This window comes from Marmota flaviventris, chromosome 9 (genome assembly GCF_047511675.1).
Source record: "Marmota flaviventris isolate mMarFla1 chromosome 9, mMarFla1.hap1, whole genome shotgun sequence".
Lineage (NCBI taxonomy): Eukaryota > Metazoa > Chordata > Mammalia > Rodentia > Sciuridae > Marmota > Marmota flaviventris.
Window position 1 is genome coordinate 95,420,740 of NC_092506.1, and position 288,358 is coordinate 95,709,097.

Here is a 288,358-nt window from a genome sequence, read left to right on the forward strand (position 1 = left end):
TTCCATTTCTCCCACACTCCCCCCACCCCCAAATGGATAGGCATCCACATATCAAAGAAAACATTCAGCATCTGTTTTTTGGGGATTGGCTTACTTCACTTAGCATGATTTCTCCAACTCTGTCCATTTATCTGCAAATGCCACGATTTTATTCCCTTTTAATGCTGAGTAACATTCCATTATGTATATATACCACAGTTTCTTTATCCATTCATCTATTGAAGGGCATCAAGTTTGGTTCCATAATTTAGCTATTGTGAATTGTGCTGCTATAAACATTGATGTGGCTGTGTCCTTGTAGTGTGCTGTTTTAAAGTCCTTTGGGTATAAACCAAAGAGTGGGATAGCTGGGTCAAATGGTGGTTTCATTCCAAGTTTTTCAAGGAATTTCCATACTGCTTTCCATATTGGCTGCACCAATTTGTAGTCCCACCAGCACTGTATGAGTGTGCCTTTTCCCCCACATCCATTGCCAACACTTATTGTTTATATTCTTAATAGTTGCCATTCTGACTGGAGTGAGATGAAATCTTAGAGCAATTTTGATTTGCATTTCTCTAGTTGCTAGAGATGTTGAACACTTTTTTAATATATTTGTTGATTCACTGTATATTATCTTATAAGAAGGGTCTGTTCAGTTCCTTGGTTCATTTATTGGTTGGGTTATTTGTTTTCCTGGTGTTAAGTTTTTTGAGTTCCTTATATATCCTAGAGATTAGTGCTTGTGGTAAAATTTGCTCCCATTCTGTAGGCTTTCTGTTTATCTCACTGATTATGTCTTTTGCTGAGAAGAAGCTTTTTAGTTTGAATCCATCCCATTTATTGATTCTTGATTTTATTTCTTACACTAGAGGAATCTTGTTAAGGAAGTCAAGGCCTAATCCAACATGATGGAGATTTGGGTCTATTTTTTCTTCTATTATGTGCAGGGTCTCTGGTCTAATACCTACGCCTTTGATCCACTTTGAGTTGAGTTTTGTGCATGGTGAGAGATAGGGGTTTAGTTTCATTTTGCTGCATATGGATTTCCAGCAAAATCCATTTGTTGAAGGGCTATCTTTTCTCCAATGTATGTTTTTGGCACCTTTGTCTAGTATGAGATAACTTTATTTATATGGGTTAGTCTCTGTGTCCTCTATTCTGTACCATTGGTCTGTAAGTTTAATTTGGTGCCAGTACTATGTTATTTTTGTTACGATTGCTCAGTAGTATATTTAAGTTCTGGTACAGTGATACCTTCTGCTTCACTCTTCTTGCTAAGGATTGTTTTGGCTATTCTGGGTCTCTTATTTTTCCAAATGAATTTCATGATTGCTTTTTCTATTTCTATGAGGAATGTAATTGGGATTTTGCATTTCTGTACATCAGTGACAAGTCCTCTGAAAGAGAAACTAGGAAAACTAACCCATTTACAGTAGCCTCAAAAAACAAACAACCAACCCTGGGAATCAATTTAAAGAAAGACCTCTACAATGAATACTACTAAAGAAAGAAATTAAAAAAGACCTTGGAATGATCTCCCTTGTTCTTGGATAGGCAGAATTAATATTGTCAAAATGACCATACTACCAAAAGCACTGCATTGATTTAATGCAATTCCAATAAAAATCCCAGTGACATTCCTCATAGAAATAGAAAAGGCAATCATGGATGGTATATTTTTAAAGACCTCCCTTCACAATTCAGCCCAGATCCAGAATATTGTCCTGCCTAGGAAGAATATCCCCACCCTCTGCAGCTACATCACCTCCTGCCTGCCTCCTTACTGTCACCCCTCCCCAAGTCCTGCCTCAGAGCTTAGGCTCTTGACACTCAGATATTGCTGCCAAATCTTTCTCCTTCCAGAGAGAGACTTTGTCTAAAATACAGGGCTAAGTACAATGGGATCCCCTAGGGATATCCTTGATGGGGGAGGGGGAGACTCTATCTCCTGCTGCCAGTTGTATGTGCCCCCTCCCCTCAAGCTACAGCCTAGAGTAAAAATGACCAGGGTCAGGAGAAGGATTGCTAGGAGTCTACAGTATGATTATTGATGTCCTTTTCTAATGTGTTTTCTGTTACTATATAAAGCACTTGAAATTTGGTAATTTATAAAGAAAAGAGATTTATTTTCTTAGGGTTCTGAATACTTGGAAGTCTAAGGTCAAGAGGCTTCCCCTGATTAGACTCCTTTACTGGTGGGGACTCTCCGCAGAGTCCCCAGGTGGCACAGGGCAGCACATGGCAAGACAGAGCAAGCATGGCAGAGACACTAGATTTTACCGCAAAGCCACTTCCTTAACAACCCATTAATCCAAGAACAGATTAATCCACTTATGAGGACAAAGCCCTCATAATCCAATCACTGCCAAAAGGTCAAAAACCTTCAAATACCATTAACATATGATTTTAGGGATTCAGTTTCCAACACATGAATTATAGGGAACCAACATTCAAACCATAGGACCCAGAAGGAGCCTCTGGGACAGCCTGGGGGATAGAGAAGCAGAGGATGATTGACAGGTGAGAGCAGAGAGGGAGGAGCCACAGCCTGTGATAGGGCCAGCCTGGGGAAGGAAGACTATAGTGAAGATAGAGGACTCAGGAAAGACCTGGAATGGAGATGCTTTGTAGAGAAGAGGAGAGGAAGGACAGTGCCTCACATGATGGATGCCTTTGGTCCTACAGGCCAGTAGCTTCCAAATGTGTTTGAACTTCACAACCCAGAAAATACACATCCACATCCTATCTGAAAACAGGTTTCACAGGGTAGTACTTAGTCTTATTGCATGTGAAGCACTGATATTCTATTCTATTCTATTCTATTCTATTCTCTCTGTGTGTTTTCTAACATTTTTTTCAGTTGTAGGTGGAAAGAATACCTTTATTTTATTTATTTATATGTAGTGCTGAGGATCGAACCCAGTGCCTCACACATGCTAGGAAAGCATTCTACCACTGAGCCACAACCCCAGCTTCTTCAATATTTCCTTTTGAAAAAATTAAATCCACAAAATATAAAAGAGGGAAAAATCAAAATCCATATACTCTTCATTTAGATTCACCAACTTTCAACATTTACCACATTTGTGCATACTGTGTGAATATAGTGTACACATACTTGTATATAAGTGTATACATGTACAACACATACACAAACAATTCCTGCTAGTCACAGTAATTGTATTTCATAAAGCCATAGCAAACATGAATTAGGAGAATGTGGAACCTTGCTCCTAAGGGAGAAGCAAGGTTGGATTCCCATGAACCTCTTGCTCATGTTTTTCTTAATCTTGTTTTATATGTTTTGTATTTAAGGACATCTTACTTGATATGTATTGTTGGTTCATTAACACTGGGTCCATGGTCAACAGCACTCTAATTTATGCCTGAACTAAACAAATCTAGCACATATATTTTCTCCATGAGCACATCAGCCTTTTTGCACGTGGAGACCCTAGACAGTACTTCAGCACTGTGCTTGAGATTATTCTAAACAACAAAATCATCAACTAAAACACAAAAATGCCAGCAAACAAACAATACAGCATGGCAGTACACAGACCATGAAAAGAACACTTACTTATAGTGTGAAACAAGACAGCAGAGAGTTGGTCACCTTGTGATCTCACCTGGGAACACACACACTAGTAACTTCAATTTCTCACTGCTCCATGCTATGCATGTCTGTGAATGACCACCGAAGCACCATGAATCTTGATTTGAGAAGTAAAATTTGAAAATACAATTTAGCAAGTAAGCAAATCTGCATATACAGAATCTGTATATATATATATATGAAAGTTGTAGACACTGTATGTCTTGTGTCTTCACCCCAAATGTGTCTTTCTCTCTTTTTTTGGGGGGGGTATGGGCGGTTGCGGTAGTGATAATTGAACTCAGGGGCACTTGACCACTGAGTCACATCCCCAGCCCTATTTTTTTAATATATTTTTTTAATTGTTGAGAGGCCTTTATTGTTATTTATTTATATGTGGTGCTGAGAATCAAACCCAGTGCCTCACACATGCCAGGTAAGTGTGCTGCTATTGCTGAGCCCCAGCCCCAGTCTCCCCAGCCCTATTTTGTATTTTATTTAGAGAAAGGGTCTCACTGAGTTCCCTAGCACTTTGCTTTTGCTGAGGCTGGCTTTGAACTGGCAATCCTCCTGCCTCAGTCTCCTGAGCCACTGGGATTGCAGGCATGCACCACTGAGCCCAGCCTGAATGTGTGTCTCTTAAGAATAAGGAACATTCTCCAAAACAACTACAGTACCCTTATGCCACCCAGGAAAAGCAACCTTCATCGAATAATATCATCTAATTTTCCTCAAAAATTTTAAAGAGCTATGTTTTAGGGGGCTGGAATTGAACTGAGATTCACTCACACGTTGCAATTAGTTATGTCTCTTTGATATTTTTTTAAAATATTTTTTTGAACTTTCTTTTATTTATTTATATGCCCAGTGTCTCACACATGCTAGGCGAGCGCTCTACCACTGAGCCACAACCCCAGCCCCATCTTTGGTCTTCTTTAACTTGTGATGTCTCCTCCCTTTTTGTAATAACGATGTTGACACATGTGTAGAGTTCAAGCCAGTTGTGTTTCAGAATGTCTCAGATCCTAGATTCACCTGGTTGCTTCTTTGTGATCCTATTATGTTGAAGTATTTTTGTGGGATTAGAGCACAGGTGAGTTGCCTGAAAGGAGAAGGCTTATGTCCCTCTGCTGGTAATGCCACACTTGATTCCCTGCTCTAGGTGATGTGGAGGCAGTGCTGTCTGGAGGCAGTGCGTCTGCCGCCAGAGACAGGAGATATGAGGAAGGAATGTCTTCCTCCCAAGGGGGCCTGCATTTGCCCTGGAGTCTTTCTCTTGCCAAGAGCATGAAGAAACCAAGTGTCAGTGTCCTGGGGCCTAATTTTAATTTTCAGTGAAATTAGGATAAAGTTCCTTTAAGCTTGGTATAATTTATCTTAAGCCCTGGGCTTGACATTGAAGCATTCTAAATGCTTAGGAAATTGTTGTGAATAATAACTAAAGGCAGAATAGCTAACGCCTGACATAGCTTTTTTCTTTGCCATCGCCACTGGATGATTTAATATTTAATATGATTGTGGTCAAACCAAGTCTGAACGTAGCAAGCCCCGAGCATTTCTAGCACTACAGCCAGGTGGCCAGGAGCCCAAAGTGATATAAGTGCGGTTACTCACCAGCCGCCAGAGTAACCTTTAGGGCTAGCTGGACTCACAGGCACAGCTTAGCTTTTCCTAACAATGATCTGTAATACATTTGGGAAGGCTGCCTGAATCGCCCGATTAGATCATCTTTTCTAAGGGGCCTCGATATAGAAATGCTGCCAACGGCTTTGGCAGAGCCCCGCAGAGCACCCTTCACTTAACAAGTCATCTCCCACTCTCAGGCTCTCTTCTGATCCTCAAGGCAGCACCATACTGAATCCTGAGCAAAATCCCTCGTCCCATCTGCAGATAGGTAAATGGAGGCTCATTGAAGTTAAGCGGCTTGGGCAAAGTCACAAAACCATTAAATTGTTGCCATGCACCCCAGACCTTGACTTTCCACTCAGGTACCTTTTCTATTGTGGCTTTTGGAGTTAAGCAGGAGCTGGGGTGGGAAATGCCCCTACAGCCATTGCCAACTGTGTTTTTGTGTTGGATTCCAGAAGCACTTGTCTGGTGAGAGAGGGTCTGGGGGTGCAGAACGAAGCAGAAGCACCCACTAAATACATTCCGTGAAGTCAAAGGAGCCTTCTCCACTTGTCCCCTGCAAGTGGCCCCATAGCTTGGGGGTTAAGACTACAAGCTTAGAATTCAACTGACACTGGAAACCCAGCTCTGCCTTTTACTAATGTGAGGCCTTGAGCAGGTTTAACTTTCGAGCTGTAAACCTTCCCATCTGTAAAATATAGAACACCATAGAAACTACCTCTAGGTTTTTTTCTTCTTCTTTATTCAGATCAATTTATTATACGTAAAGTACCTAAATCAGTAATTAGCCCTTTATAACTACTAATATGCAATGTACTTAGCACTTAGTGGGCGGGTATTTACCCTGTGATGGTGCTGAGACATTGTCACACACAGTGGCTATTTGCAGATGATGTCATTGAGGACTACAAACATTTTATGACAGAATCTCTAAGAGCCTAAAAACTTCCCAAGCACAGAAGCCCGTGATCTGCACTTACTTCTATGATGTGCTCCATGGGCTGTTATTGCATTGTGCCTTCAGGAGTGGATTGAGACAAGTGCTGGGTAAATAGAGGTAAGAGATGTGTTTCCAGCCCTTGTGATACTTACAGTCTGCCTAGGGCTGGCAGGTGGGGATGAGGTATAAAAATCCATGCATAAAAGATAAAAGCCTGGTGTGGTAACACTGAGAACATGGAGAGAATAGGGGATGGAGGGAAATAAGAACCAGGACAGCAGAGCAAGACCTGACTGAGAAGGTGGACTTACACAGCAGTCCTGGGTTTATATGAAAAACCTTCTTCTTGCTGACCAGGTACAAGAGAGTCAACTCCTAGTGACAGTGTTCAAATTGGTATGACTTCAGAGGAACCCCCTGCCCCAGGCCCTCCTGGGTGGGTGTTACCCTGTGCTCACTATAGTTTCCACAGAGGTTCCAGGCAAGTGTTAGAGTCAGGCTTTACATAGGTCAGGGCAGCTCTGTCCTTCTATTTCTCTGTCTGCCCATCTAATTGTCTGCTCAATTACCCATCTGTTTGTCCATCTATGCACACATCTGTTCATTTGTCTATCCACCTCTTCATTTATCTGTGTGTATTCATCCATCCATTCATCCATAGTGCAATCGTCCATCTGTCTGCCATCTCTCTGTGCATTCACTTGTCTTTTTTTTTTTTCCATGTTTCTGTTTCTACTTCATTCCATCAAATATTTAGAGGATCACAGGAAACACATACTCTCTGTCTCCCTCTTCTCTCTCTCTCTCTCTCTTTCTCTCTCTCTCTCTTTCTCATAATCACACACAAAGATGTGTGAGGTCAACAAGTTGAGAATTGGAAGAGGGAAATAAAACTCAGACTATGTTGGAAAGATATAACTGAGCCACAAAATTTGTGTCCTTTGTGTGTTTTTACAGTTATCTTCTTTGAAGTAGAGACAATCTACCTCTTGTCCAAGGCAATAAAAACTTTTCTTGTTCTCAGTTCAAAAAAGACTTTATCTCATGAGACTTCCTTCAGGTTCAGGGGAGAGGCAGCAGTCTGGTAGTTTCATATGATGATTTCTCAGTCATACTGCATAGAGTTCGAACCCTGCATCCACCACTCAACAATTGCATAGCCTTGTATAAATCACTAAGTCAGTCTGGGCCTCATTTGCCTTTTCTGTACAAATGGGATAAGTGAAGTACCTGGCCTCAAATAGCTCAAGCAAAGATTAACTGAAATTGTGTGTACCCAGAATCTTGCAAGGTGTGGGATATATAATTAGCTGTCAATGTATGTAGCATTTGTTATTAAATTTAAATAGGTTTTGAAAAAAAATCTCTTTAATGTGATTACACATTTGCATTTGCTTAGCTTCTGCATGTAGAACCATGGGGAGAGTCAAGACCAGGGCAGCCGTGATCAGGACAGTGCTAGCCAGCCCTGACAGGCAGAGAAGATGCTCTCATTCCCCACTTTCCTGTTGATTACCAATCTGCTTTTCTATGCCCCCAAGGTCCAGTCATCATGGGGGTGGGAGGAGTTGGTCAAACTGCTCTGACCCCTTGGCCCCAGCTGGAAAGTAGAGATTAAATAAGCTGCTGAGATTCACCTATCTTCCCTGCAGTCATCCCTTTGCACTTAAGGATGATTAATTGCATTGAAGGGCAAGTATGCATCCTTCCCCTTGGCTGAGATTCCCTCTATCCCAGAAGCCCCTTATAGCTGACAATATTTCACTCTTAACCTTGCAGTCTGTCTGGGCCTGATTTGCATCCACAAAGTCTATATGTCACAAATATAAGTTGAACCATCTCTCCTTAGAGATAGAGGGGTATAAGGCTGAGGACAAGCAGGAGGTGTTGTGGCTTATTCAATCTGAAAGCAAGAGTCTGTGACTTGGTTGTGATTGCACATATTTCTGTGTGAGGGAGAATAGGGAGAGAATCAAACCATTCTGCTTTGTTTTTACTTTTAAGTATCGTACAAATGGTCTCTGGAATCCCCTGGCAGCTGGTGGACTTTGATTCTGCAAGCAATGAATTATATCCTCCAGTTGTGAGTAGAATTACAAATATCTTCAAGATGTTCTTTGCTTTGAGAAAGAGCAGCCAAGTCATGCTGGCTCTGTGGGATGCCTTCATCTAAAGAGCACAGCATCTCTCTCTCCAGAAGGGAAATGGGAAATGGGGAGAAGACTGTGGGGAGCAGGCACCCACAATCCAGAGACCAGAGAGAAGTATGATTTAGTGACACAGCCTGGGCCAAGCATGGGGTAGGCAGGGATGGGAAGTCTCTGCAGATAAAATCCACTCAAATTAGTGTCTGAGGAGCAGCTGCTTGGTCAGGAGCACTAGGTAGAATTGAAACTGCTTTTTGAAGCTCCCTCATCTCAGAAGCAAATATTTACCAAGTACCTACAATGTAGGAATAGATAGCCAAGAATTTGTAGTTATCAGTGCAAGACCCAAGCTTATGCAGGCTTCCAACAGATCAAATATTCATTTATTTATTCATGTGTCAAAAATTTACTAAGGATAAGATCCCTAAACAGATGCTAATATTGAATAACACTGTTAATTTCTATGGTTTGAAGAACTCGCACAATTGAGGCTGGTGTTCACCTGGGTTTCCAGAGTACTGTTTCCTACTTCTGTTGAGTATCCACCATGTTATTTTGAGGCTGGTTATGATATGACCATTTGGGATTCATCTTTCCATTAATCTATGAAAAACCCAGGGCAAAGATTGAGTTTTGTTTATCTGGCATCACAATGCCTTTTCTCTCTTTAGCAATTTTCCTGGCTTGGTTAAATAGTAGCACTTAATACAGTTTGCTCAGTGAGTAAAAGGAAGTTGACTTTTCTTTGTCTCTGTCTATGAGGTCAAGTAGAGGCAAGATAAAGCAGTGTAGGTGAATCACTGAACATTTGCGTTTGACTTTTTTTTTTTTTTTTGTACCAGTGATTGAACTCAGAGGCACTTGGCCACTGAGCCATATCTCCAGCCCTATTTTTGTGTTTTATTTTTTTTAAGAGACAGGGTCTCACTGAGTTGCTTAGCACCTCGCTTTTGCTGAGGCTGGCTTTGAACTCACTATCCTCCTACCTCAGCCTTCTGATCTGCTGGTATTACAGGTGTATGCAAAAGCCCTGGCATTTGCATTTGACTTTGACACCCAGAGTTTTAATAGGTTGCATCTCCTTCCTGTAGCTGTATTGGACCCTACTTCTCACCCCCTAGCTAGATTTTACCTCTTATCTCTTAGCACCTGTTTGGGAAGAAAGGGGAAGGGGCCATGAATTCTGCAGTTGATGATGAGGTTGTCTCAGCAAGTGTTTATTGACTCAAACCTTGGGTCCACATTGTGCTGGTTACTATTAGGCTAAGAGAAGTGGCTTTTTTTTTTTTTTGACACTAGTTCTTGGTTCTTGTGTGTTGAATTCTTAAGCTGGGCCTGGCATCTTCATCTGAGCCTCAGTGCAATATTTTGAAGCATGTTCAACCAGTGTTGTTGAGGAAATTCCATCTTCCTGGTACAGTTGAGTGTAGTGTGAAAAAGGGTTAAAGAAAGATATTTGGTTGGGGAAGAAAACCAAAGGAAAAGGTGGCTGGTAAGATAGTCAGGTCTTATATGTTTCAATATTCTCTCCTTGATGAGGAAGGAATCTGACTTTTATTGGCAAAACAAAAACTAAACAAAAAGATGCAGTTTTCTGTGTAAACTAACATTCTTCCCTGCCAGGGAATGGTGTGAAGACTGGTCATTTTTATTGTTAGCTATGCTAATTATTTTTATATCGCTCCAGTGTTGGGCAGCCTTTCTCACATGATAGCAGTGTTTCTTTTTTTAAAAAAAAAATTTAACATAATAATTGCACATAGTACAGTGTATTATTTCAATACATATATACATTATGCACACAGCAGTGTTTCTTAAGCAGGTATCTATAAGCTGGATTTCAAAATATTTTTATTTTTGGTGATAAATAGATGGTTCCAAGTCTTTATTGTTCTCTATAGAATTACATGTGCACTCTCATGGTCAGGTAACCTCTCACAAGAGGGGACTCCCCTCCCTCCTATGTTGAGGTTGGCCGTGTGCTTTCTTACTTGTAAATTAGCTTCTAGGTTTGCCCTGAAGAATAAAGATGATGTCTAGAAACATCTAGTAAGAAGAACACCTCACAGTCAAATCAGTGGGGCATGCTAAGGAACACTAGGTACCTGTAAGAAATAATGAGTACGAAGAGATTTGTCTGAGTATTTAAAAAAGGTATCTACTTACTAACTAAACAATTTCTAAAAACAATAAAATTTCACCAAACACATTTAATATGTGAAATTTCATAATTTGCTATATGAAAATAAAAATAGGGAAATATGTGTAAACACACACATGCATATACTTAAGTGGTCTGGGTCATTCTCTCTGAAAATTCACCCAATGGTTATAGACTAAGTGAGCACAAATGGTAGATTAAAATATGGGCTTTCTTCATTTGGTCTCAGTTTTTAGGAACCTTATACAGAGTAAGTATTTTCTCATTTTGGTGTTGAAATTTGTTTTCATGAGACCCATCTACTCCATTTCATGCTCAACTGAAGCAATAGATCTGTTATAAACATGGAGGAAATCTTGACTCTGTTGGATGGACCAAGAGACTTTGACTTTTCAACGTGTTGAGGTCCTAAGGAATTTTTAAAAGGTTACCTCATGACCCAGGATGACTACTGAAAAATGTGATCTTATAGTTCACGTTCTAGGCAAGAAAGAGGAAGGAAATAAGGAGAAATGGGACTCACTTCAAATGCTTTCCCAGCAGCTTTATCCAATGACTAGCTTTTATGTCACTGGTCACACCTAACTTCAAGGAGATTGGGGAATATGATCCTTTAGCAGGTATATTGTGATCCAGAATAGAATTGAAGTTCTATGAATTTGGAAGAAAGGTGGAATGAATGTTGGGGAAGCAAATACCAGTCTCTGCCATGATTTTTTGCCTTATGAGCTGACTTTAAAACCCAATCTTGCCAATGTAACTTAGAGGTCTTCATGTCTTCCTGGGCTGCATCTGATTTCTTGGTTTCTGGAAGGCACAGGTAGGTGTTGACCTTAGTTAACCCAGAATACACTAGAAGTCTGAGCTTGCTCTGCAATTTGGATGAAGAAAATCTGGGCCTAAGGCCCCTTGCTTTATAGTGGAAGAAAGCAATTTTGGCAGTGATAGTTTCTCAGGGTAAGAAGAGTAGAAACAGGATGGGGGCGGGAAGGAAGAGGTTCATTGGAGGCAGGGGTAGGTAGGGTTTTTGGCATTGTGGATAACCAGTGGTGAGTTCTGGGAGCCTTCTGTCAATGGTGTGCCAGAAAATGTTGACCCAGCTGTCCCTGTCCTCAGTCTATACCCAAAGGACTTAAAAACAGCATACTACAGGGACACAGCCACATCGATGTTTATAGCAGCACAATTCACAATTGTTCTAATTTGATCGATGTATGGAACCAACCTAGATGTACTTTAATAGATAAATGGATAAAAAAATTGGCATATATACACAATGGAATATTACTCAGAAATAAAAGAGAATAAAATCATGGCATTTGCAGGTAAATGGATGGAGTTAGAGAATATAATGCTAAATGAAGTTAGCCAATCCCAAAAAACCAAATGCCGAATGTTTTCTGTGATATAAGGAGGCTGATTCATGGTGGGATAGGGTGGGGAGCATGGGAAGAATAGACAAACTCTAGATAGGGCAGAGGGGTTGGAGGGGAAGGAATAGGGCATGGGGTTATTAATGATGGTGGAATGTGATGGTCATTATTATCCAAAGTACGTGTATGAAGACATGAATTGATATGAATATACTTTGTATACAACCAGAGATGTGAAAAATTGTGCTCTATATGAGTAATAAGAATTGTAGGGGGCTGGGGTTGTGGCTCAGTGGTAGAGCACTCGCCTAGCACATGCGAGGCCCTGGGTTTGATCCTCAGCACCACATATAAATAAATAAATAAAATAAAAGATATTGTGTACAACTACAACTAAAAATAAATATTTAAGAAAACAAACAAACAAAAAAGAATTGTAATGCATTCTGCTGTCATATATAAGTAAAAAGATTCTAAAAAAATGTTTTAAGAGTACACGGCCCTCTTATGAAGTAGGTGTTTTTCCTATTCTGAAGAGCTTTTCTGCCCATATGTAAAATGTGTCCTTGTTACATCAACTACTGGAATTAGCCCACTTCCTTTTATCCAATTTACCACTCTAGTCTGCTTTTGGTCTGATCTTTTCTTAGAGTTATCCTGAGAAAATATATGCTGAGAAAATAAGCAGACAAGTATGCAAAGACCCATGACTATGAACATTTTTTGGTGGTGCTGAGGATTGAGCCCAGTGCAGAAGTATAAAGTCGTTCAATGGAGTATTGTTCAGAAAGTAAAAAATTGGACCCAACCTAAATGTTCTAAATGTTCCTCAATAGCATATCAGGTAAATTTGAAATAGCCATCTAAAGAATACTATGGGGCCCAGAGCAGTGGTGCACACCTGTAATCCCAGCAGCTCAGGAGGCTGAGGCAGGAGGATTGGGAGCTAAAAGCAAGGCCCTAATCAACTCAAGAAGACCCTAAATAAAATACAATAAAGGGCTGTGGATGTGGCTCAGTGTTTAAGCAAATCCCTGGGTTCAATCCCCGGTACCAAAAATGAAAAGAATACTATGGGGTCATTAAAGAAAAAGACAATAATAATATGCTCACTGGCATAAAATGAGTTCTATAATAAGTGAAGAGGGTCACAAGTCACCCATTTATAGTAGCCCTCATTTATATAAAATGTTAAAAATATTTATACATATTTATGTATAGAGCAATGTCACAAAGGATGTGTTCTAAAATGTTTGAAACAGTGACTTTCTTTTACAATATTTTATTCTTTCTTATGTTTTCCTATATTGCTTGATCATGATAATAGCATATTATCTTTGCAATTGGAAGAAATTAGTGATTTTCATTTAGGAAAAGATACTCATAAGGAAACAACTGGAAGGAAACCCTCAATGACCACATTTTTAGGTTGGGATTATAGATTTTTTTCCCCCAGATTTTCTATAGAGTGATTATGATATTTATAATTGGAAAAATGAATAAAACTAATTCTAAGAGGATAACAGCGATTGCTTTCTAAAAGAAGATTATAGATGCATTTGTGTCCATAATCTTATATCTACAAACTGTGTATCTGATCAAGTCAACAGTGGGGTAGGCAGGGATGGGAAATGATTATAAAAGAATGTTCATTTACAAATCAAGGAGTGAAGAGAAGCCTTATAGGTCATTTCCTATCAATGCAGGGACCCTCCTTTGCATATCCATCAGAGGGATGGTCTTTCATTGACCAGTTAGAGCAGCCAGCAAGCTCCAAACCATGGAAGTCTGCTAAGATTTTTGTCAAATAGCTCTACTTATTAGAAAGTCCCCGGTTGTGCTGATCTCTATTCTGTCTCCTTGAAACTTGTACTCATTGTCCCTCATTTTATTCTGTGAGGTAACAAGAGGCAGGTCTCTTCTGCCACTGCTGAGGGCCCAGTCAGAGGCTCTCAGACTGCCCTATGAAAGTCAGGTTTACTGGAGGTGCCTCTCGACACTTGTTTAGAACTGTGCCTTTAAAAAGCAAGGCGGGCACTTCAGCTCAGGATTGGCTCAGCCAGAACCTAATAGGAATTTTGCTTCTCTGGACCTGGTCCTGCCTCATTGTCTACAGCGGTTACTCAGTCCCTGCCAGATCTGCTACCTAGGTTCTCCAGGAGCTGTGGCTTTCCAGTTTGACACTGTAGCATCCTGCCAAATCTGAGCAGAGATAGTTTTCCAATAAATTCTTCTTTCTGCTTCAGTTAGTAGAAGTTGGCTTCTGTTGTTTGCAATCACAGAGCCCTGGCTGGTTCACATAGCATGACCTCCTCTTTATTACCAAAAGTATCACACTGATGGCTCGCATTAAGATTTTCATCATTCAAACCTGTCCTTACCCGCTCTACCTCAGTTTCTTTATACTGAAGCTGTTACTAAGCCAGATCTCACTAACTTGTACAAGTGAAGGTGATCTTTTGCTTTTTGGGGGGTGGGTGGGTGGGTACTGGGGATTGAACTCAGGGGCACTCAACCACTGAGCCACATCCCTAACCCTATTTTTGTATTTAGAAACAGGGTCCCACTGAGTTGCTTAGGGCCTTGCATTTACTGAAGCTGGCTTTGAACTTGCAATCCTCCTGCCTCCCCCTCCTGAGTGCTGGGATTATAGGCATGTGCCAGTGTGCCCGATTTGGTGATCTTTTACTTTTAACCTTTATCTGATCCATTAAATTTAATTTTGTAGGTCTGATTAATTGTTGCTGAGGTTAACTTTTTTTTTTTTTGTACCAGAGATTGAATCCAGGGGTGCTTAACCACTGAGTTATATCCCTAGCCCTTTTTTATTTTGAGACAGTGTCTCACTAAATTGCTAAATTGCTTAGCACTTTACTAATTTTCTGAGGCTGGCTTTGAACTGTGATCCTCCTACCTTAGCCTCCAAAGCCATGGAATTACAGGTGTTTGCTCTCGAGCCCTTATACAGACATATTTTTAAATACTTTAATAAACAACTCTTCATTAGTTATTAAAGCACTTGGTATTGTAGATGACCTTTGGGGTCATACTAACATAGATGACTTTGGGGTCAAATCCTGACTTTAAGCTGGAAAACCACATGTATATTGCATAAACTCCCTGAAAGCCAGTTTTCTCATCCATTAAATGGGGATGATAATTATACCTATTTTATAGACTTGCTGTGAGGATTGTTTTAGGTATGTAAATTGTTCAGGGCAGTACCTGATCTGTAGTAAGCACTAAACAAGCATTAAATGTTAGTTCCTTTCCTCTTTCTGAGGCTAATGGAAAAGGGCAGGTGTCGATAATGGCAGACAGAGGTGGGGAGGAAGCCAAATCAGAGTTGTATTCCCAACTGGTGCTCTGAATTCTATCACCACAGAGAAGAGCCCGCAACTGAGAAAGTGCACATGAGCAGAGGGCAGGGAGTAAAACAGCTGGAAGCATTCATGGCAAAACAACCCAACATAGCAGGTAACCCAATACAGTCCAAGGAGCTGCGAGTCTTGCAAACTGGAGACCAAGAGAAGAAAACACATTTTATGGTCCTGGAAGGAAATGCAAATGGGACAACAAATCACCAGTCAGAGTAAAGCCGGCTTTTCCTGCATCCCTGCCTCTTCCCAGCCCCTGGGTTTGTCTGTTGCAGGTTGTATCTTTCTTATTCCTTTTCATCTTTACTCAGGTTTTGTCTGGAAACCAGAGAAATGGGATAATGCATATTTCTCTTAGAAAAATCTTCATTCTCAGCACGTCACTCTGTGCTTTTGGAAATGCTATGGTTTGAATGACTGCCTCCTTCAAAGCAGGTGTTAAAATTTAATGGCCAATGTGATGTTATTCACTGGTGGGTCCTTTAAGAGGTGATTGTGTCCCAAAGACTCCTCCCTCAGGAATGGGATTGAACCCTAATAAGAAGGCTTTAGGGCGTGGGATTGCTGGTGTTCTCTTGCCCTTCTGCTGTGGTGTGAGGACATAGCAAGAAGCCTCCCCGGTTGCTGGTGCCTTGATTTTGGACTTCCTAGACTCCAGAACTGTGAGGAAATGCCCTTCTACTCTTTCAGTTACCCAGTCTCGAGTACTTTGTCATAATAGGACAAAAAATAGACGAGGATGCAGGGAATGTATAAATTGTGGCAATCTTACAGAGTTGAGGGCAGAAACAGAGGCTTTGGAGGTAACTCATTGCTTTAGGTGGAGAAGTCTAAAAGCTGTTCCGGGTGAGTCTAGTTATATTTTACTTCAAATACCACACTTCATTCTTCACTTTCCTCGTTTCCACTCTCTCCCCACTCCAGTGACTTCCAGTCTTATTTTTCTGAGATAGAATTAAAATTGTATCATTTCCTCTGCTCCAAAACATCCAATAGCTCCCCCTGTGAACTCAAAATTAAAGACCAGTTTCTCAACTCAGCCTTTAAGAAACTGCCATAATTTTACCCCGACCCATCTTTCTAATCTTTCAACTGATTTTTCTGCTGCTTCCAGTCCTGCAGGCTGATTGCTGCATCCCTATACCCACCTCCATGTTTATTGATCTCACATTGGTTCCTTTCAATACACTGTTCCCTCCACCCTTCCACTCCCACGGGTCCCAATTTTCCCATCCTCCATGGGCTACTTCAAATTGCTTTCTAGAACCTTCCTGGATCTACATACCTTTCTTCCCTAGCTGGATATGACTATTCAATTTTATTTAAGAAATTATTGAGCTTGGTAGATGTGAAGAAGACAAAAAAGAAAAATGCAGGGTCTCTGTCAGCACCCACTCAGGCAGGAAGACGGGCACAAACAACAAACCTCAAACCATGGTGACAAATGAGATGCCAGTAATGAGAACAAGGCCCTGTGGGGCCACCAGGGAGGCACCAGCATCTCTGGCTTCTAACTTGTCTCTGGTTCTACTCTTGCCACCCCATCCCCCAACTTCAAAATTCCTTCTCCACACAGCAGCCAGAATGCTAAAACAGGGAATGTTTCTTCCCTAGTTGATCCCCAGAGCCTGGCCACCGGGGAAAATCTACACTTACCATCCTGACTTCTAAGGCCTTTGGAACCAGCTATTCCCATATTTTTTGGAACATTTTAGACCTTCTCAGCTTCATTATCTGCCTGTTTTTATTCTGCTCCTTAATTAGGTTAAATGCTTCCCTTTTTAAAAAATTTCTTTTTAGTTATATACAACACCAGGATACACCCTGACATAATCATAAAATCATGGAATACAACCCGTGCCAGTTCAAATGTTTCTCTTCTTGAGACTTTGAACCCTTTCCCTCTTTCACATCCAATGCTTTCGCTTGTCATTTAGGCATCAGTCTACCACCTGCTTGGCAAGCACTTCTCTGACCCATCCAGCCTCGGTCAGCTATCCAACCACTCTCAGGAATGTTATCATTGGCATTTTTCCTACTTGGCTGTTGCTCATCTGTTTCGGATCCATCAAGGCAGAGGCCACGCTGTATTGTTCACAGCTGCAGCCTCAGTACTCAAGGGAACAGGGCAGAGCTCAGAGGAGACCCTTAGCAAATGTTTGATGAATGAATGAATGCCCGGAAGATTTTATGGAAGTGTGGAGAGTGGGAGTTCATCAGTGCTGGGAAGGGTATCTTGAGCACAGGGAGCAGACAAATGAGAAGGAATAAAAAGGAGAATGAGTAGACAGCATCTGCACTTCTAGCTGTGGTATTTGGCTCACTTGGCTGGAATGGGCTATTCCCCAAAGAATAAGTTTCTGAGGGCAGGGGACTTGTCTATTTTGCTCACCACTGAATCTTCAATGTCCTGGCCCAGCATGGGTTTTCAGTATGTACTTAATGAATAAATAAGAGTTTAGAAGGAAAAGCAAGAGGAAGCAAGTTTGGAAAGACAGTGTGAAGCTTTATTGTTAAGGGCCTTGCTATGTTGAGCAAAGGAATTTGTATTTTCTATAAAAAGATGGGGAGTCATTGAAGGTTTTTCTTCTGTTTAGTTTTTAAAATCATAATTATGTATTTACTTTTTAACTTTAAGATTGAAATAGATTCCTAAGAGGTTGTGAAGAAAGGTATAGTGAAGTCCCCTGTGCCCTTTAATCATCCTTTCTCAATGTTTGTATCTTATACAACCATCACACAATATCAAAACCAAGAAATTGACATTAGTAAATCATGAAACTTAGATCTCACCAGTTTATATACATTAATATCTCTCTCTCTCTCTCTCTCTCTCTCTCTCTCTCTCTCTCTCTCTCTCCATGTGATTTTTATCACATGTAGCCTTGAGTCACCACCAACACAATCAAGACACTCAACTATCACAAGATTCCCTTGTTTTTACCCCCTTGTAGGCACATCCATCTCTCCAATCCTAATGCTTGGCAACTAATAATCTGTCCTTCATCTAACTAGGTTATTTCATGATAGCTTCATAAAAGAAATCATGCAATATGTATCCTTTTGAGATTGACTTTTTTCCCTAGTCAGCACAACTTCCTTGGGCTTCATCCAAGTTGTGGTGTCTACCAGGAATCTGTTCCTTTCTGTGACAGAGTAGCATTCCATGGTTTGGATACCTACAGTTTGTTCAACAACTCACTATTTATTTTTAATTTTATTAATTTTATTTTTTTAATTCTTTTTAGTTATACATGACAGTAGAATGTGTTTTAATGCATAAATACCTGGAGTATAACCTCCCATTCTTGATAACCACTCACTATTTAAAGGTTATTTGGGTAGTTTCCAGAAGATTTTAAATCAAAATGGAATAGCATACTGAATTTTATTCTCTAAGAGGAAAATTTTAGTGACTGGGAGAAGAGGAATTGGATTAAAGTTGGAGTTAGCTTAAAGAAGAGAGAGGCAATGGTCATTTCAATAATACAATAGAGAGGAAGACTAGAACTAAGGAAATAACAATGAAATGGAGAAGAGGTAATTAATTTAAAAAGATCCTGAAGTAAAATTGACAGAAATATGTTGGTGATGGATTTGATATAGAAACTAAGGGAGAATTCAGAAGTCTGTTCAACTATTCTGGTTTGGGTAACTGTAAAATTTGTGATGCTACAAACTATTATATGGCGAGGGAAGAATGAGTCCAATTTTGGGTACTTAGAGTTTGATTGATATGCCTTGCTAGAGATCCAAGTTAAAGTGTCCAGTGGCTCAAGAGGGCATTCTGGGAAGAAATGGAATAATGGAGCGTCCAGAATACAAGGACTATTTGAATGCATATGAGATGGTTGAGATAGTCCAAGGAGTGACAGAAAGCTTAGCAGAGGGTTGAGAATACCAACATTTAAAGCTATCAAGACATCAAATGGGGAAAGTCGTTATGGGATATTTGTGTGATCAATCTCAGTAGACTGAAGCATGGAGGAAAGATGAGGTAATAAAGGAGAGATGAAATAGAGGCATAATGTGCATTTTAATAAGCTTGGCAACAAAGGTAGAGAGTGTTGGGTGGGACAAAATCTGCCGGTACTCCTCAGGAGCCCCATAGCACTTGGTGCTCCTGTGACCATGGGCATACACACTAATCCATCAAGTTTCTCCCTTCTGTGATTCCATACATGATACTGAGATTGGTCCAAATTACTCACCATCCTGGGAATAGTCAAGGACTTGCTTTAGAACGGTGAGAAGTGAGAGTGTATGAACCAAGGACATGCTACTGAATGAAGAGAGGGAAGGTGAGGAGCAGAGGGGCTGGAGTAAGTGATGGAGCAAGGCCCTGAGGAAGGAGAGTAAATAGAGAGGTCAGTCTGAGAGGAAGTATGTTTCTTTCCTCTGAATCAGAATTGGGTCAGGATGGGGAGAGATGATGGCAGTTGGGATGTAGGATTGGATTGAAGCTGAGGTCACACTTATCTCAGTGATGTAGAAGGTCATTGCAGCTAAAAGCAAAAAAGGTAGGGGCTGTTGATTGTTCAATGGCAGAAAGATTCAGAGCAATCCTGTTTCTCTCCAGTACTGGTTACCACCTGCCATATTATAATATCAGCTTGCCTTTTGGCTATCTTTTTTCTCATTAGGATATAAACTCTATGTAGGCAAATTGTTTTGTTCATTCTGTATTCCCAGCACTTGTAATAATACCTGGGACATAGTAGGACTCAATGAGTTTTTTTTTTATATATTTTAAAATGCTTTATTTTTGTAATTTAGGGTTTTTTTCATTTGTTTTACTTTTATCTATATTTATTGTTTTTTTGTGATGCTGAGGATTGAATCCAGGGCTTCCTATGTGTTAGACAAGTGCTCTGCCCCTGAGCTACATCTCAGCCCCCTCTGTGAATATGTATTGAGTGGAGAGGAAGAATGAATGAGGAGCAAAATGACTAGCGAGGGTTCTGTCTGGGCCAGCTGTGGTTGTGAATAATCCTTTCTCCCCTGATCTTGCCCTCTCACCTGTACTTGTCTCTTGCTGCCTTGTACCTAAGTTATTTGAAGTCAGACTTTGTCTCCTGTCCTGCACCGCACACTCTTTGGGGTCAAGTCTGCAACTGACCCGTCCTGGTGGATAAACAACATAGTAGGTGCTCAAGAATTATTGGCTGAATAAATGGCTATGTGAATGGAAAGCTAAGTGGCTATGGAGTTACAAAATCCATTTTGTGTTACATTAAAATCCCGCTTCTTATGACTTCTACACATTAGTTGAAATTTTGCAGTTTAGAATAAACAAGGCCATTTCTCCCACCCTTAGGCAAACTTTCAAGTATTTGAATGGTGGTGGGGGTGTGTCTTCTCATACTTTGTCTTAGGTAAAGACCTGTGAGTCTTGTAACCATCCTCAAAAGATCAGTTTCCAAATTCTCTGATGTCTCTCTGGGATAGGAAACCCTGGCCCCAGGGTTGTTTGGATACCAGCAAACTATAGTTCAGTGGGGAACCCCAGCATCTTGGTCTATAAACATATGTGGGTACAGCCCGAAGCCCTGTTTTTATTATCCCTTCCTAAAGTTTTTAAAGTCATCTTCTCTGTGAGGCCTACTGAACCTTAAAATTGGGAGCCAATCTGTCATTGGAGCTGACTTCTATTCTAACAATGAGTACATCTTCCTTGCCCAAAATGACCAGTGACCCTGAGTGTGTTAAACCAGCTGCACTCTGGAGATGTGCTCTATTCTTTTTTTGGAAGATGAACTAGCAAGTTCCTCTGGTATTCTTCCTCTGTGTTTTAACAGATGAAGATAATAAATAAGGGGTCACTCTATCCCTGAGGTAAAGGGAAGAAAAAAGTAGTCTTTTCAGCACCACTATGTGGAAAGGGTTTTTGGTTGATTTTTCTTTTCTTTTTCTTTCTTTCTTTCTTTTTTTTTTGCTGAAATTCTTTACTGCCTTCACCCCTTAGGTGCAGGCTATTTGGGGGAGTTCATTAGCTCAAGTTTCAGGTTTCACTAAAAGGAGAAGAAACTGGCCTACTAGGACCAAGCTTATGACCCTGTAGCTAGCTCAGCAGGGTCGATTTTCTAATTTAGTGAGATAAAATTAACATGCAATAAAATATATAGATCTCAAGTGTTAAGTTCAAAGGGTTCCGGCTGTTGTGAACACTTATATAACCATTTTCCCAAACAAAATGAAGAGAATATTTACTGAAGTTACCTTGAAGTAAGTTACCTTGTGCCCTTTCCAATTTATTTCTTCTACCTACTTTGACTTTTATTAAGTAGATTAGTATTTCCTATTTTTTGCACTTCATATAAATGGAATCCTACAGTGTGTACTTTTGGGGGCCTATCTTTTGCTCAACATAATGTGTTTTAGATTCTACCATATTGTTGTATGTATTAGTGATTTATCCATTTTATTTATTTTTATTAGTTCTAATCAGTTATATATGATAGTAGAAAGCTCTTCAATTCACTGTACACATTGTACACAATGGAGCAGAATTTTTCACTTCTCTGGTTGTACATGAAGTAGAGTCACACCATTCATGCAATCATACATATACCTAGGGTAATGTCCTCTCATTCCACCATCTTTCCTACCCCTTTGCCCCCTCCTCCTCTCCCTTTTGCCCCATTCAAAGTTTCTCCACTCATCCCATGCCCCCCCCCCCCCCCCGCCCATATTATGGATTAGCATTCACTTATCAGAGAAAAACATTCAGTGCCTGTGTTTTTGAGATTGAGTTATTTCACTTAGCATGATATTCTCCAACTCCATCCATTTACCTGCAAATGCCATAATTTTATTCTCTTTTAATGCTGAGTAATATTCCATTGTATATATGTACCACAGATTCTTTATCCATTAATCTATTGAAGGACATCTAGGTTGATTCCACAGTTTAGCTATTGTGAATTGTGCTGCTATAAATATTGATGTGGCTGTGTCACTGCAGTGTGCTGTTTTTAGGTCTTTATGGTATAAACCAAGGAGTGGGATAGCTGGGTCAAATGGTGGTTCCATTCCAAGTTTTCTAAGGAATCTCCATATTACTTTCCATAATGGTCGAACCAATTTGCAGTCCCACCAGCAATGTATGAGTGTACCTTTTTCCCCACATCCTCACCAACATTTATTGTTACTTGTATTCTGGTAATTGCCATTCTGACTGAAGTGAGATGGAATCCTAGTATAGTTTTAATTTGCATTTCTCTAATTCCTAGAGATGTTGAACATTTTTTAATATATTTGTCAACAATTCATATTTCTTCTTTTGGAAATGTCTGTTCAGTTCCTTAGTCCATTTGATTGAGTTACCTTTTTTTTTTTTTTTTTTGTGTGTGTGTGTGTGTGTGTGTGTATGTTGTGTTCTTTGTATATCCTGGAGATTGGTGCCCTATCTGAGGTGTAGGTGGCAAAGATTTTCTCCCATTCTGTAGGTGTGAAGCAACTTTTTAGTTTGATGCCAACCCATTTATTGACTCTTGATTTTACTTCTTGTGCTTTAGGAATCTTGTTAAGGAAGTCAGTTCCTGAGCTGATATGTTGGAGTGTTGGGCCTACATTTTTTTCTAGTATGTGCTGCAGTGAATCTTTATGTACAAAAATTCATTTCTGCTAAGTAGGTATGTAGAGAAAATATATGTTTATAAGAAATTGTCAAAACCTTTTCCAAAGTTAATGTAGTATTTTGTATCTTGACCTGGCAATGTATGAGCACTCCAGTTGTTCCATATCCTTTAGAGATTTTTAGAGGTGTCAGTCTTTCAACTTTTAGCCATTCTAGTAGGTATATAATGTGATCTCACTGTGGTTTTCATTTGCATTTTCTTATTTAATCATGTTAAGCATTTCTCAAGTGTTTACTAGCCATGTGCCTCTCCCCTTTGTGAAGTGTATTTTCAGGTCTTTTACCTATTTTGTAAACTGGATTGCTTGTCTTTGTGCTTGATTTGTAGGATTTCTTTATTTTGGATTGGTTGAGTATGTGCTATATATACTTTCCTCCCAGTCTGTGGCCTATCTACTCATCATCTTAATGGTATTATTTGATGAGACATGTTTAATTTTGATGATAATTTATCATTTTCTTTCATGGGTAGTACTGGTTGATCTGTTTTCAGACACAAGACAGCAGGTCTGAGATCCCCAAAGAACTTTGGAATAACTGGGAAATGAATAGGTGTTAGAACTTTACATTATAAGTGCACAAGAACCCTGCAGCTTGGTGCCTTGACACAAGGATAGTGAATAATCAAGATTTAAATCTAGTCCTGCCTCGGTTATTTACTAGCTGAGTGACCAGTTTATTTACCTGTAAGGTGTGGGCAATCATCCATGTCATAATGGGTTTTGAAAAATAATATGAATAAACTAACAACTATAAGGTGCTAACAGATGATCATGGTTTTTGTAATATTAGTGAAGACCACTTTTATTATCATCAACCCTACATTATCCTCTTCATGTTATTTAATCCCTCCTCCTCCCCAACCCTCAATCCTGAGTGTTACATTTTTCTTGGGGGACAGGCAGGTAGGAAAGATTACAAAACTCAAACCCTCTCTTCTCACTTTTTTTTTTTTTTTGCATTTCTAGAAATATATCCTTGAGTTGTATTAGTCCCATGGAACAGTATTCCAGGCATTGATCTCTTCGTAGTGGGAAGTCTACATGAGAGTCTGAGGGATTGGCAGCTGAATGGGACACAGAACAAAGTCCTGAGCAAATACCAAAGGCATGCCTCCTTTTTACCTCTAATGGCTATTTTTGTTATCCCTCCATATCCCAATTTGAACATACTTTTCCAACAAAAACCTTATGTAAATGATTATACGTAGTTTATTTTTTCAGGAGCCAGACCTTATTTTCCCACAAGTCAGCATACTAAGTTCATGAATTACACACAATAGAAATGCTATGATACTGCCAGTAGACTGTGCAGTTTTATTTGGCTTTTTCTTTTAGTGTTGAAAAATTTGTGGGCATCTGTGTTCCTATCTCTGAGAAACCCAAGCACTTTGGAACCACTGAAGGGCAGTCCCTGATCTCTCCATTAATATCTTTGTGAAAAGCTACCTGGGGGCAAACTTTTTATTTATTTATTTATTTATTTTGCCTCAAATCAGACTGCCTTCTTGGAAAGAACAAAGGAAGCAAGCAAGAAATCTTTTTATAAAGTAAATTATCAGTTTATGGTGAGTCTGGTCTGTTTTCCAAGGTTGGGATACTTAGAAAACACCTCCATGGGGTCTTGGGGTTCTTTAGACACAGAATGTTAGGCTAGTGTACATGCCACAGCTCACCATGCTGCTGCCCCTAGTCAAACCTGGAGAACCAGTGAAGGTGTTAACCCCAGAAGTTTCCCCACAGGGGAAAACTGCCATCTTTCCTGGGCTGGGCCTGTTAACTCAGGGCTCTTCATTATTCCCTTTGGGAGGATGCTTATGAAGATAAAAGCTAAGGAGGTCAACACTCTTGTCTTTGGCATCTCCTGCATTGACAGAAGAGTGAAAAAACTCTGGACCAAGTATGCAAACGCAAGCCCTGTCTCCACCCCCAGGATGGGCCCTCCGGAGCCTATGAGGGCATGTGGCCTGCCTGCCAGAGACCCTTCTTACTGGGAGAGAGGAAATGACGTTGGCTGTGGGAGGTGGGCAGGCGAAGCTCCTCACATGGCTACAGCATCACTAAACAATGAGTCCAGCAAACAAAGGGTGTTAAAGGAAATGACAAGATTCTTAAGGCTTCAAAGCAGGAATGGTTTTCTGTGTGTATCTGAGAGGAGAGGTAGGAGGTGGGGGGTGGGGGTGGGCAGACAGCAAAGATAAGAAGCTAGTGGCTGAGTGTTGTATTACAAAGCTGAAAGGGAGAAGTGGAGAAACTAGGAACTCTTACCAGAAAGATCAGAGGAAGCCAGTATTATGCAATATGCCTGTTGCAGACAGACAGGCGGCTCTGGCCCTTCATCTTTCTTAACCTCAGATTCTGAGAAAGCCTTTGTTGTAGGCTGGTCAGTCACATGCTGGCACAGGCTTGGGCGAATGTCAAAGCCTTGGCAGGTCCACTGCGGACAGGGGAGCCCGGGAGTCTTTTCCAGGTTAGGGAACTAACAGTCCCCATCCTATTTATCAGCTACCTGAAATTACCCCCATTCTGTTGCCCCCACTCTCCAAACTACCTCATGCAGAGGAAGGACAGTGGGAACGTAGGGCTGCTCCGGCTCTGTAAAGGGAACATGCAGGGCCCCAACTGGCTCCATCCAGACTCATGCCACCCAGAGCCAAGTGAAAAGTGAAAACTGCCCACCAGACAGTTCTGTCTACATGACAGTAAGTTGACCAGTTGTTGAGGTTGGTGCCAAGAGATCTTTTAACTGAGACCAGCTACTTGGACAATGTGCGTAGCCCACACTGGACACCACATGGAGGGAAAGTAAAGCATCGTGGATGGAAGAAAATTCCTCAGACCTCGATGGAGTCAAACTTCACTGTCCTTGGGAGACTGAGCACTGTTTCTGTGTGTCCTGGTAATAAAGGACCAATGTTTTTGTCCACTGCCACAGCTCTGGGTATGAGTGACCTCAGTGTATATTCATGGATGGAACATGCTGCAGAAGACAGACAAATAACACAGTGCTGTCCTTACAACTAAGAGGATGAGAAGCCAAAGCAGAATAGGCACAGATCCTAGGGAAGGGAGCATTTGGCATTTGAGAAATGCGTTGAGAAAGCCAGTCTTTGGCTCACTACCTGGACATGGCTTAACCTGGTGTTGGGTTCTAAGTAAGCATCCAATGACCAGCTTCTCAGGTCGGCCAATGCCAGGGATGGACGGGGGGCTGTGGAGAAAACACGACAAACTCCCTGCTGCCTAACTGTGGAGCTTTTGCCAGATGTGGCCTCTTGGGGTCATTTGAGCTTGGCCTGTGACTCTCTCAGGTCACATCAAACAGATCTGATTTTAGATATTTTTAAATCTTTTGACAAAACCTGGAGGCAACAAAAAGAAAAAAGACCACAAGTGCATAAAATATCAGATGAACCCTCCCTGACCCGTGTACATGGAGGGCTTTATACTCTGTGGCAGGCCCCTGTTCTTCACATAGCCACATGCTCTTGCTCTAGGTGCCCTCAGTGCTGGCTGCCTGGACTTCTGACCTGACATTTCACCACCATGCTTGGCTCCTGTCATTCCCCTCTCTCTTCTGTGCTTTAGTTTTCTCCGTAGCACTTCTTATCATCTACTCTAAATATCCCCAATTGTCTCCTTGATTGTCTGCTGTGCCCACTACAATGTAGCCTCCAGGAGGGCAAGGAGGACAGGGTTGTCCCTGGGCCTGTGGGCCCAGTAAGGACAGCACCTGACAGTGAGAGATCTCACATATTCGTGGAAAAAAAAAATGCTTTCTGTCCTGTGAGTAGGTCTTTCCATTTTACAGATGAGGCAACTGAGGCAGAGTGTATTTATGCTCCTGGCCCCCAATGTTTTAAGAAAACCCCCTTCCAATGACTAGGTTTGGGGTGGGCAGGAAGCTGTGCTTTCTAATGAAAAACTGTCCTCAAGTTTGCTAAGCAACCTTATCTCTGAGAGGTGGTCAAATGTGTATTTATGCCAATTGATACTCAGGATGCTCTTCTTTATGCTGCTGGTAGGGTAGATCCTGACTGGTTTTCGGATGTTGCACCACCCCGCATACCTGGAAAAAGAAAAAAAAAAAACACCTGCCTGATCATAGCAGAGCACATAATTCTTTTTATTCATTGTCAGATTCAGTTTTCGGTTAATTTATTTGTTTAAAATCTTGCATTAGATATATTGATCCAAAATTTTGTTATTTGGTACTGTCTTTGTTTAGAATTTATATCAGGGTAGTACTAGTTTCATAAAATGACTTAAGAAAGTTCTTTACCTGTTATCTGGAAGAGATCATATAAAATTGGTCTTAGTTTCTCTTTAAACATTAGAATCCTCTGATGAAACTATCTGGAAATAGAATATTTTTTTCTTCATGAGCTTTAAATTTTGATTTTAGTTAGTTCAAAAGTCCTATAATTGTTAAACAATCTGTTTCATCTTGGTGGAGTGTCGGTAATTTGTAGTTTTTGAGGAATTGTTCCATCTCTCAGCTTGTCAAACGTGTAAATATGAAATTTCTCGATATTCTCTTATTACCCTCTTAATGGCTGCAGGATCTGTACTGGTGTCCTGTGTTTTATTTCTGATGTTAGTGACTTGTGCTTGCACGTGTGTGCTGTCATCAGCCTTGCTAAAGGTTTACCAATCTTTTTTTTCTTGAGTGAATTAAACTTTTTCCCCCTTTATTTTCTTGTGTTTAGTTTCATTGATTTCTGCTCTGATCTTCATTATTCCCTGTTGCTTGCTTTGAATTTATTTTTTTCTAATTCCTTTAAGTAGAAACGTAGGCTTTTGTTTTGAGGTTCTTCCTCTTTTTAAATGCAAGCACTTAGTGTTATAAAATTTTCTCTCAGTTGCCTTAGAAGCATCCCACATATTTTAATCTGTTTCATTTTTATTTAGTTCTTTGAGTTAAAAAAAAAAAGTCTTTTGTAACTGCCTCTTGATGGTATTGAGTTCTATTTTCTTACTGGTTTTTGTCTAGTTCTATCAGTTATTGGGAGGAATGTTGAGGTCTCTAATTATGGCTGGAGTTGTCTAGTTCTCATTTCAGTTGTATAATTATTTTGCTTTGCTTATGTTGAGGCTCAGTTTGCGTATAGACATTTACACATTTATGGTGATTGCGTCTTCCTGGTGGATTGATCATTTTATTGTTATATACTGTCTCTTTCTGTCTTCAGCAATTTTCTTTGCTTTGAGGCCTGCCTTAACCAATTTTAACACAGCCACTCCTGCTTTCTTTTGGTTAATGTTTGCATAGTATGTATTTTTCAACGTCCATCCTTTTCCTATTACCTGTGTCGTTGAGTTTGAAGTGAGTTTCCTGTAGACAGGGCATAGTGAACTAGGTGTTTTTGCTTTTCTTCTTCTTTCCACTCCCTGCCAATTTGTCTTTGTCAATCTGTCTTTTGGTCAGTGCACGCAGGTCATTTACATTTAGAGCAGTCTTGATATGTTAAAGCTTATATATGCCATCATATCATTTCCTGTTTTTTTTTCCCTCTAGTTTTGTTCCTGTTTCCCATTTTTGCCTTTCTGTGACTTATTTAAACTTTTTTTAAATATTTATTTTTTAGCTTTAGGTGGACACAATATCTTTATTTTATTTTTATGTGGTGCTGAGGATCGAATCCAGTGCCCCACGCATGCAAGGTGAGTGCACTATTACTTGAGCCATATCCCCAGCCCCTAAACTTTTTTTTTTTTTTTATAGGTTTCATCTTGATTTATTTCTGGAGTCTTAGAGAAAGAAACTAACAATATAGTTTATAGTAGTTGCTATGGACATTATAATATATACATGTATCATATCCTACTGGTCTCAGCATTTGCCACTTTGAAGTTTAGATTACTTTGTGTGTGTATGTGTGCAGGGGTACCAGGATTGAACACAGGGGCACTTAACCACTGAGCCACATCCTCAGCCCTTTTTAAATTTTAGTTAGAGACAGGGTGTTGCTAACTTGCTTAGGACCTCACTTTGAACTTGCAACCCTCCTGCCTCAGCCTCCTGAGCTGCTGGATTATAGGTAAGTACCACCATGCCGGGCTTAGATCACTTTCATTTAGGATTCTTTGTTTCTCACTTTTATTATAATTTTATTATTATTATTTTATTTTTTCAACTGATGCATAAAAACATAAAAATTACACATAATAATGGGTGCCATGTAATTTCTCAATATGTTTACACATTGTGTAATATTTAAATTGAGTTAAACATCTTCTAAACCTGTGTTGTGGTGCACACTTGGAATCACAGTGATTCAGGAGGCTGAGAAGGAAGAACTGCAAGTTCAAGCCCAGCCTTGGAAACTTAGTGGGACTCTGTCTTAAAAAATGAAAAGAACAAGGGACTGGTAATGTAGCTCAATGGCAAGGTGCCCCTAGTTTCAATCCTCAGTGGAAAAAAAAATCTTATTGTTATCTATGGTCACCCTACTGTGAAATACCACACCAAAGCTTCTTAGTCTGTCACTTAGTACCTATCAATCAACTTCTCTCCATCTTTCCCTTTTTCTTATTCTTCCCCAGCATCTGGCAACCACCATTCTATTCTCAATTTCTAGGAGGAAATCTCTTTTATATTCCACATATGAGTGAGATTATGCAGTACCTGTTGTTCTGTTCCTAGTGTATTTCATTTAACATGATGGTCCACTTCCATTTAGTTGTCACAAATGACAATTTCATTCTTTTATATGACTGAATATTATTCCATTGTGAATGTGGAACACATTTTCTTTAACCAGTCATCAACTGATGGACACTTAAGTTGATTAAATATCTTGGCTCTTGTGAATAGTCCACAGTAAACATGGGAGTGCAGATGTCTTTTCAATATACTGACCTCATTTCTTCAGGATATATAGCCAATAGTGGGATTGCTATACTAATTTACATTTCTACCAACAGTGTGAAAGGGCTTCCTTTTTCTATATCTTCACTAGCATTTATATTTTATCTTTTTTGTAATAGCCATTCTTACTGGAAGTGGGTGATACCTCATTGTGGTTTTGATTTGCATTTCCCTGGTGATTAGTGATGTTGAACATTTTTTCATGTATCTGTTGGCCATTGTGTGTTTTCCTAGAAGTGTCTACTTAGATATATTGCCCATTTTTTAAACTGAATTATTGTTTTTTAAAAAATATTATTTTTTATAATTTTATTTTATTTTTATGTGGTGTTGAGGATCAAACCCAGCACCTTGCACATGCTAGGCAAGCACTCTACCACTGAGCCACAACCTCAAACCATTAACTGAATTATTGTTTTGCAATTTAGTTTGAGTTCATTATGTCTTCAAGATATTAACCTCCTGTCAAACATATGTTTGCAAACATTTTCTCCCATTCTGTAGGTTTGTTTCTTATATGCTCTGATTCTTTGTGATGTAGAAGCTTTTTAGTTTCAATGAAATCTCATTTGTCTCTTTTTGTTTCCTGTGCATTTAGGGTCTTGTTCAAAATATCCTCTCTCATTCCAAAGTCTGGACGCATATTCCCTATATTTTCTTCCAGTGTTTCATTGCTTCATGTCTTAAATTTAAATTTTCAATACGTTTTCAGTTGATTTTTGTAACTGCTGAGATTGGAACTTAGAAGCACATTTCCCAAGTACTATCTATTGAAAGGAATGTCCTTTCTCAAATGCATGTTCTTGGCACTTTTGCCAAAGGTACTTTTCTGTTCTATTGCATTATATGTCTGTTTTTATGTCAAGAACATGCTATTTTGTTTACAATGGTTTTGTAGTATGTATTTTTTAAGTCAGGTAATATGATATCTCCGGTTTTCGTTTTCTTTGTTGTGCTAGGGATAAATCCAGGGCCTAGCACATGCTAAAACTGAGTTAGATCTCTAACCCCAGCTTTCTTCTTTTTGCACAAGGTTGCTTTGGCTAATTTTGGATCTTTTGCGTTTCCAGAGGTGTAGGATTTTCTTTTCCAGTTCTATGAAGAATATCCTTGGTATTTTGATGGGGATTGTATTCAATTGATAATTTGCTTTGGGATGTATGGACTTTTTTTTTTTTTTTTTTGTACTGGGTATTGAACCCAAGGATACTTAACCACTGAATGACATCCCCAGCAATTTTAATTTTTATTTTAAGACAGGGTCTTGCCAAGTTGCTTCAGGCCTTGCTAAATTTCTGAGGCTGGCTTTTAACTTGTGATCCTCCTGCTTCAGCCTCCAGACCCACTGCCACCATGCCCAGCTAGATATTTTTAACAATATTATTTCTTCCAATTCATGAATACTGATGTCTTTCCATTGTCTTGTGACTTCTTAAATTTGTTTATTTTTTAATTAAAAAATTTTGTTATATATGACAATAGAATTCATTACAATTTATATTACACATATAGAGCACAATTTTTCATCTCTCTGGTTGTACACAAAGTAGAATCACATCCTTCGAGTAATGATGGCCATCGCATTCCACTGTCTTTCCTACCCCTGTGGCAGCTATTCAGAATACAAACAACAATAAATGTTGGTGAGGATGTGGGGGAAAAGGCACACTCATACATTGCTAGTGGGACTGCAAATTGGTACAGTATGGAAATCAGTATGGAGAATCCTTGGAAAACTAGGAACGGAACCACATTTGACCCAGCTATCCTACTCCTCAGTCTATACCCAAAGGACTTTTTTTTTTTTTTTTTAAATCAGTTTTGTCACTTCCATCGCATAGAACTTCATTTCTGTGGTGGTAGGTTTATTTGCTGGTAAGTGGATGGAACTGGAGACTTTCATGCTAAGTAAGTCAGACCCAGAAAGCCAAAGGTCAGATGTTTTCCCTGATATTTGAAGCTACACCAAAATAAGGCAGAAAAAAATCTGTGTGTTTGTGTATGTGTGTGTCAATTCCTTGAGAATAGAAATCAGTTGAGTAGAAGAAGGAAGTTGAGGTAGAAGGAGGAGGGATGGGACAGGGAAGAACAGTGGAATGAATCTGACCTCATTTTCCTATGTACATACATGAATATACCACAGTGAATATCACCTTCATGTACACCTACAATATACTAATTTAAAAAAAACTACAAATAGAAGATTAGTATAAGGAAGGGAACAGTGGTAGGGAGGAAGGGAGACTGTTATGGTTTGGATGTAAGGTATTCCCTAAAAGCTCACATGTGAGACAGTGAAAGAAGGTTTGGAGGAGAAATGATTGGGTTTTGAGTCTTAACCCAATCATTGAATTAATCCCAATAAGATTATCTGAGTGATAACTGAAGTAGTAGGGTGTGGCTAGAGAAGGTAGGAATTGGGGGAATGGCTTTGGGGTATATATTTGTGTCTGGCAAGTGGAGATCTCTCTCTGCATTCTGATCACCAGGTGAGTTGCTTCCCTCTGCCACACTCTTCTGCCATGATGTTCTGCTTCACTACAAACCCTGTGGAATGGAGCTGGCCTTCTATGGACTAAGACCTCTGAAACCATGAGCCCTCAAACTTTTCCTTCCTGATATGTTCTGGTTGGGTTCTTTTGGTCACAGCAGTGAAAAAGCTTACTAACACAGAGACAAAGAGTGTTTGGGATTGAATTAGAACAAATTATAGACCATGCTTGTATAATTATGTCAAAATGAGCCCTAATATTATGTATAACTAAAATAGACTAATAAAGAATTATTGTGAATGGGCTTCCTTTCACAATTTCTTCCTCAATAATCTCATTATCAGCATTATCAGTAGCACTGTGAAAAATAAAAATTATTATATTAATTTTTGTATCTTATAAATATCAATTCTAATTTTCTTTTAGTGGAGACTTTAGTTTTTTTTTTTTAATATAGAATAATGTCCTCTGCAAACAGGAATGATTTAACTTCCTCCCTTCCTACTTGTGTGCCTTTCATTTCTTTCTCCTGCCTGCATGCACTGGTGAAGACTTCCAGAACTATTTTAAGTAAGTGTTGTGAGAGGGCACATCTTGCAAAAAAGCTTTTTCTTTTCATTCATGATATTGGCTGTGGGTTTGTTATCTATAGTCTCTTGTCACATTGAAACATATTCCTCTAATTAGGTTTTCTTTGTGTGTGTGTGTGTGTGTGTGTTTAGTTTTTGGTTTCCTTTCCAGTTTTTTATTGGTACATTATAGTTGTATATTATGATGGGATTTGCTGTTGAATTACTGAGGGTTTTTAAAATGAGTAATGGATTGTGAATTTTATCAAATGCCTTTTTGAATCTATTGAGATAATTGTGATTTTTCATTTTCTTGATGTGATGCGTTGTGTTTATTGATTAACATATATTGAACCATCCTTGCATCCCTGGGATAAATCCCACTTGATCACAGTGAATGATCTTTTTGATATGCTGGTTATTTTGATCTGCTAGTAATTTTATTGAGAATTTTTGCATCTATATTTATTAGAGAAACAGTCTATAGTTTTCTTTTGTGTCCTTGTTTGGTTTTGATATCAGGGTAATGTTTGCCTCCTAAAATGAGTTTGGAAGAATTCCCTCCCTTTCACTTTTTGCAACAGTTTGAGAAGAATGGTTACGAGTTTTTCCTTAATAGTTTGATGGAATTCTGGGAAGCTATCTGGTCCTGTACTTTTGTTTGGAGTCTTTTATTACTGATTCAGTCTTACTATTTGTCATTGGTCTGTTTAGTTTTTTGGTTTCATGGTTTGATTTTGGTAGATTACGCATGTCCAAAAGTTTATCTGTTTCTTCTGGGTTTTACAATTTGTTGGCATGTATTTGTTTTTAATAGTCTCTAATGATCCTTTATCTTTCTGTGTTGTTAGTTGTAATGTCTCCTTTTTTATTTCTAATTTTATTTGGGTCTTTTTTTCTTAGCCTACCTAAAGATTTGTTGATTTATTTATCTTTTAAAACAAGTAACACTGTTTCATTGGTATTTTTCATTTTTGATTTTGGTATCAAATTCTGCTGTGATGTCATTTCTTATAATTTTGAATTTGATTTGCTCTTGATTTTTATATATCCTTAAGATTTATCATTAGGTTGGTTGTTTGAAAAAAATTTAATATATTTAATTGGTATAAAATTTCCTTAGTATTGCTTTTGTTGCATCCTGTAAGCTTTGGTATGTATCTTTTTTCATTTCTTTCAACAAATTTTAAAACATCCTTTTTGATTTCTTTAATCACCCACTGTTTGTTTAGTAACATGTTAAATCTACATGGATTTATACCATTTCTGAAATTTCTTTTTTTTTCCTAGTTTTATTCCATTGTGGTCAGAGTTGATGCATAATATTTTTATTTTTTTTGAAACTTATTTTATGCAATAATATATGGTCTATTCTGGAGAACATCCCATGTATGATGAAACAAATATATAAGCTATTGGGTTCTGAAACGTTCTATAAATGTCTAAGTCCATTTGATTTATTATGTGATTCCTTTCTTTTTTTGGTGGAGAAAATCTAGATGATCTATTGATGAAACTTAATTATATATCAATGAAATACAGTGTGATATTTCCAAACATGCATACAGCATGCATCGATCAAATCCACAACTCCTAGTCTCTAGTAGTCACTATTCTACTTACCTATTGTTTTTTTTTTTTTGATTCCACAAGAGAATGTCTTTTTGTGTCTGGATTATTTCACTGAACATAATGTCTTTTACTTCCATCCATTTTGCTGCAAATGACAGGGTTTCATTCTGTTTTATAGCAGAATAATACTCCATTGCATATATATATATATATACTTTTAATATATATATTATATATGTTATATATAATATATATACTTTTAATCATTTATTTGATAGGCACCTAGGTTAATTCCATATCTTTGCTATTGTGAATAGTACTGCAACAAATACAGACATATAGGTATCTCTTTGGTGTGTTATGGTTTAAATGTGAGGTGTCCCTCCAAAGCTCATGTATGACACAATGCAAGAATGTTTAGAGGAGAAATGATTGGGCTGTGAGAGTCTTAACCCAATCAATGAAATAATCCCCTGATAGGGATTAACTGATTGATAACTGAAGTAGTAGGGTATGGCTGGAGGAGGTGGAAATTGGGGGCATGGCTTTGGGTTATATATTTTTATCTGGAAAGTGGAATCTCTTGAGAGATCTTTCTGATTACAATGTGAGCTGCTATCCTTTGCAACACTCTTCCACCATAATGTTCAGTCTCACCTAAAGCCCAGAAGAATGGATTCTGCTGTCTATAGATTGAGACCTCTTAAACTGTGAGCCCTAAAATAATCCTTTTCTCCTTTACAGTTGTTTTGGTTGGCTCTTTCAGTCAGAGCAGCAAAAGAGCTGACTAAAACAGTATGCTTTTTCATTTCCTTTGGATATATACCCAGATATGAGACATATGGATCATATGATAGCTCCAGTTTTACTTAAGAACCATAATGGCTTTACTAAATTACCAGCAACAACATATAAAAGTTCCCTTTTCTCCAAACCTTTCCCAGTATGTTATTTAATTTTTGTTTGTGATACTAGTCATCTGGAGTGAGAGGGTATGTCATTGTAGTTTTGATTTGTACTTATCTGATGGCTAATTATATTGACACATTCTTTTGTGTATTTGTCAGCATTATTCTTTTTTTTGAGATGTGTTTATTCAGATCATATGTACACTTTTGAATTGGATTACGGATTTCTTTTAAGAATTTGGCATCCTTATATATACTGGATATTAGCCCTCTGTCAGATGTATAGTTGGCAAATATTTTCTCCCATTATGTAGCTTGTCTATTTGTTGTTTGTTGTCTTTGCTGTGCAGATTTGTAGGCTGTCAATTTTTGCTTTTGTTTCTTGTGTATTTGAGGTTGTGTCCAGAAAATCACTGACTTTAGCAATGTCTTGAAATGTTTCCCCACATGTTCTTCTGGTAATTTCAGTTCTGACATTTAGGTATTTGAACCATTTTTGAATTGGTTTTTGTATAAGATGAATGATAGGGGTTTGTTTTAATTAAGTCTGAATGTGGACATTTATAATTTTCCCAAAACAATTTATTAAAGAGGCTGTACTTTCTCCAGTGCATAATTTGGGTAACTTATTCGAGAACTAGTTGGCTGTAGACGTTTGGGTTTATTTTTTGGATCTCCACCCTTTTTTTATTGGTCTGTTTTTATGCCAATACTATGCTATTTTGATTACTATGGCTCTTAGTATGTTTTGAAATCAAGTTTTTTTTTTTTTTATGCACCCAGTGTTGTCCTTTTTGCTCAAGGGTCTTTTGTACTTTCACATAAATTTAGAGTTGTCTTCTAGTTCTGTGAAGAATGTCATTGGTATTGCTTTGAGTAGTGTAGGCATATTAACATTAATCTTTCCAATCCAAGAACATGGGAGGTACTTCTTTTTCTTGGCTAAGTTTATTCCTAGGTGTTTTTTTTTTTGTTTGCTTTTTTGAAGTAGAACTGCTGTCATAATTTCTCAGGAAATTTATTATATAATTCATTATATAAAAGCTACTGATTTTTAAATTTTTGTACCTAGCTATTTTACTGAATTTGTCAGTCCTAATAGTCTTTGGTTTTTTCTGAATATACAATCATGTCATTTGCAAACAGAGCTAAATTGACTTCCTCCCTTCCTATTTGTATGCCTCCCCCCTGCCCATTTCTCTGAAAATTTGAGTCTCAAACTTTCAGTTCTAAATCCGATCTTGTCAGGTCTTTTGGTCACAGCAATGACAAAGCTGATTAAAATACATTATTATGGGAGAAGTATTATCTCTATTTTAAGGTAGAATGGAAGGGAAACAACCTGGTATCAGATTAGGGTTTCAGCTGAAGGTGTCTACTAAACAAGAGATATTATAAGCATTAAATAAAATATTACATATACTTATTATCAATACATGCAAGCAACAGTGCCATTTTTTTTTTATGTAGCCTTATTTTCCCCTTAGTTGTTTAAAGACAGAAAACATTTCTTTTTAAATCTCTATCACCAAGGTCTATGTTATGGTTTGGATGTGAGGTATCTCCCAAAGGGTATTGTGATACAATGCAAAAAGTTTCAGAGAAGAAATAGTTGGGTCACAGAAGTCTTAACCCAATAAGTGAATTAATCTTCTGATGGGATTGAGTGGTAACTGAAGCAGCATGTGGGGTATGGCTGGAGGTGAGGGCGTATCTGGCAAGCAAAGATCTTTCACTTTGCTTCCTGATCATCATGTGAGCTGCTCTCCTCCACTGAACTCTTCCACCATGGTGTTCCACCTCACCTTAAGCCCTGAGGAATGAAGTCTGCTGTGGATTAAGATCTCTGAAACTGTGAGCCCCCAAATAAACTTTTCCTACCCTATAGTTGTTCTGGGCAGATCCTTTTGTCACAGTGGTGAAAAAGCTGACCAAGACAGTCTAGAATAGCATGTAGCAATAAAAACTTAATTGCCTGAATAGCATTTTTACATTTTAACACTTGTTTTCCCTTACCATTATCTTTCAATTTTTTTTTTTTTGGAGCCCCCTGTGATTCAGTTTCTTGTTTGTATTAGCTCATCTAAAATTTTCCTTCTACTCATTTACAGTGCCACCAACCATTAAGCTTCTCTGTATTCATGCATTTTAATGACTTTCTGCTAACCATTCATCCCATTTTGGGCAAAGGTATTAAATATTTTTATTCCTGAAAATTTTAGGCATTAACAATAGTAGTTACTGTGAGCTGCAGAGAAAGGGGTATTTCTTGATAGCATCCATTTTATTTGCTCATGCTATTTCATACTTTCAGCCAGTTCATTCACTTCTTATCAAGAGGTCACAAGTTCTAAATTTGATTCCAAGTTATTACAATGTAAAATCAAGCCTAAATGAAAACAATTACCATTTAAATCCTTATGTCTATAAACCTGCATCTTATAAAATGTAAGATTAAACTACAGAAGATATATTTTCTTTGCCTTGATGACAATGTTAGGAAACACTTTGAACTGTGTGAAAATATATTTTTTTCTTTGCTGTACAATGAGAACAAATTAAAGGATAGTCATTTAATACCATTGAGACACATATATATGTATGTGTGTGTACACACACACACACACTCAACCCCCTTCAGGGGGATTTTAAAGATAAACTTTCCAAATTACACCTCCAAGCCTTCTACCAATTCTGCCATAACCTCTGACATTATGCAAAACTGAAGCTCAAGGAGTTCATTGTATTAAAAAAAAAAAAGTTGGGCTGGAGTTGTGGCTCAGTGGTAGAGTAGTTGCCTAGAATGTGTGAGGCACTGGGTTCAATCCTCAGTGCCACATAAAAATAAATAAAGGTATTGTGTCCATCTAAAAACACTAAAAACATTTAAAAACAATTAAAAATATATATTGAAAAAATTAGAAAGCAACTGAATGCAATGTTTAACGGTAACTCAGAAGCCGAACAGGATTAACTAAGGGCAGGCAACATGGAACTCATGAGCACTCTTCATTTCAGCAGGAAATCTTCATAACTAGAATAGATATTAAAGGAAGTGAACATTTTACCCAACTTTATTATTCAGGGAATAGAACTTGTTTACTAACAGTATCTTGGTAATGAATTTTTCTTTGCATTAAAATAGGCCATTTTCAAAATACAACCTGGTAGGAAAATAGAAGTTAAACACTTCCCAGCAGAATTGATGAAGATATGTTTAAAAGTTTTTCGACAGAAAAAGTAAGTCATTGGGTAAAGGATATATTACATCCTTTTGATTCAATGTTATGTCACACAAAGTATAAAAACATAAAAAGGTAACTTCTAAATCTACTGAAAACAATGAGTTTAAGTCTTTTTAAAGGCAAAATTCTTATTTCTTTAAAATTTAGGTATAAATTAGTATCAGTATATGTACATATTGCCCAAACATAAATATTTACACTTCTGAAAGTGGAATTGTGGTCCTTGCTACCAAGTTAGAGCACATAATTTTCTGAACTAAGGTAATATACTTTTTTTGAATTCCCTTGAAATGAATTAAATTTGTACAAATGAGACTTCAATGAGTTTGAAGAAGGCAAACATACAGCACTCATGAAAAACCGGTCATATTTAACACATTAACCTGAAGAGCACTAATGTCATGGTGTGTCTAAGGTCAACTGGGTACTCTGGTTGAAATGATTCACACTTAGACCATTAGAAGGTCTCACACAGTCAATTAAATTGAACTGATGATTCTTTGATAGATAACTTCTAAAACTACTAAAAACTAGGAGTTGAGTCTTTTTAAAGGCAAAATTATCTTATTTCTATAAAATTTAGGTATAAATTAGTATCAGTGTATGTACATATTGCTCAAACATAACTATTCACACTTCTGAAAGTGGAATTGTGGTCCTCACTACCAAGTTAGAGCACCTGATAGGATATGTCATTCCTGGGGTGCAATAAAAATAACTCCTGATAAAAATGCAGATTCTGCATCTAAAACATGACTCATTTGGTAAATAAGATTTTAAAAATATAAAAGAGAAAAAACCCTACTCTAAACGCTCAAAGATCAAATCAGCATTAACTATATCCCAAGAAATTTCACTGTGAGGCAGAGATAAAGTTCATAGACTAAAACAACTCCCCAATGTCAATATTTCTCTGATGGGACTGTGAACTCTGTAGAATGGCATTTTATTTAACAGACAGCATGGAATTCATACATATCCATTATCAGTGCCTTGAAAATCAAACAACTTTAAAAGTTAGCAGCAGTTTCTGCAAGTACAAAAATACACATTTATTACATAACATGTGGTAATAAAATTTGTCAAGATATATTATACAAACTCAAAGCATTTTAAAGCATCAGTCTAATATATTACAGATTGATGAAGTATAATAAAATGACATGTAACCTGCTTCAAATCATATAATACTTTACAGCAATATTAACAGACTATTCACATTAAGTATCTAAGGGAGCAGAGTGGGAATAGTCATTAAAGAACCTTAGCAACTATTTTCTTCTATGCTTCAAATTAGGTGGGTAATTTTTCTATTTGTCAATATGAAAGAAAAAAAGGCTATAACTATTATTTTTGGTAAGTACAGAAGTAAGTTATTCCAGAAAGACACTCTAAAAGCTTCATTCACATCTTGCAATTCTGCCAGTAGTATGCCTAAGGGTAAGGGGAGTCCCTGCTGACTTAATATATTAATTATACCATAAAAGATGCATATGGACATATAGTATTAATATGGGAGTGGTTGGTTATAAGGTGAAATCTACTTCACACATCTGTGACTGAGATGGCCAGTGTCATAAGCTCTTTGGACCTACAGGTGCTACCTCTAAGGGACATGACCCTGTTTGCCCTAATCATTTTAATCATACCCTTTCCCCCACACCATGTTCTTGTCTCTTGACTCATGGTTTATAGATCTATATTTCATATTATATCCATAGACCTTTCTTCTCTTTCTTTAAAGGTTATAATGGTTACATCCCCTCACCTGGAAATAAATTATCAGGCCTCCCTAACCAATTTGGAGCATATCACTAAAAAGAGATGTGCATCTTCCTTCATTCTAACTATTCACCTATAAGAAGTTGCTTAGAACCAACAGGTTTGGATTTAGGGAAAGGTTTTACATGATTTCCTCCATTACCATACATGCTTTTCTTCTTAATGCTTTGATTAGTGGTCTTTTTTTCTTGCCTACTTATTTAAAAACATTCCACAGAAAGTGGATGGTTTCTTTATACCATTCCCTTTTCTCTCTGTCTCTGATTCTTCAATTTATGATATTTTGGTCTTCTCAGAACACTGATCTCAGACTTGTTGACACAGGTAGGCTTCTACAGAGGGCACTTTCTCTAGCCCTGTGCATGCATCTCTTAAAATCTCATGACAGGATCAATCCCACGTTTTAAAAAGGAAAAACCTCCAAAATATTAGATGCTGAAAATTTTAGTATACAGTTTTTGACAAGTTGTCTCAATAGAAAGAAGTGTTTTGTTGTCCTAAGTATTAGCAATGATTATCCTTATATTACCTATCCCAGATATTTTATAAAAAGAGGTCATAATAATTACTGTCTTTATGTTATTATTAGCTAAGTTTCTGTTCTTGCAGACATCAGACTCTTACTGTGGTTAAATGTCTTTGGTTAAATGTCTGTCCCCATCATCACACACCACTACAGGCCCTGCATCTGGGCTGTCCACATCTTCCACAGTTATAGAGTTGGTTGAGGCCCTTCCCCAAGCCATGGGACCAGCAGAAGAGTGCCCTCCCCTCTCTCCTCTCTCGTGGGACTTTGTACAAAGCTTGAGTTTGCTTTCCACTAGGCTGAATGGAGAGCCACAGAGTTTCTCTGAATCCTGACAGGGATAAGAACTATACCATTGGGCTGTCTGCATAGCTCCAAATCCTTCAGCTACCTGGAAGGGTATGTCTTTCTGTCTTTCTTGCAGTGAGTTGGCATGAGAAGCATGAGGAGGTAACTCCAAGGGTCCTTTTAGGGAACAGATTTTCTTTTCCTCTGGTCTGGCTGCCTTTACTTTCTTTTTGAGAGACCAGTTTTTCAAACTGGCCACACCATTTCTCAACCATGTGCTGGGATGAAGAGTTACAGAATGCATTTGTGAATGCCACTCTACAGTATTGTCCTTTTTTGTATAAGCTGGTTGATTGCTGGCCTGCCCTGTTGAGGGACCAGGCATTCCAGAAATGAAGCTAGAACTACTAAAGTCAGAAGAAAGCTCTTCTTGCTTTCTTTGAGCCTGAAAAGTGCAATCTATTGGAGAGGAAGTTTCAGTGGGCGTGAACACAGACTGTTCAGAAATTTGAGAAAAAGCACTGTCCTGGGAGCTTACTGAAGAGCCAGATGGGGAAGTGCCTGGCGAAGATAAGCTGGAATAGCTGGCTCGGGGGCCAAGGTTTAGTCTAGGGGGTAAAACCTTCTCAGTGCTTTGGTTTGTGGAACTGCTCTTGCCCACCTCAATCCCCATGACTAAACTCTGATTGATAAGCTTTTGCCCCTCCATTTGCAAAGACTTATGCCGTTTGAGATAATCCTCCTCTCCATGCAAGAGACCAGCTTCACAGCTGGTTTTATGTTGTTTCTTTGAATAAATCCCTCGGAGATAGGTCAGTTTGCAGTTCTGGTCATCTATGTTAGGCTCTGAGCAGCGCCGATGTGTCCTTGAACTCTTGGGGGCATCTGCTGTGTGTGGTGGGGAGTATCCAGATGAATCTGGATCAAAGGTTTGGTTCCTGGAATGATCCCGGGAGGGTATATGACTATAAGATGCCACAGAAATGGCCATGGGCTTAGACTTGGTGAAAAGTTTCACATGATTTCCTTCATTACCAGAGAAGCTTTTCTTCTTAATGTTCTGATTTGTGGCATTCTTCTCATTGACATCAGTGCCTGTTACTGAACATGTCCTACCCTCTTCCTGGAGAGACTGATTCTGCTTCAGACAGTCCTCATCTTTTTGAGAAAGGATTACATCACAGCTGGACTTACGTAGCTTTTTCTGGTAAAACTCCCTGAGATAGGAAAGCTTTGAGTCTAGGTAGTCAATGCTTGGTTCTGAACAGCGGCGGTGTCGCCGCAGGATTTTTGGAGCATCTGTTGTAGTTGTGGACAGGTAGCTGGGTAAACAAGTGCCAGATGGGGCCCTGGCATGTTCCCCCAGTGCAGCCTTTCTATACATTCCTGAAATGTTCACCGGCTTTGTCTCAAGAGGCTGCTTCATTTGAATGTCTTCATCTTTAGAATGGTCTAAGTCAAAATCACTCAAGGTTAAAAGACCTTCCACCTCAGGCTGATCAAGGTCATAGTCACTTAGGGTTAAGACAGAGTCCATACTTCTGCTACCCTGACCAAGTTTCTTTACCAAATCACTACATGGAGCATCAACATCCTCATTTAATTCATTTTCCAAGCTGTCATAGGAGGAGTCATTCAGTTGGAAGCAAGAGATATCTGTCAAAAAAAGCAAACTATAATCAACAAATTTACTTACCACAAATATAGCCCATGCTGCCATCAAACTATGCTTAGATTAATGTTCTTTACATGTAGTGTTCAAATTCCTACTCTCAAGAAGGAAAAAGGATGTTTTGCAGTCTTCCCAACTGCTAGTGCAGAAGAAATAAAAACCTGTTTGGTATACTAGATTTATCTCAGTTACTAATGAAATGGAATTTCAACAAACTAAGACCAAAAATGTTGAAAAATAGGAAGGAATTAATGGCAGGTATACTTATATTTGAATAAGACTATCTTCTAACATAGATTGCTGGTGATTACACATAATTAACTCTAGTCTTGAGGACATCATTAATTAACCCTACCAATTTCTCTTTTTCAAAGTTCTTTAAAGTTAAGTTCATTACCTTACTTAATCTTTACAACAACCATAGACATTATTATCCACATTTAGATATTGTTATCTACATTTTATAAATGAAGGTATTGATGTGTGGAGGCACAGAATAACTGGCCAAAGATATATAAGAATTCATATTTTAGAGATTATATACCTTTGAATTAAGATTCCCCCAATGATCTAGTTGTTTTCAAATAGTTTCATAGAACAAAGAATAGCATCTCAGGGTCTACTAGAAGGAAGAAAAAACTCAGGCCTGGCTCTGGGCCTTCTATTCCAGTTTCAATCACTGCAGTCTATACATATATATAAAATACACACACACACACATATAAATTATACACACATATATAAAGTCTGTATATATGTGTGTGTATACACAAACACACACACACACACACAGGTATATGTGTATGCATAAGAATGTGTTGGGTTTCCTCAAAGTTTTATTTAAAATAAAGCCTTCAACCATCATGGCACAGCACGCAACTCACTTCCTGAACTTCTTAACCCCAACATGCTGTTAACATACCCTGACCTACTAGCAGGCCTTCTAAAGAAGGAAAGAGAGCCCAGGGCCTTACTGATCTAGGTCAGAGGCTCCCTTCATTCTCAGAGCATCAGGACAACCACTGTCCTAGCATCTTCACAGACATCTGTCTAGTTCTTACATAAACCAATCCACTTCCTCACAATACCTGGGACATTCTCTCTAGTGTCACATCTCACTGAAACTTCTCCCAGGAGGGAAGTGATTTCTTCTCCAAATATCCTACAGCAATTTTCAATCAGAAATTGTATAAGCAGGGAAACCTAAACAAAAAAGGACAAAATTAAAGTGCCACTTTTCATGTCATATGTTTATAAATGTTCATATATGAATCCTGATTTTTTTAAAATAAGAAAATGCAAAAATTCTGAGAAATTCCTTTTTTAAAAAGTATATAAAAGCATACTACTTGTATATTTTAAAAGTTTATCCTAAAAATCTATAATACTTTCAAGAGTAGTATGGACACAGAAACTAATTTTAGTGCACTAGTTAAAATTATTATTTTTGGTTTTGGTTTAATGATAACCCTTAATACCAGTAGCTCCTTCTTCAAAATGAGGGTAATTTCAAGTATTCTCTATAGGGCATTTGGGAGTAGAGAAATATATATTGCTATTAAACTTCATAAAATACCAAGAGATAAAGATTTATAAAAGTATTTCTTGTATAAAGAGCAGGTTTGTTATAAGTTTGGGAGGAGAGTTCATGAAGGAGAGAACTTGAGAGAAAACTTATGGTTTTACTATCTAGTCTATATCCATGTACTGTCTTGTATTATACTCCCTAACTGGAGGCACTTTGGGGAAGAGGAAAGAGTTACTACTGAACTTTGTGCCTCCCCTGAGACGTATTAGAACCTTTCTGTATTTCCTTATCCTAAGAGCTAAGGCCAAGGGGCAGGAGAAATGTTGGGAGCAAAGGGAACTGATATTTCCAAACCCCTTATTAATAACTAGGCATTTACAGGGGTATGATTTCTAGCAACTATTATGTCATCACCACCTCCTTATTTTAGATGAGGATGTTGTATATTTGGTAAGAGGTGGGTCTGAAAATTGAACTCTGGCTTGTCTTATTCCAAAGTCCTTATTTATTTTTTAAACAACTGCTTTCTTATCATCCTGTGGTTTCAGTTAGTTCTACTGGTTAGCTTCCTTAAAGGGAAAAGAGAAATAACCGCTATAACTTTTCTGCTTACATCACCTTCCTATAGTCTATCAGAATAGGAAAGAACACTCCATAGTCAGTAACTGAAACTTATAACTCAAATTTCAGTGTAACTATATACATAAGCTATTTTAAAAATTGTCTTTCAGAGTACATTTTCAAAATGGGGACACAGTCCCCAGTCCCTTAAGGCATAAAAATGAAAAATTTAATTACCTTTTTTGTAAATTCACTTTCTAGTTCTGCGCTGGAGGAAGTAGGAGGCCAAAGAATGCTTGGAGCTACACATACTGCTAAATTAAATGCAGTCATCTGATTGGATGAGGAATGTTGCTCAATGTTACGTAATACCCCAAACAGATACTTTAGGAGAACAACATTGGCTCTTGGAAGCTGGTCTAGTAGCCTAAAGACAGAAAAGAAATACACTTTTTAAGCAAGATGTTTTATTAAAAATCCTATAATAAAGACAAGGCAACCTTTATTTTTTATGGGGAACCATGAAAATCAAAAGGGATTTTCCAGAGTTTCAGTCATGTGGTACTATGCAAAGAAAGTACAGAAAAAGGGAGAAAATAAGCACTGGAAATTTTTTTGTTTATATATTATCTTTATAATTTAATGAAAAACTGTAGAAAAATGTCTCAGAAAAATGCTGCCTGAAATATTTCCCCTGAAACTAGTACAATGTGTTTTAACTTAGGTAAATATTGCAACATTTCAAAATATTCTCACAAAAAGCTTTTTGATAATGTGCTTCATTATTTTCAAGTAGCAACACAGGAATGCTTTCTGTTGGTGAGAACCCCAAATTAATCCAGTAGGACTTCTAGGTCTGAGAGCCCGGGCCCTGTTCTAGTTGCTTCCAAGGTCAGTTTTCTTCTACATCTGTTATTGGTATTACTCTCACATATAAGCCAAGCTTATATTGGTGTATTTTCTATTGTTCCCATTTTAAGGACTTTTAAGTGATCATTCACTGAAAATTATTTTTACTACCAGTGTGAGTGTGCATATGTATGATATACATGCTGATATTCACGACTCTTTTTTTCTATAAGAACCTGAAAACTTGAAGAAGGTAGTCTAATTACTACTGTACAAATAACAAAGGCCTTTCTTCAGCACAGAGGACTGACAAAGAGCAAGGTGATAGGGATGTTATGAAAGACTCTGAGATAGATCAGAAGATAGGGTGTAAATCAAACATCTAGCATATGATTTTGGGTTACCTGATTTTATAAGGGCCTTTGAGCTATTTTACAAAACTCTTTAAATTGAAGATAAATTGAACTGACAACAGTTACCTAGTACTTGTTTATAGAATAAAATCCTGTCTGGTGGAGAAAAAGATTGACTTATCTTCATCACTGCCCTGGTAGAAAAAGCCAGATTTGTATGTCTCTGTAAATTCATTTCAGTATTTCTGATCCAACTGTTATTAAGTTTTGGTACTTTGAAATCTTCTTTGAACTGGATGTAACATCTTAATGATTCCTTCATTAATAATTTAAATAAAATCTTTCACAGGTTTATTTTATATTTGCACTAGTGTTATGATTTTATCTTTTTTAAAAAATAAACATCATTTATCAATTTGTAGAACATAATGTTTTGGACAAAGTATAAAATTTGAAGCTTACTATATATTATTGGTTCACACCAAACTATAATGAAAATGGATGCAGCATTTTGTTATGGCTTTTGTTTCTGGTGTCTTCAATAACTATACAACATTATACTGTTAAAAGATCTTAATAGTAGCATGTAATTGAAAGTTGTTCTAGATAAAACTAAATATACAAATAAATGATTAGGATTCAAGAATTTTCACAGTACTGGCATATTGCTTTTGTTAGTGGACACTTCTTTCCTGTTTTCGTATAATGTAGGACATGTGGGTAGAAATGCAGTAGAGAATTCTACTGGAAATCTCTGTGTATGAGAATAGAAGTGCGTTCTTTGTGATCAGACTGTGACTTGGCTACTCCCTTTTTTCCACGGTACTTCTTAAGGAGTCAACTGCCCTCCAAATACATTTTTATAGCACTGATTAAACTGTATTGTTATTGTTATTCTCAGTTTACCTCTATACTCTACCAGTCTGTGATTACCTACAGAGGAAACAAATCATTTTATCTGCATGACTCCAGTTACTGAATTTAATGTATGTGGAGTTTTCTGATTAGTTAAATAAGTTCCCAGATTCAGATCATAAATTACATACTGGACATACAATACTAACTAGTAGAATAATGAATTTTAGCTCCTATCAGATTCAGATATATAGAAGGTATATAATGTTCAAGTATTCCATGTTAATAAGATCAGGGAGAAAGAAACAGCCACAACAGATTGAACCCAGGGGCATTTTACCACTGAATTACATCCCAAGTTGTTTGTGTGTGTGTGTGTGTGTGTGTGTGTGTGTGTATGTGTGTGTGTGTGACACAGGGCATTGCTAAATTGCTAAGGCAGGACTTGAATTTGCTATCCTCTTGTTTCAGTCTCCCAAATCACTGTTAACAGGGTGTGTACCACTGTGCCCGGCAGGAAAAAAAAAAAAAAAAACTATTTTAAAACTGGTCCCCATGGATAAGACTTTAAAAATTGTCATTTTAATAAACAAGCTTAAAAATAAGTATTTCTATTTTTGAGAATGACCAAATTATAAAAACTACCTTTGAATTGTATTTATTTTCTCTTCATCATTTCCTTGATCCATTACACAGACCCAGTGATCATAGAGATCTGATGAAAAAATACTTCCTGGAATATTTCGTAGAAAATCCTTAAACAAACAAACAAAAAAACAAATATTTTAAATCATTCTCATTGAAAATAGGTGTTGGATAAATTAGAAAAGTTAAGTCTTCTTGTTCTTTTAAGTACACAGAACTCTGTGCCAACTCTCTATTAACTTGTACACACAGATCACATGCTTTGATTTTTTTTTTCCTAACAAGAAACCACTGGGATAATTAAAGTTGGGATTATGGTAGGAAAAATAAAAGGCAATCTATTTGTGATGAAACCTCCTATTTTGTATACATTTTAGCAAATTAGTACAATGTGACAGGATCTGGCAGTAAACTATCCTAAATCCTTTTTTCTATTTTTCCTTTTTTTAAATAGCTAGTTCAAGGAAAGGCACCAAGATATCTGTGAGGTTCATAAGTTGGTAACATTCAGTCACTCTATATGTAATTATTTATATATGTGATACAATGTTTGATGTGCTTGGAATAGAGAAATAAATAAAAGTCTGTTATTTTAAAACAATACCAGTGGTGGTAATAATGTTCTACAACTTTTCTTCCTGTATTACCCCACTGAAGGTATCTCAAGTATTTCAGGCGAGACAGAATTCTAGGTGATGTCTGGGTTCTAGGAACTTGGGAACAGTACTCCTAGTATATTATTTTCCTGGAAACTCTATTCTGCTGTCATCTTGGCAGGGCTAGGTGTAGTAAGACAGACTGTAACACAAGCAGGATATAACCATGGGCATTGCTGTTTGACCTTTATTTACAAAAAGTTTAAAGTAAACTAAATGTGGTCCTGGTCCTAAAGAGTTGGTTGTGGCTAATTCTGTGTTGATTTTTGGAATGGCATTAATAAGACCAAGGTTTCAGTCTGATCTCCACCTTGGTAAACTGTAGGCAGAGAGAACTCCATTTAGTATCTGAGTACTATACCCATGGTTGATGATCCTCTTGAAAATTCCTGTTTTAAATATTGAGATATATGAAAATCTGAAATTGGGCAATTTTAACTTGCTAGGAAAATAAATCAATAATTTTAACCATGTGCCTTACAGAAGGCAGCAATGTACAACCTGTTACTTACAGCTCAAATATTATTACTAATACAGGAATTGTGGCAGCTTATTGCTACAGTCAGCTAATTATGTGGGCGTCTCCTCCTTTGCTAGAAGCTCTTCCAGGACTGGGACAGATCCTCACCTACTTTCTGCACATCATCATCAAGTTCGGTCCCAGCCAGAGAAGAGGCCATTAGTGAACTCTTTACTGTGTCATATGGTTAAATATTAATGAGGGACAAGGAAGTCAATCAACTATAATTGAGATGCTCAGATAACTTTAAGAACTTCTTTGTGGTCATGTTACTCTACTACCATAATTTTAAAAAATAGAGTGGCTAATAAGAAAAGGGAGTAATTCAAAGTCTTCCTCTGTCTAGCTGTTTTATTATATCTTCCAGTAAAAAATGTGATTCAGCTATGTCGTCACAAAAGTTACCTCTTTTTGGGTAAATCTACTGAGTTTTCATAATTCCAAACTAATTTTAGTTGCTGTACTCACTTTAAAATTCAGATTGGGAGAGGAAAAATCTGTTTCTTAAAAATGGGGTAGTGACAATAGCTCTTTTTAAATCTCGGTGGAAAACACTCTTATGATCTGTCTTGAAGAAAAACATCATTAAATCTTAAACCTACACTTGAAAGATAATAACTCGTAACATCTCAATGAACTCTCCCACAGCTGGAATAACAAGTTACGAAATAAAACCACCATTACAGCTGACAGGAATGTGAGAGCTGGTTCTGAATTACAACTAGTAACTTAAAGCATTGAACTGAAATTCTCCCTTTCAAAACCAGGACCTAGGTAATGAAAACTTTCTAATTCATCTGAGATTCTATAGATTAAATATGAACTTTTCATCAAAGATCTGAGAGATCAAAGTTATAGTGCCTCAAGAAATTTTTGTCCAATTTTAGTTTGAAGATTTAAGCTTATATTTGAACAAAACCAATTGAATTGAAAAAATTAAAGGAAAACCTAAGTACTGCTTCAAAATAGTCTTAAAAACAAGAAAACTTTTGCAAAACAAATTTTAAATTGATAGTTATCTTCTTTCCTAGAAACTATTTTGAATTAGATGGGAGTAAAACAATTACATAACAAAACGAGTTACTCAGAACCCATTTAACACAACTCTTTAACCATTAGTGTCATTGTTTTTGTGTTTTGCATGTTTTTGGACAATTAATATTCCTGTAATTTGAAACACAAATTAGCTCTTCTAGAACATGCTTTGCAATAGACTTAATAATTCAGCAAGGAACTATTAAGAATTGTGGTGATGCAAAGAACATGGCAAGAAAAATTTTCTAACTTAGGCTTTACCTTTCTAAATTAAGAGATGGGTGAAAATCCAATTAAATGAAAAAAATTCATGACACACACACACACACACACACGCACGCACAGCATGCCATGTATATCTTTATTGTATTCCAGGTTTGGACAGTAATTAAAACTCTGTGCAAAACAGATTAGATTACTCTAGTTCAAATACCTCTCAAATGATATTTTATTGCATAAATTGACAGCAGGGTTTGTTTAAGGGTAGACTTGGCCCATTTATCAAGAAATGCCTGATTTTTAATATGAAGTTGGTTATATAAGCAGCTGGCCTCTCAGCTGGAGTATGAGTTTTCCTTTGTTTTCATTCTGTAGGTCCTAGGCTTGCAAGGTGGGACCATTACTACCCCTGGCCTAAATATATCCCAACCTCTTGAGAGATGGGAGTCTGAGACATGTGTTTGGCAACCATTGCTGGGGTCAAAAGCTCTGCTTAAAGTTGATTTTTTGACCTGAGGTTTCCCAAAAATATAGGGCATTTCCAGGAGTGTAGGGAAGAAAATATTAGAACTCTCTATAGGAGTGACTTAAGTAAACATGGGTGAAGAGTAAGAATCAATGTGGTAAAGAGAAAAGAAGGTCCAGATGTTGCAGTCATTCCTACTCCACTTATAAAGTAGAAAGAATTAGAGAATGAAGGGAAGGAATATTTGTGGGCATGATTATGGAAATAGAATTTTCAGTGGCCTTACTAACTTTGTTTTAGTTGTAAGGCAAATATTTGTTTATTATGGTAAACTTCCGTGACTATCTTCAACAGCTTAATTAAAGTTTACTTTTTAAAACATTGTCTTCATTAGGAAAGCAGTGAGATAAGAAAACATGGTAAACATACTGTGTGTATTTTGACTATTTTAAATTTTAATTAAATTTTCATTTTGTGGCAGAAGTGAAGATAAGATTATTGCAGGAGGGAAATAATTAAAGCATATCTGATATGTCATATTGGTGATAGCTTTAAATGTTGTAATGTTTTTTTAACACTTACATCCCACAGGTATTATGTCTCTTTGCAAACAGAAATAATGTTAATAATGAAACAAACTATGTATCTTGTGCCTATGTGATGGGGTGCATAAAGGGTGAACTTTTCTTACCTTTAAGACAGACGCTATCACAAAAATAGATTCACAGTCTAGGTGCACTTCAATTCCAGAATTCAGTTTCTCTTTTAGCTCTCTGCAGGACTTCATATTGGCTGATTGTCTGAAGATGCCTTTTGTGAGGGGGCCTTTTTGATTAAGAAAGAAAAGCATGTCCTATGGGAAAACAAAGGGAAAAAACCCTAAATGGTACTTCATACATACAGAGGTCAGTTTGAAAGCCCTGAAGGATTAGAGCCAGATGGATAGCTAGAAGGATTCAGAATCACCAACTTTTTAGAGCATAAAGCAGTGATTACTAGGTGCTGGGAACATGGTGGGGCTGGGAACATGGTTGGGGAGATATTGACCCAAGCATACAAAATTTTAGTTAGACAGGAAGAATGAGTTCAATTGATTTATTGTATAACATGGCAACTACAGTTAATAACGATGTATTCTTGAAAAATTGCTGAGTAGTTTTTAGTGTTCTCTAATTTTGCTTCTATCTGTGTACCCTGTACTTTTAGTGTAGGAAGTAAAGGGAGTTTTGGGCACAAGCAATCTATGAGATTTGAAAGCTATGCCACTGATTTACTGTGTAATCTTGGGTAAGATTCTAAAGTTTCTTTCCTTTTTAATTTGTAAAGTAAGAATGATGATGATAATAATTATTCCTCCCTTAATTTGTTGTGAAGGATAAACAATAAAGTGACTTGTCCTAGTGTCTGGTACTTAGAGTGCACAATATAGCATAAAATGCCACACATTTACTACAATGTTAGAATACTGGATATTCAATAAATGTTATTTATCAGTGATTACTTAATACACCAACTGGAGAAGATGCAAACTTAGTGCTTTTCGTTAGACTCTTTCTATAAGAAAAGATAACTAAATGCCAGGGGATACATCTTGATGTCCAAACACTTGAAATATAAGTAAACCAGTTTTTAAAACTTCAAGAAAGGAAAGATTGTGAAGTTTCTTCTATTAAAATGTTAAAAATAAGGCTTTTCAGAACACTCTGGAGTTCAAGAAAGGATTTGTGGGGATAATGTAGATTCTTTGTCTACAGAGCAAATTCTAATTTATTTGAACAGGTTTAATATTGCTATTTCTTGGGCCAGTTTACTAGATCATCTCTTCCTTATGATTCTATAATCGCTCAATCATATTTTAAATTTTTTCAGTAAAAATGAAGATTCTTAGCAAAAGGCAGGGTTATCTATAATTTTCCAATTTGAGGAGAGATTTACCTCCTAGGGTTCTCCCTTCCCAAACTTTCCCATTAGCTTACCTTCCCAAACAACACTCACCAAGACAGGTTTTGGCAGGTTGTCATTCTCACAAACATCTGGGAGAGACACTCCAAAGAGCTGTCCCGACATAGGAGATGTTGGTGACGTAGGCAAGTTGTCCAGATGAGTGCTAGAACCCCGCCAAAAGGCCCAGTGTATGATAGATCTTCTCCTTTTAAATGTCTTCTGACCAGAATCTAAGAAGTGAAATTATTAAGAAAACTTGTTTAATTCACTTAACCTTATTTCTAGAATTTCTATTTTATACTATTACAATGGCTCAAAGAGAGAAAATGCTTATAGATGTTCTTTATTACTGACAATACAGTCTATAAAATTTCACTATAGTATTTTACAAATTAAGGAAGAATTAAGTGTTTGGGTTCTTTTTCTACCTGTTTTTGGGACGTTACCAGACTGTTGGCTTGAGTTTTGGCACTAAATTTTCAAAGGTGAAAATTTCAACTGTAAAACTTAAAGCAAAAAGTAATTCATACCAATACATTTTCCCACTTTATTTATTTTTGTGGTACTAGGAATTGAATTAAGGACCTCACACATGGTAGGCAAGTGCAGTATTACTATGCTATACCCCAGCTCACATTTTTTCCAGTTTAAAGATTAGGGGCTGGGATTGTGGCTCAGTGGTAGAGCACATTTGTGAGGCGCACTGGGTTCAATTCTCAGCACTGCATATAAATAAATAAATAAATAAATAAATGTCCATCGACAACTAATAAAAAATATTAAAAACAACGAGTAGGGGCTGGCTCAACAGTAGGGCGCTCATGTAGCACGTGCGAGGAGGCCCTGGGTTCGATCCTCAGCACCACATAAAAATAAACAAAATAAAGGCACTGTGTCCAACTACAACTAAAAATATAAATATTTTTAAAAAAATGAGTAGTCATACAAAAAAAAGCTGAGGATTGCATTAGAATTAAATAGTGAGAAAAAGCAAGGAGGAAGAGCGAAGGAAAAGGGGGAAAGGAGCTGGGAGAAGGAATTATTTCTATTAAGTTGTTTTCCAGAAAAAAACAAAGCTTTATCATGGATGTCTCACCACTCTACATTTGAAAACAGAGATAGAAAGCTGATGTCCTAAAATTTTTCCTTTCTTTGCAAATGTAAAAACTCTCACCTATTTTTTCAGTTCCTAACTTTATGCACAGCTACAAACATGAGTGAATCTTGTCCTGGCCGCAGTGAATTTATAATCTAATAAGAAACAAGGCTGGTGGTGGTGAGGAGAAAAACAGTATATTAATAAATAAAATGTTAAAAAGGGGGAAACAAAATATCAAAGGCATTCAGATGAAAGCAAATCACATCTACCCAGTAGGAGGGAGAGGAGTAATTCTGGAGGCATTTGCATTCCATTTGGATTTTGAAAGATCAAGATTTCAACAGATGGAACATCTGGCACCATGCTCTGCATTAAAATTGAGAAGAACTTTATGTGGAAAAAGATATCATTAGCAAAATAAGCAGAAGAAAGAAAGATGGACAATGAATTATGACTTCACAACACCATAGTGCCAAAACATTTTTGGTGTCATTTGTGTTTAACTTTAATATGAAAGCTAATGGGTTTTCATATAATATGAAAATAAAAAAAACCTTTAAAGTTCCTTTATAAAAGTGCATACAGCACTGAGTTTCTTCTTATGGCTTTTAGCATGAGGATAGGCGGTAAGAGAGAGTGCCAGAAAGAAGAAAACCTGATAGTGGAAGCCCAAGTACTGTAAATAAATTCTGTCCACATTCTGGCTGCTACCTGAAGTAGGCATTTGTGGGGCAGATTCTAAACATCTTGCAATTAAGGTTAACAGAGCCACAATGCCACTCATGGTACGATGCAAGATGCAAGTGAGAGTGAATGGGATTGGTCATCAAACTCTGGCTGTGTGGCATTGTTTATGTGACAGACATACCTAGCACTGATGCTTAACTCTCCAAAATTCCCTGATAATGCAACTGAAGAAGATGATCCAAGAACAGAGTCAGCAGTGTCAAATACTAATTTCAATAAGTCTTTTATACTACTTGCTATAAAGTGATGCAGTACTTCATTTGTTTCAAAATAGCCAAAAATGAAAAAGGCCAAGTTTTGTGAGGATAAGCTAACAAGCAACACCTTATCAAATGGCCTTATGATGACCATGATTCACCTTACTCTTATTTAGATTACAGTAAGTATGTCATCTCTGTACACTCAGGTGTGCAAAAGTTCGAAAGTCAGTAGCCTGGTCTGACTCCTGGTTCAGACACTCATTTGGGCAAGTCATTTAACCTCTTTCTTCAACTTTAAAAGGAAAAGGATCTGACTTATCTCTCAAAAGTCTTATTGAGAGGGTTATGTAAGATAATGTGTGAAAAACACTATTTTGCATAGGGCATGGGTCAAAGTGATCTTGAGTAAAGCTGTCATAATACCAATCTCCTCTCAGCACCCACTCTCCATTCATTTAGAAGCCTTTAAGAGGTATGCAGACATGAAACAATATCATTCTTCTCCTCAACTAAAGCATTTTCTTCCTATTCTGACATTCCCAATATCCACATAAACACACATACACACACGAAACCCTTTCTAAGATCAGGGAGTTTCTGTATGTCTAACAATCTGTGCAAATGTTTGTTTAATATATATGTTATATATACATTTAGTACCTGTACTCAAGTCTGGTATGTGCATATTTAACCTGGTTTTACTATTTCCAAAACTATCATATTAGGCTTTTAGCTTTCATGCACTTTAAAAAAAATTCATTTATTTATTTATAAATGGATCTTTTATTTCATTTATTTATTTATATGCAGTGCTGGGGATCAAACCCAGGGCCTCACACATGCTAGGCAAGTGCTGTACCACTGAGCCACAACTCTAGTCCCTAATGCACTTTTAAAGAATGTTCTATCAATAAATTACATACTCAGATATCTCATGAATGTAGACAGAGGATAAAGTAGAAATTGAGTCCTTTATTTTATTCTAAAGACTTTCAGCTGCAGCCTTGCCTTTTGTTATGTTGTGTACAACATTCAATATGAAAGTTCAGATTCCCTCTGGGAATGAGAAGAAAATTTCATTAAAGTTTACTTTCTTGCAGAGCTTATAGAGCATAGTGCTTACCTTCTAAATGTTGAAGGCTGATGAAAAAACATGCTATTGCCATAAAAAGGGTGATATAAATGTAAAGCAAGCTAAATTCATATAAATATGACTTTCCTAAATAACGCTGGCAAGATTTTGGCTTAGTGTTTTTTCATGCTTAAATTAGAAAACTGAATATTTGTATTACAATTCATAAAACCTTATAGGTCACAACACCAAAAGGTTTTAATTAGAATTCTAGTCTGGCCATATGACTCTCTAAATTAAGAATATCACCCCCCCGCCCCCAATGCTGCCCAGAGTAGGAAATTCACATGGGAGAAAAAACCGAAATAATGGATCAAAAAGGTAGAAGAAAAATATGTGTTCTATATTTTACTATCTACCATAAAAGTCCATTTCAATTCCAGTTTAGTCCTGAGTCTCAAGCAGATGTGGAAAGTCAGCCTTGGGGGTGAGGTGGGGATTAAAACTGGGAATCAGTTCAGGATGGAACCTCAAGAGCTACTTCAGACCCTACTCAGATCCTACTTAACCTCTGGAACTATTTCACTCCCCTATAGTTTTTCCATATTAGATGTACCTATGCCATTCAATCTTTGACTTTTGCTCTGTCCTATACACTAGACTAAGCCCTGAGATAAGTTCCCATGTTTAAGAGGCTAACAGTCTTAAAGATACATGTAGACACATAAACAATCATAATGTAATTTTTTTGTGTGGTGCTGGGGATTGAAACCAAGGGTCTTGTGCATGCGAAGCAAGCACTCTACCAACTGAGCTATATCCCCAACCCATAATGTAAATTTTTTATGTTGCAATATGAAGTGCTCTGGAGACATTACAGAAGGGGCAGCTACATGTCTGAAGAAACAAAGATACCCTAGAAATGATGTCTGAGTTGGGTTTTGAGATCAAATATTTGAATGTTTACATCCCCATTTACTCTAGAGCTGTCTCACTGAGGATCAACCACCCCAAAGATGAGTGACACTAATCTAAGTCTCAAGGGTAGCCTTCTGAGAGACCAACTGCTATTCAGTTTTCAGTGTAAGACTATCTAGTAGTAGATCTTCTCCATACGAAGTAGTCATTACCAACCTTTTTTTTCAAATTTCTATATTCACTTAACAGGGAAATTTTTCTTAAGCTAATTAGAGAAGGCATCTCTCAGAATGAATATATGGAGCTTTATCTGTCTAACGAGGGCTTATTTTATTCAGGAAACGTAAAAGTATAATTATTGTTCTCAGCTAACACTAACAGAAATTATCTTTTTTATGCCTTTACTAGCCATAGAAACAAGATACAATTTTCCACATTGGAGACCATGAAAACTATCCAATTCCTTGGACTAAGCAACTTAAGAATTTGAGTTGTATGGATTTCAAATATATAGGCCACAGGCAGAGTGTGATGGACAGAGACTATAACAAAGCTACACTTGGTAAATAAGGCCAAATTCTATAGTATGTGCTAAAAAAGAAGTAAATATCAGTTCATTTTCCCTAGTAGAAGTCAGATCACTAGGCTGCTATATATGTGAAAAGGGAAGGGAGAGGAAATGAAGAATTTATTGTTGTTAAACTCATTTCCTCCTAAACCTCTTATGTTAGGGATGATGAGTGGGTCACAGAGGATGGGGAAGGTAGTAACAGAGAAGGGAATTTAAAATACATTAAATTTTGATAATCACATAGTCATATTTTCTATATCACAATGAAGCTGTGGGAGTACTACAAATAATCTCAATTTCTACAGTAGCATGTTGGCTTTAAATAAAAACAAATATCAAGCGCAGTAATAGTAGCAGTGGGAATGCTGACAGCAAGATAAACAATAACTATGTAAATAAAGTAGCCTGTTTTACGAAGTGAGTTAGTGTTAACAGACTCTCATAATGGAGTCGTTAGGTTTCCTGTTCTTGAATCTCCGCTCTTGTGACTAGACCTATGTGAGGTTTCAGCTTTATAATGCTGGGCACAGTCTGTCTGATCAGAGTAAATGAGTAATAAGGTTACCTTAAATGGTTGTTTTGAAGCACAAAAAATGTTCTACAAACTATTCAGTTCTGTGTAGAAATAACTTGATAACATTATGAAGAGTATCATCCAGGGGCCAATTTCATTTGTAGAATTTCTTGATTCTTTAGTCTTTCTAGATACCTCATAGCTTTTCTACTTCTAATTAAAATATTCCCAAAGACAAACAGGAATGAAGACAAATTAAAAGAGATGATTATATTATTTATGGGAAGCTCTTGTTTCTGTTACAAAGTCTGGTAGAATATTTCAGCTGGAATGTTTTTGACTAAATGTTCATTTTAATCCTCTAAATCACAAGGAAACAAACAATGTTCCCTGGGCAAATCTTTTTTGTGTAGCCTGTGATTCAAGTATGGTTTTGCTTTTTCAAAAAGTTGAAAAACAATTCAAAAGGGGTAAAACTAGTTTTATATAAAATTAAATTGAAAATTGTCCCTAACAGTTTTACTGGAATACCACACCCCACTCAATTGTTCATGTACTGTCTATGGCTACTCTTACTTCACATTCTAGGTAGAGTTGAGTAACTGAGACAAGGGATGATATGTAGTGTTTTCATTGCTTTGCCCTGCTTCCTTATGGCACTACAAATTGCAATGAGTCCATTTTATCTCAATATTGTTTCAAGAGACAAATGAACCATCATACTATAATATCTTGTATTTTTCACTAATTATCACATTGAAACAGGAGAAAAGTGTACTTCTTATGTAGAGTGAAGTGTGGATGACTTTGTAATTGAGTTAAATGGCAAAGCATTGAGCTTACTATGTAATGGTATAATACCTATAGTAAAATAATATATTATGTCAACTTTACCAGATTAAACTCACATCAATATATCCTAATGTTATCAGACTAAGAACTAGTCATAATATTTCTAACTCATAAGAAAGCAAATGATCAGAAGAATTAGAATATTTAGAGAAAAGGCCCAGTGGCCCGCGGAGAGGCAGAGCTTCCAATCACTCCTGCAAGGTAGGCGGGCCTGCGTCCCACCGGCAGAAGAGGAGCAGCGGCCTGCTGAGAGGCAGAGCTGCCCCCTCCCCCGGCGCCGGCAAGGTAGACGGAACTGTGACCACCCACAGAAAAGGCCCAGTGGCCCGCGGAGGGGCAGAGCTTCCAATCACTCCTGCAAGGTAGGCGGGCCTGCGACCCACCGGCAGAAGAGGAGCAGCGGCCTGCTGAGAGGCAGAGCCGCCCCCTCCCCCCGCGCCTGCAAGGTAGACGGAACTGTGACCACCCACAGAACAGGCCCAGCGGCCTGCTGAGGGGCAGAGCCGTCCCCCACCCCCTGCGCCTGCCAGGTAGGCGGAACTGTGACCACCGACAGAAAAGGCCCAGTGGCCCGCGGAGGGGCAGAGCTGCCAACCACTCCTGCAAGGTAGGCGGGCCTGCGAACCACCGGCAGAACAGGCGCAGTGGCCTGCTGAGAGGCAGAGCCGTCCCCTCCCCCCGCGCCTGCAACATAGACGGAACTGTGACCACCAACAGAACAGGCCAGACCTGCAACCGACAGACAGAACAGGCCCAGTGGCCTGAGGAAGGGTAGAGCCGCCCCCACCCCCGCACCTGCAAGGTAGGCGGACCTGCGACCCACCGGCAGAACAGCCCCAGAGGCCTGCAGAGGGGCAGTGCCGCTGCCTGCGCCTGAAAAGTAGGCAGAACTGCGACCACCGACAGAACAAGCCTAGCAGCCCGCAGAGGGACAGAGCCGCTGCCCGTGCCTGCAAGGTAGGCGGACCTGCTACCGACCGGCAGAGCAGGCCCAGCGGCCTGCTGGCGTGGTAGGCACATTGCCCCAATTGGAGGAGGGGCAGAGCCGCCGCCCGCGCCTGCGAGGGAGACTTTCCAACTATACAAGACCAATATAAATATATAGGGGGAAAATTCAATAGCACAACAGTTTCACCAAGTAGAAAGGAACGCGAACAGTATGAAGAGACAAGGAAAGAAAGGACCACAAGCAATGCAGGTCAACTCAACGTTATAAGAGGTAATAGCTGCAGCAGATGGAATGTCAGATAAAGAATTCAGGATATACATGCTTCAGATGATCTGGAGTCTCAAGGAAGACATCAGACAGCAAAATCAGACAATGAAAGATCACTTCAACAATGAATTACATAAACAAATCCAAGAAGCAAAAGATCAACTATACAGGGAGATAGAGGTTATAAAAAACAAACAAACAGAAATCCTAGAAATGCAGGAAGCAATAAGCCAACTTAAAAACTCAATTGAGAATACTACCAGCAGAGAAGAACACTTAGAAGATAGAACATCAGACAATGAAGATAAAGTATTTCAACTTGAAAAGAACATAGACAGCTCAGCAAGACTGTTAAGAAACCATGAGCAGAACATCCAAGAAATATGGGATAACATCAAGAGACCAAATATAAGAGTCATTGGGATACAGGAAGGGACAGAGTTTCAAACCAAAGGAATGAGCAATCTATTCAATGAAATAATACGAGAAAACTTCCCAGACTTGAAGAATGAGACAGAATCCCAAATCCTAGAAGCCTACAGGACGCCGAATGTGCAAAATCATAAGAGACCCACACCTAGACACATTATAATGAAGATGCCCAACATACAGAATAAGGAGAGAATTTTAAAAGCTACAAGAGAAAGGAAGCAGATTACATTTAGGGGTAAGCCAATCAGGATAACAGCTGATCTTTCAACACAGACTCTGAAAGCTAGAAGATCCTGGAATAACATATTTCAAACACTGAAAGAAAATGGGTTCCAACCAAGAATTGTGTATCCAGTGAAATTGAGCTTCAGGATGGAAGATGAAATTAAAACCTTCCACGATAAACAAAAGTTAAAAGAATTTGCAGCTAGAAAACCATCTCTTCAAAACATCCTTGGCAAAACATTACAGGAAGAGGAAATGGAAAATAACAATGAAAACCAACAGTGGGAGGTAGGACAGTAAAGGGGGGAAAATAATCAAAGAGGAAAACAAACCATGTTTAGTAACATAAATAAACAAATATGGCTGGAAGAACAACCCATATCTCAATAATAACCCTAAATGTTAATGGCTTAAACTCACCAATTAAGAGACACAGGCTAGTAGAATGGATCACAAAACAAGACCCAACAATATGCTGCCTACAGGAGACACATTTGATAGGAAAAGACATACATAGGCTGAAGGTGAAAGGTTGGGAAAAATCATATCACTCATAAGGACTTCGGAAACAAGCAGGTGTGTCCATACTCATATCAAATAAAATAGATTTCAAGCCCAAGTTAATCAAAAGGGATAAAGAGGGACACTACATACTGCTCAAGGGAACCATACACCAACAAGACATAACAATCATAAATATATATGCCCCTAACAATGGTGCAGCTATGTTCATCAAACAAACTCTTCTCAAGTTCAAGAGTCTAATAGACCACCATACAATAATCATGGGAGGCTTCAACACACCTCTATCACCACTGGACAGATCTTCCAAACAAAAGTTGAATAAGGAAACTATAGAACTCAATAACACAATTAATAACCTAGACTTAATTGACATATATAGAATATACTACCCAACATCAAGCAGTTACACTTTTTTCTCAGCAGCACATGGATCCTTCTCAAAAATAGATCACATATTATGTCACAGGGCAACTCTTAGACAATATAAAGGAGTAGAGATAATACCATGCATCTTATCTGATCATAATGGAATGAAACTGAAAATGAACGATAAAAGAAGGAAGGAAAAAGCATACATCACTTGGAGAATGAACAATAGGTTACTGAATGATCAATGGGTTATAGAAGACATCAAGGAGGAAATTAAAAAATTCTTAGAGATAAATGAAAACACAGACACAACATATCGGAATCTATGGGACACATTGAAAGCAGTTCTAAGAGGAAAATTCATTGCGTGTAGTTCATTCCTTAAAAAAAGAAAAAACCAACAAATAAATGATCTCATACTTCATCTCAAAATCCTAGAAAAAGAAGAGCAAAACAACAGCAAAAGAAGTAGAAGGCAAGAAATAATGAAAATCAGAGCTGAAATTAATGAAATCGAAACAAAAGAAACAATTGAAAAAATTGACAAAACTAAAAGTTGGTTCTTTGAAAAAATAAACAAAATCGACAGACCCTTAGCCATGCTAGCAAAGAGAAGAAGAGAGAGAACTCAAATTACTAGCATACGGGATGAAAAAGGCAACATCACAACAGACACTTCAGAAATACAGAAGATAATCAAAAATTATTTTGAATCCTTATACTCCAATAAATTAGAAGATAGTGAAGGCATAGATAAATTTCTTAAGTCATATGATCTGCCCAGATTGAGTCAGGAAGATATAGACAACCTAAACAGACCAATATCAATTGAGGAAATAGAAGAAACCATCAAAAGACTACCAACTAAGAAAAGCCCAGGACTGGATGGGTATACAGCAGAGTTTTACAAAACCTTTAAAGAGGAACTAATACCAATACTTTTCAAGCTACTTCAGGAAATAGAAAAAGAGGGAGAACTTCCAAATTCATTCTACGAGGCCAACATCACCCTGATACCTAAACCAGACAAAGACACTTCAAAGAAAGAAAACTACAGACCAATATCTCTAATGAACCTAGATGCAAAAATCCTCAATAAAATTCTGGCGAATTGGATACAAAAACATATCAAAAAAATTGTGCACCATGATCAAGTAGGATTCATCCCTGGGATGCAAGGCTGGTTCAATATATGGAAATCAATAAATGTTATTCACCACATCAATAGACTTAAAAATAAGAACCATATGATCATCTCGATAGATGCGGAAAAAGCATTCGACAAAATACAGCATCCCTTTATGTTCAAAACTCTAGAAAAACTAGGGATAACAGGAACATACCTCAATATTGTAAAAGCAATCTATGCTAAGCCTCAGGCTAGCATCATTCTGAATGGAGAAAAATTGAAGGCATTCCCTCTAAAATCTGGAACAAGACAGGGATGCCCTCTCTCACCACTTCTGTTCAACATAGTTCTCGAAACACTGGCCAGAGCAATTACACAGATGAAAGAAATTAAAGGCATAAGAATAGGAAAAGAAGAACTTAAATTATCACTATTTGCTGATGACATGATTCTATACCTAGCAGACCCAAAAGGGTCTACAAAGAAACTATTAGAGCTAATAAATGAATTCAGCAAAGTGGCAGGATATAAAATCAACATGCATAAATCAAAGGCATTCCTGTATATCAGTGACAAATCCTCTGAAATGGAAATGAGGACAACCACTCCATTCACAATATCTTCAAAAAAAATAAAATACTTGGGAATCAACATAACAAAAGAGGTGAAAGACTTATACAATGAAAACTATAGAACCCTAAAGAGAGAAATAGAAGAAGATCTTAGAAGATGGAAAAATATACCCTGTTCATGGATAGGCAGAACTAACATCATCAAAATGGCGATATTACCAAAAGTTCTCTATAGGTTTAATGCAATGCCAATCAAAGTCCCAACGGCATTTCTTGTAGAAATAGAGAAAGCAATCATGAAATTCATACGGAAAAATAAAAGACCCAGAATAGCAAAAACAATGCTAAGCAGGAAGTGTGAATCAGGCGGTATAGCGATACCAGACTTCAAACTATACTACAGAGCAATAGTAACAAAAACAGCATGGTACTGGTACCAAAACAGGCGGGTGGACCAATGGTACAGAATAGAGGACACAGAAACCAATCCACAAAACTACAACTATCTTATATTTGATAAAGGGGCTAAAAGCATGCAATGGAGGAAGGATAGCATCTTCAACAAATGGTGCTGGGAAAACTGGAAATCCATATGCAACAAAATGAAACTGAATCCCTTCTCTCGCCATGCACAAAAGTTAATTCAAAATGGATCAAGGAGCTTGATATCAAATCAGAGACACGCCGTCTGATAGAAGAAAAAGTTGGCTACGATCTACATACTGTGTGGTTGGGCTCCAAATTCCTCAATAGGACACCCATAGCACAAAAGTTAATAACTAGAATCAACAAATGGGACTTACTCAAACTAAAAAGTTTTTTCTCAGCAAAAGAAACAATAAGAGAGGTAAATAGAGAGCCTACATCCTGGGAACAAATCTTTACTCCTCACACTTCAGATAGAGCCCTAATATCCAGAGTTTACAAAGAACTCAAAAAATTAGACAATAAAATAACAAACAACCCAATCAACAAATGGGCCAAGGACCTGAACAGACACTTCTCAGAGGAGGACATACAATCAATCAACAAGTACATGAAAAAATGCTCACCATCTCTAGCAGTCAGAGAAATGCAAATCAAAACCACCCTAAGATACCATCTCACTCCAGTTATATTGGCAGCCATTATGAAGTCAAACAACAACAAGTGCTGGCGAGGATGTGGGAAAAGGGTACACTTGTACATTGCTGGTGGGACTGCAAATTGGTGCAGCCAATTTGGAAAGCAGTATGGAGATTTCTTGGAAAGCTGGGAATGGAGCCACCATTTGACCCAGCTATTCCCCTTCTCGGTCTATTCCCTAAAGACCTAAAAAGAGCATGCTACAGGGACACTGCTACATCGATGTTCATAGCAGCACAATTCACAATAGTAAGACTGTGGAACCAACCTAGATGCCCTTCAATAGATGAATGGATAAAAAAAATGTGGCATTTATACACAATGGAGTATTACTCTGCATTAAAAAATGACAAAATCATAGAATTTACAGGGAAATGGATGGCATTAGAGCAGATTATGCTAAGTGAAGCTAGCCAATCCCTAAAAAACAAATGCCAAATGTCTTCTTTGATATAAGGAGAGTAACTAAGAACAGAGTAGGGTCGAAGAGCATGAGAAGAAGATTAACATTAAACAGGGATGAGAGGTGGGAGGGAAAGGGAGAGAGAAGGGAAATTGCATGGAAATGGAAGGAGACCCTCAGGGTTATACAAAAGTACATACAAGAGGAAGTGAGGGGAAAGAGAAAAATAATACAAGGGGGACAAATGAATGTCAGTAGAGGGGGCAGAGAGAGAAGAGGGGAGGGGAGGGGAGGGGGGATAGTAGAGGATAGGAAAGGCAGCAGAACACAACAGACACTAGTATGGCAATATGTAAATCAATGGATGTGTAACTGATGTGATTCTGCAATCTGTATATGGGGTAAAAATGGGAGCTCATAACCCACTTGAATCAAAGGGTGAAATATGATATATCAAGAACTATGTAATGTTTTTGAACAACCAACAATAAAAAATTAAAAAAAAAAGAATATTTAATATGGAAATCTCATAATTGCAGAATTTCTTCACAAAAATAAAAAATGAAAATGAGACTACACAAAAGAAGTTTCAAAGTGGCTCATTTGCTACCCAATTCAAGGAAAATCATTCACCAATAGTGAGCTGATTTTATAGCATGCTTGTAGTAGATAATGAAATGTATCCAGAGAAACTAAATTTAAGATTATTAGTGTTTTTATGAGAATTGATTAAACCACTGAAGACATGAGATTAATATCAACAATAAACTAAATAACAGGCCAGTGACTTTCCTTAGCTCTTGATAAGCTGACAATCAAAATTTTATTCAGAAAGTAAATGCTAAGTTTGAAGTAACTAAAAAATTAGATTCTAACACAGGATAACTATAGGAGAAAATTTTTTCAAAGAAATTGAGAAGACAATAATTCAGTACCACTTGAAGTAGAATCTAAGATATATCAGATGGTGGTGAAAATGTGTGAAAAAACGGTGTAATTTGAACATTACATAAGTTTGTGAAAATTTAAAGAAATAATAATGGTTATTCTTCGTTGTACTGATCAATGGAACTGCATGGAAAATATCTGAAACTATCATGTATTACTGCATCAGTAGTGTCAATAGTGAACTTCACTTACTCTTATGGACTTAATCATTGTTCCATGAATTTTTGTGAAAACACAAATCAAGCTAATTGTTAGCTTATCACACAACCATTGAATAGCTCAACAGTGGTAGTTTTATGGTGATATTCTGAATTCGGCTATGAATGAACTTTTTATGAATGAGAAAACTACCCTCAACTAGTATTAAACACTGAATAGCTCTGTGAATATTTTTTTTAATGAACGTAACTTAAAATTATAAAGGCAAATCTGTGCTTACACATAAAAACTTTCACTGTATAATGTCACTTTTAAAACAACACAAATAATATAAAGATTCTCCATATACAAAAGTTAAAACATGAAGCAAGCTCTCGATTCCCACGTGTTTACAGCAGATAAATTTTCTGAGCTCAAACTAATTTCAGTAGTGTTTTACTAATCTTGATGCCAGAGCAAAGGAAATTTCAATATCTCAAAATCCATTTAGCCATTCAATTGAGGAATTTCCACCTAATCTTCAGTTGGGAGCAATTAATCTGCAATGAAATGATATACTAAAAGGCAAATTAATAAGAAGAGAATCTAACAAAATTCTACAAATGTCATTCAAGAGAAATATACACAATTAAATTATGTGTATAGAATGATATCAGTACTTGGCAGTATTTACTATGTAAAAAGGAGTTTTTAAAGATGAAATATAAAAAGTTCATTACAGATTTACCATCAGTTTTATTATCACCCCCCCAATTCTTCTCATTAGTAGGCTTGTATTATATTTTACTGAATTATATTTTAAATTTAATCAATAAAAATGTTGTGGAATTTGGTTTTATGATTTGTTACATTAGCATCTATATAATATCCTCATCATGCTATATCAATTAAATCTCACAGATAAGAGTTTTAGAATTTCATCAGTATCCTTTATACTGAAGTTCAAATTTTACTGTCAGTGGGGAGGGTACAAGATAGTGGAATAGAGGTGTCACTTCCCTAGTGACTCTGTGGGTGAATGATCAAGAATTAGGGGAGACTTTACTATAATTTAATACTGGACACTTGAAACAGATGGGGACTCAGAAGAAATTGTATAATAAAATAAGGGAGAAAGATCCTCAGCTCCACAGCTGCAACAGTGACTGGAGGCATAAACTAGAACAGTCCCTACATTAACACAGTAAAGCAATAAAGGAATTAAAGGAACTCCCATTCTCAGGAAGTCTGAGGTATGTCAGGGAGCTTAGAGATCAGAGACACTGCTTGAAAAAATGAGTGTGCTGTATAGTATCCATGTAAGAAAGGGAAGCCACCATCTTTCTTGGAGGACAGCAGAAAGGACCATTTTACAGCTGTGGGCCAGCAGCTGGGGGAGCCAATTACTGGCAGACCCAAGTCTGGCTGGCAAACCCACACTGTGTGAAAGAGTGACCAGGAGAAAATCAAAGTGAAGAGAGGTTTTACAAAGGGGAATACTGGTCTTGAAAACCCACCTGGGCTTCCCCTTCCCCCTTCAATCCAGCTGCTTGCAGGATTGGCTTGAGAAGAAGTGCCTGACTGGGAATTCGAAAGTATAGTGGGCAGGAGACAAGGAGCTCAGAGACTAAATAAGAGACAAGGAGTTAAGGGGTGGGTCCACAGGTAGGGTAATGGGCGACGAATAGGCTCCTATACCGCATGAGTGAAACCCAAAGGAGATTCCTGGGGTGCACTCTTCCAGTGCTACGCCTTGGAATTGTGCTGCCTTAAAATCTCCAGACCAACTGGCAACCATAGAAGAGAGGAGACCAGAGCATACCTAAGCCTATACCCCGCCTCTGGGAGCACCACCTCCAGGACTAACCCTCTCACCCTAATAACCCCAATCATTCTGAGCATGGAGCTAGCATCAAACTCCAAACAACTCCACCTAACTGCTGAGAAGGGAAGCTGAGCAACTCCTTAACTCCAATGGAAACAATTGTTCATTTTTTCATTGAGATACTTTATTTCTTTTCTCTCACATTTCTACCACTTTTGAAACCAAGTATTTTTCATGCATCAGTTAGAGGGCTGGGATCTCTGAATAGCATATTACAGTTTTATTGTGCATTCCTTCATTTTTGCTTTTTTCCTCCTCCTCTTTAAAATTTTTATTGTACATATATGTTTTCCTCTCACTTATGTTTCCCTAAATTCTTTCTCTCTTTTCTCTTGCTAACAGTTAATCTCTGTTAATTCCTCTTTCACTCCTCCTATAATTTTTTACTTCTAACTTCTCTCCTCTTTCCTCACAAACATGATATCCTACAACACTTCTGTTCTCTCTTTGTCCACCATTTGAAATTGTAAACCCTTTTTGTAAATTTACTATTTATATTGTAGACAATAATTGAATATATAATTTCTGTTGATTGTCACAAAACTGTAGACATCTTAATAGAGGCTATCTGGTTTAAGTCTGCATATTGTTTGCATTGGGTGCTGTTATTATTTGTCTCCCCCTTAAAGGAAAGGTACTGGAAACCTTCAGGGACACAATAAGTTTATAGGGCAGAAACTGTACTTCCTCAGATCCACACTGCTAGATGGGAAGACACACAAACAACATGAAAAACCAAGGAAAAAAATAATTCCGAACAAACAAGATGGTCCAATAATAGAATCCACTGATACCACAGTAGAAGAAATGCAAGAGAAGGAATTTAGAATATACATAGTTAAGTTGATCTGAGACAAAAAGGATAATGTAAGGAGTGAAATCAGAGATAAAATTCAGGAGACGAAAGATCACTTAATTAAAGAGATAAAGATTCTGAAAAGAAATTAAGCAGAAATCCTAGAAATGAAGTAATCAATAAAAAATTAAAAATTCAATGGAAAGCATCACCAATAGACAAGAACACTTGGAAGAACGTCAGGCAACGAAGACAAAATATATAATCTTGAAAACAGAGTTGACCACAGAGAGAAGATGTTAAGAAACCATGAACAGAACTTCCAAGAATTATGGGATAACATGAAAAGACCAAATTTAAGGTTTATGGAGATAGATGAAGGTGCAGAGATACAAACCAAAGGAATGCATGATCTTCAAAATAAAATAATATCAGAAAATTTCCCCAATCTAAAGAATAAAATGAAAAATTAAGTACAAGATGTTTACAGAACCATAAATGTACAAAATTACAACAGGCCCACACCAAGGCACATTATAAAGAAAATGCCCAACATACAGAATAAGGACAGAATTTTAAAGGTGATGGGAGAAAAATATCAGATTATACACAGGGGAAACCAATTCAGATCTGAGCTGATTTCTCAACCCAGACCCTCAAAGCTAGATGGTCCTAGAATAATGTATACCAAACTCTGAAAGAAAACGAATGCCAACCAACAATTCTACAACCAACAAAATTAACTCCAGTTTTGAAGATGAAATAAAAATCTTCACTGATAAATAAAAGTTAAAAGAAAGCCTGACTAGAAAGTCTGAGCTATAGAACATTCTTAACAAAATATTCCATGAAGATGAAATGAAAAAAAAAAGTGAAAACCAGCAAAGAAAGGAACTACACTATAGGAATAGTCAACCAAAAGAGAAATTCAAATTAATAACCCGAAACAAACAAAAATGAATGGGAATACAAATCATTTCTAAATAATAACATTGAACATTAATGGCCTATATTCATCAATTAAAAGACATAGGACTGGCAGATTGAAATAAAAAACAAGACCCAACAATATACTGTCTCCAAGAGACTCACCTCATCGTTAAAGATATCCATAGACTAAAGGTGAAAGGATGGGAAAAAACATATCACTCCATGGATAGCATAAACAACAGGGGTTTCTATCTCATGTCAGATTAACTTTTCTGATAAAGTGGACTTCATGCCAAAGAAGGACATTTCACACTGCTTAAAGGAATGATACATCAATAAGATATAATAAACAATTGTAAATATTTATGCCCCAACAATTGAGCATCTACGTATATCAAACAAACCCTTCTCAATTTCAATAATCAAATATACCACAACACAATAATACTTGGTGACTTTAACATACCTTTCTTATCACTGGATAGATCCTCCAAACAAAAACTTATCAAAGAAACTACAGAACTAAATAATACAATCAATAATTTAGACTTAACAGACATATATAGAATATTTCATCCATCAATGATGGAATACACTTTCTTCTCAGCAGCTCATGGATCCTTCTCTAAAACAGACCACATCTTAAGCCACAAAGCAACTCTTAGCAAATACAAAAAAATAGAGATAATACCCTGCATTCTATCACATTATAATGGAATGAAATTAGAAATCAATGATAAAACAAAAAAATAGAAGCTCTAACACCTGGAGACTCAAAAAACTTAACACACACACACATACACACACACACACACAACCCATTTAATAAATGGGCTAAAGAACAGAACAGATACTTCATAGATGAAGAAATACAACTGATAACAAATATATGAAAAAATGTTCAACATCTCTAGAAATCAGAGAAATGCAAACAGAACTACATGAGATTTCATCTCACTAAAGTTAGAATGGCAATTATTAAGAATACAAGCAACAATAAATCTTGGTGAGTCTGTGGGGGAAAAAGCTGGTGGGACTGCAAATTGGTGCAACCACTCTGCAAAGCAGTATGGAGATTCCTTATAAAACCTGGAATGGAATCACCATTTGGTTTATACCCAAAGGAATTAAAATCAGCATACTATAATGACACAACCACATCAGTGTTTATAGCACAATTCACAATAGCTAAGCTATGGAACCAAACTAGGTACCCTTCAATGGATAAATGAATAAAGAAAATGTGGTGTCTAAAGACAATGGAATATTACTCAGCCCTAAAGAATAATTAAATGATGGTATTTTCCTGTAAATGGATGGAGCTGGAAAATATCATGCGCTAAGTGAAATAAGCCAATCATAAAGAACCAAAGGCCTTGGGCTGGGAATGTGGCTCAAGCGGTAGCGCGCTCGCCTGGCATGCGTGTGGCCCAGGTTCGATCCTCAGCACCACATACAAACAAAGATGTTGTGTCCGCCAATAACTGAAAAATAAATATTAAAAAAATTCTCTCTCTCTCTCTTTAAAAAAAAAAAAAAGAACCAAAGGCCAAATATTATCTTTGATATACAGATGCTAATTCACAATGTGGAGAGCCGGGGAAGATTAGAGGTATTCTGGATTGCACAGAGGGCAGTGAAGAGGGTATAAAGGTAGGAAGGATAATATAATCAACTGGACATAGTTACCCTATGTGCAAATATTATTACATGACTGGTGTCATTCTACATCATGTCCAACCAGAAGAATGATACTCCATTTATGATGTGCCAAAATACATTCTACTGTCATGTATAACTAATTTGAACCCATTCATCTCTCCCAAATTTTACCCCATACAGAAATTCTGCTGATTAAGATCTGATTAAACTAGTGATTTCAAAAGCTGTTGTTAATCAAAATCTTCTTTTTTTTTCTTTTTTTATTAGTTGTTCAAAACATTACATAGCTCTTGACATATCATATTTCATACATTTGATTCAAGTGGGTTATGAACTCTCATTTTTCCCCCGAATCAAAATCTTCTGTATTGAAAAAAATAAGTGGTTCATCTATAATCTTTAATTACACAGGTGATTTGGATGCTTAGCTTTGGCATTAGTGGCATGTATTCATTCCTTTACCCATTTGCTACAAATCCTCTAAAGTGGGAACTACTACTATCCTAACTTCTAATAGACAAGTACTAAGCAGAACAGACAGGAACTAAGCAGAGGATGCCTGAAATTAAACTGAGCAAGTCAATGGCAAATGGGCAAAACTCTTAGGATTTCTGACTTGTGATTATTAATTAAACTAAATTGACATGAGAAATAGTTTTAATAAAACATGGGTGTAAAAGTAGAATAGTCAGATATTATTCTCTTCAGCTAACAGATCTATTAATTTGTTTAACAACTATTTATTGAATACTGGTTTGTATGTGCCAATTGCTAATCCAGGCTGGGAAAAATGGGCCAGAATATCTGCCTTCTCATTTTAATGAAAGGAACACCATATCACTGTAGCATCCTCAAAATGGCCCATGAATGTGAACAAATAGCCTCAGAATCCAAAATTCAATTTACCATTATAGGAGAGAAAATGATAACTAATGCAAGACAACTGACCTATTGACAACTTCAGTAAAGTATATAAAGTTTGAGCTAAGGTCATCCTCAGAAAATGGCAAGGTTGACTGTGTGTGTGGAAGTTGTGTGTGTGTGTGTGTGTGTGTGTGTGTCTGTATAAAACAGGTCAAAGATTTGAACTGGAAAATATTTTAGGAAAGCAAAGTTAAGATTGCCCAGCTAATATGGAGTGGGCATTTGAGGTTGGTCAATAGTGGTACCAAACTACCCTTCTGCTATATGGTTTTATCTAGCAGTACTCAGAGTTCATTGAGAGATGGAATATTATTAGGTGCACAGGAAAGCAGGAAGAAGGATGAAGAAAGATGAGGTTGTCTGCAAGAAAGATTATCATGATCACCATAGAATTTAAGTTGGATATGGAGGGAAGAGTAAAAATAGGAGGTAACTAATATAATAGATGGAGAAAGTGGTAGAGCTCAATGGATTAGAAAAAGAAGTAATATGAGCTTCTATAAAGGAAGAATAAAGAACAGAGGCTGAATAAAAAGGAGAAAAGGTTGTTACAACTTGCCCCAATAAAAATCAAAGAGATTAACAGTTAAATTAAGTTTCACACTTATGCTGCAATTATTTAAAAAACTAGTTATTTTAGTATGAAAATAAAAATATGAATTAAATTTAAAATGCATTAGAGGAAGATGATGTTATCAATACTTAAAGCAAGAAAAACCTTTATAATAAGTAAAGATTTAATTTGTTGGATCGTTACAAATTTTTCTTAAAGTAAGCGCATTATGCAATGAGATTAAAAACAGTATCAGCTACTTTCTCATTAATGCTACACTAATTGGATCACACACAGATAAGAGTTTCAGAATTTCATCTGGCATTCAGATGATGCTAATAATCTGACATGTGGCAGGGCGGGTGGAAAGTGATCTCCCAAGGTCCATGCTTTCTCTTAGACTTATTACTTATCTGTAAAAACCAATGGCACTGTTCACTGGATTTCTCAGAAGGTTTAAATTGACAAAGGCAGTATCAATTTTCTATCACACATTTTTTGTTATCCATTTTTTTGTTTCTTATACATCTTACTTTCAGAATAAGCTTCAGCTCAAGCTTGGATGAAGACAAATTATGTTGCTTTTACATTGAACATCACTGTTACCATGCTAGGACCTTTTTATGAAGTAGTTAAAAGAAAAAGGAAACACATATCAGAATGAGTAGGCCAATGAGAGACTTCTGTAGAAATTCACGTTAGTATTCCCATACTTATCAGTACCAAGATCCATGTAAGGCATCACAGTCTTCTGACTCACATCACTGACAACCTCCTTTTTATGATGTGACCACTTAGGGGGAACACACAGTGGCGTGTGTTAGAATACAAAGAAAGCATTGAAACACCTGTAGCATTGCCTATGCCTTTGACTCTGCACTGGGCCTAAGGTTACAGGGGGAAAGAAAAAAGAAGGGACTGACTGTATTATTACTTGCTGCTGAATATAAGTAAATGATACCTATTGCTGATTTATAAAACTAACTTTTTTCCCCCTAAAATGCCACCTTTTCTTTTTAAAACACTTATTAGCAAATTCAAAAGAAAGTATTTCACCTGGGTGGAAATTTGGTTTGGGTCTTTGTATTAAATTCATGTTCAAGAGTGAAAACTTTTTAATCCTCAAAAATCAAAGGCTGAATGTTCTCCCTGATAAGTGGATTCTGATCCATAATGGGGATGGGGGGGTGGGCATGGAAAGAATGGAGGAACTTTGGGCAAAGGGGAGGAAGTGGAAGGGAGGGGACATGGGGGCAGGAAAGATGGTAGGATGAGATGAACATCATTATGCTAGGTACATGTATTACTGCACATTTGGTGCAACTCTACTACCAGAGAAATGAAAAGCTGTGCTTCATTTGTGTACAACGAACTGAAATGCATTCTGCTGTCATGTACAACTAATTAGAACAAATAAAAAATGATAAAAAAGAATGAAAACTTTTGCTGAGAGAAGACTCTATGAAGGAGGAGAAACAACTCACCACTCAGTTGATGGGCCACAGCCAGGCGGCTGGGCTTCAGGATGAACTGACACTGCATCTCTCGGGGCAGCTGTTCCATAAGGAAGGGCTCTTGCAGGTTGGCAGGGGAGGCAGAGTCCTTTGATCCCTGTGCCAGAAGAATAGTGTCTCGAAGATGGCTCATTTTAATTCCATAGGGATATTCATGCCCTACAAAGAGAAAAATCTAAATGTATTCTTCAGGTTGACTAATACAATACTGTGAACATGTTTGTTACAAACTTATATGTATTGCAATTTATACTCCCGGGACTTGTAGTATAAAGAATCCTTTTGTTGACTGAATGACCACCACGCACAGGTAGACCTACCAAAATACTTTTATGGTGAGAAGGGAAAGAAGGGAAAAAATCTTTAATGAATATCTTATTTCAAATGATTACATGGAAAGTGAATCTCATACAATAAAAATTTTAGATCAAAATTCAGTGCAGAAAATGATTGCAATGATCAGTCTGTCTTTCAATGTTTTTTTTAATTTTTTTTAGTTGTACATGAACACAATGCCTATATTTATTTATTTATGTCTATGTGGTGCTAAGGATTGAACCCAGTGCCTCACACATGCTAGGCAAGTGCTCTACTACTGAGCCACAACCCCAACCCTCTGTTTGTATCTATCATTTAGAGGCATTTGAGTTTCTCATTTGATACTAACTAGATCTGTCAATCTTCAGAAATCTATTGTCACTCTTCAGCCTCAAATTCACAATTTAAAATTTTTACATAACTATCACAAGTATTACGAGGATCAAATAAGTAAACATTAGTGGCTAATAGTTAAATAGGGACAAAAAACTACATATGTCAAGTATCACTACTACTATTATCTAGCATGTTCACCAAAGACATTTCATTCACTTTTAATAATTATAAAACTTGTTATTCAAGAGCCTTGGGACTAATTTGTTTTATTTATGTTTCCCTTCCAGTGCTAGGCTAGGTTGGTGTTCATAGGCTAAAGTCAGAAGACTGCAGATTAGAAACACAGACACAGGTGTAACAAGAAATTTATAAACTAGAAAAACTAAACCTTGGAGACATGACTGCAATGTGATTTTTGCTCTGCAGTACTCTAAGGAAATATCCCCTTGTAATCCTCAAGTTAACATCATGTTATTGACTTTTTAAATACACAGAGTAAGTTCTATTTTTAATACTGAATATAACTTAATGAATTCTTACTCTTCCTTTCCACTGGCATAGGCATACAATGTAAATGTTATCAATATTTCCACATTACAGTAACTTCCAGGGATTAAGACAAATATGGTTTCTATTACAGCAGTAATACAAAATTCATTTATCAAAATAGCCAACTACTAATGTACAGCTGTTTTGCAAGTCATATTTAAAATGTATAATTAAAAAAATCACATGTAAATCATGTCCCATGATTTTTCAGTAAGAGCTGGTAATGAAAATTTGAAACTGTTTAAGTTACTATCATCCACCTAGATTTAATGAATTTATTAAAATAACAATTTAAGTATATATTTGATTTTGTAATGACTTTCATTGTTGCTCATTCACTTTTACAAAAATTACAAGATAAAAAATAAACCCTGAAGTGTAAGCAGTTTTGTCTTTAGTTATATGCATGACAACTTTCTATATTCTAAGTATAAGCATTAGAATACATAGAAAGATTTCACAGAAAAGTCTGGCTTTAGATGACTCAGCTTACTTGAAACAGTCTGAATTATACAACAGTGATCATCATTGATGATGGAAGGATTACATAAGACATGATTTAAACAATGTTGAAAATTATCATCTCAAGAGCTGCTATAGATACTGTCCCTTACTTTAATACCTGTATTTCTAAGGCAGTAAATGAAATTACTTATCAAGAAATTTTTTAGCTAATTAGTTAAAATAAGGTGAAGTGTAACCTATTAATAATTCCCCAAAACAAAGGCTGAAAAATTTAGCTAGAGTAATAGTAGTAAGTGAAATATAGTTAGCAAATTAAGACTTTTAGTAGTCATAAAGATTTAATCTATTTTTCTTTGATACCTAGGAAAGGTAAAAAGTGGCACAGACAGGTATTATACATCTAATGTTGGATTAGATGCATGATTGCATTATGGTCTTCCACTGAGCCAATGTAGTAAAATGTGAGAAAGGGAATAGGAACTTTGAGAAATTAATATGGGATACTAATATTTATTGCTTTCTTATAGTGATAATTAGCTTGGCAAGATAGCTTTAATTGTAAAGTGAAAAAGCAAAGAGGAAAATTTACACTTGTCCTCCTGACTATACCATTAGTTGCTTGAGTAAAAAGATACTACTGTCAAGCACAAAGCAAATGTTTAATATACATTTAACGAATGCACAACACCTGAGATTTAATAGTATTTAAGCTTAGGATCATATGACCAGCTCTGAGACACTTAGAATTATAATTAAAATATATTATAATTAAAACATATTAGTGTCTTAGATTTTCACAGAACTTACCAATGAGTGGATATGGTGCTGCTTCTTTTCCAGAATTGACCCATAACTGGTAATCTCTCTCAGAGCCCTTGGAGATAAAAAAACTAAAAGTCACAATTAATCTTCTGTCTAGTACTTGAATGAAGACACAGTATTGGCATTTTTAAGCTTTGCAAAGAGGAAGATTTAGAAAAATTATAAATGCTATTCAGGTTCCTGGGACAGTGGATATTATTATTTTTTTTTTAAAGATGGCAGTGCTGATTCCTACAACCCATCTCCCATTCCCCAAAAGGACTTGGAAATTCTGCCCCCACCACTGATGTCTAGGGATCCACAAACATAATGGAATTGGACATTCACTATAAAGGTAAGCCCATGGAAGGTGAAATTGAAGCCAGGTCCTTTTACAAAGAACAAACTTCCTTTTTCTACAAAGCTAATCTTTAGTTCTTTATAGAGTCCTCACTTCAGTAATATCTCTGGACTTCTCAAAGAATGTAACATGCTTCTGCAAAGTTAACCTGTTACCCAGCAAGCCACAAACACTTCTGTATCTATGATTAAAAAGTAAAATATCAGAGGTGATTATTAATTAGAATGACCAAAAGGCTTTGAGGAGATAGGTAGTTGGCAGTTGTATTGGCTTTGGTTTGGGCAAGTCCAGTCCTGGAACAGAAAGGATAAGAATTCTACCTAGAGACTAGGCCCAGTCATGGAAAATAATAAAATTGTTCACTAGGAGAATTTAAACCCAGCAAGACTATAAATCCCACTTCAAAGAAATAAAACTAAATTTTATAGACTTTGCTGAGTCCTGTGGAATAAATCAAAATGTTTTAAATGGAAGTTGGAACAAAAATAATCAACTCTGTTATCAATATTTCATATGCTTGTCTTTAACCTCTAATAAAAAATCATGTTAAGATAGGTGAACAAATAATTGTCAAATGACTATCGAAAGGCAAATATAATAAAAGGTCCTAGGTATATAGAATACCATACAAACTGCTATCTGCTCATCCCCTAATAAAAGAGTAAGAACAACCTAATCTTTTTACGTAGTCTGAAAACACTTAAAAATATGTTATAACTAACAGCCTCAATTCTTAAGTTAATGTGACTTCTTTTTTTCAATTTTTTTTTGGTCTGAGCAGATTGATCACTTTATTTAGAGGAAAATACAAAAAAGAAATTGAGTTATGTATTATTTATGTAAGTAGGAAATCAATGCCGATGTACCTGCTTTACCTGGTGTAAATAAAATTTAATTACATTTTAAATGTTACTAAATTTTACTAATGAAATATATTTCTTATCTCGAATTTTGGTTGCCTTGAATTCTTTTTGTTGACATTATGATTTATTGGTTTGTATTATTACAATATGGTTTCATAATATACATTAATGTCACATAATAATAACTATGAAATATGATATGTCAAGAGCTTTGTAATGTTTTGAACAACCAATAAAAAAAAAAGAAGGTTGGGAATATTTTACGTATTTTACTTCCCAGATAAATTTTAGAAAAAAAAATTGTATTTGGTTTGATTTATTGAAAAAAAAACATGATAAAATTTTTATGGGGAAATACTATACATCAAATGAGATAAAATGGTTGTCTTTGCAATGATGAGTTTTATTTACACACATAGTGTGCAGAATGAAATACATTATGTCCTCCATAATTTTTTATTTTGTTATAAGTTCTACATATTTCTCTTGTAAGTCTTTATACATGTGATATGTTACACTGATATTACTTCTATTTAATACTTATATGATATTTTGTTCTGTTAGTTAAACTGGATGTAATGAAACTAAAATTAAAATTGTGTTTGGTCCCTAGAAACCAATTTTTCTCAAACTTTATTATTTATTTCATTTTGAAAGTATGTCCTCTTTCCTCCTAGCACCCAGATTTCAACTGTATGGATCAACACAGCTGTAGTCTTATGCTATCATATAAGTATATGCTATCATGATTCAAAGGTACAGCAGTTTCTATAGGTCTATGCTACTTGTTGAGGAGTACCATATATATTAAATAAACAATTTTCACTAATGAATAACAGCAATTTACATTACCTTTCTAATTCATGAGAATTTGTTTCATGTCCGTATCAATACTGTGTAATTTTTTTTTTTAAAATTCTGATTTGTTATACATGATGGCAGAATGCATGCCCTGAATTCTTAGTGGCCTTTGTACAGTACTGTGTAAGAGAAAATATAAATTCAATAATGTCTTAAATGTGTCATGTCATAACTTAATAGAGTGTTTTAATAATTTAAAAATGTTCTAATGTTTTCATATGTTGTGGTTTAGATATAAAGTATCCCCTGAAATCTAATGTGTGAGATGGTGCAAGAATGAAATGATTAGATTTTGAGAGGTGTAACCTAATCAGTGGATTAATCCATTGAGATGGATTAACTGGGTGGTAACTGTAGGATGATGGGAGGAGGTTAGTGGAAATTTGGTCACTGGGGGCAAGTCTTTGGAGTATATAATTTGTCCTGGTAAAGGGAGCTCTCACTCTCCTTTCTGGCGTCATGTTCTGAGCTGCTTTCCTCCACCTCTCCCTTCCATGATGACATTCTGCCTCACCTTGAGCCAAGAGATAAGGAGTCAGACAATCATGGACTGAACCTCTGATACCATGAGCCAAAGTAAACTTTTTCTTCTCTATGTTGTTGTCATGCAGTCTTTTGGTCACAGTAATGAAAAGTTGAGTAAAACATCACCCTTCTAAAAATTACTCTTTTTACTAAAATTAACTAATTGTGTGGTGTTTATGTAACATGTAGGAAAGCAATAAGGAAAACTTTCCTAATCTTTTTCCCCTATACCTCATCCTTGAATATTCCAATCTTTTCCAACAATAAAATTTCAAAAACTTGCCTCTGCCCCAGAAAAGAAGGAAGAGTATGATATGTACACTAAGGCTTTCCAAACCCATGATCTAATTCAAAGCTATTATTTTATTAACTAGCAGAATCAGCCATCTTAACCTCAGGACCTGCAGCCAGTCAATATGGCTCACAGCAAATCCTTCAGTACGCTTCGTCATCAGTATGCTAATAATGAGCCATCTTATGATAGAAGGGATAATTTACATCTAAATTACTAAATGTTACTTTGAATTTACAGTATCAAAGTTTCTTTATAATTAGGAATATCTATCATAGTAACTTACAGTTATCCCTAGCATTGATAATGACATGTTGATAACTTCACTCGCTGTATCTGAATTCATTACTGTTATAGTTTTAGACTGTGGGAAAAAAAAGAAATACAGCTATAAATAAAGGATATTAAAATAGATGAACAAATAATTGTCAAATGACTATCAAAAGGCAAATCCTGATTTCAAGTGTGGCCATAGTAAAGCACAAGACTTAAACAGAACATAAACATTTGACTGTAATTTACTTTCACTCCTTGATATATTATGCCTTCTGATAAAACATTTATTTTTCTTAAAGGATATGTGGCCTCACAAAATATAAGAACTTAAGTAAGTAAAAAAATACTATTTCAGAGAGAGTACATAAACCCCGATCTCCCAATCACATACCCACAAAAATCAGCTATTCTTCTGTTTCACTGCCATAATTGTATTTCCATAATGCAAAGGAAATAAAAAAACGAAAAGCGATGTATTTCTATTTCTTCCTGAATACTGTTTTCACTATAGTTTATTTCTTTGCATGGTGTAAAATTGGAATAAGAACTGGTTACAAACTACATTTAAAACTTATTGAGTACTTTCTATGTCTGGCATTGTGGCTACTAAGATTTTCAATGTTGAAAATATTTAGAGTACTTAAAATTGAGTCTAAAAAAATTAAAATTTTAGAAAGCTCAATTCTTTTATCAACTCTGTCTTTGAGTAACTATAATAGTTCTGTGCTCAACTTCATTGAGAACTGCTAATTAAAAATAATCACAACAGCTGGGTATGGTGGCATACCCTGTAATCCCAGCAGCTGGGAGGCTGAGGCAGGAGGAAAGTGAGTTCAAACCTAGCCTCAGCAAAAGCAAGGCACTAAGTAACTCAGTAAGACCCTGCCACTAAATAAAATACAAAATAGGGATGGGGATTACCCCTGAGTTCAAATTCCAGTATCAGAAACAAACAAACAAACAAACAAACCCACCTCCCCAAATAATTACAACAAATAAAAGGATTTATTTACATACAGAGTTCAATAAATTCTCAAAAGAGATTATATACAATACTATCCTATCACGAATAAGTTTGCTATGCATTTAAGTTTTACATAATTATCAGATAAATTGGCAATTAACACTGTGTCTCTTGATAGAACACAAATAAGAAGCATAGATGGAAACAAAATGATATAAAACACAAAAAGGATATATTACAAATAAGCTAAGCGAAATCCACTAATAATTTGTCACATGTTCTTCTGTTATACTGTTTCTTCCCTCTGAGCCAATTAGTTGACAGGACAAACTTCTTCTAAAAGTTGTTATTAAATTTCAGTTTTTAAATAAAAGCATTTTAAATGCATTGATTTTAAAAAAGTGTTCCTTGCTAAACCCAACAGCTCAAAGATCAAGGTTAGCCTTAGCAACTCAGTGAGGCCCTAAGCAATTTAGTGAGATCCTGTTTCAAAATAAAATACTAGGATGTGGCTCAGTGGTTAAGCGCTCTTGGGTTCAATTCCTGAAACAAACAAAAAATTAACCAAATAAAAACTCCTAGTAGCTCCAAGGATTATGCAAAAATGTCTACGGTGTCTCACAATCCAACAGGGAGGTCCTGAAGTACCCAATCCAGAATCTGTTTTCCACCACAAGAGCATAGGAATGTTACATGCCAGGCTTAAACTTGAAGTACCATTTCAGAAAGGGCATCTGGCTTTTTTTTTTTTTTTAAACATCTGAAAGAGCTCCCCTTCAGTTTAAAGAAACTCATGTTGTCTTTTGTATAGTGAAGAATCTATCCTGTTTCTAAGATAATTTTTCTTAACATTAGGCATATATTTTCAAAACAGTAATTACAGGAAATGTATTTTTGTCTACATACCTTTATGGGAAAGAAAACAAATTAGTTTCAGAAGAAAGAGCTCATTGGGTATAAACAAATAACAAAAGAGAAAAAAACTGAAAATATGGGTATTCCATTCCATATTAGCTGACAGGTTGTGTATCACTAAAGATAAAGGATGGATTAAAAAACAAAGCCCTTGTTGGGGGAATCATTCTTCCCTGAAGTAGGGCTCTCTCAAAGAAACTCTTTCCATAAAATCTACTTCAGAGAACCAAAGAGTTGTCCTCACTTCATTCTTGATTTATCCATGGTCCTAGTGATAGAAGCAGAGCACCCCACCTTGATCACATCTTTTGTCAAAATGACTGGGAATTGGTTCTTTCTCAAGCATATACCTTCCATACATAAAATGTTAAAAAAAAAAATTTCCCATGATATCTACACCTCAGGAATTGGTCAGAATGTTTGCATTTTTTTTTTTTTGCGGGGTGGCGGGGATACTGGGGATTGAATTCAGAATTCAGGGCATTCAACCACTGAGCCACATCCCCAGCCCTATTTTGTATTATTCAGTGACAGGATCTTATTTATTTTGAATAAAATACAAAATAGGCTGGCTTTGAACTCACAATCCTCCTGCCTCAGCCTCCTAAACCACTGGGATTACAGGCATGTGCCACTGCCATGGCCCAGCTGGCATAACTTTTGCTTTTGGTCAGAAGTGTGAAATATGACAATCCATAGTATCATAAAAATATATGTTTTTATCTTGTTTATCATTGATAACATTTTGGCTCTTGTACTATAATTTCAGTCAACAAATTACACATAGGAACATGGGTTAAAAACTAAACATTTAACAATATGATAAACATTATGAGGTAGAAGCATGCCAATTCCTTAAAAATCTAATTTCTCCCAGACCATCCACTTTTTAACTTGAGGGATTCAATTTCTAGAAACTCAAAGAATAAGCTTTAAAAATTATTTTAAGTTGAAGAAGTGACAAGTTTAAAGAAAACCTGCTTAATACTAATAAGGAAATACTTCCTTATGGAAATAATTTTACTACAAATCTCTGCAGCTGCTACTGAAAAGATCTCAGAGAAATATGACAGAGGAAGAAGAGACATCTGACAAACAGTATTCTTTACAAGCTTAAATGTTAAGTACTGTAGTTAATACAAATTCCTTGTTTCCTTTTCTTGAGTCTTTACTTCTCATACATACAAAGACACAAACCCAGGAGAAAGCATCTTCCTTTATATGCTATTTCCAGACACCTACCTTCTATAGTATGTACATTACCTGCCTGCCTGTCTCTTTTTAACCATGGAGTTTTCTGCCTTATACATAGACTTGGAATTTAATTTTCTCACTTAGAACACTTACATAAGCACAGTTCCCAATGTCTTTGGCGAAGATTTTGAGGGGAATACTCTTCGGATAGTCCTTTTCTTTCTCTAGATTGATGTATCTAATCAAATGCAATGACAATCCAAAATGACAGAGTCAGATGGTATTCACTAATGGCTTGTTTTTTAATTTATTTTTACTAATATTTTCAATTTATTTACATGCTACTCTTAAAAAGACACTTGAAAGACTCAGCAAAGTCAGATTACATTATGGGTTGAAAGATAAATACAAAAGATTGCAAGACATTAGGCATGGGCATGGAAAAAAAATCCATGTCAAGTGAGGATTGAGAAGTATAATCAAGTTCAGGCACCTCTGGATGACATTTTTATCTTTAAAGCCTCCTTGTCTTCTCTGAAAAGGTCTGGTACAAGAATATACATAACATTTTACTAAGTCAAACCAAAGCAAATGGTTTTTTACTTCTCATTTCATTCTCCAGTGGAGTATAAATCTTGGTTATCTCACTGCTTAGGGAGAGGGAAAAAAGAAGTAACAAGGAAAGGACTATGGGTTCTAACCAATGAGCTTAAGTTGACCATGTTAGTCTGTATGCTCAATGGTAGGCATAACTGATTTTTGTGGAGCTCCACAGAAATCCTTGCATTTTTGGAAACAATACATATTTTGGAGAAAATTATCTCCAATTGGTAGCAGCTTGGAGACAACAGCAAGAGATGGAAAAGATTACTAATTTTTGTCTAAAATGATCTATTTGGACTTCAGTGTTCTCCTTCCTAGAAAGAAGAAACACTGTAATGAGAAGGAATTATTTTTAGCAAGGAGTAGTGGGTGGTCTAAATGAGAATTTATTTTGAGGGCAAATGAACAATTTATACTAAGGGGAAGAGTTTGGGGCACATTTCTGAAGAATATGTTTTAATTCAATTTCTATAGGCTAAAGATTAAAAATAAGTATACTTAAAAAATACCTCTGAAGAAGTGAGAGCCATTTGTCCTTCTGTTCTGGAGAACTGCAAAGAAAATGGGAGAGAAAAATTAAACCACATAAAATAATTATGCTAACATTTTTGAGGCTGCCAATCCAGATGAAAATATCAACAAGCCTGTTGTTACTGAAGAAGTTATACATGTAAGCTGCAAACCAGCATAATTTTGTCCTGGAAGACCCTGAAATGCCCTTGTAGGTTTGTTAAATTCTTTTGGATGGATCCAAGATAGACCCCTTTTTATACTTTACTGGTCTTTTACAAGAGATATTATACCCATGAAAAGTAGGTCTTGTAGTGAAAAGAGTACTTGATTTGTAATCCAAACAACTGGTTTCCAAATTATATGCAATCTAGATGATAATCATGGGCAAGGTACTTATCCTAATCCTCAGTTCCTACACATATAAAACTGGATTAATCATTCTCACTCAGTGTTTAATCAGTTATAAGTATCATAATAGATAGAAAGTATGCTAAATATTGAGATGAAAGAGAAATTTGGCATATGGATAAACATGTCTTGGCCCAGAAACCAGTTCTTTATCAGGAAAAGAAGCATTGTTTTCTTTTATATACATAGAGAAAAACTGTAATTTAAGAAATTAGTTTATAGAAAACTTACTACTTACTATAACCTTTTGATCAATGTGAATTTATTCACAACTAAATTACTATTAATAATTTTTTGATGCGAATGTTGCATTTAATTCACAAAGTTAAAAATAATTTCAAGTTTATTTTTCCAAAGTGTTATCTCTCACAGCCTTAAAAATCATATTTCCAATTTTTAGAGAAATTGGAAAAATTTTCTTATTTCAGGAAAATGTACTTCATAAATATTTGTAATTTATTTCAAACTTTGTTGCTTAATATTTTTCTTCATAAATGATCTTTCAGAATTGGTCAACGATTTTTTTTTACCACCAGCCACACAGTTTCTATCTTTAACAGTTTCTTATTACTTCCTGGTATATTTTCTTTTCTAAAACAGATTTTCTAGTTTCATTTATGTCAAATATTTATTTATTTATCTATCAAAAATCTGTGTTGAAAAATAGACTAGATGTTTTCTTTGGGCTCATTAACTTTTTCAAAGCAGTGAAAGAAAATAGCACATTTAAGATACTTTTTTAAAAAAAACTTTTAACTGACAAATATATAGAGAAAACAGCATAGCTTTTAAGTGTACAGCTTGAGAAATTTTATGAATTGAATACATCCATGTAACCAGCACTCAGATTATAAAACAGAAAATAACCTTGGAAAATCCTCTGCTCCTTTTTAGCCACTAACCTCCACTATCTTACTTTCCAGTTGCATAGAAGAGTTAACCATACCAATAAAAAAAGTAAACGTATTAACTGCATGTAGTTTTAGAACCATCATTATTATTGCAATATAGTGTTCATTGTTTGAATAGATAGCAAAATAAACTAATTATGAACGTGTCAGGTTAATTTATGGAGATTGATTTGTTTAATTTTGTGTTGTTTTGCCTTTCCCCCTTGCTCTATACAAGAATCCAGAACTCCCCTTTCTTCTGGAATTCTTTATCCTAGTCATTTCTACAGGACACAAGTCCTCAGTACTCCAAAATCAATGGTTATCTCAGAGTTTCATAAACACCTAAGAACATTAAAAAAGACAATAAGATCCAAAGGAGAAGAATATAGTAGTGGAGGTAAGAAAAAGGTCAAGACAGATTGCAAGATTCTCTCAAATTATGGAGGGGATGGAGATCTATCATCCCTCAGTGTGAGGTGGGAACCAGATGTCAGTTCAGATGCCCTAAGAAAACAGAAAGAACTCGAAGAAATTGTTTTAAGGAACAACTAGGGAGGCTGAGTCCTACACACGAAGGAATTTGCATCAGCAAAGATACCTTACTGTACTTGCTGGAACATCTCTGGATGTAAAGCAACAACTATGGGCATAGCAAAAAGATGATGTTAGCAATGATTACAATAAATTGAAAGTTAGAGGTGGCTTTCAACTGTTTTGGAGGCATCTCAAAAATCTCCTGTATTCTGGTTTCACCTTAAGAAAAAAGTTTTGTTTTCTACCAGCATGTCAACATGTGAACTTAAAGTGAGTTTTAATTTGATCTATAAATAAACCCGAACACGAGTTTGTAGTCTATGACTACATTATAGTCTAAGACTCATACTTCAGTTAAAATATTACTCTGATTCCTATTATAGATAAATCATTGTCAGATTTAAGTATTTCCTTTAAAATAAGCATCATTTTTTCTGGTAGGCATAGATCCTAGGGTGTTTTTCTGTTTGTTTGTTTTGTAAAGGGGGTTGAACCCAGGGGCACTTTACCACTGAGCTACATCCTATGTTCTTTTTATTTTTTCAACTTTGAGACAGGGTCTTGATAAATTGTTCAGGTCCTCACTAAATTTCTGAGGCTGCCTCAAACTTGCAATCATCCTGTCTCAGTCTCCCAAGTCCTGGGATTACAGGAGTGCTCTACTGAGCCTGGCTTAGGTACTAGGTTTGTTAATAGAATATGAAGGCTGATAGAGACTTGAAATTCCTTTTAGTCCTTTTTAACAGTTGTTTATCGTGTTCCCCAAAGTATGGGAAGTTCACATTGTTTCTCCCAGTTTGACCTAACTAAGAAATTCTCATAGATTTAGGCAGTTGTCAAGTATTAAATTTCAAAGCTGTAAGTTTTTAGTTTTTGTTTCATTATAGATAGTGTAGTAACTGAGCCCAAGTGATTGCTTCTTGAGCTACTAGTCTAATGGTATTTAAAACTGATCATAGCCTAGAGTCTCCTTAATATTTAGTAAGTATGTGTGCATGTAGAAATATGTAAATATATGGTATATATTTAAAGATCCAAACTTCCCTCTGATATAATATCACTTAAAGATCCAAGCTTCCCTCTGATATAATATCACTTCAGCCTGAAAAACTTCATTTTTTTTTTTGTAGAGAAGGTCTGCTGGCAATAAATTTTTATGGTTAAAGAATATTTTACTATCACTTTTGAGGAATATTTTTGCTGGATATTATATACTAGGTTAAAGTTTTCTCTTCCAATACATGAAAGACTGAAAAATTCAACACTTGAAGTTGTTTTTTAACTATCCTCTGACCTCCATAGTTTCTAATGAAAAGTCTACAATAATTCAAATTGTTATTCTCCATATGTAATATATTGTTTTTCTCTGACTACTTTCAAGATTTTCTGAGTACTTTCTCAGATATGATTTATAGTCGTTTGTCTATAATGACAAGATGTAGTTTTCTTCTGTGCTCTGTACTTATGTACTCTGGAGTTCACTGAACTTAAGAAATCTGTACATTTAGTCTTTTACCAAATTTGGGAGGTTTTTAACCATTATTTCTTCAAGTATTTCTTCTCCATTCCTTCTCTTTCCTCTTTCTGCAATTCCAATTACTTGTATATTATACCATTTTATGCCATCCCACAAGTCCCTGATACATTTTCCATTTTTTAAAAAAAGTTTTGGTTTCTCTGATCTTCATATTGTACAATTTGAATTGATGCATCTTCAAATTCACTGACTGTCATTTCCATTCTTAAGTAAGGCCATACAGAAGATTTTTATTTAAGATTTTATAGTTTTTAAATTTTTTTTCTTTTAACATTTTTTTAGTTTTCAACATTTTATTTATTTATATGTGGTGCTGAGAATTGAACCTAGGCCCTCACATGTGCGAGGCAAGTGCTCTATCACTGAGCCACAACCCCAGCCTAAGATGTTATAGTTTTTAATTTCAGATTTTTTCATTTGACCCTTTAAAAATATTTCCTATCTCTCTGCCAAGATTTCTTATCTTTTCATTACTGTCAACTGGATTCTTTATTTACCTACCATGCTAAGGTGCTAAGTTCTTTTCTGGTAATTTAATATATGGGTCCATCTAAAAGTTGGCTTTTTGATTATTTTTTTCTCATTCCTTGTTATTTATATGTCAAGGAATTTTAGATTGGATTCTGGATATTATGAATGCTTTGTTTCAGAGATTGCCTTCTATTCTATTTTCAAAACAGTGTTGATATTTCTGTTTTAGCAGATAATTAATTTGATCAGGTTAAGTTACAAGCTCTATCCCACCTGTGATGATCAGCAGCTCAGTTCAATTCTTTTAGTTTCAAGCTGCTCTCTATGTATCCCATGCATGTAGGGTCCAGCAATTGGCTAGATGCTTGGAGGGCATCTGTACACAGAATGTGGAGCTTTCTTTTTCTGACATGCTTCTTTTTGAGTCCCCTCACACCCCATTTTTCACTCACTTTTCATTAGTTGTACTGACTTAGACTCTGTACTCTGCTTCTTCAGGCAAAAGATCGTGGGGTTTTGTAAGTTTTAGCTACCCTGCATCACAGTGTGAGTGCAGCATGCCCTAGACTAAAGCCTTAAAAGTGGGAAACTCACCGAGTGTTGGTGGCTTCTTTGAAGTTTCAATTCCTCTCCAAAATCTCCCAAGTTTTGTCCACTCTCCAGAACCCTTAGGTAGTTGTTGTTGTTTGTACTTTGTTCAGATTTTACAGTTATCTGTAGGGTGGTCAGTCTGTTAAGATCTCACTCTGCCATACTGGAGGTAGAACTCCTCAACACTTCTTTTTAAATAAACTTAATTTTGAAATAATTTTAGATATACAGAAAAGTTACATATATATAAGAGTACTTGTATACTTCTCACCCAGATTCAGTTTCCTGGAATGTTATCTTCTTACATTATCATGGCCCATTTGTCAAAGCTAAGAAATATTGGTACCTACTATAAGCTAAACTCTTGACTTTGACTTTATTCAGATGTTACCAGTTTTTTTCTTTTAATTAGGGACCTTTTTCTGTTCTGGAGCCAATTTATTACATTTAGTTCTTATGTCTTGTTAGTGAATGGTCTAGGCAAACTTCTCTATCTTTCCTGTTTCTGACCTTGACTATTTTGAGAAGAACTGGTCAGGTATACTATTAAAACCTTCCTCAATTTGTGGTTGTTGGAGGTTTCCTCATAAGATTAGGGTTATGGGTTTTGGGTGGGAGGGGAGAATACCACAGAGGTAAATTATTCTTCTTTTACATTATTATATTAAGGGGTACATGACATCCACATAATACCACTGGTGATGCTAATCTTTGTCACTTGGTAAAAGAACCATAGTTTGAGAACACAGTACATATAAAACATGTTTTCACATTCTCCCTTCTTAAAATGAAGTTTAATGAAAATTATTTGATTAAAAACATCATGTAGATACTCCTTACTTGAAATTTCTCTTTTTAACTTTTAACTCCAAAGAGATTAAACAATAGAAAATGATAGTATCTACAGAAATCTGTCATGGGAAAGAAGATATGCAGAGAATGATACAAACACATGCTTCTTCCAAATAAGTTCTTAAAATCTGTGGTAGGCCAATAGTGCATAACAGAATTTAATGGCATGCCTATCCTTTATTAGAAGAACAACAGCTTGGAAATTTTTAGCAATCTGGATTCAGGATGATGCCCAAGTAGTTTGCTAGTAGTGGGAAGAGAAAAAGAATGAAAATCCTCATATACATTTGATGAACAATATCTCTCAGTGTAAAATAAACATTGGAGTTGAGGTGCAACCACTGAATATCATGGGTGTGAGAGTTTTGGTATATTCACCTTGAACTAAAAAGTACCCACTAAGCATGTTCAGGATAGGAGGACAAAAATTCTGTATGCTATATATTCTCCAACCACCCCATCCCTACCTAGGAATGAGTCTCGGGAAACTAATTTGTCACATCTTTACAGATAACAAATCAAAACCAGACACACGATTCAAGAAACTCAGTATTTCATTATATCATTTTTATTTGTATAATAAACATACCATTCCCTTACAAAATCTGGGAGTACAAACCCATATTCAAACTTAATTGTACTATTTTATAAAATTTGATTCTGTTCTGTGAAGATCTGTTTCAGTGGTTTGAAAGATTGTTTATACATATTGAGCTTTTGAAATGCATCAAACAACTAGACCCTAGGGAAAAGAGATATTGGACCTAGGAGCTTCCTAAAAATCTGACTCTCTTATTCCACTTCCCATTCCTGGAAGTTCCTTTCTTTCCATTTGTTTCAGTAAAACCCCTTTAAAAATCACTGGTGAAATCACTCTAAGAGTTTCTGGTATTTATAATTTTCATATGTTGTAATCAAAAGGTCGTTAGGTAAAACACAAGACACAGAAGAAGTATTTTTGTTGGATGTTTGTGTCACCAAAGACATTGACTAAACAATCAGAATAAAATATTTTCCTTTAAAAATCCAGGCAACAAAATGATTAAATTGTTTCTGTCATCCTAGACATCATTACAGTAGCTAAGCCAGGCAAAAATAGGACAGTGAGACGGTTCTTACCTGAAAGTGGCCACAAAGTTCACTGTGGGCCAGCCCAGGACAAAGGATTTCATGGCATTGGTGTTACCTTCTCCCACTTCATCCACACAGCTTGCTGTCCACATATCAGTTAATTTAATTTTATTTTTTATCTTAAAGTTATTATTATATCTAGAGAGAGAAAAAAATAAAACAGGACTTCTCATTATTTTCTTCAAATTTCACAGGAGCTTCTGTACTTGTTATAAGAGGACATTTCTACTTATCACAGGCAAAGAATGTCTTATTGTTTTTATCTTTAGCACTTAGCACAGTGAACTTGACATGCTTAGCTACCTAGGCCCATGAAACAGGCTTTGAAATATCTGGTGATACATTTAGTAGGTGTATTTTTAATATATTTTTTTCTTTTTAAACTAGCTACTTCATTTTTCTATATGTTAAGTGTTGTATTTGGATCAAAACCCTAATTTAAATGTACTGCTATTACCAAAATTAGTTCATTTATTATTTGTATCTTGCTTACTTTAAAAAAAGATTTGAGTGGCTGGTGATTTATAAAAATGTTTATACAATTATGGCACATAAGAACCTGGAATTAGAGTAATTTTTAACTAAATGGCTGGAAGACTTTCTAGTCTTTAAAAGTGTAGGTTGTTTTAAATTTCCTCACTTATGATTCTGCTTAACCATTTTCCTTTATAATCTGGCAAAACTGAATAAATATAGGCTAAAATCAGAACCTACACTAGAAAAGAAAAAAGAATGAAGTTGACACAGTTAACACTCATCTCTGGGAACCTAGAAGATGACCTATTTTAAGTCACCAGTAAAACTGCTTTTAGATAATTTCAATTGTATCTCCCTTAGACCTCGGATACCACCATATCTTTTGACTTAATTGATAGATTTAATACTCATGATAGATCTGAGACTTAAGTAGTTGGAAAGCACTGAGAAGGATAAAGAAAGCCCCAGGAAACTTAGAACTTTCTAGCATCCAGAACCATTTGTGTAAATACTAAAAGTTAAAATGAAATAAAAAATACTTTATATGGAATGGTTCTAAAACTTCTCTAATATATGGAATATTTAAAGCTATAACTCTTTGGTGGGATTTATAAAATGAAAATGGATTGCAGGAACTATACATAAAGACTAACCTAAATTCTAAGCCTCATTTATGCTTCCCTTTGGGTACAATACCTTTGTGATTTGAGATTAATGGCTTCTTTAAATATTTTCAACCCACTGCTATGAATCTTTAATTTTTATAAAAACAGATCTGATTACAGACACAATCTTATTTTAATGGCAATCATTTAATCATTCCCAAGCATATTTATATTTATGCTGTTAAACATAATGCATCTATGAAAAGCCTTAAAACTGAACATGGATGTGAGAATCTTTCCATTAAATTTCCTATAGCTTTTCTCTCTTTGGCCTACTTTTTTTTTTTTTTTTTTTTTGGTCTTTCCAAAGATACAAGGCTTTCTGATGAGACTGTGTGTGCTAATTATAGTGATAGGAGACGAATCTCACAAACATTTATGGATATAAAGCTGAAGGGATTAGCTTGTAAGTATTTAAAACAAGTCTTCCAATAAAGCTTTATATTGAAATGGTTGGTACTGGCATCATAGTGTTCTTCTTCCAATTTTTCATTCTCAATCTCTAACAGTATTAGACTACAAAAATTAATCTGAATCCAACTTGAACTGGCTCCTGAAGTATTATTTATTATCTCCCTTAGTACCATTTTGATAAAAGTCTAAATCTAATAGTAACTGGCTGAAAACACAAAACAACCCTCTCAAATCAATTCCTTATTTCTCTATTACTATAAAATTAAGATGGCAAGCATACCTTGTTTTCCTACCCTCTGACTTTTATACTGGAATGAATTCCAGTGAAGTTTTAAAATACACAGGTTTCTATGAAGATTCTCCCCTCATTATAAAATATAGATGTGTTATAGTCATATTTTGGGATAAAATCATGATATAGTCTATAACTATCTAATGGTAATTTTAGTGATAATGAATCAATAATCAAGACTTTTGTTAAATATCCTTTTATCTAAACAGAACTCATGGTTTATCATTTGATTAAGAAATGAAAGGGAGAGATAGCTTAAGTGTGTGTGAGGTCATTTCTTTTCTAAAAATTACGCATGGTTGTTTTATGGCTATTAACAGAACATCCTCCTCCTTGTAAATATTTTCATGTTTGTAAACACATCCTGTTTTTAAAAATGAAAAGCCACAATTTTATTAGAAAAATAACTTATTTATCTTTCTAGTGAATTTTTAAAAATGGATTTTAGGGTCCATTTGGCTTTAATACTTGTTCTAATTTTGTATAAAAATGACAATAACCTCAAAATAATTCTCTGCTAATATTATCACAACATCCAGCACAAAATGGAACACATATAATACTTCAGCAAATAAAAGAAAGCACTTAAACTCTCCAATTTACTTACTAAAATTCACCTAGTGTGATTAAATAAGTAAGTGGCAGCTGAGAAATAATTTATCCCACTTGCATTTATTTCTATAAGCTCAACCTAATGACTGAAATAAGTTTTCAAATAAAGCCTAAAGATGAACTAATATGGAACCCAAGGTCTCCCTTTAAACAAAAGTACAAAGCATCAAATACTAAGTTCTAGTCTCAGATTATTTCAACAAATTAAATGATCCAGGGTACCACCTAATCCTTCATCCAAGAATGAGAGGTGATAGGACAGACATATGTTTGGCATTACAGGGGGATATTTCTTCCTGGTGCTGATTATTTTAGAAAAAAATTAAATTCATATTAAAATGGATTTGTGAATACATCTTCATGTTTGCTATGGGAAATAATCATATAAGTAATTTCCTGAAAAATTGTGGATAAAATATTTTCAAGGTGGCAGGATTCCATAATAATAATTATTTCCTCAAATATCTATGCTGTGTTTCAAGGGTATTGGGTTCTGCTAAAAAATGAAATAACTTAAGATAACTCATGCTTTTAAAAAACTCTAATGGATATGTAAAATACAATAATTTTTTATGAACCAAATCTCTTAAATAACAGCATTTAAATTAACTGATAGTTTGTTACTTCATAAAAACATTTAAGTGAACCCACAGAGTCATCTTGAAAGCAGTATGTAGATAAAACATGGTATAAACCTTACATGAGAAAGGTTTTTTAAAAAAAATTTTTTAGTTGTCAATGGACTTAATATTTTTATTTATTTATATGCAGTGCTGAGAATCAAACCCTCACACATAGGCAAGCACTCTACCAACTGAGTTACAACCCCAGCCCAGTTTTTTTTTTTTTTTTATTGTAGCTCAGTGGTAGCACACTTGTCTGGCATCTGTGAGGCACTAGGTTTAATCCTCAGCACCACATAAACATAAATAAATAAAGGTATTGTGTTCATCTACAATTAAAAAATATTTAAAAAAATAAAAACTCAGCTATAGAAGTAGATGATGGACATAGATTTTGCCAATGTATCTAAGAATAGTGATTTTCTAATAGAAAAGAAACTAATAGGCTTTTAGCAAAACATAAGATACATAAAACCATTTAAATGTATGCAATACAACAATAGATAACTTCAGGTAAGAAAACAAAGGTCCCCTTCTCTGAACATTATCATAATTTCTAAGAGAATAATAATCCAAGAAAGGCACAGGAAAATGCATTCCTTCCTAACAAGTATGTTACAAATAAATATCTCTGGGACCCCAGAGTTAAAAAATTTGGTTATTTTAGGTTTTTGATATCTGCTTACAGGTTAAGCACAGGTCAGGCACCTAATAAGTACAACGTGGTCAAGTAGAAGGAACTAGCTGCTAGAATTAAGGCCTACATTCAAATCCCAGCTGTGAGAACTCCTAGTATGTGACAAACCTTCCTGAGCTTCAGTGTTTGATATCTAAAACAACTCTTAGGTTGGGGAATTATTAGGAAAATTAAATTATACCTCTGTGATTCTCCTATTGTAATACCTAGCATATAGAATCATCTAATTAAATTTAAATAAAGGCATGATAGCTAATCTACATTTAAAAAATGATTTGTTTTTCTTTGAATAGAATCAAGTGTACCTAGTGCAAAGGTTGGATAAGGAGACTTTTCTTTCTCTATATTACTCATAACATCATATTCATTTCCAAAGCTATAGGCATTACTTCTATTTAAAACATTCTGAAAGTCTTATCTTTATTTTTGCTTTGAGTTTTTAAAAAATATTTGAACAGTTCAGTAAACCTTATATACCATTTTTTTTTTTTACTAGATAGGTGTTTAGCTGGAGCATTTAACTCATCACAAAGGAAAGACTAATTATGAAACAACTACACAGTTGGAAAATCTTCTAGCAAATTCAGAAAAATACACTGGTTCAAAGATGGACTTTGAAATAAAATAGACCTATGTTCAAATGTGGTCTCAACTAATTACTAAATTTTTAATACTAGGAAAGTCACTTAGCTTCTCTGACTATATAAATTGCTTTGTAAAATGAGGAAAGTAATATCTCAGGGTAGTTATAAAGATTAAAGTATTTGTAATAATATCCAACATACAATAAGATCCATGCTATTTTTCATTGTTAATACCACTCCAATGAAATATAATGTTTTGCCAAATTAAATACTTCTCTACCATGCCTTATTTATGACATAGCATAACTTAGGTGTTAAAGTATTGGTAGTAAAAATAAAGTGTTTACTATTCTCTAGTGACTAAAAATCTCTGTTGATAATTGATTTATTAAAATGCCATTTGTTTCTCATGATGTTTCACAACTCATAAGAATGAGGGATGGAGGAAGTAGCAGCTACCACCTTTTAGGCTAGGTGTTAATTGCACTGGCATGTAGCATTGAGCAATAGATGAGTTCTCTTGGGTACCTCTAAGGCATACTTGAAATGTTGTATCCTTAACTGTCATCTCCAGAGATAATGTCCTCATTATCTCTCATTAGGACTACAATAACCTCTGTCTAGTCTATTTGCTTCCACTCTTGCCTGCCTTCCAACCTAACATGAGCAAATATATAAAAAATATCACATTATGACTGCAGAAGAAAATCAAACTCCTTATATCCTTCATGGTTCCAAACCTCCCTGCTTCTTGATACACCCTCATATAGTTGCCATATCTACTACACTAAGGTTGGTCTATGTTGCTAGTAGCATACATTATAAATGATGGTACATCACTTCCAAAAGATCTTTCACCCTAAAGTAGGCAACTGACCATATTATGAGTAGCACTGTGGAAAGGCTCACGTGGAAAGGAATCCAAACCTATCCTATTTTCTTCACAGTACTAATCATAATTTGTAATTCCCCTCATACATATAAAAATATAAGCTCTCACATTAGAATGTAAGCTTCAAAAGGGACAATACCCACCACATTCTTCACTGTGTCTTCTATATTTATTCAGGGTGTGGCACAAATAGGACCTAAATGAACATATTTTTAATGAAGAAACAATGGAAACTTTTTTTCAGAAACAAAACAAACATAAAACTCACTTCATATATTAGCTATGGTAATAGAGACCAGATATTCTTACTGTAAGCACAGAATAGAAAGGGTATGTTAGTGGAAATGCAATTGTATAATTATATGTGGGACAGAGTATGCAATATACTTACTTGATTTTGGCCACAACAAACAGATCATTGAATAGAAAAAGATGCCTCTCCTGCCTCTGCAGGCCTCTTTTGAGTTCTGCCCGACCATCAATTAGCAGAGTCCTACTGGAGCACATAAATGATGACAGAAATGCACATGTGTCAACACTAGCAGAAGGACTTTCCCTGTAACAGATTACATGACACAGATAAGTTAGTCAAATGATCAACTACAGGACTAAGTTTTATGAAAATAAAACTTATAGTTGGTCAAGAAATATAAAACAGTGAAATATTTTTTTCATGCAATGGCATAGTGTTCTCAATGGTCCCCCAGCCTATTCTCCACACAGAAAACTTTAATACTTCATCAAAACATTTTGAAACATAAAGAAAAGTTGAAATAGTTTTACAATAAACACAAGTAAACTTCAACCTTGATTTTATCATTATACGCCTAATCCAACTATTTATTCATTTAATCATTTTATTTTGGCATGTCAGTGTTAACTGCATAAAGCAGTTCATACCCCCCTACATACTTCAGCATGCATATCACTAATTAGAGGCTCAATATTTATTTGGAATTTTTCTCTTGCTATAAAACTTATCCATTGAAATGCACAAATGTATAAACCAAGTATATATTCTGACAAATGAATTCACTTGTGTAACCTAAATTCCTATCATGGTAAATGAAACTATCACTCCAAAAATTTCCCTTTAGTTCTTTGTCAATTATTATATAAATTAGCCCAGAATGGCCTCCATGTATTGACCCTTGGGTTATTTATTTCTTTACTGCAGGTTGAGGCCAACTTGCTCAAATGCTCATTAATGCCAAATCCAAATTTCTACGTACTTGATTATTTCAAAAACAGTTTAAAATGAGAAAATTTTTAGCCACTACTAGCCTGCCTGCTCTGTATAGCCAGTGTTTGCTGGACAATGTAACAGAGTTTGTGGTTATAAGACCCTAAGTTGCTACTACTCTTGAGCTCTCTGATCCCTTCCAAGCTATTAACATCACCTGAATAACTAATCTCCAGAGACAACCTCTCTAATCCTCTTCTTCCCCATGAATTCCCTTGTCCTCCTTTCTTTCTGGATAATGATTTCTTGCCATAAGTCTCTAGACAATCTCATTCTGTGATGAACTTCCTTTCTTATGCAAGCCTGTCCCATGTTCCCTGATCATACTTTGGTACTGGGAAATGAACCTACTGGTACTCTGCCATTGAGCTACATCCTCAATCCTTTTTATTTTGAAACAAGTTGCACTAAGTTTCTGAGGATGGCCTTGAACTTGAAATCCTCCTATTTCAGCTTCCTGGGTTGCTGTAATTATAGGCATGTGTCACTGTGTCTGGCCCATGGACATATCTTTTTAGCTGACTAAAAATCAATCCTTCAAACTACTTACAAACCAGTCAATCCCGACTCCACCACTCCAGACAAAACCACTATTCTGATTCTTCCCCCCAACTGAAGATTAGTTGTAACTGTTCTCAAGTTTTACAAAATGACAGCACAGTCTATCTTCTTTTGTGTAAGATATCTTGTAATGTGTTTTGGGGATTTATTCATGTTACATTTATCAATAATCCACTAAATGATTTTACAAATCCTATTCAATGTATAACTATACCAGATTTTATCTATTCTCCTATTAATTAATACCTAGCTGTTTCCAGTTTTTAACCATTATGAATAAAATTGCTACTAAATGTTACACTGGTCTTTTTTTGTGATGTATGTTTTCATTTCTCCTGGGTAAATACCTAAGAGTGGAATTACTGGGTCATAGAATAGATGTCTATTTTTAATATCAGAAAAAATGTCAGTTTGTTTCCCAAAGTGTAAACCATTTTGTATTCTTAGAAATACTACAGGAGAATTCCAGTTGCTCTGCAGTGTTACCTACATGTTGTGTTGTCAGTGTTTTGAATTTTAGTCAGTCTAGTGAATATATAGTAACGTATCACTAAGATTTTAATTTGCATTTCTGTGATGTTGAGTTTCTTTCATGTTCTTACTGGCCATTTGCGTATCTTCCCAGTAAACTGTTATCAGATGTTTTACTCATTAAAAAATGGGGTTTGCATCTTTTTATTCTTGAAATGTAGGAATTTTTTGTGTATCCTAAATATCAGTCCTTTCTCAGATATTTATTTTAGAATATATTTTTTCTCGGGCTGGGGATGTGGCTCAAGTGGTAGCGTGCTCGCCTGGCATGCGTGTGGCCCGGGTTCAATCCTCAGCATCACATATAAACAAAGATGTTGTGTCTGCTGATAACTAAAAAATAAATATTAAAATTCTCTGTCTCTCTCTCTCTTTAAAAAAGAATATATTTTCTCCTAGTCTGTTCTTTGCCTATAAATTGTCTTAACTATGTTTCTGACAAAAAGTTTATAATTTTGATGAAGTTTATCAATTTTTGCATATGGTGTTTACTTTCTATAAGTTTTCTACGAAATCTCCATTTACCCAAGAATACAATATTATATTATATTCTACCAACATTATTATATTTAGTTCTTAAATGTATGATCTGTCTCAAATTAATTTTGATCATGGTATAAAGTAGGGGCTCAAGTTAATTTTGTTTTTCTATATGACAATTCCTCATTTTTAGTATCATTTGCACAAGACTTTCCCTTTCTCCATTTTAGGCAAACACCTAGTACTTGAAAGAAATTTCAGAAGTAGAGATGCAGTTGCTTTAGCATATTTATTGAAAATTAAATTATATAAAGCACATATATCATTTAACTTTAATCTTCTAGGCTCTTTATTCTGCTGCACTAATCTGCTTGTAAATTCTTACGTTAGAATCAATCACACTGTTTTATTGTTTTTCTGCTGTAGATCATGAAATTAGGTAGTGTAAGACTACCATATTTTTATTTTTTAATACTGCTTTAGGTAATTTAGGTTCTTTGCACTTTTATATACACTGTACAGATGAACAAAAATGAAGAACAAAGAAAAAAAGCCTATAATGGTCAGAGAAGGAGAGATGAACTCAGTTTCTAATATACTGACCCTGAAGTTATCAGTAGGGTAGATAGTGAGGAATCAGGCAAGCACCTAGCATTCAGAAGAGATTCCAGAAGTAGAGATACAGATTTGGTGATCATACAAAGATTTGTAAATAAAACCATGTGAATGACTAGAATTCCCCAGGAAATAAACACAGAGTAAATAAAAAAGCAGAGACACATCCCTGAGAAAACATGTAAGTAGAAGAAATGAAGGAAAGAGAACTTGTGAACAAGGTAAGGGCTGGTGAATAACTTGGCAGAAACAGCCTGCTGTGGTGGTCTGGAGTACTGACATTGGCAGAGGGGGAATAAAAAGTTGAGGTCTGAGAAGATGTCTGGGAGAAAGTCATCAGCTGGTCATTTAGGCCTTTAAAAAAAAATTTCCAGGAGAGAGGTAAAGGCAGAACTCAAATGGCCTGGTGTCTGAGAAGAAATAGTGTATTTCTGGTGAAGAAGAAAAGGTAGGAAGAAAGAAACAATCAGCCCTGAAGGTAGGTTTTATTATACCTCATTTTACACATGCAAAGTATTAAGAGTAGCCAAAAATGCTGCACTTCAGTGAAAGTGACTTAAAAGCAAGTATGATTTTAAAACATGTACTTAAAAAATTCCATGTAGCCTTCCAAATGGGCAAATACTTTATATTGACTCAGTAACCTCCACTGATGGTTACTGAGCTCAGTGGTTTAGGACTTCATGGCCTGTGGAAGGAGAACCTAACCCAAGTTCCCTGTCCCTCTATAAATAGCATTATATGGCAAGTAATTTGATGACCTCAATTTCCTTATCTCTAAAGTAAGGTAGTCAAACAAGGACTATAAAATCTTTAAATTCCATTTATAATTAATACATGGGACTAACTACAATAACATGTACCTGAAAGGTAAAATTAATATGGGTGATGAAAGGTAAACAGATAATGGATACCATTAACCATCTCTGTGAAAACAATACTGTTATATGAATAAAAAAGTGTCCCCCCAAAAGCTCATGTATTAGGCAATGCAGGAATGTTATGAGGCGAAGTTATTAAATTATGAAAGCTGTAATTTTATCAGTTAATTAATCCATTTGATGAATTAATACTTTGAATGGACTACAGGGTGGTAAATATAGGCATGTAGGATTGGGTTTGAATAATATGGGTCATGGTGTTTTATCTTTCCTGGACATACTAAAAGTCTTAGGATCATATATTATTGTGATAACTCTGAGATAATGCTTGAATGGCTGGCTATCATCTCCTCTAATATAATTGTTCTTGAGGTGTGGTCCATTGAATAGAAGTATCAGCATCAACTGGGAACTTACAATGCAAATTCTCAGGCCCACCAGACTTTCTGATCAGAAACTCAAGCGTTGGTTGAACATTCTGTATTTCTGTATGCTGAATATAATAAGGCTGCTTCAGAAAATTTACATGTGCATTGATTACAAAGAGATGTAGACATATGTTAGTTTGTTTACTGATCAATAAACCAAGTCACCAATATGCTCATTAGAAACTCCAATATTTTGAATTAGTGTCATATTTAGATATGAGGTGTCCCCCAAAAGCTTATCCATGAGAAAACAAAAAGGTATAGAAATGATTGGGTTATGAGAACCTTAACCCCATCAGTGCATTAATTACTTGATAGAGATTAACTGAGTGGTGACTGTAGGCAGACAGGGTGTGGCTGGAGAAGGTGGGTCATTTGTGGGATGACTTTGGTGTACATCATGTCCTGAGCTGCTTTTCTCTACCACATCCTTCCAATGATGTCTGCCACACCTGGAGTCCCAAGGAACACCGCTGGCCTTCTATGGGCTAAGACCTCTGAAGCTGTAAGTTCCAAAATAAATTTTTCCTCCTCTAAAATCATTTTTGTCAGATCTTTTTAGTCACAGTGGTGAAAAAGCTTACTAAAACAAGTAGTCTGGTTTAGGTAATAATTATATAATGGCATACTGAAAAGAACAAAACACTTTTTCCTGATTAGAAGTAGTTTGATAACTTAGGGGTTTGCAAACGTTAAAAAATATCATCTAATAACTGTTTTCTTTTTGAGGCAAGGTCTTGCTATGTTGCCCATGTTGATCTCTTAATTCATGTGACCTAGTAATTCTTGGGCTTCAGCCTCCTGAGTAACTACAACAGGTATGTGACACTGAGAATGTCTAAATTCTAAATAGAAAATTAAGAAATATACCCACAAATTGAAAAATAATCAAGGAGGTATACTCCCAGCAGTGACTTAAGCTATCTACTACTTCTAGCTCATTTATGGCAAAATGTTAAAATTCAGGTTAATATAAAATGAGTTTGATTCAATTAGATGATTCATAGCTAATAGATAAGAGTTAACTGTGACAGATAACTAACTGCTATTCTGCCAAAATACTTAAGAGTACATTTCACAATGAGGAAAAATCACATAATAAAAATAGAAGTCCCCTATTATCCACAGTTTTAGTTAACTGGTCCAAAAATATTAAATGGAAAATTCCAGAAAAACAGCTCCTAAGTTTTCAATTACACGTCATTCTGAGTTGTGTGCTCTGTCTTATCACCCTGGCCTTCCTGGGACATGACTCATGCCTTTGTGTAGCATATCTGTGCTGTATGTACTACCCATCTTTAGCAATTTAGTCTTCATTATCAGATTGATTACTGTTGTATTACAGTGCTTGTGCTCAAGTAACCACTGTGTAATAGCCTAATGCTACATTACAATGCCTTCATTACTCATCTCACTTCACCTTATCACACTGTATCATCTCACATCATTATAAGCAGCATTAAGTACAGTACAATAATATATTTTAAGGTATCACTTTCATACAACTTTTATTACAATATAATTATTATATTTAATTATTTTTGTTGATCTCTTACTGCCTAATTTATAAATATTATAGTTATGTGTGTATAGGAAAAAAAACCTAGTATATATAGGGTTCCATACTATCCATTTTTTCAAGTATCCCCTGGGGGTCTTGCATGTAGTTCCCTCATGATAAGGGAGGAACTATTGTACTTTAAGACGTTTTTAGGAAAAGAAAATCATAGAAATGAATTGACTGAAATTGACTCATTAGAGGATGGAAATACATTTTTGAGCATATCCTTATTTTGATAGTTGTACTTCAAACTGAATATTTAAGAAATAAAAATAACTTTTAGTGGGTGATAAATGTTGAATATAAAAGAATATTCATTCAGTATGTTGAGATAGCTAAACTATTCAAAGGAAGTTTAAATCATCAATCATTCTATATCTGTAAATAATTTATTTAATCTGTTATGTATTAATGATTGTCTATAGAGCTTTAAAGTGCTATTCACAGTGCTGGGTCAGAATAGCAAATGAAGTAGCCAAGGTCCATGCAAAGAATTTCACCTTTTGTTCTGAGTAAGACAGGACAAGGGGACGACTCAAATGGAGAAGTGACAGAATCTATATGGTGAAGTTACTGAGGAGAGACAAGAGTATAAGCATGTAATAAATGTTTGCTTCAAGAAAAATTTCAAAGAAAATCATAGTGATGAGTTGGTTAAAATTCTTTAAATGAAAACTTATTTCAGGTTTTTTGCAACACTGTAACTTAGTAGTGAGACTAGTGATTAGAAAAGGATAATAGATGTGAAGGTGGCAAATTGTTCTATTCTGGATATATTTCAAAGTTAAAGCTTAATAGGATTTGATGCTAGATTAATTCTTGATATTAGCAAGTAGGATAGAGATAAGAAATTTGTCTTCTGACATGTTAACTTTGAAACACCTATTAGATATCAAGATGGAGACTCTAAAACTATGGAGAGAGACCAGTTCACCTAGGAAGCTGATTATAGACAGAGAATGGGTTCAGTGCTGAACCCTGAGGCATTCTAAACTTTTAGAATTCAGAAAAGAGAGAAACTAATAAATTTAGAATGAATCCTTGCCCCCAGCCCAGTGAACAGAACCAAGGAGCCAAGAGGAGGAGGAGACAAGAGTTTCTAATGCTTAAGTAAGGCCAGGGAAGATGATCTGACCACTGGAACAAGCGTTACAAAACTATCCAGTAATTGTAACAAGAATAATTTTATGGGTATTTATTAAGAAATTATTTCATTTTGAGTTTATGATGGTATCAAATTTTAAGTAAGTGATGATTCTGCAAAGTTACCAGCTAACTTGCTCAAAACTCTATTCAATTTTTAGGAAAATTTGCTTATAAGATATTAAATAAAACTGGAAATATATCAAGTTTATAAATCCAAATAAATTCTTGACTTACAGACAAAAATCACATTAGTATCTCAATGCATACAAAGAAAAAGCATTTGACAAAATACAGCATCCATCTATCTTTAAAACACTAGAAAAACTAAGAATAGTAGGAACATACCTTGACAATGTAAAAGCTACATATGTTAAAGCCAAGGCCAACATCATAAAGACAAAAAACTGAAAGCATTCCCTCTAAAAACTGGAACAAGACAAGGATTCCCACTTTCACTTCTAGTCATCAACATAGTCCTTAAAACAGAGCAATTGGGCAAAAGAAAGAAATTAGAGGGATATGAATAGGAAAAGAAGAGCTCAAATTATCCCTATGTGTCAATGGTATGATCTTATATTTAAGACCCCTAAAAAAACTCCTTTAGAAGGCTTCTAGAACTTAAACAAATTCAGCAAAGTACCAGGATATAAAATCAGCACCCATAAATCAATGGTGTTCCTGTACAGCAATGATGAATCAATCAGTTGAAAGAGAAATTAGATTCCTAAATCATTGATCCATTTTGAGTTAACTTTGGTGCATGGTGAGAGATAGGGATTAAATTTCATTTTGTTGCATATGGATTTCCAGTTCTCCCAGCACCATTTGTTGAAGATGCTATCCTTTCTCCATTGCATGCTTTCAGCACCTTTGTCTAATATAAGATAGTAGTAATTTTGTGGGTTGTTCTCTGTGTCCTCTATTCTATACCATTGGTCTACCAGCCTGTTTTGGTGCTAGTACCATGCTATTTTTGTTACTATTGCTCTGTAGTATAGTTTAAGATCTGGTATAGTGATACCACCTGTTTCACACTTCCTGCTTAGAATTGCTTTAGCTATTCTGGGTCTCTTATTTTTCCAGATGAATTTCATGATTGCTTTTTCTATTTCTGCAAGGAATGCCACTGGGATTTTGATTGGAATCTCATTGAATCTGTAAAGTGCTTTTGGTAATATGGCCATTTTCATGCCTATCCATGAGCAAGGTATATCTTTCCATTTTATAAGGTCGTCTTCTATTTCTCTCTTTAGGGTTCTGTAGTTTTCATTGTATTGATCTTTCACCTCTTTTGTTAAGTTGATTCCCAAGTATTTTTTTTTTTTTTTGAGGATATTGTGAATGAGGTAGTTTTCCTCATTTCCATTTCAGAGGATTTGTCACTGATATACAGGAATGCCTTTGATTTATGGGTGTTGATTTTATATCCTGCCACTTTGCTGAATTCATTTACTAGTTCTAGAAGTTTCTTGGTAGAACCTTTTGGGTCTGCTAGGTATAGGATCATGTCATCAGCAAACAGTGCTAATTTAAGTTCTTCTTTTCCTATAGTTATACCTTTAAATTCTTTCATCTGTCTAATTGCTCTGGCTAGTGCTTCCAGAACTATGTTGAATAGAAGTGGTGAGAGAGGGCTGTCTTCTCTGATATAAGGAAGGTGATTCGAAATGGGGTAGGGAGGAAGAGCATGAGAAGAAAATTACCTCTAGATAGGGAAGAGAGGTGGGAGGGAAAGCGAGGGAGAAGGGGAATTGCACAAAAGATGGAAGGAGACCCTCATCATTATACAGATTACATCTATGATGATGTGAGGGAAAAAATAAGAAGTGTGTCACATTAGATTGGGTAGAGAGAAGTGAGGGGAGGGGAAGGAGGGATAGGAAGGACAGCAGAATACAATAGACACTACTATTACTGTATGTATATACGTGACTGTATGACCAATGTGATTCAGCAATCTATACACTCAGAAAAAGGAGTAATTATACCCCATTTGATTCAAATGTATGATATGTCAATGTATTATATGTGTAACTAATTAAAACAAATTAAAAAAGATTAACAGAAAAAATATATTATTCCAATTTAATAAAAAGTACACCAGATGTAAAAAAAAGAATAATTAAAACAAATTTTAAAAATTAAAAAAAATTATGTAACCATCAAAATAAAAAAGAGAAATTAGAAAAACTGTCCATTCACAATGGCCTCAAACAAACAAACAAACAAAAAAGCAAAACAAAACTAACAATCAATGTACCTAAAGAGGTGAAGTTCCCCCACAGTGAAAACTACAGAACACTACTAAAGAAAGAAACTGAAGAAGACCTTAGAAGATGAAAGGATCTCAAATGTTCTAGGGTGGGCAAATTAATATTGTCAAAATGGCCATAATGCTATATATATTTAGTGCAATTCCAAAAATGGTATATAGATTTGGTGCAATTCCTATTAAAATTTCAATAATGTTCTTCATAGAAACAGCAAAAGCAATCATAAAACACATTTGGAAAAAGAAGATGCCTAGAATAGCTAAAACAATCCACAGTGAGAAAAATGATGCAGGAGGCATCACAATACCAGACCTTAAAATTATACTACAGATACAATAATAAAAACAGCTCAGCATTGGTACCAAAACAGATATGTAGACCAATGGTACTGACAAACCCACATAAATACAGTTATTTCATACTAGACACAGGCACCATAAACACACACTGGAGAAAAGATATCAACTATTTAACAAATGGTGCTGGAAAAACTGGAAATCCATATTTAACAGAATTAAATTCAATCCTATCTATCACCCTGCACAAAATCCACCTCAAAGTGGATCAAAGACCTAGGCATTAGATCAGAAACCCTACACCTACTAGGAAAAAAATGTAGCCCCAACACTCCATTATGTCGGCATAGAAACTGAATTCCTCAATAAGGTTCCTAAACCACAAGAAGTAAAAATCAGGAATCAATAAATGGGATGGTATCAAACTAAAAAGCTTCTTCACAGCAAAGAAAACAATCAAGAATGTGAAGAGAGAACTTACAGAATGGGAGAAAATCTTTGCCTCCACCCCTCAGATAGGGCATTAATATCCAGGATATATAAAGAATCCAAAAAGCTTAACACCAAAACAAATAGACCAACCAATAAATGGGCAAAGGAACTGAACAGGCACTTCACAGAAAGAGAAATACAGTCAAAATATATGAAAAAATGTTCAACAACTCTAGCAATTACAGAAATGCAAATTAAACTACATAGATTTCATCTCCAGTCAGAATGGCAATCATCAAGAATACAAGTAACAACAAATGTTGGTGAGGATGTGGGGGGAAAGGCACACTCATACATTGCTGGTGGGACTACAAATTGGTGTAACCACTTTGGAAAACAGTATGGAGATTCCTCAGAAAACTTGGAAAAAGAAGATGCCTATAACAGCTAAAACAATCCACAGTGAGAAATGGATGGAACTACCATCTGACCCAGTTGTCACACTCCTCAATTTATACCCAAGGAATTAAAATCAGCATACGCTATAATGACAAAGCCACATCAGTGTTTATAGCAGCTTAATTTACAATAGCTAATCTATGAAACCAAACTAGGTGCCCTTCGATGGATGAATGAATAAAGAAAATGTGGTATATAACCATAATGGAATATATTACTCAGCCATAAAGAGAATTACTTCATAACTTTTTGCCAGTAAATGGAAAGATATGCTAAGGAAAATAAGCCAATCTTCTAAAACTAAAGGTCAAATGTTCTCTGATATGTGGATGCTAACATACAACAAAAGCGGGAGCGGTGGGGGTGGCGTGGGAAGACCACAGAAGTTCATTGGATTAGACAAAGAATGAAAGGAAGGGATAGGATACAGAAAGATGAAAAAGAGTAGAATGATTCTGACATAACTTTCCTATGTATATATTATGAATACACCACAGGGAAGGTCCACATCGTGTACAACCACAAGAGTAGGATCCTAATTTAGAATAAGATGTACTCCATGTTTGTATAAATATGTCAAAATACACTCTGCTCTCATGTATAACTAAAAAGAAAAAATAAAATATCCAAATAAATGCTTAATAAATGGTCTTGTCCATTGTTTAGTAGAACTATTACAGTATTGTGTATAGGTAGTAAGTACTATTTACAGTATTTTCACTGTATCAGATAAAATCCACATGTGTGAATTTCATGATTAGAGGAGGAATTTTCATGTATCCCAGAAAGTTCTCACCCCTCTGAGAATGCAACACATGATTTTTCTTTTGATTATAAAGCAGTAATTTATGAAACAATAGCAGCTTCTTATAAACCAGTGCTAAGAATCAGTTGATAACAAGATAAGATAATGTTGACAGCTGTCTATTTCAGTTTTCCAAAAGTGTATTTTAAAACTATCTTATACATTAAAGACTTGAATAATTACCAAAAAAAATCTGGGTTGTTTTTCAACTTCTGGGACTGTGCAACTTTTCTGTCTACCAAATCCAAACTCAATTGTGTGTGTGTGCGCATGAGTGCATGTGCATAACTAAATCCTGGATAAATGCAGATTAAGAAGTTATCAGAAACACCAGCAATTATAATCTAGATAAAGGAATGGACTCACTCCACATCAGAACATGAAAGGCTTTTTAAATCAGTACATTTCTTATGTTAGCCCAACCAAATATTTTTGATAGAAGTACCACAAAATTCAATTGGTAACTGAGGTTTCTTGATAACTACACTAAAACTATACTAAATCTCACTTGTTCCAGATAGATTAAAAGCAATAACATATTAAATAGAAGTTGTAGTTTTAAATAGGGCTGCCTGAAGTGTTTCACACAATCCTCTGCTGGGAAATCTAATCTTGACATTCAACCTTTGAAGTATTCAAATTTAAAATACATTTTCAAAGGAAAGTCAACCCAAATCTTAAAATAAAGCATACCATATATTTAGAAGACCAAAAAACTTCACCAGAAATCTTTTAGAGTTGATAAACAAAATTTAATAAAGTAGCAGGATACAAGATCAAAATATATAATAAATTGCTATCATATATGCCAGTGATAAATCTGTTATCAATCTGCTTAAAAAGAAATTAGGAAAACCATCCCATTAACAATAACCTCAAAAAATACTTGGGAATTAATATAAAAAAGTAGGGAAGGACCTCTACAATGAAAATCACAGAACCATGAAGAAGAAGATTGAAGAAGACTTTAGAAGATGAAAAGACCTCCTATGTTCTTGGATAGGCAGAAGTAATACTGTCAAAATGACCACACAACCAAAAGCATTATCAATGCAATTCCCATCAAACTACCAATGGCATTCTTCACAGAACTAGAAAAAACAGTCCAAAAATTCATTTTGAAAAACAAGACATCCAGAACAGCCAAAGCAATCCTGAGCAAAAAGAGCAATGATGGAGGCATGATCACAATATCAGACCTCAAATTATACAACAGACCTATAGTAAAAAAAACGTATGGTATTGACACCAAAACAGACATGGAGACCAATAGAGTAGAAGACACAGAGGCAAAATCATGTTCTCACAGTCATCTGATATTTGACAAAGATGCCAAATATATATGTAGGAGAAGAGACAGTCTTTTTAACAAATGGTACTGGGAAAATTGGATATCCACATGGAGAAGAATGAAACCTGATCTCTATCACTCACCCTGCACAAAGTCAACTCAAAATAGATCAAAGATATATAGGGAGTAGACCAGATAACCTGCAGCTGCTAGAATAAAATGTAGGCCCAACACTTCAACATGTTTGACACAGGGAAAAAAAAGTACACTCATACATTTTTGGTGGGATTGCAAATTAGTGCAACTACTCTGAAAAGCAGTATGGAGACTCCTAAAAAACTAGGAACAGAACCACCATATGACCTAGCTATCCCCACTCCTTGGTACATATCCAAAAGATCTAAACTCAGCATACTATAGGGATGCTGCCACATCAATGTTTATAGCAGCATAATTCACAACAGCCAAGGTATGGAGCCAACATATGAAAGAATCAAAAAAATGTGGCATATGCACACAATGTAGTGTTACTCAGTTAAGAAGAAAAAATAGAATTTTGGCATTTGCCAGTAAAATGGGCAGAAATGAAGACCATCATGCTAAGTGAAAAAAGCTAGATCCACAAAGTCCCAGGTCAAATGTTTTCTCTGGTATGTGGAACCTAGTCCCAAACCAGGGAAACAAAAGAGAGAAAATAAAAGAAGTGTGCGTGGGGTGGGGATTCCATCCAAAAGGAAGAAAGATCAGTAGAGAAGAGTAGGGGGAGGGATAGGATAGGATTGGATAAGAGAAGAATGGTACAATGAATCTGACCTAACTTTCCTATGAACATATATAAATATGCCACAGAAAATCTCAATTTCATGTCTATACACAAGGCACTAATTTAAAAAAAACCCTCTAATAGCATAAAGATGAGTAGACAGGAGAGAACAGGGGGAGGCAGAAGGGGAGGAAAAGAGGAAGTACTGGGGACTGAATTAGACTAAATTATATTCCATGTTTTTATAATTAAGTTAAAATGAATCCTAATGTTATGTATAACTAAAAAGAATAAAAATAAATAGAAAAGCTTTAGATAGAACATATAAAATGTATACTCTCAATACTTGTTGTGCTAAAAGATTTATAAATAGTAAAGAGTAAGAGTGTTTATGTGTAATGTTGTATAGAAATTATTTTCCAATTATTAATCCTTTCATCTGGTGCTATCACCAGGTGCAAATATCTAAATGACATATAACAGTATATTTGAAAGACAAAAAAAGTCATTTCATTGTTAACAAAACAACAAATAAAACAAAAATCATTTAAATTACCAGGCATGTGTTAGCAATCTTTACTGAAAATACTGTAATTAGATATAAAAATGACAGAAGGTTAAAAGTGAAAAGACACATAAGTCAAGTATTAAGTGAGTTTAGGAAACAAATTGTCCTTTCAAACAACAATATGGTAAAATGGGAAGATAAGGGGGTGGGCAGGGAAGAAGAAATCAGAAAAAGTTTCACAAAGAAGTAGCAAAGATCTGAGTCTAAAAGTTATGTTTTGGATTAAAGAGAAAAGCTGTAGCATAAAATGATTAGGTGACTTGCTAAAGGTCACAAAGCTACTTATTGCAAAGTCAGACCTGGAACAATGGTTTCCTGATGTCTAAAGCAAGTAGGCCTTGGATTAGACACAAATATTTGTACAGAAAGAGCAGTTTGGAAGTATTTTCATCTAGTTTTACTCACTGTAAGTGATTTTGCTTATTTTTTACATTTTTCTGGTTGGAACAGATCACAGTTACAAAATATTTTCTAAAGGGACATTAAAGTCAGAAAAAATTCTATGGTTTATGTTTAAATTATCTTTATTACTTGATCTTTGATTTCTCCTTTCTAAAAACAGAAACCTATATGAGACCTTTTCAAAAATTCTCCATCACTGGTATATTAGCAATATCTCATTTATAAGAGTTACTTGCTGACTTCACATACTTATATCCTACAAATGTGCTACTTAGCATTTATATATTTTCTCTTATGTTCTCTACTTATTTTGTGTCTGTATGCTATGTTTCATAGCAGGCTCACAGTAGGTGCTTAAGTAATACTGTGTAGCAAGGCGTAATCTATATCTTATTTATTATCCTCTGTTCCAAAATTGTGCTTAGTAGGGAGAGAACTTGAATGTTTGCAGAATGAAGACCTAAACAAACAATTCCTTATTTTCTTTCCTAACTATAAAAAGTGGAGAAGCCAATTTATTTGGCTCATTCAGAAACCCATTTTGCTATGAATCTGTGGCAGTCCTAATACTTTTAGCTGGAGTTGGGTGGATGAGGAAGGAAAGATTTTCTTTTCTTTTGGCTAATGACTACCAGTTTCAGTAACCCAGCTGAGCATACAGGTAAAGAAAGTTACTAACTCTCTTGGTGGAGACAGAACTATCTGATTATCTGTTCCTATTCTCTACTTTTATTATTATACTTACACCTTTATACACATGCCACTCTATTTCTGGGATTCTTTTCCATTAGAGCTTCTAATTAATAATAAAAGAGCAGGGGAGGGGAATTCTAGATAGAATTTAGTTCATAGTAGCAGGGCTTTTTTTCAAAAGATTAAAACATTCCAAAAATTGAGAAAAACCTAAAAGCTATCATTAATAAAATAAGCCAACTGTCTCTCTTGACCAGGCTGGTAGACTCTAAGACTTACCTCTGGGACTTGGGCTGTGCACACATATACAAACCATGTGCTAAGAGGCCCTACTTGGCTTTACTATTCTCAAATTCCCATGTGAGGACACATCTTTCAATTTTGCTTTTTTTAACTTTTTTATTCTAATTTGTTTTATATGACAGCAGGATGCATTACAATTCATATTACACATATAAAGCACAACTTTTCAAATTTCTGGTTATATACAAAGTACATTCACACCATTCATGTCTTCATACATGTTCATCTCATTCCACCCTAATTTCTACACCTGTGCCCCCCTTCCCTTCCCATCCCACCTCTTTGCCCTATCTAGAGTTTGTCTAATCTTCCCATGCTTTCCCTCTCAACCCTACTATGAATCAGCCTCCTTATATCAGAGAAAACATTCTGCATTTGGACTTTTGGGATTGGCTACCTTCACTTAGCATTATATTCTCCAACTCCATCAATTTACCTGCAAATGCCATGATTTTATTCTTTTACTGCTGAGTAATATTCCATTGTGTTTATATACCACATTTTATTTATCCATTAATCTACTAAAGGGCATCTAGGTTGTTTCCACAGTTTAGCTATTGTGAATTGTGCTGCTATAAACCGATGTATAGAACCCTTCCAAACTCATTTTACATCGCTAGTATCATCCTCATACCAAACCATACAAAGACGTATCAAGGAAATAAAACTTCAGACCAATATCCCTGATGAACACAGACACAAAAATTCTTAATAAAATACTAGCGAATTGCATACAAAACATCATGATCAAGTATGGTTCATCCCAGGGACACCTTTTGAATTTTTGTTACTCAAAGAAGATTCATGTTTTTTAAAATTAAGCTTTTTTTTTTTAAGAACCTATGGATTCAGTTTTATTTTATTTTTATTTTTTTTTATTGTTGGTTGTTCAAAACATTACATAGTTCTTTTTTTTTTCTTTTTAATTTTTTATTGTTGGCTGTTCAAAACATTACATAGTTCTTGATATATCATATTTCACAATTTGATTCAAGTGGGTTATGAGCTCCCATTTTTACCCCATATACAGATTGCAGAATCACATCAGTTACACATCCATTGATTTACATATTGCCATACTAGTGTCTGTTGTATTCTGCTGCCTTTCCTATCCACTACTATCACCCCTCCCCTCCCCTCCCCTCCCCTCTTCTCTCTCTGCCCCCTCTACTGACATTCGTTTGTCCCCCTTGTATTATTTTTCCCCTTCCCCTCACTTCCTCTTGTATGTACTTTTGTATAACTCTGAGGGTCTCCTTCCGTTTCCATGCTTTTTCCCTTCTCTCTCCCTTTCCCTCCCACCTCTCATCCCTGTTTAATGTTAATCTTCTTCTCATGCTCTTCGACCCTACTCTGTTCTTAGTTACTCTCCTTATATCAAAGAAGACATTTGGCATTTGTTTTTTAGGGATTGGCTAGCTTCACTTAGCATAATCTGCTCTAATGCCATCCATTTCCCTGTAAATTCTATGATTTTGTCATTTTTTAATGCAGAGTAATACTCCATTGTGTATAAATGCCACATTTTTTTTATCCATTCATCCATTGAAGGGCATCTAGGTTGGTTCCACAGTCTAGCTATTGTGAATTGTGCTGCTATGAACATCGATGTAGCAGTGTCCCTGTAGCATGCTCTTTTTAGGTCTTTAGGGAATAGACCGAGAAGGGGAATAGCTGGGTCAAATGGTGGCTCCATTCCCAGCTTTCCAAGGAATCTCCATACTGCTTTCCAAATTGGCTGCACCAATTTGCAGTCCCACCAGCAATGTACAAGTGTACCCTTTTCCCCACATCCTCGCCAGCACTTGTTGTTGTTTGACTTCATAATGGCTGCCAATCTAACTGGAGTGAGATGGTATCTTAGGGTGGTTTTGATTTGCATTTCTCTGACTGCTAGAGATGGTGAGCATTTTTTCATGTACTTGTTGATTGATTGTATGTCCTCCTCTGAGAAGTGTCTGTTCAGGTCCTTGGCCCATTTGTTGATTGGGTTGTTTGTTATTTTATTGTCTAATTTTTTGAGTTCTTTGTATACTCTGGATATTAGGGCTCTATCTGAAGTGTGAGGAGTAAAGATTTGTTCCCAGGATGTAGGCTCTCTATTTACCTCTCTTATTGTATCTTTTGCTGAGAAAAAACTTTTTAGTTTGAGTAAGTCCCATTTGTTGATTCTAGTTATTAAATTTTGTGCTATGGGTGTCCTATTGAGGAATTTGGAGCCCGACCCCACCGTATGTAGATCGTAGCCAACTTTTTCTTCTATCAGACGGCGTGTCTCTGATTTGATATCAAGCTCCTTGATCCATTTTGAATTAACTTTTGTGCATGGCGAGAGAAAGGGATTCAGTTTCATTTTGTTGCATATGGATTTCCAGTTTTCCCAGCACCATTTGTTGAAGATGCTATCCTTCCTCCATTGCATGCTTTTAGACCCTTTATCAAATATAAGATAGTTGTAGTTTTGTGGATTGGTTTCTGTGTCCTCTATTCTGTACCATTGGTCCACCCGCCTGTTTTGGTACCAGTACCATGCTGTTTTTGTTACTATTGCTCTGTAATATAGTTTGAAGTCTGGTATCGCTATACCGCCTGATTCACATTTCCTGCTTAGCATTGTTTTTGCTATTCTGGGTCTTTTATTTTTCCATATGAATTTCATGATTGCTTTCTCTATTTCTACAAGAAATGCCGTTGGGATTTTGATTGGCATTGCATTAAACCTATAGAGAACTTTTGGTAATATCGCCATTTTGATGATGTTAGTTCTGCCTATCCATGAACAGGGTATATTTTTCCATCTTCTAAGATCTTCTTCTATTTCTCTCTTTAGGGTTCTGTAGTTTTCATTGTATAAGTCTTTCACCTCTTTTGTTAGGTTGATTCCTAAGTATTTTATTTTTTTTGAAGATATTGTGAATGGAGTGGTTGTCCTCATTTCCATTTCAGAGGATTTGTCGCTGATATACAGGAATGCCTTTGATTTATGCGTGTTGATTTTATATCCTGCCACTTTGCTGAATTCATTTATTAGCTCTAATAGTTTCTTTGTAGACCCTTTTGGGTCTGCTAGGTATAGAATCATATCATCTGCAAATAGTGATAATTTAAGTTCTTCTTTTCCTATTTTGATGCCTTTAATTTCTTTCGTCTGTCTAATTGCTCTGGCCAGTGTTTCGAGAACTATGTTGAACAGAAGTGGTGAGAGAGGGCATCCCTGTCTTGTTCCAGATTTTAGAGGGAATGCCTTCGATTTTTCTCCATTCAGAATGATGCTAGCCTGAGGCTTAGCATAGATTGCTTTTACAATATTGAGGTATGTTCCTGTTATCCCTAGTTTTTCTATTGTTTTGAACATAAAGGGATGCTGTACTTTGTCGAATGCTTTTTCCGCATCTATCGAGATGATCATATGGTTCTTATTTTTAAGTCTATTGATGTGGTGAATAACATTTATTGATTTCCGTATATTGAACCAGCCTTGCATCCCAGGGATGAATCCTACTTGATCATGGTGCACAATTTTTTTGATATGTTTTTGTATCCGATTCGCCAGAATTTTATTGAGGATTTTTGCATCTAGGTTCATTAGAGATATTGGTCTGTAGTTTTCTTTCTTTGAAGTGTCTTTGTCTGGTTTAGGTATCAGGGTGATGTTGGCCTCGTAGAATGAATTTGGAAGTTCTCCCTCTTTTTCTATTTCCCGAAGTAGCTTGAAAAGTATTGGTATTAGTTCCTCTTTAAAGGTTTTGTAAAACTCTGCTGTATACCCATCCGGTCCTGGGCTTTTCTTAGTTGGTAGTCTTTTGATGGTTTCTTCTATTTCCTCAATTGATATTGGTCTGTTTAGGTTGTCTATATCCTCCTGACTCAATCTGGGCAGATCATATGACTTAAGAAATTTATCTATGCCTTCACTATCTTCTAATTTATTGGAGTATAAGGATTCAAAATAATTTTTGATTATCTTCTGTATTTCTGAAGTGTCTGTTGTGATATTGCCTCTTTCATCCCGTATGTTAGTGATTTGAGTTCTCTCTCTTCTTCTCTTCGCTAGCATGGCTAAGGGTCTGTCGATTTTGTTTATTTTTTCAAAGAACCAACTTTTAGTTTTGTCAATTTTTTCAATTGTTTCTTTTGTTTCGATTTCATTAATTTCAGCTCTGATTTTAATTATTTCTTGCCTTCTACTTCTTTTGCTGTTGTTTTGCTCTTCTTTTTCTAGGATTTTGAGATGAAGTATGAGATCATTTATTTGTTGGTTTTTTCTTTTTTTAAGGAATGAACTCCAAGCAATGAATTTTCCTCTTAGAACTGCTTTCAATGTGTCCCATAGATTCCGATATGTTGTGTCTGTGTTTTCATTAATCTCTAAGAATTTTTAAATTTCCTCCTTGATGTCTTCTATAACCCATTGATCATTCAGTAACCTATTGTTCATTCTCCAAGTGATGTATTCTTTTTCCTTCCTTCTTTTATCGTTGATTTTCAGTTCCATTCCATTATGATCAGATAGGATGCATGGTATTATCTCTACTCCTTTGTATTGTCTAAGAGTTTCCCTGTGACATAATATATGATCTATTTTTGAGAAGGATCCATGTGCTGCTGAGAAAAAAGTGTAACTGCTTGATGTTGGGTGGTATATTCTATATATGTCAATTTTTAAAAAAGATATATAACAAAATGTTTTATTTACTACCTCTACTTTTAACATACTTTGTGCACTTCTAAACATCTAGAAAGACTAGATGTTTCAAATAAGGACTTAAGTTTGTCCACTATGTACATAGTAGTGTTAAATAAACTACACACATGTAACAATGGTTATATCTGAAAGTGTCTTCTAAGTAGGATCATTCTGGCCTAGAATCCTTCATTTCTTCTACTTCTTTCTCCTTTTGTCACATGTGTCACATCTGAGTGTCACATGATATGATGTTACAATTTCATTTCCAAAAGTCCTTTTCAGAAGACTGCCTTTCTATGAATTTTAACACAAAGTGTACAAAATGTGTGAGTTTACTAACTCTACTTTTGTCATACATTGGCAACCTCTTTAATATCTAGAGACTAGATATTATAAAATTAGGACTCCTTTGTCCAATATATATACAATATATACAGTACAGCAAAGTTAAATGAAATGCACGGTACAAGGCAATGGGTAAGCTGAAGTTTTCTAGCACACTCTAACAATGTTAAACACCTTTTGCAACTTCTTCCCTCCCACCTCCCTCAACCCAATCAACAAGTACAACAGACAGTATTCTGTTAAGAGGTGGTTTAACAATTCCAAACACAAAATTTCTCATCAGTTTTTAAAAGCTATTTACAAAAAGTTTCAATTCTACTACTTTTACTTTTAAATATATCAAGCACTTCTAAATATATAGAAGGACTAGATATTCCACATAAGACCCTGTCCACTATTCACACAGCACTGGTAAATAAAATTGCACGCGTAGCAATGGTTAAATATGAGGTATCTTCTAATATGACCATTTTGTCCTTGAACCTCTCCCTCCTCATTTCCTTCTATTTTCAGTCCAGTGGACAAGTACAGGCATATGTAACACTTAGAGATGGTCGAACAAATCCATATCCAAAAGTCTTTTTACAGAGGACAAGCGTTCCTATGAATTTCAACAAAAAAATGTACAAAATGTTCTAATTTTACTAACTACTTGGTCATACACTGGCAACCTCTTTAACATCTAGAGACTAGATGTTACAAAATTGGGACTTATTTGTCCATTATATACACTATATACACAGCAAAAACAAAATGCACAAAACATAGAAAACTGATGTCTGAAAATGTCCAAATATGAACACACTAACCTTTTGCAATTGCTTCCCTCCCACCTCCTCCACATCACTGAGCAAATACAGACAGTACTATACCGCTCACAGAGGTGGTTTAATAGTTCCATTCCCAAAAGACTATTTCATATGAATTTTAGCAAAAAGATATTTACAAAGTGATATTTTACTACCTCTACGTTTAACATACATCGGGCACTTCTAAACATCTAGACAAGACTAGATGTTTCAAGTAAGGACTCAATTTGTCCACTATGTACATGACAGTCTTGAATACACTGCACACATGTAACAATAGTTCTAATTTGAAAATGTCTTCAAAATATGAGCATTCTGGCCCTTCACCGACCCAGTGGGCTATAATGCTCAAAATTTTCAGAAGACAATCTTTCCTAGGAATTTTAACACAAAATATTCAAAACTGGTTTACTAATTCTACTTTGTCATACACTGGCAACCTCTTTAACATCTAGAAAGGCTAGATGTAGATTAGGAGGACTCATTTGTCCTTTATATACACTATGTACACAGCAAAGTAAAACAAAACCCAGACAACTCTTGGCTCTCGGTAAGCACACTGGCACGGTGCTCCCCAGGACCAGCGCACAACTGTACTATTCAACAGGGGTTTGGCTATTGCACCCCCCCCCCCCGAAAAAAAAGAAACCATTTCATAAGAATTTTAACAAAATAAATTTACAAAATGTGTCATATATTTTACCACTTCTACTTTTAACATATATCAGGCACTTTAGAACATCTAGAAAACCTAGATATTTAAAAAAAAATATTTAGCATTTTCAACTATATATACACTAATGAGTAATAAAATGCACACGCAAAACAATGGTTATTATATGAAAAATGTCTTTTACGTAAAGCCAGTCTGGCACAGGACCTCCTTCTCACGGTCAGTCTTCTCCATGTCCAACAACCCACTGAACAAACGTGGACAAGTGTCGCTCCTAGAGGTGGTCTAACAAATTCATTTCAAAGTCACTTCCAGAAAACATTTCTGATTTTTTCAAACAAAGGGACATTTACAAGACGTTATTTTCTAACTCTATCATGCGTGAGGCATCCTCTTTACATTTAGAATGTCCAGATGCAGCACAGGTTTTAAAAGGTTGGGGGGCAAGTTGAGAGCAGCTTTTTCATATTATATACACAGGCCTTTTACAAAGGGCCAGGAAATCTCCCCAAAGGGTGGCGGGCGTTTCCAACTGGGTAGATGCGGCTTGTGACTACCGTTTCTCTCTTTGGTAGAACGAACACCAACCGCCCGAGGCCGCTAACCGTTCCACCCGTCGTCGTCTTCCGGGGCTTCGCTCACCTTCCAGGACGGTTCCGGTCTTTGTTGGCCGAGACAAGGTGCGGTCTCGAGGAGCCGGCACTGAGCGCTCACGGAGAGCCCTGGTCTGTGCGGCTCCGCTGTCCAATGCGTGGTCGAGCTTTCAGGCGTCCATCCTCCTTCTTGGGACCTTGAAGCCCCTGCCGGCCTCCGCGGCGTTTGGGCGGCCGCCATTCTTCTCGCCATGCCATGCCCGCCGCCACCCAAAGGCGCCACGTCCCAGGTGGCGGCTTCAGCTGGGACGGGCACGATTGAGCCAGGAGACCCGGCAGCCCTCGGGGTCCGGGGCCCGACAGGTCGCCGCCGCCATCAGGTCATCCATCTGGGTGGCAGGTTCACCGGTCCTTCACAGCCAGGGCCAGCCAGTGGGCACTCGCAGCAGGAGCTCCGGGGATCTGCAGGAGAGGCCGCGTCCTTTCCTCGGGCCCCCCAGCGCACCCGCCGGCCTGGGGCCGGGGGTCCCAGAGGGCCCGGGGGAGCAGGCCGCACTCCCGTTTCTCACCACGCTCTCTGCCGGAACTGACTTGGCAGTTCCCATAGTTCTTGATATATCATCTTTCACACTTTGCTTCAAGTGGGTTATGAACTCCCATTTTTAGCCCATATACAGATTGCAGAATCACATCAATTGCACATCCATTGATTTACATATTGCCATACTAGTGACTGTCGTGTTCTGCTACCTTTCCTATCCTCTACTATCCCCCCTCCCCTCTTCTCTCTCTACCCCCTCTACTGACCTTCATTTCTCCCCCTTGTATTATTTTTCCCTTTCCCCTCATTTCCTCTTGTATGTTCTTTTGTATAACCCTGAGGGTCTCCTTCCATTTCCATGCAATTTCCCTTTTCTCTCCCTTTCCCTCCCACCTCTCATCTCTGTTTAATGTTAATCTTCTTCTCATGCTCTTCCTCCCTACTCTGTTCTTAGTTACTCTCCTTATATCAAAGAAGACATTTGGCATTTGTTTTTTAGGGATTGGCTAGCTTCACTTAGCATAATCTGCTCTAGTGCCATCCATTTCCCTGCAAATTCTATGATTTTGTCATTTTTTAATGCAGAGTAATACTCCATTGTGTATAAATGCCACATTTTTTTAATCCATTCGTCTATTGAAGGGCATCTGGGTTGGTTCCACAGTCTTGCTATTGTGAATTGAGCTGCTATGAACATCGATGTAGCAGTGTCCCTGTAGCATGCACTTTTTAGGTCTTTAGGGAATAGACCAAGAAGGGGAATAGCTGGGTCAAATGGTGGCTCCATTCCCAGCTTTCCAAGAAATCTTCATACTGCTTTCCAAATTGGCTGCACCAATTTGCAGTCCCACCAGCAATGTACAAGTGTACCCTTTTCCCCACATCCTCGCCAGCACTTGTTGTTGTTTGACTTCATAATGGCTGCCAATCTTACTGGAGTGAGATGGTATCTTAGGGTGGTTTTGATTTGCATTTCTCTGACTGCTAGAGATGGTGAGCATTTTTTCATGTACTTGTTGATTGATTGTATGTCCCCCTCTGAGAAGTGTCTGTTCAGGTCCTTGGCCCATTTGTTGATTGGGTTGTTTGTTCTCTTATTGTCTAATTTTTTGAGTTCTTTGTATACTCTGAATATTAGGGCTCTATCTGAAGTGTGAGGAGTAAAGATTTGTTCCCAGGATGTAGGCTCTCTATTTACCTCTCTTATTGTTTCTTTTGCTGAGAAAAAAACTTTTTAGTTTGAGTAAGTCCCATTTGTTGATTCTAGTTATTAACGTTTGTGCTAGGGGTGTCCTATTGAGGAATTTGGAGCCCGACCCCACAGTATGTAGATCATAGCCAACTTTTTCTTCTATCAGACGGCGTGTCTCTGATTTGATATCAAGCTCCTTGATCCATTTTGAATTAACTTTTGTGCATGGCGAGAGAAAGGGATTCAGTTTCATTTTGTTGCATATGGATTTCCAGTTTTCCCAGCACCATTTGTTGAAGATGCTATCCTTCCTCCATTGCATGCTTTTAGCCCCTTTATCAAATATAAGATAGTTGTAGTTTTGTGGATTGGTTTCTGTGTCCTAAAATTAAGCTTTCTGATTATGCTTGTGCCGTCAACATTTTCACAATGATCTTCTATTTCTCAATAAACAAAAGCACACTTGATCCTCTCATGGACACATTTAGCACCCATGTAAACACCATAGTTCCTACTATAAGTCTTCATTTTAGACAATTTCATAAGGTCTCACATCATAAACCCTTCGAAATATGCCTGGGCACAAACTACATGCAGATTCTAGTACTTTCCCAACCTTGTTGAATAAAGTTTTGCTAGAGGCTGTATTATAAAAAAACTTATGATAGCAGGTCAAACACCAGACCATTCTAAGTGCCTCTAGATAATGTTCCTGGAAGAGCCATAGTATAAATTTTAAAAAGAAAAATTATATTATAATCTCAATGGACAGTGATGTTGAAAATGCATTCAACAGAATTCAATATTCCCTTAGGATAAAGAGACAGCATTCTAGGCATTCCTAATGTCAGGAATAAAAGCTGTCCACTAACTCCAATTCTCTTCAATACTCTACCTACACATTTTGTTCAGAGAAATCAGGAAAGAAAGGAAAATAAAATGCATCTAGTTTAGAAGAAGTAAAATTGTTCTTGTTCACAGGACATGGTTAATCTAGTAAAGAGTTCAACAGAATCTAAATAAAAATCTATTAAAACTACTAAGTGAATTTATCAAGGCTGAAAGATAAGATCAATATAGAAAAACCAATTGTATTTGTATATACAGTGAACAAATATTTGAAAAATGAAACTAAGAAGACTATTTACAATAGCATTAAAATATTTTCATATTTTGCTTAAGGGTAGATATGACAGAAGATATAAAATACCAGTACACTGCAAACCATATAACCCTGCTGAAAGATATTGAAGATGAACAAACTAATGCAGAAATATATTTTTTCCATGTGTTGGATGTTCCATATCATATGATATCAATTCTGGTATACTGATATTCATACAGGTTCATTTCAATATCAAAATTTTGGTTATTTAAAGAAATCATATAAGAATATGCTTTCTAATTACAATAAAATTTAATCAAGTAGCAAAAAAAAAAAAAACACCCAAAAAACTCACATAGGGAAAGTGACCAAATATTTGGCAATGCAATACACAAAACAATAATTTTGAAGTGAATGAAAATGAAAACCCAACATACTTAAAAGTGTTTAGTGCAACTAAAGTAGTGCTACAAAAAATTCATGTTAAAAAAGATAAGATTGTTGATTTAATTTCCATTTTAAGAAGCTAGGAAAAGAAGAAATAAAATTCAAATTAAATAGAAGAAAGGAAATAGTAAGAATAAGAGTAAAAGTCATCAACATAGCAATTTCAATTCCCAACTATGCTAGAATAATTTAAAAACAATTTTTTTTAGTTGTTGATTGACCTTTATTTATTACTTATATGTGGTGCTGGGAATCGAACCCAGTGCCTCACACATGCTAGGCAAGTGTTCTATCACTGAGCCCCAGCCCCAGCCCCAGTGCTAGAATAATTTAAGCTACAAAAATAATACATAAAATAGGAGAGGATATAGAAAAAAATCATTTTCAAACAGAATCAGAGAATAATGACCCCTAAGAGAAAGGAAATGAAGGAGGTGAGGTCTAATACTGCCTACAGAGAGATTCCACTCTATAATGCAAGGAGGAAGCCAAATGGAGCCCAGTCACAGGGAGACCAAATTGCCCATTCAGAAAACATAGGTACCATTTCATGAAGCAGAGTGCCAATGAGGAAAGAAACGTCCAGAAACAGAGCTGCAGATCTCAGAGATCCACAAAGGGTTCCATACAAGTTTTCATCTAAGAATTGATCAATGTGTGTGAGAAAATTACCTGAGGCGTGGGAAATAACCCCAAGGAGAAAGCAGGTAGAACAGTTCCCTGAATTCATAGGGCCAGAAACAGTTCACAGTCACAATAGCCAAAATGGAGAAATCTCATGAATATAAGCAACACTGGGTGAAAGATATGATTATTTATGTGGAACATACTAATGAATCTAAAAAGAAAATTCTACTGGAATAAGTGAACCAAATAAGGTCACCAAATACAAGATCTCTCTTCTACTCCCAATTTTTTCCTATATACTACCAAATGAACAATTGGAATTAGAAATGTAAAAACAATACTACTTAATAACCCCATCAAAACATATAAAATACCTAAGGATAAATTTGACAAAATATGTTCCAGACACTTATTAAACATTGTTAAAGAGAAACAAAAACACACTGAAACAAATGAAGACATACTGTGTTCATGGATGGGAAAACTCAATATTGTTAAAATTCTGATTTTACCTACAGTGATCAATGAAATGCACTCACTGTTAAAACCTCAGCAACTTTCTTACTTTAGAAATTGTCAAGCAGATTCACAAATTTTAACAACAATGAAAAACCTGTACAACCCTATTTTAAATACCTTTTAAAGTTACTGTAATCAAGACAGTGTCATATTGGAATGAGTCTAGTAGGAGATCCATATTTACATAGCAAATTGATTATATGACCAGGTGAAAAGGCAATTAATTAGGGAAAGGATAATCTTTTCAAAAACTATGCCAGAACAGTAAGTAGATAGTTACATGCAATAAAAATGATTAAATTCTGAAATTATAAAATTTCTAAAAGCATACACAAGAGGAAATCTTGACCTTGGGTCTAGCAAAACATTTTTAAAACAGAACATAGTCCAAAAGCATAAAAAGAAAAAGTGATAAACTAGACTCTATTAAACTTGAGTCTTATTAAAGACATTTTATGAGAATAATAAAGGCATGTTACAACAAACAAAGAAAGTATTCACAAAACATATGCCCTAGAGATTATGAGCATTTTTTCATATATTTGTTGATTAACTGTATATCCTCTTCTGAGAAGTGTCTGTTCAGGTCCTTGGCCCATTTGTTGATTGTGTTATTTGTTTTTTTGGTGTTTATCTTTTTGAGTTCTTATGAAATGCTCATCATCTCTAGCAATCAGAAAAATGCAAATTAAAACTACTTAAGATACCATCTCACTCTAGTAAGAATGGCACCCATGATGAAGACAAACAACAAGAAGTGTTGGTGAGGATGAGGGGAAAATGGTACACTCATACACTGCTGGTGGGACTGAAAATTGGTGCAGCCAATTTGGAAAGCAGTATGGAGATTCCTTGGAAAGCTGGAAATGGAACCATCATTTGACCCACCTATTCCTCTTCTCGGACTATACCCAAAGGACCTAAAAGCAGCATACTACAGGGACACAGCCACATCAATGTTTATAGCAGCACAATTCACAATAGCTAGACTGTGGAGCCAACCTAGATGCCCTTCAATGGATGAACAGATAAAAAATGAGGCATATATACACAATGGAATATTACTCAGCACTAAAAAATAATAAGACCATGGCATTTGCAGGGAAATGGATGGCATTAGAGCATATTATGCTAAGTGAAGTTAGCCAATCCCCAAAAAACAAATGCCAAATGTCTTCTCTGATATAAGGGGGGCAACTCAAAATGGGGAAGAGAGGAAGAGCATGGGAATAAGATTACCTCTACATAGGGAAGAGGGGTGGGAGGGAAAGGGAAGGAGAAAGGGAATTGCATGGATGGTGGAAGGAGACCCTCATTGTTATACAAAGTCATGTATGAAGATGTGAGAAAAAAAAAGGAATAGTGTTACCCTAGAGAAGTGATGGGAGGGGAGGGGAGGGGTTGGAGAGATAGGAAGGATAGTAGAATGAAACAGACATTATTATTACTGTGTGGATATATGTGAATGCATGACCAATGTGATTCTGCGACCTGTATACTCAGAAAAATAAGATATTATATCCCATCTGATTCAAATGTATGATATGTCAAGGTCATTGTACTGTCATGTGTAACTAATTAAAACAAAACAAAACAAAACAACAACAACAAAAAAAAAACATATGCCCTTCAAGGGACTTAACACCTATAGAACTGCATTACCACTGTAATTTTCCAAGGTGATAGAAATATTTTATATCTGTGCTAATAGGTAATCACTACACATACCTGGCTAAATGAGCTCTTGAAATGTGGCTAGTATAATTGGGGAACTGAATGTATAGAATTCAATTTTAGTTAATTATATTTAAGTTGCCAATATAGGGCCTATCACATTAAATGGCATAGATTTGGAATAGATAATGAACACTTTAAACTCAATAAAAAAACTCAACAGAAAAATGAAAAGATTTGAACTGACTCTTTACCAGAGATGATATACAGATGCCAAATAAGTCCATTAAAATATGCTGCTCAAAATCATTAATCATTAGAGAAATAAAAACTAAAATCATAAACTAAAGAAAAATAACACATACACAAGAATGCTTAAAAGGTTAAATATATCAAGTGTTCGTAAGGATGTGGAACAACTATAATCTTCATACATTGCTAGCAAGAATATAAAATGGTACAACCAATTTTGAAACAATTTGGTAGTTTCTTAATAATACACCTAACATGCAAACTAGCCACTGCACTTATTGGAAAAATGAAAACATATGAAATACAACTACACACAAATACAAAGCAATGTTATTTTAAAGACAAAATTGGAAGAAAAATACTGTCTACCAGCAGAAAAGGGGAATACCAAATTGTGGTATAACAGAGAACAGTACTACTCAGGAGAAAATAAATGGTATTTATGTAAAATTCTCCAAAATAAAAATCAACCTGTAGTAACATCAAGCAGATCACTGACTGTCTACATCAAGTAAGAATGGATTACAAAGGCATATAAAGGAAACTTTTGAAAGGAACGGAAATGTTTACACGTATATTGTAGTTTTGATTTCATGGGTATATAATATATCAAAATTCATTGAATTACAAATCTTACATGTGTACTTCATTGTACATAATTATACTTAAATAAATCTATAAAAATAAGCTAATGAAACAAAACAAAAACAAAAAAAACTAAACTAAAAGCAGGTTCTTTGAAAAGAAAATTGATGTTTCTAGCTAACCTGATATAGGAAAAAAGAGAGCTTGAAGATTACCAATATCAAAAATGGAAGAAGGAATATTATGATTTTTGTGTACTTTGAAAATATAAAAGAATACTACACATAACTTTGTGTTAATTAAATTAACATCAATGAAATGGACACAATTGCTCAAAAAGACACACTTACCAAAACCGACTCAAGAAAGAATTGAATACCCAAATAATTCTACATATTATCTATTAAAGAAATTAATATCATAACTTAAAACCTTCTCAGAAAGAAAAGTCAAAGATAACTTTAAAGAAAATCCTAGATAACTTTACTGATAAATTCTACTCAACATTTTAGGAAGAAATAGTGACTTCTCCGGCCTCACCTGACCCACTACTCTCTCAGAAGGAAGAGGTAACACTACCCAAGTTCTTTCCCCTATGTGTCTTCCATAAGGCTGATTATAACATGGCTCCTCCAGAGTGATTAGAGAGAGTATGTGAGCAATCAAGACAGAAGATTAATCTTTTATAACCTAATCTCAGAAGCGACACATATTTGCTAAGTCCTATTGGTTACACAAATCAATGATACAATGTAAGAGGAGATTTGATAAGGTTGTGAAAACTAAGAATAGGAATCACTAGGGGCGATTGTAGAAGCTGCCTACCAAAATGAAATTATTTTGATGAACCAAAGATTGCACATAAGCAAATGTTTGACTCTGCACTGTTATAAGCAAATGTTTGACTCTGCACTGAAAGAACATACACTCTTCATTTACTGTCTTTCCTATTCCCATTCCCCTCCCTTCCCTTCATTTCCCTTTGTCTAATTCAATGAACTTCTGATCACTCCCTGCCCCCTTATTGGATATTAATATCTGCATATCAGAGAGAACATTTGGCCTTTGGTTTGGGGGGACTAGCTTATTTCATTTAGCATGATAGCCTCTAATTTCATCCATTTACTGGCAAATGCCATAATTTCATTTTTCTTTGCAGCACATTCCATAAGATGTTTTAAGAGTTGCACTTATGTTAAAAGAGGTGGGGCAAATAATTAATTTTAGTACATATTGATGAAAAATTTTTGTCATACTATTTAACACTAAGCACAAAAAATAAAATCCTTATAAACAAAAATGATAGGGTTGCAAGGACCATCTATACTATTTCCAACTCTTTGTGACTATTTCCATGATAATTAAAAAAAAATATAGAACTGGGAGCTGACAGAGAAAGAACATAAAGCATTTAGTTAACTTCACTTCCTCCTGTCTCCCTTCAACCCTGCCACATCATGAGAAAAAGGTCCTGGTTATGGAAAGAATAGATAACTCTACCAGGATCTTATAGTGCTACAGCAGGAAACTATAATCCTTCCTGTCTTCTCATTATACTACTAGTTATGGACAGAAGAACCAAAGGCAATAACTCATAATAGAGAAGACATAGTAAATATGTGAGGACTGAATCAACATACATTAAACAGCTAGTCACTCCAGAATTGATATCTGTTAGGGTAGTTTTTTAACACTGACTGTTACACTTTCTCTGGCAGTAGTGGGCTTCTGTTCCTCTTTTCACTCCAACTAAGAGCTGACCTACTTAGCCAGGAGTAGAATGGAATCATCCATTTGGCTCAGCTAGTATTTAAGCACTGAGCATATAGATTTTGAAAAGTAGAAATTATGGCCCCTGAACTCAAAAAGCAGATGGTTAAGTTGGCAAGAGAAGACTAAAGTCTGGAACATTCAGAAAGTTAGACATTATATGACAGGTGACAACACAGATTTATATATTTTAATAATTGTATTTAACCACAATTTATATAACACAATATTTAAAACACATTATAACATTGACTCTTTTAATAGACCATCCCCATTTTACAGATAAGGAAAGTGAGACAATGAAGAAGTTATGTAACTTGCAAAAGTTCTTAAAGATATTAAGAAGGAACAGGGCTCAAACACAGGAAAGGATAGTTCCAGAGTCCACACTCACTTCAGCACAATAATCTGAAGCTTCTCAATAGTAGTAATAACTATTATTCTGCTTCCTTCATGTCATTTTTTAAAGGTTCTGAAGAAAAGTCAATAAGAGAATAACAAAACTACTCTGGGAAATTTTAGCTTTCAAGTTGTACAGAGGAAAGGAATATGTACCAGGTCTTAGGACAGTCTGCTATCCCTGTGGACAAGGACTAGGATGAGCAAATAAACATGCACTAATGAGGTAATGCTTTCCTGGTGCCAAAATGAAAGACAAAATTGAATTATAACTGCAATTAGCAAATTAAACTAAAGTTGGAATGAAGAAACTAAACGATATGTTTTTCTGCAAGAACAACAGTAATTTGACTCTGTCAAAGCCCACTAGAACATACAGGGACTTAATATAATCTCCTAAAGATCTCCTCCCAGTACCATGAAATAGCATACTGCACCAGGAACAGACAGATCTGATTTTTTTTTCTTTAATGAGTGCTGGGTGCAGTGGTACACACCTGTAATCACAGCAACTCCAGAGGGTTGAGGCAAGAGGATTGCAAGTTTGAGGTTAGCCTCAGCAACTTAGGAGACACTGTCTCAAAATAAAACATAAAAAAGGACTAGAGATACAGCTGAATGGTAAAGTGCCCCTGGATTTAATTCCTAGTAACTATCACCACCAAATATGAAAAGTAGTTTGCATTAAGAATAAAGCAATACATGGGCCTGGAAAGTATTTTGCCTAATAAAGCAAGGAATTTTATTTGGTAAAATTTTGCCACCTTATAAAACAGCTACTTTCCTTTATATTTGAACTTTACACTTTGAAAGATTTTTTTTTCCTTGCAAGGAAATAAAAGGATCTTGTAGAATGCTGATCCTCATGTATTAAATTTCTGCTTTGGTATTCTTTTCATTACATATCTTGGATCATCCATGGATCATGAATTAAAACCCTCAGAACACTTACTCAAAAACTTTAGGAATAAATATTTTCTAGAGCTTACTCATATGTAATGTAAGATAGTAAAAGAAATAGTGTTTAGCATAGGTTCCCCCTTGTCCTGAGATAACATGTTAGTATAGTTTATTGTAATTCTGAAAAAAATATTAAAAATTCCTCTAAAATTCAAAACTTTATTTAAAAGTCTTATACCAGGGGCTGGGTTGTGGCTCAGAGGTAGAGAGCTTGCTTAGTGTATGTGAGGCATTGGTTCAATCCTCAGCACCACATAAAAATAAAATAATGATATTGTGTTCATATATAGCTAAAAAGTAAATATTTAATAAAAAGTCTTATACCAAGAAAATGTAAAATTTCAAAACAAAATCTAGAAATTTCTCTTAAATTAACCTTTTCTTTAAGTTATATCCCACTGTTACTGCTACTAATTTAGAGGATTAGCTTAAGAGAGGCTTTTACTCATGCCACTCACTTCATTACCATTACTATATTTGGAAGTTTCAATCTGTCAAAGGTATAGGCAGTTCTTCATTTTGTTATGAGAACAAATTTTACCATAGTCCTCAATAAACTACTCTATAGTATGAATGCACTCCCTTCATTTGAATGTCTGATGTTATTCATTTGAAGCTACTATTAAAATCACGATGCTAAACATGACAGAAAAAAGGAAATGAAATAATAAGGTATTCATAAAACACAATGGAGATAATAATAATAATAATAACAACAACAACAACAGGATAATGTGAGCATCTATATATGTGTGTGTGGTCATGTACAACTGGAATAAACTGACTAAAAGGAAACAGAATCCAGAAGCCAGTTAGCAAATGGATGCTTTCCTAGTTATCCAATGTCTTCTGATTGGGCTCTGTCAACCTACCATCTTCACTCCAAATTATCCAGTTATCTATCTATCTAATTCATAGCTTTGGCATATAAGTATTACTTAGAGCTTCTTCATCTTAAGTAGCTGTGCAAATAGATCAATACTCCATGGCTCAAGCCCTCATTTTCCAGAGGTTCTAGGTATACAATCCTCAAGAGTTGTCAGGGTCTATCAAGAAAAAGCTCAAACTGTTCAGAGCTTCAGGCTAAAAATAAATTATCTACCAAAAATAAATCAATACTAGACTCTAGCTAAGTTTCTGGATTTTATATCTTACATCTTTTTAAATTTCTCATCTGCTTTCATCCTCAAAAAGTCTCTCCACAAGGATAATGTGTATTTCTAGTTAATCTTTTTACTATTGCTATTAAATATTGCTACTACCACTAGTAATAATACCAATGTTTGTATGTCTATATATCTTTCTCTCTCTACATACACACACAAAAGAAAAGATAAAAAAATCTGATCATGTATCACAGACAAATTTGTGAACTTTTCATATATAAGATCTATTTAGTCCTCATTAAACTCCATGAGCCGGTACTGTTATTATCCCTGGTTAAAAACATACTCAAGATCACACAGCTAGTAAGAAAAGCATGGATTCAGGTCTGGCAACTGGTTCCTGAGTCCATACGCTTACAATACTGGAGCATACTCCTTTTGCTTATATAATACAAAGAATATTCTTGTATTAGAACCTGGGTTCTAGTCCTTCTCTGACAATTAATCAACTATGAGATCTAGGTAAAGCCATTTTCACTATACATTGAGCTAGGTTCAACAATCAGCTTCTAGAAGTACTACTGTGTGACGATAAAGTAGGTGCTTTTTATTTTATAAAAAATGACATTATTAGATGATCTGGGAGCTTTAAGGCTTGAAAATGAAATATATCTAAGGGAAGGGAGGATGGCAACTGGCAATAATCAAGTTAATCTTCTAAACATTTTGTCATTTTATATTCTGTGATATGAGAATTATGATCCGTCTTGAGAGTCAGAGATCAGATAACAAATCCCAAGATCATAGAGACAATCAGGATAGAGAGTCAGTATTTGAACAGCAACTAAAGCCCAAGCACTTTCTGCTATACCACAGTGCTTTCCTGGTTTCACTATTCATGCTCTCCTCAGCAGCAGTAAGCAGAGATTTAAAGATATATATGTAAAGTACATAGCACAAAAAGTCTTGCAAAAAGAACAAATACAACAAACTAGTTTGGAGGTAAAAATAAGAGATAGGTAATACCAATTTAATGGCAATAGATTATTATCTAAAACAAAAACAAATATTCCTTTGTACAAGTTCTACAAGGTGGGTGGAGTACCATATCAAAACTATGAATTTTTGGAGGGAAAATCTGTATGACCTCAATTCATTCTTAAATACAGAAAACACTATAAGAATGGCAATATATGTGGCATTTCCAGACTACATATATGTAGAGTTTTTATGGTATTTTGCTGCATGAAATTACTTCCTAACAATAATGCAGAATCACTTTATTAAAAGGAATCACCATTTTTACCTAGAGAGAATTTCACAGATAATACCAATGAGCAAGGGGAGTCTCTTATGTATTGTCACTTCAAGGAAGGCAGAAGAGTTAGAAATTTTACTGTGCTAACTTATTAAATTCCTCTTTTGGTTTAGAAATGGAGCCATTCATTCATTCACTAAATCATCAGACAAGTAATAATTGAGCACCAGTTTAACATGGTTAACTTGCTACTTAATAATAAGATGATAAATTTTTTACTCAAAGTTTAACAAAACATCTGCAGGGGATTTAAAAGAGTTCTTTCATTTAACAGCTCCTACATGTCAGTTTTTTAAATTTAATGAATAAGCTAGACTTAAAGAAGAGGAAAAAATTGGGCTTTATTATTTTGTTACTATTATTGTTTGTTATTACTTCATTATTCTTTGTTTTTTATTGATTTTATTTTTTTAATACATGACAGCAGAATGCATTACAAATCTTCTTACACATATAGAGCACAATTTTTCATATCTTTGTATATAAAGTATGTTCACACCAATTCATGCCTTTATACGTGTACTTTTTTGCATTACAATTCTTATTAACCCATATATACCACAATTTTTCATATCTCTGTATATAAAGTATGTTGACACCCAATTCGAGTCTTCATACATGTGCTTTGGATAATGATGTCCATCACATTCCACCATCCTTGCTAATCCTTTTTATTTTGTTAAAATTATTATTTTATCTTATTACTAAATGCATGCTAAGACACTAAAGAGAGTGACATATAAGTGCCATGATTAAAAGATATACAAGGTGCTATAAGAAGATAAATGTTATTTATAAAGGTTGGTTCCTGAAGGAACTGAAATTTGAACCAAGACTAGAAAGTGTGGTGTGTTTAGAATTCAGGGTATAGGTAATGAAGTCTTGATTTACTGAATTTTAACAAATCATAATATATAACTATAGGATTATAAGGGTTTTTAACAAATAATATAGTTCAACATCTCATTTTACTTTCAAGAAAACTGAACCCTTTAATATATGTGCCCAGCATTTTAACAGGAGAATGACTATGATACAAGGTGAGGTCATTCTTAAAGAACTGAACACCACTGTGTTGAAGAAGAAAAGGAGCTGAATGTAACCATGTTATAACTACTCACCTTAGAAAACCTCCAACCTTCTTAGTATGAAAGATGTCTATAATCTGCTATCCCAAATACATAACTTAGAGAAACCACCTTCAGATAATTTGAATGGTGTCCATAGACAAAAAAATGTTAAAAATCTGTAAAGTGCCTCTGCATACTCTATAGGTTCATCAAAGAACACTGGTAATAAAACTGTTTAAGACATGCATAAACACAGTCAACTCATCAATTCACCCAATTCTTTCCTCTTCTTTCAATTTAGCTTGTTCATTAAATTAAAAAAAATCGCAATGTAACAGCTGTTAAATGAAAGTATTCTTTTAAATCCTCTGCAGATATTTTGTTAAACTTTGGGAAGAGCTTTATTATTATTAAGTAGCAAATTAACCATGGGACAATAGTAGAAATAGGTCTACCAAAAAGCCAAGAAAAATGAAATGCCAATATATAAAATACTGTTTCTTTGATGTCTGCCCCATTGTTGCATACAAATCTTTTGCAAGCTAGTTCCCATTTTGCATTTCAAGAGACAATGACTTCTGGGGAGGTACTATAATTTTTCTGTGTAACATTCTACACGAAATAGGGGTACTACCATCTTAGACTTTAGAAACTTCACATTTCTGGCACGTAACATATATAAAAGCAAAAGTCTAATTATAAAAATCTTTGACAACTTTGAAAAAAAATAAAAGTACATTACTTAATTAAAACAATTTACTACATATTTCTTTAAAATAGCAAACAATAATTTATAAAAATCTGATTAATGTAATTTTTTCAGGAACATGTATTATATAGACAAAATTCATATTTTTTGAATGTCTGTTGTAATAAGATTTGAACTCCAATTACAAAATAGTGCAAGAGACTTGAAAATGAAAATGACTAACATATGTATGCTAAAATGAGAATTCAAACACAAGGGAAAGCAAATCAAAATTCCAGTCACTTGTGCATACATAAAAACTGAAAAGAATTGCTGGGCACAGTGGTGCACGCCTGTAATCCCAGCAGCTCAGGAGGCTGAGGCAGGAAGATCGTGAGTTCAAAGCCAGCCTCAGCAAAATCAAGGTGCTAAGCAACTCAGTGAGAACTTGTCTCTAAATAAAATACAAAATAGGGCTGGGGATGTGGCTTACTGGTCAAGTGCCCCTGAGTTCAATCTCTGGCACCTTCCCACACGCCAAAAATAGAATATACAAATTATTAATAGTGGCTACACCTTGGGATGAAGTAGGGACTTTCTTTTTGTTTTATACATATCCCTATTGTTTGCTTTATAAGAAATATGTACTACTTTTATTAATTTAAAATACTTTCTTAAAACTGTTTTGGTATTTTTTGTAAGCAAATAAGTACAAAAGGACAGTGGTTCTCCACTAAGACTACATCAGAATCCTATAGACAGCAGTAATACACTGTATACTTAAAAATCTGTAAAGTGGTAGAACTCATACTTAGTGTTCCTGCCAAAATAATTTTTGTTTTTTTAAAAAGGAGTGCAACAGAGTCAACTAAAGAGTGTTTTTGAAAGAAAATATGCAGATGCTTGAGTCCCACTGCTGAATACCAAGTTAGAAAGGTTTGGGAATTATCAATCTAGGTCACCTTTAAAGCTCTTTCCAAAACTAAAATTATACGTACAAATATTCTGTACAGATTCAGAGTCTAACCACCAACAGCTACATACACAGAGTTTAAAAACATCATTTCTCTAAGAATGTCCTGTTCCCCAGCGCTACACTCATTATTGACCTATAGAAACTAATAGGAAATAAGCTGATTTAAAACACATACAACTTTAACTGAAAGCATTTTTCCTTAGGGCTATTTTGACACAAACCCATTATTTTTTGTGACTACTGAGACAGGAATTTGGGAACTGGCTCTAAGATAAACACCAATTATTGCAGAGGTAAAAGGGAAGCGGGGAGGGACATGGCTGTATATTATTGGACTAATTCTCTAACCCAAAACAATAATAAATGAACTTTCCTAGTGAGTCAGATAAGTGTTAGCACTTTTCCTAACCTGGCACTTCATCTATACTGGTGGTTCTTGGTTCTACTAAATCCAATGCCCTTTTGTTATATAAAAAAGTCTATATACACACAATTATTTTAATTTCTCCTTTTATATCCTAAAATGAAATTCGTGGGTATTTAAAATAATTTCAAACATACTAATAAAATATTCTAACAGCAATATAAAGGAAAAATAAAATGAAAATAATTTGTATTTCTCAATATGTATATGTTTAAGCATGACTATCAAAAGATGATGAAATAGATGCTCACATCTACTTATAAGTGATACATTCAAATTTAAGAGAGGTAGGATAAAAAACTATCTTACGCAACAAGTAAACAAAAATGAAGTATAGCAAGTGATTTCTGGAAAAGGTTCCAAACCATATGAAGTACAATTATCTCTTGATGTATGAAGGTGCATTTCAAGGAAATTTAGTATTTATTAAAATGTATGAAATACTTTTGTGTTCATAAATAAAACAAGCTTAGGCACAGAAAACTACATAAAGGTTTTTCCCCTTCACAAATATTCCATACATAGAACATTCAAAAGCTATGAAGGAACTGCACAGCTCTTTGCTACATAGGATGTTCTGTGCTTTACATTTTTGGATACTGCCCAATAATTCTCTGTGAAAAACTCAATGCTCCACACAATTCCAAAGTGCCTCCTAGAGGTTAGCACCACTTATTTCGGAGCCATTGGTTTATAAATAAGTGAATTTAGTATTTAATAAGTTTCAGTACCTATGTGTATACTAATATGTATTCTAGCCTTGGGTTGCGGAGAAAGTGACTACTGATCCCTATGATCAGGTTGAAGATACTTTATATATGATATTAGTACTACTTTTAACTAAAAAGCCTAGTGCATTTCCAATCTAGAAGCCTCTACTAAATTTCACCTAAAACTGTACCTGCTTAAAAAAAAAGACAACAAATCTTTACATACACAAAAGAAAATTAAAGACAGATATACTGATAATTTTGCCTCCTTTGTGTATCCACCTCCTTTTAAAATACTTTCTACTACATTTTAGGCAATCAAGCTCAAATTGTGAAGACATAACAATTCTTTCATCTATACTAATGCAAATACAATGCTGAAGCAAATAATCCAAAGTCATTTACATATGCTTCTGATATGTATTTTGATAAATTTCACTAATTGAGATTGGGAAATATAATTTATTTTGGCACTGAAAAACTTCCATGTGTCCACATATATTTTGTTAAAGTAGCAGATAATTCATAGGACTAATAATTACTGGTGTACCCTCACTTTAAATAAAGATGATAATGGCTTCACTTTATATAAAAGGATTCATTGCTTAGAGGAATGTCATCACAGGGCTTGAACATAAAAACTCCTGAGTTAAAATGCCATTTAATAAATAAATTAATGACTGAATATCCATTCAATTTCTATATACTACAAAAGACTTTCTGAAAATTTCAGTCAAAGTAATAATTAGTCTTAATAGGTGAAGTGATCATTAGTCGCTATTTAGCCTGTTTTTCCATTTCAAACTTCACTAATTAACCAATACTACTTAAAAGAAGTCAATATTCATTTTAAAAAAATCTTACTTCATATCTTTCTTCATATCTAAAATTGGTTAAAATATTCATGTACGGCATCACCTTGTGACAAAAATAAGTAAATTTTTATACATAACTGAAATCCATTTTTGAGTATTGTGCTTTCTAATTGTTCTACAAATAAAGTTTGACAAACACGGAATCTTCGTATCTCTACGATGTAAGATTCATTTCTGAATCAGTTTTAAAGCAACCAAACACATATACTCACTCTAAAGGGCTCTGATTATCATAAAGAATAGTCTTATCACCAGGTATGGTGACCCACGCCTGAAATCCCAGCTGCCCAGGAGGCTGAGGCAGGAGATTCTTGAGTTCAAAGCCAGCCTTAGGAACTTAGTGAGGCCCTAAGCGACTTAGCAAGACCCTGTCTCTAAATAAAATATTTTAAAAAGGGCTGGGGATGTGTGGCTCAGTGGTTAAGCACCCCTGGGTTCAATCTCTAGTACCAAAAAAAAAAAAAGAATATGTCTTATCAAATAATTTCAGAACAGAAATCATGTTTTCTATTATTAAACATAGAATTCTAATGCTGATAAACAAATAATCCCCTCCTTTACAAAATAGCACATGATCCCAAAACACATCTAACATAAATTTCTAAGCACAAACCAAATGTGTATATAAAGTTTTGTACCTACCTGGTACTAGGCCGTTTTTGCAGAGCTTTATCCAAGATAAGAGATGGAGCACTCCTTCTCCTTTCTGCTAGTGTTTTCATTTTCTGGTGAGGGGGAAAAAAAAACAAAAATCAAAATGAAGGCCATATGGCTTGTAAGGGAAGTATATGATTTCACTGATTATTGAAACTGTAACATCTAAAATAGGAGAGTTAAGTGTCAAAAAGTAGTGTAAGCAGTAAGTGGTTTTTGTGGTCAGAGAATAAAGAAGTTAAAGGTTGACTAGACTATCTTGGAAAAAGCACCATTATAACCATTAGTATTGTGTGTCTGGTACTATAACTAGAGACTGGGCATAGATTATCTCATTCATATAAAAAAATATCATTAGTTTAGCCTCTACTAACTCTACTTCATAGGTCCCTAATTAGGTTTCACAGAAAGAAAGGACTTGGAGAGGTCAAGTAAAGGGGAGGAAAACCAGTTAAAACAAAAACATAGCAACCAATATTCTCAAATATGTAATAAACCTTTAATTTTTAAAAAATGTAAATATGTCCATATTTGGGAATTTCTTCTTCTAAACATTATTTTGCTACAACTTACAAAAGGAAAAAGAAAAAAAAAATTTCTTCTTTTTTTGTGAAATGTAAGATATTCTGGATGCTGTTTCCAGAGATCTAAAATTTGTGGTAAATGAGGTGTTATTCAAATTAAATTTTCTGGATTAATTACTTTAATCTTACAGTTTTACATATAGCCAGAAGGATCTGGTTCTAGAGATTGATAAGTAAGATTAACAATATAGTAACAAATAACAATAATTCTTCTAGTTATACCCTCTTGCACTATCCTATTAGACTCAGAGGTTTTACCCACTGCCCAAGGGCCCAGGCCAGCCATGCTTGAGAAGTGGATGGTGCTCTAACAGGAACCATTTAAAACTGATGGTGCACTGCATCCTATTACACAATTCATAGAGGAATCATTTCTTAAAAAGTAAAAAATAGGACCTAGATTTGAATGCAGGAATTGAGGAAAAATCATCCAGATAGAGATGCTGAATTTCTCTGACACAATTCTCATCCCACAAATTGACTACGCTCCCAGGGATCTGTCCCAAATTATTGCTGCCACTACTCTGGCCTTATTAGCAGTGTTTCCCTCATTAATCTTTTGGCTGACATGTGGAAACTATATTCTCAAATCTCCTTAGCAGATGAGACATCAGTTAAAGTAATTCTATAAAACATTAATAAAGGACAGGAAACAAATGAGTTAAGAAATACAGAATATTTAAACACCTCCATCAGGTGTTTTTAACCATGAATCAGTTTTAGACCGACAGATTACTTGTATAAAAGTGTTCTGCATGATTTATATTTGGCCTGCCTTAGAGAGAAACAGCCCACATTGTCATCAGATTCACAGAAGAGTCTAAATCTTCCCAACTTTAGTGATTTTAATAACCTAGTTTATATATTTTATCTTGCAAGCTCCACCTCACTGTTTCCATTAGTCATACCCCTTAGAAACAACCCTCAGGAATCTAAAGCCTTGAGGCTGCCGTGAGTTCAGAAGTTGCAAGGAGAAAGGAAACCTTAAGAGACAAGTATTTGTATTGCAAACTATAGCAGCCATCTCCCCAAAGAGCCTCGATATTGGAAATGAAGTGACATAATAATGGGGGCAGTTTGCTCATATGCATCAAGTTATGTTTTAGATCTTTTGCAGGATTCTATTGCTTAATTTGGGGTCCAAAGAGCCCTAACAAATCCATTTTATGGGTGTTTCTGAACTCTCTGAAGTTGTGTGTAAAACTTAATTCACAAATTCTCAAAGATCTAGTCCTCAAGGTCAACCTGGATTCTCATTCTATGGTTCTGACTCATTTGTTTTTGGCTTATCTTGGGCTTGAGCTTGATTCCTACTCCCTATCATGGTTCCTTTTATTCAGGACCTGTATTTTTCTTACTTCAAAAACTGAAATGTGCCCAATCCTGTTAATTTTACCTGAACCCCTGGCCCTATCTGCTTTGACCTAAAGGGTCTAAACTATCTTGTGGGGCTGTTCCAGGATCTATCTTTACAGCTTTATGTCTGCTTCCCCTAACCCTCTGACATTACTGTCACTAGATCCAAGATCCTAAACTAGATGTTCATTAGTACACGATTTCTAATTCTGAGGTTCTTAGCATTCAGGTTTATAAAGAATTTGGAAAGGGTTCAAAAGAGCCTATAAAAAAATTAAAATGATCTGACATTTTTAATTTGGGAACAGTAATAATTTCTAAAATTAATGTAGCCCTATCTGTGGAGGAAAGTAATATTTTCCAATGTGAGATAAAAAGAAATGAAGCAAAATTATACAATGAGAATACAGGTTGACCTTGAAGACTGGATCTTTGAGAATCTGTGAACTAAGTTTTACACACAATTTTAGTGGGTTCAGAAATGCCTATAAAATGGATTTGTAAGGACCCTATGGTCTCCAAATTAAGCAACTTTCTGATTTAAGGATATATTTCATGGAGTGATGGCAGTTAAACATAGAAGAGATAATCAAAGAAAGGTGACAAATATTTCTCTTAAAGATTCTATTAAAATAGGAATTTTTCACCATAAGCTAATGATCAATTGTGTACACAGTGATTAGGCTGTGTTTTCTGAGTAATAAAACTGTCAGATACATAAATAGGGTCAAATACTAAGCGTGTCCACTCATTTAAACCGGATTCATAATGAAGAGAAAGCAATCAAAATATAGGCAAAATATTGTTTTTATTTGAGGTCCTACTATGTGTACTCAGACTTACCCTACCACTAATGAAATATGAAACCTAAATGATTCAGTCATTTCTCCGAGCCTCTATTTCCTTGCCAAGAAAATTTGGTCTACAAATTCTATTTGTGATATTATCCTGTATATGCAAGAAAACAAATAATATGTGCACTAGGCATTTAGGATTTGCGGCCTTCATTTTGCTTATAAGCAATAAAAGAGCACCAAATAGAATGAAATTTAATCAGATTTACGTATTAATTCTTTCAAAATATATAAATCTCATTTGCTTGAACAGTAAAACAAAGGGATATGGGAACTTTGAAACAAATTCACTGATCTTCACTCAGAAAAAAACTTGGATTTTCTTCTTGTTTATAACAATTACATAAAATAAAATACATCAAGACACACTGAGACAGACTATTGATCCCTTTACAAATGTACAGTAGAACAAACTTATCAGGATAGGTTGAGGTTATGCTTATACTACCACCAACAAATTTCAGTTATTCTGTGACATGATTAATTATGATTCATTGCCTCACAAGAAACAGAAGGTAAACTTTAAGCTGTGTTACCTTAAAAAATCATTATCCAGGGGCTGGGGTTATCAGTGGTAGAGCACTTGCCTAGTAGGTGTGAGGCACTGGGTTTGATTCTCAGCACTGCATAAACAAACAAACAAATAAAGGTACTGTGTCTACCTACAACTAAGAATATTAGAAAAAAAATTATCTACTGTGTGACTTTATTCTTCAGAATTCCTAAGTGCTTGATATTTTTATCTAGATAAAATCAATAAATAGTAGATACTGTTGTGGAAGGAAATATTTGTAAAGGTAATCTTTTTTAAAAAATTGGTAAGCTACTCCAATTTTTTTTTACAAGAGAGAAAACACTATTTTTGCAATCTCAAAAATAGATAAATGGGGCTGGGGATGTGGCTTAAGCGGTAGCGCGCTTGCCTGGCATTGCCGGGCACTGGGTTCCATCCTCAGCACCACATAAAAAATAAAATAAAATAAAGATGTTGTGTCTACCGAAAACTAAAAAATAAATATTAAAAAAATTTTCTCTCTAAAAAAAATAGATAAAGGTTTTTAGGTCTTCAAGGTATAGAATTATATCGTCAGCAAAAAGTGCTAGTTTAAGTTCTTCTTTTCCTATAGTTATTCCTTTAATTTCTTTCTTATAATTGCTCTGGCCACTGTTTCCAGAACTATGTTGAATAGACGTGGTGAGAGAGGACATCCCTGTCTTGTTCCAGATTTTAGAGGGAATGCCTTCAGTTTTTCTCCGTTTTGAATGATGCTGGCTTGAGGCTTAGCATAGAAAGCTTTTACAATGTTGAGGTAAGTTCCTATTATCCCTAGTTTTTCTAGTGTTTTGAACATAAAGGGATGCTGTATTTTGTCAAATGCTTTTTCTGCATCTATCGAGATGATCATGTGGTTCTTATCTTTAAGTCTATTGATGTAATGAATTACATTTATTGATTTCCTTATGTTGAACCAACCTTGCATCCCGGGGATGAATCCCACTTGATCATGGTGCACGATCTTTTTGATATGTTTTTGTATCCGATTTTCCAGAATTTTATTGAGGATTTTTACATCTATATTCATTAGAGATATTGGTCTGAAGTTTTCTTTCTTTGAGTTGTCTTTGTTTGGTTTTGGAATCAGGGTGATATTGGCCTCATAGAATGAATTTGGAAGTCCTCTACACAGGGAAGAGGAAAGGGAGGGAGAAATGGAATTGCATGGATGGTGGAACGAGACCCTCATTGTTATACAAAACACATGTATGAAGATGTGAGGAAAAAAAAAAGAATAGCATTACCCTAGATTAAGTTAAGAGAAGTGGAGGGAGGGGAGGGATGGGGTTGGGGAGATAGGAAGGATAGTAGAATGAAACAGACATTATTACTGTGTGTATATATGTGACTGCATGACCAATGTGATTCTGCAACCTATATACTCAGAAAAATGAGAAATTACATCCCATCTGATTCAAATTTATGATATGTCAAGATCACTGTACTGTCATGTGTAACTAAGTAAAACAAAAATAAATAAATAAAAGAACTATACTATTTCATTTATCTTTTGGAAATGATTTTCTTGATATCAAACTATTTACCAAGTGTTAAGCAGCCCCCAAAATAAATTTTATGTACACTAAAAAAACAAACACAAAGTACCAGATAACTAAGTGCAAAAGAATAAAGTTGGGAGAGAGGACCTGACTGTGCTGCAGATTCCAATCTATTAACATATGGCTCCCCCCAGACTGCCTCCATCTTGGGACACTACAGCCACTGCCATAGTCCTTTCCACATGGTAGAATCCACAGTGGGACAATGGACGGGGCCTGGAGGCAGCTGCTTGCTGCAGCACCGCATGCCACAGCACTGCATCGCCACACAGGCTGCCCAACGTCATCACAGGGCCTGTTCTTCCATCTCCATTTCTGAAAGTGGTCACCTCCATCTTCAGACATCACTGCTCCCATCTTGGGTTACCTCCGTGGCCACCTCCACCATCTTTAGTTGAGGCAGCATCTATCTTTGTACACCAACTGGAGACTGGAAGCCCAACAGCAAAGTACCTACATGTTTGATGCTAATGCTGCCATCAACTAGGGTCATGACCACTTTCATCTAGGGACAAATGACAGGACCTGAAAGAACCTCACCAAGGTCCTGCAAGCCTGGTTACACCAGAGGTATCCCTACAAGATGTGCTAACAGATTACTATCTTGTTGCAGAGGCAAAAGAGCCCTGCATGGGGGCACCCCTTTCTCTTTATTCTCCTGATAACAGCCAACTTATTTTGATTCCCCTTTCACTCTTCCTATAATCTAATACCTCTATAATCTCATATCCTACCTCACAAACATCTAATTCTACCCCCCACCCCCGTTTCTTTCTCAGTCCACCATTAGAAACTGTAAACCTCTATGCAAACCCACTGACTATATGGTTAATGATAATCGAACACATCACTACTGTTTTCAGCAACAAAACTGTAATTGTCTAAATAGGAGCTATTGGATTTATGGCTGCATATTGTTTGCACTGGGTATTGTAAACAGTGATCTCCCCCTTAAAGGTGAGGTATTGGTAACCTACAGGCATTCTACAAGATTATAGGGTAGAAACTGTAATATCTCAGATCTGCATTGCAAGAGATGAAGACACATGGACATCATGAGAAAATAATAAGATGCTACAATAGAACCCACTGACAGCACAGTAGATGAAATGTTAGAGAAGGAGCTCAGAATGTACATAATTAAAATGACCTGTGAATCAAAAAATTATGTAAGAGAGCAAATACAGGCAACAATTGATCACTCCAACAAAGAGATAAGAGAGCAAATACAAAGAGCAAAAGATTACTTCAAGAGAGAGAGATTCTAAAAAAACAAACAAACAGAAATCCTTGAAATGAAGGAAAAAACAAAACAGATAAAAAAAAAACAAAAAAAGAAAGCATCACTAACAGACTCGATCATTTGGAAGACAGAACCTCAGACAATGAAGACAAAATTTTTTATATAATCTTGAAAATAAAATTTACTATACAGTGAAGATGGTAAGAAACAATGAACAGAACATCCAAGAATTATGAGATAATGTCAAAAGACCAAATCTAAGATTTAGCAGGACAGAGAGACACACATAGAGATTCAAACCAAAGTAAATGCACAATCTCTTCAATGAAATAATATCAGAAAATTTCCCAAAATTAAAGAATGAATTGGAAAATCAAATACAAGAGGCTTACAGGACACCAAATGTACAAAATTACAAAAGATCTACACCAAGACACATTATAATGAAAATGCCTAACATACAGAATAAGGATAAAATTTTAAAGGTCACAAGAGAAAGAAATAAAATTATATATATGGGGAGACCAATTTGGATCTCAGCAGATTTTTCAACTCAGACTCTTAAACAAGAAAAGCCTGGGGCTGGGGATGTGGCTCAAGTGGTAGCGTGCTTGCCTGGCATGCGTGTGGCCCAGGTTCCATCCTCAGCACCATATACAAACAAAGATGTTGTGTCCGCCGAGAACTAAAAAATAAATATTGAAAAAATTTTTTCTCTCTGTCTCCCTCTCTCTCTCTTAAAAAAAAAAGAAAAGAAAAGAAAGAAAAGCCTGGAACAAACTATACCAAGCTCTGAAAGAAAATGGATGCCAATCAATAATCTTATATCCAGCAAAATTAAGCTTAAGATTTGATAATAAAATAAAAACTTTCCATGATAAACAAAAGTTAAAAGAATTTACAGTGAGAAAGCCTGCACTATAGAACATTCTTGGCAAAAATATTCCATGAGGTGGAAATGAAAAACAAGAATGAAAATCAGTAAAAGGAGGAACTATACTAAAAGAAAAGCCAATCTAAGAAGAAACCAAGTCAAGTTAAAAACCAAAAACAAACCAAAATGACCAGGAATACGAACCATATCTCAATAATAACCCTGAATGTTAATGGCCTAAACTCATCAATAAAAAGACACAGACCAGCATACTGGATTAAAAAAAAAATCCAACGATATACTGTCTTCAAGAGACTCATCTCACAGGAAAAGACAATCACAGACTGAAGGTGAAAGGATGGGGAAAAATATACCACTCACATGGACTGTATAAACAGGTGAGGGTTTCCATCCTCTTATCAGATAAAGTATACTTCTAACCAAAGTTAGTGAAGAGAGATAAAGAAGGACATTTCATACTGCTTAAGGAAATCATACTTCAACAAGACATAACAATCATAAATATCTATTCCCTAACAAATGGTGCATTGACATACATCAAACAAACCCTTCTCAACTTAAGAATCAAATAGACCACAATACAATAATACTGGGTGATTTTAATCACCCAGATCCTCCAAACAACAACTAAACAAAAAAAACCACAGACCTCAATAATATAATCAATAATTTAGATATACAGATATATATAGAATATTTCATCCATCAACAAACAAATAAACTTTTTCTCGGCAGCACATGGATACTTCTCTAAAATAGACCATATGTTAAAAGCCACAAGAGAGATAAAGCAGATTACATTTAGGGGTAAACCAATCAGGATAATTGCTGATCTTTCAACACAGACTCTGAAAGCTAGAAGATCCTGGAACAACATATTTCAAACGCTGAAAGAAAAAGGGTTCCAACCAAGAATCATGTATCCAGCGAATTAAGCTTCAGGATTGAAGATGAAATAAAAATCTTCCACGATAAACAAAAGCTAAAAGAATTTGCAGCTAGAAAACCAGCTCTTCAAAACATCCTTGGCAAAACATTACAGGAAGAGGAAATGAAAAATAACAATGAAAACCAACAGTGGGAGGTAGTACAGTAAAGAAAAAACTAATCATAGAGGAAAAACAAATTATGTTAAGTAACATACATAATCAAATATGGCTGGAAATACAAACCATATCTCAATAGTAACCCTAAATGTTAATGGCTTAAATGCACCAATCAAAAGACATAGGCTAGTAGAATGGATTAAAAAAAAAAGATCCAACAATATGCTGCCTACAGGAGACTCATCTGATAGGAAAAGACATACACAGACTGAAGGTGAAAGGTTGGGAAAAATCATATCACTCATATGGACCCCGGAAGCAAGCAGGGGTGTCCATACTTGTATCAAATAAAATAGACTTCAAGCCAAAGTTAATCAAAAGGGATAAACAAGGACACTACATACTGCTCAAGGGAACTATACACCAACAAGACTTGACGATCATTAATATATATGCCCCAAACAATGGTGCAGCTACGTTCATCAAACAAACTCTTCTCAAGTTCAAGAGTCAAATAGACCACAACACAATAATCATGGGAGATTTTAACACACCTCTCTCACCACTGGACAGATCTTCCAAACAAAAGTTGAATAAAGAAACCATAAAGCTCAATAATACAATTAATAATTTAGACTTAATTGATATATACAGAATATACCACCCAACATCAAGCGGATACACTTTCTTCTCAGCAGCACATGGATCCTTCTCAAAAATAGACCATATATTATGTCACAGGGCAAATCTTAGCAATTACAAAGGAGTAGAGATACTATCATGCATTTTATCTGATCATAATGGAATGAAATTGGAAATCAATAATAAAATGAAAAAGGAAAATCCTACATCACATGGAGATTAAACAATATGCTACTGAATGAACAAAGGGTTACAGAAGACATCAAAGAGGAAATTAAAAAATTCTTAGAGGTAAATGAAAACTCAGACACAACATATCGAAATCTCTGGGACACTATGAAAGAAGTACTAAGAGGAAAATTCATTTCATGGAGTTCATTCCTTAAAAGAAGGAAAAGCCAACAAATAAATGACCTCACACTACACCTCAAAGCCTTAGAAAAAGAAGAACAAATCAGCAGCAAATACAGTAGAAGGCAAGAAATAATTAAAATTAGAGCTGAAATCAATGAAATCGAAACAAAAGAAACAATCGAAAAAATTGACAAAACTAAAAGTTGGTTCTTTCCAAAAATAAATAAGATTGATAGACCACTAGCCATGCTAACAAAGAGAAGAAGAGAGAGAACCCAAATTACTAGCTTATGGGATGAAAAAGGCAACATCACAACAGACAATTCAGAAATACAGAAGATAATTAGAAATTATTTTGAAACCCTATACCCTAATAAAATAGAAGATAGTGAAGGCATCGATAAATTCCTTAAGACATATGAACTACCCAGATTGAGTCAGCATGATATAAACAACCTAAACAGATCAATATCAAGTGAGGAAATAGAAGAAGCCAACAAAAGACTACCAACCAAGAAAAGCCCAGGACCGGATGGATATACAGCAGAGTTTTACAAGAGCTTTAAAGAAGAACTAATACCAATACTCTACAATCTATTTCAGGAGATAGAAAAAGAGGGAGAACTTCCAAATTCATTCTATGAGGCCAATATCACCCTGATTCCCAAACCAGATAAAGACACCTCAAAGAAAGAAAACTACAGACTAATATCTCTAATGAATTTAGATGCAAAAATCCTCAATAAAATTCTGGCAAATCAGATACAAAAGCATATCAAAAAGATCATGCACCATGATCAAGTAGGATTCATCCCTGGGATGCAAGGCTGGTTTAATATACGGAAATCAATAAACGTTATTCACCACATCATTAGACTTAAAGATAAGAACCATATGATCATCTCAATAGACGCAGAAAAAGCATTTGACAAAATACAGCATCCCTTTATGTTCAAAACACTATAAAAACTAGGGATAACAGGAAATTACCTCAACATTGTAAAAGCTATATATGATATATGCTAAGCCTCAGGCTAGCATCATTCTAAATGGAGAAAAACTGAAGGCATTCTCTCTAAAATCTGGAACAAGACAGGGATGACCTCTCTCACCACTTCTATTCAATATAGTTCTCGAAATACTGGCCAGAGCAATTAGACTGACAAAAGAAATTAAAGGCATTAAGATAGGAAAAGAAGAACTTAAATTATCACTATTTGTGGATGATATGATCCTATACCTAAAAGACACAAAAGGGTCTACAAAGAAACTACTAGAGCTAATAAATGAATTCAGCAAAGTGGCAGGATATAAAATCAATACGCATAAATCAAAGGCATTCCTGTATATCAGCGACAAATCTTCTGAAATGGAAATGAGGAAAACCACCCCATTCACAATATCCTCAAAAAATAAAAATAAAATACTTGGGAATCAACCTATCAAAAGAGGTGAAAGATTTATACAATGAAAACTACAGAACCCTAAAGAGAGAAAGAGAAGAGATCTAAGAAAATGGAAAAATATACCCTGTTCATGGATAGGCAGAACTAACATCATCAAAATGGCGATATTACCAAAAGTTCTCTATAGGTTTAATGCAATGCCAATCAAAATCCCAACAGCATTTCTTGTAGAAATAGATAAAGCAATCATGAAATTCATATGGAAAAATAAAAGACCCAGAATTTCTAAGTAGGAAGTGTGAATCAGGAGGTGTAGCGATACCAGATTTCAAACTGTACTACAGAGCAATAGTAACAAAAACAGCATGGTACTGGTACCAAAACAGGTGGGTGGACCAATGGTACAGAATAGAGGACACAGAGACCAATCCACAAAATTACAACTATCTTATATTTGATAAAGGGGCTAAAAGCATGCAATGGAGGAAGGATAGCATCTTCAACAAATGGTGCTGGGAAAACTGGAAATCCATATGCAACAAAATGAAACTGAATCCCTTTCTCTCACCATGCACAAAAGTTGACTCAAAATGGATCAAGAAGCTTGATATCAAATCAGAGACTCTGTGTCTGACAGAAGAAAAAGTTGGCTCCAATCTACATATTGTGGGGTCGGGCTCCAAATTCCTTAATAGGACACCCATAGCCCAAGAGTTAAAAACAAGAATCAACAAATGGGACTTACTCAAACTAAAAAGTTTTTTCTCAGCAAAAGAAACAATAAGAGAGGTAAATAGGGAGCCTACATCCTGGGAACAAATCTTTACTCCTCACACTTCAGATAGAGCCCTAATTATCCAGAGTATACAAAGAACTCAAAAAATTAGACAATAAGATAACCAATAACCCAATCAACAAATGGGCCAAGGACCTGAACAGACACTTCTCAGAGGAGGACATACAATCAATCAACAAGTACATGAAAAAATGCTCACCATCTCTAGCAGTCAGAGAAATGCAAATCAAAACCACCCTAAGATACCATCTCACTCCAGTAAGATTGGCAGCCATTATGAAGTCAAACAACAACAAGTGCTGGAGAGGATGTGGGAAAAGGGTACACTTGTACATTGCTGGTGGGACTGCAAATTGGTGCAGCCAATTTGGAAAGCAGTATGGAGATTTCTTGGAAAGCTGGGAATGGAGCCACCATTTGACCCAGCTATTCCCCTTCTCGGTCTATTCCATAAAGACCTAAAAAGAGCATGCTACAGGGACACTGCTACATCTATGTTCATAGCAGCACAATTCACAATAGCAAGACTGTGGAAACAACCTAGATGCCCTTCAATAGACGAATGGATAAAAAAAATGCGGCAGTTATACACAATGGAGTATTACTCTGCATTAAAAAATGACAAAATCATAGAATTTGCAGGGAAATGGATGGCATTAGAGCAGATTATGCTGAGTGAAGCTAGCCAATCCCTAAAAAACAAATGCCAAATGTTTTCTTTGATATAAGGAGAGTAACTAAGAACAGAGTTGGGAGGAAGAGCATGAGAAGAAGATTGACATTAAACAGGGGTGAGAGGTGGGAGGGAAAAGGAAAGAGAAGGGAAACTGCATGGAAATGGAAGGAGACCCTCATGGTTATACAAAATTACATACAAGAGGAAGTGAGGGGAAAGGGGAAAAAAAACAAGGGAGAGAAATTAATTACAGTAGATGGTGTAGAGAGAGAAGATGGGAGGGGAGGGGAGGGGAGGGGGGATAGTATAGGATAGGAAAGGCAGCAGAATACAACAGACACTAGTATAGCAATATGTAAAACAGTGGATGTGTAACCGATATGATGCTGCAATCTGTATACGGGGTAAAAATGGGAGTTCATAACCCACTTGAATCAAAGTGTGAAATATGATTTGTCAAGAACTATGTAATGTTTTGAACAACCAACAATAAAAATTAAAGAAAAAACAAAAAACACCCTAAGATACCATCTCACTCCAGTAAGATTGGCAGCCATTATGAAGTCAAAACAACAACAAGTGCTGTCGAGGATGTGGGGAAAAGAGTACACTTGTACATTGCTGGTGGGACTGAAAATTGGTGCGACCAATTTGGAAAGCAGTATGGAGATTCCTGGGACAGCTGGGAATGGAACCACCATTTGAACCAGCTATTGCCCTTCTCGGACTATTCCCTGAAGACCTTAAAAGAGCGTACTATAGGGATACTGCTACATAGATGTTCGTAGCACCACAATTCACAATAGCTAGACTGTGGAACCAACTTATATGCCCTTCAATAGATGAATGGATTAAAAAATGTGGCATTTATACACAATGGAGTATTACTCGGCACTAAAAAATGACAAAATCATGGAATTTGCAGGGAAATGGATGGCATTAGAGCAGATTATGCTGAGTGAAGCTAGCCAATCCCTAAAAAACAAATGCCAAATGTCTTCTTTGATATAAGGAGAGCAACTAAAAACAGAGCAGGGAGGAAGAGCATGAGAAAAAGATTAACATTAAACAGGGATGAGAGGTGGGAGGGAACGGAAGAGAGAAGGGAAACTGCATGGAAATGGAAGGAGACCCTCATTGTTATACAAAATTACATATAAGAAGATGTGAGGAGAAAGGGAAAAAATCAAGGGAGAGAAATGAATTACAGTAGATGGGGTAGAGAGAGAAGATGGGAGGGGAGGGGAGGGGGGATAGTAGAGGATAGGAAAGAGAGCAGAATTCAACAGTCACTAGTATGGCAATATGTAAAAACGTGGATGTGTAATCGATGTGATTCTGCAATCTGTATATGGGGTAAAAATGGGAGTTCATAACCCACTTGAATCAAATGTATGAAATATGATATGTCAAGAGCTTTGTAATGTTTTGAACAACCAATAAAAAAAAATAAAAAATAAAATAAAATAGACCATATGTTATGCCACAAAGCAAGTCTTATCAAATACAAAAAATTAGAGAGCTACTGCCTTTCATTCTATCTGACCATAATGGAATGAAATTAGAAATCTATGATAAAATAAAAAATAGAAGTTACTCGAACACCTGGAGACTAAATAACATGCTACTGAATGATGCATGGATAACAGAAGACATTAGCAGGGTGATAAAACAATTCTTAGAGGCAAATGAGGACTCCGATACAACATATCAAAATCTCTGTGACACTATGAAGACAATGCTAAAAGGAAAGTTCATTGCATTGGCTCATTCATTAAAAGAAGAAAAAAATCAACAAATATACCACCTGAAATTACATCTTAAAGCCCTAGAAAAAGAAGGACACACCATCACCAAAAGTAATAGAAGAGAGGAAATGATTAAAATCAGGCCTGAAATTAATGAAATTGAAACAACAACAACAAAAACAATTGATATAATTGACAATACACAAAAAGCTGGTTCTTTTAAAAAATAAATAAAATTGATAAACCCTCACTCCCCTAGCAAAAAGGAGAAAGAAAACACAAATTACAAAAATTTTGGATGGAAAAGGAAACATTACAACAGACACTACTGAAATATAGAAGAAAATTAGAAACTATTTTAAAAGTATATACTCTAGTAAAATAGAAAATTTTGAAGGCATCAACAAATTTCTAGAGGCATATGATCTGACCAAACTGAATCAGAAGGACATACACAATCCTTTAAACAAATCAATTTCAAGCAAGGAAATAGAAGATGCCATAAAAAGCCTACCAACCAAGAAAAGCTGGGACCACAGGAATTCTCAGCCAAATTCTACAAGACCTGCAGAGAAGAATTAATACCAATACTTCTCAAATTATTCCATGAAATAGAAAAGGAGGAAACCCTTTCAAACTCATTCTAATGAAGCTAATATCACCCTACTACCAAAGGTAGACAATTCTCATCAAGGAAAGTAAACATCATACCAATATCCTTGATGAACATAGATGAAAAAATTCTCAATAAAATTCTGACAAATCGCATACAAAAATAGCATGATCAAGTAGGAGTCATCCCAGGGATACAAGGTTGGTTCAACATAATGGAAATCAATGAATATAATTCACCACATCAACAGACTCAAAGATAAGAATCATATGATTATATCAATAGATACAGAGAGAGCATTTAACAGAATATAGCACCCTTTCATGTTCAAAACACTAAAAAAACCCAAAAAACTAGGGATAGTAGGAATATACCTCAACATTGTAAAAGCTATCTATGCTCAGCCCAAGGCCAATATCATTCTAAAAGGAGAAAAATTGGAAGCATTCCCTCTAAATATAGGAACAAGAAAGGGATAACCTTTTTCACTGCTTCTATTTAACACAGTCCTTGAAATTCCAGCCAGAGCAATTAAGACAGACAAACGAAATTAAAGAGATAAAAATAGGAAAAGAAGAACTGGAACTATCACTATTTGCCACCACATGATTCTATACTTAGAGGATCCAAAAGATTCCCCCAGAAAACTTCTAGAAATTAATAAATGAATTCAGCAAAGCAGCAGGATATAAAATCAATACCCATAAATCAAATGCATTTGTCTACATCACTGATGAATCCTCTAAAAGAGAAATTAGGAAAACCAACCCATTCATAATAGAAAGAAGGAAGGAAGGAAGGAAGGAAGCAAGGAAGGAAGGAAGGAAGGAAGGAAATTAAAAAACCCAACAACTTGGGAATCAATTTAACAAAAGAGGTGAAAGACCTCTACAAGGAAAACTACAGAACACTAAAAAGAAAGACATTGAAGAAGACCTTAGGAGATGGAAAGATATCCCATGTTCTTGGATAGGCAAAAATTAATGTTGCCAAAATGTTCATACTACCAAAAGCACTACACAGATTTAATGCAATTCCAATTAAAATCCCAACATCATACATTATAGAAATAGAAAAGCAATCATGAAATTCATTTGGAAAGGCTCTCGAATCCACGGTTGGAGCAGCCGTCAGAGCCGCCCTCGCGCCACCTTGGGCTGACACAGAGCAGCCCAGCTGCTGGGCGCTGCCGTGGTCGCCCGCAGCGAGTTAGGGAGGGAGCCGCGTGTCTTTGTGCGCATCGCGGCATATTTAGGTCACTAGAAGAAGGTCTGTTGCCAATGTTCAAGTTTTAATATAGCCTGGCTCTGCCCCCGGCCGCGGTGGGACCAGAGACAAACCGCTGTGACTCAGCACTAAACGATCCCGCTGAAACAACTGGTCGGCGCGTCTGAACCTGCAGAAGTTAATACCAACTGAGCCTTCATAGGCAGTGGCCACAGGATTGAGACGGGGCTTGGGAGAGCCAGTCAGGACCCACCCGTTGCATTGGTCATCCGGCAAAGAGAACGAACTGTCGCCATTTGCATGGGATACCACCATGGCAGGGAACTGACGTCACCAGAATGCGGCGGAGGAGATAACTTCATTGAAACCGGTGGCGACAGGTGTGTAACCCCCTAGCCCTCCCTCTCCACACAGCGGGGAAACCTTAAGGGCCCCTCCCAGCTCTCCCGTGAGGGAATCAGGAGTGGCGCAGGACCCACGGCGCTGAACCCCCGGCTACCGCTCCCACCAGTGCTGACAACTAAGGTCTCTTGCACCAGCTACCGGGGGCGTGGCTACCGGAGGGCAAGCAAAATTCGCTGAGGGTTCTCAGCCAGAAGCTCCACAAACTTAGGGTCTGAGGGAATGGCAAACAGGGAGAGTATGCCCAGTCGTTCAAGAAAATAGGGCTCCCGGGAGCAGCAGACCTGGCGTGTAGCCAGTATTGTGGTGAGCATCACCGGTGAGCAGGGCCTGGCGTGAGAAAACGTGGGGAAGTGACTAGACACAAGAGAAGGCCCTAGGCACTCAGGATTGGAGACCCGCCAAGTCTGCGAGGAGGAGATGCTGCACAGTGATTGGTTCCCGCGTATTGAGAGGAGAAGCTTGGTCCGGTGGGCACAGCTCCACCTACTGGAAGAGAAGTTAATCAAACTCTAAGACTGCATTTATTAATTTTTTTAATTATTATTTGGGTTTTTTTCATTTTCATTTTTTTTGTTTTTTAAATTTTTAAAAATATTTTTGTAATTATTTTTTTAATTTTAATTTTTTTGATTTTTTAATTTTTTTTTCTTTTTTCTTTTCTATTTTTTTTCTTTTGTCTTTTCATTTCTTTTCAATTTCCTTATTCCCCCTTCCTTGAATTCTACCTGCTTACTCTCATTCTCTTTAGTGACTTCTTCCCTTCCCTTCTAATACCTTTCCTCCCAAGCATCAAATAAATTTATAGGAGTAAACAGTAACTCAGCAGTCAAACAGAACAAGAAGTAACATGAGCAGCATGAAAAAGCAAGGAAGAAAAGGAGTACAAACCATGCAGGACAGCCTAAATATTCAGGAGGACCTAGAGGGCATCAGAAAAAATGGTCAAATAAAGAACTCAAGGAATACCTTAGACAGATGGAATGGAACCTTAAAGAGGATATGAGACAGCAAATTCAAACAGTGAAAGAACACATTAAAAATGAATTACATAAACAGATAAAAGAAGCAAATAAGCATCTTTATCAGGAGATAGAGATTATTAAAAAAATCAAACAATAATTCTAGAAATGAAGGAAACTATAAACCAAATTAAAAACTCAAATGAGAGTATCACTAACAGAGTGGAGCAAGTAGAAGCCAGAACGTCAGATAATGAAGACAAAATATATCATCTTGAAAAGAGTCTAGCTAACTCAGAAATGCTGGTAAAAAATCATGAGAAAAACATCCAAGAGATATGGGATAACATAAAAAAACCAAACTTAAGAGTGATCGAGATAGAGGAAGGTATAGCGGTTCAAACCAAGGGAATGAGCAACCTGCTGAATGAAATAATTATAGAAAACTTTCCAGAAATAAAAAAGGAAATGGATATACAAATTGTAGATGCATACAGGACACTGAGCATACAAAATCACAATAGACCAACGCCAAGACACATTGTTATGAAGATATCCAATACACAGAACAAAGAGAAAATATTAAAAGCTACAAGAGAAAGGAAGCAGATAACATTCAGGGGTAAACCAATAAGGTTAACAACGGATTTTGCATCACAGACGCTGAAAGCGAGAAGATCCTGGAACAACGTATTTCAAACACTGAAAGACAATGGATGCCAAACAAGAATTTTGTATCCAGCAAAATTAAGCTTCAGGTACGACAACGAAATAAAAATCTTTCACGATAAACAAAAGTTAAAAGAATTTGCAGCCAGAAAACCAGCACTGCAAAGCATCTTGAGCAAAACACTATACAAGGAAGAAATGAAAAACAATAACCAAAACCAACAGTGGGAAGTACCTCAGTAAAGACAGAGGGCGGGGGGAAAGCTAATCATGGAGAAACAAACTAAATTAAAAAAAAGATAAATAATCAAACATGGCTGAAAGTACAAACCAATATCAATAGTAACTCTAAACGTTAATGGCTTAAACTCTCCAATAAAGCGACATAGGCTGATAACATGGATTAAAAAAACAAATCCAACAATATGCTGCCTCCAGGAGACACATCTGATTGGAAAAGACATACACAGGCTGAAGGTGAAAGGTTGGGAAAAAATATACCACGCACACGGTCCTCGTAAGTAAGCAGGGCTGGCCATCCTCATATCGAATAAAATCGACTTCAAGACTAAGTTAATCAAAAGGGATAAGGAAGGACATTATATACTGTTAAAAGGAACCATTCACCAACAAGACATAACAATTATCAATATTTATGCACCAAATAATGGTGCTGCAACGTTCATAAGACAAACTCTCCTCAAGTTCAAGAATCAAATAGACCACAACACAATAATTATGGGTGACTTCAACACACCTCTCTCACCATTGGACAGATCCTCCAAACAAAAGTTGAATAAAGAAACTATAGAACTCAATATCATAATCAATAACCTAGACTTAACTGACATATATAGAATATATTAACCATCATCAAGTGGATATACTTTTTTCTCAGCAGCACATGGATCCTTCTCAAAAATAGACCATATATTATGCCATAGGGCAACCCTCAGTAAATATAAAGGGGTGGAGATAATACCATGCATTTTATCTGATCATAATGGAATGAAACTGGAAATCAATGATAAAAGAAGGAAGGAAAAATCCTACATCACATGGAAAATGAACAATATGTTACTGAATGATCAATGAGTTACAGAAGACATAAAGGAGGAAATCAAAAAATTCTTAGAGATAAATGAAAATACAGATACAACATATCGGAATCTATGGGACACAATGAAAGCAGTTTTAAGAGGGAAATTCATTTCCTGGAGGTCATTCCTCAAAAAAAGAAAAAAACCAACAAATAAATGAGCTCATACTTCATCTCAAAGCCCTAGAAAAGGAAGAGCAAAACAACAGCAGAATACAACAGTTACTAATATGGCATTATGTAAAATTGTGGATGTGTAACCGATATGATTCTGCAATCTGTATTGGGGGTAAAAATGGGAGTTCATAACCCACTTGAATCTAATGTATGAAATATGATATGTCAAGAGCTTTGTAATGTTTTGAACAACCAATAAAAAAAAATTCATTTGGAAAAATAAGAGACCCAGAATAGCCAAAGCAATTCTTAGCTAAAAGAATGAAGCAGGAAGCATAGTAATACCAGACCTTAAACTATACTACAGAGCCATAATAACAAAACAGCATAACACTGGCACCAAAACAGACTTGTAGACAAATGGTACAGAATAGAGGACACAGAGACTAACCCACAAAATTACAGTTATCTTATATTAGACAAAGTTGCCAAAAACATATTGGAGAAAAGATAGCCTCTTCAACAAATGGTGCTGAGAAAACTGGAAATTTATATGCAGCAAAATGAAACTACATGCCTATCTCTCGCCATGCACAAAACTCAACTCAGAGTGGATCAAGGACCTAGGAATTAGACTAGAGATACTATGCCTAATAGAAGAAAAAGTAGACCCAAATCTTCATCATGTCGGATTAGGCCCTGACTTCCTTAACAAGACTCCTGAAGTGCAAGAAATAAAATCAAGAGTCAATAAATGGGATGGATTCAAACTAAAAAAACTTCTGAGAAAAAAAAATCAGTGAAGAGAGAGCCTACAGAATGGGAGAAAATTTTTACCACATGCATATCAGATAGAGCACTAATCTCCAAGATATAAAGAACTCAAAAAACTTAACACCAAAAACAAAACAAAACAAAACAAAAACAACCAAACAACCCAATCAATAAATAGGCTAAGGAACTGAACAGACACTTCTCAGAAGATAATCAACAAATATATGAAAAAATATTCAATGTCTCTAGCAATTAGAAAAATGTAAATGAAAACTAAGATTTCATCTCACTCCTGTCAGAATGGCAGTTATCAAGAAAACAAACAATAAGTGTTGGCAACGATGTGGGGGAAAGGCACACTCATACATTGCTGGTGGGAATGAAAATTGGTGCAGCCAATTTGGAAAGTAGTATGGACATTCCTTAAACTTCGAATGGAACCACCACTTGAGCCAGCTATTCCACTCCCTGGTCTATACCCAAAGGACTGAAAAAACAGCATACTACAGTGACTCAGCTACATCAGTGTTTATAGCAGCACAATTCACAATAGCCAAACTGTGGAACCAACATAGATGCCCTTCAATAGATGAATGGATAAAGAAACTGTGATATATATACACAATGCAATATTACTTAGCAATAAAATAGAATAATGTTATTGCACTTTCAGGTAAATGGATGGGGTTGGAGAGTATCATGCTAAGCAAAATAAGCCAATCACAAAAAACCAAAGGACAAATGTTTTCTCTGATAAGTGGATGCCAATCCATAATGAGGGGTCATGAGATGAGTGGAGGAACTTTGTATTGGACAAAAGGGAGGAAGGGGGGGGGACAGGAAAGATGGGGGAATGAGAGGAACATCATTACTCTAGGTACATGTATGATTTACATGAATGGAATGACTTTACTTCATGTACAACCAGAGTAGTAAAAAATTGTGCTCCATTTGTGTACAATGAATTGAAGAACGTTCTGCTATCATGTACAACTGATTAGAACAATAAAAAAATAAAAGAATAAACTTGGACTTCTAACTCACTCCAAACACAAAAAAATAACTAAAAATCAATTTAAATATCTAAAAGGAAAGAGCTAAAATTATAAAAATCTTAGGAAAAAAAACCCATGACCATAAATATTGGCTATCTGGGAATGAGGCAATCAATGATTTTCTAGACATGTCACCTAACACATGAAAGAAAATAAAAGCCCAGACAAACTAGACAATTCCAAGATTTGAAGTAAATATCACAATGAGAAGTCACTCCATGCAAATTAGGATGACTAAAATAAAAAGTGATACATAATTTATTGGTGAGGGCTTAGAAAAGTTGGACTCATACACTACTGGTGGGCATGTAAAACAATGCAGTCACTTTGGAAAATAACTCGACAGTTCCTCAAATGGTTACATGATCCTGCAATTCCAGTCCTAGGTGCATATTCATGAGAAATGAGAACATTTCTCATTTTTTTGAACATATGTTCAACAAAGACTTGCACAAAAGTGTTTACTGCAGCACTATTCATATAGTCAAAAGTAAAAACAGCCTCAACATCAATCAACTTATGAAAAGATAAACAAATATTTTATATATTTATACAATAAAGTATAATTTGGCAACAAAAGAAATAAAATACTGATACATGTCATAACATGAATGAACCTGAAAACATCCTAATTTAGAGAAAAGTCACAAAAGACCATATATGATTCCATTAATATAAATGCTACAGAATAAGCAAATGAGACAGCATAAATTTTATACTTTATTGAATGTTATAATTCAATTATTGAATATTATTTCAATTTATGTATATTGAATTGATTTTTTTAGAATTAAAAATTTATTTGTTCTTTTTAGTTATACATAACAGTAGAATATATTTTGATATATCATACATACATGAAGTATAACTTCCCATTTTTGTGGTTGCACATAATGTGGAATTACATTGGTCGTGTCGCGTATTCATATATGAACATAAGAAGGTCACGTCCAACTCATTTTACCACAAGAGACAGCATAAATTAATGTTTATCTAAGGTTTGGGGAGATGGGATTAGGAGATCATGACTAAGAAGTATGGTGATGGATGCACAATTCTACAAATATTCTAAAAGTTATTGAATTGGACACTTTAAGTGGGTAAACTGTATGGCATATTAATTAAGTTTGTTAAAAAAAAAAAAACTTAACTACCTAACTACTAATTTTGGGCACACTGGTTCATAGCCAGAAGCTGTAATTTTCTTCTTCCTTGTAGCAATCATCTGAAGTATAATAAATGAAAATGAAAAATTACTTGTCTTTTTTGTCCAGTATATTTTTATGCAAAATGTTTCAGTGACTCTCCATCTGAATTTCTCAGAGATATGTGGAATGTGCCCACCTGCTTATTGTGGCTTGCCACCATTCTTCCCATTCCCTATTTAGGGTTTTCACACAGTAAATTCAAGAGCTGTGTGTTATGTGAATGAATTAACATCCTCTACATATGATTTTTAAGATGCTAGCCCAAGTGTGTCGATGTAGAAAAATGAAGTTATACACACGTAAATGAAGAAAAAAGAGTTTCGTATTTTTATTCTTAACTCAGAAAACACTTGTTTCATAAAAACCTGCCTGTAAACTCTCATTGGAATTTTAACTTCTGGTTACACAAGATACACAACACTATTTTTGTAATGTCTAAATTATTCTGACTCTAGACATTTCTTGGCTCTCAAAGTAATTATATGAAAATAAAGCATCAACAAAAGGAACGGGATGAAAGATTTAAGTCAGAGGTGAACTGCAATTTTTCATATTTTGCTTAGAAACAAAATCCAAGCATTTCAAGCAAAGTCAAATGAAATGGTGGACAAGTCACTTTCAGGCATGTAAAATAAATAAGAATAGTATTAAAATAAGGACTTTGCAGAAAGTGTTTAAAGAACTCCAGATTTTCAAGGCTAGAAAAAAAATGTTTAATAAAATTTATAAATTAGTTTATTTAAATTTGACCTTATTTAAATCAGTCCTTTTCTGACTAGTCTGTGCAATTTAGTGAGAAATAAACTTTCTTTTTTGCCTCCCCTGCCTGCCTGCAACATTTATTTTTGAAGACATAGCCAAGTCACTGAACAATTATAGTTCAAAGACACTGGCTCTACAAGCGAAAAAGAGGCTTATTTTTAACCTTGCACCTTGCTTCTGGCTCCTATTATCGGAGTGATATTTTGACCACTGGGTAAGCTAAAGCATTCTGCCCAGTGTCAGTCTGCACTGTGATAAATAAGTATAATATTTTTTCATTCATAAACCATTCCATCCACAATCAGTTTGAACATTTAACTAAAATAAATACCACAGTACAGACTACTGTGGCGGGATATAAACTCCTTTATGAGTTTAAGAAAAAGTGCTTTTATTTTGGCTCTTCCCTCTTTCCACAAGAGATTTACCACTTTGATGTACAATAAACATGAAAATCTATGTAATGTAGAATGGGCACTGGACTAGAAGACAGACACTGGGCTTTAATTCTAGGCCCTAGTTCTATCATATAATTTCTCAGATTCTCTTTAAAATAAATATCTGTCTTATTTACCACAAAGAATCAAAAGGTATTATGAAAGTCCTTTGAAATAAAAAGTTCTGTGAAAATGTAACATACATAGTAAGCTTCGAAGTGTTTAAATGTATGCCTAAGTAAATATGAGAATATCAGAATTTCTCTTATACATTATTCTTTATTCCTCTGCTTCCACTCCTGCCCATGAGGAAATCTGGGCCTTCAACTTGGCTGGATTTTCTTCCTGAGCAAAGCTACCAGTTTCAAATTTTGCTCATGATTTCCTTTTAGCAGTATTTGAGTATATAGGGTGGATCATCAATGCTCTCTACATAATAATCCCATACAGGGCAGAGTTCCTCTACATTTTTTCACATTATGGCCCACACAAAATGATATTATTTGTACAACCATGGCACACTAAGATAAACAGGCATTCTGGCTACCCCAGTACCCATTCATTTGCCTGAGGGCCAAGGGGTTGAATGTATCAGACACATCTGCAATGGTTCGGAAGATCTGCTTTATATAGGTAGCCTGTCATTTTCCTCATGCAGAGGGGAAAAGTACTGTGATCAAATCCGAAAGACTTAATGGTAAAAAAACAGTATAGCAAATAAGAATAAAAAACAGACCCAAGTCTATATAGATTCACACATAGTGTCACCTAGTAACAACTATTTTCAAAGTTGAGGTTCAAGTGGGTCCATACAGGGATAGAAGAAGGAATGCAGACACTCCTAGGTGTAAATTAGGTCCCAGGTAAATAGGAAAGCAAAAGGCCACAGAACAGCTGGGTGTTCCAGATCTTTGATATGTGACCTGATGTGGTCACACATAAATTCCATTTTCAGATGCCACAAACAAGTGACCAGACGTCCAAAAACAGGTTTTACATTTCAGTTATGCCACTTGACAGGTGTCTATCAAAATTAGGTCAAGACTACTCAGCACACCACTGACATACAGTGCTGATAGGGCTGCTCCTCCTGTCAGTTGGAAGTTTCTAATCTAAACTTGTCCTAGATAAATAAGATTAAAAAATTATAAAATAAACTGGGTTGTGTTGCTTGCAAGCCCCATATATATATACACATATGTAAACTTAACATTATATAGGTACTTTTGTGACACTTTATAGTTTATAACATGTTTTAGCAGCAAATTAAATTAACAAGCAGGCAAATTATATAATTACATGTTTGGGTTAATTTTGTATGTGGTCCTATAAGGCACAAGATGCCTCTATATTGAAAAGAACATACACCACATCCAGAACAGAAGGATAAGAACTGTGAAAGAATTCAGAAATCTAAGTCATTGATTGGAGTCTATTTCATTTTCTGTAGGTACCATCAGTTTTCTCACTTTTCAGCCCATTGAACATATGCCATTTGTCTTGCAGAATTTTCACCAAATCATAACCTGGGAGAATTCTGAAGTCACAGGGAATTTTAGACAAATACATAAAATAAAGATTACCTTTGATTTTATAAAAACTATGACTTATTCTATTCTAATATATGAATTTTAGAGTTACAAAAAGTTAAATATTTTTTCTTCCATGTTAAAATAAATTATTGTGCTCATATTTTAAGTAAGAAAAATTGAATATAAGAGTGTTTCTTAGACTCAAGATATATAATAAAAACGCCTATTGAATTGAAAGTTTTAGCTGGGTTTCCCATACACAGGATTTTCCACAACAGAATTATCTGAGGTACAGGATTCAGAGCACCCACACATAAATTTGAAATATAGTCCTATGTATCTATCTGGGAAATAAGTCAAGTTTTCCAACAGAAAGCAAGGCTGAGGTATCAGCATGGAAATCAGGTCTGGCCAAAAAGCTCTTAAAATACAACTGCCTCATACAAAAAATTGAAAAATAACAGATACCAAGGTGTAAACCTCAAAAGGTACCAAAGTAATTATACCAGGGATTGTATCACTGATTGTCACTATTAGTCAATGTTTACTAAACATTTACCTAGTGGCTACAGCGAATGTTAACAAAACATCTTATGCACCTGATTTAATGCAACTTATTTTGTGAATAACACCAGAGATGGGCTTAGCAGGATACTGGCTGAAGTACGGGCATAGTGTTTTTCTCAATACAGAAAAGTAAAACTAAAGCTTATTCACTAGGAGGTTTCACTCAAGCCCCAGTATCAGACACACACGTGGTCCAAGTCAGTTCTTGGGGGTGTTCTATCATGAAGCACTATAAATGATATCAACCCAGAGAATGTAGACAGAAAAGAATGGACTTTATAACAGCAGCTGCATTTTAAGATGTTAAAACTAACTGGTTTTCTGTCTCTTCCCTATTCCCAAACTCACCTATTTTAACAGTTTTCAATTAATAAGTGAAACCAGAGAGTCAATGTGTTTGAGTCTGCTTTAGTCAACAGTTTTTTGTCTCTAAGACCAAAATACCTGACAAGAACAACTTAGAGGAGGAAAAGTTTATTTGGAGCTCATGGTTTCTGAGGTCTCAGTCCATACATGGCTGACTCCATTGCTCTGGGTCCAAGGAAAGGCAGTACCCAAGAAAGGGCCCAAAGAAGAAGGATGCTCAAATCATGGTGGCCAGGAAGCAGAGAAGAGGGGAGGGGGCCACAAGGAAGATGCACATTTCTGGTGCATTCCCCCAGTGACTCACCTCCTTCAGCCATGCCTCACCAGTCTACAATTACTCTCAAGTCAGTCCATTCAAACTAGGATGGATTGATTAGTTACATCTCTCATAATCCAAATTTTATCTCTAAATATTCCTGCATTAACAGGAGCTTCTGGGAGGATAACTCACATCCAAATCATAACATCCTGACACATATCGTCCCATGATTCAAATATGTGCTTCCAGACATTAAAACTGTTCTGCACAAATGTGGTTATCAGCATTAGCTGTATGATGCCATTTTATTTAGAACACTGTTTTTTTGTAATTATTATGTGAATTTATTGTATATTCTTTTGAAGAGCCTCAAATTTTCAATGGAAAATCTTTGTCCTTTGAGGGTGGATTTGATTTTTAGAAATGGCCAAATCCTTTGACAAATATGGTAAGTGACCCAGCCAGTTAACTCTACTTGAGGTTAAAATAAATGTAATTATTAAATAAAGATAGTAACGTCTTATATAGTATCTACACATTAGTACCTCAAACATACCTGTCTTAAGACCTTTGAATTTCCTGAAATCTTTTTATAGCATACTATTTTTTCACTCATAGAAGAATTAACGGTAATTTCAAAAAGGTCTTCTCTTGAATACCCTAATGCAGATTGATCTGGCTCAACACCCATATTTGTCCACATAAGGGTTTTGTCTATTTCTTTAATAAGTTATTATCATTTACTATTATTTTTTTGTACCAAATATTGAATTCAGGGACACTTAACCACTAGGTCATATTCCCAGTCCTTTTTTGCATTTTATTTAGAGACAGGTCTTGCTGATTTGCCAAAGGCCTTGCTAAGTTGCTAAGACTGGCTCTGAACTCGAGATCCTCCTGCCTCAGCCTCCCAAGTTGCTAGGAATACAGGTGTGTGCCACCACAGCCAGTAATTGTTGTTACTGTTTATCTCTCCTTCTGGATCTGTGCTGTCCAATATAGCAACCGTTAAAAAATGGTTATTTAAATTTAAATTAATTACAATTATATAAAATTAAAGGAAAAAAATTAACAAATTAGGTACCACTAAAATGAAAGAAATTCTTTTCTTTGGAAGATGCTATTTGGAGACTGAAAGACAAGTCACAGACAGAGAAAACATTTTACAAATCTCATATATGACAAAGGATTTGAAACCAGAATATATCAATTACTCTCAAAACTCAATAATAAAGCTAACAGCAATTAAAACTGAGCAAAATATTAAAATAAACACTCAACCAAAGATAACATATGGCTCAAGATAAGCACATGAAAGATGCTCAAAATCATAGTTATTAAGGAAACACAAATCAAAACCACTGAATACTAATTTACACCCCACTAGTACAACTATAAATAAAAACATAGATGATAACAAGTGTGGGGAAAATGTGGAAAAATTGAACTCCAAAACACTACTCATGAGACTGTGAAATCACTTTGGGGGAAAAAAAAAAAAAAACCTTAACACTGTCTTAGAAGTTAAGTATATACCTAAAAAAATGACCCAGTAATTTTATACTAAGTGTTTACCTCAAACAAAATCAAAGTTCCATGTAGATTCGTACATGAACATTCACATTGTAACAGTCAAAAACTGGAAATAATGCAAATGATAAATGATAAATAACTAAACACACTTTGGTCTACAGGTTGAATATCTCTATTTTAAAAATCTGAAATCCAAAATGCTCTAAAATCGGAAACTTTTTGAGCACTGATATTAAGCTACAAGTGCAAAGTTCCAGGCTAACCCTCATGTAACAGACTGCAATCAAACCACAGGTGCACTAAAATTATTGTACAAAATTAACTGCGAGCTATGCATATAAACTACACAAAACATAAATGAATTTCATGTTGAGATTTGAGTGCCTTCTCTGAGATATCTCATTATGCATTCTAGGCACTGAGAAGAGAGCCTAAAACAATATAGATAATGTGTCCATCCTAAAGGTTTTCAAAATCTGGTGAGGGGTGCAGGTAACAGATGAGAAAGCAAATAAGAAAATACCAGGCAAAGTGTAATGCTAATGAAGATAAAGCTGAAGGTACAGAGTATGACCAAAGGCAACTTTCTTTTAGATAATCAGAACAGGCCTCTGGGAAACCTAAGATCTAAACATTAAGAGTAAACAACATAAAGACCTGAGGCAGGTACAGAAGAAATAGCAAGGCCTTAAAAATAGGCATGAATGTGATAGCTTTACCTTTGAAAAAGAAGACCCACTTGGTGGAAGAATACACAAATAAGGGAAAGGGGGAAGGCAGGTAAGTGGGAGAAGCAGATGCGGCCAAGAAAAGATTTTAATTATAAAAGTGATGGAAAACCACTTCAGGATTTTAAGCAGGTGAGCAACATGATAAATTCACATTTAAAAAAAAATATCATTTGGTACTGCTAAATGAAGACTGGATTATGGAAGGACAAGAAAGGTGTTAAGACAATGAGTTTCTGCAAAGGTACAAGTGAGAGATGAAGCAGAAATTCAAGATACATTTCCAGTGACAGTAGCTTTTCTGATGGAGGTTGTTGCAGAGTAAGGAAATGAGTTGAAAATGAATCCTAGATTTTTGGCCTGAACAACTGGGACACAATGCTTTGAATTACAGATACGGGAAAAAATTACAAACAATAAGTGCTAGCATTTAAATAGACCCTTAAGTAGACACTTATATGTCATCATTTACTCATTTCATATTTATTTTTTCCAGCAAACTTGGAGAAGTAGGCACTGGCTTGGTAATATATCAACCCATTATGTTTTATAATGAAGGACACCATCTTGGAGACAGGAGACTATTCTGAGTAAAAGGAACATGGGAAAAAAGGGCAAAGCAACCCTTCATTGACTGGACAAGTACTACTTCACAAATGATGAAGCTACTTTTAATGCTTGCTCCCTTTACCAGCATGATTAGTTAACCTTGATTAAAAAAAAAAAAGAAAATTGTTCAGGAATATAAATCGGATTTTTTTCCAATTCCTTAAGTTTACAAAAATAAACAATGCTTTAAAATCTATATCAATTACTGAACGTTCATTTACCTTCCTAAATGTGCTGCTAACTTGGTAAATTCACACGTGTTTATTTAGATAGAGTTGATCACATACATCCTCCCTCCATTTCTAAAGAGGAAAAAACGACAAGGACAAACGGCAGTCTCAATACATCAAAGGCTGAGCCGGCACTAAAGCCCATACATCAAGTTCACAGACACCCCTAGATTGCTCTGCGACATGGTCAAGGTCCTTGGGAGCTCACATACACGTCTATACCTGATGCACCCATCTCCCTTCTCTTCAACTGACCTCTGGACAACCCACCATCCCGATGGGAAGATTTATGAAAGGCCATAAAATCTGGACAAGCAGGGAGCCTATGTAACGTGTAACCCCTTCCCGAGTCTCTAGTTATAGCAGCAACGCAATGCCTTAACATTTTTATTAAGAGCTAGATGATCCCTCTAATCGCAACTTGTTTCCAGAAACGCTGCAAAGGCACCACCATGACAAGGAACGAAAATGGCCAAATATCCGAAGGTCTTGGGCTGCAGAAGGGGGAAGCAGATATCACTAAAAACACCCAAAACAACTCTAGAGAAAGACTAAGCCGCAGCCAGCAGCTCGTTGCCCACGTGCACTTGCTCAGCTAACTGTTCCAAAGAAACCTGACCCGGGTGGGAATCCTCCCACCTCTGCGTGCCGCCTTTATGGCAAGGCAACGCTACAAGTTGTTACCCGCAACCCTTCTCCCACCTTTGAAAGAAACGCGCGCTGATCCCACATTCACACGACACCCCGTCCCTCTCCTGCCTGGCCGGCCCCAACCGCGCGCTGGGAGCTCAGGTCGCAGGCCCGCGCCTCCGCCTTCCACCACAGCCCACCGGGCTCGCACCCAGCCCGGCTCTAGGCTGGGCCAAATTTCCTCGCCCGTAGCTTGGACTGTTAGCATCCTACATCTGCACCTCCAACTCTGACCACCACCCTGGAGCCGGGTATCGCCGAGACCTTGGCGCCCGGCGTGGGAGCATACCCTTCCCCGCTCCGCCGCGCCAGGTGAGGGGCCGAGCCCGCAGCCCCGCAGCCCCGCAGCCGCCAACCTTCCTAATCGCCGGCTGTGGCGCCCGGGCAGGCGCCACCGGCCCTGATGACATCAGAGCTGACCCCGCCAAGGCCACCTCGGTGATCCGGTGCCCAGCCCCCGGAGGGAAAGGCGACCCCCAATCCGAGTCGGCGCTCGGGAACCGAGGGAGATGCTGGGCTGCGGTTCCGGCGGCGGATGAAGACGGGGAGGGGGGGGGCTGCGGTCCGCTGCGAAGGGAATCAAGACTCTAGATACCGCGAACAGGGGGCTTCGCGGATAACTGGGGGGGAGGGGGGGCGGCGGCGGCAGCGCGGCGCGGCGTGAGGGGCGAGCGAAGGCGGGAATGTCTGCGAGAGCGCCGCCGCTGGGAGCCTTGAACGTTAAACGTTAAATCCTCGCGGTGTCCGGCTCGAGCAGAGCGGCGACCCACGCGGAGGGCGCACGCCGGCGTGGGGGCTGCGGCGGCGGCAGGCTCGAGGCCCCCAGCTTAGCCTCCTCACCTTCTTGGTGCCGGGGCCTCCCGCGATTCGTGACACTCCTGTCAGGGAAGAGGAGCGCCCAGGCTGCCCACCTAGAGTCTCCTGCTGGGGGGACATCGCTTCCATGAAGAAAATCTGCAAGCAAATCCCAGCCTAGGAAGAGGCTAATTGGTCATGTCCGCGGCAGGCAGCTGGAGGGGCGACGACGCGCGTGCCTAGGCGCCACCGTCGTGCTCAGGTAGGGAGCCGAGCTCCGGTGAGGGCGGCTCGCCTCCCGTCGGGGCCATGTACCGCAGCCTGCGCGCGGCGCCGCGGGCTGCAGGCGATTACAGCCGCGACCGCCAGTCAGAACCACGGCCTGCCCCGCCTCGGGCCCGCCCCCTCCGCTCTGGGCGCGGGAGCCGGGACCGCCCCCCGCCTCCCTCTTCAGGCTTCCGCCGTCCCCTGAGGGCGGGCAGCGCGGGTGCCCGAGTGCATATAATATTAGGGACCAGGCGACTGACAGTATCGGACCTATGCTCCCAGTGGGCCCTGCCCTAAGAAGCTCACCCACTCAGGTCATGCACGAGGGCCTGAAATGCATAACAGTCGGCTCTCACGCAGCCCTGCCCACTCCCACCCGACCCCTTCCTTTCCCGCGGCGTCCGGGGGAAAGGCGCCCCTTCAGCGCTTGCATCTGTGGAGCGGTGGCGACCTCAGCCTGAAACAGAGGAGTTGCAGTGATTCCCCGCCCGCTTTCAGCGGACTGCGGAGAACCCCCACCCCCACCCTACGCCCCAGGGCTCGGGATGGGGTTGCACGGCTCAGAGTGCAGCGGCTGTTTAAATTTGGAAGCCCCATGTCATCGCTTGACCTCTTGTGCAGTTCTCAATCGCTAAGGCTAGACTGGTAACACGGCTGGCTTAGGCAGCCGCTGGGCAGCAGCCCTTGCACGTTTACACCCGCGGTTTCCGCTGTCTGTGGGTGCAAAGATGCGGGTTTTCCGAATGTGAAAGCGCAATTAAGGAAAATGCAGGCAGAGAGGACGTTGAAATCTGGCTTAGCTATTGAGAAGGCTACAATATGTGGAAGTGTTTATCAGATATCTGCGCTGAGAGCATTTTTTCCTGTTAGCCCAAATACTGGCTTTTTCACCCCCTTCCTGCCTGAAGAGTAATCAGAGGAGGGGATTTGGAGCCAACCTGTGTTGAGTTAGTATTGCTGCGCTTCGCAGGACTGGCTGACTGGTGCGGAGGATTCGGTAGGTGGCATTCTTCCCTTGGAGTCAGGACTAGGAAAAAAAAAAAAAAAATCCGGCAGCAAATTAATGAGGGGAAGGATACCACTCTATGATACTACGTGGTTGCGGGATTGGTTTGTTTTTATGATAAGAAGGAAAAAAAGCAAGGTTCCTGCCGGGTTGGGCTGTTATTAGGACAGGTTGTAGAAGAATAGAACTCTGGCAGGCTCTGTTCCAAGCAAGGGATTCTGTCCAACACACACACACACACACACACACACACACACACACACAACCAGCAACACCACCAACCACCAGGTTTCTTATTGTGAAAATAATGGAGATACAGTGTTCCAGTTCATTTTAAGCCTTGTCCATATCACATTGTTTAAAGTAGGCTTGTATAGGCCTTTATGAATCATATGAATATGCACACACATATATGGGATTTATAATGCATATATAACTGGAAACACTCAGTTTTTAAGGGGGACTCTTTGCAGCTGAAACCAGTGTGCAGCTACTGGACTTTGCATCCACCGTAGAGTTTTATCATGAATTTTGCACTGCAGAGCCTTGCATTTCCTCTATTTCGTGTTTAAATCATCCTTTTATGACTTGTTTGCCTTGTTTAATTCCTATCATGAATGGACATTCCCAATTTTTCGAACTATGCTTCATTTTTTTATTTCAGTAACATTTATCTCAATACCTAAGGTAACATTATATTTAATGTATATTCCCTATACCTCAGAGGAATGTAAGCTTCCAGAGAACAGGAATCTTTTGTCCTTTTTTGTTCATTTTTTTTTTTTTTTACTTTTTTTTTGTTCTAAATGTTTATTTTTTTTTTATTGCCCTAACGCAGTATCAGGCGAAATCATTGTTTGTTGTTAAATCAATCAATGAAACACACAAAGAATATGAGAGATCTGGAAGGGCCGGACTAGAGTTGGTTGTTTCACTCAGAAATCTCCATGAATCATAGAATATTTTTGTGTGTGTGACAAATGCCTTGTGCTCCTTCAAAGTATTATTTTTACTACACATGTGGAAAACTCACTTTCACTTCTTAATTTGGAAGTGCTTTTATTCTGAAATCGGTTAGTTTGGGTTTGCAGAGAAAACCATCTCACCCCTCCCCCATGAGGAGTTTTGAGGCAAGTCTCACTTCCTAAAGAAATTTGGGCTACTTCAAATTATCACCAGAGTAATGTTTGAGCACAAATCCAATCACATCACTCCCTTTGGCTTCTTATGTTTATAGGATAAATTTCAAATGCCATAGTATGATGTAAAAGGCTGCTCAATAATCTCATCCCCCCAGTTCTTTCTCACTGTCCCACTCAACTTTTTCTCCTTTTAAGAACTCACCCTGACTTTTCACATCTTCATGAGTTTGAACCTGCTATTCTCATTGTCTCTTATATTTTCATCCCCATTACACTAGTACATGGTGCTTAGAAAATACCCAATAAATATTTGTTGAGGAAATCTTTAGGACTTCAATTAGAAATTACCTCAGAGAAAGTTTTTTTCTTTATTTCAAGGTTAAGTGCATCTCTTTAATTGTAACATAACATTTTGGGGGTGCTTACTTTATACCAGATACTGTCCTAAGCATTATATATCTATGAATTAACTTTTTTTTTTAAATACCAGAGATGATTGAATTCAGGGGCACCAACCACTGAGCCATTTTGTATTTTACTTAGAGACAGGGTCTCATTGAGTTGTTTAAGATTTCACTGAGTTGCTTAGCGCCTCACAGTTCTGAGACTGGCTTTGAACTTGCAATACTCAGCCTCTGGGATTTCAGGTGTGCAGCATTACGCCAGGCTGAATTCACTTTTGTCTTTATAATAAACCTATTCGATAGATTCTCTAACACCCCATTTACAGATGGAAAAACCAACAGCTGGTAATTAATCAAGCCAAACTTGAACCTGAGAAGTCTGCTTCAGAAACTGTATTCTTAATCATTTGGCCAACTGCCTCCTATAAAGTGTGTGTTTCCTTCTCCTTATAACTCTACTGTAACTTCTTATAACTATATTATTTTCTGCATTATTGGCCTTAAAATAAAGAATTGTATTTTATTTGTCTTTTCTTCTTTATACCAGGAACACAAGTGTGCTCTCAATGACTTTTTTCTTAATCTCTTACATTTGAGTGAATGAATATAATATTAGAAACCACTATCTTCACTTCCATTATTAGGCTGCATAGTTTTAAGGACGATATTCTGATGGGTGAAGAAACAATTTTGGACTAGTACATTAATTCTTTAGACAATGAAACTACTGTGCACTGGAAATGCTATGTTGTAAAAAAGAGTGATGCCAGAAAACAGAAGTCATGATAAAACAACCAAAGAAGTGTGATGTCCAATACAAGCAGGACACATCTAGAATATTTTGAAACAAGCCTTAAAGCAAAGTACTAAGAACAGCAACAGTTAACAGTTGGGAAACAACACCAGCAGACCTTAGGATAAACTAATCTAATAATGAAGCCAATATTTGACCAACTATTGGCTTTTAAATGACAAGATGTTTAACTATAAAAGGAAATGTTCATGCAACCAATTCATTCAATCAATATATATGTGTAGGACACAGTGCCAGGCAATATAAGTCAGGGCATTATGGGTATACAGAAATAGTCCTTGTAAACCCCAAAATGCACACAGGAACCATCTTCAGTGCTATCCAAATTCCCTAAAACAGACTGCAAATGCAATACCTAACAGATGCCCTAGAGGGTAATTCAGGTATGTTTTTCAATATTTGCACCCTAACTCCCTTAAAAGTCAGAATATTTCACATCTAATTCTTGGTTTTCTGGGGGGGGATCAAGAATTGATAAAACTGGGCTCAACTTCTCTGAAAAAACCAATAGACTAAAACTGAGTCATAGCTATGTTACTTCATTTAATGCTCACAACAATCCTATGGGAGATTTACTGTCAGAGTTACTACTGCCTCTGGTGCTGAGGAACTACTAACAGGTAAGGTCATGGAAAGTGAAAAAGTAGAAAGAGAGAACAGAGAAGAATGAGCAACATCATGTAGGTACGCTAAAAAAAAAAGAAAAAAAAGCCAACATAATGGTATGTTTCAAGAAGAGAAATAGTTGATAGTGTCTCATGTTGCAAGAGTTGAAGCTGGTGAAGACTAAGGTGTAATTTGAATAGGAAAGGTTAAGATTGCTCTTTGAAGAAATTTAATTGACAATAGGGATAAGAAAGGGCAGTCCCCATGAGAAGAAGGTAGGATCTATTTTATTACTAAAGTAGGAGGTAGATCTGTTAAGGTTGAGGTAGGTGAGTGATGCTAATCTTCACTTATAGAACAAGGCCAGGGGAAGTTATCCATAATGCCAAGAAATAGAAGACTGAAAAACATATATTAGGAAGTCATTGGTGACCTTATCTAGAATAGCATGAGTGAAATGAGTGGGCTAGGGATTGAGGACAGGGGTGAGAGGTTAGAATGAATGGATACAACTCCCTTGGGAAATATGAAAGGAAGCAGAGAAGGTAGCAGCTGCAGGTGGGGAATGAGAAGGATTTGAAGGGAACCCACATGAGTCTAGCTATGGATACAATTATGTTTAAATACTGAAGGGAAGGCATTAGGGTGACAGAGAAATAGAAGATACTGGGACCCTGGGTAGTAATGGGATCTCTAGAGCAAAATTCTGCAGAGAATTAGGGGAGGAATCTAAGAACTGAGATTGAAGGGGAGCTGAATGTTCTAAATAGACACTGAATAATGAGAATAAACAAGGACAAGTGTGTGTACCCTGCAGCCAGGGCATACAACCATGAATTTATAATGGCTGCCTGCACAGCATATGACTTCTCTTTAAGGATTCCAGAAAACAGGCTGGATTCATTCTGGAAGAGGGTTTGCTAGCTAAGAGTGATGAAGTTCAATAGGTCAAGAGGGTAGAGACTACTGCAGTAACCTTGGGAGCAGATTTTTACACTTGCACATCAGAGCACTAATCTCTAGTATATATAAAGAACTCAAAAAGCTAAACACCAAAAAACAAATAACCCAATCAATAAATGGGCCAAGGAACTGAACAGACACTTCTCAGAAGATGATATACAATCAATCAACAAATATATGAAAAAATGTTCAACATCTCTAGCAATTAGAGAAATGAAAACCAAAACTACTCTAAGATACTATCTCACTCCAGTCAGAATGGCAGCTATTAAGAATACAAACAACAATAAGTGTTGGTGAGGGTGGAGGGAAAAGGCATACTCATACATTGCTGGTGGGACTACAAAATGGTGCTGCCAATATGAAAAGCAGTATGGAGGTTTCTTTGAAAATTGGGAATGGAATCACTATTTGACCCAGCTATCCCACTTCTTGGTTTATACACAAAGGACTTAAAATCAGAATATTACAGGGACACAGCCACATCAATGTTTATAGCAGCACAATTCATAATAGCTACACTGTGGAACCAACCTAGATGCCCCTCAGTAGATGAATGGCTAAATAAAATATGGTATATATACACAATGGAATATTACTCAGCATTAAAAGAGAATAAAATCATGGCATTTGCAGGTAAATGGTGGAGTTATAGAGAAGATAATGCTAAGTGAAGTTAGCCAATCCCAAAAAACCAAATGCCGAATGTTTTCTCTGATATAAGGAGGCTGATTCATAGTGGAGTTGGGAGGGAGAGCATGGGAAGATTAGACGAATTCTAGATAGGGCAAAGAGGTGGGATGGGAAGGGGGGGCATAGGGGTAAAAATGAGGGTGGAATGAGATGAACATCATTATCCTGAGAACATGTATGAAGACATGAATGGTGTGAATATATTTTGTATATAACCAGAGATATGAAAAATTGTGCTTTATATGTGTAATATGAATTGTAATGCATTCTGCTGTCATGTATAACAAATTAGAATTTTTTTTAAAAAGTAGTCAATATGGTAGACCACAATGGGTCCTTCCTCTTTCATTCTAGAAAATCCCTGACTCATCTTTCTCCTGGTCTCCTCCTCAAGGATCTTTATTGTCATATTTCTTTTTTTCCCCATCCCTGAAACACTTAAGAGATTTGCCTTGTCATCATGTTGTGCTTGGACTTTCTGTGATCTTGTCCATATTCCTTGCATGTGATACTAATTGGGTCCTGATTAATTAGTTCCCTGTCTGTATCCAAAATTAATCTAATGAACACCCACATGGACTCACTTATAAGCCTCATGAACACCTCAAACTCAATAGGTCTCAGACTGAATTCATTAATTCCTGTCATCTTCACCCACCCCTACCAGTTCTCTGTAACTTCTGCTGTTGTCTACCTTTGTAGTTCAAATTCAAAATCCTAGATTTCTCCCACTTTTCAAACCCAGTCCACAGCCTTCCACCCCACCCAGCACAGTCACTCACATACACAGAGGCACGTGGTTGACCACCAAATCTTCTTCACTCTTATCCTGCACACTTGAGATATTTTCCTTTGTCTTCTTTCTCAGCCATGCCCACCAGAAATTTTCTGACTACACTCGACTGAAGAGTTTTCTTTCTCCCTTATACATGACTGGTAGGTATGGAAAATGGTGCAGTTAGTGGTTCCTCAAAAAGTTAAACATAGAATCACTACATGATCCTGGAGAACCACTCTATTTGTACCCAAGGAATTGAAAACAGGGACTCAAATATTTATATGCCAATGTTAATAGCAGCATTATTCACAATAGCCCAAAGGGCAAACATCCCAAGTATCTAAACATATGAATGAATAAATAAATGTGATATATCCATACAACATAATATTTGATCATTGTATTAGGGTTCTCTGGAGGAACAGAACCAACAACAGAAGTATGATTATAAAAAGGGATTTAATAGATGGCTTACATGAACCAGAAGCTGGATATTCCACAATGGTCGTTTGCAGGCTAGAGAGCTGGAGGAATCCATAACTGCACAGTCCAGAAGCTGAAGCCTCAGAACAAGAGGGATCAATGTTCTCAGACTGTCTTCTAGTCTGAGACAGAAGACTTCTGGAAACTCCCTGGAGAATCACTGGCAGAGTCCTCTTTGGAGGAGTAAAGAAACAAGAGGATATTGTGATTGAAGTAGCAATCAAGAAGAATAGAGCTTGCATCTGCTGATACTTCTTTGTTCTTCCAACTTTTATTGCATCCAAGCCACCATCCTATTGCAGGTGCTGCCCAGGTTTAAGGAGGGTCTCCCCTTCAGTTCACTATCCCACATACCAACCATTCCTAGACACACCCTCATGGACACACCTAGAAATCTCTTAATCCTCATCATCTCTTAATCTAATCAAGTTAACAATTGAAATTAACCAGTACAGTAGTAAAAAGAATGAAGCTTGATATATGCTACAACATTATTACCCTTGAAAACATTATGCTAAGTGAAATAAGCCAGACGTAAAAGGACAATTATTGAAGTATTCCACTTATATGAAATATCTAGAATAGGCAATTTCATATAGACACAAAGTACATTCGAGGTTACTAGGAATTGAGGGAAGAAGGAATAGTTTAAGGTTAATGGTTTCAGAGATTCTGTTTGAGGTGATGGAGGGGTTTTTGGAAGTGGAGGTGTTGATGGCTACTTATTAATGTGAATATAATTAATGATAATAAATAGTTCACTTAAGATGGGTAAAATTGTAATAAGAATCTTCTTGCCTCTAATCTCACCTTAACGTCAGCAATAACACATATTCTATCGTTTTCAAACACCAATCTTATCATGTTTCTCTGTTCCCTGAAAACTTCAGTGGCACTTCCTTACTCTCAGCACTAAATACAAACTCAAGAAGGTCCTAGATCTTCCTGCCTGCATCTCAAGCATGAATCCTTGCTTCTCTCTGACCTACTCTCAACTGTGGTACAGAAGCTGCTCTAAGCAATCTAGGTGATGCACAGAAAGTTTTGTGATTTTTTTTCTCATTTGGAGGCATTGATGACTTTTCTCTCTGAGCTGACATAAGCCTTAATATAAGAAGCTTTTCAAATTATCAAGACCAGATGTGAGGTTTTATTTCTCTTCCCTCAGTTAGAATGTAAAAAAGGGGCATAATATATAAAGAATGTAATCCCAGTTCTAAGAGTGGAAGATTATGCAGTATTGTAGAAAGGAGGTAGGGAAAGGAGAGGAGGAAGGTAAGAAGAAAGAATAATAGGGAAGCCTGGAACAAAGAGTTTGGTGTATGGTTGTGAAGGATCTTGGATTCCATTGTCAAAAATTGGACGCTATTCTCTAGGAAAGGTGGGAGAAAGGGAACTGATACCTATTGAGTGCCTGCTTATTGTAGGTACACCTAATATACCTCATTTATCCTTCAGTGTTACCAAAGAAGTAGGTATTATTATACTCATTTTAAATATAAAAACAAGTCTCAAAAAAGTTCAGTTACTTTCTGAGATTACACAAGCAAAAAGCAGAAGATCTAGGATGTGAACCCAGATATGACTGGGTCCCAAACCCAATCAGATCATATTTATAATGTTAATAGTATTATAGTATTAATTATAGTGATTACTTATTGGAAATTAACTTTGAAGGGTAGAGAGATAAAGATTTGGGAGGCACTGTAACATACTATCATAATCTTCACAATAATCCCAATTCTTATATAATAAAGATGAAGAGCATATTACTTAAAAATATTAAGGTACTTTTAAAAGATTATTTAGCTATAGAGTACAGGAGCCAGCATCAAACCAGGACACAAAGTCCATGTTCTTAACCACTAAACTTAATGGTACTATCTTCTTTTTTGTTGTTTATGTCTTAGATGTGTTGGATCCATCTTCATGATGTGAGATAAAAATAAATATGACCCTAGACCTTCTACTTAGACAATGCTCAGCTTTCTGGTCAGAGGTTTAGCTTAATCATTTAAAAAATGTATTTTACAAGGCAACTTGATATACAAAAACCAGTTAAAAGGGGGGTGCGCAGGGGGGGAGGGGAGGGCGGGAGGGGAGAGGGGATGGATTTTTTTTCCATCAAAGTTTAGGTTGATCTGTGATCCAGACCAAATTAATGGACTAATCATCAATCATTGTTTACTCTATGGTTCATTCTCTTGTCTGTTCTTCAAGGGAAAGCACAGCCTGTGACACTCTCCTTCCTGCAAATCACTGTGTGTTTCTTTTCATTCTCCTTTGGTTTTTCCTGGATATTTCAATTTACTACATGTTTGTTAGTAGGTCTACATATTTATGTTACAGTCCTCTTGAGAGATAATGTGAAAATAAGCCCATTTAAGTATATTCCTAATTCAATGCTTTCTATCTGCTGCAAAGTTGTTATTGTCTCAGCTGATAAGGTAATTAGAGAACTAACTATGGACTAGCTATGGACATTATTATGTTTAAATACTGATTCCCAAGTATTTTATTTTCTTTGAGGCTATTGTGAATGGGACAATTTTCCTTATTTCTCTTTCAGCTAATTTGTCATTGGTGTATAGGAATGCAATTGATTTGTCGATAATGATTTTTGTATCCTGCTAATTTGTTGAATTCATTTATGAGTTCTAGAAGCTTTCTGGTGAAGTTTTTTGGAACTTCTAAATATAGAATCATGTAGTAGACAAATAGAGATAGTTTGAGTTCTTCTTTTCCTATTTATATCCTTTTAATTTCTTTCTTTTGTCTAATTGCTCTGGCTAGGGTTTCAAGGACTATGCTGAATAGAAGTGGTGAAAGAGGATATCCCTGTCTTGTTCCTGTTTTTAGAGAAAATGCTTTCAGTTTTTCTCCTTAGAATGATGTTGGCCATGGGTTTAGCATATATAGCTTTTACAATGTTGAGGTATGTTCCTACTATCCCTAGTTTTTCTAATATTTTGAGCCTGAATGGATGCTGAATTTTGTCAATTTTTTTTTCACTCTATTGAGATAATCACGTGGTTCTTGTCTTTAGGTCTATTGATGTGATGAATTACATTTATTTATTTCTATATGTGGAACTTACCTTGCATCCCTGGTATGAACCCCACTTGATCGTGGTGCACTACCTTTTTAATATGTATTGATATACAAATTTTGCATCTATGTTCATCAGGTATATTAGTCTGAAGTTTTCATTCCTCAATGTGTCTTTGTCTGGTTTTGGTGTCAGTGTGATACTAGCTTCATAGAATGAATTTGGAAGGGTTCCCTCCTTTACTTTTCATGGAATAATTTGAGGAGTATTGGAGTCAGTTTTTCTTTGAGGGTCTGGTAGAACTTTGCTGAGATTCCATCTGATTCTGGCCTTTTCTTTGTTGGTAGGCTTTTGATGGTGTCTTCAATTTCATTGCTTGAAATTGATCTGTTTAAATTGTCTATGTTCTCCTGATTCAATTTGGGTAGGTCATATGTATAAAAATTTGTTGATGTCTATATGATTTTCTATTTTACTGGAGTATAGATTTTCAAAGTAGTTTCTGATTGTCATCTGTATTTAAGTAGTGTCTGTCATGATATTTCCTTTTAATTATGAATTTTAATGATTTGATTTTTTTTCTCTCTTTTTCTTTGTTAGCTTGGTTAAGAGTTCATCAATTTTATATATTTTTTCAAAGAACCAACTTTTTGTTTCTTTGATTTTTTGAATTTTTTATTTCAATTTCATTGATTTTGCTCTGATTTTAATTAGTTCCTGTTTTCTGCTTACCTTGATGTTGATTTGTTCTTCTCTCTCTAGAGCTTTGAGATATAATGTTAGGTTATTTATTTTGTGTCTTTCTATTCTTTAAAAGAATGTGCTCAATGCAATGAACTTTCCTCTTAGAACTGCCTTCATAGTGTCTAAGAGATTTTGGTAAGTTGGGTTGCTATTCTCATTTACCTCTAGGTATTTTTTTACATTTCATCCTTGATTTCTTGTACTATCCATTAATCAATCAATAGTATATTATTTAGTCTCCAGGTGTTAGAGTAGCATCAATTTTTTATTTTATAATTGATTTCTAATTTCATTCCATTATAATCTGATAGAATACAAGGTATTATCTCCACTTATTTTTTATATTTGTTAAGAGTTGCTTTGTGGCCTAAGATATGGTCTATTTTAGAGAAGGTCTCTTGTGCTGATGAAAATAAAGCGTATTCAGTCATTGATGGATGAAATATTCTATATATGTCTGTTAAGTCTAAATTATTAATTGTAATTTTTAGTTCTATAGCTTCTTTATTTAGTTTTGGTTTCGAGGATCTTAGTGCCTTGCTTTTGCTGAGGCTGGCTTTGAACTTGCGATCCTCTTGTCTCAGCCTCCCAAGCCCTTGGGATTACAGGCATGCACCACTTGCCTGGCTTTATTTATTGATAAGATGAAGTGATTTCCTAGATCCTTACATGCAGAACCAGAAACCAGAAATCCAAGTCTTTACAATTTTAAAATAAAAATTTCTTCCCTTCTGCTTTCCTCTTAAGTTTTCACTTATCACCACCCCAACATACTTTCTTTTTCTAGTTTACCAACTTTTGGAGAAAATACATATTTATTGCCTCCACTTTCTCACTGCCATCTTTCCTGCTAACACTAGTTCTCTTCCATGATTCCCTAATGTTCAAATGCAAAGTTTCTGTATTCAAGGATGACTCTTTGTAGTATATGACCTGCCACTTCTCTTGACAGATATAATACCACTCTTTTACCCATCCATTCATTCACATAAAAAAATACACATGCACACATATACACACATATGTGCCACTCATAATCTTGGGCATTAGCAGTACAAAATGAACAACTGAGACATGTAATTCTACCTAAACTTTGCATTACAATTGTTCTTTCATATATCTCTTGACTTCTCTAATACAACTTCACTAGATCCTCTTTTCCTACTCACGTTTAATGTAAACATCAAAAGTTTTTTCATTTCTATTTTCCAACATACACGTGTACACACACATGCACATATATTCAAAGTGTTCAGGAGAAGAATCATGATATTAATCACACACATTTGTTGAATAACTGAATTTATTACTTTCCTAATAGCAGGTATAACTATAGCACTTGGGTTACACTTATTTTTGTTAAAAATAATAATTGTAGGGCTGGGGCTGTAGCTCAGTGGCAGAGTGCTTGCCTTCACATGTGGGGCACTGGGTTTGATCCTCAACATCACATAAAAATAAACAAATAAAATAAAGGTGTGCTGTCCATCTACAACTATAATAATAATAATAATAATAATAATAATAATAATAATAGTTATGTAATCCATAAATTAATAGTTCTATAATCCATAAACTAAATACAGAGGTTTGGTTTTATTTCTCTGGGACAAATAAATAAATGTTGAATAAAGTAAGGGCAGAATTGAGTTTTAGAGGGCTATATCATACATATAAAAATGTTATTAAACTATTATACTTCAAGTTTTCACTACAATGCAAGCTCTATGAAGGCAGGGGGTTTGATTTTCACTGCTATAATTTCAGTGCCTATGCCCTGTCTGGGAAGTTGTAGGTGCCCAGTAGATGTTTGTTGCATGAACGAAAGGATGAAGAAAGATATCTTCACTGATTTATGAGTAAAAAACAATTGATCTACAAGGCGGGAAGTGTTGAGTCTGACCTCAGACTTCTGCACAGTCAGAAGAAAGCCAACAAATGTCAACAAAATTTTGAAGATAAAAGTAACTCCAGAATTAACTCCAGAAGATAAAATTAACTCCAGAATGGCATTCTGAAGTCAAGGCTGACTTCAGGATTGAGTTTTTTGAGAGATCCAAGGAGTAGAGAGAAATTAACGATCATTAAAAGTCTTCTTTAAAGCACATCATCTGTGGACAGTGACTAAAATAGATAATTGTGGGGATTTAAAATATCATAGTTTTTATGAATATTTTATAGCCTCTCTTTGTCTTCCTCAATCCCTACAGAGAGAGAATTCTTTAAGCAAATAATGTCTCATGTGAGGAAATATTTTATTTGAATATGGCAATTCCTCTAATTTACTTATAAAATTCACGGAAAATTAAACTAAATTAAAACCATTTCTCTATCCATCTATAAAAACATGTATACATTCACCCACCCATCTGTAGTTCTATAGAAAATATCCAAAATTATCTGCTTCTAATATTAATAATAGTGATTTGTGGGTAATGGGGTTTAAAGTGATTTTAAAACTTTTTGTTTTCTGCATTGCTTTATCTCTTATAATTAGGATGTATCATCTTTACAAAAAATAGAGTAATTTTTCTTTAAAATAAAGAAATAAAAATAGAAGTTTATCTGAAAAAATTTTAACAGTAATTAATTCTGAGTTTGGAAATCTTTTATTTTCATTTCTCATTTTACTTAAGATTTCATTTCTATTTCTAAAAAATGTTAGCAAAAGATTTTTTAAAAAGAAAACATCTTTAGAAGTTCATTTAATTTAAAAATGTTAACAAATAAGCATATTAGTTCTACTCTTTTCTTCAGAATGAAGTTTCAAATGAATTTTTGTCCTAAGTTTCTAAATTCTAATAATAGAATATTTGATAAAAAAATTCATAGAATATTTAATAAGAATAATTACAAGGTAGAAAGATGCATTGGGTACTGAAGTGGGAAGGACAATGACCATTTCATAAATCCTTCCATGTGCTTGGCACTGGACTAAGTCCTTTATTCATTTTCTCATTTAGTCTTCTTAATAAACCTATGAAATGGGCAGTAGTATTATTTCTGCTTTTAAAAATAAGAATTATGAAATTCTGTGACGTTAAATCACTTGCCAGGTTCCTGTGAGCTAGGATTCTGACGTTATATGACTTCAGAGCTCCTTAAATTCATTCTCTCATTTATCCTCATAATAATTCTGTACTGAGTGTTTCCCCCCACAGATCAAAAAACACTGAAGTTTTAAAAGGTGAAATAGGGAGTAAGAGGGACAGGAAAAGGGAGTAACTGCAAAATGAAATTGACTAAGTTATGTTATGGATATATATGAATACAGTACCGTGAATTTCACCTTTATATATATATCTATAAAGCACCAATTTTAAAAATAAATAAATAAATAGAAGGAAGACCAGTAGAGGAGACTAAGGGGAATGGGTGAGTGGGGAGGGAAAGAGGAAACACTGGAGACTGAAATGCAATAAATTATATTCCATGTGTGTATGATTATGTCAAAGTGAACCACACTATTAGATATAACTATAATGCACTAATTAAAACATGATTAAAAAAATAAATGTGAAATAAATTTCCACAATCACATAATAGGGCTGGGATCCAGTCCAGGCCTACATGATTCTACTACTCAAGGGCTTTCCCGTGTGACACTTTTTGTGTATATGTGTGTACAATCACATATGATGTCACATAAATTTTTAAATTTTTACTAATTAATTTGATTTTATTTTTGTCTACTCTCTTTCTTAATTTACCTTTTCTTGGAAAATATACTATATAGAAAATGTCTTGATTCCTAAGACCTTACCAACCCAATGTTAAGATCTAGTAAACATGTCTGAGGTGATTTTCACTCAAGATCAGAACTGAACTCTGTGGCTACAGAGCTAGATGTGTTCCAGAAGCACAAGCAATTGGAGAGGGACAGAGAGAATGGGGTTCTCAAAATACAACTAAACATTAGTTTACTCCTTAATCCTCAGCCTAGAGAAAATTTTTCCTGAGGAAAACAAAACAAAATGAATCTAATTCCAGTTTTTGTCTTTTCAGAAACTATTTTTTTTATTCTTTTGCTTGCTTATCTTCCTTCCTTCCTTCAGTATGCATGTGCACAATTGTGCGCGCGCGCGCACACACACACACACACACACACACACTTTTAAGCTTTAGAATGAAAGGCTTCAAATTATTGTGAGATGAATAGATCTGGAGATGTTTTACAGTAAAATTCTATGAAGCAATAGTGAAGTGCTAGTGCTTGTGAACTAGAAAATAGAGAGTAACCTTGATAAGGCAATTGCTTTGGATTGGGTTCTATAGAAATAAGTGTTTGATAGATCTACAGAATTTTATACTACACATAATCATGTTGCTTCAGGGATGAGCAAATAAATGAATATAGGTTTTATTGTTGTGGAAGAGACCAATGTATCAGTTAATAATTTGTGCTCTGATTGTATCCTACTATGTTATGAACTGTGGAAAGAAACTCCCACCATGGTTTGAATTTGGTCGTCAGTTTCTTGGAGGGACTCATAGAATCTTAGAATAATAAAATCATAGATTAAAAAAATAACATCAGAGATGTATAATATTTGGTTTTTTGTTTAAATTTTATTAGAAAAATAATAAAATTTAGATTATCCAGTAATGGATCCAGCATATAAGTAATCCCAAACTGTAGATGAGCCAAAAATCAATTTACATTGGGTTTAGGGATGTGTTAATTTTGTGTGATAATACAAGCAGAGTTTCTTTGCTAATTATATTATATTTAGATTAAGGCAAAAATTGATTTCCTAGAATAGTAAATGTTGACTAACTGATTCAAGGAGGCAAATGGCATGGGCTTATGGCTTTGTAAATATGTCCTTTGATGAGTAACAATTAATCCTTTTACTTGTACACTTCATTACTTTTCTACCTAGAAGTAAGTTTGGCTAACAGAAATATTGCATGAAGTAGCCATTTGGGAACATTTTATAGTTGATTTAAAGTATGATTACTAAATTCTGGGTTTTTTTTTTTCCCTAAAACACTCAACAGAAAAACTGGAAGTGTTTATGCTGAAGAGAACAAGTATCTAGTCCAAAAATATTTTTTAAACTCTACAAGCATATTTACATGTTTTGGCAGTTACTGTATGTTCCTGGCATTTTCATGTACAATAAAGAACACTTTACTACCTAGCATTTTATTTAAACTAGAAATTATTAATATTTAACAACAGAAACTAAAACAAAACCGAACAAAACCTAAATTTGTGAATTAGGTACTGGTTCTTTCTTTTAAGAACCATTAGCACAAAGCAGAGAAACTCCATTTGGGGTCAGAGATCTAAGCTTGCTTGCTGGTTCTGTTTCTCAACTGTGTAAACATTGGCAAGTTACTTAACCGCTCTGAGCTTTCATTCAAATGTATTTAGTGCTTACTTCAAGTGTTTGTTAGCCTGGTATATATGAGGTAAATATAGGTAAATACATTTTATATGATGTAAAGCACTATACAAGTGACTCTTATTATCTGAGATTTTATACAAACATTGGCATTCTTGAACCTTACCATAGGTTGGAAGGCTCAAGTTAATTTTAGAGTTCCTGGACTCCAAGTCTTGTAACAGTTATCTGCTATGTTCCTGAAAGTGGAATGGGATATGGATGAGGGAAAGAGTGGAAGAAGGAGGAAAGGGGGAAGAAAAGATCCTTCCATTCATCTTTCCCAAACTGCAAAAGGGCCTTACAAACCAGAGTATACAAATAAAAGTGAAACAATAGGAATTAACTCCTATGTAAATTAGATTTGGAAGACTTTGGTTTCATTATGAATTGATCATTAAGTCACTGAAGGGTATCTCCATAATTCCTGTGATAAAATACTGCAATGTTAAGTTACTGAATGGTACCTTAACTCAGAACAGAGCAGGAAGAAGAAACTGATGAGAAAAGAAAATGCTTATGTTGACACACAAAAATGCTTAGTAATCATCAAAGAATGAAAGGAAATAAAGTATATGTGAACATTTAATGGGGTTTTCAGCAAGTTAAATTTCACAGAAATGTGCTTAAGCATGTAGCATTGCTTAAGGTCTAGATTCATCAAGTCAGGGGATCAGAAAGAGCCCTTGTTTTGTACACTGTGGCAGGGAAGGGAGAGAAATACACAGTCATTTTCAGTGGAACATTGGATGGCTTCATCTGCTGCAGTCTGGCTGGGCACAAAATCACGAGCCACTCAAGCAGGAACAAACTTTATTTCCCAAACTCCCACGAACCGCGTTCTCCCTGCGAGAGCTCCAAAGTAGCAGGCTGAGGCTGACAGCTGGGGTCTAATATCCAATTGAATGCAGATCTTAACATAATCATTATCATCTCAATGGCTTGCTGGCATCACCTTTCTTTTTTTTTTAAATATATATTTTTTTAATATTTTTTAGTTTTCGGCGGACACAACATCTTTGTTTGTATGTGGTGCTGAGGATCCAACCCGGGCCGCACGCATGCCAGGCGAGCGCGCTACTGCTTGAGCCACATCCCCAGCCCCTGGCATCATCTTTCAACCAAAGATGCCATGCGTCATTCCTACTCGGCTATGGCTCTTAGCATTCATCAAAGCAGTAATATACTTTCTTTTCAATCTTTCAGTTGGGCAAGGTGAGAAAATAATGTTTTGTAGAAAGAGAACATCCAGTGAAGATATACATCCAGTGTTTCACAGACTATTGCTATAAACACACTATTGCTTCATAGGATGATATTAAGAAGAGACAAAGAAAAAATTATAACTGATATTACATTTTTTGTTATTTTGTCAAAAGCATAAGCAGTACTTATCTTAAATAAATATTAATATTCTCCCTAAATACTAATGAAATAAAAGTAGAGAAATTGAGGAACTCTGAATTTCAGTATTTCATTGGCTGATGCTTTCTATTCTAGAACATAGATATGGATACAGCATTATTCCCTCACATGATCACATTTTACAAACTATCAATGTCAACTTGCTGTCCTTTAGGCCTCTAGATATATGTTTAGGATATATATATGTTTAGGAAGGAGAAGGAGAAGGAGACAGGAGAGAAAAAGGGAAAAGGAGACAGAAAGGGAGAGGGGAACAGAGAAGAAAAGAGATTTACAAGTAAGAATTGGTTTTCTAAACCTTTAAGTAGCATGTGAAGGACTGAGATTAGGTGGTTGAATAAGGTTAGGCCTTTAATCACATTAGCTAGAAATCACCCTTAGTAGAAGAGTAACATACCCAAACACTTTAAGCCCTCTTATGCAGTACACTGTGCAAACTGATTGCAATACTCTTTGTGACTACTGTGGTTGCCTTTCTCTAAGGAAGAAAATCTATTGCAGATGAATAGCTTAACAGCTAAAAGAGCATTTGAGAGAAAGATCCAGCATAAATAAATTCCAAAAATAGAGTTTTCCCAAACTTCAGATGGGTTGAGGAAAGAAATATGTAACAGGATAGACTGTCTTGATCAGATTGTCTTATAGAATATTTTTGAGTAGACTGATGTCAGTGTGAATGCCTCTCATAGTTCTCTGCTACTGAAAAGTCTATTCTTTTCAAAACAAAGATATTCTACTTAGACTTCAGAGGAATATCTTTATGTATCTTTCCATTGAAACTAAGGTCTGAATTGTTAAATATTTTTCTTTTTACAAGTCTATCTAGTATATTGTGCCATCATATTATGGCCCATTTTATTTCTTGAAAAAATATAATAAAGACTGATAATCTCTCAAACCATTCTGGCTATCACATCCCAAATCTGGAAATGAGAACAATGAAGAGAAGAGAGCTTAGTGTTATATTTTCCTTTCAATTGTGATCCAGTGAAGCTCCCTTGGTTACCTATAGGACTGGTGTAGGAAAATCTGTTCACAAGGATAGCTGAGGAATTGGAATTCACTCCATTCAGATGTCGTCCTTAACATATATTAAAGAAATTATATCTCCTCAAATGCAAAGGTTTAAGTGGAGCTCTTCCTCTTCTCCATTATCTGGTTGTCCTTCTCTTTCTCAATTATACTGTTTTTCTGTCAATCATGCAAAGGTCTAAACTTGTGTCACTCCCATCTCTCTCAATCTCCAAGTTGAATCGGTATGGAATACTTCTTTTACTTTTGAAATACCATCTATATCTGTATCTATATATATCATATATATATATATATCTTCTCCCTCCCCCTCCCCCATTACTTCCCTGCCCTCTCCCCCCCACCCCCACGCAAATATACTTTACTAATTCAGACCTTGAGCCTCTATTGTTTGGCTTCTTAAAGTTTCTAGTTGATTTTCATATCCCCTTTCTGTGTTCCAACCATCCTATAACCTACTTACAGTAGTATCTGCTCTTTAGGAATGCACTATAAGATGCTGAGATTTTTATGCAGGAGATTGATGGAGAAGAACTCATAGAAGAAAATCTGAGGAAATAGGATTTGGAAGGTAGAAATGTAGGATTGGGAAGGTAGAAATGTAGAATTGAGGTGCAGTTTCAACAGAGGCCTCAGTCTCTTGGGGAACTCCAAAAGGCTGATCCACAGTTAAGACAAGAGAGCTGAGCCCTTGTAACCCTGTTTGGAGTAGATGTTAAATGTGAGCTGCCTTGGGTGAGGCAGCTTTCTTCTTCTGAGGGTAAGGTCTGGAGATAACTAGATGTGAATCATTAGTAGCAAGTACTCCTGGCTATTGGAAGCATGCATGTCTTAATTATGAAGAAGATTATGGATGGTATATCAGAGAATCCTCTAGAATCCACTTTTCAGAATGCTCAGGTCTCTTGCTTCATACAGGATGTTCACACCACCTGGGAAACTCTCCAGGATTCTAGTTTGTCTCTTTTTCTGAAAGATAGTAGGATGCAATACAGTCCTTGTCTCTATGGCTGGTGTGAAGTTCACACCTCATATCCCTCTACTACCAATTCTAGATTCCCTGACCCTCATTCTAGCCCTACTACATGTCTAAATGGCCCAACTGGTAGGCTGAAAGTCCCTCATATCTAAGAGGTCTATGTCTTGGTCACCATGCTCTTCTCATATTACACCTGTAGTACTTGTACATTTACAATAAAAATGGGGTGGAGGAGTACCAGGGGATATCCCAGATGATCACCAAAGATCCTTATAAGAGTTTCTATTGGCCTAGAAAATGGCATTTCATGTTTTTAGGGTATTGCCTCTGTAAACCCACATATGGTGGTACTGGCTGAGAGTTTGTGGCAAGAAAAGGTAAACCCTATCTGGAATATGTGGCAATTCTTCTCAAGATGAATTTCTGCCCTTTCCAGTGTCAAGAGACTCCTTTGTAATAAACTCGCTAAGTATCTGGCTGAAATCTAAGAAACAGTGATACATCAGGGACTCGGCATTGGTGTCTATTGCTGGCAGGTGGGACTCTCATCTACAGCTGTACTGAGTCAGCAACTGGACCCATTAGTAGCCTCTTTGGCCTCTATTCATTATAAAACAACTGTGCTGGCATTTGTTTATCTGGTGGCAGAGGTTTGTTGACATTAAAAGGGAGAAATCTGTCTACTTGGTTATTAAATGCCTCTTCTGTGGATGGTACTTTCTGGTGGCCATTAACGTATAATACAAAGATCTTCCCATTTTGTGCTCTCTCCCATATACCTACCCATATGATTATTTTCCAGAATTGTGATTAATAGTCTAATCTATCTTCCATGGGCACCTGATCAAACAGTTAGGTCAATCATCACTACCTACCAATTTATGTTCTCACCTAGTTTTACTTCTCTTTCCATACAAATTAGATGGCCAAGGTGTTACCCAAAGATTATTCATCACCAGTTTATGTTTTCTGGCCTTGCTTGTGCTCAATTCAAAATGTACTACTTCCCTCTTAAAATGGGTTGATGCTGGGAGAACCTAATTTTATGACTTCATGGATCTGACAGAGGATGATTAAAGTTAGGTCACTGAAGAATAGTGAACTAATTAGAGTAGGTGGAGGGTAGGCAGAGAAGTGGATGAGAGGTAGGTAGGGACAGGAGTATAGACAGTTTGAGGAGTTTTCGTAAGAAGTGGACCCAAGAAGTGGAGGGGTTGCTAGAGAGATGTGGAATCAAGGAAGTTAAGTTTCCTTATTAAGATGGGAGACATTAATGAAGGTACATTTGTATACCTGAGAATTATTCATTTATAAAAGAAGAAATCTGTGTAGGAAAGAAAAAAGTACAAATGCAAGGAGGTTGGTAGAGGGATTATTAAGCACTAAGGTGTTTCTTTTTTATTGTATTTATGTTTTCTTAGAAAGTATGAAGCAATGTCTGTAGCTGTAGGGAGGAAAAGGAGGAGTAAAGATATTTGAGGTGGAAGAGAAAGTGTGAAATAGGTGCCAGAAACCATAAAAACTGAATTTCTTAAAACATTACAATAGGATTATTTTCTGAATAAGTATCCCATTTGAGTCTTCAGACACTCGCTCAATAAATTGTATTAGGTATCAGGATTGTCTTCAGCCCACTCTTGTCCAGATAAATGTTATGTATTAATACTGGAGGCAATATGTGGTTCTAGAATCCTTTCTGTTCTTCCCCATGTTACGGGCCATGTTTCAGGAAAAGCACAGAGGGCAAGACTGCACCATAACTGATAATAAAAAGCATTCTTCTAAGCCTACAAAACTAGATTCTGTGGGCAAGAGTTTTGTCATACAGATTATTTAAGAATCCTAGAAGTGTTTAAGTGCTTAACAATAATCAATTTTCTCAGGTTTTCTCTAAGCCACACTCTACTTTCACCACCTCCCCAAATATTGATTATGTTTTGACAGCAGTTTCCATTCATAACTGGCTGTTTATGATTAGCTAGTTTCAAGGTATGGACCATCACTGAAATGTCATGAACACTTACTTTTGACATCTTTAAGTTAATAAGAGGATGATTACTGAGCCTTTTTTTTTTTTTTTTAATAATGCATCCTGCTGATTAGGAGTGATGGGAAAGGAAACACTGGAAAAGCACATGATGGCTTAATGAAGTTTTAGACAAAGAAGTCAGTCTGTTTACAGCAGCAATTCTTCCAAAAAAATGGCTCATTTGGCTTTGGTCAATCATATCTAGATTTTATTTTTAGAAAATAAAATTAACCTAACAGCTGTGGTCTACTGGTCAGCTGGGGCATCCATTTTATCAGTAGTCCTGTTGTATCAGGACCCCATATGCTTCCATTCCTAGTATATCCTCCTAAATCACAATCTCTTAGTGTTGAGGGGCTTAAGATTTAATGTCTTGAGACAGTTTTCAAAAAATCTCACTGGTTTTAAATCTAGGATTAACTTTTCTAACACTTGGTGGATTAGTTGTGAGACTTTTATGTCTTCTAAACTTGAAAATATGCCTTTAATATGACTAAATGCAATTTCTAGAGGACACAGCTTCTGTATCACACTCAAAAGACTAGAGCTGAAATAAACATTAACATTTATGATTTTCTGGATTTTGAGTTTTCACTGACCAGTAAATTTTTTAAAATGTGGGAATGCTGGGAAGTGATGAACAGAAAAAAAATTGCCAATTTCTAATTTTGCCAATTAAGAACATTAAACCAAATGAAATAAACAATATCCATCCCCTAAATACTGATATACTATTATCCTCTTCATTGTTTAAAGAAGTATAATTCATCATAAACGGACACTTGGGAAGTGTACATCTCATCCAACATTGCTTATCTAATGTTCTCCACGATTCTATCCAATGTCTGACATTTGTGTAAAGAAATTTAGAGAGGACACACCATTTCTGTAGATGTTTCTGAAGATTATATTAGGTCTTTTAGAATTCACATCACATTATTTTTCATGACTATATAACAAGCATTGCTAAATTGAGAGATTTAAAGATGCAATACAGTTCCTGCCTTCGGAGTTCACAATTTAGTAAGATACATATATAAGCAATTAAAATTCATGTGGTAAGAGCAAGTGTAGAATTCGACATACTCAGGATGCACCAGGGATTGGGCAGGGGCATCTGGGTCAATTAAGCTTTCTGGAAGTAGCTCTTTAGCTAGGGTAAGAGTAAGGAGGTGGGCTGAAACATGTGGCTCTATGATATGTGTAAATTATGATCAATACTACTCATGGAGCTTACTAAGGGTCTTTATATGCATTATCTCATCTGACCCTTATATCAATCCAAAGAAGTAGATATTACTGCCTAAAATTTACTGAAGCTCAGGGACCTTCAGCATCAACCCTCAAAGCCACTCAGCTAGGAAGGGGGAAGAAAAATCTGTGTTGGAAACCAAGCCAATTAAACTTGTCCCAAAACCCATGCTTATAATAGCTACAAAATATTGTTTAAGCACAGTGTGTTAAGGTTTTATGCAATTCATGAAAACCCCTATAAATGCTAAGCTAAATATTCCTTTTCTGTACTTGGTAGTTGTTCCTCAGTTTGGAAAGCAGGAGTCTGCATTAATTGCCATCAAATGCTTTTTGTTAGTAGAGGTCAAGGTAACTGGTATTGTAGAAGACTTCTCATTCAGTGAAAATGAAATTTCAAAATGGAATATTTGTCTTGTGTTCAATATTTGGTATAATTTTAAAATTTTTTCATAAGCAATAAATCCCCATCCCCTTTTCCCAAGCCCCTAAAATCCACTTGGTATAGCTGTAAAATAATTATTTTTGAAAACAAGCAAACAGGCTAGTATGAAGGTAACATAAATAATAACAAAAAGTCCATTTTATTCTGGTAAATGGATGGAACTGGAGACTCATGCTAAGTGAAATAAGTCAATCACCCCAAACCAAAAGCTGAAAGTTCTCTCTGATATGCGGATGCTAACACACAATAAGGGAGTGGGGGATAAAAGTTAATTGAATTAGACAAAAGAGAATGAAAGGAAAGGAGGGAGGTTGGGAATAGGAAAGATACTAGAATGAATCGGATATAACTTTCCTATGTTCATATGTGAGTACACCACCAGTGTAACACCACATCATGTACAACCATGAGAATGGGAAGTTATACTCCCTATGTATAATATGGCAAAATACATTCTACTGTCATGTATCACTATAAAGAATAAATTAAAAAGTCCATTTTAAATTTTGCCTTATAGATATCTAGCTGTTTTGTTATATTTGGGTTTTGGGAATGAATCCTAACTTTTTTCATATTATGTATTTGCTTTCTTTTCCAGATTCAAGTCAAGTACACATTGTTGTTGACGTGTGTGTGTGTGAGTGCGTGTGTGTGCATGTGTGTGTATGTGTTGGTCATCTATACATGTGAAGAAATGTAAACAGATGTGAAGAAATGCCCAAGTAGGTTGCCCCTTACTGTGTCAAGATCCTTTGCCAAGAGAATTACATAAGCTTGAGGTCAATGGAAAAGCAATGCTCAGTTTCATTTGGGGGAGACTGAAGGACTGCTGACTTTGCAGCAGGCATTATAGCTCTTAATCATGGAGGATCAATTAGCTTCCTTGGAGGCAGGGTGACCATTTTATCTTCTTTTGGTCCCTAAAGTCACCTTACACAGTGGGAGACCTACACAAGATGTTGAAAGAAAATGTATTAAATAAAAATGAATTAAACACAGACTACGAACCATAACTGTTTTGCTACTTTGGAAAAATATAGTGACTTCCTCAGGTTTATTTCTTTGCTATTATATTGCTAAAACTTCTAAACACTGTACTGGTTCTTAAAAACAGCAAGAGGAGAACAAGTGAAACTACATTTCACTCTGGAGCAAATCTTTGCTGAAGAAGAGTATCAAGGAGAAAGTGAATGAGATAGAGTTTAAATAACTATGTCAAGAAGGTGAAGAAATATAGGGAATCAGAAGAATTATAAAAGTTTCTGGAGAGCTCTCTTTCACTGTTCTTTTTCATATCATGACAAATATGTTGAAGAGGCAAGGCTGAACTCCGGAGCCAGCACCTACAGACCTTTCTAGGTAAGATGCTGATCTTGCTCCTTTTAAATATGATTATTTATCCCTGTATATGCTGTTTTTAGGTCTTTTGGGTATAGTCCAAGAAGAGGAATAGCTGGGTCAAATGGTGGTTCCATTCCCAGCTTTCCAAGGAATCTCCATACTGCTTTCCAAATAGGCTGCACCAATTTGCAGTCCCAGCAGCAGTGTATGAGTGTACCTTTTTCCTCGCATCCTCGCCAGCACTTGTTGTTTGTCTTCATAATGGCTTCCATTCTTACTGAAGTGAGATGGTATCTTACAGTAGTTTTAATTTGCATTTCTCTGATTGCTAGAGATGATGAGAATTTTTCATATATTTGTTGATTGATTGTACATTCTCTTCTGAGAAGTGTCTGTTCAGGTCCTTGGTCCATTTATTGATTGGATTATTTGTTTTTTTGGTGCTTATCTTGTGGAGCTCTTTATATACCCTAGAGATTAGAGCTCTATCTGATGTGTGAGGGGTAAAAATTTGTTCCCAGGATGTAGGCTCCCTATTCACCTCACATATTATTTCTTTTGCTGATAAAAAACTTTTTAGTTTGAATCCATCCCATTTGTTGATTCTTGGTTTTAATTCTTGTGCTATACGTGTCTTATTAAGGAAGTTGGGGTCTAGCCCCATGTGATGGAGGTTATAGCCTACTTTTTCTTCTGTTAGACACGGAGTCTCTGGTTTAATCCCTAGATCCTTGATCCATTTTGAGTTAACTTTTGTGCATGGTGAGAGATAGGGATTCAGTTTCATTTTGTTGCATATGGGTTTCCAGTTTTCCCAGAACCATTTGTTGAAGATGCTATCATTTCCCCAGTGCATGCTTTTGGCACCTTTGTCTAATATAAGGTAGTTGTAATTTTGTGGGTTAGTCTCTGTGTCCTCTATTCTGTACCATTGTTCTACCAGCCCATTTTGGTGCCAGTACCATGCTGTTTTTGTTACTATTGCTCTGTAGTATAGTTTAAGGTCTGGTATAGCAATACCACCTGTTTCACTCCTCCTGCTTAGAATTGCTTTAGCTATTCTGGGTCTGTTATTTTTCCATATGAATTTCATGATTGCTTTTTCTGTTTCTATGAGGAATGCCACAGCTACATCAATGTTTATAGCAGCACAATTCACAATAGCTAAACTGTGGAGCCAACCTAGATGTCATTCAGTGGATTAATGGCTAAAAAAATGTGGCATTTATACACAATGAAATATTACCCAGCAATAAAAAAGAATAAGATCTTGGCATTTGCAGGGAAATGGATGGCATTAGAGAAGATTATGCTAAGTGAAGTTAGCCAATCCTCAAAAAACAAATGCTGAATGTCTTCTCTGATATATGGAGGGGTGACTCAAAATGGGGTTGGGAGGGAGAGCAAGGGAGGAAGATTACCTCTAGATAGGGAATAGGGGTGGGAGGGAAAGGGAGGAAGAAGGGAATTAGCATGGATGATGGAAGGAGACCCTCATCATTATACAAAATACACGTATGAAGATGTGAATTTGGTGTCAACATACCTTATATACAATCAGAGATATGATAAATTGTGGTATAAAGTAGTATTAAGAATTGTAATGCAAAATAATAATAATAATAAGAGAGCTCATGTATAATGGCATAATTTGGCATGAACACACTTTATATACAGGGTTATGAAAAATGGTGTTGTGAGTGGATAATTATGATTATAATGCATTCCACTATTGTCATGTATGTAAGAAATAAAAAAAAATGATAATTTAACTAGTTAGTCTATATGATTATTTAACTAGTTATATCTTTTAAAAATGTTGTAGGTTTATAGTTTATTATGATGAAATAAAATTCCTATTATAGACTATTCCATAAGTGATTTGGCTTTTGTTTTGTATTTATATATGTTTTATAAATATATATATGAAGCAGAATGCATAATAATTCTTATTACACTTATAGAGCACAATTTTTCATATACCTCTGGTTTTATTCAAACTATATTCACACCAATTTGTGTCTTCATACATGTACTTTGGATAATAATGTCCATCACATTCCACCATCATTTATAACCCCACGCCCCCTCCCTTCCCCTCCAACCCCTCTGTCCTATCTAGAGTTCGTCTAATCTTCCCATGCTCTCCCTCCTAACCCCTCTACAAATCAGCCTCCTTATATCAGAGAAAACATTTGGCATTTGGTATTTTGGGATTGGCTAACTTCTTTTAGCATTATCTTCTCTACAACTCCACCATTTACCTGCAAATGCCATGGTTTTATTCTCTTATTGCGGAGTAATATTCCATTATTTATATATGCCACATTTTAAATCCATTCAGCTACACTTTATTTCTTTAAAAATTTTTATAGTATCCCAACAATTCAAGAGCATATGCAATTAATTCTTATTATTCCTTGTAATATTCTATAATGTCCCTATGAATACTGAATTAGTTAATTCTGAATCACTAGGTCCTAGAGGAAACACAAGTTCTTGCAAACCTCTAATCACAATAATTTCATTGTCTAATCAATACATAACTTTGTTTTATGTGTATTTATGTTTAAAGACACCTTATTTAACATATTATTAATACATTAAAATTGATCTCATATATAGTGCAAATAGCACTACAGCACACCTGGAGGAAGTTTATTCAATATACATATTTTCTCCATAAGGCACATCACAGACTACTTGCATTTAGGATGTTAGTCAGTGCTACACTTTGGGTCAGTTTCAGAATTTTAGATAGCAGAATCCTCAACAAAATGCAAAAGAAAAAAGAAAAATGGCACTGAATTGATTGTGAAAGGACATTTGTTTAGAGTATAAGAGATGAAACAAGAAAACAGTGTGTTCCCATTTCTTATCTCAGCTGGGAACATGTGCATTGGGTTACCCAAATTTTTCACCACTCTATTTAGACTTACATTCAAATGCCTGAATGCCCAGTACTGATTTACAGGGCCACAAAGATATTTGTATAAGTTGGTAAATTCACAAATATGATATCTGCAAATGATGATTAAGCATGTTTTCTTTTATTATCTCACTGCTTTTACTCTCCTTAGATCAATGAACTATTCTAGTCTTCTAAAACCTCTTGTCAACATCTCCTGAAATGACTGGTATGTATACTGTGATTCTGTTTGCCATATTTATAAGTTTCCTGTTTTGAATCTACTGAGGAACTTGAAGTCATTAGGAGCAAACAGATTAATTCTTACATTCTCTGTATCTAGCTCACCAATTTTATTCTATTCTTTTCAACATGGAGATATTTTTTCCTTGAAAAGATAGAAATAAAACATAATTTGAGCCCTGTTTTCTCTTTGTTATCCATTAGTATTACACCATCATTCCTAAGTTAATGCCTAAGGTCATTAGTATTAATAACTCATTATTTAATAAATTCCAAAGAATGATTACGTACTTGGCTTGGAATTATTATTGCAATTTAGCAAAGGAATAACCTGGATAAAACTTGAACCTAAACCAAATAGGCCAGATGGTTCCATTCATTTATTCAACAACTATTTATTGATCATCTGTTATATGTCAGGAAGTATGCTAGGTTCCATAGACAAAGAAATATATAACTATATATTTCTGGATTTGAAGGCACTCACACATTTAGGTGGTGGGGAGAGAGTGGAATTTTGAGTTGGAGAGGTGGAATAATCTTCAGTCAGTTTAGTACTAGAAAGAATATGGTCAAAAGAAGATTGTTAGGAGTCAAAATTTAAACTTGATTTATTTTCATTCTTTGGTAGAGTTATTGGCTTAGTAAATCAAGGAATACTATACAGGGGATATATTTTGATTTTAGCAAAATGCTATAATCTCTTATTACCTAATGTGACAGAACACCTCAGTAAAATATTCAGGTCAGCACAACTGACCAAAACAGAATGAATACAGTGAGGTAAAATTTATAGTTGGTTGGATAACAAAAGTGTGATTAATTCCTAAGTACTTAGTAGAAGACATGTGTTTCATGATGCCATGGGGCTTTGTCCTTGACACTGTCCTTTTCATTAAGCTTGGTAAAGATGTGGAAGACACACTCATCAAATATATAGATAATACAAACCTGAGAGGGTGAGAGAGGGTCAGGGACAATACTCAAGATTAAAAGCAATGCTAACAAGTTGGAACCCTAGGCTTAAAATATCCCTTATCTGAAATGCTTGAGACCAGAAGTGTTTCAGATTTTGGATGTTTTTCATATTATGGAATATTTACATATAAATAATCTTAGATATGTGCCTCAAGTCTAAACACAAAATTCATTTATGTTTTCTACATATATTTTATAACTAACCCAAAGGTAATTTTATATAATATTTTTAATGTGCTCATGTTCTGATTGCAACTTGTCACATGAGACCAAGTGTACTTGGTACTCAAAAAGTTAGGGATGCTTAATCAAGAAAATATTTTTAAAAATCGATTGCATAATATGAGATGGAGAAGATTTGAATAACCAATGGTTTACATAACAAAATCCAGATGCTTTAGTTGACCACGAGTTCAATTTTAGATAAAGATTGATGTGACTCATCAATGTTTTTCATTGATACTCCAAGACTTACTTTTAGCCAGGGCACTCTGCACTTCCTGAAGTGATGCTTGCCACAAACCATGCTCATAGAAGATAATGAAGTACCACATGATTGCAAGATAAAGAATGTCTAACCCCAAGAAACACCCAATGGAACTGGTAAAAAAGTTAATCTATTGTTATGCTGCACTAATAAAGTGCAATATGCATAAAAGTGTGCTTTGCATGCTTACTTAGCAAATACCAAAACTATATTAAAATAATTTGTTTAGCTTATCTTCCACTAGACTATCAATTCTTCAGTGTGGAAACTCAACTTGTTTATTTATATATTCCCAGAATTTAGTTCAATTCTTAGATTATATTTAATGTTCAAGAAATAACTGTTGAATATCTTAACAATTATGTGTAGAGGCTGCTTTAAGCACTTTAATATAATTAGCTCATTTAATCCTCTCAATATACATAATGAGGAAAGAATTATTATTATTTCCGTTTGATAGATGAGACAACTGAGCCCTCACAATGTGGCCCTTGAAGGGGACATAGAAAGGCAAAATACACAAAAGCTTTCAAAATCTCTACATAGAAAATAGTTTCAGATTTCTCTCTTCAATAAGTGGCAGAGCTGAGAATTCAATCTTTGAAGTCTAGTATTTAAGTTTATGTTCTTATCTACTTTGCTTTGCTGCAGTATTTACATAAAAATATGCCTTGGGCCCCTGGGTTCAGATGCTTGCAGTAATAATTCATAGCTATATGATTTTGGATAAGACATTTATTTCTCTGTGCCTCAGCCTCATTATCCATAAAATGGGGAAATATCTAAGAGGGCTGTAAGTGAATTAACTAAAGACACATGACTAAGAAAGAGTTGAAAATGGTGCCTAGTATATAGAAAGTATTATAGAAGTATTTTCTATTATTATAAACCATGTTTATGAAAAATTGAATTTCTCCTCTTGTACTACATAGTCTGTAATACCAGCTACTATTAAAGTGTTAACTTCCCTTTGGAACTGGAAGTTCCCTTTGGAATACTCCAAGACTTACTTTTAGCCAGGGCACTCTGCATTTCCTGGAGTGATGCTTACCGCAAACCAATGCTCATAGAAGATAATGAAATACCACATGATTGCAAAATAAAGAATGACTAACTCCAAGAAACACCCAATGGAACTGGGTTTAGATTTTCCCTATGTTTGGGAACATAATTGGTATGTGGCAGGCAAATATTCAACTAATGAGTGATTCAGGCTATGGAGAGAAGACCCTGGGATGGGAGGATGGCCTTACAGAAAACCCTGACTCAGCTGCAATATTCTTGACAGCTAGATAGGGGAGCTGGCTCCAGGACCCAAATTCAAGTTTACATACTTTATATACAGAGTTACGAAAACTTGTGCTGTAAATGGGTAATAATGAGTGTAATGAATTCCACTATTGTCATGTATGTAAAAAATAAATAAGTAAAATCCACCCACCAAAAAAAAAAAAAAATAAAAGTTAGGGAAGCAAATGAAGCCACACTACATTTTTATAGCAACATAACTTTGGAAGTCTTTCAAAGTTTTCAAAAACTGTTTAGGTTATCTCATTGATTTGCCTATATAAGAGAAAGGGCAAATATCTTTATTAAATATCCATAATCTAAACACAAGTATCAAAGGGAAAGAACCAATTCACATAATACCCTCAAAAGTCATTTCTAGTCTTTCTTACCCGAGAGGTACAGATTTTCTTAGAGATAAGGAAATATGATTGCGGGGGATGGGGGGGTCCAAAAGTAGAGAAATAGGTCAGGAAAGACAGAATTATTGAAAGGCTCATTTTAGTTAAGTAAAATAGTAGTAGCACCCAGAATATGGCTCAAATATTGGATTTGAGTACACAGCTTCAACCTATGTAGTAAGTCATGGTGGATGTACTCCTCCAACCCTATGGTTTGCTGCTTCCACCCAGCCCAAATCGAATCCACTAGATCCCTCATACTTGTGCTACCCAACCCTGTCTACTGCCCAATTCAGATACTCTTAGCAGAAAGTGGTAGTTGAGGGGAAAGTAGGACGCAAATTCAATTATATTCAAATCAATTTAATTGAACTAAGTTCAGTTGAACATACATTATATAAATCATATATAATTTATTTATATATAAATTATATAACTGCATGAATACATATAAATGAATAAGGTTCAGGACTGGATTTACAAACAATATAAGGTATTATTCCTGCTTTCAAAAAACTAACAATTTAATGAGATAGATTTATATAACATTAATAATAAGAGCCACATTGTAGGGTGTCCTATAAGAGCATATAGATATAAATAAAATGGTCAATGAGAGCACAGAAGAAAGAGCAATTATTTCTGATGGGGAAAGCCAACTGCCTTGACATACAATAAATGTTTCATTTAATCCTGCAAAGCCATCAAGGTAGAAACTGACTACCTTGGCTTGAGAAATGGGTTTACTGAGCCTGAGACATGTTGCTCAAAGTTATGCAGGAAGTAAGTGGGTAAGCTTGAACTTGAACTCAGGCCTTTCAAAGTCCAAGCTGGGGTCTGTCCACCACAGCTCACTGACAATCCCAATTCTTGATGGCAGATCTGTAAATTTCCACTTAAGGCTCTTAAAAGCTTATATATTCCATGGAAAGGCAAATGTCTGTGTTTAGATGGGCCGGAGCCTATTTTGATGCTACTTAAGGCAGGAAGTGTAACATATTAGTGACCTCATGCAGCTGGATTACAGTAAAGTTCAACTAGGGAAATATGCGTCTATACTTGGAGTATACTTAATAAGAAAGAGGTATAAAATCCCAGAAATCAGTCCCAGATCTGGGCTTTGGTCCCTGATCTCACATAAGCTTCTGTGTCTGCAATCCCCAGTGCACGTCTATACCATAGCCAACACTGCCACTTTTTTCTCAAGTAGAACAGTGAATGCTTCTGAACCCTGAGTCTGCTCTGGAATAGTTGTTCTGCAAGCTCTTGTGTTTAGCACTCACCTTAGGAAGCTAATGCTTCTAAGTGATGCCTAGGCAAACTGCCAGTTGTTTTTGCCTGCCATTAATGTGTGCTTCTGATTTGGTTACCATGGTTACAGGAAACTCCAGAACTGGCTTTCACTCAAATCAGAGATCCAGTCTTTTATCCATGGGGAATGCCGAACTCTGAGCCAGCATTCCAATCCAGTCCTGTGTAAGCAAGGCCCCACATCCTTATTGCCTTGTAGTGCAGTAAGCTGGGTAAGAGACACCCATTTTTGAAACAATTAAGTGAAATGCTACTCCTTGAAACTAAGAGGATATTTGCTTCTAAATGGGAACCTGGGACTTGCTTCAGGAGGGGCCTTTTTCCTCCAATGGTGAGTATATTACTCACAAGGGAAAAATTGGTTTTCTATTTTTTATTCAGTGTGACTAGAATTTATCAGAATTGCTTTTATTCATCACTATAAAGTAGGAGATTCTAGATATTGTGATTGTTCTCAACTTTGTCTATCATTACCCAAGGCAGAATCACCACCAGCCCATGAAATTACTTTCCATATTAGTAGGATGATCTTTAGAATTGTCAGTGTCTAGGGAATCCTTAGCCCAATCTCTTGATCAGTTACTTATCTGCCACTGCCTCTCACAAATTACGAATTCACAGAGGACATCAGCTAATGTTGTGGGCTTCCAAACAGGCTTGTGCTTCAAGGACCTAAAATCAGCTCTTCAAGGCTTTCTTGGGCTACTGCTTCTCTAATTCTGTACATGCTATTCATGGAGGTTTTAAGCAGGGTCTCTAGTGTACCTCCCATTCTCAAACTTTTCTTTGATATTCATTTTTTTTAACCCATTTCATCTGCATACAGATGTTGGGCAGGGAAGATGAGGAATCTACTCAGAATAATTGGCCCTGAGATCTACCTATTCTTTGGTCATTATAAAAAATGTTCTTTCTCATTATATACATTTTATTTTGATTCATCTCTGTTGTTTCAGTGGCTACATTTTGCTCTTTCTGAAAAGAATCACAGAGAATTATTTTACTCTGAGTCCTTATTCTACACCCCTAAAACGCAGGGAGCAGGCAGTTCTGATAGTCCCCAGAGCAAATAATGACTCATTCTGAACACTGTCTATTACCCTGGGCAGTGAGCACAGGGTCCTTTGGAAATCAAACAGCAGTAAGATCCAGTTTGAACTAGTTAGTTAAGACATTTAAGGCAATGTGGCTTGTTTTTTTCCTGCAAGCATAAACCTGAGCATCTCCTCAAGGACTTAAAAGTAAAGTTGTCATATGCAGGGATGGATCCGACTTAAGAAAAGGCTTTCATTAATTATTTCCTTTCTTGAAAATAAAAATATTTCCCAGAGCCAAAGTCACAGTAAAGATACTTAGTGAGGAAAGAATAGGTAACAATTCTTATTTGCCTGCATCCTGATTTCACTTGGGAAAAGTTTTAATTTAGTGCTTGTGTGGGTGGCCATGTGCAAATTTTCAAAATAACATGCATTAACTGTTTATTTACTTGTCCTTTTGGAATTTGGCTGGCAGCCTGATAGTCAGTCACTGGCCAACACTTAGTAAAAGTGAGGAGTAATTAAAGTTTATTTTAGTCAACCTCATTGCTGCTTTTTGCTCCTTCTTTCCACATATGTGGCATCCCCTCCCCCACATACCCTGAGCTCATTCTTTCTCTCTTAAAATTTTCTCAGGCAAAAAAATCTGAATAAGTCATTTGTTCTAAGTTATGAGACATTATCCCAATAGAACAAAAATGTCTTTTTTATTCAGCAGTATTAGAAAATGTAGCATCTTCCATAAATTAAATTTCCAGCTAAATGAAAATTATTATTTGAAGTACCAATTAAAAAGTTAATTGACTTGGATAGAAGCATTTAAAAAATGCAGTATATGTATCACTGCCTTTATACATAGAGGATATCAAAATATTAATTAACCAATTGTGTAGCATTTTACACATTACAAGTGCTTTCTTATGCATTTTCTCATTGATTTTTCACAATTTTAAAGGAAGATATTTGGTTCCTGTTTGTGGTATAGGAGTCATTGTTTCAATTATGAATTGCCATACAATAATTCACACCACAGCATTATGTGTGATATCTTACCTATCTGTTAAGGGGCATGCGATATTTCCTAAGGTTCCCCATTGTTTGCTGTGCTTTTTCTGTGGTCTGTGCTTATTGCCTTTGTTAAATCAGTTTCTATTTTTCATTGGTGGAGAAAATGTATCTAGCAACTTGGGCCATCTAAACATGTTTATTGTATATATTTTCTTCAGTTAACTGTTCCTAACCTCCTGTAGGTTGGGAAATCAGATGAATTAGCTTCTTAGAATAATGTCCTATAATAAGTCCAAACAAACTATCCATTAATTTCAACTTGACTATTAGAATGACTTCATTTCTAAGACATAAAGCCTTAAAATTCTCTGTCCACAATTTCTCAGATTGTGACCTTATGCTGGCTTGTGTATACCTCTTCACCCATTGTCAGCCACACCCACAATGCTTTAATTAGAATCCTCAAATCTCTTCACTTCTGAGAAAATTCAACTCTAAGTTTTCTCCGATCCTGTCTCTAGGCTGCTGAAAACTCCTAGGGAAATTTAGGAAACTATGCTAAGTAGTACATTATAATTTTAAAACTTTGCAAAACCAATACATTATTTATAGAAAATTCAAAAGATAAATTTTGAAATGGTATTTTCCCTAATAATGGAAATAGATCTTATTAGATTACCTGTATCCCTGAATTCTAACCCCAGCTCTGTTACACAATTTGTTATGTTTCCTTCCAATCCCCTTTTCTTTTCTTTTTTCTTCGTTCTTTCTTTCTTCTTCTTCTTTTTTTTTTTTTTTGGTACCAGGGACACTTAACCACTGATCTACATTAAATTAAAAATTTAATTTTTTAAAATTTTGGGACAGGGTCTCCCTAAGTTGCTGAGGCTTTGAACTTCTGATACTGTTGCCTTAGCTTCCCCACTGCTAGGACCTTCCAATCCCTTTTCTATGTGTATATGTGTAAGTATTTGTATTTACATAATAATTTTAATTTTTTCATTCAGTTTACATCATTGCCAAGTTCCCTTATCATTGTATATCTTTTATACTCATCACATGTAATGATTGCACAGGAATTCATCAAGTAGTTATATTGCACCTATTTCCATGATAATCATGTCTTTATTATTACCTAAATTCTTTTTATAGTTGGGGATATTATAAATAACACTTTAAAAATTTTACATTTATAAATTTTTTTCTAATTAGGATTATTTCATAATTAACTCAAAAAGTTGGATTTACCAGATCAAATGTCAAGAAGATCAAAACACTATAGTCTGCTAGAATTTTAAATATTTCCTTCTCACTTTAATTTGTATCTTTTCCTATTAAATATGCTCACTAATTGAACATTTATCTTGGATCTACTCTGCATTGGGCACTGGGTATGCCAAGAGGGAAAACATATGCTTCCCACCTCAAGGGACCCTCAGTTTTATGTTATCTTGTGATCAGTGCTAAAATGAAGTATTACGTGGAATAGTTAGTGACAAAGAGGAGAGCACATCTAACTCTTGACAGAGATACAGATGTGTGCATTACATTTTGAAAATTGAGTAAGAACTCACAAGGCAGAGACACAAATCCTGGAAAATCATGTTGTGTTCAGAAAACTGTCAGTACTTCATTATCATTGGAACATAGCAGGGAATCAATAATACCATTAACACCTGCTACAATTTATTGCAAGTTATATATCAAGTATTTGTTAAATGTTTTATTGAAATCATCTCCATCAATATTCATAACATTTGAGGTAGGGAGTATTAGCACCATTCTTCAAATTAAGAATGGTCATCAAATACTCATAAGTAGCAGAGTGTGTGTCTGAACCCATGTCCATGTAATTACAAAGAATATGCCCCTAAACATCATGTTATGCTACCACTTTGACATAAGTAGAAGAGTTATAGGAGCTGAGGCTGGTGAATAAGAAGAGATCACCTAATAGAAGTTTTTATTGTTTATACTAGGGAGTATGACCTCCCCGCCCCCTTCGGTGCAGCAGGGTTACTTATTTCCTCTTTCACACTTTTGTCAGATCTGTTTAGACTTGTATTATAACATAGTTATAGGAAGTGTTTATTTACAAATATATCTCCCTCATTTACCTGAGATTCTCAAGTATAAAATTTCTCTTATTTATACTTATCTTCCCAGCAGTTAGTTTAGAACTTAGCAAAGAGCAGGCATGGAATCAATGTGAATGAATGAATTGAGGATTTTTAAGCCAGATCACTTCAGCCTGTGTTGGAGCAGGTTCTTTCTGGCTTGCAATTGTCAGACATTTTATTTTCAGAAATTATCTGACCTGGTTAAACACAACTATTATTGAAATTTAAAGGACATAGACTTATAAGTAAATGCATAATTGTTAAAGCAATAGTTTCATTGTCAAAATTCACAACTGATTTTTCCAATATTTATGTTCTTTAAGGTTATTTCACCTATTGTCTGTATATGATGGAAAAAATTTACAATGGAGAGTTTTTTCAATTCTGCACTCATGTTAATAACTTGAAATTGTCCATAGTGCCAATCATCTTTTCTCTTTTGAAACACCTCTTTAGCTTTTGTGATATTCATTGTGCTGATTTTCTAGTTTCTTTGACTATTTGTCTTTCCTTTGCTTGTTCTTTCCCACTTGTGTCAGTCAGCTTTTGTTCACTATGACAAATACTTGAGAAAAATGACTTAGAGAAAGAAGATTTATTTTAGCTCATGGTTTCAGAGGTTTCAGTCCATTGTCAGCTGGCTCCATTTTTTTTCTGGGCCTGAGGTGGGACGGTGCATCATGGTGGAAGGGCAAGGAGGAGCAAAGCTATGTAATCCCCAAGGATGTGCCTCCAAGGACCCACTCTCTCCAACTTGGTTCCATTTCCAAGAATTCCCACCACCTCCCAATTAATCCATTCAGCTATGAAACCATGAATACATTAATCTATTGATGAGGTCAGAGCACTCACGATCAATCACTTCCCAAGGGCCCTACTTCTGAACATTGCTGTATTGGGAACCAAGACTTCAATACATGAGACTTTGGGGAACATTCCGTATCCAAACCATAACACACCTGTCTTTTAGATGTCTTTCTTTAGTCCTCTCAAATATTTTTACATTTGGTGATTTCACCTACTTCCAAGGTGTCAACTTCTATTGCTATAAAAATTCCTTTCATATTTATATCTCCAGTGCTGGTATCTCTTTTTGGCTCCATAAGCATATCTCATTTCTAATTGTTGGGTGTCCTGAGGTAGATATTTTAGAATATGTCTTAAACTTAACCCTTTATATAACTCAGACCAGCTCCCATCCCTTGCTGACAGTCTGATTTCCATGATTATACAACTTGATTTTACTTAGTTACCTGGATTTGAGTTCTTAATGTCATTTTTATTTCCTTCTCATTTTTCCTTGATATTTTCTTTTTAAAAACTCCACAAGATACTTGCCTTGCTTGTTTCCCTTCCTACCAAATATTGTCAAATGAGATAGATTGACCATCTTTTGCCTTGTTTTGCAGTTATTTATGGCACTTGTCTTATACTTTTTTCATAATAAGTCTTTTAAAAGGCTAAAAAGCAGCAATCAATTTTTAGAATATGCCATCTTACATGGTGAAAGGGACTTTTCACATCCAATTAAGGATCCTGAGAGGGGGAGCTCTCCTGAGTTGGAGTGAACCCAGTGTCATCACAGGGTCGTGGTAAGAGGGAGACAGAGAAGTCAGAGTCAGAAAAGGAGATATGACAACAGATGGAGAACTCCAACACTACTGTGGGGCCATAAGCCAAGAATGCAAGTGGCTTCTGGAAGCTGGAAATAGCAAGGAAATGGATCCTTTCCTAGAGATTGCAGAAAGAATGCAGTTCTAATGTCATCATGATTTTAGCACATTGAGACTGATTGTGAAAATCTGGCCTCTTGACCTGTAAGATAATGGAGATAATAAAGTTGTATTGTAGATGAATGGATAAAGAAAATATGGTGTATATGCATAATGAAGTTCTTGTTATAAAGAAGAATGAAAAATTATATAACTTATGGATAAATAGATGGAACTGGAGAACATTATGCTAACTAAGCCAGACTCAGAAAGTAAAAGTTTAAATATTTTCCCTCAAATGTGAGAGCTAGAGAGAAAAAAAGAATTTTATAGAAATGGTATATCAAAATAGAAGGTAGATCAGTAGAGGAGAGGTAGGGGATCAAGGCAGAAGGAAGAAGGAAGAACGGAGGGAAAGAGGAAAGAGCTAGGGGAAAATTGTCCAAATTATGCTATGTGCATGTATGAATATACCACAATGAATCCAACTTCTATGTATAAATATAATGCACTAGTTTAAAAATTATATGTAAATAAATAGAAGACCAGAAAAGGAGAGGAAAGAGAATAGGGGGAGAGAGGAAAGGAAGGGAGGAGAAAGGGAAGTACTCAGGAGTGAATTGGAGCAAATTATGTTATGTGTATATATTAATATGTCACAGTGAATCTCACTGTTACATACAACTATAATGCAATAATAAAGACATTAAATACAAAATTAAAAAATAGAATTACAGTTTTTGGTGTCTAAGTATGATAATATGTTATAGTAGCTACAGATAACTAATACAAAGGAACTTTCTGTAATATTTATTTTAATATTATGAAATATCAGAAGAATCAGATCTTAAGGGTGGGCAGGTAGATATTGACTGCTTATTTTAGTCAGCTTTTTATTGTCAGGTGATTGACCAAATCATCTGACAAGGGAAATTAGAGTAGTAAAAGTCTATCTGGGGCTCACAGTTTCAGAGACCTCACTCCGTAAATGACCAACTCCATAGCTCTGGGCCTGAGTCAAGGGAGACATCGTAGTAGAAGGGTGTGGCAGAGGAAAGCAGTATAGAACATGGCAACAGGAAGCAGTGAGAGAGCTCTGCTCTCCAGGGGCAAAATAAAACCCCCAAAGACATGCCCCTAGTGACTTATCTCCTTCAGCCACACCCTACCTGCCTACAATTAATCTGTATCAGTGGATCAATCCACTGATTAGGTTTACAACTCTCATAATCTAATCACTTCACCTCTGAAAAATTCTTGCCTTGTTTTACATTGAGTTTTGGGGGACACCTCATATCTAAAACATAACACTGATACATAGAGTTTATAAAACTGGGTGGCCCATTGGCAATGAAGTAGTAGTGTAAGGGCCTCAAAAGCAGAAAGTGTTCAATTGGTAACATGATGTTCTAGTAAAGAAACAATTCTTCTTAACCTCAGGAGCCATATTAGGTTTCAGAGATTCTGCCAAGTGTATAGCAAGGAGAAGTAGTATTTATTAATCATATGATATGTCCCAGATAGAGTGCTAATTACATACTGGTCAATTATTTGACATTGATGCTCAGTCAGCTTTGTAATTTTATTTTTTTCCAAACGCTAACAAGTGGAATTCCAGAGAGCTTGATTCTTGCACTTTCTCTCTTTTCCAGCTGTACTAACTTGGATTTATCTCATCCAGCTATAACTCCAAGTGCAATCCATATTCTGATGGCTCTCAAACTTATATCATCAACCCTAACCTTTCTCTAGAATACTACACTCACAGATCCAGGTGCCTACTAGTCATCCTTCCTTAGCCTCTTAAACCCAGCCTATATAGCTGGACATGGTGGCTCACTCCTATAATCCCAGTGGCTTAGGAGGCTGAGGCAGAAGGATTGCAAGTTCAAAGCTTGCCTCAGCAAATTAGTGAAGCCCTAAGCAATTTAACAAGACCCTGTTTCAAAATATAAAAGATAAAAAGGGCTGAAGATGTGGCTCAGTGGTTATGCACAGCTGGGTTCAATCCCTGGTATGAAAAAACAAACAAAAACCAGCCTATACAAACTTAATTTTTGACTTCCTTTCCCCATAAACCTCTGTCTTCGAATAATTATAAATAAAATCAATGTTCATCCACTTGTTTAGACCAAAAAACTTGGAGTCCTTTCTGACCTCTTTGTCTCATATTTAACTTCATCAGAAAATTCTATTAATTTTATCTTCAAAATATGCCCTCAACCCAACCACTTCTAGGCATCTCTGTCACTAGCTCCCAGTCCTAGTCATCATTCTCCTTCAAACCTGTTCTAATTCCTCCTCCTTCCATTCTCATCTGCCTCTTGCTATCTCCAGTTTGTTCCCCCATGAAACAGAGTGATCTTTTAAAAACAGAAATAATATTTTTGTCATTCTATGGACAAAATCTTCTAGTGACTTCCTACAATGTTAGAAGAAGACCTAAGCCTTTTTCCAATGCCTCTAAGGCTCCTCTAATTTGGTCCTTACCTACCTCTCTGACCTTATTTCCTATCACAGTCACCCTTATTTACTATGCTTCAACCTCAGGGCAACCTAGCTGTTCTTGAACATGCCAAGTGTATTCCTGCTACAGTACTTCATAACTTCTGTCCCCTCTGCCACATATCACCTTCTCAGAGTGGGCCTGCTTTTTTTCCTATAATTGTCTCTATTCTTACCCCACTCTGTTTTTCTTTATAGCATGGATTTATGCCTGGAATTATACATATTTACTGGGTTAGGTATGTTTTTAAATATTTCTTTCAATAGAACATAAGCAAGAGCTTTATTTTATTCATTAGGCAAATAGTAGGTACTTAGTAAACATTTTCTGAATGAATGAATAAATTAACCTTTGTACCTCTTATACTAGTACCACATTCCAAGTCTGAAACATAGGGACTGCTCAATAATGTTTTATTGAATTTTCTCAATTAAGTATCCAAATTTGAGATGTAAATGACCTCCTTATTTCACAGACAGATTATATAATTTTCTTAAGGGCATTCAACTGAGCACAAACTTAATTCCAGATCTCTGAACATCAGAGCCTCTGTCATTTCCACTTCCCCCTAGAATATCCACTTTCCTATGCTGTGTCTGAAGTCTTGGAATGGCTCAAATGACAACAAAAAGTCTCCTCCACATTTTTTTTTCACTTGAGAAGGCCAAGAAGAACTCAGGTAGATGGGATTTATGTCTGGGTTTCCAGAGACCCAAAGAAACAAATTTGACAAATTCCAAGTACCAAGTACCACAGGTGAAGGTGATAGAATTTCTACCACTTTCTCCCTCAAAGAGCTGTTTCAGAATGCATACTGGGAGTGTTTCCCAGGCAATCAACAAAACACCCCAGAATGTGACCCAGGGCAGGAATTTTTAGAGCCCACATCCTGAGATCTTCTGATCTCAGGAGAGGGGAGGTGGAGAAAGAGGGTAAATATTAAATGATAACTGTATGCCACCTTGCCCGTTTCAGTATCCTTAGAAAGCTATAGTTAGGGACATTGAGGTTCTTCACAGTTATAGGAAATATAAGTGAACCAAATTAGTTACTCTTCCAAAGGTCTTCATGTCAATAAATCTTTCAAATAAGATATATACTAAAGTTATTATGTGCTTTGTACTACTACTTCCAAGGCTTCCCAATATATTAAAGGGCTGGAAAGTCATTCTCAGTTACTCTACCCCAACTCAGCCCTCCATCACCTGTTATTGAGCTTTATAGTTTGGCCTTCAGTTTTAAAGTTCTTTGATATTTTGTTTTTGACTCTTTAGTGTATGCACAGCATACCTTCCTTATTGAATTGCCAGCTCCTTGAATGGAGGGACCACAGCATAAATTCCTCTGTTGTCTTTACAAAGCTCCTTCCTTTATCTCTTTCTTCCTCTCATATAAGATCATCTATGTGATAGTTCCTAAAATAACCCAGGCCCAGGTAAAGAATATATTAGGAGGAATGAGGAAGAGTTGAAAATGTTTCCTCTAAGATGTGGAACAAAATAAGGATGTCAACTCTCCTTGTTCTTATTCAATATAGTATTGAAAGTCTAGCTAGAGTAATGAGAAGAGAGAATAAAATAAAAGTCAGATAAATAGAAAGGGAAATAATAAAATTACGCCTGTTGGCAGATGGTGTTAGTCAGCATTTCATCACTGTGACCAAAATACCTAACAAGAACAACTTAGAGAGGGTAACATTTATTTTGTTTCATAGTTTGAGAAATCTCAGTCCATGGACAGTGAACTCCATTACTCTGGACCCAAGGTGAGGCTGAGCATCATGGTGGAAGGCCATAGCAAATGAAAGCTGTTGAGCTCATGGCATCCAGGAAGCAGGGAAGGGCAGCCACACCCCACCTGTCTTCAGTTACTACCCAGTAGTTGATTCAAATTATTAATCCATCAAATAGATTAACCTATTGATAAGATTATAGCTCTCATAATTCAGTCTTTTCAACTCTGAACATTGCTGCATTGACTAACACATGAGCTCTGAGGGGGATATTCTTGGATCCAAACTGTAACACAGATAATATGATAGTATATATAGAAAAAATTAAAGACTACAACAAAAGGCTATTAGAAAAGGTAAATAAATTTAGTAAAGTTGAAGGATTCAAAATCAACACACAAAAATCAGTAGCATGTTTCTACACCAATAATGAGACTTCTGAAAAATGAAACCATTCACAATAGCTACAAAAATATGTAGGAATAAATTTAACCAAGGATGTAAAAAACATCTACAATAAAAATTACAAAAAAAATGATGAAAGAAATTGAAGACACACACACATGCTAATGAAAAGATCTCTCATGTTCACAGATTGGAAGAATTAATATTGTTAAAATGTCCATATTGCCCCAAACAATTTACAGACTTACTGCAGTCTCTACCAAAATACCAATGACATTTTTCACAGAATAGAATTCATATAGGAAGCACACAAGACCTGAATAGTCAAAGGAATCTTGTACAAAAATAACAAAGATGGAGGCATCACAATACCTGATTTAAGATATAATATAGAGCTCTAGTAACCCAAACTGTCTATTATTGGCATAAAAACAGAAACATAGACCAATGGAACAGAGTAGAGGTCCCAGAAATAAATTCACACATCTACAGCCAACTGATTCTCAACAAAGGAAAAAGCATCAAAAACATCCTGGAGAATGGACAGCCTTTTCAATAAATGGTGCTGGAAAAACTGAATATCCACATGCAGAAAACTGAAACTTGACCCCTTTCTCTCACTCTTTAGGAAAATCAACTCAAAATGTATCAAAAACTTCAATGTAACATCTAAAACTATGAACATATGTTAAGAAAGCATAGGGGAAATACTTCAGGACACTGGTGTGAGGAATGATTTTCTGGATGTGAACCCCAAACACAGGAAGCAAAAGCAAAAATAGATGTGGGATTATATCAAACTAAAAATCTTCTGAATAGCAAAGGAAGCAATCAACAAAGTGAAGTGACAACATAAAGAAGGGAGAAAATATTTGCCAACTATTCATATGATAAAAGATTAATATGTATAATTATATAAGGAACTCAAAAAACTACAACAAAAAACAATTAGGGAATCAAATAAAAATAAGCAAATGATCTGAATAGACACTTCTCAAGAATACAAATAACCAGGGCTGGGGTAGTGGCTCAAGTGATAGAGTGCTTACCTAGCACACGTGAGACACTGAGTTTGATCCTCAGCATCACATAAAAATAAAATAAAGATATTGTGTCCAACTAAAAAAAAATAAACTAAAAAAAAATATTAAAAAAATACAAATATCCAACAAATAAATGCAAATTAACTACAGTGAGATACCATCTCACCCCAGTTAGAATGGCAAACAGGAAAACAAACAAACAAACAACAAAAAATAACAAATGCTGTCATGGATGTGAAGAAAAAGGAACTCTTATATACTGTTGGTGGAAATGTAAATTAGTACAGCCATTATGGAGAAGAGTATGGAGGTTCCTCATAAACTAAATATAATCTAGCTATCTTACTTCTGTATATATAGACAAAGGAAATGATATAACAGCATACCAAAGAGATATCTGCACACCTGTTCATAATAGCTAAGATATGGAATCAGCCCATGTGCCCATCAACAGATGGATGGATAAAGAAAATGTGATTGATGTGTGTGTGTGTGTGTGCACATACACACAATGTAGTATTTTTCAGCCATACATTTGTAATAACATGAATGGCTCTGGAGGACACTACATTAAGCAAAATAAGTCAGACACTGAAAGATAAGTATCATGTGTTCTCTCTCGTGTGTAGAAGTTAAAAAAGGGTCAGCCTCAAAGTAGAATGCTGATTACTGAGATTTCAGGGGTTGGGGAGTAGGGTGGATAAAGGGAGTTTGGATTTGATCAATGCATACTGTTTGCAATGTATTGAAATATTACTCCGAACCTCATTAATATGTACAATTAATACATGTAAATAAACATTTTTAATATATAAAAATATTAAGGAAAATAATGCAGAAATGAGTAATTAGCAAGCTTCCTAATCTACTCTACTGTATTCCATCTCAACAAAGTTTTATAGACTAGGATTAATTGGACTGCATTCACCCATTGATTTATATGCCTGGAAGGAGCTCTGAACATTTGCCCACCTAGCCACAGCTTTCCCAAAGATCTCCTATGCAGGTCATGTTAGAAAAATTACGTCTATGCTGTTTGGGTTTCCTGCCCAACTGTCCACTTCCCTGCTGGGACTAAAGCCCTCTCACCCAGTTCTGAATGGAATTTTGTAGTGACTAGAATTGTTGGCCCATACCCACTTGAACATACTCTTAACTTTATCTGGGCTTTATGGTTGCTGGGTCTGCCTCGTGGTTTGATTCTAAAGCATCCCATAGTTTGGGACACTGGTGTTTAGACAGCCAACTCTTAGTCTCAGGAACCTGTTGCCTCAGACCTGATATCAGTTTCCTCTTTTCATCTCTGTTCTATGCAGTTGAGTTCTTTGCATGCCAATAGCTGAGCTTACCACAGTTATAACAGCAGTAGAGCAGGTACTCAGCAGTGCTATCCAAAATAAAGAATAAGCATTTTCACATATTAAGAAACATTGGCAATAGGGGTTGATATTTCAGGTTCACTTTGTGGAGGAGAAACTAAAGCTTCCCTTCAAAGAGAAAAGAGGATGCTGGAGGAGTCAGGAGTTGGGCTGTTCCTGGTGTCCTATGGCTGCAATATTTGTTCACATTTCTGAATTTTTTAATGCCTCTGACTTAATGCCCTTAAAGTTGGTCTATCAATATACTTTAGATCTTCATGGCATTCTAGGGTGATGTGGAACAATAAAACTGAGATGATACTGAGTGTTCACTTAGCCTCTTTCCTCAGCACACTACCATTTAAGTTCTTTCCAGAGGAGTTAATCAACAACCATTGTCTCAGTTTAAAAAGGCATCTTGAAAAATTCACTTTTGTAGACAGAGATGGTAACAGGAGACAGCATCAGGACAACTTTTACTTAGAGTCACTTTTTCAAAATTGGGGAGATGCTATAGGCAATGCCTTATCCGGCTGTCTGGAGGTACTAGGGCAAGCATATGATCTGTTTGGTTTTGAGATTATAGTCCTAAAAGACACAGTCCTGAATACCATAATCCTAAATGTTCTAATCCCAAAAGATCAAAACTCTAAATATCTAAAATCCTAAGTCTTAGATCCTCAAAATCACAATCCCAAAAGGGAAAGATCCCAAATGTTGAAACCTGAAAGCCACAACCCCTAACTCCAATTCCCATGGGGACAAAAACAAAAACAAAAACACAACAACCACCACCACCACCAACAACAACTATTTGAAACAGGTAGAAAGCTAAATTCTAGGGAAGAAATTGGCCACAAGATATGGAAATGATGAACACTTCAGTTTAAAAATGCATCTTTTGATCATTTGTCTGTAGTGGCTTTCCTTTCAGTTTCCCCTTTTTCATTTCTGTTCTATGCTGATGAAATTCCAGGAGCTCTTAATGAATTAAAGCATTTGCCTGAAGAAGCCAGTGAACTTTCTGACTAGTTCCAAAATAATTATGTGCACAGTAGGATAAGAAGACATTCAATGGTAGTGACCACTACTATCGTTTTCCCTAAATTTGTTGTGTGCATATGAGCACATGTGGAATAGATTTGCACATGCCCAAAACAACACAAAAGCATGGCACAGAAGATGGGACCATTAAATAGAGAATGCTAATATTGGTGTATGTTGAATCATAAAAGAATTTCCAAAAGAGCAGTGCCATATAGAAAAAGAATGTGCCTGGCATCCAGTGTATAGACTGAATTGGAGTGGGTTGTGTTCCATGCTTTTGTGATTATGTCAGGCTGTATCCTGATATTTTATGTAATTAAAAGAATGAAAATAAAAATAAGAAAATGAATGTGAACATATTCTTCAATGAGAGCCACGCCCTAAGAGGAAAAAAACAAACAAAAAAGCCACCAGCCATTCCCTGTAACTCAATACCTAAAAATATAGTTAATGATTGTGAAAGTCAGCTAGCTCTTCAGAACTACCATTGTTTATTTGCCCATAATCTGTCCCTGTGATATACTTTTTCATATGCTAAATTTTCTTTCTAGCTTTTTTTCTATTTTAAATTGCAAGCATTATTTTTTATGTAGTTTTCTATGCTATGTATTTTATCTTCACATCATCTCCAGTACTAGAGATTTAAAATATATACAAACTTGTGAAGAATTCTAATTCATTTAATGAATATTTCTGTGAAAGTATATTATCACATTGTGTAATTGACCTTGTGTAAGCATTGTTCATATTCTAAAAATTTTGAAACTTTTTGAATAAATAAGGAAATTTGTCCATATGCATTTGTGAAAAATAAAATTTCTCCAGATATTGGCTTTTTGTGTGACTGCATATGCAGTGGTGATCTATTGTGAGTTTTGATCTATGTCATGAAAATATTCAGGTTTCAATCATAGTATTTCATATGATTATAGTTTTAAAGCCACATGTATACAATTATCAACCATAATGACATACACTTATGTATTTTGCTTTTTGACCTATTTCTTTTTGAATACAGTTAGTCTGCTTATAACCGTTATATCCATGTGAGCATCATTAGTATGCCTAGCTATATTTGCAAAAAATGTATGCTATTTTGCATGCTTATTGCATAAAGTGGCCTATGAAAGCTTCTGTCATGTTTTTATGTTTCTCAAATAAATCTCTTTTTTAAAATGTAAATATGTGTCTTTAAATATTTTATTTTTGTAACTATCATCTTTTGGGATTTCACCTTTCAGTACTATGGCATTCAGGATTGTGTCTTTCAGAATTATGACCCCAAACCAGTTTGAGATTGAGTGTTTTTATTTACTGATGCTTTAGCTTTTGGAAAGACATTTAACTACCTCTTGTCTCAATTTTCTAAATGTCTTAGTCGTATGAAGATTAAACATTGTAGGATATATTAAAGAATTTTTAAAAATACAAATTTGTTTACTATGTTTTTAGATATTTATAAGATAATAATAATTGTCAATATCTATGAGGCAGTTGTGCCAATGAAATGGAGTTTTCATTTTGTGCAAAGCTGGCTGGCTTGTCTGGGAATTAAAAACCATAATTTTTTAAGGAAGAAAATTATCTCAGAATGAGTTTTTCCCTGGAAGTAGTCTCTGTGACAAGGACTGAAGTGCAAGTACTTTATCTAGAAGGTGATTCCATGAAACACTAACAGGGAAAAGGGAGAGAATGCAGGAAAGGTAAAGCAGAGAAAAGGACTATGCTAGGAAGCCAGCTGCCAAAGTGGGTAACTGAAGCATATACCAATGGGAAAACTCTAGAAACAATATACAATACAGGCTATTTTATAGTCAAGGGTTGAGTGAGCCAAGGAGTACTTGTGTACTCACTCCCTCAGCTTGAAGACTGTTGGAGGTGGGATGTTAATTCTTAGTACTCCCAACTTGCCCTTATTGTGTGTAGGGGAGCAGTGGATGCTATGTGTGTAGAGGGTTGGGAGGTATTGTGCAGCCTTCTAGAAAAACTCTTAGGCATAGAACTGGGACTCCATGCCAGGCAGAGAATTAAGTTTTTTCTGCCAATTAGTGATGAATAATCCATGACTCCACGAGGACACCTATCTGGTTTCTGTACTGAGTTGTAATCCCCTTGAGATAGGGATTCTCTACTATTTTATAGTCCCAGTGATAGGCACTGGACCCTGAACTTAACTGATGCTTTTTAAAATCTGAGCTTGAAGCGGGCTTTGTGGTGTACACCTGTAGTCCCAACAGCTGGGGAGACTGAGGAGGAGGGTCACAAGTTTGAGGGCAGCCTGAAAAATTTAGCAAGACAATAGTCAACTTAGCAAGTTCTAGAAATAAAAAATAAAAATGGTTGGAGACGTGTTCAGGGTTAAGCATCCTTCAGTTCAATCCAAAAAAGTTTGATCTTGAGGATCATGATGATGATAATTTATACAAGGCAATTGGTTAATGAATGGGTTAAAAGTGTATTTTATATCTATGATACAATTATATCAGGGTTTTGTAACAAATGTATAACTTACTTATCAGCAAGTATAATTATTAGAAGCCAAATTCTTCAGATGATAAAATAAGTCATGAAGTAGAATAAAAAGGCAGAAAATGAAGAGTTAATTCTTTTTATTTGGAATACATGATTTATAGAAAACCTGTAGTAATGATAAAAGCTAATAGGTAGCTATTTAAAAGATCATATAGTCAACAATGCCTGGAAATTAGAAGCAAAATTCCTTTTTATTTAGTAAAGGTCCTTTATAAAGGATATTTAAAAAAATGATTATATGTGCTTTAATTGTTCTTAAACTGTTTTTATAAAACTGTTGCCACATTTCCAGCATTTTTATGGAAACTTAAGGGGAAAAATTACCCTGTGAACTTTTTCTTTTCTTATTAAGGCAAGTAAATAAATAAAGATGAAACTTTGTGTATGCATCTAAAATCCAGATAAGGGTTCCTTTGTGATTTTCACTAATATAGAAAAGTCTATTTAAATTTTCTCACTTCCCCTTTCCTTTCAAACCAGATCCAGTTAGCCTTGGCTTCCACCCCCTCTTTCCCCAGTTATAAAACCAAATGGAATGTTTGTACTGAAGGGACAAGTCTGTGCAGTGACTCAGAGGAAACAAGCATTTATAAACCATGTTTCCCTAAAGCCTAAGTACAAACATGGCTATGGCCCAATTCCAGCTTGGACAGGGCAACATTCACTGGTGTGGCCCCTGGCAATACTGAGTCTTAGAGGGGCCTAGCCAGAAACAAGACCTGGGCTGCAAATGGCCTTGAGGCAATACCACTCCTTGGTGATCTTTCATCTCCAAGAGTCAAAACAATAATGGCTGAAATGAAAGCACACAAAGAAATGTTGGACTTTACTGGAATGGAATATTCTCTTTGAATTTTCAATGTAGTTTGGCCAGGTTGCAATTTCCTTAGTGGTTAATCCATTCTTAATGGTGTCCAGGAGCTGTCTTCTTTATATGATATCTTTTGCCTTAAGGCCTATGTTGACCATACCTGCCCTGAATACATAGAGTTACAGGGATAGTTCAGTTTTGGTTCTGGAGTCAGTGAGATTTAATTTTGAGTTCCAATTTTTCACTTCATATTTTCACTTGACAAATATTTATTAAGGACTAATTTTGTGCCAGGGATGGTTCTAAGCGTTTCAAATGAGGGAGTGAACTGGATAGAAAAGGTCCCTGTTTTGTTCTTACATTTTAATTGCAAGAAAAATGCCCCCCAAACCTCCAAAAGCAGAGATTATCTGATAGTAATGGCAATAATGTTATGGAAATAAATTAGAGAGCTAGGTTGTATGACAGAAAAGGCCTTCACAAAATGGTAAAGCAGTGACTTCTGTGAAAAAGTGGCATTTAAGCTGAGATCTTAATGACAGAAAAACACCAGCCAGGATAAGAGCACATCTTAAATAGACCCACACAAAGTCTTGAAAGAATAGTCTGGCTTGTTTGAGGAACAAAAAGAAAACCCATATGGTGAGTAAGGAGAGAATAGTAAGAGAGGACGATGGAGGGTATAGTGATCAAAGATGGCCAGCCATTCCTTGAGATGTCTCACAGACAGAGGTGGGTGTGTTTCCTCATCCCTTATATCTAGGATGACTTCTGACTGTTGTGAACATGACAAAATGGCATAGCAGTCCTAAGCCTAGCCTTTAAGATGACTGGCAGCTTCTGTCTTGGTCCTCGGTACCCCTAAACTGGCATGTAGAAAGACTGACCACCCACTGGAGAGGCCATATGGAGGGGGAATACACACAAAAAAGAGTGGTTTAACCGAGTCTAATCTTGTAGCTGTCCCTGACAAGGCCTCAGACAAATGAGGAGAGCCACACTGGGCCAGCTTAGCTGCCAGATGAACACCAAGTTACTCGAGTATATGCCTCTTGAAACAGAACCATCTAGCTAAGCCTTGCCCAAAGTCCTCCACACACAAAATAATGAATACAATTCAGTGGTGATTGCTTTAAGTCACTAATTTGGGTATAGTTTCTTTCTCAGCAAGAGATATCCAGAATAGAGAGAGAGGCTGGAGACAGAGTACTTTGATCTTGAGCCAGGATACAGAGTTTGGCTTGAGATGGATCAAAAACCACAAGAGGGCTTAGGAAGGAGGTATAGGAGCTACATTATATTTGAAAACTTAGTTACAGGTATTTATTCTTGACTTCCTAATTCTTTGATCTTATACAAGAAAATTGAACTCTCTGTGTCTTGGTTTCTTCAACTGAAAAGTATAAAAACTGAAAATAATAATACTGTCTACATCATAGGATTGAAGAGTAAAAGATATAAAATCATTACATAGTGCATAGCACCTGCTTAATTGCTCAATAAATCATAACTGCATTTGCTGCTATTTTTATGGCTCAGTTTCTACCTGAGGAATTAAGGAGACTCCAGCTTCATTCAAATTCCTCTCAACTAGTTCAGGGAGTTCTTCAGGGAATCATGTATGTACTCATATTAGGGACCTTTGTAATTCCAGTTTAAGATTCACCAGAACTGACCCACAAAGCTGCCATTTGCCACCCTCCATAGTTTCCTCTTCTTTTTTGATGGTGGTTCCATGGATTCTTCACAATGACAAGCCATATTAGCATGAAGGTAGCCTAGGCCTTTGCAATCCTCTGCTGTAGCAGGTTTGTCACCTCTAATATAAGATGTGCCAGGCTGTTGCCTTCCAAGCTACAAGTTGGAGGACTTTAGCCATCATCATGCTTAACTGGGATAAGCAACATCACTACTACCCTCTTGGATAATAAACTGTAAGAGTCATTCCTTGACCTTCCTTGCCCAAAGTCCCCCCCCCCATACACACACACTCACACACACACACACAATCATGAAATTCAACTCAATGATAGATGCATTAAGCCACTAAATTTGGGAGTAGTTCTACAGAACTTTCTGTGGTATTATATCTACAGAACTTTCTCTGGTATTTAAATGACACCTACTATAAGGGGAAATCCACCTGTCCAGTGACTGTGAGTGAGATTCCTCATTGATCTTCCAGATAAACTGTATACTTGGTTTCTGCCACCCCTCCCCATACTTAGCTTCTATTTCCCTTGGTTGTCCATTAGATTAGTTTTTCTCAAAGTTGTGTTAGAGAACTCACTTCTTAAGGCATGCACCATAAAAAGAAAACTGCACTTGGTTAAATCACTTTTTTTTCCTGTTTCATTGAAGGGACTCATAGTATATATCAGCAATATTAGTACCTGACACATACTCTAGCGTGGAATGTTCTTACTGGCTTAATCTAGTTTCATAAACCTACTTAATAATGGACTCTTGTTTTGGAGCCTCTCATCTGAAGAAGCAGTGTTCAATACAATATTATTTAAGAAGTGCTACTTTAAATTTAGTAGTAGAACATTTGCCTACCATACACATGCAAGCTCCTGTTTCAAGCCCTAATACTGCTCCTGACCCCTGCCCAAAAGAGAGAGAGAGAAAAGTCATTTGTGTTTAGAATATTCCAGCCATAACACATCAAATAAGAGTTATTGGAGAGGTGTAAGCCAAGTATTACCCAATTGTTTATTCTAAGCACTTAGCATTCTCTGGTTCATCCGTTCTCATGATCAGGAGAGCTGTAAGTGTTAGAGCAGGAATCACCATTAACCCCATTTCCTAAATGAAGTCTTCAAGGAACATGGAAATTTTTTTTTTATATTTATGGTAGTGGAAGTGGGTAGTTATCAGGGTGGAAGAAAACATGAGGAGGACCTTCCCAGGGTTAGCAGGCACTATCAAGACCCTTTTGTATGGGCAGTCAGAACTAGCTTTAAAAAATGAGAGCAGCACCTCTTTAAATCCCAGTCACTAAAAAGTGTGTTCAGAGTGGGATATTTTGACTTCATATTAGAAAATTAAGACCACAATTTTCTCTTTGAAGTGAAGTAGGAAAGATAAGGGTTTAACTGAAAAAGGATAAGTGAAACTTTATCATTAATCAAAGTTTAGTGATAGAAGAAATGCTTTACATAGATTCCCTAAATCCTGCTCTATATGGTGGTCGTCTTTGAATTATGTCTCTACAGTCACCATTCATATTTGTGGGTTCTGCATCTATGAATTAAAACAACCACAGATTGAAAGTATTTTAGAAAGTTTTTACATCTGTCCTGAACATGTGTAGACATTTTCCTATTATTATTCACTAAACAATACAGTGTAGCAATTACATAGCTATTAGCATAGCATTTACATTGCATTAAGTAAATAATAAGGAGATGATTTAAAGTACACTGGATGATGTACATAGGTTATATGCAAATACTATGATATTTTATATGAGCGAATTTACTGTATTTTATCAGAGGATTTTGGAATTGCCAGGGATCTTGGAACCAACCCCTTGAGGACAGATACTGAAGTATGAGTATATTTCCAACAAAGGAAAAGCAGGATAGAAGTTCTATTTAACTTCCCATGCCTTGGCCAACAGGCTGCTGCTCAAATGGAAATAATTCTGTATTTGAAGAAATATTTTATAAGGTTATCCTTGAAAACTTAAACCTATACTAATGGCAAATGTACAAAGTACAATCTTTTAATAATCAGCTTTAATTGTCCTTTTAAGCCTCTGATTTTAAAGCAATAAGCTTTCAGGCAAATGTTCTTTTGGCTAATGTAATGACAGAAGTGATTTTGTAACACAAAGCACAAGTGCTTCTTAGAGCACAGTTATTATTATTATCATTACTTTTGGCTGGCTTTCTTGGCTGTATCTGTGCACAGAATATGATTTTTGTATGCTTGGGAAGAGTGGGAGTGCTAAGGGGATCATTTAGCATCCAGTGGGAAGGGCTGTGCTTATCTAGTTCACCACTGGGCTGAATAGATGCCTGGCACAAGGTAGCCTCAGGAAGTGTTTGTTGAATGAATGGATGAAGAAGTGAGTAAATGAAGTATTTTCTCCTTGAATTTTCCAAGTTAACTCTTTAGAATTCAAATTACTGGGTAATTTCCCAGTTGTCCACTCTGTCTGGGCACTGAAGACTGCTTTCAAAAAGTCAAAAAGTCAATTTAGAGCACTTTTCAGAATATTCTTTTTTAGAATACAAGATGTGATGTAAATATAATGAGATTTTTTTCTTTTGATTCCTTGGCATTTCTTCCTTCATGGAGTTATCAATATTCACTCTCTAAGATATGGGTTTTATCTTCTTTTGTACAAAGTTATATCATAAAATAATTGTTTACATAATATAAATAGCTCTTAATTACTGGAGTTCTTCTTAAAAAGTTGAAGAAGATTTATCTTAAGGGAATAAAAACAAAGTTATAAAATATTTCTATTCCCAATATATTTTTCCTGCTGTTTCATAGTACCAAAGAGTAGAAATAAAATTCACTGGGATTTCATTTGATAATAATTTTCACATAGAATATCTTGGAATAATTTTTTCTACAAATGACATCATATTGGGGGTAATTCTTCCTTTACCTTCTAATTCAAGCCATATATTCTGGATTTAATAGTAGGATTCTCTCTTTTTAATTATCTTGCATAAAGATGAGGGAATAAATCAAAAATCTCTCTGATAATAATGAAATATAGTGACAAGAACTCAAAACCAAAAGAAAGATTTTACCATAGACTTATAGACTTTAATATATATATATATATATATATATATATATATATATACTTTAATATATATTATAGACTTTACTATTATATATTTTATACACATAAAATATATAATAGTAAATTTTATATATTTTTATATATAATATGTAACATATTATATATAATAGTAAATATATGGAAAATTTATTTTTTATATAATATATATATATATATATATATATATATATATATATATATTATATATAAAATTTGGCACTGAGCTTGTTGCTTTGAGTATCCATGCATTCATGTTAAAAGCTTTTCATATGAAAAAAAATTTTAAAAAATTCAAGTAAAGAAATCCTTGCATGTATGATTTTGTCAGAATGAACCTAATTACTACGTATATTTATGATACACTCATAAAATATTTTTAAAAATTCAAGCAAAGTTTTATTTCCAATTTTTTGTTTTTGTTGTTTTGTCATTATTAACAACCAGAACATAAATCACATGCCAGCTTTCAAGAGCAAGTCTTGCTTTCCTTTTCTGTGTGTGTGTGTGTGTGTGTGTGTATGTGTGAATGTGTGAAGTTTGTGTTCTTTCCAAATGAAATTAATAATTCATTTTGCTTTGAAAAATACAAAACACAGGCCTTATGAGAAAAATGGTAGTTTATTGAAAAACTCAGTGGCTTCTACATTGCAACAGCTTCATTAATTTTAAAGCATTTTTTCTTTCAGATTTTTTTTATTCCCTGCTCTATTTTATGGGTAACATACTCAAAGCTTCTCTTAAAATACATCAGCAAATCATGTCTTCAACCTTCACTATGGGCTCAGAACAGCCTTAGGCTCTGCAAGCCATGATCCAGGTCCTAAACAATCTCATTGTATGGGGGTTTTGTAGGTGTGCAAGGGAGAACACTGGTAAATGATGCAACTTTGTGCAAAACTAGGTGCCTACGTCAGAGGCAAACACTGATGGCCCAGTGATCATGGAAAGTGTGCTTTTGTTTCTAAGCCCTGTTTCATGGTTTTTCCTCCTCTTGCAATTCCATCGTCCTCCTCTGGAAATCCTACCCATACTTAAAAATGAGTCTGATTTTACTTTGTTTAGGAAACCCCTTATCAGTCTGGTTAGAACTAGTCTCTCTGAGCCCTGTACTTTTCTTTTTTCTGTACTAATCCTATGGGAAGTATCATGTACAGGTTCATATTGCAGTTATGTACATTAGCAAAAAGGGGGGTGGAAATCCCTTCCGTTCCTAAAAGGCCAAAACCTGACCTTTGGTATCCTGGCATGCTTCATAACATCAATAGCAGTGCCATTCATTCATTCATTAAATGGTGCTCAATATATGTTTATTGAATGGATAATTGTGTGGTTATCATTACTACCTTACATATTAGTAAACCAAAGATCAAAGAGGTAAAGTAACTTTTAAATCTCAGAGTAAGCAAATGACAGAGGAGGCATTCAAACCCAGATCTTTTGACTCCAAGTCTAGTACTCTTTCTATTTCCTAATCATTCTCTATATACCATCAGGTTTATTTAAATGCACTTAAAATCTTTAGAACTTTGTAGATTGCAAGTAATTTGAGGAAAGAGTTTCTTAGCACTCTTAAAGGAGTAATGTAACACTTTACTTTTATGTTTTACTTAAACTTGTTCTCATTAAACAGCCAGTTACACTATTGTTTCATCAGATGTTGAATACCTCAGCTTGTGGGCCTCTTCAGATGATAAGATCCTTTATTTCTCTCCAGAAAGCAGTTATTTGGTCATTCTTTATCTTATTTTAGGAGTATTTCCTTTGTAAACTCAGTGTACTTTTCAAATATCCTTGGAGTTCTGCTGCTCAAACATAAAATGCTACTTTGTAATATAAACAATATAAATGACACATTCCTTATTCTTGCTGTTCCAGTTTTTCATGTTTTATTATTATATAATATTTGATATGTATGTATATTTGTAAAGTTTTGAAGCCTAATGATAAAATGAATATCCATGAACCCATCACCTATCTTAAGCATTAGAACATTCTCAACATGATTGAAACAGCCCTATGTATTTTTCTCTGATCTAACCCTCTGCTTTCACAGTTGTGTTTTAACTTTTAAAAATAACTTTGCCACATATGTATGTATCCCTGAACAGTGTGGTGTTTAGTTTGAATTATTTTTTAGGTTTTTTAAGAATGACATCATACTTTTACATGTATCTTTCCAGAACTTTCTGCTCTTCTGTACTTCATGTTATTATTTTTATTTTTATCATGACTCCCTTTTAGCTTGTAGAGATGTATGCACCCACACATAAATTATATTCCAGTTATGGACCCAGTTAGTTATACTGGATCCATAACTGGAATATAAGATTTTTGTCCATTTTTTCTCTGCTTTGTCATTACTATCTAGAAGAGCATATATTAAGGGCTCAAAAATATTTGTTCAAAGAATGAATGGGCAAATGAATAGAGTTTTATTGTTAAGTAAATTATATTGTTAGAATTTCCTATTGATACAGAAATCATAATGGAATGTTGAAGACACTGAACCAGCTAGCTATTCAGGGAACTGGGTTCTGGTGCCAGATTTGTCACTAACTGGCTGTGAAACTCTGTGCAAGTTACTCAATCCTTCTAATTCTGAGTAGCAACATTTATGCAAAAGAAATAGCAATATTTCTGAGGATTAGTATTTAATATTTATATAAATATTTTATAAATAATGAATTGATACATATATGTTAACTGTCATTATTCCTATGGTAAAAATCTCATACATTTACTGATATTAAAAATGAGCCTATCAGATAGGTGGGGGCAGGAGAAGAGGAGGTTTACTGGATTGGACAGGGCAGAGTGGGGGAATGGGAGCAGAAATGGGAATGGAAAAGACAGTAGAGTTAACTGGACATAACTTTCCTATATTCATATATGAATGCATGACCAGAGTAACTCCACATCATGTACAACCACAAATATGGGAGTTTATACTTCATGTATATATGATATGTCAAAATACATTCCACTGTCATGTATAATTAAAAAGAACAAATAAAAATTAAAAAACAAACAAACAAAAGATGAACCTAAAATACAATGATTTGTTTTGTATCAGGAATTTCTGAGACAGGGCCTTAAAGATAATAAGAGTCAGGAGAGAGTGCAGTTCTAGGGGGTAATCTGGTATACTATATGCATTGGATATGCAGTATTGGGCTTTTGCTGCAAAATTGAGCTATTTTTAGCTTTGAGTAAGCATAAAGAATCTATTTTTAAGTAGGGCAACCAAGAGAGTGTGTTACCCTTTCCAGTGAGCCTGCCTAAATAAGATTTTATTTTTATTTATAAATATTTTGTGCCAAAATAAGAATGATGTATATCATTGGACACTAAGAAGAGATAAAGACTTCTGTGCAAGTGAATCCTTCAAAAGTCTTGGGTATAAAATAACTGTAGTAGAAATATCCATTTATATTGCATTAAGGAGTGATGTTTTCTTTTCTTCTTCTATCTCAGAGTCTCATGTCTGGGCATAGGCAGAGGTGTTGCTTTCTGGGGGAAGACTTTTATCTGCCTGTTTCCAAATGGTAAAATGGAACTGACCCTTGGATTTGGAATTGGTTTTTCCCCATGTTGCGCAAAATCAATAACCTGGGCCTCTATTTTGTCATTGATAAAATGGATTAATAATATTATCCCACTCTTGTGTTGTAAAAGTAAGTATGCTTATGTGAGAGAAAGCCTCATGTTAACTTTAAAATCTGATGTAAATGTTGATGTTATAAAGTTTGAGTTATGGAGTTAATCATCATAAAACAATGATGAGAAACCAACCCTCTTGCAAAAACATAAAGTGAGTATGTTGTCTTCTTTCACTGTCACTTTTTTTTTGGGGGGGGGGTACTGTGGATTGAACATTTTATCACTGAGCTACATCCCTAGTCCTTCCTATGTTTTACTTTGAGATAGGGTCTTGCTGAGTTGCTGAGGCTGGCCTTGAGCTTATGATTCTCCTGCCTCAGCCTCCATAGTTGTTGGGATTATAGTCATGTGCCATGCCTGACTATGCTCTGACTTTTAATCTGTATTCCCTCTTCCTTCCTAGCCCTGTATTTTTATGCATCACCAGTACACCTGTTCAGCCATATGCTAAAATTCTCCCACACTCCAGAATTGGTGCTTTTTTTCCCCTGGAACCTCACATCCCTCTGCCTTACATAATCATTCTGTGTCTCTTTCCACTTGGTGTGGCTCTGCCTTCTCATTCCTAAAACAATATCAGAGCTTGGCAGAGTGAGTGGAAGCCAAAAGATTATTTAAATTCATATTCTCTCAGAGCCTAAAGCACTGAGTTTCAAGATAAATTCTGGACAAAATTTACATGACCACAGAGATCCACTGATAAGACTGAGGAAGAAAAGGTCCACCAGGAGCTTTAATTTTTCTACAAAGTGGGTGAAGGTGTTATGTTATTTTCACATATACTTGGAATCCTCTGGAAAAAGCACAGGTCTCTTTCACCCTTTGACCAGGTCTGAGTGACACAGTTATCATGAGATCATTGTTAATACATGCTCATGGAGTAGTGTCTATGGTTTTAACTCAGTGTTTCATGTCTATAGTGAGAATTTAAATAGGCAACTTACGAGAAGAAACAATGAAATCCTTAAGGAAAAAAGCTAGTGTTTCATATTTTTAGTTAAATATGGATAAGCATGCATGGATTGAAACTGGAACAGAAAACTACTTCTAGGAGGCTTTGGACCTACCTTGTTTCTCTCTTGTTGTCCTATATAGTTTCTCTCTTAACATCTCAACTTTTCTACAATCTTCTTCATTATCTTCTTTATATTTTTGAAGCCAAATCCTGGAGGAACTGATCTTGGCTGGCTTAGCTCACCATTACTACCCTTGTTGAAAAAGACACTTCGAATAAAGCCACCCAGTAGATTTCCAGTCCACCTACTTTGGATTTAGCTAGCAGCCAGGTCTCCGTGGAGAATATTCTCCCTGGGCACCCGAGGGTCTGCAGATTTTCAACAGAAGAGAAACATAACTGACAGATCCAGGACAGTGAAGTGTCAGGGCCCATTGAACACTAGGGAGAAAAATTGCTTTGAACAGATGAACATCTTAGCTTGAGTGGCTCCTGCAGACTCACAATTGCATACCACCCTCCTCCTCCCACCTCTACCTTGAAGAAGACTGCTGAAGTAGATGAGGCACAAATCTCTCTCTCAAATACATACTAAATTTCTCAATACTCCAAAAAAACCATAGGCAAATAATTTTTGTTTGGGGGGTGGGGAGAGAAGTTTCTTTAATAAGAACAAAGTAGCACAAAGGATTTCCCTTAAGATTGTTAGAATTTACACCAGTGTTGACTTTTATTTCCCATCTCAACTTTAATATGATGTTCTTTCACTGCCTACCTGTGAGACCTGGGAAAAGTTACATCTCAGCATTTTCATTTGTGTAGTGAGTATAATGCTAGTATGTACCTCTACACTCTTTGAGAATTAAATGAGAACATGCACATGGAGTGCTAAGCTCTACTCTAAGCACATAACAGGTACTCATTAATTTTAACTATTTTTATTACTTCTTTTGATTATTTCATTTATGAACTCTTCAAACATATTAATTAATTAACATATATTGAAGGCTTACTTTGTGTGAGGTCTTTTACTAAAACCACATAAGTCATCTCCAAAATGACTTAAAACTTCCAAAATTCATAATATTTAACCACCACCTAATTTACAATTTCTAACTTTTATTTTTTAACAAGTCTTTCACTACAGAGGAAGTATCTTAAAAGTGAGTTTTGGTAGTGCTCTAAGCTATAGACTAAAGGAAAAATTTTCAAAAGTTCATGATAAACCATGCACAACTATAAGCCCAGGTACTGAGAAGACTGAAGAAGGAAGATAGCAAGTTCAAGCCTGGCCTGCACAACTTAGTAAGACCTGGCCTCAAAATAAAAATAAAAGGGCTAAAAATATAGCTCAGTGGTAGAGAGCTTACCTAGCATACATGAGGTCCTGGGTTCTGTCCCCAGTAGAGGGGCGGAGGTTTGATGATAATGAATCTAAGTAATTAAGATGGAGTTCTACTTAAAAATAAATTTCTGAACAATGTTAAAGATTTATAGCATTTAAATAGAATGAGAATTTGTGCCAAAGAAATATCAGCAAACTTTAGAAAGCATACACTGCTTCAAGGTTACAAATTTGTGTAATTTCTATGTGACATTTCTTCTCAAAACAAATATAACAATATTTTCCCCTTGAATGAAAATTCTGTGCTAACTCATATCCTTCCCAAACACTCCTTGCCCTGCAATAACTTATCAGTGTGTATACAGGATGGAGGAAAAATAGGTTAGGAAGTAGTTTTCAGTTTCAAGTTTCCAAAAGGTTATTATAAATAAACTGGTGTGTTTGAACAATGGGGTTTTCTAGTTAATTTATTTTTTGCTTACCTTTGAATTAACGCAAATACCCTTTTCATTTTGACCCATGTTGTAATTTATGATGGTGAGCATAAGTGAATTTTAGATAGTTTTAGATAGTTCAGGGTGCTCAATCATAAGTAAGAATGTTAATTCTTATTTAGACATTCAAGAAGCATTTATTGACTATACTGAATATACAGTAACAAACTGTTTATAAAGCTTTGGATTTCACAAACTTTTTATTAAGCAACTCACTGTAAAAAATACATTTTATATCACAACTCATTGCCAATAAATGTGTATATGTACCCATATAAATGGTTGAAAAAAAACTTTGCAAATGTATATTTATCAGTAGCAATGAATGGGGATTGAGCCCGGGGGTGCTTTACCACTGAGCTACATTCCCAGTCCTTTTGATTTTGCAACAGAGTCTCATGAATTGCTTAGGGCCTTTCTAAATCACTGAGGCTGATCTTAAACTTTGATCCTTCTGCCTTAGCCTCCGGAGTTGCTAAGATTATAGGTGTACTGTGGTGCTCAGCAAAACAAATTTCTTATATCAGCATGTTTTGTTATTATCTGGCATAATTCACCTAAATGAACTTGGGGAAAATATTTTTGTATCTATTTTCTTTAATTTCAGAAAAATAGAATTGAATTTCTTGATGGGTTCACAATTTCTCTCTGGTGTCTGCTCCCATTACTGTCACACAGAGTCACAGGGCATTAGTGACTTCCATGTAGGGTACAACAATGTAGTGTGGAGTCAGCAGCTCTAGGCTTGGAGGGGTTGATTCTAGTTTGCATATCACTTGTGCTGTGCCACCTCTGGGAAGCCAGGTATGTTACTTGAATTTTCCAAGCACCGGTTTCCTTATGCATAGAGTAGACAATATTACAGTCAGCCCTCTATGTCTATTGTCATTATTCCTTAAACAATTCAATTATTTACATTGTACTAGATATTACAAGTAATCTAGAGTTCCCCTAGATTTGAAGTGTACATGAAGATATGCATAAGTTATGTGCAAATACTGTGCTATTTTATATAAGGGACTTGAGCATCCTTGGGTTTGGGTATCTGCTGGAGTCCTGAAACCAAACATCCATCAATTCTGAAGAATGACTGTACCTCAAGTAAAATTGTTGAGAAAACTAAATAAAAATAAGAATATGTATCAAATGCTTATTATGTACCAGGCACTGTTTTGAGCACTTCTTTATATATTAACTCTATGAATCCTCCCAATGGATCTAGGAGGCAGACATTATCATCATCTCCATCTTACAAAGGAGGAAACTGAGACTGATTTACATATGATCACAGAACAGGGATTAGAATTCAGGAAGCCTAATGCCAGAACCTATCCTCTTAATGAGGAGCATTCATGTAGGAATTTAGGATATAAAACTGTTAAAAATTGTTCAGCAGCATTCAAATCCATTCAATGAATACTCAACAATTTCTTCCATGCCAACTTGGTGCAAAGCCCTGTGCTAGGTGCCATGGGAGAGCAGAGATAAGAGACTGTTGTCACATTCAATAGGGAAGAAAGATCCTTATAAAGTGGGTAACAAACAGTGATTATTTCAGGAATTTGGGAGTAGGTGAGCAGAGACTAGTTGCTCCTGGTGCTGCCTGCTATTGACTGAGGGTGGGGTGGAGCAAGTGGAGAGGGCAAAGATACTCCTGAGGTGTCAAGCTTGGGAGCTCAGAATGTTATCCTATTCACAGCATGGGAGGGATGGAGAGCGCTGGAGTGACAGGGGAGAAGATTCAGCTGCATGCAGAACCTATCTCCCTGGGCTGGGAAGTGGTGCTATCACGCTGAGCTTCCCTGTATATCACAAATTACATCATGCACACAGTGCTATTTATGGAATAGGAAATGAGCATGTTTGTTCCCATTCATTGATTCCACAAGTGCTTAATAAACACTTATTTTGTGTCATGTGTTCTTGGGCAAGCTCTTGAGTCCTTCTCATCTTAGATTATACATTTACTGTGAATTTAGAGGGAAAGGGCTTTTAATCTGCTTACCTTCTTACATGGTTTTAGATTCTTCTTTCTCAATTTTACTTACAGACTATTGTCATTACTATTAGTCATTACCGACTGATGCTTGGTGTAAGAATATAAATGGAAGTCTAGATTCTATGTCTGCCTTAATTTTTAATTTATTAATCAGGATAACCAGCTACTAAGTAAAAAATGTTCTGTCTCCCTGCTTTGACAAAAATACCATATAATTACTTGAAAGGCCAGGTTTGAGTTTATACTTGTTAGTCAGCTTGGGGAACTTCCTTGAAGTAAAAACAGTGTGGAGAGAGAGCAGCAGCCTGTGGATCATCTTCCTCTGTGCCATATATTCCCAATAAGGGACCATAAGAACTTGTAGGGGCACATTCCCACCCACATATTTAAGCTTTGTTAACCTCACATGCCACTAGAAGCCCCGTATTGACCATCCTTTGGGCCTATCTCAAATTGTGATGGAAAGGACTGACCCTTTAAGAAAGAAGCTACAATTAGCCATAGAAATAGGATTAAGGCCATTTGCATAGGAATGTCAGAATTCCAAGGACCTGAGTCATGGTCTAGAAGTGGAGACATGGGCTTTGAGTAGACACAAACTACAAACTAGTAAACTAAAACTTTGTATGTGTGTGTGTGTGTGTGTGTGTGTGTGTGTGTGTATGTTTAAATATTACTAATGAGGGCTTTGTCAGTTCAAAACCATGTTCCACACCTGTAGTGTCAGGTATTATGCTTGCTCCTAGAAAGATCTAAAAGAATTTAAACCCAGTTACTATTGTCAGGTTGTTCACACTCTGGTAATTGAGAAGATATATAAGCAGATCAATTGCAATGAAACACAATATATACTAGTATTGGGGTATAAGTGGGAACTGAAGACTGAGGAGTCGATACCTAGGGGAGTCTGAGACTGTTTTACCCAGGAGTTGACATTTCAGCAGTGGCTTAATAATGAGTAGGAGTATACTGGACAAGTAAGATGATCATTATTATTTATTTTCATTTTGATTAATTTGTCTTTGCTATTTAAGTTCACAAGATGTCTGGACTTTATACCCTACTGCTCATAATAACTAGATTTTCTGTTTTACTAATTTTTACCCCAGTGCTTGTGAGATAATTAGTTTCAGTGTTCTAGTCTATACATTGGGAACTAAGGCTATTGATTATATGCATAAGTGTTTAGACATGCCTGCTTATGATACAGAATCATTTGGCCTTGTATCTCAGAACTCCAGCTCTCAAGGCTTAATCAAGCTGGGTGTATTTTCCTGAGTCATTTGGAAGGCCTCACAAAGCAGCTCAGGACTGGTGCAGAGATATAATGAAAGGGCTGGTATGCAGGCTCTGGCTCACTTTCTGCTCTGCCTTTTTGAGCATATAGATCTCTTGGTAAATTATAATTAAAAAATGGCCATTCTATCTCCAGCCTCATGTCTAGTTCAGGAAGAAGAAAGAGGGAAGGAAAAAAGAAAGGGTACTCTATTTATTAAGAAAGAAAAAATTTACTTAGAAATCTCCATCAAATTTCTGCTTTATGTGTCCATAAGCCAGAACTTTTTAACATAGCCTCTCCTGACTTTAAGGGAACCTGAGAGGGCAAATATTGTAACAGTGTGTTCCCACAAGACTGGGATTCTAACACTAAAGAAAAGGAAGATGGGTGTCATGTAGGTGATCAGGGGCCTATGCTACAGTCTGGCACAAAATTAGCACTTACTAATGAAGAAGAAGACACTCAGGAAATGTTTGTTCAGTACAACTGCACCACATCTATGCTGTCACTCCCTATTTATTTCTACAGAAAGAGCCTCCTTACCCATTTTTCTGTTTCCATTCTTGCCTGCCTATAATCAATCCATTTCCTACCAGAAGTCAAAGTGATCTTTTAAAAATGTAAGTTGACTAAATGGAGAGCTACCACTAGTCAACTCCTGGAGGAAAATACAGGAGAAAAGCTTTATTACACTGGATTTGGCAGTGATTTCTTGGATATGATACCAAAATTCAGGCAACAAAAGAACAAATAAAGTACATAAAAATGAAAAACCTCTGTGCACCAAAGGACAAAATCAACAGAGTGAAAAGTCAGCCTACATTCGGGAAGGAAATATTTGTAAATCATGTATCTGATAAAAAGTTAATACCCAAAATGTATAAAGAACTACAATTTAATAACAACAACAAAACCAAAAATAACCCTATTTAAAATGGGAAAATGATTTGAATGGGCTTTACCCACAAAAGGATATATACAAATGGACAATGAGGAGTTTCAAGATGGCGGCCTAGAGGAAGGTTGCATTCCTACTTGCTCGGTTGCTTGGGATTCAAACAGCGGGAATACTGCTTCTCAAGGAGCCTTTTGAAAATATAGTTCAGAAATTCCACTGAAGAGAGACCTGCCGGCAATTGGTAGGATTTTTGGAGGTGACAGTTTGCCCCAGACGAGTGAATCTCTGCCACACAGCTCAGCGTAGAGGTCTGGACCTGCCAGCCGCTGCCTGCACGACTCAACTCGGCGACCGCCTGCCCGCCGGCGACCGCCCGCCCGCGGCCCCTGCGACTTAGTGGCTAGAGACCGCCCGCCTGCCGGCGACCGCGCGGCTAGACCCAGAGGCGTGGCCCAGCAGGTGCGGCACAGGGACTCTAGGAAGAGGTCTCTAGCCAGGCCTTCATGAAGTAGCGAACCAGGAGCTGAAACCAACCAGAGACAGACCAGTCCCACCCCTCCCTTCGGACACTCCTGCAAGGAGCCTGGGGCCCGCCATAGCAGAGAGGTGACGTCACCGGAGTTCGGACGACAGAATTCCTTCCCAGCGGAATCCACTTTAGCAGGTGTGTGACTCCAATCCCCTCTAGATACAAGCAGCCAGGAAACCTCGGGATTCTCCCTGGGGGCGTGTCTGTAGGGAAGCAGAGGGGATTCCCGATCCCCAACTCCCCTTACCACCAGCGGCGACACCCAAGGTCTTAGCCGCCAATTTCCGGGGGCAGGCCCACTAAAGGGGTCCAGAAAAATTAAAACTGTTGGTCCCCAGATCACCACACCACAGCACTGGGGCTTAGATGAATGACAGAGAGAGCGCTCAGTCGTTCGGGAATTAGGACATGCGGTGGGGCTGCAAGTGTAACCGGATCTTTGGGGAACCGCCTCCAGTGAACAGGACCTGGCTGGCTTGCTGGCAGGAGGAAGGGGGGAAGGGCTGTGTTAGAGTCTGTAAACAAGTCAAAATAACACCTGGCATTTAGCCAGGGGAATGTTAGAGTTCGTAAACAAGTCTGGATGGTGCCTGGCAAAATGCCAGAGGGAGTGGTTTGAGAAGTAACAAAAGCGAGCCATTAAGTGTGGAGATTCCTGATTGGTTGACTGCTGTATCTAGTTTATGCTAATTAGATAAGCTGTGTGGAATGTATAAATACTGCTCCTGTCCTGCAATAAACGGCTCCTACTCCTGCTGTATCAATGTACACAAGTTGCTCGTCACCCCCCGGTTATTTTGCCCAGCCAGCCGGACTGCGGAAGATGGTGGCCCGTACGGGGAGCCCCGGGACACTCGGGGGTAAGTGACGAAAAAAAAATGCTGCCCGTCCAAAGATAGGATGGTGCAAACCTGCTCATCCCTAGGCAGATAGGGCGAGAGGAAAAATGGCCATTTCGAGAAAATGGAGAAGATTGATACAGTATGTTTGTGTCTTGTTTTGTCTCAGTGTATTGTATTGTCTTTGTGATGAAAATATGGAAGGGGTGAAAAGTAAATTACTAAGGGAAGAAGGCACCCCAGTGGAACCAAGAATAGTTAGGGCATGTGTTGATGGAAGCCCAGGAACTCTAGTCAGAAAGAAAAAGAAAGTTCATAAGAAGAAGGATTATCAGGAAAAAAGTTGCAGCAAAAGGCTATTACTAAATACTTTTCATTACTGGAGGGTGCGTGAATCGGCGCTGCGGCTGCCACTTGCGGAAGCCGGTCATGGTGCAGCAAGGGCTTTCCAAGCTGCGGCAGCCGGCTCTTCCCCGCCCCCCGCCCGGGGAGCGGGATGCCATGGCGAGAGCCCAAATTCAAACCTGTTCCTGGAAGCAGTTTGAGTCTGGGACTCTCCCCAGGGCCATCTGGGGCTGCCCGGGACGCTGCAGGTGGAAGACTGCCCGCATCCCTGAAGTTTGATCATTTCCAAGGCCAGTAACTACAATGGTTCTCCCACACCTGGAAGCTAATGAGTAATGAGCACTATTAAGGCTTATTTCAAATGCAAAAAACCCTTGAGATAATGTACTAAATTGTTCAGAAGGTTGTTTTCTTAGTAGAATGCTACAGGACTTTCTTTAACATCATTGCTGGAGTTCCTGCCTTCGTCCCAGTGCCGGTGAAAACGAGGGTAGAAGAATTTCCAATGTTGCTGAAAACTGGACGAAACTTCGGCTGAGAAACGGACGAGACTTCGAGACTTCGGATTAAGCTAGCTGCCTGCAGAACTTACCTGGACTGTGATTTACCTGGACTGTGAGTTAATCTATTGAGACACTGCTTTACCTGGACTGAGATAACAAACTGTAATCTACAACAAATTGTAACTCGGTATCTTTGCTAACAGTGTCATTGCTGGTATAATTTTTTCCAAGGGCTTCTTGCATGGAGCCATCAATTGGCTTGGTATTGTGGCATTTTGTATCCTCCCTTTCTGTTTGTAGCAGGTTATTTATGGTGTTTCTGTAAAAACCACTATGGTCGTTATTTAAATTAAACAAAAGGGGGAAATGTTAGAGTCTGTAAACAAGTCAAAATAACATCTGGCATTTAGCCAGGGGAATGTTAGAGTTCGTAAACAAGTCTGGATGGTGCCTGGCAAAATGCCAGAGGGAGTGGTTTGAGAAGTAACAAAAGCGAGCCATTAAGTGTGGAGATTCCTGATTGGTTGACTGCTGTATCTAGTTTATGCTAATTAGATAAGCTGTGTGGAATGTATAAATACTGCTCCTGTCCTGCAATAAACGGCTTCCACTCCTGCTGTATCAAGGTACACAAGTTGTTCGTCACCCCCCGGTTATTTTGCTGCAGCCGGACTACGGCAGGGCCGGAGAAGTGAAACGGCTCTGGACTAACAGGACTGAGAGACTCTCAGAAGCCGCCTTACAGGAATTGCTATCGGCACATAGAGGGCAGAAGCTTGGCACGGAGGGCACAGCTCCTCCTACTGGAAGAGAAGAAAATGGATCTCTAAGACTTCAATTTTTTTTTCTCTCTTTGTTCTTTTCTCCCCCTTTCCTTCTTTCTTTCTTTCCTGTTTCAATTTTTATTGTTCTTTCCATTCTCCTCTAATCTATCTATCTCTCTCTCCTTCTTTCTTTTTAAGAGCACCTTCCTTCCCCTACCCCCCAACTTTCATCCCAAGCATTACGTCTTCCATTACGTGTAATTGTCTAAATGCAAATAGGTGAATGTTTCGAGGCTGTCTATAGGGCTCCTAAATACCTAGCTACTACCAACACCCTGATCCAATAGCCTGTTAGTATCCCCCTTCAGTAGAGCAATCTTCTAAAGTAGCCAAGACATACTAACCCTGATACCATCATAGCACCTAACCTAAAAATATAGTCCTAAGAACAAACAACAAATCACTATATGCATACAGAATCCGGAAGCCTTTTATGAATTGAATGAATCAGCTTTAAAGTACAACAAAGCCCAACATTTCTAGGCATAGTCTACCACCACAAAGGAGAGACAACAGAGATATACAAAAGCAAAACAAATTTATAGGAGAGAGCAGAAAAACAGCAGTCAAACAGAGCTGGAAAGTAACATGAACAACATGAAAAAACAAGGGAAAAAAGGATTACAAACAATGCAGGACAACTTAAATCTACAGGAGGACCTAGAAGCATCAGAAACATGGACAGAGAAAGAACTCAAGGCATACCTAACTCAGATGGAACGGAATATTAGAGAAGACATGAGACAGCAAGTCCAAGCAATGAAAGTATATTTCGAAAACGAATTAAACAAACAAATTCAAATGGCAAAGAACGAGCTTTACCAGGAGATAGAGATTCTAAAAAAAAATCAAACAGTAATCCTAGAAATGCAGGAAACCATAAACCAAATTAAAAACTCAAACGAGAATGTTACAAATAGACTAGATCAAGTAGAAGTCAGAACATCAGATAATGAAGACAAAGTTTATCAACTTGAAAAGAATATAGTCAACACAGAAAGGATGCTTAAATCTCATGAGCAATCTATCCAAGAGATATGGGATGCCATAAAAAAAACCAAACTTGAGAGTCATTGGGATAGAAGAAGGTATAGAGGTTCAAACCCAAAGGAATGGACAACCTATTAAATGAAATAATCCTAGAAAACTTCCCAGAGATGAAAGATGGAATGGATTGCCAAATCCTGAAAGCCTACAGGACCCCAAACATTCAAAATCGTAATAGACCAACTCCAAGACATATAATTATGAAGATAGCCAACATACAGAACAAGGAGAGAATATTAAAAGCTATGAGAGAAAGGAGGCAGATTACATTCAGGGGTAAACCAATTAGGTTAACGACAGATTTTTCATCACAGACTTTGAAAGCGAGAAGATCCTGGAACAACGTATTTCAAATGCTGAAAAATAATGGATTCCAACCAAGAATACTGTATCCAGCAAAATTAAGCTTCAGATTTGACAATGAAATTAAAATATTTCACGATAAACAAAAGCTAAAAGAATTCGCAGCCAGAAAACCAGCTCTGCAAAGCATTTTGAGCAAAATACTACAAGAAGAGGAATTGAAAAATAGCGCCCAAAACTAACAGTGGGAGGTATCTCAGTAAAGGGGGAGAAAAATAACCAAAGAGGAAAAACTAGCCAAACTAAAATAAATAAATAAATAAACATGACTGGAAGTACAAACCATATTTCAATTGTAACCTTAAATATTAATGGCCTAAATTCACCAATCAAGAGACATAGACTAGTAACCTGGATTAAAAAAACAAATCCAACAATATGCTGCCTTCAGGAGACTCATATGATAGGAAAAGACATACACAGGCTGAAGGTGAAAGGTTGGGAAAAATCATACCACTCACATGGCCCTCGGAAGCAAGCAGGAGTGGCCATACTCATATCGAATAAAATCAACTTCAAGCCTAAGTTAATCAAAAGGGATAAAGAAGGACATTATATACTGTTAAAAGGAACCATCCACCATCAAGACATAACAATTATCAATTTGTATGCACCAAACAATGGTGTGCAATGTTCATAAAACAAACTCTCCTCAAATTCAAGAGTCAAATTGACCACAACACAATAATTATGGGTGACTTCAACACACTGCTCTCGTCATTAGACAGATCCTCTAGACAAAAGCTGAATAAAGAAATTATAGAACTCAATAACACAATCAATAACCTAGACTTAACCAACATATATAGAATATATCAAACATCATCAAGTGGATACACATTCTTCTCAACAGCATATGGATCCTACTCAAAGATAGATCATATATTATGCCATAGGGCAACTCTTAGTAAATATAAAGGTGTGGAGATAATACCATGCACTATATCTGATCATAATGGAATGAAACTGGAAATCAATGATAAAAGAAGGAAGGAAAAATCCTGCATCACATGGAAAATGAACAATATGTTACTGAATGATCAATGGGTTACAGAAGACATAAAGGAGGAAATAAAAAAATTATTAGAGATAAATGACAATACAGACACAACATACCGGAATCTATGGGACACAATGAAAGCAGTTTTAAGAGGGAAATTGATTTCCTGGAGTTCATTCCTCAAAAAAAGAAAAAACCAACAAATAAATGAACTCACACTACATCTCAAAACCCTAGAAAAGGAAGAGCAAAACAACAGCAAATGTAGTAGAAGACAAGAAATAATTAAAATCAGAGCGGAAATCAACAAAATTGAAACAAAAAAAAACCATTGAAAAAATTGATAAAACTAAAAGTTGGTTCTTTGAAAAAATAAATAAGATCGACAGACCCTTAGCCATGCTAACGAAGAGAAGAAGAAAGAGAACTCAAATTACTAACATATGGGATGAAAAAGGCAATATCACAACAGACACTACAGAAATACAGAAGATAATTAGAAAGTATTTTGAAACCCTATATTCCAATAAAATAGAAGATAGTGAAGATATCGATAAATTTCTTAAGTCATACGATCTGCCCAGATTGAGTCAGGAAGACACACACAATTTAAACAGACCAACAACAAAGGAAGAAATAGAAGAAGCCATCAAAAGGCTACCAACCAAGAAAAGCCCTGGACCGGATGGGTATACAGCGGAGTTTTACAAAACCTTCAAAGAAGAATTAATACCAATACTTTTCAGGCTATTTCAAGAAATAGAAAAAGAAGGAACTCTTCCAAATTCATTCTATGAGGCCAACATAACCCTGATCCCGAAACCAGACAAAGACACTTCAAAGAAAGAAAACTACAGTCCAATATCTCTAATGAACTTAGATGCAAAAATTCTCAATAAAATCCTAGCGAATCGAATACAAAAACATATCAAAAAAATTGTGCACCATGATCAAGTAGGATTCATCCCTGGGATGCAAGGCTGGTTCAATATACGGAAATCAATAAATGTTATTCACCACATCAATAGACTTAAAGATAAGAACCATATGATCATCTTGATAGATGCAGAAAAAGCATTCGACAAAGTACAGCATCCCTTTATGTTCAAAACACTAGAAAAACTAGGGATAACAGGAACTTACCTCAACATTGTAAAAGCTATATATGCTAAGCCTCAGGCTAGCATCATCCTAAATGGAGAAAAACTGAAGGCATTCCCTCTAAAATCTGGAACAAGACAGGGATGCCCTCTCTCACCACTTATATTCAATTTAGTTCTTGAAATACTAGCCAGAGCAATTAGACAGACAAAAGAAATTAAAGGCATAAAAATAGGAAAAGAAGAACTTAAATTATCACTATTTGCGGATGATATGATAATATATCTAACAGACCCAAAAGGGTCTACAAAGAAACTGCTAGAGTTAATAAATGAATTCAGCAAAGTGGCAGGATATAAAATCAACACGCACAAATCAAAGGCATTCCTGTATATCAGCAACAAAACTTCTGAAATGGAAATGAGGAAAACCACTCCATTCACAATATCCTCAAAGAAAATAAGATACTTGGGAATTAACCTAACAAAAGAGGTGAAAGATTTATACAATGAAAACTACAGAACCCTAAGGAGAGAGATAGAAGAAGATCTTAGAAGATGGAAAAATGTACCCTGTTCATGGATAGGCAGAACTAACATCATCAAAATGGCGATATTACCCAAAGTTCTCTACAGGTTTAATGCATTGCCAATCAAAATCCCAACGGCATTTCTTGTAGAAATAGATAAAGCAATCATGAAATTCATATGGAAAAACAAAAGACCCAGAATAGCAAAAGCAATTCTAAGCAGGAAGTGTGAATCTGGAGGTATAGCGATACCAAATTTCAAACTGTACTACAGAGCAATAGTAACAAAAACAGCATGGTACTGGTACCAAAACAGGCAGGTGGACCAATGGTACAGAATAGAGGACACAGAGCCCAATCCACAAAATTACAACTTTCTTATATTTGATAAAGGGGCTAAAAGCATGCAATGGAGGAAGGATAGCATCTTCAACAAATGGTGCTGGGAAAACTGGAAATCTATATGCAACAAAATGAAGCTGAACCCCTTTCTCTCGCCATGCACAAAAGTTGACTCAAAATGGATCAAAGAGCTTGATATCAAATCAGAGACTGCGCCTGATAGAAGAAAAAGTTGGCTCCGATCTACATATTGTGGGGTCGGGCTCCAAATTCCTTAATAGGACGCCCATAGCCCAAGAGTTAATAACTAGAATCAACAAATGGGACTTACTCAAACTAAAATGTTTTTTCTCAGCAAGAGAAACAATAAGAGAGGTAAATAGGGAGCCTACATCCTGGGAACAAATTTTTACCCCTCACACTTCAGATAGAGCCCTAATATCCAGAATATACAAAGAACTCAAAAAATTAAACAATAAGATAACAAATAACCCAATCAACAAATGGTCCAAGGACCTGAACAGACACTTCTCAGAGGAGGACATACAATTAATCAACAAGTACATGAAAAAATGCTCACCATCTCTAGCAGTCAGAGAAATGCAAATCAAAACCACCCTAAGATACCATCTCACTCCAGTAAGATTGGCAGCCATTATGAAGTCAAACAACAATAAGTGCTGGCGAGGATGTGGGGAAAAGGGTACACTTGTACATTGCTGGTGGGACTGCAAATTGGTGAGGCCAATTTGGAAAGCAGTATGGAGATTCCTGGGAAAGCTGGGAATGGAACCACCATTTGACCCAGCTATCGCCCTTCTCGGACTATTCCCTGAGGATCTTAAAAGAGCGTACTATAGGGATACTGCCACATCAATGATCATAGCAGCACAATTCACAATAGCTAGACTGTGGAACCAACCTAGATGCCCTTCAATATATGAATGGATAAAAAAATGTGGCATTTATACACAATGGAGTATTACGCAGCAATAAAAAATGACAAAATCATGGAATTTGCAGGGAAATGGATGGCATTAGAGCAGATTATGCTAAGCAAAGTGAGCCAATCCTTAAAAAACAAATGCCAAATGTCTTCTTTGATATAAGGAGAGCAACTAAGAACAGAACAGGGAGGAAGAGCATGAGGAAAAGATTAACATTAAACAGAGACGAGTGGGGGGAGGGAAAGGGAGAGAGAAGGGAAATCGTATGGAAATGGAAGGAGACCCTCAATGTTACACAAAATTACATATAAGAGGTTGTGAGGGGAAAGGGGGAGGGAAAACAAGGGAGAGAATTGAATAACAGCAGATGAGGTAGAGAGGGAAGATGGGAGGGGAGGGGAGGGGGGATAGTAGGAGATAGGAAAGGTAGCAGAATACAGCAGTCACTAATATGGCTTTATGTAAAAATGTGAATGTGTAACTGATGTGATTCTGCAATTTGTATTTGGGGTAAAAATGGGAGTTCATAACCCACTTGAGTCAAATGTATGAAAGATGATATGTCACGAGCTTTGTAATGTTTTGAACAACCAATAAAAAATACAAAATAAATAAAAAATATACCTTATTAAAAAAAAACAACAAATGGACAATGAGTACATGAAAAGATATTCAACATCACTAGTCATTAGAGGATTGAGATACCAACTCACATTCATTAGAATGGCTACTAAACAATAAATAACAAGTGTGGGTAAGGATGTAGCAAAATTACAACCCTTAAACACCATTGGGGGGAACATAAAATGGTGTAGCTACTATGTAAAATAGCATGGGGATTCCTTAAAAATTTAAAAACAGAATTACCATTTTGATATAGCAATTCCACTTCAGATTATTTATTCAAAAGAAAGCAGAGTCTCAAGGAGCAATTTGTCTACTCATGTTCATAGAGGCATTGTTTACAGGAGCCCAGAATACTGATAACCCAAATATCTGTCAACAGATGAATAGATAAACAAAATGTGGCTCATACACACAATGATGTATTATTCAGCCTTGAAAAGCAAGGCAATTTTGACAAGTCGCAACATGAATGAACCTTATGCGAAATGAATAAAGAGTCACAAGAGGATAAACACTGTATGATTCCACTTATATGAGGTACCTAGAGTAACTGAATTCATAGAGAGGAAGTAGAATGGTGGTTGACAGGGGCAAGAGGAAAAGGGTGAAGGGAAAGTATTTAATGGATATAGAGTTTTAGTTTTTCTAGATGAAAATTTCCTGGAGTTTAATTGTAGAGCAAGATGAACATACTTAACAGTATTGAACACTACATTTAAAATTGATTAAGAAGGTAAATTTTTATATTATGCATAATTAAACAAAAGTAAGTCAAATCACATCATTGTCATGTAGAATCTTCTGGTAGTTTCTCACTGCATTAAAATAAAATTAAAATGACTTCTTACAACCTATAGTCCCAATGATTTGGCTGTTGCCAACCTTCCTGACCTTAAGTGGTAGCATTCTCCCTGTTCATTGTGTTCCAGTGTCCCCAACCTTCTCTTCTGCATTCACTCTGATAAACTCACCCCTGCCACAGGGCATTTGTACTTATTTGCCCTTGCTTGGAACATTCTTCTGAATCTTCAAATTGAGAATTTCTTATCATTCAGGTCCAAACTCAAATATTTCTTCAAACAGATCCTTCCCATAGCCTAAAAGGTGCCCTCTGCCACACCTCAGTCACTGCCACATTGTCTTATTTAAATTATTCATAGCCTTTTCACTATGTGAAGTTGTCTAACTTCTTTATCATATCCTTTTGCAAAGTATAAGCCAGATGTATCCAGAAACGTGTCTGGTTTACTAATGCATTCTCAAGTACTAAAAGGCTGACATACTATGTATGTAAAGGATATCAGTTAAACACAAATGAATTTGGCAAGTACATATTGGGTCTTCATTATATTTCAAGCAACATACTAGACTATAAAAGAATATATGAGCTTTATGTAAACAACTTCCTACCTTTCCAGGACTGATTGTCTTAAGGGCCACCATATAGTGAGGACCTGCCTTGGAGGAAGGCAGGACAGCTTGATGTGATTACTGAGTTGCTGTCCACTGCACTCATTTGCACTTCTGTGTCAAGCTTCCCCTGAGGTTGGCGTACTCTTAGATTTTTTAATCTCACAAATCAGTGGGTGCTGTTTGGCGCTTAAACCTTGGGAAACCTAAGAGTTTAATTTCATAAACATGTAGCAGAGTTGCAAAGAGCCATAGACTTTTCCTGCGTTGTCAATGGATCACATGCGTATATGAAAGAAGACAGGGAGAAATTTTATTTTCCAGAGTCCCTCTTAGAAAGGAGACAACATTTATCATTTATCTGAGAGGGACAGAATAGAGATAGCTGAGGTATAAATGTGTAACTGTTCTTCATGTGAAGCTAGGATTGAATCAAAGCCTGCTTGGGTGCAGTTGGATTTGAGGGTTGGGGTGGAAGAGTCAAGGGAACCTGGTACAGGGAATGGGCATAGTGTATGGACTGACATAATGTGGAATTTAGGCAGTGCAGATGCAGAGGCAGAGGAAGGCCTGATGAACAATATTCTAGAAGTCACAGAAAATGTGAGATGTGCTGGACACGCCCCAGGCTCTAAATTTGGGGTTCAAGTCATGCTGGTCCACATCTCTCAGGGGCAAGGCCCCAAGATATCTGGTCTACATGTGTGTACTTTCTTGTATTAAAATAATTAGAGTCTCAGTTCACCACATTTCATTCATGTGTTAAGTGAATAAATATCCACGTATATGAATACATATTCTATTATTCTGCTTTTATGTATAATTTTTTTTTAAATTTTACATAGAACTTTCCTTCCCTACATAGTTTTTCAGGCTGTTTCAGAAGATCCAGTGTATTTTATAAACTCTGACCTATTTTAGAAGCACCATCCTTATGTTCTATAATTGTCATGGTGTTGTTATGATCACATCCCCTTGAATGCTTTCACAGGAAATTGTTTTCCTTCTACAAACATGGCCTAATGCCAAAACCTGATATAGATAGCCAAGCCAATGGTCAACATCAACTCTGGAAATAAATGTTATGAATTTCCAACATATTGTATAATCTAACTTTCTGAAATGACTGATGCTGTTTTAAAAGAGATAAGTAATCACAGTATATGCTGTGTTCCATGGCTTATCATCATCAGGAATCAGACGAGAGACACTGGCCAGATCCTAGAAATACATCCCCATGAAATCAGACCTGAGCACAAGATGCTATTCTCTGTGTGGAGTGGCTCACAGATCTGGGGCTGGAAGATAACAGCATTTGGGGATGCTGGTTGTGCCAATTTCATCCTTATTATTCAGCCCTTTGGCACAGTCCTTTATGCTACAGAGTATAAAAAGACAGAAAAAATGTGATATTAATGATTCATGGATATGGTAGAGAGTAATTAAAGACATGGACTTTTATTCAGTCCTAGTTTCTTCTTCTTTAAAACCCTTTCCTGTTTGACGTTACCCTTCAAGTCACAGTTTCTGTAAATCGGTGGGGATTTACAACTGTCCCATGAAATTGGTGTAAAAAAATTTTTTTTTATTTATTTTTATTTTTTATTGTTGGCTGTTCAAAACATTACATAGTTCTTGATATATCATATTTCACAATTTGATTCAAGTGGGTTATGAGCTCCCATTTTTACCCCATATACAGATTGCAGAATCACATCAGTTACACATCCATTGATTTACATATTGCCATACTAGTGTCTGTTGTATTCTGCTGCCTTTCCTATCCTCTACTATCCCCCCTCCCCTCCCCTCCCCTCCCCTCTTCTCTCTCTGCCCCCTCTACTGACATTCGTTTGTCCCCCTTGTATTATTTTTCCCCTTCCCCTCACTTCCTCTTGTATGTACTTTTGTATAACTCTGAGGGTCTCCTTCCGTTTCCATGCATTTTCCCTTCTCTCTCCCTTTCCCTCCCACCTCTCATCCCTGTTTAATGTTAATCTTCTTCTCATGCTCTTCGACCCTACTCTGTTCTTAGTTACTCTCCTTATATCAAAGAAGACATTTGGCATTTGTTTTTTAGGGATTGGCTAGCTTCACTTAGCATAATCTGCTCTAATGCCATCCATTTCCCTGTAAATTCTATGATTTTGTCATTTTTTAATGCAGAGTAATACTCCATTGTGTATAAATGCCACATTTTTTTTTATCCATTCATCCATTGAAGGGCATCTAGGTTGGTTCCACAGTCTAGCTATTGTGAATTGTGCTGCTATGAACATCGATGTAGCAGTGTCCCTGTAGCATGCTCTTTTTAGGTCTTTAGGGAATAGACCGAGAAGGGGAATAGCTGGGTCAAATGGTGGTTCCATTCCCAGCTTTCCAAGAAATCTCCATACTGCTTTCCAAATTGGCTGCACCAATTTGCAGTCCCACCAGCAATGTACAAGTGTACCCTTTTCCCCACATCCTCGCCAGCACTTGTTGTTGTTTGACTTCATAATGGCTGCCAATCTAACTGGAGTGAGATGGTATCTTAGGGTGGTTTTGATTTGCATTTCTCTGACTGCTAGAGATGGTGAGCATTTTTTCATGTACTTGTTGATTGATTGTATGTCCTCCTCTGAGAAGTGTCTGTTCAGGTCCTTGGCCCATTTGTTGATTGGGTTGTTTGTTCTCTTATTGTCTAATTTTTTGAGTTCTTTGTATACTCTGGATATTAGGGCTCTATCTGAAGTGTGAGGAGTAAAGATTTGTTCCCAGGATGTAGGCTCTCTATTTACCTCTCTTATTGTATCTTTTGCTGAGAAAAAACTTTTTAGTTTGAGTAAGTCCCATTTGTTGATTCTAGTTATTAACTTTTGTGCTATGGGTGTCCTATTGAGGAATTTGGAGCCCGACCCCACAGTATGTAGATCGTAGCCAACTTTTTCTTCTATCAGATGGCGTGTCTCTGATTTGATATCAAGCTCCTTGATCCATTTTGAATTCACTTTTGTGCATGGCGAGAGAAAGGGATTCAGTTTCATTTTGTTGCATATGGATTTCCAGTTTTCCCAGCACCATTTGTTGAAGATGCTATCCTTCCTCCATTGCATGCTTTTAGACCCTTTATCAAATATAAGATAGTTGTAGTTTTGTGGATTGGTTTCTGTGTCCTCTATTCTGTACCATTGGTCTACCCGCCTGTTTTGGTACCACTACCATGCTGTTTTTCTTACTATTGCTCTGTAATATAGTTTGAAGTCTGGTATCGCTATACCGCCTGATTCACACTTCCTGCTTAGCATTGTTTTTGCTATTCTGGGTCTTTTATTTTTCCATATGAATTTCATGATTGCTTTCTCTATTTCTACAAGAAATGCCGTTGGGATTTTGATTGGCATTGCATTAAACCTGTAGAGAACTTTGGGTAATATCGCCATTTTGATGATGTTAGTTCTGCCTATCCATGAACAGGGTATATTTTTCCATCTTCTAAGATCTTCTTCTATTTCTCTCTTTAGGGTTCTGTAGTTTTCATTGTATAAGTCTTTCACCTCTTTTGTTAGGTTGATTCCCAAGTATTTTATTTTTTTTTGAAGATATTGTGAATGGAGTGGTTGTCCTCATTTCCATTTCAGAGGATTTGTCGCTGATATACAGGAATGCCTTTGATTTATGCATGTTGATTTTATATCCTGCCACTTTGCTGAATTCATTTATTAGCTCTAATAGTTTCTTTGTAGAGCCTTTTGGGTCTGCTAGGTATAGAATCATGTCATCTGCAAATAGTGATAATTTAAGTTCTTCTTTTCCTATTTTGATGCCTTTAATTTCTTTCGTCTGTCTAATTGCTCTGGCCAGTGTTTCGAGAACTATATTGAATAGAAGTGGTGAGAGAGGGCATCCCTGTCTTGTTCCAGATTTTAGAGGGAATGCCTTCAATTTTTCTCCATTCAGAATGATGCTAGCCTGAGGCTTAGCATAGATTGCTTTTACAATATTGAGGTATGTTCCTGTTATCCCTAGTTTTTCTAGAGTTTTGAACATAAAGGGATGCTGTACTTTGTCGAATGCTTTTTCCGCATCTATCGAGATGATCATATGGTTCTTATTTTTAAGTCTATTGATGTGGTGAATAACATTTATTGATTTCCGTATATTGAACCAGCCTTGCATCCCAGGGATGAATCCTACTTGATCATGGTGCACAATTTTTTTGATATGTTTTTGTATCCGAGTGGCCAGAATTGTATTGAGGATTTTTGCATCTAGGTTCATTAGAGATATTGGTCTGTAGTTTTCTTTCTTTGAAGTGTCTTTGTCTGGTTTAGGTATCAGGGTGATGTTGGCCTCGTAGAATGAATTTGGAAGTTCTCCCTCTTTTTCTATTTCCCGAAGTAGCTTGAAAAGTATTGGTATTAGTTCCTCTTTAAAGGTTTTGTAAAACTCTGCTGTATACCCATCCGGTCCTGGGCTTTTCTTAGTTGGTAGTCTTTTGATGGTTTCTTCTATTTCCTCAATTGATATTGGTCTGTTTAGGTTGTCTATATCCTCCTGACTCAATCTGGGCAGATCATATGACTTAAGAAATTTATCTATGCCTTCACTATCTTCTAATTTATTGGAGTATAAGGATTCAAAATAATTTTTGATTATCTTCTGTATTTCTGAAGTGTCTGTTGTGATATTGCCTCTTTCATCCCGTATGTTAGTGATTTGAGTTCTCTCTCTTCTTCTCTTCACTAGCATGGCTAAGGGTCTGTCGATTTTGTTTATTTTTTCAAAGAACCAACTTTTAGTTTTGTCAATTTTTTCAATTGTTTCTTTTGTTTCGATTTCATTAATTTCAGCTCTGATTTTAATTATTTCTTGCCTTCTACTTCTTTTGCTGTTGTTTTGCTCTTCTTTTTCTAGGATTTTGAGATGAAGTATGAGATCATTTATTTGTTGGTTTTTTCTTTTTTTAAGGAATGAACTCCAAGCAATGAATTTTCCTCTTAGAACTGCTTTCAATGTGTCCCATAGATTCCGATATGTTGTGTCTGTGTTTTCATTAATCTCTAAGAATTTTTTAATTTCCTCCTTGATGTCTTCTATAACCCATTGATCATTCAGTAACCTATTGTTCATTCTCCAAGTGATGTATTCTTTTTCCTTCCTTCTTTTATCGTTGATTTTCAGTTCCATTCCATTATGATCAGATAGGATGCATGGTATTATCTCTACTCCTTTGTATTGTCTAAGAGTTTCCCTGTGACATAATATATGATCTATTTTTGAGAAGGATCCATGTGCTGCTGAGAAAAAAGTGTAACTGCTTGATGTTGGGTGGTATATTCTATATATGTCAATTAAGTCTAGGTTATTAATTGTGTTATTGAGTTCTATAGTTTCCTTGTTCAACTTTTGTTTGGAAGATCTGTCCAGTGGTGATAGAGGTGTGTTGAAGTCTCCCATGATTATTGTATGGTGGTCTATTAGACTCTTGAACTTGAGGAGAGTTTGTTTGATGAACATAGCTGCACCATTGTTTGGGGCATATATATTTATGATTGTTATGTCTTGTTGGTGTATGGTTCCCTTGAGCAGTATGTAGTGTCCCTCTTTATCCCTTTTGATTAACTTTGGCTTAAAATCTATTTTATTTGATATGAGTATGGATACTCCTGCTTGTTTCCGAAGTCCATATGAGTGATATGATTTTTCCCAACCTTTCACCTTCAGCCTATGTATGTCTTTTCCTATCAAATGTGTCTCCTGTAGGCAGCATATTGTTGGGTCTTGTTTTGTGATCCATTCTACTAGCCTGTGTCTCTTGATTGGTGAGTTTAAGCCATTAACATTTAGGGTTATTATTGAGATATGGGTTGTTCTTCCAGCCATATTTGTTTATTTATGTTACTAAACATGGTTTGTTTTCCACTTTGATTATTTTCCCCCCTTTAGTGTCCTACCTCCCACTGTTGGTTTTCATTGTTATTTTCCATTTCCTCTTCCTGTAATGTTTTGCCAAGGATGTTTTGAAGAGATGGTTTTCTAGCTGCAAATTCTTTTAACTTTTGTTTATCGTGGAAGGTTTTAATTTCATCTTCCATCCTGAAGCTTAATTTCGCTGGAAACACAATTCTTGGTTGGAACCCATTTTCTTTCAGTGTTTGAAATATGTTATTCCAGGATCTTCTAGCTTTCAGAGTCTGTGTTGAAAGATCAGCTGTTATCCTGATTGGCTTACCCCTAAATGTGATCTGCTTCCTTTCTCTTGTAGCTTTTAAAATTCTCTCCTTATTCTGTATGTTGGGCATCTTCATTATAATGTGTCTAGGTGTGGGTCTCTTATGATTTTGCACATTCGGCATCCTGTAGGCTTCTAGGATTTGGGGTTCTGTCTCATTCTTCAAGTCTGGGAAGTTTTCTCGTATTATTTCATTGAATAGATTGCTCATTCCTTTGGTTTGAAACTCTGTTCCTTCCTGTATCCCAATGACTCTTAAATTTGGTCTCTTGATGTTATCCCATATTTCTTGGATGTTCTGCTCATGGTTTCTTAACAGTCTTGCTGAGCTGTCTATGTTCTTTTCAAGTTGAAATACTTTATCTTCATTGTCTGATGTTCTGTCTTCTAAGTGTTCTACTCTGCTGGTAGTATTCTCAATTGAGTTTTTAAGTTGGCTTATTGCTTCCTGCATTTCTAGGATTTCTGTTTGTTTGTTTTTTATAATCTCTATTTCCCTGTATAGTTGATCTTTTGCTTCTTGGATTTGTTTATGTAATTCATTGTTGAAGTGATCTTTCATTGTCTGATTTTGCTGTCTGATGTCTTCCTTGAGACTCCAGATCATCTGAAGCATGTATATCCTGAATTCTTTATCTGACATTCCATCAGCTGCAGCTATTACCTATTCTATCGTTGAGTTGACCTGCAATGCTTGTGGTCCTTTCTTTCCTTGTCTCTTCATACTGTTCGCGTTCCTTTCTACTTGGTGAAACTGTTGTGCTATTGAATTTTCCCCCTATATATTTATATTGGTCTTGTATAGTTGGAAAGTCTCCCTCGCAGGCGCGGGCGGCGGCTCTGCCCCTCCTCCAATTGGGGCAATGTGCCTACCACGCCGGCAGGCCGCTGGGCCTGCTCTGCCAGTCGGTAGCAGGTCCGCCGACCTTGCAGGCGCGGGCGGCGGCTCTGTCCCTCTGCGGGCCGCTAGGCTTGTTCTGTCGGTGGTCGCAGTTCTGCCTACTTTGCAGGCGCAGGCAGCGGCACTGCCCCTCTGCAGGCCTCTGGGGCTGTACTGCCAGTGGGTCGCAGGTCCGCCTACTTTGCAGGCGTGGGGGGGGGCGGCTCTACCCTTCCTCAGGCCACTGGGCCTGTTCTGTCTCTCGGTTGTAGGTCTGACCTGTTCTGATAGTGGTCACAGTTCCGACTACCTTGCAGGTGCGGGGGGGAGGGGGCGGCTCTGCCTCTCACCAGGCGGCTGCTCCTCTTCTGCCGGTGGGTCGCAGGCCCGCCTACCTTGCAGGAGTGATTGGAAGCTCTGTCCCGCCGCGGGCCACTGGGCCTTTTCTGTCGGTGGTCACCCTTCCCCTACCTGGCAGGCGAGGGGGGTGGGGGGCGGCTCTGCCCCTCAGCAGGCCGCTGGGCCTGCTCTGTGTTTGGTCACAGTTCCCTCTACTATGCTGGCGCAGGGGGAGGGGGCGGCTCTGCCTCTCAGCAGGCGGCTGCTCCTCTTCTGCCGGTGGGTCGCAGGCCTGCCTACCTTGCAGGAGTGATTGGAAGCTCTGTCCCGCCGCGGGCCACTGGGCCTTTTCTGTCGGTGGTCACCCTTCCCCTACCTGGCAGGCGAGGGGGGTGGGGGGCGGCTCTGCCCCTCAGCAGGCCGCTGGGCCTGCTCTGTGCGTGTTCACAGTTCCCTCTACTATGCCGGCGCAGGGGGAGGGGGCGGCTCAGCCTCTCAGCAGGCGGCTGCTCCTCTTCTGCCGGTGGGTCACAGGCCCGCCTACCTTGCAGGAGTGATTGGAAGCTCTGTCCCGCCGTGGGCCACTGGGCCTTTTCTGTCGGTGGTCACCCTTCCCCTACCTGGCAGGCGAGGGGGGTGGGGGACGGCTCTGCCCCTCAGCAGGCCGCTGGGCCTGCTCTGTGTTTGGTAACAGTTCCCTCTACTATGCCGGCGCAGGGGGAGGGGGTGGCTCAGCCTCTCAGCAGGCGGCTGCTCCTCTTCTGCCGGTGGGTCGCAGGCCCGCCTACCTTGCAGGAGTGATTGGAAGCTCTGTCCCGCCGCGGGCCACTGGGCCTTTTCTGTCGGTGGTCACCCTTCCCCTACCTGGCAGGCGAGGGGGGTGGGGGGCGGCTTTGCCCCTCAGCCGGCCGCTGGGCCTGCTCTGTGTTTGGTCACAGTTCCCTCTACTATGCCGGTGCAGGGGGAGGGGGCGGCTCAGCCTCTCAGCAGGCGGCTGCTCCTCTTCTGCTGGTGGGTCGCAGGCCCGCCTACCTTGCAGGAGTGATTGGAAGCTCTGTCCCGCCGCGGGCCACTCTGGTGTAAAAATTAAGTAGAGATGATGAATATGGTGTCAGTACTTAGGAAATTCTCAACAAGAAAAATATTTGTATCTTATTACTGTTACCACCAATACATCAGTGAACTTATTCATTGGTATAAGAAGCACTTGTGCAGAAATAATGTGAGCAAAATGTAGCAAAATCATTTACATAAAAATAACATGCACCATATAGATGACTCATATAAACATTTTGATTTTTATCTCATTGCTACATCTAAAGTGACCCAAGTATCTAGTAGATGAAATTAAAATTGTTTAAAAGATGAAATTCTCACAATTACTTAGTTACGCTTAAAAAATCATCATCATATTGTTATAATAAGAAATCATGATTTTACATACCACCCCGCTCCACTTCTCACCTCCACTTTGCCCCCATTTCCATCCTGTCTCAAAGGAGACCTAAGTTGAAATGTACACAATTGCACATATTTTATGGGTCTTTTCTCTTGTTGAAAACTGAGGACACTTCACCTCCAGTATTGTTGTAAAAATATATTACAAAAATGCCTCTTAAGTCTTTCACAAAGAGACTACCATGTATAAAGCATTTAGTAAGTGGTTGCTATTATTTTTACCACTGAAAATTTATGCTGCATGCTAATGAATGACAACATTCTAGCCTTTCAGTTAGCTTATTAAAAATGTACTCAAACATCTTGAAAGTATTGATATTGTCAAGATGCAGTTTATATAAAACACAGATGTTCACAAATTGAGCATTGGCTGTATCAGCATTTCTCAATATGTGGTACAGGGATTCATGGGGGTCCTGGAAACCCATTTAGGGGGACCCTAAGTTACTTTCAGGGGATCTGGAACATCAAGTTTTTAATAATACTATGACATCATTTTCCTTTTTATTCTCATTTTTTCATGAGTACTAAATGGAATTTTTAAGAGGCTACATGACATTTGATATCACAACATATCAAATTTAGAAGCAGATATGAGAATTCAGCTGTCTTCTTCTTTTTTTTTTAAAGAGAGAGTGAGAGGGAGAGAGAGAGAATTGTTTAATATTTATTTTTTAGTTTTTTCGGCGGACACAACAACTTTGTTTGTATGTGGTGCTGAGGATCTAACCCGGGCCGCACGCATGCGAGGCGAGCGCGCTACCGCTTGAGCCACATCCCTAGCCCTCAGCTGTCTTCTTTTAAGCCAAACTTTAGAGACAATTTGAAAAAAGTAAAACTGTGCCACTCATCTCACCAAATTTAATTTTGGAAAATATAGTTGTCTTTCAGAAAATATTATCTATGTTAACATGTAATTGATTTATTATTGTTATTTTTGCTTGAATAACTAACTAGCATATTTAAATTTTTCTGTTTTAATTTCTAATATGGTAAATATTATTACATAATAAAAGCGCTTTTGAGTTCTCAATAATTATCAACTGTAAAAGAGTCCTGAGACTACCGGATTTGATAAAGTGTAGTCCATATACTATGAAATATTTTGCCATCATTAAAAATGTCACAGAGGGCTGGGGTTGTGGCTCAGAGGTAGAGTGTTTGCCTAGCATGCGTGGGGCATTGGGTTCGATCCTCAGCACCACATAAAAATAAAATATTTGTGTCCACCTATAACTAAAAAATAAATGTTAAAAATTTTTTAAAATGTCACAGAAATATATTTGTAAATATGGAAAAATATTTATCTCATATTAAGTAATAACATTAGGTTACTAATGATATGTGATTTTTATCCTATGCTTAACAGTATATGAGAATATAACTTACAAGATGATTCTAATTGTTTTATGCTTTTCTTGTTTATCTAAATTTTCTATCTTTTCCCATTATTTGGATTACTTTAATAAAAAGGGGGAAAATAAATAAAACTTGTTTCTGAAAAAAATTCAGAAGTATCCACAGTTTGCTATAACTCATGACTAAAGATGTGTATTTCTTCCCATATCTAGCCCTAATAAAACAAATTGTTTGAAAACAGTACATTCTAAATTCTAGCTGCTACATAGTTTTAGGATAATGGATTTGCAACATTTTAAAATAATGAAAATAAAATGTTCACTGGGAAAACTTTGAAATATGCCAAGGTGTTTTAAAATGAACTGAACCAAATTTTTATACTCTGGAAAGATATCACATTGTGAGGTTAAAACAAGTTGTTCATTGTTTAGTCTCATGTCCTGCTTTGGGGATTTATTTATTTTTCTTGCCTTTGATACTATAAAATGGAACCTTTATTATTCTCCAGCAATATTATGTGTATTTGTTTTATCAGCAGAACAAGATTATATACTCCTCCAGTGCAGAAGCCAAATCTTAAAATTCTTTTGCCACAATTATAGTACCTGGTAGAGAGTTCAGTATGTTCATTCAAGTACTGAGTGAACATCGATAAAATATTTAAATGTTTCACTTTCTTGCCGAAGCATTATTCCATTAACTGGTTCTCATTGCACATAAAAACCATTAAATGCCTTTATTATTATATCAGGAGAGAAGTCTAGAAGGAGCTGGAGAATTCTTAATAACAAAGTAATTATTCTTGCATTTAAAAAATAAAACAAGATCCTCTTCTATGATCAAATATAGATGTTAATACTTAAATGCAAAATAAAATGAACACAGCCTTCTCACTGATTCAGTAGCTGACAGATTTCATATTCTGTGGTGCTATTTGCCTTCTTTATGTCTGTTTTTCGTTTGAAATAGTACTAAAGTGAATGCCAGAGCAAACTCAGCCTATCCTGAAGAATTGTCAGTCTTAAATATCTGCTCTCATGCTCTGATGGCTTCAGAAAGAGAAGGGTATAAGGCAGAAACCTGCTGGAGGGTTCAAATTCAAAGGAAAGCTAACCCAATAGGAGACTGCTGAAGGGGCTTGCCCAAGAGAGGAGACCCATGCTTGATGGGGCCAAGGCAGTGGGGATGGCAAGCAGAGCTAGTTTCCAAATCTGGATTCAATTTTCAGGTTGGAGCATCAGAATTTGGTGATGACTGGATGTGAGGGAGAAGGAGAGCTGAAGGAGAGGCTGAGGTTTCTAACTTGGATGATGAGAGATAGAACAAGCCATCAACAGGTTAATGGGGCTTGGTGAAGAAGTGGATGCCAGGGATTCAGATAAGGAACATGGAGCATAAGCTGGGTTGGGGACTTGTGTGTGATGTGAGTACCTAAATTCTTAGGATTTTCTCTACTTTAATGGTTATTGTCCTCCTGCAGACTTTTCTCCATAATACTCCCTAAGAGTAGAAGACATTTCTAGTCCCATCTTCCCTTGATTTTTTTTGGGGGGGACGTACTGCGGATTGAACTCAGGGGCACTCAACCACTGAGCCACATCCCCAGCCCTATTTTGTATTTTATTTAGAGACATGGTCTCACTGATTTGCTTAGCACCTTGCTTTTGCTGAGGCTGGCTTTGAACTTGCAATCCTCCTGTCTCACCATCCCAAGTTGCTTGGATTACAGAAGTGCACCAGCACACCTGGCTTCCCTTGATTTTATTTACACACATCTTGAAAGTCTACCTTTTCCATCTTCCAAGACCTATTCAAAAGGTGTCAGTTTACCTCTAGCTTCTCTGTATGGACATTTGCTTGGATATCATATCAAAACATCTGTCCACTTCTGTATATGATCTGTGTTTCCACTTATTTCTGTATTGAAAGGTCTTAGGTAGTGCTTAAATTATAAAAGTCTTGAATACAATGCTAGCGTCTCTCTTATAATCTGTGTGAAAGTCTTAAAAGCAAATAACTCTGTATTCCAAAACAGTTTCTGATTTCCAAAACCTGAAGCATGAAAATAAATTGTATATTGTGGTGAGAAGAGCCCCAGAGACTCAAAATAATCTAATTTGTTCCAGTTGCTCTCATTCTCACCAGGTCAGTTCATTTGGGAAAAGATCATATGACAAGCAAGATGATACTAATAATAGTCATCATAGATAACATGTGTTGATTTTTTTTTTGCTATATAACAGGCACAGTGATGAGCACATACATCATCATGCTTTTTTTTCACAAGCAGACTGCTTCTACTGCCCCTTGACAGATGAGAAAACTGAGGCTCAGAGAGTTTAAGACATGAGCCAGAATTCATCAGGGTAGTAAGTGATGCATCTGAATTCAAATCTATGTCTATCAAACCCCAAGTATTTTCCCTTATCAACTGAACCACTGCTTCTCAAGGATCTTCTTTTTAAATACTTCTTTTTGAAATTCACATGTTTGAGGCACCACAAGCAAAAAAATTGTAGCAAAGAGAATCATGTTAATATCCCTGCCTCCCTGGCCCAACTTAAATGACAGTGGTGGAGAGCCAAAATAGTTTCTTAAAAATTTTAACAAGGCCAATACTTGATTTTAGTTGATCCTCCAGTAGTCTGGAAGCCTATTCCTGTGCCTTGGAAAGGTGGGCACTGCCTTCACTCCTGTTGGCACTGAGAAGAGACCAAGCTGTGCAAGTGTGTCCATGAGGCTCCATGAGGTGGTGAGCCACCACAGTCCCTGCATCCAGTTAGAGCTGTGGTTAATACTGAAGAAAGCACTGTGTATATCTAGTGGACACCACAGCACTGTTCCGAGGCTTAGGTGGCTACACCCGTGACTGAGAACTGTTGCCCAGGAAATGTTCTTAAAGTAAGTTTAAGCTACTACTTGTAGTTTTGGGATATTGTTTAATGGGCACAACAACTACACAAGAATCTAATCTCCATGTTAAAGTAGTAAGTTTAGAAATCTAAAACTTCTTCCAAAGAAAAATTAATTCAAGTCCCTGTGTACCTTCTAGGGGTCAGTCACAATGCTAGGTGTTGGGAACATGTTTTAGTGAGATTTTTCACTGCTATGACCAAAAGACCTGGCAAGAACAATTTTAGAGGAGGAAAAGTTTATTTGGAGGCTTGCGGTTTCAGAGGTTTCCCTCCATTCATAGATGGCCAACTCCATTCCTTGAGTCTGGAGTTGAGGCAGAACATCATGGCAGAAGAGTGTGGTTGAGGAAAACAGTTTGGAACATGGTACCAGGAAGGAGGAGAAGGGATACTGAGAGACAGACAGACAGACAGAAGAGTACTCCACTCTACCAGGACAAAATATATCCCAGAAAGGAACCAGGGACCCATCTCCTCCAGCCATACTCTATCTGCCTTCAGTTAGCACTCAGTTAATCCCTAACAGGGGATTAATTTACTGATTGGGCTAAGGCTCTCATAACCCAATCATTTCACCTCACCTCTACACCTTCTTATATTCTCTCACACATGGGCTTTTGGGGGACACCACAAATCTAAACCATAACAGGACACAGTACTGAATGAGACATCAAGGGAACCTTCAGGAGCCTGCAGGGAAGAGAAAGACACATATCAAAGATACAGTGAGATATGTACTCTTCCCAGGGACACTCAGTGCAATGAGAGCACAGAATAAGTTGAATCTAAAAATGATTTCAAGGAGGAGTTAAGTTTGTGGATGAAGTTCTCTAAATAGAAGCCCTATGTTTACCTCCCAGGTACTCATCACTGAACTAGACTGTAATTCAGCATATTGATCTTTATGCTGCTGTCTAAAAAAATTGGCTTGAAGGCAGAGGAAGCTAGAAACTTAAAAACCTGCTATCAAACCAGAGGGTCCCTTAGGGTCTTATGAGTATTTATTATAGTTTTTCTATGAAGGATTATGTATTTTCCCAAAATCTTGATTTTTTAATTTAATAATATCATGCATCATTATGTTAGGAAAGGCTAACTGTTGTAGCAGGTAGAGTTTCAAGGCCAAAATAGTTCCAGATAGGCCCAAAGGACTCTGCAAATCAATTAGGATCCAGATCAATGGAAGTCCCATCATTTAGAGACCCAGGTTAATGGTGGTCAACAAATGGCTTCCAAGATTGCTCTGGGCATGGATATGTGGCTAATGTAGGGGAAAAGAATATGGAAGACCTGATATCAGTGTATTTTATGAAATAGGCTGGCCAGGAATGGAACTGCTTATACCCAGTTTTTGGACCACTGCTAAGTGGCCTAGGGTGGTTGGGAAGAGAAATCCAACTGTCAGCCTCGGAGGAAGAGTATTAATTTGGTAAACAGCTAACAGTTTCTGTTGCAACCATTGATGGGGATTATAGCACTAAACTAGATAGTCCTTTAGGAGACACAATAGGAGAGAAGGAAAAGTTGAAGAGAAGAAAAAGAAATGACAACCACTATTGAAACACTATTTGAGTTTTCTACTTCTCACATGGAATAAGGCCAAGTGACAAAATAGCATAAACCTCCAGATTTTGCAAGTACATCTTGCAGATTGAAGTCTGCAGAAAATCTGTGTATCTTTATGAAATTTAGATTTTAATGTAAGCTATGAATATTATATAGTATATTATAATAATTATATTTGTTATAACAGCATGTCCAAATGTCATAATTTTACATATTTCTAAGTGTGTCCAGCATCTGAGATGATTCACAAAAGTTTGTATTGATGAAGATGATACATTGCTTTTTAAAAATAAACTTTATTTTAAAACACTTTTAGATTTACAGAAAAATTGTGAAAAAAGTTCAGAAAGTTCCCATATATCCACATCCAGTTATCCCTACTTTTCAAATCTCATATTAGTTTGGCATACTTGTAACCATTAATGAATGAATGCTGACATGTTATCATTAGTGAAAGCCCGACTTCATGTAGATTTCCTTAAACTTACCTAATGTCCTTTTCTGTGTCAGGATCCCATCTGCTTTATAATACTGTATGTAGTCAGCATGTCTTCTTAGGCTTCTCTGGACTGTAACAGTTTCTTAAGACTTTCTCTGTTTTCCATGACCTTGACAATTTTGAGTGTTCATCAGATATTTTGTAGCATGCCCCTCGCCTGGTATATGTCTTTTATTTCTCTCATGATTAGACTGTTATTGTTTTAGGGAGAAACACCACATATGTAAAGTGCATCAGATCCCAGGTTTATACCATTGACGTGATTTATTACTATCAATGTTAATCTTGGTTATCTGGTTCAGGTAGTGTCTATCAGGTTTCTCCACTGTAAATTTACTCTTTTTTTCGCCTTTCTGTATTGGACTTTCTTGAAGAAAGTCCCTATGCACAACCCACACCTAAAAAATGGAAAATTATGCTTACTTCCTGGAGGACAGATTATCTGTGTACATTATTTGAAATTTTTCTACATGATAGATTTATGTTGTATTTTTAAAAGAAGCAAAAGTACAGAAAGATTTAAATTAATTCTGTGAACTAGTAAATTGTCAGGCACATAGACATGTCTTTCATTTTTAAAATTCTTCCACTATACCCATTATTTAATAATAATAATAATAATAATAATGATAGCCAATACATGCTGAGTTGTTGTTAAGCATATTTGATCTTCTCTACAAACCTATTGAGGGTACTATTATTACAATAATTTTGCAAATGAGGAAACTGAAGCTTAGAGAGGTTGAATTATGAGCCATTAATATAACTCAAAAAAGTTAATCTCCTGCTTAAAAAAATGTAATGGTTTCTGATTTCAATTAGAATAAAATTTAATCTCCTTACCTTGGCCTATAGGCCCTATATACTCAATCTAAATTATTTCTCACCTACCAATCTACCCTCTTTCACTGTGCTCCAGTCTTAGGGTCTTTCTTTCTGTTTCAAACCTCAAATTAATCTTGGTTTAGAGCCTCTGGATTTTCTGTTGCTTTAACTCCATGTCTTTGAATGTCCAGATGCTGTCAATCATGTTGCAGGACAAACTTTACCTCTTAGGAGAGCATTTCCTGACTGTCCAAGTCAAATTCATTTTCTCCTTCTCCAAGAATTTTTCTCTATCACTTCCTTACATCATTTCTTCATAGCAGTTGTGACTCTCTGGGATTATTTTTGGTAATGCATCTTACTTCTATCTTCCCTGCTAGGTTGCAAATTCCGAGTGAGTGATGTCCACATCCGCTTTGTTCACTGCTGTGTTCCCAGACCCTAGGATACCTGGCACTTTGTAAATATTTCTAAAGGAAAGGATAATAGAGTAATGTTATCCAAGGAACAAGACAAGCAAGTGGCAGAGCTGGCATCCAAAATAATGTCTTTCTGATATCGAAACAGCTTGTAACATTTGTTATAAAGTCTAACAGGTATCCAGTAAATAGTGGTTGAATCCAGCAAATAAAATGCTCAGAGACTAAAGACAAGGACTTGAGCATTCTTTACTCCCTTGAGTGACCTCCGGTCAGGATGCTCCATTCTCCAGCGGTCATTTGCAGGAAGCTATGTAATCCTCCAAGTCTGAGTTTCTTTCTCTATTAAAAGGGATGAAAATATCATGTGTCTCACATAGCTTTGTGAGAATTAAACAAGCTAAACTGTGAAAACTGCATTGAGGTTTATAACACTTAATTTAAAGATGAGTTTTTAATCAAAAAGAAAAATATTCCGTCCCTCCTATGATCTGGATTTCTATAGGAGGATGTGGCAGTGAGGAGAGGAGGACCAGGCTGAGAGGGAGATGCTGAGGTCTGCATGGACTGTCTTAGATGATAGTACCACAAGCCTGTATGCTGAGGATGGGGCTCAAATACAGTTTGTCACTGTGTTTACTTTAGCAGAGAGCAGAATATCCTACACATGTTTAAATCTGATTTTCTCCTCTGGATTTTGGAGATAAACCTTCCTGCTATGAACTGAATTTGTAACCACCCCTCAACCTTCTGCCAGCCTGCAGAAATTCATATATTGAAGCACTAACGCCCAGTATTTCAGAATGTGACTATATTTGGAGATAGGGTCTTTAAAGGTGTGATCAAAGTAAAATAAGACCATTCAGATGGCTACTAATTCCACATGAATGGTGTTCTTTAAAAGGAAATTGGCATAAAGAGAGACACCAGAGATGCTCACACACAGAGGAAAAACCAGGTGAAAACACACTAAGAAGGTAGCTAGCCTTCAGCAAGCCAAGCAGAGAGGCCTCTGGAGAAACTAAACCTACCAATACTTTGAGCTTGGATTTCCAGTGTCTAGAACTGTGAGAAAGTAAATTTTTGTTATTTAACCCACCTACCCAGGCTGTGGTATTTTGTATCAGCAGCCCAAGCTGATTACCCAAGTGAAAAATTAATATCTCTAAGAACTAGCTACTACTTATGATTCACTCTGTACTGCATAGAAGTCCACATATCTCAAAGTATGGGAATAATTCTCTTCAAAAGGAATATGTAACAGGATGTGTAGATAATTGGGTTTGTGACAACAGGCTCTGGTTTACAATCATACAGCTTAAGATGAATCTGAAATCGCACTAATAGTGTTCAAGGATAGATGGATTTTTGTTAGATGTTTTTAAAGAATTCAGTATACTGAATTGCCTTTGCTACTCCAAGTTCATTAATACACAAGTAAGATTATTAATTTCTTCTTTAGACAGATGTTTAAAATGTTCTCCTGTGTGTTGAGAAGGAATGGGCAAAGTCCTTAGTAATTTGGCCCATTTATCTCACTTTACAAAGGAGATACTAAGGAGATTGTTCAAGCTTGGTCAGCTCCTTTTTTTTGCCATCATAATAGGAATTGAAACTCAAATCCTCTGACTTTCAGAGCAGTTCTCTGGCCACACCATATTTTTTACTACATATATGTTGGAAAAGAGTCACATTTTAAATTATTTTTTCCAACATTTGCACTGTTCCCATATTTTTTTCATGTGCCAATCACACAGGTGATATGAGGATCACATGTTGATCCTCAGTTTAACACTAAATTCAGTTGAAAAGTACATAGAGTCTGTCTTGTAAGTCTATGTGTATTCTCCTTTCTTCAGATAACTTTGTATGCAGAAGTTTGCTTGTAGCAAATCTTTTGTAGTTGTGGCTTTAAAGCACAAAGATGGCTTCTTCTATCACAGATGACTCTGCAATAGGAAGCTCGTGAAGTTCCATCCCAGGTCACACAACGCTATTCCATGCAAGAGTTTCTGAGGGTCTTAAAGACACTAGGTTATGATGTCTCTGTACCTGCTTCACTGATTTTTCTAACTACGCTGTTGGTGTCTGGCTTTGCCTCCTCTGTTAGCCCGTAAATAGAACATCTCCAGTCTGAAAACAAAAAGGATGCTACAGAGGACCAGCACACACTGTTGGTTATGGAGATGAGCCTGGTTTTAAACTTAAAGACTAGATAATTCTAGTCTAGGCTCTTCCTACACATTGGTGAAGATTCAAGAAGCTATAGACTACATGCCATTTCTTCAATGTTCTCTTTTCTCTTAGTGGCCCAGTCACATTTACACTATTCATGTTCACACTAAATGTAGGACACTAAAGTTTTCATCCACAGAGATGGCTTTCCTGGGTCTACCTCCCTCAGCTTGGAAGTAATGTCCAGCATTTGTGGTGGCACACAACTTCCTGAGCTCTTGAGCCATGACATCTTATTATGAATAATAAGATGTTATCTTAATCCAACTCTTCAGTGATTTTTGAATCTTCCTTACAATTTGCTGGTCATTCAGTGATTGAGGAAGCCCATGAGGAGATTTCACTGCTTCCTAAGATAGGTGATTCACTTCAATCTTCAAATGACTCTGTGTTGGACAGAATTTCTCTGCATCAAGTAAATAGCTATCTCCCAATAATATCCACCCAATTGTCCCTACTTATTTTCTGTTCTCTGTTCCAATAGGTACAAAACTGGAATTCTGGCCAATTTTACGTGTGGTATTTAAACAACACTGACAGCTTGTTCTCTTCCCTGGCATAACAATTCATAAAACAACACTTCCATACAAATGTTACAAACATTATCTGCCTAGAAAGTTAAAAAAATTCAAAGACAAGAAGCAAAACAAACAATACCACCACCACCACCACAAAACTCCACAGCACTATTAAATCACCATAAGAATGTATTTCTTCCACTGCAAGTGCTTTATCATACTGAAGGACTGTATGGGAGACCTAGCTGACCAAAACCATGGCAAGCTGAAGCACAGAACTAGATACAGAAAGAAAAGTTATATTAGAGTAATAGATTATGTTGAATTAAGTTCTTTATTGGATCAATGGTACAAGCAGAAAGAAAGGTACATTTCACAGGAGAGACAACCAGAGCAAGTGTCTTTCTAAAAGCAGAAGATTCTTTCTCACATTAGTAGGAGTAAAAGCATACATTTGGTGAGAAATAATTTAGCTATGCCAAACATAGAACATCCTACACAAATGCTTGTATTTAAGAATGGCTATCTAAATACCAAATATACATTCATTATAATAATTAAACAAAAAAAACCCCACAGAAATATAGGTAACAAATTTTAAACTTAGTTCAAGAAAGTTATTTTAATTCCATTTTTTCAGCAATGTAGCTTCTTAGAACTAAGGTGAAAATTTTGCATTATAACACTAATTCTTAAAATGAATCTTTGACCTATACAGTTTTTCTCAGGATCATTCTGATAGCTTAATTTTATTAAAGAGTCTATGAATCAATATCTTTACATCATCCCACATAAGCCTCAGTGTAAAAATGAGTGTAATTTTTTTATTTTATAGAATGAAACCAAGCTTTATGAAAATAAAAACATTATTCGAGTTCAAACACTCAATAATCAATGGATCCAGTCTTTGAACTCAGGAATGCTGAGTTTTTGCTTGGATGTCCACCCACCACCATCCAGCTATTGGTAAGCAAAGGGACTAAAGGGGAGAAAAACAGGATGAGTGGGTAGACACCTGTGTTTCTCCTTATGAAATAAAGGTATCTGAGATGAGACTTGAAGGCTAAAGAGAAGTTAGAGTTAAAAATCAGATAGTGGTGGTAAGCTACAAAGCAGAAAAAAGCACCCACATATGTGCACTAGCATGAAGGAAAAAGAGTATATGTGGCACTAGGAATACATCCATATACATGGAACAGTATGTGAGAATGGGTGAGAATGGGTATTGAAGGGATATGACAGATTTCACTTTCCAAATATCACTGCATTCTTATCTTCTGTTCAACATGCTCTCTATAGCTTTGCCACTGCCCCCATTACAAAGGAGTCTAATTTCTCTTCCTTTTATACGAGTGTGTGACTCATTTGGAACTAATATACAATATGTGACACTGAGTGATTTCTAAGGTTAGGTCATAAAATGTGCTACAACTTCTCCATTATTAGCTGGGACACTCATCTTTGGGGTCCTGAGATTCCAGAAAAGAAGTTCTATGGTCTTGAGGCTGTCATGCTAGAAGGAATTTTGAGCCTCATAGAATAGCCATTAGTAGGCTTTGACTGACAATCCCAAAGGAGGTCCTACCTAAGAGACAGCATCAACCAGTAGACATGCACATGGAGATATTTTTAGAGCCCAATCTCCAACTGCTTAAAGTCTTCCCAGCTGAGACCCCAGACATCATATGTTAGAAACAACTGCCCTTGCTGTATATTTGCTGAGTTCCTGAGTGGTTGTTTATGTCTCTGAGTTTGGAGATGATTGTTATGCAGCTATAGTAACTGAAACATGTAGTTGTATTTTGTAAAAAGTTGATCAATCATGTCTGGAGTTCAAAAGAGAGACAGACTAGAAATTTATCCTTGGAGTTTTCTGCATTATAAATGATTGTTGAAGGCTTAAGAAGAGAAGAAGTAATCCAGGGAACTATGTAGAATTTAAAAAGAAAGTGATAAAAGAATACAACTCTGGAAAATGCCAATATTGAAGAGCAGAAAAAGGACAAGTATCAAAAGGAACCAAAAAAAAAAAAAAGATCTATCTATCTATCTATCTATCTATCTATCTATCTATCTCTTTTATATATAAAAGGGGATATACCTCAGTTGGTAGAATGTTTGCCTTGCATGCACAAGGCCCTGGGTTCGATCCCCAGCACCACACACACACAAAAAAAAAAAAAAGAAGAAGAAAGAAAAGAAAAGAAAGAAAGGAAGAAAAGAAAGAAAGGAAAAAAAGAAGGAAATATCAAAGGAAGGAGCAATCCTGGAAAGGGGGAAATTAAGGAAAGCAATGGATGAGAATGTTTTATGAAATGCAAAAATGTCAACAGATGCTGTAGAGAAAGCACTAGAAATATGGCTTAATAACGAACAGGTGACCTTGTCCCAAGCAGTTTCAGAGAAAAGTGAGGATGTAGGGTTCAGAATGAGGTGTGGTGCAGTAGGTGTTCAACGTATATGTGTTGAATGAATGCTTCTGAGATGATGAAATAGTGACAAGTTGGTTGTAGGTAGAAGGAGGAATAGCTGAAGGAAAGTGAAAATCTAGGGAGTTTTGGTGTGGGGGGAAGGAGGCAAGCAGAGATTTTAGCATTGTGTTGGGAGCTGCAAGCATCTCCAGCAGCAGCTGTTCTTGCTGCCTTCTCCCACATTGGCAATTGAGACTAGGCTTGAACTGAGCATGCTGTGCATTTCCCTTGGGGGTCAGAGTTGCTCTAAGTTCCAATTTGGGGCTCTTTTCCTCACATCACAGCACTGCCTGGAGGACTGTGATATGGGTGAGTTGTTAACATTTCCCAGAATTTTCAAGGTTTTGTTTAATAAAGAGACAGGGATTGGGGGAAGAGTAAGCAGTCAGCGAACTACAAAAGAGGATCACAAACTATGGACTCTATACAAGTGCTGAAGATGAAGTTAAGAACAACATCTTTTATTCTGACAGTACTTTCCTTCTTCCAAAAGCTCATAACACTTTATAATTTAGATTTGTTCCCCAAATCACTTAATCCAGCATAGCACAAACATGCCAACTCCTTTGTCCATAGTACTGGATGAGGTGGAAGGTGGAGGTGGGGTAAGAGAAGGGAGAAGAGATGCAGAATAATCCTTTCAGATAACTTCATATTCTGATTTTACCTTATAGTCAGGTGTAGAACCAAGTACTTGGCTGTTTTTCCATAAAAGAAAGACTTTTATTGACCTTACAGCTTCTATTTTATATTTTCAATTTAAGCTGATATTGAGGTACATTTGCCTGCTACTGATTTTTCACAAGTTGACTTAGGGATGACTTATGCTGGAAAACCAATATTTATTAAGTAAGGAGAATCCTTGTCTGAGTATACATTGTAATATAGTATTAAAAGGCTTCAACATTTTAATTACCTGCCATTCAAGCCTCACTGATTCTTGGTTGGGCTGAGGTCTATTCTGGACTGGAGAAATTCTAGGTCAATGGAAAATTATGATTGCTTGAAGCAAGTGAGAAAAATGAGTGAATTATGGGCCTTTGCCAAATCATGTGGCCAAGAGGCCAAACTAGACAAACCAGGACATTGAAAATCCTTTTAAAATTTATCATTAAAGTTCTCCTTCCTTACAATTGCACGGCAATATTGCAAGGGTCTCAAATCCTGTAGGCTATTATATTCTGAAGCAGATTCTTATGAAAAACGGTTAGAAGCTCAATTTTAAATATAGAATAATCAACTTTTTCTGAAGAAAAACCAGCCTTTGATCCCTCTCCATGCCCTGGAACCCTATTTGCAGATGAATGCATGACACTGACTCTACTTTCTTTTAAAAGTTCAATTTTATTTTGGAGTATCTTATATTTCCAGATTAGTATTACATCTCAAAGATCCCAAAGTTGAAGATAATTCTTTTAACCATTTGGCATACTTATTAGTACAAATGGGAGAGAATTCCCTGACACTTCAGCTATAGAAGCTAAAATTACATTTCATACACAATGTCTCACTCGGGACAACTCAGCAATCTCATATGCCTTCTTTTCTCCAGGTGGGCTTAAAATTCTGAGTCTTGCCAGTGGGAAGAAATATAAATCTTGTCTTGTCATTTTTTGCCATAAAAATTTGATGTTTTAAAAAATATGGAATCTTTTATCCTTGTATTACAATTATTCTTAATTCTCTTAGTGTTTGTTTCTTTTAATATACTGTCTATTAAAGAAATGAGCCAAGTCTATGTTTTAAAGAATACCTTCAGGTATATGTCTCCAAATGCCATTGTTGCTTAAAAAATAGAGTGAATCTTTTTTTGTTGTTGTTGTTGTTTAAATGTCCTTTAAAAATGTCATAAAGTAAAAAAAAGTAAACTCTGTCTTCTGGCTTTTAGATGATTTTATTTTTTCTTCTAAAGTTCTGTAATATTGCCCTCATTGACCAGGACAAAATGTGGGAAAGATACATTCATTCATTTCTGAGAACCACCTTCTATTTGACTTTAGCTCCTGGGCAGGCGTGGCTGCTGATAACCTACTCTTCTTCATGCAACTCTTTCCAATCTCACAGCCACAAATGGAGTCATTAGATGTAGTAGGGAGCAAAGTCCTTCTTGTAAGACCACTCAGGAATAAAAATCAACCTGAGGGAAGGCATATATGACTATATCCATACTCACTTTATCTGTCTACATCTGTCTATCTATCCATCCATCCAAACATCTGTGTATCTCTGTACTTACCTCCTCATTCTGCTGTAAATCTCAGGAGTACAGAGGCATTATTTATGCATTTCTATAGAACTTAACAACAACAAAACAATTCAATTACATACTGTCATTTTCCACATGTCTTAAAAACAAAGTCCAAGATACAGAGAGACAGCTCAGTAGACTTCTCAATCCCATTGATACCATTTTGGATCAGATAAAGTAAGATAGATACAGTCTCAAGAAATCATAGCATTAAAATAAGCTATTGCTTATAAGAAGTGCTACAATAAAAATGTCACCATACATTATCATTTTATAATTTGATCTTCTTAATGTGGTATAAGCACTATCCTTCTCAATTTACAGATTAGAAATCTAAGACTAACAGACAATAGGTGGCTCTTCTTCAAAGACACAGCTAGCAAGTGTTCTTTAGAATCATCTGCAGACTAAACACTCTTCTATTCATGATGCCCTAAGTAAGATCAGGGGAAAACATAGGTTTTCGGTGTGAACTCAAGTATACATTAGCTTTAAATAAATGTTTTATCTACATAATGTTTTTTTTCTAAAATCCTGGGCATTATGAGTTACTGTCAAAGTGACGCAAAACCCATTAATATCTGGATACTCTCTACCAAACCATGGTTATTTAAAATGTAGATAACTGAAACAAAAATGGGTTCTAAGCCATTTGTATTTCCCACTTACTACAGTAAAGGAGTTCCTAGATGGTTATATCTTCCCAAAGCATATAATGTTAAGCGATTATATGGTTCAAACCCTAACAGCTCATCTAAAGCCAAAACTATACTGTGAACACGGACATTGTGTGGTACTGTGACTTTACAGTAACTCTTCACTCAGGAATATTCCTTTGATGACATTTTAGCACTTGGCTTACTGCAGCCACAATACCCTTAAATCTTTTCCTCTCCTTTGGACATTCTTCAAAGACTTTCAGCAGTTAGAACCTGACTGAAAGGTTTTAATGTGAATTTACTGGAATCATCTGATGAGTCTTGTGTACTGGAGTCTAGCCTGTAGAAGCTGCACATTCTAAACTTCCATAAGGACAAACACACACACACACACACACACACACACAATCTCTGATAAGAGGCTTGGTTCACTGTGGCCTAATAAAGATAAGTGCTACCAAAAAGTTAGAGCTAATAGACAAATAAATAGAAAATAGACGAGAGACAAATAAATAGAAAATCTCACTCCACGAAAAGAGAAGACAACCCAAAGTTGTAGAACCAACCAGCCCTCAGGAGTCTGGGCTGTGACAGCATGGTGTATATTACACGGCAGGTTTCGCTTTTTCAACAATGTGCCTTAATTTTTTGGCATCAGTTGCTAAACTAATTAGTTGGTGGACTGAATTTTTAACTCAGCCTTAACTGGGTTTTTAAAGTCTAGGGAAAGAAGGCAACATGAGGGTAGGTCTGGAAAAGAACTTCTTGAATGACCTGGCTTATTTAGGTTTAAACAGAGGGGAAAACTTTTCAGCAGCCACTCTTTCCATACAATGACACTCTCATTCCCCTCCTCCCATGGGGTCTGCACTCTCCACCCTCTGTCTAGAGAAGTGACCTCTCTGAGAATGAACAATGCTTGTGCTCCAGTGTCCCCTGAATAAAACTCATCCACAGAGCATTTCAGGCTGGTTCTTCAGAGTCCAACTCACCCTGTAGCATTATTTCCCCCTTCCTATGTTAATATTTCAAGCAGAGTCATTAATTATTCCTCATATATGCACCCTCCCTTGCCCCAATAGACTTTTGTGTGTTTTTGCAATATTGTTTATTCTTTCTGAAAATACCTCCATCTTGGATCTGTAGATCCTGTCTCCTCTTTCTCAGTGAAGGTCTCCCTGATTCCCAGGTTCACCTTAGTCCACAATATACCTGTAAACTGGAAGTTCTCGGCCTCATCAGGAATCTGTTGTTTATGTATGTGTTTTATCTTGCTCTGCTGGTTTGCACCATCTCTTCCTCTACTCAGATACATCCTTTGCCTTCTTCTACCTTGTTCCGCTCCCTGAGATGCTGATCTTTAAACCAATTTTGGTTCTTCCAGCTTCCATTTGGGTTCAGCCAATGGGAGATACCAGCAAGAAGACCAGAGGCTGGGGGAGATGATTTTCCTTTTTCCTCCCTGTTTTAGCATTGCATTATCTGCCTCCCTCCAAGATGACAGTCTCCGAAAAGCAGCCTTTATTCTACTTTTTGGCTCCCATCAAGCTCCAATTACACTTTTCCCCACTCCTTTCTCCTTTGAACATAGAAACAGTAACAGTTCACCACCATTGCTCATGTCTGGCTGCCTCCACAGCCTGTTTATTCCTGAAACATACAACTCTAGAGGCAGCCCCTTCACGAAAATCTGTTCATATACACCATCAGAATGAATTGTGCTTCCTACTGGGACCAAACTGATAAATTCCTATTTTGAAAGTATTCTTTGCATGCCACAGGTAAGGCTAGGGAAAGGGGTGTTTTTTGAGGGGTCCAGCTATACCTCTCACTATCCAAGGAATATTGGGCATTTATGAAATGAAACTGTACATGTAATCTTGCCAGTTTGTTCAGAAGATTAAATGAAATTGAATGTGGGGAAGAATTTTGCATGTCTTTGTGCAAGATTCAGTGTTGTTATGATTCATCAGACTCCTCCACAATGAGTTATTTATTATAGATTTGTTAGATGAATGGATGGAATAGATAATTTTCCATGTGTTTCACAGAGTCAGCTACCCAGAAGCACAGGAAGCAGAGGACTTGCTTAGGAAGAGAAGACCAACATGTATTCATACATGTTGGTCCTGTTTCTAGCAGGACTTGCCAAAATATATTTTATTCAAATAATCTATAACCATATTTTTTCCTTATTTATTATGATTGTCAAGACTGAAGTAGTATGGAAACTCATTTTGAACTTAAATTGTGGGTGAAATAGAAGAAAATAAGAGGCTTCTGAATATTGGCCGGGACACAGGAGGGAACTAACATGTCTGTAGAGAAGACCTGGGCTTTACCCAAACCTTAAAAAGGGAAGAATTTGTGAGGGAAAATTGGCTTCCTACTAATACCTCTAAGCAACCCTGTCCCAGTTCCGCAGCTACTAGCATCTCTAACTGCTTTTATCTGAAGAGATGAACTGTGAAAAGCTGGTACCAGAATCTCATTTGGGTTTAAAATGTGTGTTTGAGGACCACTGTGAGTGTGTGAGGGTGAGTGTTAGTTGTTTGTAAAGACTTTTTATCAGACTACAGGTGTAGTGGGTTGAATTGTGACCCCCTAAGGAATAGGTCCATGTCCTAATACGCAGTCACTGTGAATGTTACTATATTTGGTAATTACATTAAGGACTTTGAGATGAGATCATCCAGGATTACCTGAGTGGGCCCTAAATCCAATGACAAATGTTCTTATAAGAGAGAGAATAGAAGACAAACAAATGAAAAAGAGTGTTGAAATGACTACCTAGGCAAAGATTGTCAACTAAACAATGCTACCAGCCACCAGAAGCCTAAGGAGGTGAGGAAGGATCCTCCCTACAGCCTTCATGGAGCATGTGGTCCTGCCCACACCTTGATTTTGTACTCCTGGCTTCTAGAATTATGAGGTAATAAATTGATATTTTGAGCCACCAAGTTTTCTTGCAGTCCTGGGAAATTCATACACAGGATGAGTAATGTTTGTATAAATTCCAGAGGAAAATTCACTGAAGGCCTTTGTCATCAGTAAGCCTAGATGTACTAGAAAAATTTAGACCACTAAAAATGACAATGTAATTTCCCCAAAAGGCCCCCTCAATCTCTTGGGCAAATAGGAAAAAAAATGCAATTCTCAGAGCAGATAAGCAAGTTATGTAAAGAACATGGGATTTGGAAACTCTGTCCAACCCACGGCCAGCAGTGTTTGGAGAAATGACCATACTGTCATTTGGTTAGAGCATCTTTATGAGCCACATATAAGTACATGTTTAGGTATAAAACAAATAGTTTTAAGAGCTAAGTTGCCCTAATAAAGAAAGCTAAAACTATTGAGAAATGCCTGAGATGAGGTCAGAATGAAGCACCTCTAAGACATAGAAAAATGCTACAGAAAATTCAGGGAAGCTCTGTTTAAGGATAGGAAGTGCTAAAACAGTGCTTAGTATAAGGAATAGATAGAGCTAGCATACTTGGTGATTTATCATTTGTGTGGGGAAGAAAGTTACCACATTCCATGTGAACGTCTTCATAAAGGTGTTTTGTAATCTAGAATCACTAGTTTCTATACTATTTCTTACTTTCATTGCAAAGCTAGGAAGCTGTCCATCATTTCTACCTCCTCATTTTCCCTCTTCTAAGCCAAAGATAATATCTAAGGGAATTTGTGCCATCTCCCCCTACAATAATTTATCATTAGAGAATCTCAAATATTTCTTTTATTGAAGAGGAATGCTCCACAATTTTCTGAATCAGTCCTAAACCATTAAAACTTTTCAGCATTGAACAATACATAAACAGAAGACTTCAACCTCCTTTTTCCTTGCCTTTTCTTGGTTTTCAAAATTCACAATTATAGCATCATATTTATTGTGTTCTTACGATTTGTTAACCATATGGAAAAAAGGGACAGCTTCTGAAGTTTATTTGGGACATAATAAATAAGTTTATTTATAATGGGGTTGAAGGCTGAACCAGCTAGAGTCCCAGAGGCCAACACTGGTTTTAGAGTGGGATGATCACCTAGAAGTGAATGCAAGGCTAATGTGAAACTTGGCCTAAGAGAAGAATGAAACATGGACAACCAGGAAAACCTTTTCAGGCATCAAATTTGAAAGCTGAGAATGGGAGGGGGTAAGAGCTTCAGTTGGGGCCTCTAATAGATGGGAGCTGGTAGCAAGTTAGGAATAGAGCATTCAGTTTTTTTATTTTTATGTTTTTAAGGGGGCGAGGTGCTAGCCATTTGGGTAGAGCAGCTGGACTTAAAGGAGCAATTGTGGGTGGGACAGACAAGAACAGTGCAATGTTCTATCCTGTGTCGCACCCAGTGAGAAACGGTGCTCCTTGGTTGAACTTACTAAAGCATCTACTATATCAAAGGCTGGTGAAGTAACATTAATTAATTGGCTTTCAAACATGAAATAACAAATGATGTTTGATTCGGAGACTAACATAACTGAATTTATTTACATTCTTTGAGAATTAACAATTTTTATGAGGTCATTCAGTTAATGGCATATGATTAATCAGAGCTACTAAGCCACACCATTTACTCTCCATGCTAGCTCAACAAAAGTTACTATTAATATTACAATAATACCTTTTAATTTGTTCTCATTTTAAAAAATTTAGTTGTAGATAGATACAATACTTTATTTATTTATGTATTAATTTTATGTGGTGTTGAGGATCAAACCCAGTGCCTCACATGTGCCAGGTGAGTGCTGTACCACTAAGCCACAACCCCAGCCCCTTGTTCTCATTTTTTACATTGATCAATTTTGAATTCTTACATGTGTGAGTAATAGTCAACAAAAATCTTAGCTGATTTTTTTTAAAAAGTGCAAAATCTCTCTCAAACCTCCATACAAAAAGTGCTTTGCATAACTCTAAAGGGTTCCTTTCCTATTGCTATTGTTACCTTTGCCACATGTTCTCAGCATGATTTTCTGAGTGCCTTTGAAATGAGATCACCTCTGACATATCCATAAAATAAAAATCAAGAGACATCTCATCTAGTTGCCATAAGGCAATCTAATTGCCATAAGCTCCCTTTGGAGACACTGAGAATGTCTAGACCCAGATGGGGAGGTATAATCTGAACTGCTGGTGAGGCCAAAAATTAATAGATCAAGCAGGAAAAAGAAGGCAGAGAAGCAAAATGATGCATGGCATGCAGTAGAGAGGAGGCCACAGCTGGGGTTCAATGGAGCACTGAACTGTTGGCTGTCGAAGCCGTTGGGCAGACCGTGCTGAACAGCACTTGTTTCTATATACTAAATCGTATACAAGGCCAAACTAGAGACAAAAACAAAACTCACTGCCAAGTTGTGGCAGCAGCCCCTTGAGTTACAAAATTACCATAGGAAAAGAAATTTAATAAAAAGAAGCATTTTGGAGGTCATTTATACTTCAGAGGATTTCATAAAGAGCCACCTACAGTAAAATGCCCCCAGATATTTCTAAAGGTTTTGTGTCTCAGGGATCTCAATGCCATTCATTTGAATTAGGTCCTGAGTCTCAGGAAATGTCATGTTTTATTGCAGATCCACTACTTGGGAGGAGAAGATGGGGGGCCTCCATAAAGACACTGGCAGAGACAGTGGTTCTAGTTGGTGCCTAGAGTAAACCATATCGTGTTTCCAACATTCTCTAAAACAAATATCCAATAAGCACCATCAAATTCCTTCTAGGCATCTGGTCCTAGGCTAGGCATCTGGGGTGTAACCGTGAGCACCCCAGATAGTTTCCATCTTGGAGGAGCTTGCAGTTGGAGTAGGAGACAAAACAGGACATTGGAGGTAGTTTTGCCTATTTTGAGAAGAAGTATAGCGTGGATAAGAAGAAAGCAGACTTGGAGCCACATTCCTGGGTTTGCATCTTGGCTCTGTCACTTCCCAGGGTGAATTAACCTCTGTTTGGAGATTTTTTTACTCATCTGTGAACTGGGGATGATAAGAATAGTGTATAAACTAGTGGAGAGGATAAAAGAGTTAATATTACATCTATCAGGCAGATCCTAGCTGGGTTCTTAGCATGTAGGTCTCTCCATGATGCAGAGACAATAGGTGCTCTGGAAATATGCAGGATAAGCAGAGCCCTTTGTCATGTGGGAGTGAGAGAGGATTTCCTCCCAGAAAATGACATCTTAATCAAGAGTGAAGGGTGAACAGGGGTGAGTAGGTGGGTGGGGTGTTGGAGCTGAGGAAAGGGGGAGCTAGTATGTGTAAAACCCCGAGGCAGGAATAATGTTGGCTAACATTCCCTCAAATAATTTAATGCTCTCATGTTGCCTGATTCACTTGGCAAGAAAAATAGGTTCACAAGTTTGCTGCCTTCACCAGATGACAGATGACCGTTTCTCCAACACCTCTTCTGTGCAATCGTCCCTGATAGCTTTGGTTTGCTATTCTCCTTGCTGTATTTCCATACCCAGTAAAGACACTTATCATATGATACTGATTGTTTACTTGTCTGTCTCTCCAACCAGTCTGTCAGCTCTAGGATGGCTGGGACTCTTTGCCCACTTCTTTTCCCTTCCTCTTCCTCTTCTTCCTTCTTTTTTGGTGCTGGGGATTAAACCCAGGGGCACTTTACCACTGAGCTCTATCCCCAGCCCTTTTTACTTTTAATTTTAAGCCATGGTCTCACTAAGTTGCTTAGGGCTTCACTAACTTGCTGAGGCTGGCGTAGGACTTGTGATTCTCCTGCCTTAGCCTCCAGAGTAGCTGAGGTTACAGGTGTGCACTACTGCCCCCAGCTGAAGCTGTTTCTTTTACATATATCCTGGTGTTCTCATCCTCTGAGACACTATCTGGTTTATAATAGGTGCTCAAGAAAAATGTACTGATCAAATAACACAGCCCCTTCGTGACAGAACAGAGACTCACTCTAAGATTGTACTTCTAATCCTGTGGTCCTTCACCAGAATCCATTATCATACAATTTACCCATTTCTAGAAGCTCTATCCTTTTCAAATAGAACATTTAATCTCTGCTTTCTTCCAGGTACAAAGGGCATGATTTCTCCCTACTAACTAAATAGCTAGTAGTTGCGACAATGAAGGAAGCATAATGAAAGCAAAACAATTAAAGAAATATATTTAATTTCAGCGAGTCTCAAATTGCTGGGAAGCATGGCATTCATGAGGAATCTCTTGCTCACTATACAGCAGCAATGCAGAAGTAAACCTCACATTGAATTCCCTTGCTAACTCTGATCTAAAATTTGGGAGCCTTTCCTTAGCATTCTTTAGGTTGTGTCAGCTGATTTTCTAGTCATTTGTTTTCTAAGGGCCTGTGCCAGAAGCCCATGGAAGATTCACTCATGGACATTGTTCTTGGTCTTACTCTTTCCTCTCTTCTTGAGACTAAAGGTTGGGAGTTCAAACCTGCATAGTGCTGCTAGTCAAGGGATGTTTGTCTCCTCACTTGGATCACTTAGCACCTTAACACAGTTCCCTGAGAGACCATTCAGAGCCCAGGGACACCTCTATGCATAACTACAAGGTCCACTTTTACATCATAAATATTAGATCATGTGAAATGGGGGCAACACCCCAACATGGAGGGGAGCTATCTTCTAAATCCTTTGTGTGGGGTGTTGGAATCAGGAAAGTCTGGCTGCCATTGCCACAGGGAGGATGCTTCAGGCTTGCCAGGACTATGGCCGAAGCAGAAGATTCAGGAATGACTAACTCATTTATTTAGGAAAGATATATTGAGTGCCCACTCTGTCCCAGATGCTGAGGATGTAGCACAAGCGAGAGAGACAAGGACACTGAACTCATAAGGGTTACAGTATCATTGAGAGAGACAGATGATAAACACAGATGGAGATAAACAAAACAATTCCAGAAAGTGACAACTGCTCTGAAACATGTAATTCAGGGGAATAGCTTTGAGTGGTTAAGCCAGGGAGGCTCTTAAAGTGGGGCAGTCAGGAAAAGCGTCTCTGTGGAGGTGACATTCAACTCAGATGGAATGTTGAGAAGGATCCAGCCATATGAAGACCTGTGGGGAGGAGAACATTCCAGGCAGAAGATGTTGACTGAACAGGAACTAGCTCTGTGGTTCCAATATGTCTGATTGACCTACAATCACACCAGAAAAATCTCATGTTGACCATTATCAAATTATCTAGTTGGGTGACACAACGCCAGAGGCTTCATGCACATTATATTCTGATGCTGTTTTCTCCTTTCACTGGGTAAATTGGGGAGGGAGTAGAACAGAAGGCTGTTGTGGCTGGATAAGAAGGAATACCAGTAGAGTGGTTTGGACTGATTGCTGTTGTTTGAACCTAACAACATAGTAATACAAACAGCTAGGTTACTACATGTCACTCAAGTTCAAGATTCCTTCAAACGCGTTATCTTATTTGTTACAAAAACCCTTTAAGATGGGTACTGTTATGTCTTCCTCTTATGGATGAGGAACAAAACATTAGACAAGATAAGAACTGGAGTTTAGAAAACAAAAATTATAAGGCCACAACAAATTATAGAAGAGTTGTGGAAACAGGCAGTGAGGGTCCAGCTCACCCTTTTCATCCTGAGTTTCTGGAAGTTCATTTCTTCTCTTGGAAGGACTTTCCCTGAAGCTGCTCACGTTAGCCCTGCTGCATCAGAGTGAGTCAGGGTGGATGATGCTTCCTGGCATTTGACTCAAGAGCCCTGGCAGCATCACAAAAAGCATTTTTACCATCTTTGAACTCTGTTAGATGTGGTGACACTGACATCCACTAAAAACGCATCACACACAAACTAAACTTAGATAGAAAGGAACTTCTTTAGGTAGATACATATATATACACATAAAATCCTACATAGTGGAATCCATGGGACATCACAGAAGTAAAAGCCATAGGCTGATTGGAATGAACCCTGATGGGATTAACTGATTATTATCTATCTTCTTTAGTCATTTTTTTTTTTTTTTTGTAGTAGGGATTGAACTCAGGGGCACTTAAACTCTGAACCACAACCCCAGCCCTTTTAGAGACAGGGTCCCACTGAGTTGTTTAGGGGCTTTCTAAATTGCTGAGGCTGGCTTTGAACTTGCAGTTTTACTGCCTCAGCCTTCCAAGCTGCTGTGATTACAGGCATGCCCCACAACGCCTGGCTAGTCATTCTTTATTAACAACCATGTAGTACCTTTTCTCTATAGCCATGGTTCTCCTTAACCCCCATGCTTTCTTTTTACTTACAGAGAACTTTGGAAGAAAAGGCAGTCTCTGCAGGTTATATGGACTACATACCAATGCCTAACCTCATAGCAGAAAAATCCAGAAGGCTCTGGATGGTCCTGGATTAATATCTTGGAGTAAAACAGCTCCAAGTAAAACTGTCTAGAGAAAGCCCAATAATCACTCACCCATATTAAACCTCTGATTGAAGGAAAAGCGTTTTAGGGTACTCAAAGACACACTCTGACTTGCCAAGGAAAGTAAAGACATTTTGCCATGACCTTCTTTCCCAAAGTGCTCTTTCCCATAAGAAAGTGGAAATGAACTTCAAAGAACTTGGGCCACAGGCAAGAACTTTGTCAGGAGCAAACGTCATAGGATGTGCTTCTTCTCTTCTGACATTTATTGTTATTTTTTTTCCCAAAGGCATAGACAGAAGTTTATTTAGAAAGTAGATACATATTCAAGGGAGAATGGGGGTGATCTCCAGCGGGAGAGAGACAGCCCCCTGTTGGAGTGGGGTGTTAATATTTACAGAGGGCTCATGCTAGGAGTTGGACCAGAGGTGGAGGAAGGGTGAAGCTATATAATTTCATGCCAGTTTTCCCTTTGTTTGCTTATTTTCCTTATTTTATAAGGGCAAGAGCCAAGGGCATGTCACTCAAGAGTTACAACTATTCTTTTTGCATCTCAATGGCTTTTGGGCGTTCCTTTAAAATTCAGTATCCCTCTCTATATCAAAAATTCTTATCTCACCCCCCCCACAAATATTTTGATCCCTTAATCTTAAGGATTGCTGAGGGTGAAGATGTGCCTTCTATGACTGCTTCCGGCAAGGGGTGATGGCCCTGCCTAGTCAGGTATCAAAAGTCTCATCCTGACAGATCTGAAGGAGATAGACGCTGGTCTCAGGTGTGGGGATGGGTTGAAATTCTTGTCTTACCATCCTCTTAACATCGTATTGTTGTAATCTGAAAGATATAAACTTTATTAGAAGATTTAAAATATAAGGGCTGGAGGCATAAGTATAGTTACCAGGTAAGGCTAAGCAAGTAATTTTTAATAATTTTACCTGCCTATATATACTGTAGGGTCTGGGGTTTACTTCCTCAAAAGGATGTCTGTCAGATCAGACAAATCAACTCAGGGCAAACTTATGATTTTAGAGTCTTTCTACATTTATAATCACCAATTATTCATATTTTATTTAGGGGCCTTGGTTGTATAAATTTGTCCAAGCTGCAGGCTGCTAATATCCAAAAATGAAAATATAGCCAGGTGCAGTGGTGCACACCTGTAATCCCAGCAGCTCTGGTAGGCTGAGGCAGGAGGACTGAGAGTTCAAAGCCAGCCTCAGTAATGGTGAGGCACTAAGCAACTCAGAGACCCTGTCTCTAACTAAAATACAAAATAGGGCTGGGGATGTGGTTCAATGGTTGAATGCCCCTGAGTTAAATCCCTGGTACCCACCCCCACCCAGCAAAACAAACAAACAAAAAAACGTTAAAATGTAACTAAACTTGGTTGAAAGTTACATACATGATTTAATTTAACAACTGTCTAATTCTGTAATATTTATTTTAATTCAAGATCACTATTGCTTCCTAATTAATAAATTTATCTTTGAGATGCATTCTGTCTTTAAACACTGGTGGATTTGACATAATATTTTTCCTATTTACATGGCATATATTGCCCACATTCCCCAGAATACCTCATGTGTAACTGAAATTGCTTAAAAGAAAAGAAAACTAAAAGTAAGTCCCAGTGCTGGATGGAGTGACACATTTGAAAACTGCAAGACTGAACATGTGACTTGAAGTCAGGTTACATTTATATCCAGATAAATTAGCTCATTTAGTTCTCACAGTTCCTGTATGGCATGAGATGGTTATTAATGACATTAACTCCGTTTTACAGATGAGGACTCAGAGACTGAGGGAGATTAAATGACTTGCTCAAGGTCTTGCAGCTGGTGACCAGCAGAGTCAGTATTTGGAGGGATGTTGTCTGGATTCAGAGTCTTGGAGTTGGCACCACTATGCTAAGTGATTTTTCAATGTACCTTTCTCTTCTCCATCACAAAATGTGTGAAGCCATGCTTCCCCCAAATATCCAGGGGGTACTGTCATGCTACCCAAATACTCACTTTCAGATATCTGTCATTATAAATGATCTGTTCTTTCTTTTGTTTAAAAACACTATAGGGCTGGCAATATATCTCATGGTAGAACACTTGCCTATCATGTGAGAGGCCTTGGGTTTTTTCCCCAGAACCACAGAACACAACAGAAATACTCCATGATAAAACAACAACAAATCAAATACAAAAATCATATATATATATAAAATTCAAATAATGAAGGTGTGTAAATTAACAAGCCATAGCCTGATTTTTAAAGAACTCATTTTACAGATGATGAATTGAAGTTTTAAAATAGTCTGTGTCTTGTTACTTGTTCCCAGTGATTATTAATAACCTGCTGCCCTTCAGCTGTTCCTCCCCACCTGCCTGCCTTCGCCACTGTTTCCTACCGGCTGGACTGCTTTCTGCAGAGGTCTGACTCCTTCCCTGCTGTGCAATGGCTAGACATGCTCCCTTTCTCACCTTTGTCTTGAAGGTCCCTGAAAACTAAAAACCACAGAGCATTTGGTACACTGGATGCTTCTTTGCCATAAAGACAGAAAGCAATTGAGTGGCACATGTGATGAGACTGCATCTAAGGAGCATCAACACATGTCTAAACAGAGGGCATTTCTTCAAGTTTTGGTGACTTAGGTGGAAGGTTTTAATATTTCAGATCTGAAAGTCATCTTACACATAATTTAATTCAAACTATTATTTTATACATGAGAAAACAGAGAACCAAAGAAATGTGAAGGAAAGAAAACCTGCTTTGGCATCATATAGATAGATACAGGTTTGAATTCTGGCTCAGTAATTAGCTGTCTGTGTAATTTCATCAATTTCCCTAACCTCTCTGAACCTCAGTTTCCTCTTCTACAAACTGTGAGGATTAGCACACTTGATTCCACTGCCAACTGCTGTTACACTTTCTGATGGAAGTCACTACATCCCTTGCATGGCTTTGGAATAGGCTCCTGTTGTTTACTCTTTAAGATCTGTTCTCAGTAGCCAAAGTGGACTTTAAAACAAGAAATCAAATCATGTCACACTTAAAGTTCTTCACAGACTTTTCATTGGCTTTAGAATAAAACCCTGCAAAGCCTTGCATGAGCTGACCCCTGTCCTTCCTGGTCTCACTTCTCTTTTTGGCTTCCTTCCAGCCTTACAGACTTCCCTCCCTTCCTGGAACATGCAAAGCTTGGCTAAGGCCTCTGCATTAGCTATCTAGTGTTGGGGTTTCTCTCTGCCTAGTTCTTCCATTTTTCCTCTGGTTTTTCAAGTCTCAATTTAACCCCACCCCTGCCTACTCTGACCATTCTGTCTGCAAAGCCCTTCTTTATGTATCACATAATTCTGTATGTGACTTTCACAGCATCTATCATCAGTTATAATTATTCTTTTATTTAAATAAAGAAACCATGTTTTGCCTTAATTATCTATATCTCTTCCTACAATATAAGATTCCTGTGGAGAGGAGCATTTTTTTTTTTTGTAACCAGAATAAGATCTGATACACAGAAAATACTTCTCAACTGATAGATGTTTTTATTAGTAACAATAATAAACACCTTATCATTTGGTGTGAAATCACAGAAATCAGCTATTTGGTCCCAAGGGACTTCCTTTGGACTAGCAGAGTCCAGTTTTAGGTTTTTCTCTTTCAGGACTAGGCAAGCCAGGGAGGGGAGAGTGCTAGACTGGTATAATCAGATTGAAGAAATGGGTTATAAGAAGTCCGGTGGACACAGTTAGGGCTGAGGGGTCAGTGTCAGTAACGGTGAGCACAGCCAGGGCCTGGAGGCTCTGTCTTTTTTACCAATCCCTACCACCATGACTATGCCCCTGGGAGCTAGGACAAGCACTGCTTTGTATTATCTCAGTTAGTAGGCACTTTGGACTTCAGTTTTGGTGATCCAATGGCAAGTCCTTGTCCAAGCCTGAACTTTTCCACAATGGAGGTGATATGAGAAGGTAGGTCGAGGACAAAGGGCTGGCAATTCCAGGGTCACTAGGGAAGTGACAACAAGTTGCCCTCTCAGCAAGAGGGCAACTGATGCTATATATCATTAGATTTTACATGGCCCTCCATAGTGGGACACTTGGTTATGTGGCTCCAGCTGGGGGCTTTTTTGAAGCCTTAGAAAAGTTGTATCTACCAGAATGATGGATAGAAGGGATAGGGGACAAAGTAATCCCTCCTAGTCACACTGCCATGCTTTACCAGACCCGGGATTTAATATTTATGTTTATTATTTCAAGTAAAATTTCAGCAGAAAAGAAGGAATTTACTAATTACATCTGCTAAAAACCTGGGAAACTTAGGCTAGGCTTGATTATCAAATCCTCCTTTTCCTACGACTAAGAAGGTCAGGAATTCTTAGTCTGGGCTCCAGGGTGGAATGGTGGTCAATAATTTGTATGAGCTGGGAGTGAGGAGAAGGTAAATTTGCTTTCTTTTTTTATTTGTGAAGTATTAGGGATGGAACCCTCCAGCTTGCACATGACCACATCCCCAGCCAAACTGTGCTCATGTAAACACCATATTAAAATTTGTAGGCAAATGCCCACCTTTTCTCTTCCCCTCTTATTCTTTGAAGGGGATTTTCCTGGCTCTCTTCTCTGTATCCACTTGTATTATGAGTGGCTTTTGCATTCTGCACCTCAAATTCATCTCACTAGTCTCCAAAACTTTAGTTCTAATTACTTCTAATTACTGTCAGCAAAGAGGTTGTGGGCTTAGCCTGAGAGTATACTCTGGTCCTATATTGATTATTTATGATGAGTAGCTTGGAAGGATGAGCTGCAATCCCACCTGACTTTGTTCTGATTTTCCCCAAATTATTTAACCAGGAACATTTGGGCAGAGAGGGAGAAAAGGGACATCTGGTTGCACAGCATGGGTTACATATTCTACTCTCAATCACAGACAAAGTCGGTATTACAAAGGAGCATCCTTTAAGGGCACTTCCTATAGATAACCTGGGCTTAGAGCTTCCAGCATTCATTGGTATCATGACTGAGCAGAGCATGTGGATTTGAGACTTTCAGGACCAGGGTGGAGGTTAAGGAGGAACATGGAGGTAGACAGACTAGGTCGAGCTTTAGTGATATAAAGGTAAAAGTGCTTCTTTGAATTTCTTGGTCTGGCACTCTACTTCCTTCTCTCTATTTTTTTTTTAGAAACAAAGACTTCCCATAGCAAGACTGATACTTCTCCAATGAGATGCAGAAAGCAATATCAAAGCCTTCTCTGAATACTGCAGGTTTGGCAGAGCATCTCCATCACCATTACTCAAGAGATCATTCTCCTTATACTAGGTCCTGTTTCCAGGGGCCCCTTAATGTCTTTTGATATTCCTTTCCAAAATCTATTGCAAACAATTGACAGGTCCATGCTTTTGAGCTTGTTTTGAGCTTTTATTTGACTTCTTATGAAAATCTCAGTGGTTTTTGTTTATTTTGTAGTTTTGTTGTTGTTGTTGTTTGTTTGTTTTGGAACTAGGGTTTGAACCGAGGGGCAAGCATTTAACCACTGAACCATATCCCAGCCATTTTTCAGTTTTTTATTTTGAGACAGGGTCTCACTAAGTTTCTTAGGGCCTCACTAAGTTGCTGAAGCTGGCCTTAAATTTGCAATCCTCCTGCCTCAGCCTCCCGAGTCACTGGGATTACAGGTGTGTAAAATCCCAGGTGGTGAGAACAGTTGCTGCTTCAATTCTTCCTATGCCAGAAAGTGATCTCATTTGGAATAAAATCACACATAACAAAGCTAAAATTATTATAATCTAGCCCCTACTAATTCTGCTTTACTCCTCACATATTAGTATGGAATTTTAATACCTCAAATATCCAGGATATGTTATTTTCTCAACCCACAAGAGGTTAATCAAAAGCTATCTCTTCACAAAAAATGTTTTCATTTACTACCAGTTCTAAAGTCTTTTACATTATAATCACTCTTTTTCTTCATAATACTTCTTCTTACTGGGTAATTTAAAATATGCTGTGTATACAGAGTGCCTACTAATTTAAAGTCTCTTCCCTCATCTGGACTATACCCTCCTGGAGGGCATAGCCCATAGTCTTCATGTCCGTGGAAGGCAGGGGAGATCAGGCCAGGTGGGGTGGTGAGGACAGAGGCACATGGAGGGACCCAAGTCTGTAGAGGCATGGGCACATGTCAGCCTGGTGGAAAGAGGGGAGGCTCCTTCAGACAAGTGACTTCTGCTGTAATTCTGGCTCTCACCTTCTCTCTTGGTCACCATGTGTATTTTTGTGAATACTCAGCAGAGGCTTCTCATTATGACATCTCAAGCTCAGAATTGTTCTCAATTCTCTCTTCTCCCATTGAAATGGAACTACCTTGATCCTCAGTCCCTCAGAGCCTCAGTTGTTGCCAAAAGGCAAAACAGAAATATAGACTATCAAACTATCTAGTAAATATAAAATAATTCAGACTGTTAATTCCCTATCCCCCAAGGAATTCTCAAGCCTTTGGAAAGTTCAAAGGTGAGACATTAAGGACAGGAATTCTGCTGATCATGTCATGCTAACAGGAGGATATTTCCTAGCAGGCAGGCTTATTTTTGGTATAAGTAGCAAGTGCTCAGTTAGAGATATAATGACCGCTAAGTATGTATAACAAACACTAAGTACTATGCACTCTAAAGTTTATGATGTTTTGGGGGTTGGTCTTCTGATTCGTATTTTATCTATGAAAAAACAGAGACTCAGAGAAGCTAACTCACAGATACTGCAGGGCCGAGCCAGTCCTCCTGCCCAAGACTGCTTGGTTCTGGATTATGGCTGACTCCTGTAGAAGACATGGGCCATACTTCCTCCCAGGCTGGACCATAAGTGCTTGTTGCTTTCAATTTAAGTAAAAGTTTCTGGTTAACAGCAAAGCTAATTTTAGTAACATCTTCAATTTATGTGAACTGACAGAAGTGGAGTTGGGGGCTTCATCTCAAGGGCAATCCAATTTTCCACGTCTTATAAAACCCAAACAGGCTTGAGGATTTAAGACGGTATAAGGATATCTTGGATATACACTGAGTATTTCCATCTAACTTAATGTCATCTTCTAATTTCAGAAGAAATTATTTCTGAACAAGCTAGAAATGAGAGTTCTATTGCCTTTGTAGTAAGAACATTTAAATCAATCTTATGTCATTTTTCAACTACTTAAACTTGACACTCTAGTACAATCTCTACAATATGGTTTCACTTCTTTTACTTGGATAGCATTGGCCATAGTTCTTTGATATTTACATCTCCAAGATAAAAAGTAAGACAAGTAAAAATCACTCCATAATTTATTAGTTTTCATTTTCTCCAAGCTATTGCTCAGCAAAATTCACATTCTACAAATCTCATTTCCTCACTAGTTTTTTCCCCATGTTGGTCTGTTTCTTGGGGGAGGGGAGAGTTACTTTTAAAAAACGTGAAAAATAGGGGACATCTCTATACTATTTTTACAACTTTATACTAATTGAATCATTTCAATTTTTTTTAGAAAATTGTGAAATACACCCAGATTGCAACACTATTCACAATAACCAAATCACAGAATAAAAGTAGGTGCCCATTGTCAAATGAATGGATAGGGAAAATGTGGCAAATATACACAATGAAATACTATTTAGCCATAAAAATAATGAAATTCTGTCATTTGTGGAAACATGGATTAAATTGGGAGGAGATAATATTTAGTGAAATAAACCAGGCACATAAAAATAAATATTTTCTCATTCATATGTGGAAGCTAATATAATTGATTTCATAAAAGTTGACAGTACAATAGTGATCATGAAAGGATAGGAAGGGTAGTAAGTAGGAAATGGAGACAGTGGTCAGATAATCAGTTCCAAAATATAGTTTCATCAGAGGAATAAACTTCAGAGTTCCATAGCACAGTAGAGTTTACAACAACTTAATATATATTTTATAAAGAACCAGAAGAGATTCTCAATGCAAGGAACTAAAAAATGTAAGAAGATAAAACTCTAACCACTCTAATTTGATCATTATACATATGTTGTACACATATATCAAATTTTCAAGCTGTATGGGAAAACATATACAACTAAAAAATTAAAAATTGAAACAATTTAAGAAGTGAGATTCAGGAAAAACAAGATGATGTATAGCTCAAAGTGAACATCTATGTGTCTAGCAAACTGGTTACAAAATATACAGGATCCCCACTCCATTAGAAACCCACTCTACACTGTGCCATGTGCCCCTTTCCAGTCCTATCCTCATGACTTTTATGTCTACCATATTTTTCTTTTTCATTAGAGACTTAACATGAATATTTGCGTCACTAAACATTTTTTTTGCATGTTTTTAGATTTAGGTCAATGGAATTATTACACATTTCCTACTTCATCCTTCTTATTGATGCAATTTATTTTTAGTGAATGATATTACAGTGAGTGATTGTATCATGGATTATCTGTGCAATCTAATCATGATTGACATTTGGGCTGTTCCCAGTTCTGTGAACAATGGTACTTTAAATATTCTTATACATATTTCTGAATGCAAGAGTTTCTATAGTTCATATAACTAAGAGTAGATTTAGTGAATTATAATGTAAGCACAATTTCAACTTTGCCAGGTGATATCAAATAGATATTTAAAGAGTTTTTACCAATTTACTCTCCCACCATTAGTATGTGAGAGTCCCTATTGTTTTATATTTTCCCCAAAACTTGATATTATCAAACTTATTTTTTTTGCCTGTCTGATACATGCATATTGAAGTGTTTTGCTTTCTCCTGATGTATATTCATTCATTTTATTACTAGTATAATTGAGCAACTTTCCTTTTATTTTTGTTTTTTGCACTCAACCACTGAGCCATATCTCCAGCCCTATTTTTGTATTTTACTTAGAGACAGGGTCTCACTGAGTTACTTAGTGCCTAACCATTACTGAGGCTGACTTTGAACTCTTGAACCTCCTGCCTCAGCCTAATGAGCTGCTGGGATTACAGGCCTGTGCCACAGCACCTGACAATTGAGCATCTTTTCAGTAATTCATTGGATATTTGAATTTCTCCTTCATTGAAGACCATTCAAATCTTTTGCCCATTTTTGTATTGTACTTTCCCCTTCCTAAATGAAGTGTTTCTTGTTTTTTTCAAGTTATTGTTTTGTTTTATTAGTTGTTACATTTTATACTTATTTTAAATAGTATTCATTCTGGCTATGCTTTAAAAAGTTTTTTTTTTTAGTTGTAGATGGACACAATATCTTTATTTTATTTATTTTTATGTGGTTCTGAGGATCAAAGCCAGTGCCTCACACATGCGAGGCAAGTGCTCTGCCACTGAGCTACAACCCCAGCCCTGCTGTGCTTTTAACATATACAGCCCTAACCTAACCCTAACACTAACACTAACCCAAACCATACAAGTTGAAAACTTAATTATTGGAAACAAATCATATCATGTCTGATACATGCATACTGAATAAATATGTTAAATAAGTGAATTAAAGTATGAGCTACTTTTTTCAGCTTTCTTATTTTTCAGTTAAGGAGAAACACAAAGAGTTTGGTGTCAATTACAAAATATGCAACAATTGATAGAAAAAGAACAGTTTTACTGCAGTTTTAATTTTTTATTAAATTATTTATTTAGTCTAAGTTGTTATATATGATGGTAGAATGCAATTCATTTCATACTACATATATAGAGCACAATTTGTCAAGTCGCTGTTTGTACACAAAGTATTTTCACACCATTTGTGTCTTCATACATGTACTTAGGGTAATGATGTCTAACTCATTCCACTGTCTTTCTTACCCCAATGTCCCCTCCTTCCCCTTTGCCTTATCTAAAGTTCCTCCATTCCTCCCATGCCCCGCCATCTCCATTATGAGTCAGCATCCTCTTATTAAAGAAAACATGTGGCCTTTGGTTTTTTGGGATTGGCTTGCTTCACTTAGCATTATATTCTCCAACTCCATCCATTTACCCACAAATGCCATAGTTTTATTCCCTTTTAATGCTAAGTAATATCCATTGTGTATATATACCAAAGTTTCCCTATCAATTTATCTACTGAAGGGCATCTAGGTTGGTTCCACAATTTAGCTATTGTGAATTGTGTTGCTATAAACATTGATATGGCTGTGTCCCTGTAGTATGCTGTTTTTAAGTCCTTTGGGTATAAACTGAGGAGTGGGATAGCTGGGACAAATGGTGGTTCCATTTCAAGTTTTCCAAGGAATCTCCATACTGCTTTCCAGATTGGCTGCACTAATTTGCAGTCCCACCAGCAATATATGAGTGTGCCCTTTTCCCCACATCCTCACCAACACTTATTGTTGTTTGTATTCTTGATAGCTGCCATTCTGACTGAGTGATATGAAATCTTAGAGATCTTTTTTTGATTTGCATTTCTCTAATTGCTAGAGATGTAGAACATTTTTTTTCATATATTTGTTGATTGATTGTATATCTTCTTCTGAGAAGTGTTTGTTCAGTCCCTTGGCCGATTTATTGCTTGCTTTTATTTATTTATTTATTTTTGGTGTTAAGGTTTTTGAGCGCTTTATATATCCTAGAGATTAGTGCTCTATCTGATGTGCTTGTGGTAAAGATTTGCTCCCATTCTGTAGGCTCTCTCTTTACCTCACTGATTGTTTCTTTTGCTGAGAAGAAGCTTTTTAGTTTGAGTCCATCCCATTTATTGATTCTTGGTGTTAATTCTTGTGCTGTAGGAGTCTTATTAAGGAAGTTGGGGCCTAATCTGACGTGATGGGGATTTGGGCCTTCTTTTTCTTCCATTAGGCACAAAGTCTCTGGTTTAATTTCTAGGTCCTTGATCTACTTTGAGTTGAGTTTTGTGCATGGTAAGAGATAGAGGATTAACTTCATTTTGTTACATGTAGATTTCCAGTTTTCCAAGTGGCATTTGTTGAAGGGGCTATCTTTTCTCTAATATATGTTTTTTGTGTCTTTGTCTAATACAAGATAACTATATTTATGTGGGTTTGTCTCTGTGTCCTCTATTCTGTACCATTGGTCTACAGGTCTATTTTGGTGCCAACACCATGCTGCTTTTGTTACTATTGCTCTATAGTATAGATTAAGGTCTGGAATAGTAATGCCACCAGCTTCATTCTTCTTGCTAAGGATCACTTTGGCTATTCTGAGTCTCTTATTTTTCTAGATTGCTTTTTCTATTTCTATGAGGAGTATCATTGGGATTTTGATTAGGATTGCATTGAATCGGTATAGTGCTTTTGGTAGTATGGTCATTTTGACAATATTAATTCTGCCTATCCAAGAACAGGGGAGATCTTTCCATGTTCTAACATCTTCTTTAATTTCTTTCTTTAGTGTTCTGTAGTTTTCATTGTAAAGGTCTTTTACCTCTTTCATTAAGTTGATTCCCAAGTATTTTCTTTCTCTTTTTTGGAGATAATTGTAAATGGGATTCCCAAGTATTTTATTTTTTGAGGCTATTGTAAATGGGGTGATTTTCCTAGTTTCTCCTTCTGAGGATTTGTCACTGATGCCACAGAGATGCCTTTCATTTATGGATGTTGATTTTATATCCTGCTACTTTGCTGAATTCATTTATTAGTTATAGAAGATTTCTGGTGGAATTTTTTTAGTCTTCTAGGTATAGAATCTTATCCTTGGCAAATAGTGATAATTTGAGTTCTTCTTTTCCTATCTGTATCCCTTTAATTTTTTTAATCTGTCTAATTGCTCTGGCTAGAGTTTCAAGAACTATGTTAAAGAGAAGTGGTGAAAGAGGGCATCCCTGTCTTGTTCCAGTTTTTAGAGGGAATGCCTTCAATTTTTCTCCATTTAGAATGATACTGACCCGGGGGTTAGTATAGATAGACTTTACAAAGTTGAGATATATTTCTGATATCCCTAGTCTTTCTAGTGTTTTGAACATGAAGGGGTGCTACATTTTGTCCAATGCTTTATCTAAATCTATTGGGATGATCAAACGATTTTTATCTTTGAGTCTATCGATGTGATCAATTACATTCACTGATTTCCGTGTGTGGAACCAACCTTGCATTCCTGGGATGAACCCTACTTGATCATGGTGCACCACCTTTTTGATATGTTTTTGTATTCGATATGCCAGAATTTTTTTTGAGAATTTTTGCATCTATATTCATTAGAGATGTTCGTCTGAAGTTTTCGTTCTTTGATGTGTCTTTTGAAGTGTTTCTTTTTATACTTCTGGATATCATGCCTTCTTAACCTTGTGTTGCATGGTTGTATGTGTTGCAGTGTATCTTCTCTCAGTTTGCGGCTTACTTTTCACTCCCTTCATGGTAGCTTTTCAAGAATAGATAGTCTCAATTTTAATGATGTTAAATTTTCTAATCATATCCTGTTTGCCCTTTTATAATTAAAACTTTTTTTTCAAACAGAGGTCATAAAATATTTGCCTATATCATCTCCTGATAACCTTGTACCTTTATTTTTCATGGATATATCTTTAATCCCCTCAGAAC

General features: G+C 36.6%; 1 protein-coding gene across 1 annotated transcript; it reads right to left on the reverse strand.

The window, feature by feature from the left end:
- Positions 1-40,777: 40,777 nt before the first annotated feature.
- On the reverse strand, positions 40,778-166,455 carry Arhgap20 (Rho GTPase activating protein 20). Its single transcript, XM_027930743.2, has 15 exons — positions 166,351-166,455; positions 135,945-136,027; positions 95,618-95,782; positions 89,959-90,108; positions 83,550-83,591; positions 82,591-82,675; positions 79,375-79,452; positions 76,193-76,259; positions 73,688-73,876; positions 52,450-52,628; positions 51,146-51,307; positions 47,559-47,668; positions 45,094-45,283; positions 43,856-43,970; positions 40,778-42,751 (listed from the first exon to the last, which is right to left on the reverse strand). The coding sequence occupies exons 1-15, from the start codon at positions 166,453-166,455 to the stop codon at positions 40,911-40,913; spliced, it is 3,561 nt and encodes a 1,186-aa protein (XP_027786544.1). The 3' UTR covers positions 40,778-40,910.
- Between the last annotated feature and the right edge of the window lie 121,903 nt (positions 166,456-288,358).

What these genes read in the sequence shown, in the direction of transcription:
- Arhgap20 (XM_027930743.2), bottom strand. Translation starts at nt 166,455, where the DNA reads ATGGAAGCGATGTCCCCCCAGCAGGAGACTCTAGGTGGGCAGCCTGGG. An exon ending in TATCAATGCTAGGGATAACT is followed by an intron (nt 76,260 to 79,374) that starts GTAAGTTACTAT and finishes TTTATCTCCAAG; the next exon opens with GGCTCTGAGAGAGATTACCA. An exon ending in TGTGGCCCATCAACTGAGTG is followed by an intron (nt 52,629 to 73,687) that starts GTGAGTTGTTTC and finishes TTCACTTCTTAG; the next exon opens with ATTCTGGTCAGAAGACATTT.